We start from the raw sequence: 288,358 nt of genomic DNA, 5'->3' as shown, positions 1-288,358 counted from the left end.
TAATTTTATTTTAATGAAGTTAAATGTTGCCACTGTAAATTAAACCCCCAAAATAAAGATATATCAATCAGCTTTGCCAGTATCGGAACACTTTTGCAGACTGTTAAAACTGACAGGTGTCTTGTCTGCTCACCAGACCATTAAATTAATGTAGTAAAACTGTGAATGGATTAGGTGTCACTAAAAGAACAATATACACCTCTGTACACGTGAAGCTTGCCTAGGTTCATGTGAATAATGTGCATGAACTTATCTGTTTGGACTGCACAGAAGCATTGCACTTCTTCAATTTTCCTCAATGGCTGCCCTACTTCTGCCAAGTTCCATGCCAAAAGCATGTATATTCATTCATGCTTACAATGCTGTACTTAAAACACATAAAACCAGGCAGAATTGAATAGTACAAAATCTTAAATTTTATCTTGAAATAAAAACAGGTTTTTGGTGTGGCTTATATTTTATTATTTGCAGAGCATCAACTTGATTTAATATTGTCCATTCCCACAAAAATGATAGAGAAGTTTCATAATATGTATATGACCAATTAAAGGGTTCATCACACCATAGTATTTTTATTCACTGAATCTCTTTTCATCTACATTTCTTCTGGTCACCATAACAGGGAATTATTCTGGTAAAAAGTGCTAGTTAGCCAGTTATACATGGTGTGGGAAAATAAATGACAACAACGTTCTTGCTGACTGTTTTTCATTTTGTGAACATAATTGAAATCTTGTAGCTAAATCTGACTTTTCTGCTGATGTTCTCAATGTTTTTCTCTTGTTTCTCATGGCAGGTGTGACATATGAATATTCATCAATGGCTTTTTGAAGGAATGAAAAGCTTGTGTTGTGGAAATCACTGTGTTTTGGACAGTATCCATTGCTAAGCCTGTGGTCCAGAAGCTTTGTGAAAATATCAGCTCCATGGCTAAAGATGTTGTCCTTAAAAAAAGATGCAGCCTATCAAACTACAGTACAATCATTTGTTTAATTCTGAAGAAAAAAGAAAAGGTGATTCTATAGGAAAGTATTGGAAACTCTGAAATGTAAATGGTTAATTTCTATTGGATATCAATTTATGTAAACATAGCTCTTTTTGGTCTGTGCTTTTGGCTTGCTGACGTTATGTTTTTGACAGGTGAAATTCCCTCAACACAATATTGCAAGCAGTCAATACCAGTGTCTGACTTGCAAAAAAAAATATGCACAGATTGTCAAACTATTCCATATTGAAAGAGCAAAATAGCATCCGTGTAATTCATCAGCACTCTCTCAAAATAGACAACATGCCTCCAGAGAAACAAGCACAGCTTTCACATCTGGAGAGAAGACACGTTTTACAGTCAGAGACTTGCACAATGAGGTAATGATTCTGCAAAATAATCTTACTCTTTTGATGCTGGTAAAGTACGATCACATTTTTAAACACCATAGTTGAATTTGTGTCTGGTGGTTGGGTCATTTTGGTCTTGTCTGGGTAATAGTCATGTATACAGCATTATCCAAGAATAACAATAGTTACTGTATATACAGTAAAGGTATTGACTATTAAAAAGGTTATTCATGCACATTGCAAGAGAGCAGTAGTTATAAACAGCTTTGTAGGATCTGTTAGTTTTCTCCCCTGTGAAAGTATTGCAGATCAGTTTAAAAGTTCACACCTGTTCCAGGGCTTAGCTATTATTATACTCGTTAATGGGAGATGCCTTTTTTAAATGTCCCCTTTAAGTAACCCTTAACACCTCACATGTTTTTTGGTTGTTGCTGTTTTTTTTGTTTTTTTTTTTGTCTAAAGGTTTAAAAGGAAACAAAACTGGAAATCCATGTCAGGATTACCCAAATGCATTGCCACAATAGGTTGATAAAATGACATAATATTAATATAAATGCATGACCTATAATGTCCCAATGGTGTCAGCTTTACAATTATTAAAACCTTTAAATCAAAACTTGTTAGAAATGTATATTTCTTGAGTCAGTTCCTGTTTATTTAAAAACAAAATACATGTAGATTATAGCAAAGGGTTTAGTTGGAGTCCATCATAATCACCCTCTCCTCCACAGTCTCATTCATCATACAGTCACTACCAAATTTCCTGGCAAGTGCCCTCCCACATTACCTCCAATGATGTTTGATAAAGGTCAAGACGATACATACACAAAACCAATGGAAAGAATGACTAACATCATGATAGTATCATATGGTTAACCAATCTCTCAAACAAATGTAAATAATGGCAGGCAAAAAGGTCACTGGATTTATATGGGCATACTAAAATATAACAAAACTGAAGAGAGCACACTGGAAATTAACATTTAACATGTATTGTGAGGATCGAAATGGTGTTTGCAGAACATGTTTTGAGTGTATTAGTGAAATACAAATATTTCATAATTAATATTATGCATAACACTGTGATATTTATATATTCATATAAGCAGAGAAGTAAATGACTGTTGAAAATTATAGAGTTATGTGAGGTCCAAACACAATGTGACAGACATTTTACATACAATTTATTTTACCTTAGTTAATCCATACTGGAAGGTATAAGTCCTTTGTGAATGTATTTATGATTATTAAGGTATTTTACAACAAGAATTGGGGTTTAAATTTCCAGGGATTAATACTGGATAAAACAAAGAAGGTAAATGGAGAATTCCAGGAAGTCAAAAACTGGTCCTGACACAAATGACACTGTATCCTTCTAACATGGAGGCATGTCAACCATCTAGCATTGATCATGGAAACACTGTGGAGCATTGCGTGTAGTTAGGTATTGGCATTGGCTTGCAATGTTATACAGTGGCTCACAGAAGTATTAAGCTACTGACTGAGTATTTAAACTTTTTACTACATGTAAACAAGCAGTCCATTATGTTTGAAAAATATAAGAATAGACAGGTTTCAAAGTGTATTTTAAATAGGGGGCAAACCAACTGGAGTGAAAACTACTTTGGCATTCATTATTACATTTTGAAGGAGGCAAAATGTTGTTTGGGAGTTGTGTAGCTTCAATTTAATTTAGACAGTTGATTCTGCTACAACACAAATATTTTAAGCCAATCTTCAATTATTACAACACTTCACATCTGCAGTTGTTTGCCATCCAGCAACTGTCAGCAGCACGCATAACTTAGTTTGTTCAGGATAAAGATATAATGTATTTTCAGAGAACCCCTTGAAATTTGAAGTTTAAGTGTATTATGGGGATTACTTAATTTCTTTTGTGTCAAATACAAAGATAGCTTCTTATGTGATTTTCACATACAGAAAGTCCTCTGGGAGCTAAACGTAGTTTGCAACAGGCAACATTTAGTTGTACTACCTATTTAAATACATTTTTAAGAAGAAACTTGAAATCAACAATTACTTAGGAGCTAGAAGTAATTAAAAATGTATAAATAACTGAGGGCTCAAAAAAAAGTAGCAGATATACTTTATCTTTGGTTTAAGGGTAGAACTGAGATGAGGGACAAGATACCTACCCAAACAACATGTCTAGGCCATACATCTACATTGGAAGCAACATCAAATCTGTTTTCTGGTCTGTCTTTATTAGCCCAACAGGAACACAAACTTAGCTGTTATGAAAGTGTCCTGGGAGATTAAACACGCACCCTTGTCCTCATCCATCCGAAAGCCTTACCCGACTCTGACGCCTACTTTTCACTCTTCTGTACTGTCTTCTCTTCTCCTCTAGCCACATTCCTCGGTGTGGGATTGCTGAAGCCGATATTGCTCTGTGGAGCAATCAAGCAAGACTGTCATCTCACTGGGATCACAGAACTGTGATTGAATCCATCGATGATTTGAACCATGATTCATCCAGCACTTTATTTTGTTTTGTCATTCAGTTTCTTTTCTTTTTAAACTTTCACTCATAGTCTACACAGTCACACTACACACATATCCATACCAATTATCCTTTTAGGTTCTACAAACTACTGGGTCACAATTCTGTCAAAAATAGTTTTTCTTTAAGTTACAGGCCATTTAAATTCATGAGTTATATAATCGAAACTCCATGAAAACACAAACACTAGGGTATCTCTATAAAAGTGCATCAAATTTTATAGCTTAAAGCTATAGATAGCTGTCTACATTTTTTCTGAACAGTGTTACATTCATTAACAGATAAAAGCTAAAATGTGATGTCTTGCCTGAAGCCCAAACCTTGACAAAAAATATATATATAAAAATTAACTTGCAAATTGTTTCATATCTTTAGGCTCAGAATATACAGCACAGCTCTGAAGTAACAGATGAAAAGCAAAATGAAATGTGTTATATATATATATATATATATATACTGTTTCATGAAGAAAAATTTGCTGTCATTAAGTAAACGCATCATGACGCTCTTGTGGCAACATCCTGAGAGCATGGCCCAGCAGGATGTAATATATATGCTGTACATTGTGTGATTTAATACAATTAATTTCAATAGGATGATGTATGAAAAAATAACACAAGAAATATCTTAAGGTTTGAAGTGTAATTTGTTTATATTCCCTGATATAGGCCATGTTTTCACTAGTAGACACTTTCTGTACCGACTCTGAAATAAGTGAATACAGTCAGTAACACAGAGTGACATTTAATTAGACAACAAGTCCAAAATTATTAACAGGCCTTATCCAGCATATATGCAAGATCATTTTTTTTTTTACATTATGACTGACAGTCAAGTATATAAGAGCAAAAACATGAGTTTTTGACATGATAAGCTTTTGTCTTAAAAAACTAAATCACAGAACCATTTTATTGTGACTTTGACGTTCATTTCGTAATGAATTATGAGATGCTTTTGAGATATGAAACGTTTTCTTGAGTTCTGGGTTAAAATATATAATAAAATTACACTTTTAATGGTAATTAAAATGTATTATTTTTCATGATATGTTTCATACATTAGCTCATTAATATTTACACTAAAGATTATCCAAATAAGATTAATGCAGAATAAATCCCATCACATTTACAATACAGACTTAATTTTAATGATTTTTTACACTGGCACAAGTCACATGCTTAATTACTACTGCATTTTTAATATGATGTTATAAGAATCAGACTCAGATATATGGTATATTGATATAATATTGTATGTACGGCAAATATGACACGGCATGTTTTTGGACAAATTAATGATACATTATACATTTTAACATATCTTAAAGAACCTCTCAATAAGACTTGTCAGAATGCATAGGCCTCACAAAAGAGAAAGAGACTGAATATTTCCTTTGGTTGTTGCGTGTAAAAGGAAACAAAATCCGGTTGCCTTCCAGTAGCAAAGATTTCCTCTCTGAAGTACCACCATCCATGCAATTGTCTTTCTCAAAATAAGTTAGCAATGAATAATTACTTGGTACTACTCAGTGACAGAACACCCATTTCTCCGTAGTCAAGCTTGTGATGACGGGTCTCTGCTGGCTAATGACTAACTAGGTGATGTCACCCTATTCTTTTTATTTTAAAGGGACAACATGGTACCGTGTAGAAAACTGATGACACAGTGCAAATAATAGGGCAGATTTCGAAAGGGGATGGCAATTTTTGTAGTTTGCTGATGGAGCTGGATAACAGGGTGACACTGGTGACTGGCTGCCTGAGTCAGAGATGACATCAGCCCCACAGCCTTCCTGACAGGTTGCCTATCTGCAAAAGGGCTTAGCCCCGTGGTCCTATTGTATTGCAGTTAATACTGTTATTCATCTATGGACAGTGGCAACCATTAGTTAATCTGATGAAACACACATGATTAATGAGATAAGAAAGATATACAAAAAGTACATTGGGGGCATAGTGGCAATATAATATGGAGAAGCTCAATTTTGAAAATGATAAACGATCAGGTCAGGTCTGCAACAGCAACAAAAATAAATATGTGGTACTAGGGGTGGTATTGGTATGAACTGTAGCACTAATAATGGTAGAACTGCAGGACCCAGCGGTTATAGTTCTATTCCTGGCAATATTTAAAAAAGATGTTTACAATTCTCTCTTGTAGTGTACGCATGTATTTTATTTCATTTTTTAGCTTTTTTTGTGCCAATTTTAAAGGAAGTAAACTTCTTCCTTGGTTAGTGTTCACTTCTCTGTTTTGGTAGCTTTGTGAAGGTCAATTGTCAGAGAACATACAGCAGTTAGGAACCACAACCAGAGACAAGCTGGTAAATATACACTCACCTAAAGGATTATTAGGAACACCTGTTCAATTTCTCATTAATGCAATTATCTAACCAACCAATCACATGGCAGTTGCTTCAATGCATTTAGGGGTGTGGTCCTGGTCAAGACAATCTCCTGAACTCCAAACTGAATGTCTGAATGGGAAAGAAAGGTGATTTAAGCAATTTTGAGCATGGCATGGTTGTTGGTGCCAGACGGGCCGGTCTGAGTATTTCACAATCTGCTCAGTTACTGGGATTTTCACGCACAACCATTTCTAGGGTTTACAAAGAATGGTGTGAAAAGGGAAAAACATCCAGTATGCGGCAGTCCTGTGGGCGAAAATGCCTTGTTGATGCTAGAGGTCAGAGGAGAATGGGCCGACTGATTCAAGCTGATAGAAGAGCAACTTTGACTGAAATAACCACTCGTTACAACCGAGGTATGCAGCAAAGCATTTGTGAAGCCACAACACGTACAACCTTGAGGCGGATGGGCTACAACAGCAGAGGACCCCACCGGGTACCACTCATCTCCACTACAAATAGGAAAAAGAGGCTACAATTTGCACAAGCTCACCAAAATTGGACAGTTAGGACTGGAAAAATGTTGCCTGGTCTGATGAGTCTCGATTTCTGTTGAGACATTCAGATGGTAGAGTCAGAATTTGGCGTAAACAGAATGAGAACATGGATCCATCATGCCTTGTTACCACTGTGCAGGCTGGTGGTGGTGGTGTAATGGTGTGGGGGATGTTTTCTTGGCACACTTTAGGCCCCTTAGTGCCAATTGGGCATCGTTTAAATGCCACGGCCTACCTGAGCATTGTTTCTGACCATGTCCATCCCCTTATGACCACCATGTACCCATCCTCTGATGGCTACTTCCAGCAGGATAATGCACCATGTCACAAAGGTCGAATCATTTCAAATTGGTTTCTTGAACATGACAATGAGTTCACTGTACTAAACTGGCCCCCACAGTCACCAGATCTCAACCCAATAGAGCATCTTTGGGATGTGGTGGAACGGGAGCTTCGTGCCCTGGATGTGCATCCCACAAATCTCCATCAACTACAAGATGCTATCCCATCAATATGGGCCAACATTTCTAAAGAATGCTTTCAGCACCTTGTTGAATCAATGCCACGTAGAATTAAGGCAGTTCTGAAGGCGAAAGGGGGTCAAACACAGTATTAGTATGGTGTTCCTAATAATCCTTTAGGTGAGTGTATATATGAAAATTATATACAGCATATATACACAATTTGAATACTCAACCACTCTTAACTTTTTAAATCTGTGATATAAAAATATATATATTTAAAAAATAACAGAAAGCTGTTGCAGTGGGTTGTTAGACTGTTGACTCACATCACACCACACTGATCTCTCCCTCCAAGGCTGCCTGACCTTTGAAGTGAGATGTTAAAGGCAGCATGTGTAAAGCATATTCATATCTCGGCTCTGAGTGTTAACCTATGAGACCAGGGCCAGGCCTGTTTCCAAAACGACAAGTACGAAATGCCTTTGGAGCTCGTATCAGCTGACAACTGACATCCAGCCTCCAGGCTTCTGTCAGTCAGTTAAGAGACTGGGATTAAACCAGAAGGTTGAACCACACGCTAATCGAAAAGTACAAACCTGTACTCAGTGGTGGCTTTATTTATTGTCAGGAGCTTCCGTCTTCTACTTCTAAATATAACCGCTATCAAGTTCAGGTCTGTAGTTTGCTCTCAGGGGGCGGGTTTCAAGTTTTGATTTAATATGGCCCTAAGTAAGGTAATAAAGACTGGATAACTCTGGCAGCATGAATATCAGAGCTTTGTAACACTGTGTAGGCTAAATAAACACAAGTTTGCCCTTGTTTCATAAACCAGTTACCCAGTTAGGTTTGACTTCACTGAGACTCAGTCACAACATAACCAGTCAGGAGAGCGTCAGCGCCCTCTTTGGGTCAGGTCTTTCACAGGAAGGTGTAATTTTCTAATCCACCACCTGTGAATAGTGACTTAAATACCTACGGTACATTAAGCAGTTACACTAACCAAATCGCTATTTTCTTTAATATTGTGCATGGGGGGTGGGGGTTAATTATTCAAAACTAAAACAGTTTAATCCTGATCAAAATGATATGATATGAAGTACAGTGACTACTTGTTCAATTGCTGTATAATCATCAAATATGCCTTTAAAGAGCTTTAAAGTACTGTAGTTTAGATCTAAAAAGGATCCATCCTCCCCAGTTACAATTAGATTTTTGTTACCAGTGCTTCTGATCTGATGCTGCTGACAGGAAACAAGCACTGACAGAATGAACATTTATTATGGCAAAAAAAAAAAAAAAAAAACCTAAATGGAAAAAAAAATATTTTGTGGGCTTGACAGGTACTCTTTCAGAACTAATTAGAATGTAAGATCTCAGAAGAAACCATTAAATATTGTAACATGCATGGCCTTGGGATGAGTCCACAGAGGAAACAGCCCACAATTACTGACTTGCCAGGAGATTTGGACCTACGGGTAGCGTGGTGGTGGGCGTGGACCGGGTGCAAGAGGCGGGGGCTCAGATCTTTGTACTGACTGCCATCCTTCTACACACATATTCTATATATTACTGCAGTCCAGTATCGACAGCATTTGACACAGTTATCATACTGTTATGACAAATAGCCTAAAATGGCATGATCAAAGACTGAAACCATCTGGATTTTTATTTTAAACAGAACGTTAAGAGCATTCATTGTGTTATTCCACAGCAATTGGCAAACAGTAAACAGCAGTCTGTCTCTCGGAAACAACACTGAACACATCAAATTAAATGAAGAGTCTACCTTACTGGGGTAGCATAGAAAGAGTAATGAGTAGATGGGTCAGGAGCGCAATATCAAAACAATTATGAGATATGCCTTAAAGCTATCATATATTGGATAGTAAAAATAATAATAATAATAATAATAATAATAATAATAATAATAATAATAATAATAATAATATATTTTAAAATTGGACATCGACTATACATATTTATAAGCAAGTTCAGTTTGATGCAGCTGCTTCAGTCTTAAATGTGACAACCAGCGCAGTGTTTCTAAACGACAATACATATCTATTGAAGTGGAGCGGGCTTTGTCTGTGACCTCTGTTCCATCTCAATAGAACTAAATATTTCATTTGCATGCTATTTTTACAGTGATGTTGGCAGGAAGTGTAGAAAGTCGCCTGGGCACAGCTGGGTCTGGCAGCCTTTTACATGATACAGCCAACCCAATACAAAAAATCAACTAAAAAGACAGAATACTGGACCTGGGGTTGATGCCAGGTAATAAGATGACAATTTTAATTAGCATACTTTGGTATCATTAATTTTATCCTGACAAAAAGAGATCAAATTTAAAAAATGTCTGTTATACAAGGGATAACCCTCTCACATTATTATACAATTATACTATAGCATCATAAAATATACATATATATCTGGAGCTCAGGAATAATAAAATGCTCAAGTTTGAAGAAAGAACACTAGCATGGTGTTTCAGAATGTCATACATGTAAGAATCAAACATGTTACTTGTCTTCGGGGGAATCCTGTAATGCCCCAGTTATGACAGCTTCTATATTAGATAAATAATATTTCTAAAGTAGTTGCCAGCACACTGTCTCTGTACACACAATCACAGTCAAAGGTATCTATTGCCAAGATGTGGCTGTTTATTATACAGTGGAGCTACTTAATGGAGAGCTAATGAGTAACCAATAAATGCCAAAAGTGGTAAAAGACAAGCATCCTAAAACCTGACACCTCTATAAATTAAGGCTGTATCAGTATTTGGATTTTAATCACAAATCACCCAACAGTATATTTAGCATGGTGCACTACAGTAATGCTCTAAATTAATCCTGTGTTTTAAAGCTGCTCTGAAGGGGTATTCAGGTTTCTGCAGTTAGCCTTTCCAGTTTCTAACTGCTAAATGCATAATCAATACAAGCAGTTCCTCTGCTAGACCCTTCTAGCTCTAACAGCATGTATAATTGCACCAACTATTGTTTTGGTATGCAGTTTTTCTTTTCTTTCAGGAGTTCAGACAACCCCAATAGACTTATGTAGTAGAAGGTAAATAGAGTTATTTTTGGCCTAGACTTGTGTGACTTAGGGAACGATGACCTGGCCATGAGGACGAGGCCGTCAGATCCCCCCCACTAGGAGCCACTGCAAAGGCAGGGTGTGGGGTGGAGGAGGGATGCAAATTGATGTATGGTTGAAAAGTGTGTGTGTTGCCTGTTACTTATACATGGGAAGGTGGAAGTCAGGCATGAGTTTGGGGTCGTCCTCTTTGTGAACCTCAGTTTAAAACTCTAGTATCCATTCATGTGCATAGTCAAGGGTAAAGAATACACAGTGAAGCAATCGAATGACCCTTTACTGAGTTTGCTTTTATTGACTAAAACACCACACACACAAGCTATTTCTTTATTTAAGCTCCTTGGATACCCTTTCTTTGTTCTGTATTTTATATTTGACAAGTGGAAATGGTAAAGAAAGTAACTGACCCCAGTTTAGCTCATTATAGAATTGTTTAATAAAGTATCAATGGCTAAATTAAATGGGGACTTTAATCTTGCTATCATTATTATTACTATCATATTTCCTTAACAGAAGCCCTTATCCAGGGTAACATACAATTGCAAAAATATATTGCATTGTTTTTTACATACAATTACCCATTTGTAAAGCTACTAAACTGCTCCAGTCAGTCATTTGAAGTTGTGAACGGTGGCATTTAACAGAAATACAGATCAGAAAATCTAATTGTTGAATTGAATGCTCAGCATGTGCAGTGCTGATCTTTAAATGCATTCTTCAAGGGCCACAAGCCAGCAGATTATACAAGTCTCTTTAGATCATCATTTGCATTAGACTTGGAAATAGTTATGATCAGAAGAACACTCATATATAAATGCTAAAAAGTTTGAGGAAAGTATGCCAGTCAAAGGATATTTTTTTTCTTTCAGTTTTTTTTTTCTCATTTATTATTTAAATCAATTGCTGCACCACTAGATAAGATTGACACATTACTGTGCATTCCCAAGATTCTCTGCTTTTCACCCAAGGAATGACTTTGAACATAAGTTATGGTGTTCACTGCTTCGTACAGATAGACTCAGTGTTGTGGAAAGCATGTACAGGACTAATACAAAGTGCTGTCCCTGGGAGAAAGACACTTTTGCAGGGGCTGAAGAAATATAATTCCCATTTGGCAATAGATGTGCCTCAAAAGTAGAACTGTACCTCAGGTCTCTTAAAAAAGTTTTAAAATTAACATTTCTGCTTAAAAAAGTATTTAATAATAATATATCTAAATCTTGATTCACAACTTAATGCTGTGAATCAAGATTTAGATATATTATTATTAAATACCAGTGATATCTGCCCTTTAAACTCCACTTATTAACTGTTACTGGAGTGGGATTTGAATCTGCAATGAACAGTACATTTAGTTTCATACAGTACCATAAGGATATTTTATAAACCAAATAAATCGTACTCTGATAGCAGTAATTTGAATTTACACCACTAAAAGATTTCAAGCTATATTTTCAGTTCATATTAAACCTCTGTGAAGCAAAATAAATAAATGAATGTATAATTCATTGAATGCTCTGTTTATCATCTTGCTTGAATTAATGAATGTAATCTTTCCTATTTGCAAATTCCATGTAATGGTTAACAGAACATCAAAGTCTAGTAGTGTAAGGAATGTATTTAAATACTTAATATAGCAATTACTGTGTGCATGAATGCTTAAATATGTTTCCATTTAACTATGTGAAACATCTTATTTTTGAACAGCACATACAGATTACAAGATTTGCTGGTTTGACCTTACATGCATGCATATAAATATTTTCTTCTAAGAAAACTAAAGTTTTGTCCTAAAATCTTTATTAAACATATTGCTTTATATATATGTGTGTGTGTGTGTGTGTGTGTGTGTGTGTGTGTGTGTGTGTGTGTGTGTGTGTGTGCGTGTGTGCGTGTATACACACACACACACACACATTTGTATTTATATTTACAAATGTATATGCAAGTATCGTCATGTTCAAACTGGGATGCATTTAGCAAAAGGGCATATATAAAACATTTCTTTCTATTAAACTGAAAAACAGTTGTTTATATAATCTGCAGTGAAATTATTTCACATGGGGTTCAAGCTTAGTCTACTGCAACTCCCAAGCTGGGTTCAGATTTTGCATTGCTTGAAACGTATTTCTGAGAACTGGGTTATAGGATGCAAATAAATGGTTTTGAAAAGAACGTATAATGAAACAGACTTGGAAATGATACAATAGGGCTGTTATACACACAGTTAACCATTGGCAAGGTTATTCCTTGCTATGTAAGGGAATACTGCTTATTTATTACACCTGCAGAAACTGCTTATTTTTCTTCATAGATGAAGGAAAAGACACAAATGGATTAATTCCCTTCAGTGGAGATTATGCTATGAACTGCCTCCTTGTAAATGACTGACAGGTATCAGTATGTTAGCTTTGTCAGCCATAGCCATCTCAGAGAATAATGAATTGTGACCTTTCAAGATTAAACTAATTCAGCTCAATGGTGAGTGTTGAATTAAATACATTAATCAGATAATCACATGCTGAAAGCTTGTTCATTTTGATGGAAGAAAAAAAATAAAATAAAAAGCTGGAGAATGACAAGATTAAGTAAAACACAGAAATGTCACTCAGCATTGGCCACCTACTCCAGACCTTGGTTTTGCTATTATACGCGAATATCCTCACTTGCTCTTTCGTAAGGAAATACACATATTCTTGCATAACTGTAAGCATGTTTTTACAAAAGGCTAAATGCATGCAGGATACGTACCCTTACTTTCTAATAAAGCATACTACAGCTGGCAGTCTATTATGCAATGGGACAACACAACACATAGCCCTTGGAGCAAGGTAACAGTGGTCAAGGGAGAAATACATCCCTGAGGGAGGAAAAACATTGGTTTACATCGGTCAGTACTTCTTATAAAACCCATTAAGTCAGACAGGAAAAACAGAACAACACACTGTAATCCACAGTTTGCAGGGATCAGCAAACTATCATAGATGACAGCAGTTCTTGTTAAACAACAACCAGTGAAGCCTGTTACTAGAAAGCCGAGTCAGATGAACAACCATAGGAGAGAGTAACTTTAAACAGCAGTCTAGAATAAAGCGGCCAAGAGATTTTTCAAAAACTATGTGGGATATGTTTAACTCAAACCTCTGCTTACCTTTATGGATGGAAAATAAGTAAGGTTAAGTATAGTATAGCTACACCTAAGTACACTCAGTGTCCCTAACTTTACTTCTTTTCCATAAGGGTAATGTTGGAGATGGTAAGTGAAACACTTGAAAGGAAGCTGAATAAGTTTGGAGATAACATGGGCTCACTTGGAGTAGAAGTAGGAGTAAATCCTTTTGGCACTAGAGATTGAACATCTAGTTTGAGAAAAGCCCACAGTCTAAGCACTATTATTTTTTCTACTACTACTAAAAATAATACTAATAATATACTAAGACGAGCAGTCTTATTGCTTGCCATCCAAAAAAAAAAACCTGATACAAGAAAAGTCATTGACCATTCTTTTCAGGCTACAAGACGTAAGATGAGCTGTAACTCACTTGGCCTTCAAGGTCCACTTCTTCTCTCCTGCATGAGTGAGAAGAAAGATTGAAATACCAGATACTAGTTATTTTACAGGCCGCTGTTAAGACCTGGAAAATGTAAGTCTTGTTACTGAAAAGATTTGACCACACACATAAGAAAAGGTATACAATGACAACATTAATCACCTTCAGAATGCAAAATTGTAAATGAGTAGATAGCCTAATATTTCATAGGCTGTTTAGTCTGGTGTTTTTTGTGGTCTGTTTTATTTATTTATTTATTTATTTATTTATTTATTTATTTGTCTGTTCACACAGAGCAGCCCATGATCATATATAAAATAGTTACTGTATGCAAGAGACATTTGTTGTAACTGTCCCACTATACTAAATAAATCTGAACACAGAAATGTTGAAAAATATCAATCTTTGTTTATTTGGGAAAACCATTAGGGATGTTATCTAACACCACTGATTTGAAAATGAAAAATGAAAAAGAAAAAATATCAGCATATCAGCAAGGCCCCTGGGATATTACCAAGCCTGCTGAACACATTTTGGTCAGCCGGTCTATGAAACACAGAGATGTGATATCCCTGAATCAATGGCACTATGCTTGATAGAAAATAACAAGCGACTTAGACTGCAATGTTGTAACTTAAACATGGGCATGTTTATCTAATGAATCAGAGTTTCACATCAACATTCACAAATCTGTTGTTTATACCAAAATGTGTTCTGTTTAAATGTATGTGTGGCATGGCATTGATGTCATGAGAGGTGCTTGCTGAGCTCATTTAATGTCTTTATTTGTTTTCACTTAATTGATTTATTTATTATTGTGTGTTTCTTTATTATTAACGTGTAAATCATTTATTGTTGCTTTATCGGTTGGCTTAATTCACTAATTGTTTAATTCTTCACGTCTGTTTTCAATTACTTACACAAGTTCATTTCAGCACTAAGCAAGGCACACCTGCCCGGACTAAATGAGCGTCCTCCCCTTGCCCAAACAGCACACTTTTCCAATCACCTCTCACTCCAAGACTAAAACTCTCCCAGTGTATAAATACTGTCTGAAATCCACGGAGGACACTGCATTCAGGAGCACAAGCACAAGCACAAGCACAAGCACAAGCACAAGCACAAGGCAGTGAGCGGTGTGAGAGAACTGTTTAGTTCTTTAGAGCTTTAGTCCTTAATCATGTGCAGCAGACGTCGTGCCCTGCTGCAACCCTGTTGCTGTAGTTGATTGTGTAAATAAACCCATGTACCTGTGCTCAGTTGTCCGTGGTGCATTCCTTGACATTCTGCTGAACCTGCACGGGGAGAAGGGGGATTTGCGAGCCCCATCTTGCTGTAAATAAAATATCTGGGTGGCATAGTGAAATTAGTGATTCGGTGTGCACGTACCCCAGTGGAACTGTCACATTGACCCTTGATATTATTAGTATTCAATATATGATGCGTAATACATAGTCTGTGTGACCAGAAATTAATTCCACCTGCAAACAGCTTTTCTTTCACAAAGGAGGCTGTTTAAACTGTAATCATGCAACACGTGTATTTTCTTTTAGTGGGAAAGACTCACTGAGAGCAAATCTCATTAGTCAAGTTATTTTGCTTTCTTTTCCATTTTAAACTCATGAGACTTGATGATCAACAGGTCTTTTTACTCAAAGACTTATTCAAAGTCACACTGACTGTCTTGTGAGTTATTTCTTCTTCTTCTTCTTCTTCTTCTTCTTCTTCTTCTTCTTCTTCTTCTTCTTCTTCTTCTTCTTCTTCTTCTTCTTCTTGATAAAAATAGATTAATTGCAATTCAGTATATTTTTAAGTAGGACTGTTCAGGTTTTCCCTGCACTGAATTTGTGATAAGTACTGTTTAATAAACCATGAGGTTCATCAAGGGGTAACAGTGTTGTCATTTAATTTAAGTCACCAAAGTGACATTTTTATAGTAGCTGTTTGTCACTCATAACAGTTAATGGTGCCAAGTACATATACATCCAACAATTCTATAGGATAGCTTTCAATGAAGTGTAATACTGGATTGTTAATGGCAGGCAGGACTTAAAAAAGTCAAGCCAAGAACTATGGCACAAAATAGTACTTGACAGGACCATTGGCTGGATCAATATAAAATAAAACCTTCTGTCAAATGTTGTCACATTTATGTCTTTTTCTGACTCAAGTACAAAATCTAATCAAACCAATGATGTGTATCCACTATGTAAGAAGACATGATCAGGCTCTGATTGGATGAATGACCTCTGTTCATTGTAGATTGTTCTTGTATATCAGGTTTCTCCCAGAAATGATGGCTTGAGCTCCAAAATAATAAATATTTACTTGGTTTTATATACTTTATACTTTATATATTTACTTCATTTGTTGCTAAAGAGTTTATACTTATATGTGCCTTTCCTATAATAATAATAATAATAATAATAATAATAATAATAATAATAAAGATCCTGAAAGAGAACGGTACTCTGCTGGTTGTCACATGAAGACCAATTACTGTATTTTCTGCTCCCGTTGAAAGTGAGGTTTAAAAATTGTGCGGTGGTGCAGAATACCTTTCCCTCTATATGGTTAATATATGAATAATAAAATGAAATAGCTTCAACTACAGCACAGATGGAACAAAACCACGAGCTCCCCCCCGCACACAAGGACCTGACATGTGCACCACTGACTGAAATATACAGTGCCTCAGGTAATACTGTTGTTGAGCAGATTGAGACTTTATTTATTTATTCATGTGTTAATAAGAAAGTTTACAAAGGAGAGGAGGCCATTCAACCCATCTTGCATAGATTTATTTTCTCAGCTCATTACACTCTGTTGGATGCACACATTCTTTCAGGTCCAGATAGAGTTCATTCCTCAAACCCAGGAGTGAGACCTGACATCACACAGTAAACACTGAGACATACCAGACTGGTGCTGCGCACGAAGACAGTCAGCAATTGAGCTCTCTTACAACACATCTAACTCATCACTGTATATACCAGTTGGAAAGAGACAGAGGAGGAAAAAAATGTTCTTTTATGACACAAATTAAACCTTGCTCCAGTTATGCTTTGAACAAATAAGCTGTTTGGAATTAAAGTTGATGTGTGCATTCGAATGAATTAGGTCATGCCCTATTAAAGTCCTACACTGGGTGTGTTTCAAACCCTAAAGGCTGAACTGATGTGGTCAGCTTACCATTGCTCCAGTTCTTAACCGTGGCAGGTCATGCAAAGTTTTATTGGCCCCTCAGCATAACATAATTAAAGGTACAGCGTGACATTGTTGCACAGAAAAGATATTCCAACAAGTTATTTTGCATCTGTTTCTTATTATTATTAATTTCTTATTCCTTATTACATTAATGCATGTTTCCTATCATCATCAGCTGAGTGCAATGCCTCAATATCTGTTATTATTTAGTGTTACATTAATGCAATAAAACCACTGTCTAGATCAACTTAAGTGGCTGTGACAAAAACTGTGATTGTTCCTGCTCTTAAGTATTGTATTGCCTTTGTGTATCCTTGTACTACTGCTCTTCATTTTCTCGCAGGAAACATGTTGCTGTTAAATGTTTCACTTAGTGGTTTTCCTAGACCTAGTTTCTGTTCCAGCTGAGTTGCAGAGTCGGCTACGTAATTAAATTTTTAGCTGGACTATTTCCAGTCATTTAACAGCTGCCAATAATTGGAAAATATCCAATTAAGCAATTTTAAAGTGTAGTGTGGTGTACCATGGTAAAAACATGTTAATGTATGGTAAAGTTTAATATGTTTTAGCATGGTAACCATGCAGTAAAAATTTGTTTTTTTTGGACAAAGGTATGCAGCCTGTATGTTTCCCAGCACAAATGAAAGAAGTGATGACGTAATAATAATAATAATAATAATAATAATAATAATAATAATAATAATAATAATTGGTGTTAAAGCCCTGTAAAAACTAATTGTATTTAACATTATTATTATTATTATTATTATTATTATTATTATTATTATTATTATTATTATTATTATTATTATTATTAACAATAATATTAATATTAGCATAAGTCATAGAGAAGCTAATAAATGCCTCTTAATTGTGAGCATTAACTAGCACATATCAAAGCACCTTTCATACTCTGACATGAACAAGTTTATGACAAGAAAGATTGCTCTTATCCTCAAAGGAAAATGCATCATCCGAATCATATCCAGGAGTGTTCGATTTCAATTTGAAATAATATCACAATCCTTGTATTTCTGTCAAAACTCAGCAAGAAAACAAGAGTATTGTAGTGCTTTGGTTCTGCAATGTCAATGGCTGTGAGCAGGGTTCCCACAGTCATGGTATATCCTGGAAAAGTCATGGAAAATGACCAAAATATTTTATATTAGACTTGATCCAAGTCTTCAAAATCATGAAAGGCATTGACCACATCAAGCCAGAGGAGCTTTTCCAGATCAGCAGGGATACTCGCACCCAGGGACACAGATGGAAATTGGGCTTCAAGGCATTCAAAACCGAAAACAGGAGACGCTTCTTCACACAGAGAGTCGTCACAATCTGGAACAAACTCCCCAGCAATGTGGTAGATGCTGAAAATTTGGGAACATTTAAAAATAGACTGGATAGGATCCTTGGATCACTTAGTTATTAATGGACACCAAACGAGCACGATGGGTCGAATGGCCTCCTCTCGTTTGTAAACTTTCTTATGTTCTCATGTAAAGCAGCTTGGTGCATTCACAACACGCAGACTTTCATCAGTCTGCACAGATGCTCAAGATCATTGGGTGCGTATTCTGCACAGAATCTGAACAATCAGCCAGTAAATTCACAGTGTTTGTGTAGCTTCTGAGTAGAATGGCGTAAATCTGTATATGCGATCGTGACTAAATTGGTCAGGATCTGCCAGAATGATGATCGCCCTCCTATCCAAAAACTTACTTAGTAGGTTCAGGTTACAAAAAATATATATAAAGGAAAAAGAAAGAAATACCTGCAGCTCCAATGCACAAATAAAAAATATTTATGTAACCCATGCTTCACAGGTTTGTAGCAAAAACGTTTCGATCTACACAAGATCTTCATCAGGATAGGGATATGCATATTTATTTAAAATCAAGTAAATAATAACAATACATATTGTTCTATTCAACAAATAAAATTTTATTTCAAAACCACAAACAAGTTCTACAAAATTTACCAATATACACAATACAATGTTTATCCCAAAGCTCAGTTTTGCAGTTTCTTGAGCCGTTTGCAAGATAATGAAGTAGTGTGAAGTAGCGTTTCATACAAAATAATTACTGATAAGAAGCTGAAAATACCCTCACCAGGATAAGCGGTTTCGAAGATGGACACAAGAAGCTGAAAATAATATTGACAGTGTTTAAAATTGGTATAAATCAGTAAAATCCAAACTCCTCAAATAAATCTGGTAATCTATCTACTGGTGAAAATCATTATTAATTTGAAAGTTGAAAGTTGAAAACAAAGCAGTTGTCTAAAACACTTCAGCGTACAGGAAAGGATTACTGTAGGCCCCTACTGAACTGACAATTTGTATATTGTAATGTTTGAATGTATGTTTTAATTCATTAATTTACCTGACTTATAGTAGTTTATATTCAAGAAATTCTGAAATACTGCTAAAATCATTAAAATGCAGACTGTTAATGTTTAATATAGTTTCTACTGTAATTAACTTTTATACTACATGTACATTGATCAGATAGTACTAGGTTTAATTTTGCATTTACATCATGTACTCTTTATTAGTTAATGGTAGCATGACATGCCAAAAGCTGATTATGTGCTTCTTTCCTATTGTGTTTATCAGTATCCTCATTATTTTCTGTGTACATTTCCAACTTTCCTGCATTTTTGCTGTAAACAAATAAATAATTTAGTCATGGAAAATCAGAAAATTATCATGGAAAAGTCATGGAGGAAAAAAAATGGATTTCCATGGGAACCATGTGTGAGTCTCGGTTACAACTATGCAATTCTGCAGTACAGTTAAACAAAGATTAGAAAATAAAAAGTAAATCGGTGTGTGCTATATTTAATCTAGTTATGTATCATCTAGTTATAAAATTGCCCGTGTTACAAGTCTCATTATTTATATAAGCCTGCTTCACTTCAAACAGTGAGACAATGCTGGAGATCAAGGTGATGATTTGGGATATTTTTAATTCCGATCAGGACTGCTCTCCAGAATGTAAAATTCTATAGAGATATTAATGGCACAAATGGGGAATCTGATATATTAGTTATTGTATTCAAATTCTATTTCTAAGTTGACCTTAAGTCCCTTCAGTCCAGTATGGATGTTTTGAGGGTTCGATGAGGTATCTACAAATTTTCCTCACATAACAATTCTCACAGGAACCCTGAGCCATCAAAATCAAATGGACAAACTGAATCGGTGGATATTCCAAATTCCTCTCACGATGTAGCTTTGCTGAAGTCTGTGCAAGTCAATTAACATAGTTTTTAATGCAAAAGTTTATTGGAACTGTAAAGGCATACTGCATAAGCACCTTATCAGACTGACAAATAACATCACAAAAGGTTTTAATCATCTTTAATATACATGTTGAACAAGATGTATGCATTTTGCAATGCTTAATATATGGCCTTTGGAGCAGATTCATATGTTAAACATCTTCTGTTCACTTATTCAAATATGTTTTTTGTTTGTATATATAACACTGGCTCCAGTTTTACAGTTTAAATGTAAAAATGCTGTTTTGCGTGGGTTGCATTAACATTTGTGCTCATAAACACAACTGAAATGAAAAATAAAACCCATAATCCCAGTCACATTTTTATTGTAAGATAATTGTATTACATGCATAGGCAAGAGAAAATAAAAAATGTGCTTTTATAAAAAAAGTCTAGGTGAATACAAAATGTCATCATTGCTCATTATTCACTGGTCATGACTTTAGTCTAAAAAAATTACATCAGACATCAGAAACCATTTATATTTGCCCTGAAATAACAGATCCCCTCTTAGTTCAGCTTTCACTGATATAACTGCAGATAATCCACTGTGAAACTAAAATGTAAAACTAAAGCCAGATTCATCTTCCCTAAAATGAATTTCCAAATACATTTAAAACAACGTAATTCAAAATAAATATTTCAGGCCTGACCTTTAATTTACCAGAAGTTGTACCATTCTATCTGCTGAAGAAAATTAGTTTAACCCAGTGCATGTATTCAAATTCAATATGATATACAGTGAGGGAAAAAAGTATTTGATCCCCTGCTGATTTTGTACGTTTGCCCACTGACAAAGAAATGATCAGTCTATAATTTTAATGGTAGGTGTATTTTAACAGTGAGGGACAGAATAACAACATCAAAATCCAGAAAAATGCATTTCAAAAAAGTTATACATTGATTTGCATGTTAATGACTGAAATAAGTATTTGATCCCCTGTCAAAGGGAGTGTCTTAAAGGGAGTGCTCCTAATCTCAGCTCGTTACCTGTATAAAAGACACCTGTCCACAGAATCAATCAAATAATCAGATTCCAAACTCTCCACCATGGCCAAGACCAAAGAGCTGTCCAAGGATGTCAGGGACAAGATTGTAGACCTACACAAGGCTGGAATGGGCTACAAGACCATCACCAAGCAGCTTGGTGAGAAGGTGACAACAGTTGGTGCAATTATTCGAAAAAGGAAGAATGACTGAAATAACTGTCAGTCTCCCTCGGTCTGGGGCTCCATGCAAGATCTCACCTCATGGAGTTTCAATGATCATGAGAACGGTGAGGAATCAGCCCAGAACTACACGGGAGGATCTTGTTAATGATCTCAAGGCAGCTGGGACCATAGTCACCAAGAAAACAATTGGTAACACACTACGCCGTGAAGGCCTGAAATCCTGCAGCGCCCGCAAGGTCCCCCTGCTCAAGAAAGCACATGTACAGGCCCGTTTGAAGTTTGCCAATGAACATCTGAATGATTCAGAGGAGAACTGGGTGAAAGTGTTGTGGTCAGATGAGACCAAAATCAAGCTCTTTGACATCAACTCAACTCGCCGTGTTTGGAGGAGGAGGAATGACCCCAAGAACACCATCCCCACCGTCAAACATGGAGGTGGAAACATTATGCTTTGGGGGTGTTTTTCTGCTAAGGGGACAGGACAACTGCACCGCATCAAAGGGACGATGGACAGGGCCATGTACCATCAAATCTTGGGTGAACCTCCTTCCCTCAGCCAGGGCATTGAAAATGGGTCGTGGATGGTAATCCAGCATGACATTGACCCAAAACACACAGCCAAGGCAACAAAGGAGTGGCTCAAGAAGAAGCACATTAAGGTCCTGGAGTGGCCTAGCCAGTCTCCAGACCTTAATCCCATAGAAAATCTGTGGAGGGAGCTGAAGGTTCGAGTTGCCAAACGTCAGCCTCGTAACCTTAATGACTTGGAGAGGATCTGCAAAGAGGAGTGGGACAAAATCCCTCCTGAGATGTGTGCAAACCTGGTGGCCAACTACAAGAAACGTCTGACCTCTGTGATTGCCAACAAGGGTTTTTGCCACCAAGTACTAAGTCGAAGGGGTCAAATACTTATTTCCCTCATTAACATGCAAATCAATGTATAACTTTTTTGAAATGCGTTTTTCTGGATTTGTTTGTTGTTATTCTGTCTCTCACTGTTAAAATACACCTACCATTAAAATTATAGACTGATCATTTATTTGTCAGTGGGCAAATGTACAAAATCAGCAGGGGATCAAATACTTTTTCCCCTCACTGTATAAGCTGGACTCAATTCCTCCACCAAAAGGGCTTTCACAGAAATCCCACTAATAACTAGTGTGCTTCACCACCTTAATCATGTAGGTGTGCAAATACATTATGCTTGATTGAATTTGAATCTGTCCTATTTCTTTGTGGTATCATGGTGTGGCATTAAACACTGCAATGCCTAATTCACTAGCTTCAATTTTAACAGCCACACATTAGTTATGAAGTCAATTTGCCTGGAGACTATTAGGCAAAGTTGGGAATATAAATAACACAATTTGAAGTGACAAACTAGTCCACTGGATCATTTATTCAAAATAGAAACACCTAGAGGGAATGGAAAACATCAATGAGGACCCTTTAATGAATGAAAAATAAGTGTTCTGCCCTTTTACTTGAGTAGATTTACTAGCTACTCTAAAACATTAAAGTGTTTTGTGAATTAATAACATTCTGTTGTGGACTTTTCTGTGATCACATTAAATCAGTAATTTAAATCAACAATACCATATGAGACACCATAATCTCAATAAAACAAAAAGGAGACAAAAGGGAAAAATAATACCAAAGCACATCATATATAGTATCACAAGGTTGTTTCAGGGGGGCGGCAGGTTAAAATTTAAAGAGTTGTGTAATACAAAAAGGAAACAAAGTATTTCTTGCTCATTGTTCTTTTTTTCTCCATATTATATTAAATTGAAATTAACATTAGTAAATAAATGTCAAGTAGCCAAAGCCTCAACATCTGGAAAGTCTTAGTCCTTTTTTATGTGACTGGGTAGACCTGTGTTCATTTTTCTTATTGTGTGGTTTTGAGGTTAGTGCTTTCCTGATTCAGCTGCTCAATGAGCCATTATGATATATTTTATTTTGTGAAGAAATACTCAGACAACTATACTGAGGGAATTGCAGATTTAATACACCAGTCTCAATGGAGTGTGCTGGGGTCCTTGGAATCACAGTGTGTTCAGCCTGTAATATGGCTCAACAGACATGAAGTCATCTCAACTGATGAGGTTATTATTCCAGCTGGGAATTAAGTCGAAGCAAAAACAAATGGAAAAGCATCAACTCATTTGTTTCTGAACCAGCACTCCAATGGCATTATGTCATTCCCATCATAAAAAAGCAATCATGAAGGGTCACTATTATGTCCTCTCTATTCTCCCTGCATTGGTAACAAACAATCTTCAAGTCCAGAAACACCAACCAAGTGCCTCAAAACTCTGTACAGGGCAACCAACGAGGCATGCATTTAAACTGCCTCCTTTTAATAGGGAAGCTTTTGACACAAGTTTGAACATGCAGAGCAAAGTCTGAGGGTGTTAAATGCTCCCTGAATGTGATGCAACACAAGGAGATTTCAAGCACAACCACAACACACCAAAACAAGCATATGGTAATAAGAACATAAGAACATAAGAAAGTTTACAAACAAGAGGAGGCCATTTGACCCATCGTGCTCGTTTGGTGTCCATTAATAACTAAGTGATCCAAGGATCCTATCCAGTCTATTTTTAAATGTTCCCAAATTTTCAGCTCCAACCACATCGCTGGGGAGTTTGTTCCAGATTGTGACAACTCTCTGTGTGAAGAAGTGTCTCCTGTTTTCGGTTTTGAATGTCTTGAAGCCCAATTTCCATTTGTGTACAATACCTCTGGTGTGAGAAAGATAAAAAACAGTTGTTTTTTAAAACTAAGTCCAAGGTAAATGAAAGACTGTGGACCACTCGACCAAACGTGTTTCAGAATTTGCGAAGTAGCCTGAGAAATATGCATAAACTGCTTAGAAAGATGTAACACTTGAGTCAGCGCTTAAAACTGACAGACCGTGAAATTTAAAAAGTCCCATTCTCTACTCACTTATAAAACAAATTATTTTACCAGACAACCTTTTTGGTTTTGTTGATGCTTTGGGATTTCTAAAGGCTTAAGTATGAAAAACAACTCTACATGTGCACTGTGGCTTAAATCTTGCATGTATTCACATATTTTTGCACCACACATACATTTTTTTGTAATTAAAATCACTCATCTGAAAACAATCCTGGAACACATATGGAATGATGTTGGGCATTTGTATATTGCAATCACATTTTTAAATGGAAAAAATGCCCAGCAGCTGTCATGTTTTTTAAAGGCAAGATGTGCAGTTACTAATCTGCAGCTCTTTGGCTGAATGCTGTACCAATTTTCAAGTAGAAAAAAATAGACAAAACATCCATATTGTGTAGATAAGGGTATTTATTTACCCATTTGAAGTGATTCAGGTAATTTAAGGTGCGGTTCCCACTAGCTAATTTTCTTCTCTTCTATACCTGAAATTTAGCACTTATTCTCAAACCTATGTAAACGTCTCATTTCACACAGAAGTGGACTTGTACTTTCTTTTCCTTTATTTAATCCACCATCTATCTCCTATACATAGGCTACCTAAGGCTGGGGTTGAATATTACATAAGTGTGTTAATTGTAATTATATTAGTTATTCAACTTTGAAATAAATTATTGCTGCATAAAAAAATTGCGGGAAAAGACAGTACTCACCATGCGGTTTGTTTGTCCTTTCTGAAGAAGTCGCACAGGTGCATCATGGGAATTGGCTCAGTTTCATCTCAATCGATTCTTTTGATTCCATGGACGGGTTTTAGAAACAGTAACTAGAATTTGCTAAATGAAATCACAGATACTTGCTAGCTATTATTAACAGTGCTTTCCTCAGTATTTCTGTGTATTTGTTTAAAACAAGTTTATAATAAGTCGTTTAAGTCGTTACATTTAAGCACAAACTTGCATATTATGTTTTCTGAGTTGCTTGTATTTTAAGAATCATTATTCTCATCTGATTAATTTGAACAGCTTAACAGCTGAAAGGATAATTTAGACGATTTCTATATGACTTTATATTCACCTTTTTCTTGTAATTCTGCACCTTTTTCACTTGACTTTCTGAGGATTAAGATATGACAGATAGGCTGTCAGAAAGCTGCAGTGTTCCCTGACATGCTATTGATCTTTCTTGTCTGGTTGGATTTACGCAAGCTTTTGTTCTTTTTTTCTGAACTGATAGTTTCTCCTAAAGCAGAGTCCTCCTTTATTCGTTTATTATGAATTACTCCACTGTTTGCAGTGATTGTAGGCCCCTATAGTGAACATTTTAGTGGAATAGTCCATTTGACTGTAATCAATATTTATTGCTTGCTCTGTGTTTATTTATATAAATTCTTTAACTTAATAAATCTTATAATATTTTGTATTCAACGGCACAATATTGTTCCAAAGTTCCATTAATTATGTTCTGATAATTGTTCTGATTTCTCAATGTTGCCCATAAAGAAAACACACATATATTTGTATTTAGTATATGTTCACAGATTAAGAGCATTAAGTTGCTATGTGCGGTATTCATATTCAATGCAAAAGCTTAAAACTACATAATTACATTACTGCTTTAAAAATTGTCTGCAATATTTGATGGATAAGCATATGTTTATTCCTGCCAACAGATAGACCTTTATTCGATCACCCACCTGACAAATTGTGTTTTGTTTGAAACATTCTGTTCTAGAACTGATAAAGTTGCTGAGGTGGAAAGAGTGGCCGAGTCCTTCTTGTGACAGAGCCGGAGAGGGCAATGACTCATTTGTTTTGCTTCAGATGCCCACCATGTGACATCAGCAGGCAAGACATTGCACTGTACCTTTAAAAACAGTCAGCCTACAAGCCAAAGCTTTCTCTGTTACATAGCACTAGTTCTGCTCCACTGGTCATTTTTGATTTATCTTAGTGTTTAATGTTTGATCGATAAAAAGGTGTGAATGAGCACTCAGTCTCAGCATCACCTTTATTACCATTGTGGAAAGGCAGTAACTTCTCCAAGCTGTTTGAGTGGGTGATTTATTTAAGGCCAGAAATGCTGGCCTGTGAGCACTCAGCTGAATCTCAGCACTGTCACTTGGGACTGAAGTGACCCTCAGCTAATGCTTTGTGGAAAAGGACGGCTACAGGCCCGATGGATGTTTACAGAAAATGACAAATGCAGTGTGCATCACTTGAGCAGGGTGAATGCTGCTAGTCTGATAGCAGTACTGTTAAGCAAAGACAATTAAATCACAGGAATAAAGGAATGGGCTAGTACCCAGACAACATGAGACAAGTCATTTATATCCAGCTATTTCATGTTTTTAATGTAGGTATCATAGTTTTGATTCAGGAGCTTTGGCCGTACCCTAATGGTGGGAGTAAAGTGAGAGGATTGTAAAGCGATTTAGATTTGGCTTGACTTGCTTGGCTGAACAATGGCCTGGCCATGTGGACGAGGCATCAAAACCCCACACACACACACTGTGGGATAGCCAGGGAGTTTTGCTACAAAGGCAGTGTTTTGGGGTGGATGGAGGGATGTAAAACGATGAATGTCATGGATGACCCATTAAACTGATTCCAATCATCAGGCTCTTCACAGCAGATTATTATGTTTGTTGTTGCAGCTGTACCAACCACAATGTTATTCCTTCATCTTTTACAAGATGTCGTTGGTTCAAACACAGCAAGGGTTTCTCAAGTGATTAAATTAGGTCACTGTCTATTCATTGAATCATACAGAAGCTGGGTTTGCATTTCAATATACCAAAATACTGCCAGTAAGCAACCAAATAAACAGCTTAAACACTTGTAGATAGAAGCGAGGTAAGCAATTTAAATGTGAATCAACCTTCAAGCTTCAATCGTTTGCTTTGATGCAGTTATTCTCTTGTTCCTGGCACAGAGCAGTCTGAACGTACTGTCTGTAGTGACAATAAAAAATGAGGTGAGTGAAGGATATCAATGAACATATTGTCAGGTCCCTTATGCTCCTGCTCTGGGGCATGCAGCAGATTGTGTCAGGCAATCACTGTTATTTATGTTCCTCTAATAACACCAACCTGGAAAAAAAATCTTATTGGATAGAAAATGGGTAAATTACCACCTTTAAGATTTAAGCATGATAACTCTGGAGTAACATTAAAGCAATAATAATATAAAAAATACATTATTAATATACTGCAATTCACCCATTGCCTAGTTGAGATCATGAGGGATTTGCTGTATGAAGTCACAATTTCAGCTATGCTCCTTTGTTTTTCTTAATAAGATGCTGAGGAAAGCTTTTAACCACTTTTTGGAAGGCTTTTAAATTAATTTATTGAAGACAAGGCAGTGACCTTATTGAGTGCTTGTCTCAGGATAACAATGGTTATTAAACCACCAGTGCAGCGATAATGATTATTAACCCATTAACAGACTTTTTTTTTTTTTTTTTTTTCAGAAAGTGCAGGTAATTACATTTTGATTCAGGAAAAGAGTTTCAGCATTTATGAAACCACATGTATAACTGGCATGTTGCAAACATGAAAGGGAAATGAGGACAGGTTACAGCAGCGTTCACGTCAGCATGTCAGATACGGCCTACATGCCAGTATTGCCCCATAATTGCCTAAATTACCCAAAAGGCGTCTAGGGTCATTTGCCAGCATTGGGCCAACAAAGCTACTGATTAATTGCTGCCAATGTATTATTACTGTTTTCTGTTATTGAGTGAAACCTGTACTCTAATATATATATATATATATATATATATATATATATATATATATATATATATATATATATATGAGGATTAAAACGTTGGTGTTTTCTTTTAGAAATATGAACACAGGCAGAAATGCTAATGTATACCAGTCTGATATTTTATTCATCCCTACTCAAATAGTTCTTTCAAGCACTTACTGAAAACATTCAATTAGAAAATATGATCCGATTTTTTTTTCTACCTTAAAAGCATCCGGCATCTGGTTTGCTTCAGTTTATTTCTTTAGATCCTGCAGGGAGACAGCATGAATATGGTATGTGTCCTACTGTAGTCACAGGATCAAATGCTTATTTACTTACATAAGACACATTACTTGATCTGGGACAGAGAGAGATTTTTTTTTAGCTTACAAGTGGATGCATTCAAATACCTATATTGCCCATCGATGATGATTCATTTAAGAATTATATTCAATAGTCTGTATTTGCACTAAAGACGGTGTGGTGAGATGTTGGACGGAGAATATAGTCTTAAAATAAATGTTTTGTTCACTAAGTACACCATGACAAACAGCATCACGATGCTTGCTCATCATGTACAAGCTGCTAATGATCAAATTATTGTTTTTAATAAATATTTTCCATAAAAGAATAAACCCTGTATGCATAAACATACATGTAATACTCTCTTACTTTCTAATGCTCTAAACTTGGACCTTACAGGAGGAGTGCATATAGGGGAGATGCATGATACCTCAGGATGATACCTTAGGAGAGCTCCTAAGAAATGCCACATACTTGGCAGAGTACTGCTTGGCTAAGATGGGAAAAAACAGCTGGGGAATGCACATCTTACCACAGTGAAACAATCCCTGTGACTGCCGGTCACCTGCAGAGCTCAGTGTTATCAGTTACAATGATAGGTCGCGAATGGGGCAGGGGTTGGTGCGCACTTCTGTAGGAACCTGACCCGAAATAATCACTCTATCAAAGCTGCCATTGGCCCCTGCGCCAGTCACTCAGAACAGGTCCCTTCCCACTTCCTGTTCTATAAAACATGATGTCTGCACAGGAGAGCTAGAACTCCTGCACGACCTTGCAACCCTTGGGCAGTGCTTCCTTTTAGATAACCAGGGTTGCATTCGCAACCTATCATTATCTTTCAAGTCGGAAGCACTGCCCAAGGGGGAGGGGTTACTGTATAACAAAACTGTCGCAAGGTAGGAAGCAGCAAGCTGATAAGGGAGCCTGCCCCGAGGTGACTGCAAGGGGGCCTCGGCAACACAACTCCAGACAGTAACCTCAGGGGCCCCGTAGGGCCACACTTGGGCCAACCAGGAGCAAGGACCACAGTCACGCTCTTACCATGAACTGTCTAGAATAGGCATATACAATGCGGGGCTACAGAGGTTAACTCTTACACCCTCCGCTTACAATAGAAAGACCGGCTGGTCTACTAGTGCAGCTAGGGGCAATCAAACAACTTGTGCGGCCTTCGCGCATTATCATTGCAGTGGACCCCTGATCCAACAGGAGCGGGGCCACAGACCCACTGAAACACAACATAATACACAGCCGGCAAGTCAAAAGAGTAGCCGAGCTGAAAAACAACAATATATATCGCATGGCAGCAGGAACATTCATGCTGCCTCCGTGTAGCACAGGAGCATCCTACTCAACTGAACAGTACAGAGTGAAGAGCTCCACTGTGCCGACAGCTTAAAATGTTGTACAAACGAACTATATACACACGGGGCGCAGGAACCAACTCATGCGCCACCTGCGGAACACGGGAGCAGTTGACGGCTGCTGATTAGACCAGCTAACGCAGGACAACATTAGCTCTACTACTGCTCTACTGTGCTGACAAGTGAACTATATACACAGCATCAGCGGTCTCTTGCTCTATGGCACACAGCCAGAGCGGGCCACAGACCTGTTGACCAAGGAACTATGTACACAGCGAGGCAGCGAACAACTCAAGTGCCATCAACTGGGAACAGCAGCAGTGAGCTCCATTCCACACAAACTAGAACGGAGCCACAGTCCTGCTGTTTACACACACATATATATATATATAGCGGGGACAAGCCAGACGTATGCACCATCACAACACAATGCAATAATGAACTAACTATATACAGGGCCTCATAAGGCAACGTACCTGGAGGCCGCATGACAGATCCTGGGAATACATCGACAGGCTGTCAGCAAATCCAGGAGCAGCTTGCGTGGGTGCTCGACTGGAAAGCATAGTCCAGTGGAAGGGAAAGACACGGTGCAAATAGCTCCATCAGACATGGAATGGAGACAGCACTTTCGGGAGGAACGCAGGGTTAGGCCGTAGCTTGACCCTGTAGCCATCTCTGTATCACAAGTAGGTGGAGGTGCCATTCCGAAACCGTGGACAGGCCGGGGAGGTGAACTGCTCTGATGGAGAGGAGCCGTGGCTGCACCCACAGAAGCAGATGGCGTGCTAGACAGTACAGTCTGCGCTACCAGAGACCTCCTTGCCTGTTGATATAGGCAACCACCGCTGTGTTGTCCGTCCGAACCAGCACATGTCTGTCCCTTGGACTGGCAGGAAATGAGACAGTCCAAGAAGTACTGCTCGTAACCCCAGGACATTAATATGGAGGGCCCGTGAGGGCTCCGTCCACCTGCCTCGGACACCACATCCATCGCAGACTGCTCCCCAACCTTGTTTGGAGGCGTCTGACATCATGACTGCTTGGTGGCAGACTGGGCCCAGGGGCACACCGAGGGTCAAATTGTGAGGGCTCCGCCACCAATGATTGTGACACGGCGTGCTTGATCGTGGGGAGGGTGAACCACCACTGCAACGGCCTCAATTGAAGGAGGCCGAGGGGGAGGGTCTGTGATGCAGCCACTAGGAGGCCCAGCAGCCTCTGGCAAAGGGACACCCTGACACGAGCTCTCAGTCGGAAGATGGAGAGACACGCATGTATGGACTAGCATGGGACTAGCACCAGGCCGAAGGGGAGAACAGCAACTCAAGCGTTCGGCCCTCTGATCTGGTCCATCCTGCTGTTCAAAGCATGGATGACCTCATCACGCTCTTTGTCCGCGGAGCCGGAGCTCAATCACCAATGGCGCAGCGGAGAGGGGGAGGGAACCCACGGGTGTCGCTCTGCCGCTCTTCCCTGTCATTCACATGCTTGCGCAGGGGCGAGCGCAACCGTAGCAGCACGCACAGAGGGCACAGCAGCAGATGCAGGTGGAGAAGCAGGCACAGGAGGTGGCCAATTCGTGCCTGCTGTTGGTGTCCAGATAGGACATAGGGCATAGGACCTTCCCACTCCAGGCAGCCAAGGTGTGTCAGCTGCAAGCGGTGCAATGGCAGGGGTGAGAGGAGCTCATCGCCAAGCACACACGCACGTGACCAGGGAAATGTGCAGCGGGGGCGCCGGTCAGTGTTTGCATCGGGGGCACACAACAACTGAAACGCCGCCGTGACATGTGGAGCACCTAGCAGGCTTGTCGCTGTAAGTGCGTCTCCACCTGGCAATGTTCATGGACACAGGGGCAGTGCAACACCAACCAGATGCAACCTTGTTACTGCCGGACAGAAAACTGTAAATTCCAAGCACCAGGTGCAGGATACAAGTGCCACGTAGGCCCGTAGGCTGTGTGTGCCAGGGTTTCCCGGGACACCGGGTGACACAGTGCCCGGGGTCCAAGGGGGCTTAGGGTGGTAGACCACCAGCCTTAGCGGGATCTAAAACCGATGCCAGCACACATGGACAAGGAGGCGTAGCAGAGCTCTTTCTTGGCGAGCTGAGAGAGCGAGATCTCCTACAGCCACAGCTGTAAGCAGTAGTGCAGGCGCAAGCCGTTGGAGAAGCACCTCACTTGGGCGAGATCTGTTACGATACACCAAGGCTCGGGCCAGGCAGTAGGGCCTTGGATTTTACTGCCACTGCTAGCGCTCATCATGTGGAGGGAAAAAACAACACAGCAAGTAGTCGGAATATATAAGGCACTATATAAACACAACTATTGTTTTTAAAAGTGCTCTTTATAAACTAAACTGAAGCCGAAAGCGCAGCCGGAGCCCCAGTGCGCGGACGGAACAGAATCGGATTAGCTATCAACAATAACACACACACACACACACACACTAATAACAGTGGCAAACAACACAGCCGTGAAGCCAACCAACCGAAACAGTGGTAATAATAATAATAATTATGTCTAGTGCACAGACAAGACACAGAGAGCTCACGTTCTCGGGTCCAGCAAAATGGCAAAAGAGGACGAACCTGCGTAGATGTCACATTTTATAGAACAGGAAGTGGGAAGCGACCTGTTCTGAGTGACGGGCGCAGGGGCCAATGGCAGCTTTGATAGAGTGACATTTCGATCTGGTTCCTACGGACGTGCACAGAAACCCCTCCCCCTTGGGCAGTGCTTCCCACTTGAAAGATAATGGTGTCCATCCCCTAGTTACCTCTGAAGCTTAGCCTTGTTCCAGAATCACAATTTGAAGCACAAAAGGGTAGGCTTGGCAATGAACCTGTATGAGAGAACTGTGTGTGCTGTCGTCATCTCTCCCAGGCAGCTACACTACTGTAGCCTGGGTTGATTAGCATTTTTTAGAATGTAAATTTTGAGCGTATAAAAGTCTACAGATAATGCAGAATCACCTTTGGACAAACCAGTATATTTAGCTCGAAGCTGCCCATTTTCTGTGTTTGTTTCTTTCTAATGTACACTCCATATTTCAGTGTTACTGTATGTGTGAACATCAGTTATTCTCAGCCGCCTGGCATGACTGCATTCATCCAAATCTTCTGAAGAGACATCTTTGGTTTTCTCACACACTTCTGAACTAGCAGCATACACATTTTCACTGACTCTTTTTCTTTGCCCCCTGGCATTTCAGAGGGCAAAGTTATTTACTGGGACACAACAATTCAATTATCAAGGTTGGATCTCATTTTAGGCTTAGGGTGACCGAGAGAGAGGTCGAAAGAGAACGGAAAAAGAAAAATCACTTTAACCTTGTTGCTTTTGAGGCTTTTGTGCTTTTGTTGTTGTTTGTTTTTCTTTGAAGAAGGAGCATAGCACATCTGTTGAATTAAGATAAGTACTTCTGAATGAATGGAGCCTGATGGGGACGATGACTGTATTTTACTCAAGAGTCCATTTAAAATTAAATAGTAATTGGTTGTGGTTTGTGTGAAGTGTAAACATTAAAAATATTGTTAACCCTTTCATGTAAATATATAGGATATGTGTATTAATTTCTTATGTGGTTCTGCTTCTTTTCTTCATTCTTAAAATAAAATGACTCTGGTCTACTGAAAATAGGAAAGATTACATGTAAACCATTTGGTCCATCTTGAATGGTTTATAGTTGCAAATAGATCTCATCCAGATTTTTCTTGAAGGAACCACTATAACCTCAGTTATGTCAGTCAATCTATCCTATCAAAATAACAAAATAAAAGAATGAGTCCTGTAGCCTGGATATTGCACATTAAAAATCACAGGTCACTGTAGTAGTGTTGGACTGGACCAAACAAAGCTGGGGGGGGGGTTGGATAAAGATCAAGTAGTGATTCATTGTCTAAATGCTTTCCAGCCACTCCCTTCACTCAACTGTTTCTGTTTCTGTTCATAATGCAAAACAACCCTGTTCAAAAGATGAGCTGTATATGTTGATTTCCCAGAAGTCAGCGTGCTAGTCTGAGACAATATCCCAGTAAATGAGATAATATTTGGATTTTCAAATTAGGGGTTAAATGGGGGACAAAAACATGAATAAAAGTAAAAATATATAATACAATAAAATAAGTATAAAATATATAAATATATCCATAAATACTGTAAAATGCAATATTTGTTTTCTTAATCACTATATAATATAATGTATGCTCTTGTAATTCTATAATCAAAGGAAGGTATCCATTAAGGCAGATGTTTAGCCACAACAGTAGCACCCTATGGATTTTATAAATTAGCCTGTGTGCATATTTAATTTACACAGATCCCATTCAGAATAACTGAGTGTTGAAAATAGGTTTTCCACAATCATTTATTTAGCCCATCATATCGGTTTGTGAGACAGCAAGGACAAAACAAAGAGCATCTTCACACAATATGCAAGTTCCTCTGTGCATGTTCTTCTGAATGTTAATGGATAAAGGATAAGCACATCCTTTAAATGTGTTTAGAATGGTGTTGCATTTTAATTTGCAGGGACGCCACACATCCTGTTGATTTCAGATACAGTAAAAGATCACTGCATCTGAAAATTGTTCTGTGCTTAAGACAAATTACTTAACCTGATGATAATAGCAAGGATATAGTCAATCACTCAAGCAGAAGAAATGTCAATCCTCCAGGATCTGAGTTTGACTCCCCTGGCCTAACAGTTTGCTACAAGATTGCCTTGGTTAACTTGGCCTTTAAATGTGTCTTTTTAATGTGTGAAATTAAGTGGTAAAGCCATCAAACTATGGATTTGGTTTTCTGTTTGTTTTTTAAATGCAGGTTATCCATCTTCATTTTAACCCATAAGGAGCTCAGAAGTCCAGGATAAATGTAATTTAAGTCCTGAAAATTCATTATTATAGTTCTTAAGCTAAACAGCTGAAGTATATTGACTAGTAAAGGCAAAATGTTATGGTTTGAGAAATACCTTCCCTGTGTAAAGACCATCATTTTAAATTTTCAACAGTTTTTCTATGCATATCAGATTGAGTTAATAAATGTTGGCATTGACTTACTATCACATCAGAGAGTTAACTTATTTTCTGAATACAAAAATGGGATATTGTTATGGCATGCAAGGACTGGAGTTGCCCATAACTCTGAAAAGGAGTTGGGTGGTGTGGAGAATCCCACACGTCCAATTTCATTTCATCCCCTATCGTCTCCCATTTCGATCAATTGGAGTCTATGGCTGTCAGAGTGGAAAACATTCCTTATGTTACAGTTGTTTTTATTTCTTTGTTTTTCTGCATTGAAGAGGCCTCATCATCAAAAGATCAGTACTGTCAAAGACACAAGTATATGCATACCTGCACAAACAATGCCACAAGCAGTGTGTCCTGTGTAAAATCTCTTTGTTAGAGTGAAAATAAATACATTTTAAACATACAAACTCAACCATTTTCTGTCTTCCATGCACTATCTGTCATCGTTGAACAATTCATCATTCAGTGTCTTTGGAACAAATACAGATTATATGAATTTAAGTTAGTATTATCCTAGTTGTCCTATAAATGGATCACTAATATGTATTATAAAGTGCTAGCTGTTCATTTAATAAAGAGAAGAAAAACTATTCCCAGCTACTTTTGAACCAAGCTCCAAAAAAGACATCACATGGCAAACAAAATATTGAACCTGACAGTTCAGATCTCTAGTAGTAAACAGTGAGAATCATGACAATCCCCAGCAGTTGAACTCCCTAAGCTGATTCAGTCACTGTAAGTGCCATCTCTCTCATTGTGAAATTATAAAAGGCCTGGCTGAGTCCTCTTTAAGTATTTACCACACCAGAAAAACAATTACTTTTGTTCCATTCTAAACAAACAACACAGTAGACATTATCATTTTAAAAGTGAACACATCAGGGCTCCCACTTCAAAACAATGTACAGATGGTATCCAGCGTTTATGAAGCCTACATACTTAGATTAAACATTTAATGCAGAATACTCAATGACCCGTGCGCTTTATTGAGTTATACATCATAAGAATTTAAATAAACACACTTTGTGAGAGACCTGTCTATCTATTTCCTTAATCTATTGCAGCTTCTAAATGCAATTCCTCATTAAAGTTTTTGATGAGAGTATAAACTGATGGAGACAAATGCACTCAGTAAACGATGTGGGTAGGCAAGTATCTAGTTTTAATTGCTACCATCTAATGCTTAATTCCCTCTGGACTCGATCCTACAGTCTAATCTATACAAGGCCATTATAACGTGTTGCTAATGCTGCAGTTCTCTTATCACTCTCTTGAAAGAATGTAATTCTCTGTATGAAACAAGTATAGGTGAAGACAGTGGTGCATGTAAATTATACTGTACATTTATTAGATGTGATGACAGTGAACAACATTCATTATTCAGTTAAAAGCCACTAGAAGATGCAAATAGGTGAAGAAACAACATTTAAGTTAATCTAGTCTCCAGTACTTTGGGTTTATTATTTATTTCATAAATATTACAACAGCTTTTCTAGACTTTCAGATATATAATTTACAAATACAGGAAGCTGTTGTCCTTTACAATTTCCATATATATATATATATATATATATATATATATATATATATATATATATATATATATATAGAGAGAGAGAGAGAGAGAGAGAGAACAGCAAGTGATACAGTATACTGTAGCTGTCAACTTGTTTCTTTACGTCGTGATCTCAAGATAATTTACATTAAATTCTTGATTACCAGTCAAAATCATTTTTAATCTCAGGATCTTTAGTGTATCATGCCTTTAGTTTGCAATCACAAAATAATTCTAGCCTGCAATATTGAAATCCTGAGGTAAATTATCTTTCCATCACTACATAAACACAAGTTACGCCATCAACAGATTTACAAGATGAAGGAACATGAGGTAGTGTAATTTCAGTTACACAACTCAGATGGAAATAAACACTTGGCCATGACAAGCTTTGAACATGAGCAAGAATGAGCTGCAGAGATTTCCCCTGGAGTCCTACAAGTCTTGGCAGAATTAGGCTAATGCGAACACAGACATTGGCAATAGCCCAGCGTCGGCAGCACAGAATTAAATCAACTAGAATATAGTCAAATATTTTTTTAAGAAGTCAAGCCAGCACATCAAAAGGATGTCACATTCTCTAAGATGTAATGTCTATGTAATAGCAAATGTCAGCACTATATCTCCCACTGACAGGAAATAGTGATGCAAAATATTTGCAATTTAGGTAAAAAAAATAGATTAAAGCATTAAGAATCTTTAGAGTGATAAATTAAACTAGATTCATGATTATAGATTAATATAAGGAATACCATATTCATTGGTTATATTATTTTGTGTATATTGTGAGTGTGTCCCCTGTGGAGTTTAGACACAAAGGAGACGGCCGTTATGTGCCCAACAAGTATGTTTATTGTGCTGTTTTGTAATGTAAGGAAACAGCCCCAACCAGGAAACCTTACTTTCAGGTTTCGATGGACTTGGTGGCATCTCAAGTTTTCACTCATGAAGAATGAAACAAACTCTCCTTCTTCGAGATTTTCTGATAACTTCAACACTGTAGAGAAATTAAATTAAAAAGACAACAAACAAACAACAATTAAGGTCCAGAGAGGTGACAACAATTAAGGTCCAGAGAGGTGCAAAGGCAACCAGGTGAAACCCTCACCCATCAGACTAGACCTCTCTGACTCCACTGCAACCAACTGACTACCTGAGCCACCAGGCCTCAAACACAGACAGTTAATAAGGTGATGTCCTCAGTACTTCAGGTGTGGGAGTCTGTAAACTCAATTAGTTGCAGTGTAGAAAACGCAGTCCTGTTTACCCCCCAGGTCAGACATGGCTCATAATATCTTCACCTTGCCAGCTAACAATTGAACATTGTGTCTAGCCTACATTGTCACAACATTTTGCTTTTTTTGTCATATTTGGACAACATAAATATGTAGGCTTTCAAGAACATCAGTACAAAGTGTTCAGTGTTTAGAACAAAACAGAACATTGTTGTAGAAATGTTGCAATCTCCCATAACTTAATCTTACATCAGTGTTCTGAAATGTAACAATGTTGTGTGCTACTTGGGTGTCACACCTGATATATTTTTAAATCATGTTAAAGCAGTAACTAGATACATTTATTTGTGTTATTTGTATTTATTGATATATAATTATTCAAATCACATCACGGCTGCTGTAGTAATGTATTGGAGGAGTCTGGTGTAGTGATTATGTTCTAAAGTATGGATTTGTGTTTCTTCAATGGGTGTTCATTCTCAGACATGTTACTCAAGACCACACATAATAAATATTTCCAAGGAGGGAAAGCGGTGAACCGGCGACAGGGTCATGGGCGGCCAAGGCTCATTGATGCACGTGGGGAGCGAAGGCTGGCCCGTGTGGTCTGATCCAATAGATGAGCTACTGTAGCTCAATTTGCTGAAAAGTTAATATATATATTTTTTTTTAAATGGCTTCTAATTTAATATTCTTCGATGTAAGGCAATATTGAGTTGATTAATTTAATTTTGCAAACTGAATCTATTTTAATTAACTCATGTCTTAGGAGGAAATTATTGGACAGTCAGGTGTACACGGCAATATTTTACGAATACATGGCTACCGATTTGGACAGTTTTTGGACAAATGTGTTTTATTTAATAGAATCCAATTAGTTATTGTTGCCCGTTAAATTAATTAGTAATTAAACATACTTTTGTAATCAAATCTGAAAACATATCGGGGAATAACTGATCAGTATTTGCATTTGCCACAGCAGTGTTTATTTCTAATTCCGACTGTGCTTTGTAACTTCACACCCTGTACACTTTGGTTGCCTGGCCAAGAATGATATCATAGGCTGATTTATTATATCACTGCTGGGATTCATTTTCTGTACTTATGATTCCTGTGGATTTGCTGTCAATCTGAGCAGAGTTTTACTGGATCCCTTTCCTGTACAATTATCCCTAAATTGGTCCTGTTGTATACAGTTCTATGGTAAATAAGGATAATGGTTGGTTTAGTGTAACCTGTCAGTAAGTCTTACTTGACTCGACAAAACTTTAAGCAAATGCAAAGGAAGTTACAGTAAAGCTTGTAACATTTTACAACACATACAAGATAAAGCCAAGACATTTCAGGTAAGATACTGGACTAGGTTAAAAATACTTTAGAATGTATGTGTACTTCTCTCGTTTATAACAATTATAAAAGTTACATTTCAAACAATTGTTTTAAAACACCAGACAGGTTTAAAAAAATAAATAGACTTTTTCAGAAACTGAGTATACCATGACTGCAGCAGTATATAGAATGGACAGGTCACATACACCGATCAGCCATAACATTATGACCACTGACAGGTGAAGTGAATAACACTGATAATCTCGGCACCTGTCAGTGGGTGGGATAAATTAGGCAGCAAGTGAACATTTTGTCCTCAAAGTTGATGTGTTAGAAGCAGGAAAAATGGTCAAGCGTAAGGATCTGAGCGACTTTGACAAGGGCCAAATTGTGATGGCTAGACGACTGGGTCAGAGCATCTCCAAAACTGCAGCTCTTGTGGGGTGTTCCCGGTCTGCAGTGGTCAGTACCTATCAAAAGTGGTCCAAGGAAGGAAAAGCGGTGAACCGGCGACAGGGTCGTGGGCGGCCAAGGCTCATTGATGCACGTGGGGAGCGAAGGCTGGTCCGTGTGGTCTGATCCAATAGATGAGCTACTGTAACTCAAATTGCTGAAAAAGTGAATGCTGGTTCTGATAGAAAGGTGTCATAACACACAGTGCATCGCAGTTTGTTGCGTATGGGGCTGCGTAGCCGCAGACCAGTCAGGGTGCCCATGCTGACCCCTGTCCACTGCCGAAAGCGCCTACAATGGGCACGTGAGCATCAGAACTGGAACATGGAGCAATGGAAGAAGGTGGCCTGGTCTGATGAATCAGGAGTTCAAGGTGTTGACTTGGCCTCCAAATTCCCCAGATCTCAATCCAATCGAGCATCTGTGGGATGTGCTGGACAAACAAGTCCGATCCATGGAGGCCCCACCTCGCAACTTACAGGACTTAAAGGATCTGCTGCTAACGTCTTGGTGCCAGATACCACAGCACACCTTCAGAGGTCTAGTGGAGTCCATACCTCGACCGGTCAGGGCTTTTTTGGTGGCAAAAGGGGGACCTACACAATCTTAGGCAGGTGGTCATAATGTTATGGCTGATCGGTGTATATGCAAAGGTCCTCTTCAATTAACCTAACTAATTACAGTAAAATTCCACTGGAGAAGAGATTGTTTTTTTTTTGTTTTTTTTGTTTTTTTGTTTAATTTTTATTGGCTTTTATTAACACAAAAAAGAAAAAAAAAGAAAATAATAATAATAATAAAAACATACATGAAATATAACAGATTATAATGAAAATATACATGTAAAATTATTATAATAATAAAATAAAATTATTGAATAATAATTAAAGAAGAAGGAAAAAAAATCCTTTATATTTAAATAAAAAAAATAAAAGTGAGAATCCACTGCTGATCATATACAGACAAAAGGGGTTTAAACATTTTCTATGTTATAACTTTTACCAGGAGAGGCCAACCCCAGGGAGCCCCAGAGGCCTCACTGAATTAATTTTAACTACCTTGAGCCAGATATTTGGCAAGTAAGGATCCATAAACACCTACAAAAACCCCCAGGACCGAGGCTCCCCAGGAACATGGCCAGGCTGCCCTCCAGTTCAAAAACACACACGGAAGTCAAGGACAGTCAACTGATATGAACTAAAGTTTGCCCCCCCACTCTCAATATAATCCATATATTCCAAAATGTGGCAGATTTATTGCACAGGTCATACGTTACTTTTTCCAAAGGCAAGATATTTGATGCCTGAGAGGTCCAAAGTTTAAAAGAGGGGGCTGTATCTGAGTTCCATAATAGAAGAATGGACTTTTTGCCTAAAAATATTAGCATGTCAAGAAATTTCTCTCGGTTAGGATCTAGAACTAAATTTGGCTCTATACCTAAAAGATACAAAAGCGGTGACATGTCAAATTTAAAACTGAGTATATCCTGTATAGCCCGATGAATAGAGCACCAAAATGGTTTAATTTTATCACAATGCCAAAACATATGCACATAGGTACCCAATGCAGAATTGCATCTACGGCATACTGGGGAACACTCAGCTGACATCCTGCCGAGTCGAACTGGCGTAATATAAATTTTGAAAATAAATGTATAGTTAAGTTCTCTAACATTGTTCGAAATTGAAGAAGAATAGACTTTCTCACACATTTTTGACCAAATTGAATCTTCAATAGGGTGATTGAGATCTGACTCCCAGAGCGGTTTGAGGGGCAGGAAAGAGGATGTGGCTTTATTTGATAAAGTCACATAAGCTTTAGAGATTATTTTTGACATAGAGGTGGTAGTAAGTAAAAGTTTTTCAATGTCATCAATTTGTAAACGAAATTTGTTTCTTTGAGTTAGTGATTTTATAAAATGTCAAAGTTTAAGATAAGAAATCTTTATTAGGTATTATGAATTCACTACTAATTTCAGCAAATAGTTTGAGAGTATGAATGTCCCTATCCAACCAATTTTGTAAACCAATATTACGAAGAGTAAGTGGGAAATCTGGATTGTGAGTGAGGGGAGAAAGGACAGAAATACATTTTGGTATTTTTAAAACATTTCTATAATCATTCCAAGCAAGTAGTATATTATGTATTACATATGATTTTGTTACATGTCCCAAAGACTTATAGTTGTTAATAAAAGGAAGGGATCTCAGAGAGACAGGGTGACTTACCAAAGATTCCATATGTATCCAAAGAGAATCTTGACGATTTAAAAACCACCCCATCATCAAATTTATTTTATAGCCTGAAAAAGTACTATACTGATCAATTGCTCCAAGAACACCGGGGATCGATTTTTCAGGGTTTGATAAATATAGGAGAATATCATCAGCATAAAGAGATATTTTTAGTTCGCTGTCACCTACTGAGATGCCATCAATTATAGTAGAAGATCTAATAGATTCCGCAAGGGGTTCTATTGCCAGGGCAAAAAGGAGTGGGGATAAAGGACACCCCTGTCTTGTGCCTCTACTAAGGGAGAAATTCTGTGATAAAATGCCATTTGTAAGTATTTGAGCCTGTGGTGAAGAGTACATTGTTTTAATCAATTTTATAAAGTTAGGACCTAAATTAAATTTTTCAAGTACTAGGAAAAGGAAACCCCATTCTACCCTATCAAAGGCCTTTTCGGCATCCAGCGACACAATCAATGCCGAGTTTTTATGTTTATTTACATTATCAATTATATTTAAGAGCCGACGGATGTTATCAGAGGCTTACCTCCCCTTAATAAAACCGGTTTGATCTGGATAAATCACTTTTGGGAGAAGTGACTCCAATCTCCTGGCCAATACTTTCGCAATAATTTTATAATCCACATTAAGCAATGATATGGGTCTAAAAGATGAGCACTCTAGTGGGTCTTTATCTTTCTTTTTAAAAGACTGATGACAGCTGACCTCATAGAATCAGGCAAAGAATCTTTCTCCACAAAGTCCCCCAACATACGCATAAACATTGATATAAGTTCCGGATGGGTAGCCATCTAGTCCAGGACATTTGTTAGAAGGTAAAGCTTTAATGGCCTCCAAAACTTCCTCAGGTGTAAACAAAGCATTGAGATTTTCACGATCGTCATCAGAAATTGTGGGAAGATCCATCGTTTCTAAGTAGGTTTGCATGTCATACACTGAATTAATTGATTGAGATTGATAGAGTTTGTTATAAAAATTCAGAAATGTGTTGTTAATTGTTGTTGGTTTATATGTAATATTGTTATCATTGGTTTTAATTGACTTTTTCAGACGTTCGTTCTGTTCTTTTTTAAGCTGACGAGAAAGTAATTTGTTAGGTTTATTCCCAAATTCATAAAACTTTTGTTTAGTAAGAAATAATAGTTTTTTGGTATGGTTAGTTAAGTTAAGTTTAGCTTTTGCTGCAGCCAAAAGATTCCAGTTTGTATCATTTGGGTTTAACTTATGCAGCTGTTCCAGATGACTCACTTGTGCTTTAAGTTCTTTTCTATGTTGTATTTGTGTTTTTTTTTCAGAAGAGGCATAGGATATTAAATGACCACGAATAGTTGCTTTAGCAGCATCCCACATAATAGCTGGGGAAACAGGAGAGTTCTCATTGTCTTGCTTATATTGGACAATCACATCACGAATTCTCGGCAGCCAGGTCTCTCCTCTTGCGCAGCACCTCTGCGGACAGGCCGTCAAAGAGCAGCAGCCCACATTTAATCCTGAAGGCAAGCAGAAGAGCCTCCTTGTCAAGGTCTCTCAGAAAGCAAACTACGATGCTTCTCGGTCTCTGTCCTAAGGATCAGCCAGTTTTCCTGAGTAGAAACTGAGTTCACTATAGCATTTAGACGACCGTTGAACACCTCAAATTTAGTGTCAAACCTGGAGCTCAGAGATTTTAACTTAGACAGAATTTCTGGTAGCAGCTCTGCCGGGCCAAGGGCTGCGGCAGTCTGAGACGCCTCTCCCAGGCCCAGGGAGGAATCTTTCTTTTTTCTAGTGTTGGCAGACTTGTGCGAGCGAATGAAAAGCGAGCAATCTTTGATCCCCTGGTTGTTAGCCATGTTTCAGAGTAATTCAAAATTAGAAACAGGCGAGTAAAGTGGAGGAAATAAGAAAATATAGCTGGTGAGTAGCAGAGCTTAAAAATCAAGCGTCCGGCTGGCTCAGTGGGTCACGTGATCCCCCGAAGAGCGTGTTTTTAATTCAGTTGCTTGAAAATGTTTCACTCATCACTATTCTTTTTTTCCAACAGTGTTAGTGATGAGGTGAAAGTAATTAATCAATTTGTGTACATGACTGTCATTACCGTTTCTTGCTTTAACTGACAAATTTCTGCTGGAACCTGAGCATAAAGGTAAAATCACCAGAATATGTCTGAGGGAACCACAATCTACACTGCCTCAGTGTGCATTAGCAATTTAATTGTTTTCATATGTAAAATCTTTGAATATGACATTAAGGTATAGGTGTCTTGAGCATTTCCTTTTCATTTACCATGAAAACAGGCATAATTACAGTGAGGGAAAAAAGTATTTGATCCCCTGCTGATTTTGTACGTTTGCCCACTGACAAAGAAATGATGAGTCATTAATTTTAATGGTAGGTGTATTTTAACAGTGAGAGACAGAATAACAACAACAAAAAACAGGAAAACGCATTTCAAAAAAGTTATAAATTGATTTGCATGTTCATGAGTGAAATAAGTATTTGATCCCCTATCAATCAGCAAGATTTCTGGCTCCCAGGTGTCTTTTATACAGGTAACGAGCTGAGATTAGGAGCACTCTCTTAAAGATATAAAAGGCTGGAATGGGCTACAAGACCATCGCCAAGCAGCTTGGTGAGAAGGTGACAACAGTTGGTGCGATTATTCGCAAATGGAAGAAACACAAAATAACTGTCAGTCTCCCTCGGTCTGGGGCTCCATGCAAGATCTCACCTCGTGGAGTTTCAATGATCATGAGAACGGTGAGGAATCAGCCCAGAACTACACGGGAGGATCTTGTTAATGATCTCAAAGCAGCTGGGACCATAATCACCAAGAAAACAATTGGTAACACACTACGCCGTGAAGGCCTGAAATCCTGCAGCGCCCGCAAGGTCCCCCTGCTCAAGAAAGCACATGTACAGGCCCGTCTGAAGTTTGCCAATGAACATCTGAATGATTCAGAGAACTGGGTGAAAGTGTTGTGGTCAGATGAGACCAAAATCGAGCTCTTTGACATCAACTCAACTCGCCATGTTTGGAGGAGGAGGAATGACCCCAAGAACACCATCCCCACCGTCAAACATGGAGGTGGAAACATTATGCCTTGGGGGTGTTTTTCTGCTAAGGGGACAGGACAACTGCACCGCATCAAAGGGACGATGGACGGGGCCATGTACCGTCAAATCTTGGGTGAACCTCCTTCCCTCAGCCAGGGCATTGAAAATGGGTCGTGGATGGGTATTCCAGCATGACAATGACCCAAAACACACAGCCAAGGCAACAAAGGAGTGGCTCAAGAAGAAGCACATTAAGGTCCTGGAGTGGCCTAGCAAGTCTCCAGACCTTATTCCCATAGAAAATCTGTGGAGGGAGCTGAAGGTTCGAGTTGCCAAACGTCAGCCTCGAAACCTTAATGACTTGGAGAGGATCTGCAAAGAGGAGTGGGACAAAATCCCTCCTGAGATGTGTGCAAACCTGGTGGCCAACTACAAGAAACGTCTGACCTCTGTGATTGCCAACAAGGGTTTTGCCACCAAGTACTAAGTCGAAGGGGTCAACTACTTATTTCCCTCATTAACATGCAAATCAATGTATAAGTTTTTTGAAATGCATTTTTCTGGATTTTTTTGTTGTTATTGTGTCTCTCACTGTTAAAATACACATACCATTAAAATTATAGACTGATCATTTCTTTGTCAGTGGGCAAACGTGCAAAATCAGCAGGGGATCAAATACTTTTTTCCCTCACTGTATACAAAAACACATTATTTAAGATTTTCCTGCAGCTTAGTATGTCAGTCTGTGTGTGACTCTCAGTATGTTATTCTGTATCCCCTGTCTAATATCTGGATCATAATCTAAATAAAACAGAAAGCATTTCTGCTTTAGAAGAAGTAAAAAAATCCCATTTTTATTTTAGTGTTTTCTTGTTGTTTTGTTGTGTGTTTCATTTTGCGGCTCTAGCTATTCAATTGATTTGTATTTGCTTTTCAGATGTCTCACTATAAAAATCATTTTAAAGGCCCACTGTGTTGTGCAGTGTTAAGAAGGGAACGTTCTTGACTAGAATACCACATTCCTTTGTGCAGTGGTTGGCGGAGATGGTTTTGCATCTAAACCACATGCAGCAGGTTTCCTGCTCATTTTTCTGTGTCCAGGGTTGCATTTCGATGACAAAGTTGCCGCACTCCAGTGTAATTTGCTGTGTATGTATGCAGTCATTTATCTTGCCTTCTTGTTTGTGTAGGAGGTGATGTTCTCAGATACAAAGGATTATTAACCACCAGTAGCAAATCTCATTATTCACCAGATAGGCTTATTAGCATAGATTAACTAAAATTGATTTAGGCTCCAGTTATTGGCACGTAATCCAAATAGAATCCAAAGTATCACTGTACTGTAAGCCTCATATCCTGATGTATTTTGATTCCAGTATGTGTCAAATGTACATTTACTGTTATTAATTGTAATAGTTTTTACAGTTGTGTTTTTCTTTTACATCTTTTGATACATTTTTGTATGTGTTTTAATTTTCACAAACATTTTGGTAACTTTAACTGTACTTTCTTTAGTACATTACTTTCTAGTATTAAATCAAATATTTTATGTGGTTGCTGGACTTCAGGTTTTGGACCACTTTTTGGAACAAAATTTAATGAAAGAAGACAATTTGGTTTTTGGATCCAATTTTATCAATATGTTTTAATATCCTGCAAGTATACACCCCACACCCTAGTGTACTGTTTACTATAGAAAAGGAGAACATTGTTAATGTGAGATAATTTCCTTATTAGTTTTTTCCATGATCTTCAAAAAAAACAGAGAGTTATGTGCTCAGAGATACAATATATCATAAGTGTCTGTGTTGGGACGAATAGGCTGTACAGTCCCTCATGGTTACAAATGGATAGCTAATGCATCAGCACTAAAGCGTATGATTTGGCCTAGAGTTGTTTGTGCATAGCCAGACTTTTAGCTGTCTCTGACAAACATGAATAGTATTGAAACATGCTTATAATCGGGTTGAATGGAACATCATTCCCTTTCTGATATATTTGAAGGATAGACTTTATGGCCACATCACAATCAAGATTCAGTGCTTCACACATATGACCCATTTTTTTCATTAAATCACAGTCATTTTTTGTGAATGTAAAACAATCGTGTAGCATTTGAACATTGCACAACTAACAAAAACATTGCATTTCTGTCATTACAACAAATTGATTAGCATTTTACCTGTGAATCATATTTATTATTTCTGTTTCCAGCCTTTGGACACTTTTCTATATATTTTAGGCAAATGCCACTTATCATGAGGCGTAACATTGAAAATGATCTAACGTACATTAGCGTGTTAGTGTTTCCAGTTTTGCGGTTATCAGCAACTACTTAGAGGCAAACAAGCAACCCATGTGAGTAAATAAGCTGGCATTAGCATTTAGTTGTAAGGCTTTCTCTGGCTGAGTGAGCACAGAATGTGAGCACCCAAAGGTTTTGTGGAAGTTATAATGTACTCCAGCAACGCTGTGGCCCAGTGGTTGCAGTAGCATGCATTTCAACAGGGTCCCTGGGGTGCCTCCTTGTGCAGGTCTGCTGAAGAAGGAGATTTTCACATGCTGCCTTCTTCTGAATTGACTCATTTTAAGTAGGAATCTCAAGCAATGCTATGCAAAATGCAACACAAATGACCCCACAGAATAAGCAACTGTTGGAAATAATTAAATTGCCAGGTACTTTAATTCCTCTAGATGCTATTCACTGTAGACTTTGGCAGCATAAGAAGCAGCATGATATTTTGGGGGAGCAAATGAAGCCCTCAGCCCACCTACCAAGCACAAACTAACAACATATTATTTTGCTTATCCAAAGATCACAAACAGCTTTTGTCATACTTACAAATATTGCATTAATTAATTCTAAAAACTAATTTACTAATGTATTCAATGTTGATGTAAAATAAATTTAGAATAAATAAATAAATAAATAAATATTCTAAGTAAGTACCCTATAGGCCAAAGCCTCACAGTGGTGTTTTTGTGGAATTTGTTTGTATTATCTTATGCAAGAAATTACTTCAGAGGAACAGAGTAATCAGGTTTCCTGTCCTTGGTCATAACCCCTGTGCATGATGGATGTTTTCATAGAAAGCTGAGGCTTTTAATTTTTCTTCAGGGAGTAAAGTGGTTTGCAAACAGGGCTATTATTCATGTGATGTCACAGCAATAGGAGAGAATATTGCTGCCAAGATCCCAAAAGGACTTTCATCACCAAGTAGACACATATGCCAGCACCGATATGCATGTAAAAATGTTACCCAGCTTTAGAGAGTATTGAATGATTACTGACATTTGTTTTTTAATTGGCACAGTACTATTTAAAACAAACATCATTTTTTTATTTCTCTGCACACCTCTTCCATTCTTCTCCCTCTCCCACCCTTTATTTGTACTGTTTGATTTAGTATATTGTATGTATTGTTCATTGTACCTCACATTGACTCTATATCTGTACCCTTGTTATTTATTAACCATCATGAGAATCACATGGAATACAAATGAAAAGGTCAGCAGTTTTTAAAATGTTAATTAATAGTAGATATGTCGGCAGGCATTCTGTAAGTGTGTATTCTGCACAATATAAATCTTCTTTTGCAAATATACGTAAGAACTCAAAAACTCCCTGTAGGTGCACATACTCCTGTACATTACACAGCATGGTTTCAATGCATCAGATGAAAGGTGTTAAAGGTTTTGCAGTTTATTCATTGAGCACATTAAATTAAATATATCAATTTCACTTTTTATTAAATTATAGATAAATGTTAGTAGATCATAGAAATGTATTTGGTGTAATGCAATGTTATCCTTTTTCAATTCTAATAATTATATATATATATATATATATATATATTAAAATGATAAATGATGTATGTAATATAGAGTTCCATGTTAAATGTTTGAAGCTATATACCTGATATTTGATACAGATAAAAATCCTAGACCAGCAGTCTAATTCTTTGGACAATGTTTTCATTATTTAACGCTGTGCTGTACACGGTTCTGCATCAGTAACACTCCTGTGCAATTTATTAAATGATAATGTTCCTTGCCTTTTGCCTTTGGAATTAATTATCCAGTGTTATGAAGGACTATTATTAAAATTACACAGAAATGCTTACAGATATTGTTGCCTTCCTGCAGTTTTAGTGCTTCTTAAACAGTGAAAAACTCATCATATATTAATTATACAAATAGCCTCACAGGAAGATGTTTATCCCCCCAACATTTGTTTTTATCGATGACGTTTTATTTTTAGTACCACCAAAATGCTTCTGGGCATTGAGGACAATTAATTGGAAGGAGGTTACAGCACAATGTCTTGATGAAGACATAAGCCTCTCATCTATAAGAAGGTATATATCGACCCAGTCGCTCCTGCCAGAGAGGTCCTGTCATTTCTTTCTCATGCTTTCTTCACGACATATTCAGTGAATGGATACTCTTTTAACTTTTGTTTAGTTTCAAAGCCTTGACATATATAAATTATAAAATGTCATATAAATACTATAAAGTGTTAAAATATAAACAAAAATATAACTGAAAAGAAATCAAAGTAAAATCTAAATCTCAGCCTGTTTGGGGAATCTATTTCATATTTTCTTCTTCTCCTTCTTCTAAATGTATTGCACTGTTTCTATAATAGAAAAGACAAACTGTTACCAAAAACTAACCATATGGTTTGCATTCTGGGAGTCTTGATGCAGCATCATGAAAAATATTTTTAATCACAGTACATTTTCAGAAGGACACAAAAAATTGGTGTAAAATTGAATATGTTAAATGTTTAATGTAAATTACCTCGTTTTCATGCAAGGGCCTACATTTCCACCTCTTGTTCTTTTAAATATAGACACTATTTCAAAGTGCAGTCCGTATCCTTCCTGTAACACATATTGTTCCTGCCAGCCTGTCTGGCTACATTACCTCTTCAGTATTAAAAAAGGAGCACACTTAATGGAAGAAAAAACATTGAATTTAAGAAGCTCCAACACTGAATTTTAAGCATGTCAACTGTACATGTAGTACCTGCTGTTAGAAATACTACAGTGATAGTGTCTGTAATCATGTCCTGTTTGCAACGTAATGCAAAACCTTCACCCTGGACATAAGCAGGATCCAGCAGTATGTAGAAAAACACATACTGTTAAAAGGTGAATGTATTGCATATATTAAAACATTTAAGTGGCTGGTAATTTTCCTGCAATTTTTGCAATTGTTATTAACCTCCCTTTAAAATACTGAAAGATATATTGTTTTTATTATTATTGCTGTTGATGTTGTCATTTTCTAACACAACATTACATAACAATGATTATAATTTCAACATACTCTATCCTGAATATTTAATCTAAATTATATCAGCACACTATTGTAACAGTGTGTTGTTGTTTTTGTGGAAGGTAAAGGTAGTAATTTAAGTTGTGTTGATAAACCCAGATGCTGTTTCGTTTTTTGAAAACAGCTCCATACTACACATCTGTATTTCCACACTACACGTGTTTCTGACATAACACTGTCACTGTTATGTTTGATTTGTAATCGTGTACTGTATTATTGCACTTTTTATTGCACTTGTATTTTGTAAGTCACCCTGGATAAGGGCCTCTGCAAATAAATAAATACATATATAAATAAATGTAGCAACAAACTGATTGAGAGCTTCTAGTTCTAGGTAGTTGTTGTTAGATTAAAGGTGGGTTGTGGATGTGTTGCAAATAACACCTCAGCTGCAATCAACCTCCAAATTTAAAACATTCAATTTATTTTCTGTAAACTATCTACACTGTTACAGCATTAGACATACTAATTCCCTTTATGTTGCATTTTGATACCACCTAATTTTAAGTACATATAATAAGATATTGTGTTGTTGGCAACATTTACATTCACAGCAGTAGCCATCTTGTTCTAACCTCATATTTTTATAAGGATGATACAATTATATTTTATTATCTGTTTTAGTATAGGGCTCAATAGGATTCTTATGTTATTTTCTTTCTAGATAGATAGAGAGGGTTCAATATTAACCCTGGTGCTATTTGTAAGCTGCTAGCACTGACCTATTATCTTTTGGATTGTGAAGTAGGTATTTTCTGAATTCACTTCTGCCTGCCCTTTACAGGACAAATACAGAGGAAACTCTGGTGGTACAACAGCAATTAATCAAGTCAGCATCCCAGATGTACTCTGTGAGAAAATGCACAGTAAGCCTTTTCTTTGTGACAGATTTATTTTTCCATTTATTCTTATAGCCTATAATGAAATGTTTAAGTTACCTAAATGTTTGTATTACTTAACACATGCTACTTTAGAATAAATAGGCTAGCCTGCTGTAGTGTTTGTGTAAAGGAATTATAGCATGCTGACTCTGAGATTATATTCACCAGATCTGTTTCAGATTAAAATGTATTCTACAGAGTCGGAAGTGCCTATAAAATAGAAATTGAAAATGATAAAATTACTCTTTATTAATCTTTATATATGGTTCAGGTATGGACAGAAAGAACAACAGGTCTAACACGGAATGAATCTGAATAAGTAACAGCTGAATAAAATAATGTAGACATCTTGTCTCAGTGCTCACGTTTTAGGTATTTGGCTGTGAGCCTCTTCTTTAAAAATAAGACATACTAAGAGCTCCATCAAGTGGTCATCTGAATGCAGTGAAGGGAAGCCCTATGATAAAGAAATGGCATTGAGGACAATACTGTTGTTTGAAGGGCTGCAGTATTGTGCAGCCCAGTAGCCCTCAAATCAGTGTCCATGGCCATATTTTACATTGTCAGTCTACAGTTTTAACTACAGAGGAAGTAGATTATACACAGCACAGCTCTGTCTGGTAACCTGCAGGCATCCAGTGAACCACAGAGGGGTTTTTTTACTGCAAGTTAGGGAAATCCTGACTGACTTTGAGCCCCACCTAACCTCAGCTGTGCTAGAAATACAGTGCAGCCCTTTAGTTGACTAGGGCATAGCCGAGACTCAGTGATGTATGGACTGTAGAGGCCAACTTTGCTGTCAACTGGCTTCTTTCTCACATGTCAAGAACAGACTTTGCCATGATCACTGAGCAACCTTCGAGGAGTACTGCATTTCCCAGGCATCTGAGTTGGAACTCTGCTTTCAGACCATCTATTTTTGAGTCGATATGAAATTGAAAACAGAAGCAAATGCTTTCAGAGATATGGGTAATTTGTGTAAACTGTCAGTTGAATGTTGTATTTTCTTATCAACTTTATATTAAATATTTGCACAAGCCAGGTGTCCCTGTCATTTCAATGACTAACATTTTGTACAGAGTATGGCAATAATAATTTGAGATTATTGTTGGGGAATTTATTTTTGCAGGTTTCAAATAACAATGTCAACAGCAGTTAAAACATAATTGTATGAACACAGATTTAGTTTTGTTCATAATCCAGCAGGTGGCACAAAATGACTGGCTTTGAAAGTGGTCCTAATACAGAAGGGTAGATAAATCTTATCTGACTTTGTTTATTAAAACTGATATCTAAAAACTACTAAAACACAATAATGCCCGTGGTATCAAATAACATCATCACGATTATTGTTTTGAAATGGATTAAAATGGTCTAATTATTTTTGCTCATATTTAATTATTTATGGTTTAGTGAGTCTACAAGTTGATGACCTCATAATACATACCAGTCTGCAACGTTCCTGTTCTGAGTCCACCTGGCCTTAACATTGAAAATCATACGTTTCATTCCATACATTAGCCAGACCTGGGGACGGATTAAATTAAAACTTTGACCCACCTGCTAACAGCAAACTACAAACTTGTTTATCATAGCAGTTACATTTATGATTAGAAGAAAGTGGCATTTTACTAAAAATGTATCCGCAACTGGGTCAAAGATTTGATTTAATCCCAGCCCTGGTCTAGGATGTGTGATAAAGTAATGAAAAGTAATTGCATTTACATTCTGGTGTGTTTTTTTACCACTTGTTCTGCAACAAATGTTTTACAAGGTTTTTACGATTTATACCCAGCACATTTACATTTTCATAACTGGCACCTAATCTGCGTTGTGATGGGCGAAGCAGGGTTTGGAGAAAGTGTACAAGACAATATATATAGGGAAAGACCATGGTTCACTCTGCGGTTGAACCAGTTCATCATATTAACTATCACAAGGAATTTAAATTATATTTTGATTTGTATTCCATTGTTTTTCACTGATAACTGTTTTTTTTTTTATCTTTGAGGTTTGATTAAAATGCACAGCTATGTTGGAATATGCTTTTCGTGGCATGTGATACTCTGGATTAAATATGGCATCCTTTTGAATTTAGGACATCCCATGAGCCTTCAGTGATCACATAAACGGTAGTGTCTTTGCTTGGGGTTTGGTTCTGAAGGTCTGAACATCGACTACCTTTTAAACATGTAAGATATTATTTGTACTGTAATGCAAATTATAAAGACTGAGGTTATTTATGGTTTATGGTTGGGAAGTGCACTAGTTGTCTAATTTTGCAAAGTTGAAAGGGGCTGCAGTCAAACTCCCACACCTGCCACTCCAGGCCCAATGACAAGGCAGGTACTGTAGGTACAATATGTTTGTACTGTAATTAAAGACAAAATAAATAATAAATATTAAATTTGTATAAAATATGGACAATTACACATGTAATAGATAATCTCTGTTGATATCCCCATTAGCTCCGTAAAACTGAACCACTGTGTTTGTTGCCTGAATATAGAATAAACAAAACTCAAATTAAATATATTGATAGCTACCTAATTCTGCCAGCACAATTTTAAATATGGTTATTTGCAGCCTAAAGGTATTTAGACTTCTCATCACTGCTCAAATTAAGACAAATTACACCTCTAACAGTTTGAATTGGAGGGATAAAATGTAATGAGGGAATCCCACTATGATAACGTGTCATGTTTTTTGCTGGCACTGAAACACAGAGTAAAGTTCTAAGAATTAATAAAAGGGTTACTTTGACATTTCCATAAATAAGCACATTCCCAGCCAGCACACAGATCTACCTGTTCTGTCTTGCAAAAGACATGTACTGGGCATATAGGCTTTGATCTGAGGGTTTTAAAAGCTGTAAATTACTATATGCACCAAATAAAACTAAAACATAGATAAGGAACATTTGCTATCAGTGTACATGAACGTTTATTATATATCGGTTTGATTGAAGATTTCCCTTAAGGTGTACTACTGTGGAATAAAAGTGGAATAAATAAATGAGAACATAATCTTAGTTTGTTTTAAAAAAGCAGATGAACAAACACATTTTTCAATATTATATTTAATTTACAAAATACAAAAGTAAACTACAAAACAGAATAACCATGGCATAAGGAGTAATTAAAGTAATTAACCCATCTTTTGAAACCTAACCCTCTCCTTTAATCACAAAAGCATGTCAGTATTGGAGGATCGGTCAACAGGAGAACTGAACAAGGACAAGGAACAAGGTTTATAGGTGTGCTAGAGGTTTTGACACAACAAGAAAACACAAGAGACAGCTGTTTTGTAACCGGGTATGTTGGGCCACCCCAGGCATCAGTCACAGAATTCTTGTAGCACCAATTTTGTGAATAAGACTTATGCTTATGGGACCAGATTCTGTGTGGATGATACATTTCATATTGGAGGAACACAATGGCCATTGATAAAGTTACTTAAGTCCATCATTCTGTAAAGTAAAAAGAAAAAAGACATGTATGAGATTTATTCTCCAGAGCTTTGACTGTTGAGTGAAGTACGACTTCAAGATTCCTTCCAAGTAAAGACATGTTACCTGTCATGTACAAAGATGTTTATTTTCAGGGACATTGTGTGTATTGCTCAAAATAATGTGTGATCTGCCCTAGGTGTAGACAAATGGTTTCAAAATATAAATACTTTTTTAAGAGTCTTCCTCCAGAGTTCAAAGACATAAACGATTTAACATTTTTCCCTAATAATTAATTGTATTTATCAAACAAAGAGGCTATACACTGATCAGCCATAACATTATGACCACTGACAGGTGAAGTGAATAACACTGATAATCTCGTTATCATGGCACCTGTCAGTGGGTGGGATATATTAGGCAGCAAGTGTACATTTTGTCCTCAAAGTTGATGTGTTAGAAGCAGGAAAAATGGTCAAGCGTAAGGATCTGACGACTTTGACAAGGGCCAAATTGTGATGGCTAGACGACTGGGTCAGAGCATCTCCAAAACTGCAGCTCTTGTGGGGTGTTCCCGGTCTGCAGTGGTCAGTACCTATCAAAAGTGGTTCAAGGAAGGAAAAGCGGTGAACCGGCAACAGGGTCATGGGCGGCCAAGGCTTAATGATGCACGTGGGGAGTGAAGGCTGGCCCGTGTGGTCCGATCCAACAGACGAGCTACTGTAGCTCAAATTGCTGAAAAAGTTAATGCTGGTTCTGATAGAAAGGTGTCAGAACACACAGTGCATCGCAGTTTGTTGCGTATGGGGCTGCGCAGCCGCAGACCAGTCAGGGTGCCCATGCTGACCCCTGTCCACTGCCGAAAGCGCCTACAATGGGCATGTGAGCATCAGAACTGGACCATGGAGCAATGGAAGAAGGTGGCCTGGTCTGATGAATCACGAGTTCAAGGTGTTGACTTGGCCTCCAAATTCCCCAGATCTCAATCCAATCGAGCATCTGTGGGATGTGCTGGACAAACAAGTCCGATCCATGGAGGCCCCACCTCGCAACTTACAGGACTTAAAGGATCTGCTGCTAACGTCTTGGTGCCAGATACCACAGCACACCTTCAGAGGTCTAGTGGAGTCCATGCCTCGACGGGTCAGGGCTGTTTGGCGGCAAAAGGGGGACCTACACAATGTTAGGCAGGTAGTCATGTTATGGCTGATTGGTGTATATTCTAGAGTCCCGGTCTGTCCCATTCTATGGTGGTATTTGGTGAAGAGATAATATGAAACTGAATTAATATAAGTCTCCAATTTACATAATTATGAAGCAGAACTGAAAGTGGGATAACGCATGACAAATCTGACAATTTGGTGAACATTAATGGTCTTTTAATAGAGCTTTTGTTACAGGTCCCAGGAATAGGATCACGTGTACAGATGATAATCCTTTGAAACAGGAGAAAGGATTAGACACAACAGTGCTTGCTTCTTTTCAGTTAGGTGTTACTCAAGTCCCAACTCATTTATTTAGCATTTTCTCAAAACAAAGTCAGTCAGCATTTCTTCGTTTTCATTATCAGATTTCTCTTATTTTCCTCTTAATACAAAATCATATTTTTATTACATTTCTTTGTTGCCAAAAATAAAATACAAAGTTGCATAAAACTACTCAAGACTGCATTGAGTATGGTAATCTAATGCTAATTCCATTGAAGTGGATGGAATAAGACGCTAACAAACAGATAACACGATTTAAAATACTTATCAAGTAGAAATTACACATTTATAAAACATTTCATGAAAAGGTTTTGCAGTTTAACACTTTAATAACCAAATGTTTGCTTTGTTTTTGAAAATAAAACTGACAGGAAAATCAATAAAGAGAGACGGTATGTGGTCGCCTTTTACCTCCCTGTTTGCGTGGCACAGTTTGTCCTACTCTGTCAAATTATCTGATACACACTTCTCAGTTTTTACTCGGGCATCGTATACCCTTAATATTACCCCATTTATTATTGTATAATTTGTGTGTATGTACAGAGTGCCACCAACCTGTGAAACAGGAGAAAGGATGAGACACAACAGCGCTGGCTTATTTTCAGTTAGGCGTTACTCAAGTCCCAACTGCCAGCTCACGAGAGTGTTTGGGTGTGAACCAAACATCTCGTGTTCTTTGGAGGACACAAGTACTAACCCATTTATGAGACAAACTTTAAAATATTACATTAAAATGAAAGAAAACCACAAATAAACATAAAAATGTAACAATATATTCTGAGTGTGTCACATTGTTTTACAGAGAAGACGATAAAACGATTCAATTCAAAAAAGACAGTATGAATGGCGATGCCGGCATTGTTTGGCCACAGGTGTCCGATGCGCTGTGTAGCTGTTCAGAGTGTGTGCACCTTGTTCGCTGTGAAAGTTCATGTTCTCAGCTGCTGATTTTCGGTCTTTCCCTCCTCTTTGTTCTTGCTTTTCTGGGTTTTGCGTTGCTTCTCCTGGCTCAGTTTCTTTTTGCTGCTAGGCCTGTCAGCTACAGATTGTTTCCTAATTCCTTTCCTATTTAGTTTCAACTTCTGTTTCCTGGCAGCCTCTCCAGGCCTGGCTGTAGCAGCTGGCTTTTGTGTCAGCTTTGGCTTGATTTTATCCTGTAACCTCTTTGCCACTTTCACAGAAGGAACCTTTCTTTGCTTACCGGCTTTAGGATTTGAGTCGTTTCTGTGGACAAAAGCAGTAGGCTTAACTTTAGGTGGTTTCACAGCCTTTGTTTTTGAGCCTTTCTTAGGTGTGACTTTTTCGTAAGCTGGCTTTTCAGTGAAGGTCCTTTGTGTGGTCATCATTCTTGGTACAGTTGTTGAAGGCCTGGCAGTTGTAGGGACGGTAGTGGCAGGTGGTTTTGTGGTGAGATTGATCTTTTTTGGAGGACCTCTTGTAGGTGGTTTGTCATTTGAGTCTAGCACAGTCACTGTCAAATAAAGAAGGGATGAAGGGGAATAACAACCTCTTAAGTTAGTCAATAGAATTGTCAAAGAATGAAGGGATCAGGTCTTGTGCATATCAAAAAGATGTATTTCTGACACAAACATGCTCTTTCTGAAAAAGTGCCAATTTTGCCTAATTAGTTGTTGTTTTTCAGGTAATATTTTGTTCAGTATTATTATGCAAGATGTAATGATCTTGATTCATTTTGGAGTTTTTTTCATGGATGTTTCACAAACAAAAAAATGCTTATTATGTAAAGAATTTCAGAACAGCTGTAACTGGCATATAGTAAGAAATACAATACAGCAGAATAGACTAAAACCATTATCACAATCAAAATAGCTAACACAAATACCAAAACATTTGATTACAATGTTGATGTACTAATGTTTCCAAAGATGACATGGTGTTGACATGAGATGACATGGTGATTTTCTCAGTTGCCTAAGTACTAAGTACAATGTTTTGCAAGCAGTGCTGCCAGTCCTCAACAATGAAGTAACAACATCAATAATTTGAAATAAAAATTGTATTTTATTTTGATCCAGTGGTAAAGTTTAATATCAAATTGTCCTAAATATTTTGCCATTAGTATTCTATATGTGCAGTAATGTAACACAGGCTTCTTATCTCCTCAAGTGAAGAGTCTTCGTGAAGAGGTGATTGACTTTCCAGGTGGGCACTATATGTTTATTTAAAAGAGTGCTGATTGTTGGAAATTGTGCAGAATGCTTGCATTGTGGGGTCACTCAGATTAAACACATATCACAGAAGTGCTGCTGAATTAGAAGAGCTACAGAGTTTGCATGGGATGTTGCATTTGGGATGTGAAACATTGTTTTGCGAATCACTAAACTGTTCTAGTATGTGTGTTAGCTTGTTCGGATGAGTTATAATAGTGGTAGCAAATGAATGATGGCATTTGGGGAAAATCGTAAAATAAACCATAACATTTGAAGGAAAATCTACTTGAAGATTATTGAAGTCCATAAAAAATGTTGTGAACGTGAAATGGAGGAGTTACTTACATGCTTGGGGTACAAATGGTACGAGTTTTCCCTTCACTTTTACAGGTAGCGGATTGTGTTTACATTTTCCTGGTGGAGCTCTCCTACACACACACACATATATATACATATACATTTATACATACACACATATATATATATTATATGCAATGAACAATACTTAAGAATCACATATATAACTGTATGCACACATTTGTGTATACTTTAGTTGCAAGACACTCTTTCTTTTTAGACAGTGATGTTTCTGGGGATTCTACCACAAACCTCAGTGGAACAAAATGTGTTAGTCCAAACCAAGCTCTGATGTGGAGTCTAGTACATCAAACAATCTTAACTGTGAGACCGGTTCTGCCAGAGCTAGCACTGATCTTCCAGGTTCATTTATGCTTTTGAATCACTCTTTATTTATTCACACTTGTTGAATGTTTATGTATATAATTTTATGAAATATTCAATAATATATTTGATAAGAAATACATGAATGCCTGTCTTAAGACTGATAAATACATTCATATTCAGTGTTTAAATTCAGAAATGTTGCAAAAGAATCTGAATATGTATATATATATATATATAAATTCTGACTTATATAAAAAGATGTAATAAATAACTAAATAGAACAGCCCCAGGGCAACAATGTCATCCATTTGACAGGAGCTGGTGACTGACAGGGTGGAATGTGTAGAGAAATGCAACAGCGATGCATAGTACTTTTCACATAACTGTCTCAAACACTTCTGTGGCGAATTCTACCCTAAGGCCAGACATTACAGTATCACTTCACCTTTCAAAAAGAGCTTATCAATGTAACTACAAAGCTGATAATTCATTTTCCTATTTCTTTCAGGATATATACAGCTGGATGCTCTATCTGGACAATTTACACAGCTTTTTGTCAAGGTTTTTTTTTTTTATGTATACTGATATTATTTCCTTCTGGCTAAAATACATACCTTGATGGGTCTACAAATTTGTATATTGTTCCAAATGGGGATACAGAGGTTGGCATTGAAGTAGCCATGAAGTACAGCTCACCTGACAAAGAAAAAAAGCAGAGTAATAAATCAGTTTTTTTCTCCTCACTCACTATAATATCGTTACTTGTTATGATTTTCAATGCAGAAGATGTAGAAAACTAGTAAAAAGATCAGTTGAATGGAAGGACAAAGGAGAGCAACTAATTCCAAGACTGAAGCGAATGTTGTCAAATTGAATCTCTTCAGCCTGGAACAGATAAGACTACAGTGGAACTTGATTCAAGTCTTCAAAATTATGAATGGTAGAGCATGTCAATCTAGAGGATCTCTTCCAGATCGATCTACGACACAAGGATCCGGGGACACAAATGTAAACTGAGTTTAAAGGCCTTCAGATTTGAAAGGTAATTGCCATAATAATTTCCTTTAGACATACTATAGCTTTGAATGTCCTATAATGTTTTAAATGTAAAATATCTCTAAAAAAATGTCACCTGCTTCATCCTCAGCGAAAGAGATAATAAACACATGGTGCTGATTGATCAGCCCAGGAAAGGAGCATGTCTTCGTGTCACCCATGCAGATGCCCTTCTCTTCCCAGGTCCCTGTCATCTTATCTTCCTGTAATGCCATAAGTCGACTGGATACAAAATAAAATCTCATATTTTATCAGTTTGCAACTAGGTTACTCCTTTTAATGCACAGGGTTGATATAACCCAGATTGGTGTGATTCAATGTGGTTTATCTTGAAGCATTCTTCAAAATGCCCATATTGCTCTAGTTTCAGAGAATATATTACATATATTTGTCAACATATTTCTAGTATACACTAAATATATCCAGCGTTACTGGCAGGTAAAATTGGTGACAGCTCTCTGGTAGTGATCCACAAAAAGTTCCAATACATATACTAAGGACGATAATACCATTAACATGTAATCACAAGCTCGCAGGTTCAATATAAAAGGAGAACTTAACAGATTCCTATTTTTTTTTCACAAGGAAGATATTAATACTTGCTGAGTTTCAGTAGTAGAAACTGACAGTTTTAAATGCTGACTAATGCATTTTGTCTGCATGTAAAATTCAAATAGACAAAAAACTAAAACCTATTAATCTGTAAATCATATTAAAAAGTCTAAATGTGTAAATACATTTTGTATTTCCATGTCAATGTCAATCTAAAAGTTTGCTATAAATCATCACTAAGTATATTAAGAATGTCATAATTAATTGAAATGACCAATGAAAATGGCATACATCTCTGTATCAATAGAAAAATCACCTTATTTTTAAATGTAATGCGACTGACTATGGTAATATAAATATTTTCCGTAACTATTTGTTAAGAAATCAAAAGAACACTGAAAGTTAAGGAGGACACGTAAATATGATCCTATAAAACATGCATCAGTTACTGTGATTCATCGTTAAATCTCTTGATTATTTAATTTATTGAATTGTTATTCTTTACATCCTCTCAACCTACCCATTCATGAAGTCCCCAAAGAAGTACAAGCCGTCAAGATTAGGTGACTCACACCCTCTGTACACATATCCCCCTGTGACAGATTTGCCTTCACGGTGACTATATGCAAAAATTGGAAGGATGTCATCTGCCCAAGAAAAAGGAAATGAAGAGCTTGAATACACTGAGACATTGGCCATATAATTTACTGTATTCATTCATGAACAGTGGTAAACACTACACAGAATGCTCAATGGGATTGGTTTCTTCAGGTTATATTCATTTCCACCCTTTAACCCATTAAACTATCTGCCATGGTTTACAGAGCACTACAAAAGCACATTCATAAACCTTCGGGACTGTTTCTCCTAATTACACACACACACGTAAGTATTTTTAACACAGATTTTAGAACTTGGTTAGAGTTAGTGGTAAGGTTAGCATTAGGGGTTTTGTTAATGTAACATTTTCTTTTTTATATAAAGGTTGTATAAATGTGGTTGTGTAGTGAAATGTAGTGTGTGTGTGTATAAAATGCTCACCTAACGATGAGTTGTGACACAACTTATCATCATAGCACTCAAATCCCTCTTTTGCCCTCCATCCATAATTGCCTCCTTTCACGATTATGTCAATTTCCTCATATCTGTTCTGGCCCACATCCCCACAGAATATCCTTCCCCTTCCTCTCTGAGTGACCAGCTCTCCGCGGTCCACAGAGCAACGCCACATGTTCCTCACTCCATAAGCGTACACCTCCGGTCGAGCACTCTGGTCAGAAATGAAAGGGTTGTCATCTGGGATCCTGTATGGCTTTCCATCCATGTCGCTGACATCCACATCAATGCGTAACACTTTTCCCAAAAGAGCACTCCTGGCCAATGAATCACAGATGACACAGTCTTACAATGCCTTTCTAAAAAGTCATTTTAAACATTGTGAAATATAGAGTAATAGTAGGAGCAGGTATGAAACACATAACTCAACCAGAAAATATGTTAAAAAGCTATTGTGTGAAAGCCTATTAAAACGATAGGTTGCGTATGCGGTTATGTGAAACCGCACCCGGTTATGTGAAAAAGGAAGCACTGCCCAAGGGGGAGGGGTTTCTGTGAACTTCCGTAGGAACCTGATCGAAAACATCACTCTATCAAAGCTGCAATTGGCCCCTCCGCACGTCACTCAGAACAGGTCCCTTCCCACATCTTGGGGCCCGCACAGGTCAGTGCAGGTTCGTCCTTTTTTGCCAGGAGCTAGGATTCCCGCGCGACCTTGCAACCCTTGGGCAGTGCTTCCTTTTTCAGATAACCGGGGATGCATTCGCAACCTATCCTTACCTTTCAAGTTGGAAGCACTGCCCGAGGGGGAGGGGTTACTGTATAACAAAATTGTCGCAAGGGAGAAGGCAGCGAGCTGATAAGGTGACCACTAGGGGCCTCGGCAACACAACTCCAGACAGGAGCCACAGAAGCCCCTTGGGGCCAACCTGGGCTGTCCAGGAGCGAGGACTGCAGTCATGCTCTACCGGGAACTGTCTGCAATCAGCATATACAAATCGGGGCTACAGAGGTCAACTCTTACGCCCTCTGCTAACAATAGCAAGGCCGGCTGCTCTACTAGTGCATCTAGGAGCGAGGCCATATATCTACTGGCACAATATATGGTGTGGGCAATCATGCAACTTGTGTGCACTCCGCATATTAACGTAGCAGTGAACCTCTGATCCTGCAGGAGTGGGGCCACAGATCCACTGAATAACACACAGCTGGCTAGTTAACTGAGCAGCCACAGCTGGAACAGTATACACAGTGTGGCAGCAGGAACATTCATGCAGCCTCCGTGCCGCACAGGAGAAATCACATCCACTGAACGCTACAGAGCGGCCAGCTGTCATAGTTAGTTGTCATAACAACTAAACACATCGCGGGGTGCAGGAAGCGTATCATGCACCACCACGTAACACGGGAGCAGTTGTCACCTATTAGCACAGCTAATGCAGGACAACAGCAGACTCTACCATGACCATCACAAACATTGCGGTGTGCAGGAAAACCGTTCATGCACTCTTTGCATAACATGGGAGCCCTGACTAGCTCCACTAGCCCAACTAAGAGTGAGGCCACACCAGCTCTACAATATATGTCGCGTGGCAGCAGAACATTCATGCTGCCTCCTTGCAGCATAGGAACATCCAACTAAACTGAACAGTACAGAGTGGAGAGCTCCACTGTGCTGACCACTTAAAATGTCATACAGATGAGCTATATACACCACAGGGTGCAGGAACCAACTCATGCGCCACCTGCGGAACACAGGAGCAGTTGACACCTGCTGATTAGACCAGCTAATGCAGGGCAACATTAGCTCTACAGGGGAGACTGGGAGAGGAAATCAGGAGCCAGAGCCTTTGGGCTACTGGGGCTCGACTGCTGCCAACACCGGGTTCCCAATGGAAGGGACCATTCCCGTAACATCCAAGATTTAGAACCGGGGAAATGTAAGCGGTGAAGCCCAAGCTGCAGCCGCACAAATGTCTGCCAAGGGGGTGCATTGAAAAAGGGCCCATGATGTGGCAACGCCTCAAGTTGAGTGGGCCACCAGGTTTTCAGGCCTCATAGGCCATGGTAATAGTGTCCACAATCCAATGTGAGAGGTGCTGCTTTGAAAGCACCTGGCCCTGTGTCCGCGCTCCATAAGACACAAACAACTGGTCTGAGCGCCGATTGTACTTAGTGCTTTCCAATTAGCACCTGAGGGCCTGCACAGGGCAGAGCAGGTGAAGCTGAATCTCTTGCTCCAAAGCAAAGGGAAGAGGATGAAAAGCCGTCAACTCAATAGCCCTGTTGACATGAAATGGAGACAGCACTTTCGGGAGTAATGCAGGGTTAGGCTGTAGCATGAACCTGGAGCCATCTCCTGCAAAACGGACACACGATGGGTGTATAGACAGGGCATGTAACTCGCTCACACGTTTTGCAGAGGTGATTGCCAGCAAGTGACACTAGCTTCAGCTCAGCTAAGTTCAGTGGCTCAAATAGGGCTTGGAAAAGTGCATCCAGCACTACTTCAAGGCGCCATGCAGGCAGTGAAGGGGTGCAAGGAGGCCGTAGCTGTCGAGCTCCCTTTAGAAACTGCACAGCCAAGAAATAAGACCCAGGAGGCTCACCATCAATCCGAACATGACATGCGGAGATGGCCACCAGATATACTTTGAGTGTGGATGGGGACTTGCCCTGGTCCAACAGCTCTTGTAGAAACTGTAATATGACCCCAATGGGGCAATTAATTGGGTCTTGACAACCGTCTTGCCACCAGGTGCTAAACGTCTGCCAGTGGTATGAATACTGCGACCTCGTAGAGGGAACTCTCGCCGACAGAATAGTAGCTATTACCGCGATTGACAGACCCCAGGCAATCAATTACTCCCACTCAGGGGCCAGGCCCATAGTTGGAGGAGGCCCGGATTGGGGTGCCAAAGCGTGCCCTGCACCTGGGACAACAAGTCCGCTCTCACTGGGAGCTGCCAAGGCTCTCCATTGAGGAGGGCGATCAGGTCTGCAAATCAGAATCTGCGAGGCCACCGTGGGGCTATCAGCAGAACTGTCACTCGTTCTCTCCTGACCTTCTCCAGGACCACCAGGAGAAGGGGCAACGGTGGGAACACGTAAAGGAGACAGCGCGGCCATGTGTGTGCTAGTGCATTGATCCCTAGGGTTCCTGAGCGGTCTTGGACAGAGAACCATAGTTTGCAGTGTGTGGACTGCCGAGGCAAAGAGATCCACTTCCGCCCTGCCGAACCGGCTCCACAATTGCTGTATCACAAGTGGGTGAGGCGCCATTTCGAGACCGGGGGGGCTCCGCGAGAGAGGAGGTCCGCCGCTGTGTTGGACAGGCCTGGGATGTGATCTACTCTGATCTAAGACAGTACAGTTGATATAAGCAACTACCGCTGTGTTGTCCGTCCTAACCAGCACATCACGTAGGACTGGCAGGAAATGACACAGCCCAAGAAGCACTGTTTGTAACTGTAACTGTAACTGTTTGTCCACCTGCTTCGGACACCATGTCCATCACAGACTGTTCCTCAACCTTGTTTGAAAGCGTCTGTCATCATCACCACTCGGTGGCAGACTGGTCCCAGTGGCACACCAATGGTCAAATTGTAAAGGCTCCGACATCAACAGAGCACCTTCCAGTATGCCGGAGTAACTATGTGGTCCATCCTGCTATTCAGGGCAAGGATGGCCTTATCTTGCTCTCTGTCTGTGGAGCCTGACCTCTGTCACCGACAGTGGGGCAGAGAGGGGGATGGCATCGACTCAAAAGAGGGGGAGGGGCCCCGTCATTCTTCTCTGTTGTTCATGTGCTTGCACTTAGTACCGCGGGCAGATCAGGCAAGGGGGGCGTGGCTGCCGTAGGGGGAGCAGTTGCCGTGGCAGGTGCGGTCATGGCAGCGTGCACAGCAGCAGACGCAGGTGGAGAAGCTGGCGCAGGAGGCGTGGCTGTCTCCAAAGCTGTATGTCTGGAGGAGGAGACGGAGGGGCTCAGGGAGAGGCAGAGGTCCAGAGCCACCAAACCCCTACAGTCAGACTCCAGAGTGGGAGATCGCCAGGTGTGGCGGTGATTGCGGCGGCAGAGGGGTTTACATGTGTTTATGGACACATGGGCAAAGCAACACCAACCAGACACAACCTTGTTGTTGCCAGACAATAACGTCTAGCAGAGCTCATTCTCAGCGAACTGAGAGAGTGAGATCTCCTACAGCCGTAGTTGTGGCCTGTAGTGCGGGCGCAAGCACCTCTCGCGGGCAAGATCTCTTATGACAGACCGAGACTAAGGCCAGGCAGCCAGGCCTCGGATTTTACTACCACTGCTAGCGCTCTTGCTGTGGAGGGAAAAGCCCTGTTGACATAAAACCAACACAGCAAGCAATCGGATAATATTACACATATTAAACACGATTATTATTTTTAAAATGCTCTATTTGTGAAATGGCAAATGAGGACGAACCTGCTCTGACGTCACATTTTATGGAACAGGAAGTGGGAAGGGATCTGTTCTGAGTGACGTGTGCATGGGCTAATGGCAGCTTTGATAGAGTGACATTTTCGATCGGATTTCTACAGAAGTGCGCAGAAACCCCTCCCCCTTGGGCAGTGCATCTGACATGAAAGATAACGTTTGTGTCTCACTGTGCCACACTCTTCCCTACTGTCCAGGAATCAGAGGTTAACATGTCCTTTCAGATCATTCTTAATAAGTTACTTTACTTTTATTGAAATGTTTGAAGACTATAAAGAAATCCATAAAGAAGGAATTCTAGCAGCAAGACACCCACCAAGTACGTGTTAGTTTCATACAGTATCTTACTTGTTTTGAGCATTGCCGAACTTCCCAAAAGGGTCCCCAGTTTTCCCCCCATCTCCAGTGAATACATACAAGTAGTCATCAAGACCGAACAATAGCTGTCCACCGTTATGATTAGCTGCAGGTTCTTCAATTTCCAAAATAACCCTGCAGAATGAATCACAGTATGAGGATCTTTTAAAAGATTAATCAAAACTCAAGGCAAAGATATGTTTTTTTTCTCTGGCCATCATGAAAGTAAATGTTTAATTACACATTCAACCAGTTCAGCTTACGTCATGTCAATTCCAATCTGTCTCCCGAACAAAAGGAAGAGGACATCGAAGTTTTTATTAACTTTGGAATGATCTTTAAGCTCCACTGCTGATCCTGGTCAAATGACTAGACCACACATAGAGGTCCTCAAAGAGGGGCTTTTCCAAAAGGTGTTAGAGCATTTTAACAGGTGTTGAAGCTGTATGTTAAGAGGTGGCTATCAAACCAACTCCAGACATAGTGCATTCGTGTTTCAGAACTTTGTTTTGGCCCCAGGATTAAAATGTGAATTCTTGTATGCTGGACTCACCTGTACTGTGTTCTAATTTTTTTTTTCTGTGCAATCCTTTGATTGAACAGATGTTCATTTTTGTGTAAAACAGAAAAAGCATCTGCTGTTTTATTTTTACTGTTGTGTAGGTTGTTTTACTATCGATATATAGACCAGACTTGTAAAGCTTGAATTCCTTTAAAACTTTCTATTCCCTAAGAACTAATCCCAATATTGTTCTGGTTTTCTGGTTTAAATGTACAGCTTGAAATCATATGACATATATCCTTGCCCAGACTTTATAATTTCAGAGCAATTAAATGATCTATACCCTAGAGCAAGTTCCATTAGTTTATACTTTGGACTTAATTATGAGGATGGGCTGCATTTTTCTCAAAGGATTAAGCAGGTCTAGTTAGAGAAAAAAGGAAACTGTTATCTTGACTTCATCTTCCCATTGAAAAAATGTTTTCATAAGATATTCTTTTAAAAGCTCACATATTGTAGGAAAAGAATTGTATAGATGGACTAAAAGCATTCCAGGCTATATGTACATTAGTGTGGAACAAACAGACCCTGAAAGTCTTACCTTTCAAAATGGGGATCTGCCTTGTTCATATCATAGGAGGACACCTTCATCTCACTGATCCTGATCTTCTCGACATTGTCATTTACCAAGACGGAGTAGTAGACAAAGAAACGCCCGTTGTTTCTGTAATGCGGGTGAAAGGCAAGCCCAAGGAAGCCTCGCTCATCCCCAAACCAAGGGGTGGTCAGCACCATGCCACTGAGGTCCAGGAAAGGTTCCTCCACACGGCTGCCATTGTGCAGGTAGACCCACACAAAGCCCAGCTGTTCAGCCACGAACATGCGGTGGGTCTCATCGTTGCTGTGCAGCATCAGCACAGGGTTCCTCAGCCCGTTGGCCACCTCTGTCAGGCACAGTTGCAAGCAGCCATTCCTATCCTGAACCATGGTGCCCAGGTTGCGGTTGAGAACCATGTTCTCCAGCACTTTGGGGTAACAGTAGTCCTGGTCTGGCAGGTTGATGAGGTTGCAAAACATGTACCTGTCCTTCTCGCAGGACTCCAGGATCTTCTTGTCGTCCGTCAGAAGCTTCACAACGGAGTGGCACTTGATGTGGAACTCGGAGCAGTAGTCGAAGCAGAGGCCTGGGAGGTCCCTTATGGGAGTATAAGGATTCTCTGCATCGTACAGGTGAGCAGCATAGGGAGAGCACTCCTGGACCAAAAAACAAAACAAGAAAACAAACATCTGTGTTTTGTCTTAAGATTAATATGCACTAGTTCAAGATTAGTATCTTCAATTTCCCAACTGGTTTGTAAATACAACCTAGTCCCCTTTGAAGTCTTTCCAAGATGTCAGCAGTAGAGGTGAGACAATTCATCATCTTGTGTCAATGAATCGAGATACTTCTCAGTAGAATACAATACACCACTCACGTATTATCACAATATGTTTTAAATTAATTGAATATCATACTTTTAAAACTGCCGATCATGAGAAATATTTCTTGTTTCATGTAGTTTGGAAAATGGAAACATGACTCAACTCTCTTTTCATGCAGGCTACTTTTTGGTGAATATTTAAACGGTTATTAACTAAATATTACAAGTTAATGCTAAATAGTATATATGCTTTGGAACTTATGCACAGTTTGTTTCTTATTTTCTTAAAATGCATTTATCAAACTGAAACTGATATCCACAGAACTAGTTTACAAGCTGACTTTAAATTCAAAGACGTGGTGTAATTTCTTAAACATGTTTTAGTCTGTAAAGTAAATATTAGTTTTTCATTAGTATCATGATATATCATATTGTGGATGGTGTATCTTGTATTTTGGTGTCTCACCCCTAGTCAGTAGTGTCTTGCTATCAGGAGGTATCAGGAAGTACATGCATTTCCACTATCCATGGAATAAAGAGGCAAAGCCATCTCTCCTTTATGCAATACAAGCCCCAACTGAAAGAACTAGGCACATCTTGCACTGACGAAGTTGGGTCCAGTGAAGGAAGAATGTTCCATTCAAATTGTACCCCATTCGAGGGCAGTGCACAGCCATTCCCACAGCACTGCCAGGACTGCACAGCTGGGACTTGTTGGGATTTGAAACCTGCTGCCTCCAGGCTATAAATCATCCTGCAAACTCAATAGAGGTTTTTAAAAGATTTAGCCTCTCAAGTGCTCAAAGAGATTATTTTTCAAATGTCCCTTAGAGATGTTTATAATCAGAGCCCAAAACAAAGCAGGGGCTTCACTTTAAAAAGTTTGTTTGATCTCCACAGCTTTGTCTTGTATACTGACCTTTCAAGTGTGTATACCCTCTTATTTCACAGATAATAGCTGTGACAAAAACACAGCCGAACTCAGGGTTACAAAGCTAAAAGTGTTTTTGTCGTTTCTCATTGGGTCAGCTAATTGCTAATCAGATGTCAAAATATTGCTATTTGCATGTTAAGAATGCTTTTTCATTTCAGTTTTGTAACATTTAATTGTTTTTCAACAACAACAAAAACAAAAATCCACACAATCTTTTTAATGGCAAGTACAAGAATATATCCTAATATAACCTAAAAATCAACCTTATAAGTTTTGATTCAAAATGGAAATGGTTCACTGTGTTCTTTTGGAGTAAATGTAACCAATGTCCCTGAAAAAAAGGTGATTCAAGTGGTTCAAGTGTCTCTGTTACTAAACCACAATGAATACCTCAAATAAATTCACAAAATGTATTGAGATTCTTCAACTGTTTTGCTTAGGAGCTTACAGTAAAAGTTTGTTCCAATGCTTTATTGCATATCTACAGAGCTGATTATGGCTCAGTGTAAGTAATACGTATTAATAAGTTGTACTCATATGCATCTGTGTTGTCTGCCTTTACTGTTTCCATTCATTATTGAGTGAGACCATACTGTGAGATATCATTATTTTATTACATGACTGATATGATTAATCTAGCTTGGGTTCATTATCCCAATAGTCTAAGAACTATACTCTGCTTTTATCGTCAGCGATCCCGTGTCACTTATACACAAGAAAAAATGTAATACCATTTCAAGTACAATTGAAATAAAAAACAAAATTAATTAATTAATCATAATTGTGACTAATTAAGTAATCAAAATTGTGTTGTTTGAAGACAAGAAGCATACAGTATACAAATATATAGAATTTAGGTGAAGTAAGTTAAATATTCGTTATTATTATGTGGTTAATTCCACTGTATAACATAATTGTTTCTTCACAATTATTTTATATTAAGGAAAACGACTTTCGCCCAGTGTGAACTCAGGGATATAGTGTAATTAGTCCGCAATCACTTCCCATTCATTGGTATAATCTAATTAATAACTCCTTTATCAAAACTGTACTCAAAATTATATGCAATTAAACAAATGAATACATTATCTTATGAAACGGCTGGAACTCTTATTTGAAGGCAACTCAACACAATCTTTACAATTATAAATAACTTGGCAGATGAGCATGCCTTGATGATAGCGAGGAAATGATATAATTATTATGTGCTGGCCTCACAGTAACATCCAATTACAGCCTATTTGATGATATTATATGCTTAGACATATGCACATGTTTATAGAAATTAGTACGTATTTAAAATATATATTTAAATAGCACAGGTTACCCAACATAATTAATTCTATATCATGTTTTATACCTAGCAGCTCAATACTTGACTTTGTGTTAAATAGGTACTTTAAAATAGTTAAGGAGTTAGGTTAAGGAGTTAAGGATTCAAATATATTGAACAGTAGATTGGTTACATGGATTATGTGCGTATTTTGATTGATCATACAGTGATATAGTGTTATACTTTATTTAACCAGAGAATTCAAATTGAGATTTACATATTTTAAGTGAGTCCAAGTAACTCTGGGTGAGAAAGTTGTGTGTTAGCTCTTAGTATGGGTATGTGTAACTTTGATTACCCATACATGTAGAACAGTTTACACAATTTCTACTTCGGTACCTTTGACTTAATTTACTCTTTAGCATCACGTCGTCCACATGGACACACGTATATTAAATACATTTAAATTAAAACACTCGTGTTACAGTGCAATGAATTGCGCTGACGGTTTGTCTACCAAAGAAGCAGGCAACATAACGCCGTACCTGGCAGAGGATGTCTTTGACCAACCCCCCGCACAACTCGTACCCCTGGATGTCATATAAGTCCATGATGTCCCAGTATCTCTCTGCAATGGCGTTGTCCGTGGTCTGGTCACAGCACCCATAACTCTCATACTCAGTGCAGAACTCCAGGTGGTAATGGGGCTTAAATGGGGGTCGGTAGTCCAAGCACTGGGGGTGCGCACATGCCTCTCCCACCATCAATAACAGCACTTGCGTCCACAGCAGGTACCGGAGGGGATGAGGAAGGTCCAGTGGCCCAGGGTGTGCGTGGAGCCGGCAGGGCTGGGGATGCGACTCGGCCGTCATCCTCGCCCTCTCGCCCGGGTGCGCACTGAGGTCCTCTGGGATGGGTAATACCGCGCACTTGCCAAATTGCACGTCACTCAGGCAGCGCACAACCCCAGAAACAGCATCTGCTTTGTATTTGAACCTTTGGTGAAAAGTCAGTATTTATGGATCTGTGTTAATGAATACATTGCACCTCTTTCGCGAACCCGCCTTGTTAATGAATTTGATGCGCTATACGAGACCTGGGTCAAAGACGCGTTGACTATACCAATGGATTAAATTACTTTTCCAAAATTGTATTTTAAAATGATACGTGTTACATGTATACTGTTTGGAATACTTTTTAATGTAATTTGCTAGTACGTCAAATATGTGATATTCTGTTTTCAATTATGATGGGTTGTTTTTGAAAATACAATCTCATTTGTACACCACAACAAACCCAGCACAACATCAAAGATAATCTACAATTACCAACACAGACTCCAACTGAAAGAAAATTTGGAGTTGCAGTCCTACCTTCTCTGTCATGTTATGGTCACATTGATTTTGTAGTAATTATGATTAACTCTGACTATGTGTTATGTGTGCCAGGTAGATATTTTTCCAGCAGTATAAGATACACACGGTTTTAATAGAAAAAATAAAAATACAATTAATCAGTTATTAACCAGCTTGACTCAAATAAGTTCTCTAATCATTGTTGATAGATTTAAAGCAAAATCTGACAAAATATTGTTTTGTAATAAATCGTGAATCATACTATTCAACTGAATGTTTTCTATTGAAGTTATATAGTGCCTTTATCCATGACTTAACAATATACATGGTTGTAATTAAGTCATTAATATTAAGCCACAGTCATAAAGTGTGAAAGGAAGGCAGTAGTGCAACCTTCTCAACAGGTAAATACTTACTTTAATACTTTAAACCATACCCATATTTTCAACCTCTTGATATCCCACCCACATCTAGCGTGTAGTTTGGATCTGGAAGCCTGTTAGGTCTAATACTTATTGTAAACCAGATATTGACTAATGCCTATACTGTATGCAACAGAAAACTGTCTTTCAATGTCTTTCAATGATATTTGGGTTAAATAATAATTTTTGTTTTCTAAGGTTAATGTGAAGAATATATATATATATATTCTGAAAGAAGTGATTTGGCAAATACAAGGCAGTATTATTATTTTTATTTATTTATTAGCAGACACCCCTATCCAGGGCGACTTTCAAAACATAAGAGTATTGTAAAAGTGCAATCTAGTCTAGAATAACAGTAGAACTGAAGACATCTTGGGTTGTGACAATTTACCGGGCATGTAGAGGACTCTCATGAAGACAGCGTTTGATGATGGTCAGCAAGAGGTGTGTGTTATTCATGTTTCACAAGTTCTAGAGAAAAAAAACTTTCAAGACCAAATCAAAATGCATACATGTAGGAAAATGTGAAAATTTTAAAAGAAAGCATGGCAAAGAACAAGTGTATACAGGAAACTGAACAAATTGCATATGTGAATTTATGTTCTATTTTTTACATAAAACAACGTGTATCCCAGAGTCACAAAAATAAAAAATAAAAAGCACATTACTGAGTGCAAATGGCAAGAGCAAAATTGAAGATGGTGATCAAAGTCATTGTGTTTGAGGTTTCTGTCGCCATGAAGGGCAGCTCTCAATCATGAAGTGTTAAACTCAGGGCTATAAACACTCCCGGAGCACTACAGCTGGTGCTGCCAATGTAACGTGTCTCTTCTTTGCAAATTCCTTTGTACAGTGGGTCTGGTACCATGTGCTCTAATGAGGAGCAGCTTTATGAGGAGCGTATGATAGAACAGAGTAAGAAGAGCCCTTTATTCCACTCAATACAGCTGGAAATTATGGAAGTGGGGAGTGTTAGCATGACACACTTTAGAATCATTTAGAAGTTGATGAGCACAGTCCACACTGTGTCAATTCAGTGTCATAGCTGTACTTGCTGACTGACCACAGAGTCATTCCTGAAGCTTCAGTAACACTTGATGACTGGAGTAACAGAGATTTGTCATCTGTTGTCTGACAAACATTAAAACATTGATTTAAAAAAAAAAAAACATATACTTTTAACAAATGAATTCCTCATGAATTCATATACGAATACCACATGATTGACACATGAACATGTCATGCACTTAATCTGAGGGTAGATTTCCAGTCAGGAATGAAACAAAAAGTGTCAGTTGCTTCTTATATTATTTATTGTCTTAGATTGGTTCAATAACATGAAACAACATAGTTCTTCAAGACAAACTTATTCTGAGCAATCATTATACCTCAAACGCTGGGCAAAAATCTGTTGACTACAATTTAAAGTGTAGATACTCGCATGTAGTTCTTTGGCATTCTATCTGTGGCCTGTCGGCATGCATTTACTGTCAGCATGGATTGTGGGAGCCTTCCCAATGTAAGTCATGGTCATCATCAGAACTGCAGTGTATCCTCAGCTTAGGTCACTGCTGCGCTAACAGTTGCAATGTAAAGAACAACTACACAATTATAGCCGGCTGTTCTATAATTGAGATTGTATTGGCTGAGAGAAATGTGCTGTCACTGCAATTTAAATAAAAACATATTTGGACTAATGACATATCTCCAATTGACTACATAGGTACAGTATAATCTTTAGATTTATGGAGAGAATATGATCATTGTAATTTAATACAATCTTCTCAATGCATTACTTATAGAACAATATTCAAAATGGTGTGGCTCCATGAGGCACTGATCAATAACATTTTTCTGATGTTTTATGAAAATGAAAAAATATACATTTTATTTTGAAAATGTAATATTGGAAACATGGGTACATTTGCCATTGCATAGAAGTAGATATGTCACTCAAACATGGACTTGACAGGTCAATTTATGTCTATGTTTTGATCAAAAATGCATCACAAATGGGCATTCAAACGTACCTATTCTATCCAGTCACTGTCCGTGAACCCCACTGAACATCATTTCAACAACATATTCCAGTGTATATAAATATATTTTTCCAATTAATATATCATACATATCAAGTTTTTTTTCTACTGCTCAGGTGGTCCTGTATTTGTTATGTGACTATAGTATTAATTTTGTTTGCATGTGTCAATTCTACCAAACTATAATAACCGAATTAGTTTTTCTTATTTTTCGATTTGGTAATTATGAAAATGTAGAAAATCAATTGATTTTACACTTTATTTTCAAGAAATACACCAACAATCATTAACATATGTGATGGAGTCAGAATCTTTGAAGTCTCTCAATAGACTTTTATAAGTGTTCATACAGTGTTAGAACCATTAGGCCCACGTGGTGTGCTTTTTTCATTTCAATCTCATTAGGGCAAACTGGAACATGGAATGCACACAGATTTTAATATGGTTAATTATATTTTAACAACAAAATTATAAAGTCTTAGTCAAGATTATGAAGCTTTCTTTTTACTTATTTCATTGCCTATCTTGATCTGGAAAAGATCCCATGTTTAAAATATGAAAGCTTTCTATAGAAATTAATGTTGCTCTGATATTGAAGAGAAATGTGACCCTTTGATCCCAGATAGAAATCAGTGGAAACTTTTAGAAGGGATATTTTAATTGAAACCTAAACAACTGTCTACACAACTGTAATGTATTTCATTATGCTGTACGGTATTGTTCATATTCCCCTGCATGGTTACTAGGCAGTTTGGCTGTTAAAAAATAGATGCGTCAACACTATAAATAAATAATCTGTGTATCAATCAAACCATAAAATCCAGACGGATTTTCTATTCAGTTTCTTAAAAGAAACATGGGTCGAAGGCAAAGCAAGAGGAGAGTAAACACTTCCTACTATTAGCAAATAGTTATCAGGTTCATCCCCAGTTTAAGTGATAACAGACTGTTAAAAATTATATGTATATAATTTTAGAGCCACAAGCCTGGATTTGAACTGACAAACTACAAGGCACATCACACCAAGCGTTCTCGTATTAGCCTTGAGAGCCTGGTGGTTTTTGTAATGGTTGCATTCTTTAGCTAATAACATGTGCAACATACAAATCAAAACAAGGTATAGATGGACTTATATTTTAAACTAATTTAATTTAAATACAAAGGATTTTTTATTATACATATAAATATACATTGTTTGAATTGAACGGAAAAGCAGCCTTCTGAGGAGTAGAGCAACTGAAGGATGAAACACTGTTAAATTACATCAAACATATGGTGCTATACCATTTCCCTTTAAACAACATGTGCACCAATAAAACATTATTTAAGAAAAAGGTCATAATGTACCTTTGAGGTTATTTGTACTGTTTGACCTTCAACATTCCTGTGGTCACAACAAAAAACAATTCTACGGAGAAAAAAATAAATTGGAAGGATTACTACAAGTCTTTAAATGTGTCGAAAAACAGAAGGCCTTCATAAATCACAGAGTAAAACTATTTTCGCTTTCTGTGTCTGCGTTTGCGCTTGCGTCTTGCTTCTCTGTGTTGCCGTGCTTCGATCTTTTCCTTCATCAAGATGATATTTAATTGGTTGCATTTAGTCCGGCAGTACATGCATTCTGAAATAAAACAGATCATAAAAATCATGTTAGTTAAATTAGATTTGTAAAGCAATAATGCAGTGCTATATTAGATCTGCCAGACTGTTCATTAGCATCATCAGCACTCTCTGCTTGTTTGTTAGAAATCAAGACCTGGATGAAACATAACTTTTTTTAATTGAATTGTTCCAAAACCGAAATTCTTCTAATAGGCACTCCGAATGCCATGAGTCAATGTAATAATCTGGAACTCTATGTGGATGACAGCTTAATTATTCCTGCAAATCATGTGAGGAACTTGGGTGCATTTTTTGATGCACAGCTTTCTTTTACCACTCACTTTAAAAATATTACAAAAGTAGCTGAAAGCTCTTGCTGAAAAAACACATCACCAAATGACTCTTCGAAGCAGTGTGTTTAGATAAAATACACAAAGCAGGAATGACAATTTTAGAGATGATACCGCTCATTTAGATTTAAGAACAACTAGTAACCTGACAGATAGAGCATATGGAATGCATTGACACTGGTTTCAACTATTAGATATCAAACCAGCAATCTAAATTACAGGTTTCTTGTGTGTGTGTGTTATTATCAAGTAGTCCTCAGCCCTCGGGAAAATCGTTAAAAGCATTCAGTCATAGAGGGGTCCTCTCTTTTCAAAACACTAAAAGGAAACAAAAGAATTTTAGCTACCTAAAACTTACTCGACGAGGACCCTGGCGTCTAGCAACATGAGCAGCTGTATTGTCACAAAGCTGAAAGTGTAACAGTAGTTTAAGGAGACTAGGATTTAACACATGGCTTGTTCAGAGTCTGACCTTCTGTTGCATAGAAAACCACTGGGGTGGCCTGGAAATGTGGACCAGATAATACATAAATCAATGTGTTTTCTGTGTTTACCAATTGCCCCAACATGCAGACAACGAAATACCTTACAATAATGCTGGCTTCTGCCCAGACATGTTACAGGTAAGAAGCATGGATCGTATGTGTGTTAAAGGAGAATAGCACATGGCTAATTGTGCCTGAAATCAAGGTGAATGCCATTGTCAATGTGCCAATAAAAAATCCACTGTAGTTGTCTGCTTTGTTAACAAGCTCCCTACAGTGAGGTCTACTAAAAGGCAGTAAAATCATTGGTAGCTTTCCAGATGTCACTTTAGCTTTTTGATCTCCATGACCACTTTCCTGATAAAATTGTTTTATTGATGTTTAAACAGAAAGCCTAGCCCTGGGGCCAGAAATTAATGCCATATTTGACATCTTTGATGGTAAAAAGTTTTAGATTCCCAAGACACATATGCTTAAAATAATTATTAATAATAATAATAATAATAATAATAATAATAATAATAATCCATCCATCCATCCATCCATCTTCAAAACCGCTTATCCATGTGGGTCGCGGGGGACGCCGGAGCCGATCCCGGAAAGCATAGGGCACAAGGCATAATAATAATAATAATAATAATAATAATAATAATTACACATGTTGCCTATAGTTAAACATTCATTTGTGCTGTAAAAAGAAATGCACAAATTAAGAAAAATAAAAGAATCAAATCAAATCAATCAAGGGCGATTGCACTATAAACAACACTACAAATGATAACAAGCACATTGACAATGAAAACATTATGTCTGATAAAGTAAACCAGTAAATTACAACACTACTTTAATTCAGATACCTTACAGGCCACATCATAACATTTGTAAATTATTTAATTGAAACCATATTAATCAACTCGCCACAACAAAGATAAATAATTGTTTAGTGACAGCCTGCCAAAAAGAAGATGATGTTTCTGGATCTTAATTTGTTTTTGGTAAAACAACAACAATCTCAAGAACCCTTCAGGTGATAGCTACACTCTCACAGTGAGATTACAGGCTGTGAGCTGGGTACTACCCAGTATTTCCCAATCATGCTGCTCGGGTCCCACTGGGTATTCTGATGATTACATTTTATTTTGACTGCTGAGATATTAATATATATATATGATCATCACAACATACATTACCCACAGAACATTTGAGAGCCTGAAGATGCATTGAATTCAACAGCTGTGCTGAATTAACATGTAGGTGTGTTGTTTCTGTCACACTTTGATTTTTGGCATTAACCACTAAACAGCTCTCCAGCTCAGTAAATCATATTTAATGTCCACTTACTGCTTCCAATGAGGGCAGCTGCAACAACAGCTTTCCTTTTCACCAGCTCTTTATCCTTTTCTACATCTTTCTTGGCATAGTAAGATCGGAAATGAAACGCAGGCCACCAGTCCTTTCTTGAGTCCCACTCGTCATTAATGAACTGCAATAATTTCCTATAAACACGACAAATTTGCAATTAAATACTGCAGAAAAATCACAAAATATGATTCATCCACTATTACGAAGGTTACTGTCTGTGACATGGCCCCATAAACAAAGTATCACAGCATATCATAAAAAGGTAAAAACAATAATGGTTAATTTTATATTATGCCATTTTTAATGAAAAAAAAAAACGAAACGGGTAAAGTTTAATACCAGAGTTTAATAGCAAAGTTTATGTTGTTTTGTTAATGCTTTAAAAAAAACACATCATTCAGCAGATGATGAACACTGGCTATGAGTTATATTAAAACAATTCTTATATCAAGTCTATTCTTCTCAATATTTTCTGTTATAGTATTTGATTGAAAATAATGCTCCGGTATACAATTATAGATGTATAATTGTGTGTGTGTCTATAATATATACAGATATAGTAGTATTTGACATCTCCACAAGGAACTTATATAAGCCCTTAAACAGAGGACAAATACTTTAGTTTTTAACATATTTCAGCAAGTAAGCTTTTAATGTTCAAAAGCACTCAGAGACAGTGGTGATTCAATTATTAGAGCTGTTTTTTTTGTCTGATACCGATAATTGTAGAGAACAAAATCCTGATTACCGATATATATCTGCCAATATTTACTTTTGCTTCGCATGCAAAACAGACATTTAGCATGAATCCCCTTAACTTTAAGTTAACATAATTTATCATCACAAATAACCACAACAAATCAAACATTGCAAAACATAAATAAATTAGAAAAAGGGGGAATAAAAGAAAAATATAAAAATATGCATGTTCTATACATTAGAACAAAGAATAAGATAGTGATCCATGCTGGTCTAGCTTATATTAACATTGTACAGAGGTTCTCTCAGATTCAGACAGTGCAGAAAGCACAGCTTCTCTGCATCTTCTCATAAGAGGGAACTCTGTGTATGTTAAAGGTATGCAATCATCATTTCTGTAAAAGGATAATATTGGTGCTCTGATATAGCTGTTGGGCACTATAAACTATTATGAAACATTATCTACCACAGTCTTAGCACTTTCATGACTATTCATCATTGAACTGTCGATTGTATTATTTGCTAAAGAAACTGAAATACATACCTTCTCTTTGCCACTTTAATGGCTTTTCCTAAACAAAGCCATGCTTCCACACTGTCTTTCCAGCTGCTATAGTCAAGTAGGCTAAAACCTACTATTAAGGCTTCCTGAACATGACTATTATTGTCTGGATATAAGATAAAGAGAAAGCATGTGGTTATTTCATTAATTAAAAAGTACTTAACTAGCATAAAAAAAAAACTTTGAAACACCTGAAGCAATTTTAAAATAATTTGTTTAGACGTATTGGTATTAAAAGCACACACATATATATTTATTATGGAATGGGGGGGTGTCTTAAAACAAAAAATAATAACTATTACATTAATTTGTTTAATAGATTATTTATAAGGATCTAGTGAAGGGTTTCAATTAGTTAATAATAAGCTGTGGAGCATCAGTTGAAAAATAGATTAACTTCCGATAACAAAAGTTACTGTATAAGATGGTAGATCAAAGTGCTGATTTACCTGACTCAAGCAGAAGAGAACAGAATTCAAGCATCAGTTCATGACTAGGCACCAAAGCATGCAAAATCTAAAAAAAAAAAAATGACATTTCATAAGAAAATGGAAAACAAAAGAACTTCCACTGTACATATGTATTTAGCCAGAGGATATCAAACCACAGCCAAGAGAGTGGCTATACTTCAAGGGGGGACAGAATCACAGTGGCAACCTACTGAAGCAACATAAAATCTACAGTGGGACTGGGGATAAATATAGGCCATTTTGTTCTTCTTCACTGTAGTCCATGGGTCACTAATATACACTCACCTAAAGGATTATTAGGAACACCATACTAATACTGTGTTTGACCCCCTTTCGCCTTCAGAACTGCCTTAATTCTACGTGGCATTGATTCAACAAGGTGCTGAAAGCATTCTTTAGAAATGTTGGCCCATATTGATAGGATAGCATCTTGCAGTTGATGGAGATTTGTGGGATGCACATCCAGGGCACGAAGCTCCCGTTCCACCACATCCCAAAGATGCTCTATTGGGTTGAGATCTGGTGACTGTGGGGGACAGTTTAGTACAGTGAACTCATTGTCATGTTCAAGAAACCAATTTGAAATGATTCCACCTTTGTGACATGGTGCATTATCCTGCTGGAAGTAGCCATCAGAGGATGGGTACATGGTGGTCATAAAGGGATGGACATGGTCAGAAACAATGCTCAGGTAGGCCGTGTCATTTAAACGATGCCCAATTGGCACTAAGGGGCCTAAAGTGTGCCAAGAAAACATCCCCCACACCATTACACCACCACCACCAGCCTGCACAGTGGTAACAAGGCATGATGGATCCATGTTCTCATTCTGTTTACGCCAAATTCTGACTCTACCATCTGAATGTCTCAACAGAAATCGAGACTCATCAGACCAGGCAACATTTTTCCAGTCTTCAACTGTCCAATTTTGGTGAGCTTGTGCAAATTGTAGCCTCTTTTTCCTATTTGTAGTGGAGATGAGTGGTACCCGGTGGGGTCTTCTGCTGTTGTAGCCCATCCGCCTCAAGGTTGTACGTGTTGTGGCTTCACAAATGCTTTGCTGCATACCTCGGTTGTAACGAGTGGTTATTTCAGTCAAAGTTGCTCTTCTATCAGCTTCAATCAGTCGGCCCATTCTCCTCTGACCTCTAGCATCAACAAGGCATTTTCGCCCACAGGACTGCCGCATACTGGATGTTTTTCCCTTTTCACACCATTCTTTGTAAACCCTAGAAATGGTTGTGCGTGAAAATCCCAGTAACTGAGCAGATTGTGAAATACTCAGACCGGCCCGTCTGGCACCAACAACCATGCCACGCTCAAAATTGCTTAAATCACCTTTCTTTCGCATTCAGACATTCAGTTTGGAGTTCAGGAGATTGTCTTGACCAGGACCACACCCCTAAATGCATTGAAGCAACTGCCATGTGATTGGTTGGTTAGATAATTGCATTAATGAGAAATTGAACAGGTGTTCCTAATAATCCTTTAGGTGAGTGTATGTACATTCCTATGCAGACAATCTCTTTTTATTATAAACTAAGGTTTAGCAGGATTGTTGTGTATATGTACGTGGTTGTGAAAATTATTTGTTAATGTTATACCACTGCAAAACAGGCTGTATCAAAATAATTGAGTATATAGAAAATACAGAAACCTTGTGGCAATCTGCCTATAGTATTAAAACCACAATAAACACAAATATCGATTTCCAAAGATGGTGGTTAATGAAAGTGGAGAGTGAAGAACAAAAAGAGTTTACATCATCAATTGTAATGTACAGCCATACCCTGAGAACTTTAAACAGTTTCTTCTTCGACGCATGGTGCTTTCTCAAGAACTGGTACAGATACACATGAGCATTTGGATTGGGTGGGAAACGGTTGTCATAGGCATAGTCATTCAAAACTTTCAGAGCTTCATCATAATCTTTGTAATATTCAAGCATCTGTAAAACAGACAGAAGTAAATGTGAGATCAGCTTGAACAGACAGCAAGAGTCTGGTTCACAATTATCACAAGGCCTAGATGGAAATTAAATACACCTGCATTCAAATGCTGTCTCCACCTACCACACTGGGAAGAGCTGCCAGTAACAGATTGCTTTTATAGACCTTTTGACCCACATATGCCTTTTACATAACATGTTACCACTGATACAATATATAATCAGGGAAAGAGTGTCACAATATGTTTAGTGGTTATGGAGGTGCCCTTTTAACTACAGCTAACTCATAACTAACAAATTCATAATTGCAGTCACTGAGGTGGTTCTTTTTTAGTGACTTGAAAGTTAGAAAATACTAAATCAGAGATGTCTGGCTCATCACACTATGACATGATGGATATAAATCACAATGGATGCTGTAATTTGATTTATTAGAGCACCGAAATACATTGTGAAATTTTTGCATTGATGTCTACCTTTTCATAGAATCGCTCAAAAGTGTTCAGGGAATAAAATTATATTTTAAAGTTCTGTATGTAAAGCTGTAGAAACAGACATATAATTAAAAAAAAAAAAGTAAAATCATTATTTGATCAAACCTACCATCAAGTGTTTAACCTGAGAGCAAGAGGGGAAATTATTTAACTGCAAACTTAACTACTGGTATGAAAGTACTTTTTTCATATTTCAATATAAAATGTTTAATGAATTTAACATAAGCTATTGTATCTATTGATCTACCTGCAGTTTATTTTGTGATACATCTATTAATATACCCATGAACACCAACCTTCAAAAAGAATTCCAAACAACAAATCTATGGGATTTTTGCAACAAAAGTCATATTGTCAGCTAAATAGGAGAAGCTAAAGCATCTAGATACTTGAGGCTTACATCTATTCATTCAGTATTGCTTCCCTTATGCTGGCTGGAGTAAAGAGGATTGGGCTTGAAATTCTTTAATATAGTAAAAGAAAATATCAAACAGACTACTTTATTCGTCGGCCAGTGTTCTTACAAACATTTCAGTGCTGCTTTACAAATTCAACTGTCAGCAAAGGGTGTAAACAAACCAAGAAGTAATAATGTGTAATTCTGTGGTCAGCTTTTTCATAATCTGCTTACATTCAGAAAAAACAATCAAGACATAAACCACCCTACAAGATAGAGAACAGAATTAATATGACTTACATTGATGTAACTGATTACAAAAGGGTCCCAGACTCCTGGCTGCTTTATTGTGTCCTGGATGTTCACTGATGCCTGTCGAAAGTAAGTGTGCATCTCCTGGTTTGCAGTTACATCCGAATTATCATATTTCTCTGTAATTCAGAGGGACAATCCATGATTTAGGTCTTTGCTTGATTGTGCTACATTACAATACTAATGTGTGCCATTAAATATATATGCTTGGAACTAACAATCCTTCACCAGTCAAACTAGACAATCTGTGTTCTATGACAACAATAAGAACATTTAAAAAATATATACAATTACAATAGGCTCGTTTTTTTTTGTTTTTTTTATGGTCAAGCTCAACCCATTTAGCAAGGTGTGTTTATTAGGCCCATCAGTCCAACAGAGTTTGTCTGTGTTCTGCCTGCATAAAAACATGAATTCAGTTTCAGATTCCAAAAGTCCAGATCTCAGGGCTATCAATGATAAAAGATGGTTGATCCAAACAGTACCTTATAATCATTCATTTGGGGATTTTTGAATTGTAAAACTATCACATTTCCTAGACTTTCCAATAAAAAAAAGGAATATGTGTGCTTGCTGTTATAAAAATATGTATATATTTATAAAGGTTTGGGAAATTTAAAGTTAGACGATCGACTCATGTCTAACACTAGATGGGATAAGAGGATTTGAAGACCTTCATGAGAGTTCCTTGTGTTTTGAAGGCAAAGGGTGGTCTCACCAAATATGGATTTGATGTAGCTTTTTCTTGTTCACTCACTTTGCATTTAGTTAATTGATAAATATAATCTATTAACATGTCTATTTTTAAAAGCATTCTTACTTTACAGCATTTTTTCACACCTGCCTAAAACTTTTGCACAGTACTGTATATTTTCACAGTAGCTATTAAAAACACCCCTACATTGCGAGTGTGCCTGCCATCCAGTGCACTTTTGACAACATTCACATTAGTAATTATGTAGATGTTTTTAAGGGTACTTGGGAGACAATTAGAAGGATTTGATCAATTAAAATCTGGAATGAGTCAAAAACTACTTAAAATTAACACTTATGGTTATCACAGGATTAAAACCAGAAGAGATAGCATGTGAAATATCCCCATTTCTGAAACAAACTGCTCTTACCAGTGTCTGGCACGGCATCCTTTTTTGCAGACCAAGTGAAGTAATGGAGATAGCCGCGGTAAGTCTGGATGAGCTGGCTCCGTTCTGCCTGAGAAGCCGACTCGCTCCCGTACCTCCAACTCTCCACTAAAGACAACTGCCTTTTAGCATCATCAAGCATTCCATTCATCATCAAATGAAAGGTATGCTCCAAACTTATCTGTGAAGAGAAACTAGTGTCTCAGTGGGTCATTACATCAGTCTGCTTTCTTAGGTATCAATTAGGCATGCCTGTAGATTGGACAATAATTGTGAGTGTAATATCAAGCACAGCTTCAAGCACAATAAGCTGTGCTTGACGCTATTGTCCTGTGAGACGCCTATCACACAAGCTGTTGTCTCTCAGAAACCTGTCTTCTGATTCTGTTGTGGCTTTGGGTCTGCCAGACCTCTTCCTGTCAGAATTTCCTCCAGTTTCCAAGTGCCCTTGATGGTGTAGGAAACTGTACTCACTGACACCTTAGCTTTCTTTGCAATTTCTCTAAAGGAAAGACCTACACTTTTAAGGGTTATAATGGTCTGTCGTCCTTTGTTAATTGCCTTTTTCTCACCATTATGATCACAATATACTACTTCCTGCAGTAAAATACTGTCCAAATAATGCTTCAGTGGGTGTAGTAACAGTCTGTTCCAACAGACAGTGGGTTTGTAAGTAATCAACAAACGCTGGGACACCTGTAGGAATTGTTAGCATCAACTTTCAAGGTTTAATTTACTTCCATTGCTGCAGAACAGCTGTAAGTTGTTAACCCATTACTTCCCTGAAAAAGGCCTTTTTTATAACTCCGAAATGTACATTATTTTTCCATTTTTGGTAACCTAAACTTATTGTTTAACCTTTGACAGTTTATTATTTACCTTTGTACCAATCCAGGTTATTCACTTTCAATAAATTTCAATAAAAACTGGAAAAATGTAGGGGTTGTAAAACTTTTGACCGGTAGTGTACATATAGGACAGGAGAGATTCAGATACATATTCACACACACAAACATTGTCTCATAGACTCACTTTCAGATAATTCCTCACTCCTATATTTTTCATTCTTTCCAGAAAAGAATTGAAATCCTCTAGCTTGGTGTTAGGGAGCTGGTGCAGAATTTCAGTTCCCAATCTCCAAATTATCTAGGGAAAAAAAAAACATACACTTGGTAATCTGCAAAGCAAAGATTCTGATAAAAAGACCATGTAAATTTTTGCATGTTATTCCTTTTTCTGGATCATACTGGATTTTACTCAGTCAAAGCCTGCAGAATTTGTGTCAAATGTACCTGTCACATGGTAATTTCAGAAAATAATTATTTTTTTCACTAAATATTTCATTTAATCCCAGTGCTGTCTCTGACTCTCACCTCACGTGATGCCACCCCCATGTGATTACTTGGATCCTCCAAAATCTGGAAGAAAGACTTCATATATTTTGCAGCATCCTCCCACTGTTGCTGCAGAAGAGCCTCCTGGATTTTGCAGAGACATTTTTTTGCAGTCCTGTGAAAACCTGATTCATGTCGTAATGTTTCTGAAGAAAACAATACAACGTTTTTTATTAAATGTTATTCCATGTACATCATTATTAAATTCTACTAAATTCAAATCATTCTGACAGGAATCTTCCAAATTACTTACTTTTGAACCTCTGTGATATTGACTGCACAGGCGGCCGAAACTCAGCATCCAGGCCACTGGTCAACTGCTCCTCATGTGTAGCATCGGGCTGTCCATTTAACAACACTTCGGTACTCAGATCATCCATGACTATCAAAATAATGTTAAAAACTGATTAATTTTCTGCTTTCCCAGCTAACACACAAGTGGCCTTCCCTGCTTTACGAAGTAAACGTCTGCATAATTCCCACTAACAACAAGTGACAATAACAGCAACGGAAAACCTGTATCATTTGAATATAGGAGATTGCATATGCGAAAAATTATGCTTTTCTTTCAACATCTGAATCACCAATTCCTAACCACTTTTGTTTTGAAGAAATGTCTAGATGCTTATTTTACACATCAGGCAGGAATGGTTTGCTAAAACGTTCAATGATGCTGTTTGCAGACATCTTCTTACAAACGTTGCGATATATTGGGCATTAGAAGACGTTGCTCACTTGATATTATGAGAACAACATTAATTAATATTAACATCCGAAACAATCGCCATACACAACAATTCGCGCTCTTACATACTTTATATCATGGGTATTTCTCTTCCGCTCTACCATCTGAGCTACAAACTTCTGTTTACCTTCTATCCCCACGTGTGCGCCGCAACAGATACTTCCTGGTCAAATGTAGTGTAATACGCATGCGCCAAATGTAGGAATATCCGCTTCGGAGCAGTGTCTGATGGGAACTGCAGTTCTATTGATTTCACTGACTCGGTCATTGTTTCAGTTCCGTCTATGGAGGACTGTCCATGGCAAAATAATAATAATGAATACACAGAGAAAATAATAAATAAATAAATGTCGAAATACATAGGCTATACAAATAAATGAATGAATACATGTTGAATAAATAAATAAACAAATCAATGTAGAAATAAATACACGAATAAATAAATGAGTATATAAATGTTGAAATAAATACATAAATACATGTTGAAATAAATAGGTCTAAAAAATGTTGAAATAGATAGATAGATAAATGTCCATGTATTCATTTATTTCAACATTAATTGAATACTTAATTCGACATTTATGTATGTGTGTATTGATTGATTTATTCAATGCTGTGACAAAATATTGGGTTTTGTTGTCACAGGGTAAAAGTGCAGTTCCTCCAGATTCGTTGCTACAATGTTGTGCATCAGCTGGGGTGTGCGTATGTACTGGCTCCAGGACGGGGGCTGGGAATCCTGTGCTATACTGTACTGAAAGACATGGTGACATGTGTGATATTGCATTAAACAAAGATCACATACATACAACCACCACGTGATTTTATATCATATTAAAATATTGTGTTAGCGAAGGTGAGGCTCAAGCCTGTGACGCGGTGCATGGGGTCCCCATGGCTGTTTAAGCGTGTGAAAGAGGTGAAAGTGAGCAGATGAGTGTTTGGGATTTACACAACTAGAGGACTGGGGAAAGTGGACAGGGAATGTATGCACGATTTACAGCCAAACACAAAAAGAAAAGAATTAAAAACCGTGCCTATCCCTCATTTGTTTAGAATGATGAAACATGGTAAAAACGCTGTAGAAACAAGGGTGGAAACGTAGTAAAATTGTAGTAACATGTTAAAAACACAGTTGAAAAAACATGTTAAGTGTGGTAAGATCGTGGTTAAAGTCATGGTGAGAATACATTATGATTTAAAACAGCTTTATTACTTGGGGATATTTGCTTTGTATGATCAATAATAACAACAATTCTTATAGTAATTGACATACTATCATGAACATACCTGCTATACTAGCTCTACTAACCTACTTATTACTGAATCACACTACTCCTAACCTAAATCATACTACTTAATTATTACTACTTCAATTACAAACTATCACTGATATTAACCTGCATAATATTACTACCATAAGATATATCTAGTATCATGAAAAAATCACATACAGAGAAGGTATCTTCAGATTTAAAATCTATTTAAATATTCAAATACAGACCATTCACTTTGCTTTGTTGCAGGTTAGGTCTGGTGCAGTATAAATGTCGAGTAATTATTTGCTCACAAATATTTCAGTTCTACAAGATAAAGACTGTCAAAATATAAATAAAACAATAATCGCTAATTTCACAAAAGTAAAAAAAATGTATACACTATATATATATATATATATATATATATATATATATATATATATATATACACACACACACACACACATCTGAATAATTCTGCATCTGATGTGGCTTTGCTAGAAGAAAGGTGCGTCATGCCATGTCAGATTAAACACAGAGGAACCTGGAACCTCAGTAATCAATGCACTGTTCATGTATCCATAACTACGTTATGTACCTAGACTTACTAACACTTTATCTGGATCTACTGGTTTTAAAAGCCAGATCTTGTAGTTGTATGGAAGTTATACAACTACATCCCTTATTCTGGCTCTGATTGGTCTCTGTTTGCAACAAGGCAGCGTCCCGTGTCATCGGAATCCGAACTCCAGACTCTGGAAGGTTCTATTCGAAACCGCGCACCGGGAGGGGGGACAGCTTCACTGTGGACTCTGCTGGCCTTGACACACATACCGGTTCGAAGAATATAGATTCATATTTCAAATAATCTTTTGTATAACTCTGGGAAAAAAATAAAAAAATCTGTCTGTACTCTCCTATTCCCAAAAGTCCGTGGCTCTTTAAATCCAATTCCCGGTGGGTTTCATGTTTGTAACTCGACACTCCGACCCCCTCCAGTCCCACATCCTCCAAGAACATCCTGCATCCCTGTCCAGCCCTGCGGCTCTGCTGACGTGTCGGCCCGTTGTGCGCTTGCGCGGCCAGTATCCCAGCCATAGCCTGCCGTCATGGCTGCTATCGCCTTGCATCTCTATCTGCTTATTCTACTTTGTATTGTATCCGCATCCAAAAACGTCGTGGACAGGAGGTTTTCCGACTTCAAGCGATGCACCGACGACGAATGTAGCAGTAAGTGTTGTCGTTTCTCTTGTGAGATGTCCGAGTCGAGGACCTCCCTGGAAAAGGAGATGCCCCTACGCGCCGCTGTCGGCTTTGACCTGTTGGCACTTAGTTTAACGGAGAGTTATCTGTGACACAAGTTTCGCTTGTGCATGTATCATACATGTATTATTAACACATCTTACTACGCGGTGAAAACACATGAGCTATTTCGGACAGATTCCCTGGCGGCGACTTGTGTTGTTTGCTCTCGTTTTGTTTACAGTACATAGTCGTTTTGTGCTTTTTTGTTCAGACAAGCAATATTATTGTTGAAAGTTTGCATTAATTTGCAATATCAAGTAGCAGTGTTTTTTTTTTTTTATAAGAACCATCTACATTTATTATTATTATTATTATTATTGATTATGATTCTAGCTTTTACCTCATCATGCCACCTAAAATTGAAAATAAGCCAGTGTCACTTTGCCAGTGGGCAAATCTTATAAAACATGATGGAGAGAGATAGTAGAATATAAACACTTTCAAATTGCCTGCATTGATTGCATTGTCTGAACCTAAAAGCAGATAAGGACAATTGTAAAACAGTTCTCCCGGTGTAATAAACGAAATAAGTCTTGCTGCTTTGCGTATCTGTCCTGATTCTTATTGTCATGAAAATATATCATATGTGAGATTAGAGTACAGTATAGTAGCCCAATGATTTGACTGGCTGCTGTAGTGTTTAGCAATTAAAAATATTGCATTTCTCTAATTATTTGGGAGATGCAATTATATTTATATATATATATATATATATATATATATAATTTTTATTTTTATTTTTTTGTGATGATGAACAAATGTGATAAAGAGACTAAAGCTCTTGTATCATCGTGCTTAGTAAACAAATCTTTGCTCACTCCAGTTAGGGTTAAATATTGTGATTGACTATGAGCTGCCAAATCTAAGACATATTAATCCTGATAGAGAGTGTAAAAATGTATGTGTTTTGATTTAATTACTTTCAATGGGATACAAAGCAGTTCTGGCCTCCTCAAAAGATCTATAACCAGATCATGAGAATCATATTTCTTTAATAACTATAGTTTAAAAGACAACCTTTCCCTGATTTCATATTTTCTTTTAAATTATTTTTCAATCAAAGTTTTTTGTCTTTAACCTATCCACATATTCCTAGTAACTTTATATTTTTTCTTTAATTAATTAAATATTTGGTATTTAATGAACAAAAACTACTATACTCCTATGATGTACTATACAGTTGTTGGTTGCTTGTCATGTGGCCACATGACCTATACTAGATTTATTGGTTGTATTGTTAGTTTTATGGGTGTCTGTAGTCCTACAGAATAAATAGAAACTGTATACATATGTTAGACAAATAAAACCTTATATTTATCCCTCTGTATAATAATACACTCACTTATGTCTTAAAATTTTATTTTTATTTTTCTAGTGTTAATGTGCCGAGGGAAAGCAGCACGGGATTTTTCTGGCCCTGATTGTCGGTTTTTAACATTTAAAAAAGGAGAGACGATATATGTGTATTATAAGCTCTCTGGGAGGAGGACTGATATGTGGGCAGGAAGTGTGAGTATCTGCTTATATTTATATTTTAATTATGTATTGTGATAGAGCTCCACACTGAAGATCAGAATTGTAGCCGATAAAAAGTAGTTTAGAACATATTATATATATATATATATATATATTACAACTACAACATACTAGAGTGAACATACAATGCAATTGTATAGTGTATTTTGCAAATGTAGTTTAGAGTACAACATATAGGCTAGCCTAGCAGTGCTTGAATTATGCCTTCAGGCATTACAAAGGCATCTGATCATATCAAATCAACTTAAAGCAAGGTCAGGCCATGGCACAACTTGGAAGAGCAAAGAGAAGAGGAAATCAAGTCCCACAATGAAAATAAGTGATAGTTCACCCCCACTATTAAGCCCATATATGCTTCAACATGGTCTAAATTAAGTATTAGCACTGTGTTCTGATGCACTTGATTTTATTATTATAGTCATGACCTCTTTGCCGTCCATGACATAGGTTTAACCTTGAAAGTTGCTGCAGTAAAAAAATAAGTAATCTGAATTATTAAATATAGTAGCTATAGAATTTAAATACACAATAGAAAATAAAGAATTCATGTTTTTAGGATCTATTTCAGAATCTATAGTCTGTTTCTTATATTATCTTGTTGTAATCAGGTACCTGCATCTCTTTGTTTGCAAATTGTAGATTTTGAAAGGGCTGGTGATTTTTGAAATGAACCAAATGCAATACAGAAAGGGATCTTGGGGATGGACACCTTTTCCCCGTAAACAGATTGATATGATAGTCTTTGAAGTAATGCTATACAGATGGCTCATTCCATCAGATACTGTAGCCAGCTCAGTGTGCAGAGGCTTGCAGTAGGCCCTGCCTGTGTAAATTCAATATGAGTCAGACTGCCAAGCAGGGAAATGTCATCGGGGATCATGCACAAGTACTTTTAGTTTTCTTTGTTTCAGTGGATATGGTACAGTAAATAATATACATACATAAAGCTGTAGTTGAAAGTATTCATTCACACTCTATGAAACAATGTTATTCATTTATTCATGTACTCAAAATAGTTTCAAATACATTATCAATGATCTATATTATGAGTATTTTCAAGACTTATTCAACTGGTAAGATTGTAGCTGACAGAATGCAGTTAAGATGGGGTGTGTTAGCTTTTGACTGCCACACCATAGATCGATAAGTATAAATTAATGAACAATGTTTACTTACTTAAATGAAAAACATTTTTTTAATAAAGGATGTGAATGCTTTCCACTACAACTGTACATATATTTTATATATGTTTTGGCCACTTTTTCAATGCATTTCTGATATGATCTTCAATGTCTCTGGACCTGAAAGATTTAGGTTTAATTTAGATTAAGAGTTTGCTGTTGGTGTACATTTGCTAACTGTGGCTTGGTTTTGTGTGCTATATAAATATGCAAATACAGTTGGCAATATCACAGTGTTTGCCCTTGGGAACATTTATTTCAGAGTTTGTAGAGATCAGTTAGTAGTATCAGATTAGATTTGATTAAGCCTTGGGGGGGGGGGGGGGGGGGGGTGTTATTTAAACCTTGTGTTGGATCATTTGTGTAATGTATAATTTTTTCTGTCTGTTGCCTTTAGGTTGGTAGTAGATTTGGCTATTTCCCTAAGGACCTGCTTGAAATCAATCATATTTACACTGAAAAGGAATTGGAGGTGCCAGCAGAAGTGAGTTAATAGAACTTCATGATTTTTGTGACCTATGCATGCATCATCAGCTTATAACATTTCCAGTTACAACTACAGCTACAGCTCAAGATGTTAAAAGTAGAAATAGCATGGTTCTGCAGCATGTATGTTTGATGGTTTAAGTGTTGTGTACATGATGTCTGATAGTTAGATTGGTCTCACCTGACTGCATATTTCACATTCCAGCTCTTTACAGTGCTCAACTCTATAACCTTATTGACCACGTTTCATCACTGTAAGACAATTGTATCTATTTAAAAAACAACAACTTTCAAAGACATTTTAGCACGACAGTTTGAAAGCACCGGAAGACACGTTGCTTATGGTTAAAATATTGTCTGTTTAAAAAAATATATCTAATTTACTCATTTTAATTTTATTTTCAGGAAACCGATTTTGTATGTTTTGATGGCGGATTCGACAAATTTGATAATTACGATATTGATAAACTTTTGGGCGCTTCTGGATTAGTAGGAGAGAGTGATGCTTCAGGTCAAGAGACATCAGTAAAGGAGAAGGAGGCACAAAGTAGCACTGCTGAGAGCAAGGAAGGTGAACTGGAAGAAACACTTACAGTATTGTCACCTGATGAAAGTAATGATGTGAAGGAAGCCACTGGCAGTGAACCACAGCCCTTGCCTGATGAAAGCAGCGATGAAGTTTTAGACAAGGAGATCGGGAAAGAGATTGTTAATGAGGATAAAGAGTTGACTGATTTAGGAACTACAGAAACCCCTGAGCTGACTTCTGAAAAGCTGACTGAGATACCAGACACAAAGTCACAAGGAGATGATGCTCCAATTGAAGCCACAACTGAAAAAATAAAGCATGGTCTGAAAGAAGATCAGCACATAGGAACTTCAGCAGACAGTATTGCACCAGAAGAAGACCATGCCAAAGATCACACGATACAGGAAAATGAGCTTTTGTCCAAAGAGGATGTGCCTTCGATTGAAGATACAGATCATGTTGCAGAAGAAAAAAATGCTTCCAATTTGAAAACTAACCTGGGGTCCACCTTTGATGCAGTTATCTCAGATGATGAAAATACTCGGAGAGTGACCACAGTATATGATGATTTTGAGGATGAAGATGTTGTGGAAATGCAGCAGGACCACGTGGATGGGGATTTGGAAGTAACACCGTTATTATCATACAGTGAGGAAAGACCACTGCCACCAAATGAAATGCAATCTGATGAAGATGACACTTCAGAATCTGCTATAAAGGCAGACCGTCCCGAAAGTGAAGAATATGCACCTGAGGAATTTAAAGAGGAATCTGAAGGGGACACAGATGACAAAGGAACTGAAGAAGACAAAAGCATGTGGACATCACTGGGGGATACTGTCTTTGCTATTGTCAGTGGTGGAGAAAGGACAAACCAGGTTACCAGTTTAGAGGAGGATGATGAGGATGAGGAAGACAATTTTGATAATGAAAGGATAGAAGAAATGAAGGAGTCAAATGAGGACACTGTATACCTTTTAGGCTCTGACATTAAGGAAGATCATGAGGAACGGGTGCATGTTCCAGAAGAATCTGTTGATGAACAAGACATACCTAATGACGATACAGATCATAAGCCTGATAGTGTTACAGATGGATCTTTATCTGTAGAGACCGCAAAAGAAGTAACGCCCTCTACAGATGAAGGCAAATTAAATACAGATATGGTGGATGAAGAAAAAGCGGATTCAGATCAAGAAAAAATACTTGATCCTGAAAAGCTGTCAGAAAATTCAGACCAAACTCTTGAAGTAACAGATAAACAAGTAGGTGAGTCTGCAAATATCTCTGAAAACTCAAGGAAAGACCCAGCAAAAGAACACCAAGAAGATTTAAAAATCCAAAGTATGGAAGGAAATCAACATTTTGAAAACGTTGTATCCAGTGAACATAATTCTGAGCAAAACCAAACTGTTAAAGGAAAAGAAAATGGAACTCTTGAAGACGTCTCTGAAAAAGCCATGATTCCAGAGCAAGAATTGAATAAAGAATCACCAGAAACTATTAAAGGCAATGACTTGGATCAAGTAACTGAGATAAGTAATCAATCAAAATATGTAGACGCTGGCCACAAGCTTTTGGCTGAAGAAGAGTCTGACCCTGAACTAGAAGTGGACCTAGATGAGGAAGTGGTTAAACAGACCGAAAATATTAATGAGGATTTGCCTGATCCAGACCTCGAAGAGCCATCTTCCACAGAGGTAGAGGATTCAGAATATACAGGAGATGAGGAGGAGGAAGAAGAAGAATTGCTTGAAGATGAAAATGCCTTAACTTCAAAAAGTGAAAATTTACATGTAGAGGCAGATGAAAAAGACCCAGATATTTTGACGGAGGTAGAGGCAGATTTGGTTGAAGAAGCCACCAAGGAAACTGCTTCTAAAGTTAAGGATCTGGAAGAACACCAGGCTGTGAATGACAGTTATGTAGAAACTAAGCAAGCCAAAACAAATAAAGATATCGAGGTGGGCATAGGAAATAACACAGATTCTGCAGATAATGTGAACGCTACTGACCCTGATGTTGGTGTTACTGTATCAGAGGAAATCCAGTTGGAAGATCTTGAATCAACAAATGTTGATGATAAACCAGACTCTTTGGCTGGACTTCCAACTGAAAATGAAGATAAAGAACATGTGAAGGAGACCAAACCTAGTAAGGAGTTGGAATACGGTGACAGCATAACACAACTTACTCTTCTCAGAGGACACTTTGATGAGAAACACATGGAGCGCTTCCAAAAATACTTGGGCTCTCGGCAAGTCCTTCAAGTGGAGGCCCTGTTCCAAGACCTGGAGCTGGAGTTGGAAGCAGCCAGGCAGACAACTGATATCACAGAGGATATTGAAAAGGCTTTGGACAGCATCTTGGAGTCTTCTGAGAGCAGCATCCTGGATGAAATTGAGAGGATGCTGGATACACGGGAGATGAAGAATGGAGAGTTGCAGCAAATGGATGGAAGCATGTTTGACGAAGAAGCAGCAATCTTGGATGACTTCCAAGAGCTGGCTTTCCAGCTCAGACAGAAGTATTCAACAGTGAGTGACAGTGCTCCACTGGTCTCTGAGAAGCCACCTCCCGAAGAGACTCCATCTGAGCCACATTCAGGTAATGTAATGAGTATATGTTGTTTTAGTTGCTGCCTTGTTTTATGGATTTGTTTGTTCTTAACAGAAAGTTGAAATAACTGCATTGCAGAGACCCCACTTTTATCCAGTCATTTTTTATATTTTGCTGTGCATCCTGATTTCAGCTATTCAGTTCCTTTATACAAGCTAACGGGTCTTGATATAACGAGTTTAGTTGTTAATCCACAGATCTACTGAATCTTTTAGAGTTTAGAGTTATCCTTGGATTCTTTTAAGGTTTATGTATTTCTGGTGTCTACTTTTTTTGCTACTATAATTACAAGTTTGGTCACTATCTGACTGGTATGTTTCATTCTAACCAGGTTTTCATTCTTAAAAAAAATATATACCGCTTATACTGGATCTAGGATCCAAAAACTGTATCAGAAGATGCAACTGATGTGCTTGAATGTGGACACTTTATATATAAATGCACTGTGACTTCATTTTGTTTCTGAAAATAAATCATGGCTTAGTTTTGGACATTTTATTTAATCTAATGAATAAATTTATTTATTTAGTTTGTATCTTTTCCATTTCTACTAACCAATAAAATCATGTTTCAAAAGCATCTTACTACATCCAACATGTTAAGATTACAGTAGAAGTTCTAAGGGTCTGTATGCATTTCACACTGTTTAAGTAAAATTATAGTTGAGCTATTGGTGGTGATATTTAAAGTTTCAACAAAATATCCTACGACATTCAAGCAGGTGCTGGGATGCATTTGCTGAGTCACTGCTAAAAGAAAATATTCTCCTCATTTAATATTTTATTCATCTTTATCTTCGGAAGCAGTCAAGTAACCCATCAACAAACTGATTTTCTTAACCCTGGTGTGATTCTTCTTTTTATTTTGCTCTCAAAAGATATGGCAGGTTCAGAGGTTGAGGCAGATATTGAAACACTGGCAGACAACCACACGCTGTCTAACGAGGGATCCGAACCTGACGCACAGGAGCCGTCACCGGGACCACATGAGAGCAGTGAGAAGCCTTTGCCACAAGAGTCTGCTCTGCCAAACTCACACAGTGGGGCAGATGTTGGTTTCGAGGAGGATGGAGGTCACTTCAACAGAAACAAAGATAGCCATTTCATTGAGGACATTGAAGATATTCAGAAAAGCCCTCAAGCCACTCTAGAAAGCCCCATGGATGTGGGCTTAGGTTTTAATATGGAGCACTCCCTTTCAGGTATCCTTTCATAGATACATCCGTATATTATTAAAGATTAATGATTTGGCTCAAGGCACTTTCATGTAAGAAACTGTATAAATCATTAATTTTCTACTTTGTTCAACATACACAAGGCATAACTAGAGTTGTCAGTCCAAATGTTGTTGTTTTAAAGTATTTATTGTAATTTTAATACTAATTGAAATATGTGTCGTAGTTTTACCAGGGGCTTAGAGTTAATTACTGACTTTCCTGTAGACTACACTTTATAGTTTTTTTATATGTTCATTTAATTTGAAGATTGAATAATTAAAAAATAACATCTGTTTTAGGTTCTTTGGATTCACCAGCTGCCCCTGAATACCCTGAGGATGAAAAGAACAATGAAATGGAAAGTGATCATTCATTCCATGGCATTACTGAAATGCTTGGCTATTTCACTCTGGCTAAAGAATATTTGGGAGCATATACTGAAATAGTAAGTACAATGTCAATATTTAATTATAACACATGGTAATATCTGTTTAAAGGTAGAGACTGGTTTAGGCTGTTTGTTCTTGCATGGACTGGTCTTTTAAGTAGTCCTAGTAATCTAAAATGTATAGGTGTAGTCATGTTTGAAGTAAATGGTTTGTTTGTTCTACTTGTGCTTACAGGATATGGTCAGGTGACCATTTGAGCACATGACGTGGCAAATACATTACATCTTACATATGTAAACAGGCTGTTCTTCAAAGCGGTAGTCTAAGAATATTTGATCAATTCAGGGTTTATATTCAAAGCGCTAGAAATGAATTCTGAATCGCAAAATCTTTTTTCAATATGCACTTGTGATCGACTGATTATAGATTGTGAGCCTAATTAAATGGCATTTTGGACAAGAGAAGATACAGATCAAGAGGGACATGTTAAGCTGAATTAAAACTACTGCTGCCCCCTTGTTAGCAGAGGTGAACAACAACTTATCACACAATGAAGCCGTGAACAGCATGGTCAAGTCCATAGACACAGAATTCTATACAGATGCTTTAGCAGTGTCAATGCTTTATTAAGTAATGGCATCAATTATTATAACAAATATGATGCACAATAAACTAACTTAAATGATTGACATTTCCAATTTTAAAAATAAAAACTGAATGATAATATGAAAATAATACAAAATCAAGTCATCCAATCAGGTCGATTTCTGCAGTTTGTGGAGAAAGGCGTTCTGCAATCAGATGTGACGTCATGCATAGCGCAGCCAGGCGCCTCAGGGCGTCTATTGTGAGATCATAGATATCTGTGGATCCGCGAACATTGTTTTCAGGCGTGTCCAGGATTTTCAGCACAGAAACAACTCCATTGTTGGCCTGCAGGCGTCACTGTGACCGAGTGCGCTGTTGTACTTCTCTCGGCGGCTGTGTCAGGGTTAACGCGGTGCAAGGCCGGCTCTTCGAGTATATCTACGGTCCGCGGATTGTTGACGTGTTCTAGAGACTGAAGTTCAGCCGTTCACTGCACACAGACAGGGAAGGGAAAACATTACCAAGTCTGGTTCCGACCGACCGACCGACCACATACAGTGGATATTTTTTAATTTGCATCAGTCTGTAGATGTCAGATCGTGTTGCCACTTCTACCTCAAGACTTGTTCATATTCCTTCCGTATAACGAGGCCTAAATACAGCAGTACTGTGTTCTTGTAATAGTTATATTGGCTTGTATTTACCGGCGTGGCAAGACTTGGCGCAGTTATCCCAGGGAGAGAGTTTGATCTGTCGCTGTGAAGAACATATGCTTGTCGGCTACCGGGTTCAGGATCTGTAGACTATTTAAAGTTTGCAACCGCCAGCAAGAGTGAGATCTTGTTTTATAAACATGGATTTAACACGAGTCGACGCTTCGCCCTCTGCAGGGATGGACCCAGGAACTGCTTTCTACTTCTTGCTCATAAAGACAATTACAGATGTAAGTGCGAGATATGTTTGTGTAACATCGTTTCAGTCCTGTCTGTGTTACACAGGAAAGGCTGTGGATAGTATTAGTTTAACTTAGCACAGCAAATAGGTTTTAAAATCATATGGTAAGAGAGCGTGTTATTGCTTGTGTGTAACCGATTTATTATTGTTAACCTGCTTTCAAATGTTTGCGCCGTATTTCAAATGTACATATTTCAGCTGCCCTATTCCCCTCCTCGTATGAAATAGTTTCCTCTCCGTTAGTTTGTTGAGGCTCATTTCAGCTTGTGGGAGACGCCTGCAGCCTCAGCCCCGGACAAACGATCTGGGAAAAGACTGGGAGTTTATTTGAATCTTTTGAATTTACTTAGGGATACTTACCCATCTGAATGGCCATAAGAAATGGCATTGCCTTTCCAGGAATCAGAGTAACCATTATTGTACATAATATTTTATATTATCTGTTTATTAGAACGGTTTATTAGTTGAACATTCTCTTTTTTTACCCCTATTTTATATAATAATATATATTAAAGTCTCTTTATAACTTGGAGCTTTGCTGTGTCTCCTAATTGTTTATATGACATGGGTTTAAAGTTAATACAACCTTATCAAGTTATGAGATTTATTATATATTTTTAAACATGTGAGATTATCTTCAGGTGCATTTAGTATAAGCAATGTGCTTCCTGAAGTCTGAAGTTTGCTGTTTCATGGCAGGAGTATGTCGTACAGCGGTTTGTGATGAAGTGGGATACCAACTAGAGGCTGATGTCTTGCATCAGTCAGTTATTGTATTGGTCACTCCACGCTAGACTCAGACACACATTATTAATCTATAGGAAGCATGAGCAAATTGACACTTTGTTGTCTTTGCTAGGGTTTGTTGTGATGTAAAAGGTACACAGCTGCAGAGTCTTTTGTTTTATTGTCAGAGGACTTCTGGGAACTAAAAGAGGTATTGCAGTTGTGATGCAAACCCCAGGAAAGTAATAGCAGTGATATTTGCTCTAACTTGCATTTTCTTCGTCCCTGTCCCCCCCCAGCAGTAGTTTTTTAAAACATTCATAAATAAGGTATACATTAAGGGTTCTTGGTTCTAAAAGGAGTTTTTGCAATTCATATTTTGAGACATTCAGTGTTTTTTACTATATGGCATCAGCTAAATCTGTTGACACACACTTAATCTTGAATGACACAGGGCGGCTAAAACAGTTTAATCCTTCACATGTTGACAGTCTGAAACCTTCTTGAGTCATTTCACTGGATTGCCGCTCAGAGGTTCTTGATCTTTGTTGGCCTTCAAAGATCCTGTCCAGATCATAGTCCAATTCACATGTGCTGTGAATGTTGGAAGCGCTCCCAGTGCTTAACATGTCACAGTGTGCCACTCCTGTTGCAATTCCAAATGCTGATCAGAGAACACATTCCTTCAGCTTGGATAACAGGGTTATGGCACCTAGACAAAGCTGACACAAGCCAAATGTGACAAAAACAAACTTGTAGATCATGTATTGTAAAATGAACTTCTTAAATATGTGTCTGTCTGTACAACTCTAATCTATAACAACTATGTAAGTGGTCAATTATGTGTTTTTTGTAATTTGGCTTCAATTTAACCATCGAAATGCAACTATAAGGACAAACGTTAACCTTTTCTGTTCAAATGTTTTGTTAAGTAATTGATTCTCCTTACACTTCATTCCCTTTTCCATATTATTCTTGAAGAAATTCCATCTGATTGAATTATTTCTTGATTCCGTAGATCCCCTCGGTCACCTCGTAGTATCAAGACTTTTATCATGCATTTTCACACTGTCCGACAGACAGAGCGCTGATCTGGGATGTGACTTGTTTTTCAGCTGATTGCGACGCTGCCTGAGGAGTGGCAGCCGGGTCCAGACTTCTACGGGTGGCCATGGGAGCCAGTGGTAGTAACCGCTTTGGTGGGAGTCCTCTCATTTCTCATCATCTTCTGGAGAACGCTACTTGCAGTAAGTTTAACCAAGCTAGTTGTCAACTTATCTGTTTTAAATATTATTTCAGCGATGAGTCCTGTCTACTATATCTGTTTAAATCCATTGGCCCAAAAGATCTCAAGTTTAAGTCTTGTCTGTTCTTCTTTTGGTCATGGGGCTAAATTGAAGCTGAGCTGAAACCTTGCCTGTCCATTTTTAATTTTTTTAAATTGGGTAAGAGAAGAGAATCTTAGACTGAATTTGAATAGTTGGTGCACAGGCTATTTTTTCATGGTGATGTAAAATAAGGTATAAGCTGATTTCAATGTTTCTGAAATACTTTTTTGACATGGGTTGTTCCAAAAATATTTATGCATGTATTATAGACAATTAACATTTTATAATTTCTTTCTAGGTCAAGAGTAGGACATATCTAAGTAAGTGTTTTAAATATTTTGTACACATGGTTTAATGTACTTGCTCTTATACAAATCAGTAATCTACATTTGAAATTAAGAGAAATATTGAAGAATGAACTTTTTTTTTTTTTAGTGACAGAAAAACAACTTGTGGAAAAGATAAAGCAACTCATGGATGAAAAATCTGAGGCCCTTTCCAAAATATCAGACTTGAATAAACAGGTAAGTGGGAGTAATCCTTTGCTGAGGTTCATGATTTGCATGTCTACAATATACCTGCTTAGTATTTTTGTATTTTGTCTCATGATTTTTTTCCCCTATGCTTGATAATTCTAGATTGAAGAACGTGCAGAGCAATTAAAACATTCTGAAAAATCCAGTTCTTCAGCAAAACGTGAGAACAAGGAGCTCCAGGTAAGGTGTTGTGAAAAGCATGAGCTTTAATGTAGAAACCAAATGTCATCTGTTGATGGTAAACTAGAGCTGTAACCCTGGATCATTTCCCATTTAAATGGATATTATCCAGTTGAAGTGCAACAAATCCACCATGTTCCTACTTCTGGCCGATTTTCAAATGTGTTCTTAGACTTTCCTCCATTAGCTGTTACCTTCTGCACAGTTTGATTTAAGGAAAATAATGAGTATCTTTCCACTATGCTGGAGTGTAAATGTGTCAGCAGCTGTAATGCGGGGTCAATTCACTTGAATCCTGGACAGAAGACTGGTTATACTTTTATATGTAAGCACGATCCCTCAGCACATTAGTGTTTGACTACTGACTGATCTTTGTTTTCCTACAGGAAATGTATAAGGAATTGCAGAAAACAAATGAACAGACGAAGGAGAGGGTCAGAGCATTGAATAAGTCTGTGGATGAAGAGAAGAAGAAAAACCGCCAGCAAGAACGAACGGTCAGTGGGGTTCGGTCAGGATTTGGAGCATACCTTCGTTTTCAGGTTATGTTTTAATGTGGCAAATGCATAGAATGGACTTTTCAGTTGGTACGTGATCGCATGCATTATCATTGTTGTCTTTCACTTCAGTGTATTGCATTCTTCTTACTGCAATATCCCAGGTGTGCTAGCATTAGTGAGCCAAAGTTTGTCCCCTTCATGCTAGAGATGTTTTTTTTTTTTTTTTCAACAGATCTCAGAAACAAAAAAGTCTATTGACCAGTTTCAAAGCATAATTGAAGCTAACAGAGCTGAACTGTCAAAGGTATGTGTTTTTTGATTTATTACTTTGTTTTGGTATCGGTCCTACAGTGCAGCAGATGTATATTTCTCGAGTGTTTTATTGATAAGAGGTTGTTTATTACATCAGTCTACACAGCTCTAAATTGTGACTCTGCTATGACCTGAATACTGTATCGTTTGTTGGAGTATTGTCTTAACGAAGCTGTTCTTCCAAACGAAGGACATCAAATTGAATTGTCACCCATTCGGATATTTCACACCCTGCTCAGCTAGGAGGGAATGGCAGAAGACATGTAAAAAAGGCATACGTTTTGAGCCAGTCAGAAATGAAGCAGTATCTTTAGAATGGTGCCCATAATTCATCTTCAATCTGGAATATAGTTCTTGCTGTAAAATGATGGCACAGTGTATACTCACTGGAGCATTTTAATTTATTGTAATTTTGGAATTTTAATTCTCTTATTTTATCTTGCAGCTGCAAACCCTTGTAGATGAAGCCAGACTAAAGGAGGAGGCATTGAAAGCTGAAGTCCAGTCTTTCCAGAAGGAAAATACCACCTTAAAAGATCAGAAGAAAAACGTAAGTGATGTGCGCACTGTCTTGTGGTAATGCCTACAAGTAGGAGAATGCAAAGCTGGCATTCATTCTCTTGGACTGTAGTAGGTTTGCCTACCTTTCATCATGGTGATTATTTGGATAAGGGTGTCTGCTAAGAAATAAATTAAGTAATCAACTTAACTGTTCTGTGATTGACTGCACTCCACTGTGCAGTAAGTGCTTTGATATGACATGAAATGCCACAAAAAGTAATAAGACCTTACACTGAAACTGCATTTTCAAATGTTCTGTTTGTTTGTGTGGAGAAAGCACATGTACGCTTACTGGGGGGAGGATATAGTTGGTACATTTAAGACCATAAGCAAAGGGAAATGTTTAAAGGATTTGAAAGCAATACATTTATCTTTAATATTGTTTTACCATTGTTTTAAAGCTATTGAAGGATGCCAAAGGTTGGGAGGAAAAGCACAGAGAACTCTGTGAACAAATCAAAGTATTGCAGAAGTCTCAAAAGGAGTTGGAAGACACTGTTGTTCACAAAGAAAACGAAATTGAGGTAGGTTACAACTGTGTTCCACTGAAGATAGTTGGAAAGAGGCTATTTTTTCCTCCAACTTGAGTATTAAGTGCTCTGTTTGGCAGGAGTTAAACTGTATAAGATGAGGTTGGTTGTATTCTATATGATTCTGGAGTAACTGGATGTTCCATTTCCAGGTTCTATCTGACTGCATTGCTGAGCTGCAACAACTTGAGGCTGAAGCCAAATATGAAACGGCTGAGTTGCAGAAGGGAGATTCCCAAAACTTGCCAAATGGTGAAATCCTGGGTAAGTGTTTTCAGTTCCACACATCAAATGACATGTAAAAAGAGACATGGCAGCAATATTTCTTAAACTGACAAAGTATGATGTGGTGTTTTTCAAATAAAATTTTACTAATGATAATGATTAACATTTAAGTTGTAAATGGCGGTTTGCCACATTTCCCATTAAATCATTAGACAGAGATTTATAAATTTCACCCAAAACAGGTAGTTCTAAGCCTTGAGACAACCTTGAAGAAATAGTTGTTTTTACAGACTTTTGTTGTTGAATTGATCAAATCTTAAACCTACAATTTAGTGTGAAGGGTAAACCTTACTTATTTTTAATATATAGAAAGGCATTTTTCAAATGTATATATACTGTGTTGCACAGAAGTTTAATTTGCAGAAAGAAAATATGAAGGTTGTTACCGCTTGACTTTTTCAGACAAGAATGACATGATGAGGAACAGGATCAAGCAGATGATGGATGTTTCACGGGTAATTCTAAATTTATACCTATTGATGAGCAGTTTCATCCTATTATTGGTTTGAAGTAAAGTAAAGCTTTCTGTATAAATGTATTCAAATTCCTTTTAAAATATATATTGAATGTGATGTTAGGGGCTGTCTTAGAAAAGTATTTACAGATTAATGCTTGTACTTAATTAGCAAGGTTTTCCTTTATATAGTGCACATTTGAACAGTTCCTGGTGGAAGAGATTTAATTCAGTTGCATATTTTAAAGAGCAAGTTGAACCTTATTTGTATCTCTTCCCAATGTTGTTCTACAGGTTAGGACCACTCTTACAATAGTGCAAGAGGAACGAGACCGTTACCTTACAAAGTTGCTGTCTGAAGAGAAAGACAGGCACGAGTTGGAAGGTATGAGCTTTACTTTGTGTAGTTTTTATTTCACATTGTAAAAGTACCTGACCTGCAGTTTTCAAATATAAGGAGTGTCTTGCTGCCCCTGAATCATGATGGTCTGCATTACAGAACAGATAAAGAAACTGGAGCATGACCAGGCTTCCCTGGCCGGTGAGAAGTGCCACCTGGAGAACCAGTTCAAGACCATTCAGCAGAAGCTGGAGATAATGAATGAGATGTACCAGCAGAAAGAGAACGCGCTCCAACAGTGAGTCTGCTTTTAACAACAAGATGAACCATTTAATCTAGATTTGAGGAATAAAAATGCACTCCAATAACTAACATCCAATATCACATAAACTTGCAAATCCTAGTTTGTTTGTTTTATTTATTTATTGAGATAGCTTTCCTTTAGTTAAGGTGATAATTAATTTCCTTCTGTGGTCACAGTCACACAGCCGTAACAAAAAAACGTGCGAGATGCTTTGTAGCTTAACGCTAGAAGCGCCGACATTTCGAACTACCCACAAGCCGGTCATTGTAACCGATAGCTCTTTAACAGCTGTGAAATGATAATCAAAGGCAAACCATCTTATAAAACTCAGAAGTTTTATTCATGAACATCAAATCCAACATTTACATAGCACAAATGTAGTATTTAAATTGAAATATGATCAGTCATGTTCATATACATGGCATTTCCAATGAGCTTTCTTCAGTCTCCATTTTGAATCCATGTTTATTTGTGGGGTAATCACTGTATCCACTCAATGTGACTACAGTAAGAAAACATCTGTAATGCTGTACAATGCATTTGTTTTTCAAGCACATGAAAGACTGTAGACAGACGGGTAGAGATCACCACTTGAGCGCCAGACTGACTGTATTGTAAAGGGAAGGCAGGATTATGTGCTATATTTGATTTTATTATGTATTTAAATGACCGGTCAAAATCACCCGATTTTGGCTATTCTAGGTAAATGTGTTTAACTTATTTTTGTGTTTATGCAGCTAAAATGCTGTAGGCATGTGTAATACATATAGTTATATACATTATACACATATATACATTAAGGTAACATTGTCCTGTGTGTTTCAGGAAACTGACACAGGAGGAATTTGAGCGCCGGGAAAAGGAGCAGAAGCTCTCAGAGGTGGGTGGGAAAGCTGTTCAAGCTGAGGAAGAGCTAAAGGCTTACAAGCAAAGGATTCAGGAAGTAGAAGAGGAGCTGCAGAAAACCGAGCGCTCCTATAAAATCCAGGTATGTTGAACAGCTTATCGAGTGTCAACTGCGATAACATTTAAGACCTTTTGCTAACAACACTTTACTCATAAACTGTTGTGAATGAGTGTCTGTATCAGTTTTCATATTGTGCTGCCACACCATGTACATTCATTCATTCATTTTAGAGCTTCTTTAGCTAATGATATTTATCCTTTTCCTAGATTGCATCCCATGAAAAGAAAGCCCACGAAAACTGGGTAAGTGTCACATATTGGTACCAATCCATTACCTGAAGCTAGTGTGTGTTTCTTGATGAAAGCGGAGCCCTGTCTAATGTTGTCCATCTCAAACAGCTTAACGCTCGTGCTTCGGAGAGAGCTCTGGTGGAGGAGAAGAGAATCACCGCTAACCTCAGGCTGAAGTGAGTAACGTACTTTACAATACAGGTAAAGGTAGGCCTGGCATGCTCAGTTGGTCATTGTGGGAGCACCCATAACTGTGTAAGGTGTGTGTAATGGATTTTATAGCAGAAGTCTACATTTCCACAGAGAGGGAGGCAGGTTAAGGGGCGAAACTTCAGTTCTTACTGTTTTTTTTCATTGGCTTGGCGTTAATGTTTTAACACTTTCTTTGCCAGGCTGATTGAAGTCAATGACAAAGTGACAGAACTCCAGAGACCATCCCTCATCAAACCGACCCCTGGCCGTCCAGACAGACAGATGCCTTCAGTTCGTAGAGGTAAGTCCCCTGCCCTGGCGTGTGTTGCAACTTCACAGCACCTGGAGGTCAGTGACTGCTTGTGTATTTGTTTGAGATTCCTCAGTATGTTAAATTCTTCACACAGGAGATTCCTATGGTCCGTCTCCAGTGAGTGGAGGAGCCCCGTCGCCACCTCTGATGATCGAGGGCCCGGGTCGCCCCCCATCTGCTCCTCTGGGGCGCAGAGATGCCTTTGGTGAGTCGTCGTGCACAGCGAAGCTATAACCAGAGCGCAGATGTCGCTTATCTATGTACAGAAAGATTGAAACTCTTGACTAAGTTGTATCATTGTCTGTATTTGGCACAATAGACAGCCACCTTGGCCCGAGACGACCTCCTTCTGAAACACTGGGACGCTTCTCTGAGCTGGGACATCCTCTTTCTTCCAGGCCTGGTATGAGCACCTGTCCAATTACCTGTCCTACCATACTTGAGCCCAAGAGATTTTCTAGCCCCTCCCCTTGACCTTGTGGTAATTCTGTCTGTTCCAGATGCCGGGGTTGGTGTACCAAGAACCTCTTCTCCTGGTGGTCTGGATGGATCGGTAAGCTAGTGGTTTCTGTCTTGAATTTATAAAAATGTAGACCTGCTTAAAAAAAAAAAAACTACTGCTGTGAGGGAGTCAGAAAGACAACTTCACAAAAACGAAAACCAAAGTAATCCTCTCCAGGTAGCATAAAATTACATTATCTATTTTGAAGTACCGAAGCAGCCATAAAAGCATTTATCTAACTAGTAACTGAACTTTAAATAAGTAATGGGTTTGTTTAACGTTGCATTTCCTGATAAAGGAAAGTTCTCCTGAAGTGGAATCTGTAACAAGTTAGATGTTCAGTCCACACTGCAGGTCTTCCTAAGATGTAGTATGTGTGACATTTTGTGTTTGTGTTGATTTTTAGGTTTATTCTAAATGGATTTAACTTAGGGCTAGTAGTGAGGAGATGCTAGTAATTGCGATTTACTTTCAAGTAAATCAAACACCATAAAGAAATCAATACAGTAGTAACATTGTGTAAACCCCCGACTTACGTTTCCTTTTCCGTTTTGAATGACTCAAAAGCAAAGTTCTCAAGCTGAGCCTCAGTCCCAGTCCCCCCCCCTCTCCCCTCCCGAAGTCTCGGAGGCTGTGAGTATACAGGCTGGCCCGTGTCCTGCGTGTGCGGGCCTGCATGATGTGCATACTGGGAGCTCAGGCTAGAGAGACTGGGTTCACCAACACAGTCTGTGTGTGATTGACTGGGCAATCTAACTCGCACTGGAGCCAGTCAGACAAAGCTGTTCTTCCAGCTGCTGCCTGTCAGGAATCTCTCTGGTGTCTTCCTGTGCTTGGTTTACATAGGAATGGGCACATCTCACAAAGTGTTTTAGTTTTCCGTTTTAACGGAAGGGCTTCTCACTGACGTACTGCAAGAGGTGCAACTAAACTTACTTGTTCCAGAAGCAGAGCACAAAACCCAGTGAAGCTGAGGCTTTGTGAGAATTGTCAGTCGGGTTCTGTGTTAATCTGCATTCTGGTAATGGTGCTGCATTGCTATGCCCTACTGTTAGGCATTGGAGAACAAGTAACACTTACCTGTGTTCTGCTACATTGGGAGTTCCCTTCTAAAACAGTGCATGAACTTTGGATTTGGTTAACTGAATGGTAGTAACCAGAATGCAAGTAATAGCCCTCAAAAGAGGGTTAAAATTAAATAATGTAATAACCTTGTCTAACATACTGAGGTGCTTCTTTACCTAATGTGGTTTGTGACCGGTCTGCTGTCAAGAGAAAGGCATCGTTATACAAATATTTAATATGCTGTTCTTCCTTCGATGATGTTCCTCTGGACCCAGCAGCTAGATCTGTGACTTGGTGTGTGAAGCTGGCAGTACAATTCTAATAGCATCTCTAATGGTGTGAATTGAAATTGTGAGGTCTGCACCTGTCCTCCTAGGATTTGCGATTTGTTATCCACGGCTTACTTTTCTCTTGCAGGTGAACTCAAGGTCTCAAGGCCCCCCATCGTTTCCAGGGACTCCCATCAGTTCTCCACCATCTGGTCCCACACCACCACCTTCAAAACCATTTGGGCCTCCACCGATGGCAGGGCCTTTCCCTCTCTCCCCCAATGGTCCTACTCCCCCTCCCATGATGGGGCCCCTGAATGGACATCCCCCGATGCACCCGAATGCTGCTCCTCTGGGCCCTGGCCCTCGTTATGGACCCCCCCACCCCAGGGACAAGGGACCCTATGGCCCCAGACCTTATGGAGCAGGACCACCTCCCAACAGTAAGAACTTCATTATTAAAATACTATGTAGTGTAAAACTGTGTTTCTGAAAACATGCCATTCCCATCCAGAAGTTTGATGTATTTCTTTTTTTTTTTTTTTAGTAGTTTTGTTTTTCAGTAATTGAAATCTGTGAAATTAGATTTAATCTTTATACATATATGTATAGAATAGGTGATTTACCAATAATTATCGTGATTTTTGTCATGTTTAACTGCTGGTTTCCCCCCCAGTTCGTGGCCCACCTCCACTCAGAGACTACCCCCCTGGACCGCCACCTCCTTTTGGACAGCGGGATCTTCCCCCGGGAATGAGAGACCACCCACCCGCCCCTCACGGCCCAAGGGATTATCAGTTTCCACCCAAAAATCTGCCTCCTGGAGCCTTTCCACCGCCAGGCAGCAGAGACTATCCAGGGCCCCCTCCCTCCCACCACATGGGGCCCAGAGACTTTCCCACAGGGCCCCCTGTCCACCCCAGCATGGCGCATAGAGACTACCCTCCTGGCCCTGGCAGCCTGCCACTGCAGGATGTCCCCAGAGAGGAGACAGGACTGCAGAACGGGCCATGAACTGTTTCCAGTAGTGGCATGATGCCATATTCAACAAGGCAGGTTTTTTTGTTCTGGGATTTTTTGTTTTTTAATTTTGCAGTTTTCCATTTTTTTGTGGTAAAATAAAGCAATTCTAATACCAGTGTCTTGTCATATGATGTATGAGCTTAAATGTAATCATTTCATGAAGAAAATTAAGAGGCTTGGCAGTGTGCAGGGGCCTATTGTGCAATATCACACAATTCATTGTCTGTGTGTGTTTTTCTGTTTTTAAAATTCTTAGATCAACCATGTTCTTAAAAGCTTTTTGATGATGCAAAGTTTCATTTAAGTTTCCTGTGGAAATATTTGTTTAATTAAATGCAAACAAAAACAATAAAGCAGCCCCGTTTTCAGTTTTATCTCCGAGTTACATGAACGATGAACACATTGTACACTCGCCCAAAGCTGTTGCTTTATATTAATTGTAAAGGTAAGTTGTGTACAAAATAAAGGTCAGATGTATAACTTATTTTACTATATTCTTAGAAAATTTATTAATAAAGATGGTAAAAGCTACTTATTGTATTTTTCATTATTGTTGACCTTTACAAATACACCCAAATATCATGGTGGGAATTTGGTGAGATCCCTTGTTTCAGATGAGACCATTACACTGAGGTAGCATGCAGACAAATGGTCTACCCAAAAGGACTTTATTTCTTGTATATTAAATCAGTGTAGAAATGACATCACTGAATTTGATTATGTTTGAAAAAATAATGGGAAAGAAATACTGCAAAGGAAAGTGGAGAGGGGTGGAACCACACTTCTGTTTTTAGAGGCTTATGAAGGCCTAGGTCAAGGGTAGTCAATTATTTTGTGTCAGGGTCCAAATTTATTTGTTAAGGTATAGCCAAGGTCCAGACATGGGGGGAGGGGGTATGAAATGTACATAATAAAATAAATGTATAAGTATTAAAACGGGTTCAGACCACTTAAATTTTAATTTGTTAAAGATTATTGTAGTCGTATAGATAAAGATAAGACAAAATCCTTGAAAGTTTCTATTATTAGATTCAAGTGTTTACCATTCTCCCTGTCCCACTGTGCACTGCACAAATTTAGTGTTGAAAAATGAGGGCAAAGACGATTGAGTAATTGAGGGCGGGGGGGTCTGGGGGTCCCCCAGAAGATTGGGAACTGAGACCTGAAATGTGTGATTGTTAGTCATTTCGAAGTCAAAAAGCAGCTCAAAATCTCCATGAAATCAGGCAGATTTGGAATCAAACATATCTTTGCTTCACAATCACAACCACACATCACCAGCGAAAAACACATATCAACCAACATTATACATGCAAACTAGACGCAGTTTCTGGTGCTGGTCAGTCTCAGATCTGTTTCGGTGGGTATCTGTAATTGAAACGGGTGAGGAGCACAACTCTCAATGTGTTGCTGCTAGAAATATGTGTCTGCACTGGAAATCAGCTGTTTCCACACCTGATGTAGGAGTTTCTAGGTGAACACAAGCTATTCAGGCACCTTGACCCCCCGGTCGTGTGTGCGCACTTTTGTATTTTAGAGGCGAGGTTGACATCTGTCCACACGACAAACGATGCACATTTTAGCTGCTTATTTATAGAAATCGGGAAAACTGAATAGCTGTGTTTTTGACAGTACAAAGTGCCGCTCTTGCCTAGTCCAGAGTGCACAGAGACGCCCAACAGGAAACCTGCGCGCAATCAACTCACTGACAGACTGAACACGGGCTCTATATAGGACATCCATATTAATATATCACATCGTATTGGCTAATAGACAGGAATTGCTGTGACTAGGTTCCACATAATAACAAGCACTGAGTGCAACAAACCTCCGTAACATTATATAATATATATATATATATATATGTGATAAAAAGTTAATTAAAATTATTTTCGCGGTCCAGTCAAAAGCGTCTGCCGGTCCGGATTTGGCCCGTGGGCCGCCTATTGACTACCCCTTTATTTTGAAGTAGATATAAGTGCAGACTGCTTTTAAAGTGAAGTGGTTTGTTGAAATAACCACCATTGAATACTGTGCATCATGCAGCAAATGAATTTGGTACAAAGGGAACGTGGGGGCCATTATGGTACTGAAGCAGGGGGCGGCTCACTGCCTACCAGGTGTGTCCACAATGGGTTGCAAGCTGGATTGCTGTGGTTGGCTCGGATCTGGTCAGCATTCAAGAGGGCAATATCATGGCCGATGGTACATTTCCTGTGCCAACTTGGATGGCTCCAAGGTGTGCGTTTTTCACAATACAGATGTTCACACAGGCTAATTAGCTTCATAAGCATCCTTCACTTGAAATTAAATTGAGTGCATTGATTTTCAAACCGATGAGCTTGTTCAATGTACATTTTTTTGTATTCTACACCATTTACAAAGCTGAACACTGTCATAACAATTCCATACACATTGTTTAAAATTGTGCTACATGCAATCATGGTACAAAGTATTTAAAAATAATGAAATACGCATCTGTTGGGCATTTCCACTACACGTATGTGCAACCAGAGTGCAACACAGGTTAAAATTAACTGAATGACAATAGTTCAAACACAATTCAGACACACACCTAAACTTAGAATGAAATGTCTTGACTAAATTGAGGGTCTTTTCTCATATAGGTCATCTGACGAAATGTTAAATATCTTGAAATGCTAGACCACGCCACGTAAAGACCGCTGTGGATGTCTCGTTAATTAATTCTTCACACTTTTCCTTGAATTTATAATATCTGGTTTATATTAGTTGAGCTAGGTGTATTTCATTAGAACAATACAGGAAGAAAAAATACCAATATTCAGTTTTCCTGGGACAAGAAAAGCAGTAACAAACACTTCCTTAATGACAAAAATGTATTCAACTGAAAATCAGTACTGAAGCTCCAAATATCAGATCAAGTCTACCTGTAGATCTTCAATGAAGCCCTCACACAAAATATCTTCCGATGGGAAAGGAAATTATATATTGTGAAAACATCCTTTTGGTTACTTAACTTTCCCTAATTGACCTGCTAACAAAAATAAAAATGCAAGTGTCAGTAAAGGAAACCAGTTATAATTTAAATAAAATAACAGAATATATTTAGAAACAATTGTGATTTATTTAGAGTTTAGTACACATTTTATAAAAAACTAGTGAGCATGTACCACTCAGAATAAAGACTGCTAATCTCAATACTTAAAATACAAAAACAAATAAAAAAACTTCAAGACAAATGGTTTTCACGCGACATCTCCTAGTCATCCAAACCACACGTTTCAGGTTGTTTCTGTGCATGCCTATTAGAATTGCTTTTGGAGTCCATGGATTACAATGAGATATGTATATGCTGTCCGGACATCCGCCGCGTAGGGATCAGAACCAGTCTTTTTTTAGTGTTCTGCCGATTTTAGTATTGAGTATTCAGGATGAGCTACCTATAACATCACAGAAACATGGACACAAAAATGATAAATGCAGGCTAGGTTTCTTACAAACATTTGCTGCACATCTGGGAACTCCAAAATAAAAATAAAATACAATAAAAATTAAAAAAAGAATCATCTACTTCCTCTTTTGCATCTTAGATTTGCAACTTTAGCAGTACATTAAGAAACACTTGCTCTGGAACAAACTTTGAAATTCATCCTGTTTACATACAAATGCTATAAAAGCACAGTCCGTGTTGTGATTCACAAAACAAAAGTATCATTCAAACACTTCAAAATACCATCACTATACTTTCTGATGCAGATATTTTTGTGATCAGTGATACCTTATAATCTCCAAGCACTATTGTGTGTATTATACAGCGATTTATAACCAGTTGTACAAAGCAGCATTCCTTTATCGTTGGCTACAGGGGATTTTTTTTTAAATGGCTGCAATATCAATCAAAGCAATCAGGCAAAGGTAATGTTTATCAAATATGTGCATCTCTTAGTGTACAGAATAATAAAATACTTTTAAAATCTGCAGGTAGCAAATAGTTTCTTCACTTGGCTGGCAGATGGTTTAATTTAATATTTTTTTCTGCTTCATAGGTTTACAAAAAAGGGATCGTGTTTTGCTTAAGCAGATTAAAAAGACAATCCATATATGCTACCGACATCCTAGGAAATCTGATCAATTCTAGCCCTTTTTATAGGTACCTATGTAGCATATCAAAGTATGCTCCATGTACACAAAGTACTAAGTGTGTCAGACAACACTGTGAGAAGCCACACAGAGAGAACCCATTCTCTCTCTCTCTATATATATAAAACTGTGTTTCCAAAACATACCTTTATCTATGTGTTAGAAAGTGTGCCATGCCCCCTTTGCATTAGTCATGAGGTGCTATAGGAGCGTTCTCATTGGCTGATGAGGGGAGGGTGGGAGTGGGCATTATGATCCTTGTCAAGCTGGTTACTGGAATGTTTTTAGAAGTCCACCAAGAGGATGCTGGTGTTCACTCCCACTTACCATTAGCTCACGTAGCTCTTCCCTCTTCACAGAATTTAGTATAAAGCAGTTAGGTATGTAGCCTGTATCTGAAGGCCTTTCACCAAGCATTTCAACCACTCTGGCTGGTAGGTATTGCATGAACAGGACAGCCATTGAGTCACATAAATCAAGCACGCTCAATAGCTGAAGAACTGCTCCAGGGAGTTAATGAGTGGCAGAACGGTTGCTCAGTTAGCTAGGTTTAGTATTGCCGAGTAAACGGGAGGGAAATGTATAGTAGTTTTGCAGAGTGACCACCGGCACACAGACACAGCAGCCAGGAGCGGCGTTTGATGGTTCATTCACACATTGAAGTGCACCCTGGGAAACCCCATTTAGTCTTTGTGCAAGGTCTGCTGGAGGTGAAGATAGAGTGGTTTCTTCGTCAAAAGGTGGAGTTTCTTCCTTTTGAAATCTGTTGGCTTCTTGTACCTATAGGATGGCATTATAATCGTCAGCATGGGGGGCAGAATGGCACCATCCCCCCCATTGAACTTCCTGTTTAGAATTCAACAAAGCTAAACTCATCTCTAAAGGTCTAAACTCAATATACGTATTTTCAAAGATGCCTGGGACTTACACAGTGCTCTCAGAAAATGTAATTCAACCTAGGCTGTAATTATTATAAAGGGTCAACAATGTAGCCCTACTGTAATTTAACACCTTAATGAAGCAATGATTAGTTTCCTCTCCCACGACATATTTGATCCAATTTCTCATTTCTTCAATTTAACATTAAACCCCAAGCATGATCAGAATTAAGGAAGGTTAACCATAAAAACTATGAATATAAATCACATTCTCACTGCAGGTTATTGCCTGTTGCCAGAGAGAGAAGCTCTTTGAATCTTGATTTAAAAGTACTGACCACAAAAAAAAAAAAAGTGTATTTAAGAAACAAAAACAAAACATCCACACTTACAGTTCTATAACAATGGGACCAGGCTTGATCTCATCCATTTCCATGAAGGCAAAACATTTTGTACTGGTAAACCTTTTCTTGGGTTTATAGTGCTTGAATTCAAAGAATATAGCTGCACCTGAAATGCAAGTTGAAAACAACAATGAATACAAACCAGCCATTTCTGCTTAAACAAATACCTCAGTTTAACTGTATTTATTTCTCAACATACTCCTAACCAACACATACTGCAAAATGTTTAAAGGTGGAGAAATACGGCTGTTATTTCCTGTGTCTCTTTTCTCCAATTTTATTGTTTTCCCATGACATGTATACTGAGCACTTCTGACATCATCACTGGGTTCACAATCTAGCAATCTACTGTATGTTTTTAGAGAAGTGAAGTATGAACCTTTAGATAGCTTCTCCAGATGTTTCTGGATTTCTACATCCACATTAAAATGAATGTAGGTGTCTTCTTTTCTGGTGGCCACTGGAGTGTCTTGCACTGGGTTCAGATCAATGCCATTTAGATCTGCAGGGAAACACATTATTTAATCACATACAGTTTCCAGGAGTCAATCTTATTTCCACAATTTAACCCCAACTTATTCAGAAGGGGTGCAGTCTATAGTCTGCAAATATGTTCAACACACAGAGATGAATTATTTTACAATATAGCTTTGCAGTGATTATTTCATTTTTCATAGGATATAGCAAGTGTTCATACCTTTAACACTAACTGTTATGTAGGGATCAATACATTGTCCTGCATCTTTGAGTCCAATCTTCTCTATCTTTATTGTAAGTAGTGTCATTCCTGGTTCTGAAGGTAATCGGGGCAACAATGTACCTGTCAAAAGAAATGTTATTAAAATGAGAATCTCCAATTTAAAGGGTAACAAACACTGAAGTTCACAGCAATAAATCCAGCTTCTAAATTATCACTTGTGCACAATTATGCTTTAAATTGATGCTTTTTTTTCCCAGTCTGAATCTAATTTATGGTTGTTTAAATTTTGTAAATTACTAGCTCTTGGTGCATTGCTTTTTCTTTCTGTTCAAACTACAAAAATCTACCAAAAACAACTGAAACAATTATTTCTGTTTAATTTATTTAATCAATTGTAATTATACTGAAAGACTACATCGTCATTTGATGTTAATCAAGTTCCAGCATGGCATTTCTTTCCTCTTTGAATTTAATGAATAAAGAGTCCCATGGTATTAATTTGGAAAAGAACCTTAAACTTCATTATTTGTTAATTTTTGCCCATTCAATCGATGATTTTAGGTTTAATAAAAATGTTGCGATCACGGGACAATTACATTTTACAATTACATTTGTGTCCATGAAGCACTTGCAACAACATGTAGCACAAACCCATACTTAAAAGTACCTTTTAGCTTGTATTTGCCATGCCATGTGGTTAAAGTATATGGGTATCCTGCCAAAACATACTACTGTGAGCAAACAATCAGCCCCCTGCCCTGCACTTGCTGGTGGGACAACCACCTTAAAATCTAACCTTGCAAGACCAGTTGCAAAATAAGTTAAAAAATAAGAATCAAAGACACAAAACCATATTTTGGCACATGCTTAATGTTACTGTACCTTGGAAAGCTGTGAATGGAACAGGCAATAAAGCAAGCGATGAAGCCATGCACAGGATCAACACAAAGGAAAAAAAACACAAACAAACAATAAATCTATCATAAGCAGCAAACAATCAGACAAATACATCGAATACAACAGAAGCAGCAGTGAGAAGTGCTATTGTAAGCATTAACTGGAAATACGGTCACTTGTTTTTCTATAGAACACCAAGCAGGTTGATTATCACTTGACCTTTAACAAGAAACAAGTGCTTTGTGCAATAAGTACATTAAAATATCTACTGAAATCTTTCCCTCCTGTACATATGCACTTAATAATGATCACAGCCAGTCTCTTCAGTTGTACACATTTCAGAACGCCCACATGGAGGAAACAAAGAGCGAGGCGACATGTCAGTTTTTACCTGGGACTCTGGAGGGGAAGGAATCGGGCGAGCCTGCCCCAGTGGCTGTATCATCTTCTTCCTCCACTTCCAAATTCTCTTCCTCGCCGGGGGCTAGAATTTTCCTGAAAGACGTAATCATAAAAACGACAGTACTAAATACGAGCTTATGCGTCTCACTTGCTGCCATATCTGTATCCTCATTAAAAAGCAAAGTAGTCCACTTTGGTGATTGACAGTTCTATCCAGACCAAACTTGGCTGTTCAGTCAAACGTCTGGGTTATTGCTACATAAAAGAAGATGCAACAATATTCAGTAAATATGCAAAAATAGTAGCTGATGTAGGTTCATATCGAAGGCAATGAGAAATATGAACACAAACAGAAGGTAGTCTTTTGTTGTGGCCTAATATTTTTAAATTCAAACTTTAATACTTATAGAAGCCTTTAACTACTTTAACCAATGAACAAGTATAAGGATGATAAATACTTTTGGAAGTCTGTAGCTATAGTGAGTTTTTTGCACAGGGTAAATCTGAGAGGAGCACCTTTAGCTAACTCTGCCGGAAAGTATGAGATTAGCAATCACGTGTCCCTGCCTGTATTGCAGCTGATAAGTTGCAACATCACCAACATTTTACATTACAAATTAATTGTTCTCTATGTATTTTTTATTAAATAGTGCTTTCCAAAACCAGAATTTCAAACAGGGAGAAAGGAAAAAAGAAAATAAGCAGTTCCATATGATTGTGCACGTTTAAAATGTCTTCTACTGTAGACTTCAATAACTCTTTGATTTCGTCCTTCGTACTTAAACAGCAACACAAAGGTGGTTGTGCACACTACATATGAGCAAGTAAAATCTGACGGGTCTTGCTTCCTTCTCATTTGAACCAAGAAGTATGACTTTTGGGCATACTGCGTACAGCAGGGAGAAATGATTGAGAACTGCTTCCAGTCTGACTTTTTAAAATGTCCGATTGCACGTGCCATGTTCATTGCTGTTGAGCTAATGTTCGAATCCCAGTCCCTGAAAGTGCTAACTGGAGTCCATTAGAGCGGTCATGCTTTTCACACCAGTATTTGTGTAAGCGTAGAGCAAGCAGGTTTTACAATGGTGAAAAGAAAAGCAGACAAATAAAAACAAACCACAAATTGAAAATTCCTTTTACCTTAAAGGCACAGGCTGCACATCAAAGGGAAAATCTTTGTTGTAAGTAAGAATATTCTTAATAACTGTTAACAAAGAGAAGAAAAAAAAGTTTGATCCTACTGTAAAGTGTAACACAAAGTAACCTGTCAGTCAGAAAACTATGAACTTTACTGTACGCAGGAACTGAAAATGTTCCCAGGACCGGTTTGCTCTAAATCAAAGGTAATGTGTGTGTGTGTGTGTGTGTGTGTGTGTGTGTGTGCGGGGGGTTTAGTTTCTCATCACATAGACACTAGAACACATCTAAACAGGGTCCCTCAAGGCCCAGTCTATGGTACAACTGTGGGCCTCAAGCATACTGAATTTAATTACATGGTTAAATTACAGTCTTATGCGTTATATTTAGACCGAATTATGCAGTGCTCGTCTAAAAGATCAATTTTTCAAAGTGTTCTCTTTCGCACCAGATAATACGTTACGACAGACTTCATGGTTAATATAAGATTAAAGCTTCAGTTTCAAGGTCAGGTATATACACTGCCAAATCATTATGGACCCTTGGAATGCATCACATGTTTTAAAATGGAGTGCGAAGCACCAACATTTAACATTTTACTGTAAAAAAGATATGAGATTAATGATACAATTACACATAATGTACTTAAAAACTGGATGGATTTGACATAATTCAGAACTCTACCACATGACAAAGCTGACCAACAGATTAGAAATTAAACAACTTAACTACAATTAAACACAACTGAAGGGTGACTATAATAGGAAATAATAGCAACTTACACCTACAAATTCATACATCACCATGCATCCTTTTCTGATAATGCAGTTACGGACATCACACAGTTCATATGTTTTACAGCTGTGGCAGTCATCAAATTTAAATATGTACTGCACTTCTAGTTTACGTTTGTAAAGTAGAAGTAGCCTTAGCAGACATATTTCATCATAGTATTATACTACACTGAACATTAAGATATACATACTGGGTTCCAGTTTCTTGAGATCTTCCAGCTTGAACTCCTCCTGGGACTGGTTACACTAACAATAAAATGATAAACCAATTACCACAAAGCTTTATTTGCCCCCACATACAAATACATACTACTTGTAATTTAGTCATTTTCTCTCTGTAAGATAGCACTTATACAACGTTTTGCATTACTTCTTGCTTTGCTTTACTAGTACTCAGATTTCCCCTATGACCTCTTTCCTTTAGCTCTTAACTGTGACTTAACATCTTGTCTGCACTTATCAGTTTTTACAATCTAGGATGTAATACCTTATATATTGTGTGCTGGATATCTCATACAGACTTGTGTAAATTGGAATTTGTAAAATGTATTATGCCTTGAACTGCACTGTATTATTGCACTTTGAATTGCGCATATATTTTGTAAATCGCTCTGGACAAGGGCGTCTGCTAAGAAATAAATAATAATAATACATAATACACTAATGATCTTGCTGAGAAACTGGGTGATGAGTCTTATTGGTTTTGTTTTCAAGCGATTTTCCGTCAGGCTTTAAAAATTCACAGGTTTAAATGGGTAAGGTTGACTTAAAACATTTTTGTCCAGTTGGGCTTGTCGTTCTGCTCCAAATAAGACTCAGGCTCACAGAGAAAAAGCACATCTAACATGCTTGAACAGTGCTTACGTACACAATATTATAATTCCAAAACCCGGAATAAACCATAATGATACTAATATATGATGAACAATTTCCTTTCCTTTTCTGTTCCGACTAGGTGAGATTAGTGCGATTCGGGTTACGTGGGTCTGTGATGACATTTCAATCTCGCCACTTAAACATTTCAAGAGCAATCGACAACAGAACCGGCATGGCGGTGCAGTGCCAAAAACAGACAGCAAGCCCATCTGGACAAAAATGTGAAGTTCTTGTCTATACAACATCGCTGCTGGAATTCAGTCTCACCCATCTAAATGTATTACTTAAACAACAGCATGTGACAACTGCAATTCACATGAATACACGGACGTGGATTCAGTCTCTACATATTAAAATGTTAAAATGTCCATAATTACAATGGCAAAGTGTAATCAGGTGTTTTGATAGCTATGAAGTTGGGAAATTATATAACAAAATAGATACAAAGAATGAAACCGCTTCAAGCACAATACATACCTGCAAGGCTGCACTTCTCATTTCAAGGCATGTCGCAAATTTTCCTAAAGTTTTCTGTTAGGACCACAAACAAAAAAGGTAAAATACAACAAAACAATATCAATATATTGTGGTTTAACAGTCCCAATAACTAGCTGATGGACATTAGATTGTAATGTATATTTCACATATTTTCATTTGTTTATTAACAGTCTAGCTCTAAACACAAGAAGTAGGCTGTGGTGTAATGCAACAATAGTACAGTTTATTTCTTCCCCCCCATTTAAAATCTTGCCATTCATGCTGTGGCAGCTAATCCATCAATCAATCCACAATTTCATCACATCTCTCAAGGGAACTCCCATAATGCCCTCAGCAAGTCAAAAGGCTCTGCTTTCATACAGTATTGCATGTTTCCAAGGCAAAGGATGTGACTGCTGTCTTCATAAACATCCATTTTAAAAGGTAAATTACACCAGACACAGAAAAAACAGCAAGAAAAACAGACAGATGGAAAGAAAAAGAAGAAAGGGCATATTATGCTTGCATCTGTTTAGCTACGTCAGCCTAGAACTGTAGAGATACATGCAAAAGAGAGTGAAACCCTTTATAATCAAGGTAATGCAGACCACATTATAGAAGATTTAGCTTCTACTGGATCAAAGCCACACTGTGAAGACCTATACAGAGTGGCGATGGTTCACCAATACAGCCTACCTTTTGATCTTCTGTGAAATCCGACGGATTAGAGGACTGAACTTCTTTCTGGAGCTGCCTTGCAAGTCTGAATTAAAATAATAGAAATTTGTTTTTTCCCCCCACAAGTACATAAAACATCCACACCAAAAGAAAATGTAGAGACAACAGTAGTGTTGAATTTTTAAATTCCAGATTAGCAAATTATTAGTAAAGAAGTTGATTAAAATAAACAGTTTCATTAAGGAGGCCAACAAAGGTTGTATTAGCGTTGTCAGTAGGGAAAAAGTAAATGGGAACATTACTTATCAGGTTAAATTCTGATAATCTCTTTCATACCTTTATTTTGTTATATTTTTCAGTAGAGACCAAAGATAAATATAGGAGGCCTTATTATAACCAGGACTGCTGCATATGAGTCTCAGTTTTCATAATGCAGTTTTCAGTTTGTATTTTGTTAATCCTACGCCCCCTGCTGGGCACCGAAGGAAAGGTTCAAATAAGGAGGGAAAAAAAGTGGCGCACACCCAGCTCACATTACTGCACAAAACATTTACCGTGTGGTTGTGAAACTAAACAAAACATGAGGACACATTTATCCTGACAACCATACACATATACATATATAGCAAGGACGACGAAATATTAGACAGATGTACAAGCAAAATGTGATAAATAATTTAAAAACATGGAAAGAAAGCACCTCGCGTAGTTAGCTGTGCAATGCACACCTAAAACAAAGCTCTGCAGAAGAGGGCCCAGGCGGTATAACACAATGATTACTATATCTATGCATTAGTTCAAAGTCGCAGAACACCCCCGAGATCTTTTTGACATGACACAATCACAATTATGACGTCAGATCTACAGCGAAGCTCCGCCCCAAACAACAAGAGGGTGTGGTTGGCCAGACTGTTGATCTCTCAGAAAATCCAACTGTGCAGACTTTCACACCGACACCGTCTGAATGTAATTTAATACAAAAACAGGATTTGTAAACACCAAGTAATAATTAATAATAATCCAAATAACTATATAGTAAAAAAAAACTTTATCAGGATAGTATATTAAACGCATTTTGCTTTTCAACTAACACATGCTTGCAAGTGATGCATTAAAAAGAAAATGATAACTATTTACATTACATTAGTGAATCGAAACGGTAGGTTTGTTACAGGAAGACTGCGACCAACTAACGCTACTGCAAGTAAAGTCCAAAATATATGACAGATAAGAATGAATGCATTGGTGCTGAAATACTAATGACTGCTGATTTATTTCTGTCGCCACTTCTGATTTGAATATCCTATTGTCCCACGGAGATCAATCACATCAAAATGTTTGCAACTTACATTTGGTATTCATCAATTGCTTCCACTAACTGTCCCCACGAATCAAAGTCCGTTCCCTTTTTAAAACTCGCCTGCCATTTCTGGATGGTCTTATTCACATCGGACATTTTCACAAGCTGCTGTTGCACCATGTGTTCTCAGGTGAGCATGGCAGGGTACATGGGCTCTAGTTTCCTCTGTGCATGATCGTGTGCCAGGTACAGACATGCAGGCTAACCGGTGCTACCAACACCCCGCACTGACCAAGCCCTTCTGTCTGCTCAACCTAGCTTGCGCTGGCATGAAGGAAGTCCCACCTCCAAGTGTGCGTCACCCCCATCGTTATTAAAGCCACAGCGGCGCAAAACCTGGGATACCGTGTTTCTGTAGCAGTGGAAGTGGTATTTGGCTCCGGAATACAACACATAGACTGTGCAACATGACACCTTGTGCAAACAGTTGTGGCCATACACAGCTTTGACTTGTGCTGCTAAAACCACCAGCTGTGTGTGTGCATCTACTCTTGTTTTAGCATTAGGCTATTTATTGATTCTGTATTAATTCCACTAAGAAAAGGGTTAAAATGCACTTCGTAACTTGACACGCTGTAAGCTATGTATATGCGTTTATGAATATACAAAACACGAAACAGACGCTTACCACAAAACTTCAGAATCTTGTTTATAAGTGGCGTCACCGGGCGGACACAAGCTAGTATCTGACGCTGTGGCTGGCTGTCCCGCACGTCAATCACGGCGTGGCCCCGCCCCTCCCCGCAGCGCCAGGCTCGTGTGAGGCGCGCGGGCACGCAGACAGACGCGGCCCGGCACGCGCGTGGGCGTGGCGCGCGCTCGGGGTCGCGACCTCCGCGGCTGGGACGCCGGCCAATGAGGGGCGGAGAAAATGACATCACTACCAACTCCAGCCAATCGAGTGGCAGACCCCACCCACCCCGTTGCCAATGACGTCACCCCGACAATACAGGAAGAAGGAGGATTTTGTTTTTGCTATTTGTAATTTCCTGGATTGAGTTGCTTGTTGAGAAGAAAAAAGGTTTGACCGTTTGTTTACCTAATTTATAATTTTATGTATTTATATATATACAAACACACGTACACAATATTGAATGTGTCTTTCCTCCAACACAATCTGACGTTTTTTTCAAAAGAGAACAGACGATTATTCAACAGCAAACTAGTCCGTACGTCGTGGTATTTATTTTTAGCCATGGCTAAGCGACATTATTGGTTACATTTGATTTTGTTTGGACATCATAAGCGATGGTTACATTATTGTAAGAAAATGTATATGTACATTTGTATCGTTATTTTAGATTTAGGAATGAATGCTAGATATATGACAATTGTTATTATGTATTCTGGTGAATGATGAAGAGCTAGGCCTCTAAGTAAGTAGCTCCATGGTGTTGACTAGATTACAGGTTCGTGGCGCTTTGATGTGCATGTATTTTTGAAAATACGACGCTGTCAATGTTACATTTGGAATGGGTGGCACATTTGTTCACATACGTTTTACTTTGATTCTTACTTGATAACGAAGATTAAACCATATTTGTGATTTGAGATGAACCCATGGACTTCAGTATTGTGTACAATGTCTTTACGCAAAGTTGGACACATTCACAGAGTACGATGAGATCAGGGGTATTTGAGCGACTCTGATTTGTTACGTTTGACAGGATGTTACTTGTATACCCAAAGACACGTTTTATTTAACTACTGGTGTAGTGCTAGATTATAATATATGAGTAGTACATCGGCCAAACAATAGACTCTGTTCGGTGTGTGGGTAGGTCAAATTTGAGAATTTCGTGATATCGAATATATATGTTTTGTTTTCTTGTAATGTGTTATTTTATTTCATAACATCTCAAACTGGCTATAATCTCATTGCAATTGAGCATGTATTGGAAATCTAAAGACATAAGTATGTTCTCTTCTGTATGTTTTATATAAGGTCTTTCTACTACTGACAGTAATTATATTATGCAATATTTTCTATTCAAGCTTGCTTTGTCACCCTCGACAATTATAGGAGTTTCCTCAACATGACACACTGGTTTCACAGAAACCCATTGAAAGCCACTGCTCCTGTCTCCTTCAACTTCTATGGAGTGGCCGCTAGTCCTGCAGCTAATAAAATATGCAAGTAAGTGCACTTACTATTAGCTATAATTGACTTCCTCCTTTACCTTAGTCTCTGTAAAATTAAGTTTCAGACTGGTAACATGAATGTGAAACAATTCGTTCTTACAGTTGCCTGTGTTTACATTCCATCTATAAATATGGTTGCTGAATGTAGCGTACATACAAAACCAATTGATCTATACACATTAGGTTACTGTGAAACCTACACAAATAAAGACAGCAATACGTTCTACATCAAATTATATTTTATTATAATAGAATTTAAGAATTAATGAAAAATCACTTAAATCATCATTTCAATTTTTATTATTTTCCCAGTGACTTGAGAGCAGCAAGAGCAAGACTTTTGGAGATGTTTACAGATGTTACATGTAATCCCGACATGATGAAAAATGCAACAGATGCTTACTTTTCACTCCTGCAAGGTTAGTAAACCCTTATTACAAAATATTTGAATTTAGTACATTTCATCTTAGGCATCTAGTTTAAACAGTGTACTCCCAGTAATGGTCTTTTTTTTTTTAATAAGAAAACTAAGCCTATTTATTGCATTTCTCTGTTAAAAAATAAAATATTGATCAGAATAACACCCCTATTCCCTTCTCTTATTTCACTAAACCTTTAGATAAATGACAACATTGTCACTAATGCAAAATAAGAATTTCAGAGCACCTCAGTTTATTCTGTTTATCAGCAATCTAGATATTTGTATATATAAGATCAGGGTTCTGTACAGTACTGATAAACTTTAAATAGATATGAAATGGTAAATATGCAATTTCATGTTAAAATAGGCTTTTTAAAGCAACAGTTTGCATTTTACCAGTATTAGTTTTAGATTTTACTGTAGTTTTGACCTATATGATGTCCTGCAGGCTTCATAGTATCTTTGGATGATACTACAAAGGAAAACAAATTGCGGTTCATTCAGAACTTCAGATGGACTGACACTTTACATGGAAACATTCCAAGGTATGTATGTGTCATTGCCGTGAAACCCATGAAGGATAGGTGCCATTCTAGATAAACATATCTTTATGTATTAAAAAAATAAGAAACTAGGTCCACTGTCTGAGATGGTCAACTGACTGATTTAGGCTTCTAATGCTGCTCAATGGGCAAAATAAGTCTAACCTCAACAGACACCACCTATTGTTAGTTAATTATGTACAATGTTCCACCTGTACCAGTTCATAATAAATAAACACACAATTAATAGATGTACAAGTGATCTTATTGTTGTTTGATTAGTTATACCAACCTACCATACTGACGTGAAAATAAAGTGTTTTTTGTGAATCAATAAATCACCAAAATTAAGTACATATGTATTGAATAAGACAATTGTCTAGGCTCGTCCTGGTATAAATGTTATAATCATGAGTTTGAACTGGGTATTTAAGTCTGTTTTACAAAGGAATACAATTTGTAGGGAGAAAAAGTGAAGGAAATTCCCTCTGCATGTTAGGACACTGACAGACATGTAAATTATCTTGAATGTGTAACAGACTTAAACAATATCAATCAGTCCTTGTGTTGGTAGGTTGAAAATGTTTAATGTTACTTTTTAATTATGAAAAACAATAGGTCTGTTTTACTGAACTGAGTCAGTGTTCTTATTAATTTGATTGCATTAATTTATAGACAACCACTTTATTTTTAGTGCCCAGCAGGATGCTGTGTTTGAGCTGATCTCAATGGGATTCAATGTCGGGATCTGGTACACCAAGTATGCTTCTAGATTGTCTGGAAAAGAAGAGTAAGTGTTAAAGCTATGTCCTCGACTGAGTTGATATGATCAATATTGCAGTGTTTTAAGTCCGTCTCAGCATAAAAACAAAAGTTGAATTCTACATAATGAACATGATAGCACAGACTTGCTTTTCAGCAATGGAGCATTCATAGGGATTGAATGAAAATAAAATAGGTCTTTTAGAGAAAAAAAAATTGTCCACCTTTAGTGGTCTAAATACAAGATGTGCATTTCGAATACTGAAATCCTGAAGACACTAACAGATTTGTGAAAAGGTCAGATTAAAGAATGCATGTTTTATTTAGTTTTTGTTTGCTTTCAGTTTTAAGTACACTGCACAATGTGAAGAGTGTGGGGATATGGTGTCAGTTGGACTACATTGCAGTTGACTTTTCCAAATGATGGAACTTTGAGCAAATTATGTTTGACATCATAAATAACATGGATGAATGATGGATTTAGGTTTTTATTAATGTTGTTGGATTATCTATTAAATGTTTATTACTATTTCTGTATTTTCAGCATTACAGAAACGGAAGCAAAGGAAGTTCACAGAAGTCTAAAAATTGCATCTGGAATACTCAAACATCTACAGGTTATTATGAACATTGTATTTTAAATAGTCTATTTTTGTAGATAGAAATATATAGTTTTTCATACATATCCATTGCACTGTTTGTGTGTATGAAATAATCCATCAAATGACAGGCTTCTTTTATCTGAATGTTGTAGTTCACAATGGTGTGAAGCATTATAGATGATCTGTGTGAAGTACATTCTACTATCTAGGCTTAATATGTCCTTTGAGGTATTTGATGAATCTAGAACAATATATTTAAGAGCTCATGGGGATTATTTTTGGAGTTTCTTACACCGCACTGCCATAATCAAATTCTACTCTGTCTATTGTTCACCAGCAGCTCCATAATAGGCAAGTGTGCAGCCTATTTACTTAAGGTGTTGTTGTATTTACAATGTTTGTACATCAAACACTATGAGGTGCAAAATGTCCAGTCTACTAGGATATTGGCTGGTTAAGAAATTGAAAAAGGCATAATGAGGACAACCTGACCAATTTATTAAGTAATCTTTGCAAGACCTGGGAGTTTGACAGTCTGGAAAACCATTCTGTGAAAGGACGACTAATCTTTTAGAATTATATGTAAAAGTTGGACTGAATAAATGTCCTTGCTGTATAAGCTTACAACAACCATATTGTGATTTAGAATGTTGGTAAAACAAAATAGCCATATTGAAAAACTGAAATGGAAATTTGTATTTTATTGATATGAAAACTGTGACCTTTTACTATATCCATACAATGGTAGGTAATTGTTTCATTAGCAGTCAAGGGTGTGGAATAGTTTCAGAAGGAACACCTTTTTCTCAATCGTGCCTGACATGTTGTGTTTATAGGATGCCTACATTCCACGTCTGATCACTCCTGCAGAGAAAGGCCGAGATCTAGATCCTCGAGTTATCGACACATACATCGTCCAAAGCCAGGCAGAAGCCCAGGAAGGTAAAAGAGTTTCTTGAGTTTCTGGGCAGTGAATATAAAGGATGTTGTTTTTTGGTGTAGTGCTTTTAGAAAGAACATTACCAAATCTCTGCTGGCAAAGCATTGTGAAACAAAGACTGTGGTATAAATTGTCGACTGTCTTTTTAGTTTTATTCTCACTCTTTTTCTTTTCTTCCCTTTTCTTGATAGTGACAATTGCCAGGGCCATTGAACTCAAGCACAGTGATAGTCTTATAGCTGCTTTGGCCTTTGAAACAGCCAATTTCTATCAAAAGGCTGGTGAGTTTTTGCTTTCTTTTGTATTTTTACATATACATTAAATTTGCGTTTAAAATATATATATTTGTGGTCTTTTGAAGATGTACACTTAGCAGCACTTTTACTTAAATATCAGGTAGTGAAATACAAAAGTTCCTACCCTGTAAATGTCTGCTCTTAATCACCTTGAAATGCCAGAAGAAATCTTTGAACTTTTTCATTTGGCCATCCAATAAATGCTTTGAACACTAAGGTTGAAGTCTGTCAAAAACATGTTTGTCTTCACACATGACTCCTTTTTCGCATTGACTGTCATGGCATGGGAATGAGATGCATTAGTGACATTGCACTGTACCTGCAGACCACACTCTCAATACTCTGGAACCAGACCAGACCAACAAGTGGAGGAAATACCTTCAGCTCAAGCAGTTCTTCTACATGGCCTACGTAAGTTTACTTTGATTTGTCACCTAATGTCAAAATGCCTAATGTCTCCTTCTTTATTAACCTTCTAATGGTACCTAGAAATTAAATAAATAGGGGGAAAAGGCCTTCAGTTAAACTTCATTTCCCCAAAAAGCTTTTCCTGCAAGAAAAAATGAAGAAAGTCTCTTCAAATAGATGCTTGTCTATTATACACTCAACTAAAGGATTATTAGGAACACCTGTTCAATTTCTCATTAATGCAATTATCTAACCAACCAATCACATGGCAGTTGCTTCAATGCATTTAGGGGTGTGGTCCTGGTCAAGACAATCTCCTGAACTCCAAACTGAATGTCTGAATGGGAAAGAAAGGTGATTTAAGCAATTTTGAGCGTGGCATGGTTGTTGGTGCCAGACGGGCCGGTCTGAGTATTTAACAATCTGCTCAGTTACTGGGATTTTCACGCACAACCATTTCTAGGGTTTACAAAGAATGGTGTGAAAAGGGAAAAACATCCAGTATGCGGCAGTCCTGTGGGCGAAAATGCCTTGTTGATGCTAGAGGTCAGAGGAGAATGGGCCGACTGATTGAAGCTGATAGAAGAGCAACTTTGACTGAAATAACCACTCGTTACAACCGAGGTATGCAGCAAAGCATTTGTGAAGCCACAACACGTACAACCTTGAGGCGGATGGGCTACAACAGCAGAAGACCCCACCGGGTACCACTCATCTCCACTACAAATAGGAAAAAGAGGCTACAATTTGCACAAGCTCACCAAAATTGGACAGTTGAAGACTGGAAAAATGTTGCCTGGTCTGATGAGTCTCGATTTCTGTTGAGACATTCAGATGGTAGAGTCAGAATTTGGCGTAAACAGAATGAGAACATGGATCCATCATGCCTTGTTACCACTGTGCAGGCTGGTGGTGGTGGTGTAATGGTGTGGGGGATGTTTTCTTGGCACACTTTAGGCCCCTTAGTGCCAATTGGGCATCGTTTAAATGCCACGGCCTACCTGAGCATTGTTTCTGACCATGTCCAACCCTTTATGACCACCATGTACCCATCCTCTGATGGCTACTTCCAGCAGGATAATGCACCATGTCACAAAGGTCGAATCATTTCAAATTGGTTTCTTGAACATGACAATGTGTTCACTGTACTAAACTGGCCCCCACAGTCACCAGATCTCAACCCAATAGAGCATCTTTGGGATGTGGTGGAACGGGAGCTTCGTGCCCTGGATGTGCATCCCACAAATCTCCATCAACTGCAAGATGCTATCCTATCAATATGGGCCAACATTTCTAAAGAATGCTTTCAGCACCTTGTTGAATCAATGCCACGTAGGATTAAGGCAGTTCTGAAGGCGAAAGGGGGTCAAACACAGTATTAGTATGGTGTTCCTAATAATCCTTTAGGTGAGTGTATATCCATAATGAACAATTATTGTACATCTTGTTTTCTCCCTTTGCAGGCCTTCTGCTACCATGGGCGGACACTCCTAGCAAGTGACAAATGTGGAGAAGCTATCCGATCTCTGCAAGAAGCTGAAAGATGTAAGCATGCCTTTAAATTTGTACAGTTTACACCTGCTTGGATTGCAACGTCGCACAGCTGTTTGGCAGCATCTTTAAATAAATGCCTTCCAGCGGTTAGCTGTTACAGCTGGTCCTTTAAAAGTGATTCAGTCAGGTGGTTTACTAGTTTGTGATTCAGAACATAGCCTACATTAAATGAAGACCAGAAGGCCCCCGAGGATCAGTGTTTTGGACTTATGTCATAATTGGGTCTGTTTATTTATTGTGGCTTTCTTTATTACTGTTCTCTACATGGCTAGCTGTGATTCTGTAAAGAAATCTGATTCATGTTCTGAAGAGAGTAGATAATAGAAGCTTTTCTCTTGCTTTTTAACTAGATTATGCCAAAGCAGAGAGTCTGTGCAAGGAGTACCGTCAAACCAAGGGACCAGGAAGCACAGCTAAGCCTTCAGAACAGCTCTTCTTCAAGAAGCTTGGCTCTTGTATCAAAACCACGCTGGAGAAGTGTCAGAGAGAAAATGGCTTCATGTGAGTCCCACTCACCTCAGATTTATTCTTGTATTTAGGAAGCAGATGATTCAGCATTGTAAAGACATGGATTTCTTGTTGTCTCGTATGCATTGGCATGTGAGAAGTTTAGTCTGAGCTGTATTACAGTATTTAGTTTGTATAAATATACATGCAGATGAAGATGTGCAAGGGGCAATCACAAGCAAAATGTCTACAAACTGAATTTCAGCCTTGGGCAAGCCACCCACATCACAAAGCTTTGGCTCCAGCTGTCATTAAATTAATACAGGAATACTGATTGCTTATGGTTTCTCCACCTAAATGGTTGTACCTGCAAGCTTTATTTTACCCTGCAGCATTGCATTTTGCCATGGTCTGTTTTGCACAATTCACTGTGGTGATGGCTGTAGTTTGGCTAAAAACTACCCATAGAGTGGATTTGCAGGGTATTATTTTAATCTCTGTTTGCCAGATATTTCCAGAAGGTGCCGGCTGAGCCCCCCCAGTTGGAGCTGAAGGCCAGCTATGGCCTCGCTGAACCTGCCGCCTTTGAGTTTCCTCCTCTCAGCTCTCAGTGCACACCGGAAGTGTACGCTACCTTTGACCTGACTAGAGGGGCAAAGGATGACAAGGTATTCATCTCGTCATGCTGTGTGGCCGGAACTTCCTATTGGGGGTCTTAATGGAAATGCTAAAAGCTGTTTAAGATAGGCCTATTATGTAGGCTTTTGAATTGCAAATTATTTTTGATGGTCACTGTATGACTTAATTTGTCCTGAATCAGTGATTTAAGAATCTTAAATCGGTCACTAATATCTGTATGAAATTGATCACTAAGATCTTGAGTCTAAATTGTATCGCAGTGAAACAAAAGCTGTGAAATTAACCCATCAATGAAATCAGATATTACTCTAATAATCTAGCCAATGTCATTTCAGATTAAATTAGTTCAATTACAGACTATCCATAATGTATCTTGTAACAGGGGTTGGGAAGTAGCATCATAAAAGATTAAAGAAACCAATTACCTCACATTAATTAAAAGTCCATAGCTGACCATTTACACCTCTGCAGGGAAAGAAATGCACTGCGTTTTCAACCGTGAATAATATCCGTCATATCGAACCATTCATGGATTTTTAATAAATAAATAAATAAAATAAAATAAAAAGGCCAGTTTATGCACAAACTAAATTGTCATACCAAGGAAAAAGTAAAGTAGAGTTATATATTTCATATATTTTTTATATTTTACAGGCCAAACCTAAACAAGAAGAAGAGGTTAAGCCAGTAAAGGAACCAGATCTGAAGCCACAGAAAGACACCGGCTGCCTTATTTCATAAGAACGAAGGGCTTCTTCTACAAAGTATATGTGAACGAGAGGAGAACACTACATCTTATTTCAGTGATATAGAAAAGCTTTCTTGGACTTTCCTTCTTTAAAATAAGTATATGGTTCTTATCTACACTCCTGTTGATTTGCATAGTTTCCTTATAGGAAGCAAATGTTGAATTTCTTCCAAACCAAGTGTAGGGTCTAACGATCAACTGTCATGGAAACCTTCTGGTATCCAGGTAAAACGTGAAATGTGGATATTCTATGTAAACTACAAATGGGAACAGTCCTGCATTTGGACTGGACCGCCACCAGATAGTGTAGACTATTGTACACTATGGATCACATTATGGTCAGTGGTTGCCTACCCAAAAAACATCACTCACATTTACCTGATTTTTAATAATCACTGTGAATGAAATTGTAGGGACTTATGGGGGGAAAATAAAACTGTAAAAACAATCCGATAATATTACACAGTATGATGTAATAAAACAGAAATATTGTAAAGATTAAATGTATAAAGTATGAGAAAATATAAAGATGGATAATTACTAGAATTACTTGATTTGTTTAGTGTTCCTTTTTGTTCACATGTCCTTAGTGATTTAATTTTATCTATCTATAAATTATGTCTTAATAATTACATGCATTTGTATATATTTGTTCCATACCATTAAAAAGTTTTGGAGAACAGTTAAAAACTAACAAAATCCGTCAGTTCAGAAGACCAGGTGAGAACATATGTGGGATATTTATTCTTTCTTTAAAACATCTTAACACTCTATTCATACACACTTGTACTAGGACTCGCCAGATGCTGTCTATTGCAGTGATTGGTGGAAGCTCTGGAAAAACAAACTGAGACAGTATTGGACTATTTTTAATTCAAATCTATGTATGGAAGCAAAAGCTGATCATAGTACATGTGTGTTTGATGGCCTTGTGATACTTGCATTACAAAGTTGTGTGGGAACATTAATGATTGTGAGATGAATATGATTTGTGGAAATGAGGCTGAGCTTTTCTTTTTTTTCTCCCAAAATAGTTGATAGTGCTTTGATCAGATTCATGTGCTAGTATTTAACTAATGTTTTCCAGACGTAACTATTTATATACTCTTAAACCTTGGGTCAAACACAACTTCTGATGTTCTTACAGTTGAAAATCATTATCCAGTTCTTAAGATGATGTGATCTGAGTAACAGTTCCAACTAACCTGCTTTAAGAAGATCCACAACACTTTGTTTTCATGTAAACTCTGAGCTAAAAATAAAAATCTGTTTAAAACAAACCCAAAGTATTATTTGGTCCTTTCTGGATGTTTTCTGCTGCTTTAATCCAACACAGGGTTTGTCACAGTTAGAAGCCATTGTCGTCTCAAAACTAAACCCAGGCATTTGGCATTTCGCCTGAGTGAGAATTTGCGTCATTGGGAGCCTGAGAACCTTCTGCAAAGCAAGGTTACATGAAAAAATGTGTTTAGTGCTTAGCTGAAACAAACTTTTGTTTTCACCAGTTACTAAGATAATTTTCTTTACTATTATCTAAACTCCAATAAGCATAATGTTCAACAATATTTAAAACCCTTTTTTGGTGTGTGCCTGAATCCAATTAATTTCCTCTTTACTATCTGATCATCTTTCCCTTTGTTGGCTGGTGTTATTTAATCTCAGGTTTGAAGCAGAATAAGCCCTTGCTTCATTATTACATACTGCCTGTGATACATTTTAGTTAAATTTGGTATAGGATGTCCGATCAATCCATTTTGTCTTATTTTTGCAAGGGTTTGTTTAGCTATGGAATGTAATTCAATATTGTGCTGTGAACAATGGCAGTGTTGATTGGCTCTATTATCAGACAAAAGCTGATTCCTTAGTATTTCTGGCTATCATGATTCAGGCTTGTTAAGCCCGTTTTCCTGCTAGATTGCAATCAAGGGCTTAGAGATCATTATTTTGTTTTTCTGCCTTTTATATTTGCACTTTGATGTTGAATGTATAATTAAATATTTCTCTTTTGCCCCAGAGCGAGCTGACGGTGAACTCCTGTTTAGATTCCACCTGTAGACTGTTAAAGCTTCATTTTATTCAATGTAATGTGCGTGTTAATTTTTAGTCATGTCATGAACCTTGTCAAATTGTAAAATGTGTGTATATATATAAAATATTGTATATTAGTGTTTGCTTTGAGTCAAGAAAGTTACCTTGGATTAAAGGTGTCTGCTAAACAGCCTGTACATTTTTGCCTGGTAGCAAGAATAATCATCCTCATGATGTATTTTTAAATACATCATGAGGATGATTATTCTTGCTACCAGGCAAAAATGTACAGTGACTTTTTCTAATGTTTTTTTGCTATGAGTAACTTTTGAAGGATTTATATACTGTGGAGAATAAAAAGTCAGCATATACTAGAAAGTCTGGAATAAACTGACATTTTAGGTTCGAAAATACTGCAGCTTTAAATTCACAGCAAACCTCAAAATCCAACACACCCTGAAGAACAGCCCAGCCCATAATGGGATGTAACCTCCGCTACAATGAAACTGCAAGTATAGACAGCTTTACCGATGTTTTTAAATGATCTATGTGTTGTGATCAAAGGTACTACCTCTGAGAAAGAACTGGAGATCACATTTCCAAAGCCTCTCTGAAACTGGACTCTATTCTGGCGTTTCGATCAGCTTGTTTACAAACGGTTGCTCTTGCTTTGCTGTGCCTTGAGGAGATGCCTTTGTTATGACCAGCAGAGCAGGTTTCAGATTCAGACCTGTCTGTGAACAGTAATAAGCGAAGAAATGAACAAGGACCTCAAGCATGTAAGTGTTCTACATTTTATCCAACAAGTAATTCACTCATAATTTACAAATGTGAGAGGAAGGGCTAAACACAATGTTTTATTTTGCACCTTACAAACATATTTAAACTGCTTAGTTTTGCTGTATTATTTTGTTGTTTTTATTCATATGTAATTTCTCTAAAGAATATACATTAAACAATGATTCAGAAAATATATGTCAAATTCATCTTTGAATTCATTCAAGTCCACAATGTAAATCATGTGCTAGGTTTGTTAAAAGCCTTACTGTTTTGTAAGGGGTGTTTAGAGACTGCAATTAAACGGCTGCTCTCAGTAATGTAGGCCTAAAGACACACGGTGTGGTGTATGTATGCGAATGTATAAGACAGATTAATATAATTCAGCACTAAATAAAGTGTTTCATTTTAAACGTAGACCTGCTCAGACACACACCCTCATCAGTCTTAAAGCACACTGAATAGTAAGATAAAACCAGGATCTTACACTAACAGTCTGTTATTAAAGACCTACCTTCTGCAAATAAAAAAAGGTCAAATAAAGTGCTCAAACCTTACTTTCAGATATGGACTATCAGAAATCACTGTAGTGTTTTTACAGAAAAGTTACAGTATCAATCAAGAAAATATCCTTAAAATATCAGTACTCGTTTCAGTTTACAACACAAAAGCATGCAGCCTTGTTTTTAGCATATCCACTGGCCTGAAGTGACACGTTCATAGTACAGCCTGGCCTTCAATTTAATAACTTTTATCAGTAAATGTGTTACTAGATCTCTGTGCAATGTAAGCTAGCATTTACAGGAACATATGTCAGGGTTTATGAAGATAATGCTTAATATATTTAATAACTTGAAATGGAAATATCTACAATAATGAATACCTATACCTGCATACATGTATACATTTATACCGATCAGCCACAACATTATGACCACCTGCCTAATATTGTGTAGGTCCCCCTTTTGCTGCCAAAACAGCCCTGACCCGTCGAGGCATGGACTCCACTAGACCTCTGAAGGTGTGCTGTGGTATCTGGCACCAAGACGTTAGCAGCAGATCCTTTAAGTCCCGTAAGTTGCGAGGTGGGGCCTCCATGGATCGGACTTGTTTGTCCAGCACATCCCACAGATGCTCGATTGGATGGAGATCTGGGGAATTTGGAGGCCAAGTCAACACCTTGAACTCGTGATTCATCAGACCAGGCCACCTTCTTCCATTGCTCCGTGGTCCAGTTCTGATGCTCACGTGCCCATTGTAGGCGCTTTCGGCAGTGGACAGGGGTCAGCATGGGCACCCTGCCTGGTCTGCGGCTACGCAGCCCCATACGCAACAAACTGCGATGCACTGTGTGTTCTGACACCTTTCTATCAGAAACAGCATTAACTTTTTCAGCTATTTGAGCTACAGTAGCTCATGTGTTGGATTGGACCACACGGGCCAGCCTTTACTCCCCACGTGCATCAATGAGCCTTGGCCGCCCATGACCCTGTCGCCGGTTCACCGCTTTTCCTTCCTTGGACCACTTTTGATAGGTACTGACCACTGCAGACCGGGAACACCCCACAAGAGCTGCAGTTTTGGAGATGCTCTGACCCAGTCGTCTAGCCATCACAATCTGGCCCTTGTCAAAGTCGTCAGATCCTCACGCTTGCCCATTTTTCCTGCTTCTAACACATCAACTTTGAGGACAAAATGTTGACTTGCTGCCTAATATATCCCACCCACTGACAGGTGCCATGATAACGAGATTATCAGTGTTATTCACTTCACCTGTCAGTGGTCATAATGTTATGGCTGATCGGTGTATATATTGACCAGATTTAATACATATAATGTATTTTACTTGAAGATCTACTAATTAATAATTTGTGATCTTACAAATTTGTAACCAAATTGAGCTCATACTTGACTAAATATTGAGAACAAAAATGTGACTATCATTGAATGAAACCATTTCTGGAGAATACATCAATGTCAAATGAGGGCAACATCATATTGTCTTTAGCAGGAGGGTTTCACGTCCTCATACAGCATTGCTGTATAATTGCTGTCGTTTTTTCCTTTCCTATTTTCTCCTCTAAGGACACTGATGTCCAACATACAGATTTTGGGAGAAAGGGATCTCTCCCAGGGAAAGGGCAGAAAAGGCTGATCCATTTCGCCAGTGGAGAAACCCTAGAGGAGGACAGCACCGATGAAGATGAGATCGTGGCTCAGGATGAACTTTTCAAGGCTCCAGTGGACACTGTATGCAGAGCTTTCAATTTACAGTGTCATGATATTAAACGACCCAGTCTCTCTCCTCATCCATAGCAGTGGGGCTTTATGCTGTTTGTAAGCAGTAAAGTTATTAGGGTTATTGACTCCCTACTTGTATACTAGGTTTTAGATTAACTACATTTTTGTAAACAGACTGGTCTATAATATTTTAGTAGGCCCTTTTGCAAACAATGAAATACAAACACCAATGTATCAGCTGAGTCAATACAACATTTAAGATTGTTTGTTCTAATGTAATCTATCACCTTGTGAAGCTCATTGCCCTGGTTATGATGACTAAATTACACATTAGCCACTGGTTTTGGTGCAGGGAAATTTCCTATACGCTATTATGCTATGTAATAAAAATGTTTTTGTTTTTTTTCAATAATATTTAATAACTTGGTGATACATTTGTGTGAGTACTAGTAGTCTCCTGATAACTGGTATTTTCCTCACAGGCTCAGATGTCATGGGGTTCAAAAGCATGGTTTCTATGGATGCAAGTTGCCAAGAGATCCATACTTAGTAAGTGTTGAAAGCATGACATCACTTAACAATCTATATAGTGTTAAAATGATATGATTTAAAATTATTGTTTTTAAATAAAGAGGGACAGTATTTTGCTTTATGAATTAATATAATCATTGCAAGAATGTATTTGGGAGGGGAGTGAGAAAAAATTGAAAACTGTCTTATTTTGATTGACAATTGCAATTGGATTAATAAGATTTCATCCTTTTTTCATACAGCCTGTGATTATCTAGGCGGGAAATTAGCAAATGTCCTTGGACTCAATGCTGCAAAATACCAATATGCAATTGATGAATATCTAAGAGACACAAATGAGGTATGTGTCTAAATGTCATTTAGTTTTACAGACCCAACAAAATGGATTTGTTTTACACATGACTTGGTCAAACACACCCTTACAGACATCTGGCATGTTTGTATCAAAGGCTGAAGACTGAGATGGCCTGGCAACTGAACTAGCTTTCTGAGTGTCTGTATGTAGAAGGTAAAGGCCTAGAGTTTTTTCCATGAGAAAATGCTAACATATGTACTAAGGAGACATTTGAAATTCTCACTGTAGGTGGTAGTGTTGCCTGGTTAAATATATTAATTAAGTTTAACCATTATCTGAAGTACTATATTCTCCTTCCAGCATGCACAGAGAGAGACAGCAGGAGACAAAGAGAATTAGTCACATTAGTGACATTATCTTTTATGGATGAATACTATGGTGATATTAATGTTTTCTCAAATGGCTATAAAAAACAATTAATTTGTTATATGGTAGAACTAGAATTATAAACCTTGCTGTATTTCCAGCCTTCACAAGATGAAGACGGCAATGAAATCCCCCAGAAGCAGGCAGCTGAAACACAGCACTTTCCTCTGCAGAACACAGAGTATGGGACCATGAACTCCCTGGCAAGCACTCGCCCAGAGCCCCCTCACTACAGCACCACACACATCACTGAGCAGCCAGGAGCGGGCACTCGCAACCCGGGCTATGTAGATGATGAACAATAGGAAAACTCTATTTTCTCTATTTTAACTTGGAAGAAACTGAGGACATTTTCAAAGATTTGTGTATCTCTTTTTGTTATATACAAATATTGCCATTATATTAGATCTTTATGAATAATTAGAAAACAAGTATACATTGATTAATCCAATACTTCATATTGATTATAATTTTCGATTTTCTTCTTTGCTGTACTGTAGGATTTGCTCATTTTAAAATGTGAATCTGTCAATTTGTCATGAATCTCTGTATCTATAGCCACTTCAAAAACATTAATATTTGAGTCGATTTTAAGTTTGTTGTACCAAAGGTCTACAAATGTTATTCATGGACTTTTCCATAGTATTGTTGGTTTGCTTAACATTGTTCATTAGGTGGTGATATGAAATATATCAAATACACCATTAGACATACGTTTCTTTCATTCTCTCACTTTTTCAAATTAAGCTTTACACCATGTTGTTAACAAATGCCCTGTTTATAATGGCAGCTTTAAGAGAGAGTTTTCCATCGGGATAATGAACAGAAAGCATTTGTAGAAAAATATACTTAATTGTTGTTCAATGCATTGTTATCCTGAAACAAGACTTTAATAAAACTGTATTTTTTGTTTAACATTTCTGTTAATGTAATGGTTGTTGTGGATGTAGATCCTAAATACACGTGTCTGTGGCACCTGACCTACTTGAGGGGTTGAAGTACACACCCAGATGCCCTGACAGGCAGGGAGCAGTGATACTCTTCACCTCTTTCTCTTCAGGCTGTCCTGTCTCTCTCAGAGCCATGGAGGACTAAGACTTCGCAGAAAACGAATCGCACACTTCCACCGCGCTGTTAATATGCAATTGGCAGTAAACGAGCGCAATAGACGCAGTAGTGCAACGTGGCCGCCGGGGGGCGCTACTCAGCGATCAGCTGAATTGCGTGAACGTGTGGCGAAAGGGCACGTCTGTGTGTTTTGGACCTGTTGAGCTCGTCCCAGAGGCTCTGGGGTTTAATTGAGCTGGACGTGTTATCAATCAATATCCTGGTATTGCTCGTATGCAATTAACAAGGGAGTATTATTTAAAGGGTAATGTCAATGATCACATCGTGTTTTTTTTTTGTTTATGTTTTTTTTTACCATATTTAAAACAAAACGTTTCATTTGACAATTACGCAGTAAAACACATTGCTGGGAATAATATGAATAATTGTTTTGTATTCAAATATATTACTTACCGGAAGATGGTGTGAGCAAAATATTAGCCTGTTTAGAATCAATTACAGAGAGAGAGATAGAGAACGGGAGTCTGAGTTCTGTAAAGGTGATAAATGTGTGTTTAAATGTAACAGGAATAATACAAATCACACACTAACGCTTGAGTGATAATAGTAACAATAAGAAGAACCCTGAATAAAAGGAACGTTCCACGACGAGGATGGGATTCGAACCCACGCGTGCAGAGCACAATGGATTAGCAGTCCATCGCCTTAACCACTCGGCCACCTCGTCCCGGCTGCTCTCTGGCTGCGCACACACCGCCACACAGCGCCGCAGCTCCCGTACCGCCATGGTGTCGCAATATTAACAGTGTTGCAAAGTTCATTAATAAAGAGGGGAATTTCGATTGTGTGTATATTCGTTCGTTTTTGACTTTGTGTTTCACTCGAGGTGGAATCACGATTCAGACGCTTCAAACGCAGTCAGTGGAGACATTATTATCCAGGTGGTTTCTGATACAGACAGAACTGCCGTGCGTGGGAGGGAGACGGGCGTCCACACGGGTCCGAGCAGAGAGACTACAGCTGAGCCACTGATTTCATTTGTTGGGTGAAATATCCAAATGCGGAGGTAAAGTGTGTAAAGGAGAGCAACGCATTACTTGGAGAGGATGAAATAGCAATATACTGAATACCCAGTTCACAGAGCATGACACTTTAAAACTGGTAAGATACGTGGCTCTCACGATCTAGTTTGGTTCAGCACAATAGACTAGACACTACAAATTACTTGTATATCTATCTTATATATCATATAAAAGTTATTTTGTATGTAAATAATAATTATATATAATCTTCCCTATAACTTGCAATTGATGTCGCTTATGGCTCTTCTTGGTTGGGTATGCCATTTTTTGTTGTTTCCCCTTGTAATTATCCAATACCACACATTGGGATCGGCTTTTCCTTATTGGGATCTTGTTCGCATATTAAAGGGTTTATGATTTAACAGTGGCTTATTTACTCCCCAAAATGCTTCCACTTGCTTCGCTCTACAGCTTCTGTTGTCTGTGGCACGCCTGCGAAGATCTCCAGATCTTCTGTGTGCTCGTCTTTTAGGTCTTTTTTCATGCCTTGGTATCCATTTACTAGCTTCCCTTGTCCACCTTTGATCTGTTGTTCTTGCAATGAGTCCGGCCCTTTGCCATTTCAACATTTTCACTTTTTCAGTGATGTCACATAATTTGGTTTGTTCTTGGATCCACTCATTTTCTGTTTCTATCTCTTCTTGTTGTTCCGAGCATACATCCCTCCCTGCCCCTTTTGCATCTTCCACAGTTTCTGTATATTTGTTTTTGCATTAATGACCAGATTTTGCAGCCATAAGTGAGCAATGGTAGTGTGCATTGATCAAATACTCTTCTTTTCAGGCAATGGGGTAGATTTCCTTTCAACAGTGTGTGGGTTCTTCCAAATACACTCTATCCCATTTTTACTCTTCTTTTGAAATGTGTACACTGATCAGCCATAACATTATGACCACCTGCCTAATATTGCCGCCAAAACAGCCCTGACCCGTCGAGGCGTGGACTCCACTAGACCTCTGAAGGTGTGCTGTGGTATCTGGCACCAAGACGTTAGCAGCAGATCCTTTAAGTCCTGTAAGTTGCGAGGTGAGGCCTCCATGGATCGGAGTTGCTCGATTGGATTGAGATCTGGGGAATTTGGAGGCCAAGTCAACACCTTGAACTCCTGATTCATCAGACCAGGCCACCTTCTTCCACTGCTCTGTGGTCCAGTTCTGATGCTCACGTGCCCATTGTAGGCGCTTTCGGCAGTGGACAGGGGTCAGCATGGGCACCCTGACTGGTCTGCGGCTACGCAGCCCCATACGCAACAAACTGCGATGCACTGTGTTTTCTGACACCTTTCTATCAGAACCAGCATTCACTTTTTCAGCTATTTGAGCTACAGTAGCTCGTCTGTTGGATCGGACCACACAGGCCAGCCTTCGCTCCCCACGTGCATCAATGAGCCTTGGCCGCCCATGACCCTGTCGCCGGTTCACCGCTTTTCCTTCCTTGAACCACTTTTGATAGGTACTGACCACTGCAGACCGGGAACACCCCACAAGAGCTGCAGTTTTGGAGATGCTCTGACCCAGTCGTCTAGCCATCACAATCTGGCCCTTGTCACAGTTGCTCAGATCCTTACGCTTGCCCATTTTTCCTGCTTCTAACACATCAACTTTGAGGACAAAATGTTCACTTGCTGCCTAATATATCCCACCCACTGACAGGTGCCATGATAACGAGATTATCAGTGTTATTCACTTCACCTGTCAGTGGTCATAATGTTATGGCTGATCAGTGTATATTTACATGAATTCTGGTGTAATAAAATAGCACACATACACAACACATGCAATAAACAGATAAACACATGCAAACAACCCCGTGCATTATCTCGATGCCACCCCATGCCCCCATGGCGCCGCTCTTTGCCCCGGGTATGGCAGCTCCCCTCTGTTTGCCCCGCTGTGACGTCGCTGTGACGCCACATCCGCCGAGCCCTGGTAACTGCAGCGCTGCCCTGGACGCCGCAGGAGTTCACTTCCGGTTTGACTCGCACCGCAAACAGACAACAGGGAGAGACGCCGAGCGGCTGGGATTCACGCCCGCAAGCCTCCGTTCATAGAGACATCCATCCAAGTAAGCAATCCGGTGCATTTCCAGTGTCTGCGGGGAGACGTCTATACCATTGCAGTGCTGACTGTGATCGCCTTTGGTGTTGCGCTTATACACGTCAATAGCGCACTTTGCTTGAAAGAACATCAGATCTGTACACGAGTATTTTGCACGCAGTTATTGTTAACTTTTTAACTGACGTGCCTTTCGTTATGCTTCGCTTTGCATGTTTTCAGACTGGTGTGACTTCATGTTTCTGTATCTGAGCATTGGGGTTTGCATTTCCCCAGGACTGTATACGTGTGACAGACTGTGGCCGGACGAATGCAGGGCAAAGTTACTTGATGTTTCAGGCATGTTTCTGTGAGGACGGACCAGCAGTCTCATTTGCATCTGAAGTGCTGCCTTTGTTATCTGGACGTATTGCTTGTTGCCGAGGGTAAATACCATATCCAGTTAAGTATGTATGCACGTATAGATGTGAGTTAAAATGAAGCCCATGCAATAATTGTATACATCATGAGTCTTTAGTGCCTGGATGGTTGCATGTATTTCTTTGATCTGCCCACGTCTGCAGGCTGCTTGTGGAAGTGTAGGTTAGTACAAATCAGTGCATCATAAATTCTTCTTCTGTTATGAACGCCCAGATGAATAATGATGTAGATATATTCAAGTTGTCTCTTACAACAAGTTAAATTATTTTATTGAAATGTTATGTTGTGTGATATAATATAAAAAGCTTTTGGATCTTGCTTTTATTTTTTATTTCGTCGCCCTAATATGCAATGACGATTTGGCCAAGTATATATTGTCATTGTGCTTTGGCTGCAGGTGCATGGAAACCAAATGATGATGTATTTGGGCTTGCAATAAGGGGACATTTAAGACTAAACAATCTGTGTGTTAAAGGTGTCTGTTTTGAAAAAGTACTGCACCTTTCAGCATGGCACAGAAAGGACCATTAACAGTCTCGTCATGGGTTGTTGGAACAGTAGATAAACGACTAATGTTTGTTTAAGAGCATAACAGATAAAAAACTTCCCTATTACAAAGTGCATTGTTACAGAAAATGAGCCAGTGTTTTTATTTCACTGCTGGGAAGAGAGAGTGCCGTTCGCTGCCACACTACATGCAGCATTTTGCCACTTTGCCTAAAACATTCAATTTTCAGGAGAGATTAACATTTCATCCAAATATTTTCTACAGGATGGCACGCTGAGGCTGTCACAACACTGGGGCATTATTGTGGGATTTCTAGTAAGGGAAGAGTGCCTCCTTCTGGCTTACCAGCACTACTCCAGAAAGCTTGCTTTACTTATGATGCCTCCATCCATGTTTTAAGTAGATCTAGGCTTTGGAGAATCTAGGTTGTATGCGAGCTGACATCATGTTTTTTGCTGCAGACAAAATGATTATTATTTATGTCTTGGCAGACGCCCTTATCCGGGGGGTGACTTACTGGTTACCTTGCTTTATGTTGTAAATAGGGGCAGAGAAAAATGAGGGGAATGTGTTTAATTTCAACATTGCTCATCCCCAGAAAGGGAACCTGTTGTTATACTCTGTTATGTTTTGAATACACGTATAAAGAGTTTACAATAGTAATACATAGTATATTGTAATGCTATAATTTTGTTTTAGATTTGTGAGAAGTCAGAAAATGAAAGTGCTGTGATTTGAGCTATAGGGTTCACACTCCAGTTTTAATTTTGCTTAAGCTGATATCTGTTCCTTTTTTTAGCAACTATTTAAAGATGAAAGGGCAACTCATATCTGTCTAAATATTGGATTTGGGATTTGTATGCTAGTGAAAGGACAGATAGTCCACATTATTTTTAATACTGTAGTTTTATTTGATCACCTGCGCTCCAGAATACAGTTTCAACCTGATTGCTGTGCCATAAACAAGGTAATTAGAGTTAATTAAATGGTACTGCCATAAGCATCTGCAGACATCTTTTTAGTTCAGTGTAATATAAGAACACGTTAAATGACCGCAGAGTGATGAACCCTCTCTGTCCTGACGTCATTAAATAAATGTCTGAATTTGAGCTTGTAGCCCCATCATACCCAGTCAAACAAGCATCTGCTTCTCAGTTTGTCAGCAGGCAGTGTCTGCAGATGCTGATGAATTTGTTCTGAGATTTACAATGGGAATCATTTACATAGACAGTTTCCCTTTGGGGGGTGGCACTCCACAGTTTAGTTATTCCTCTTGATTTGCTCAAGAGATTAAGAATCCCCAGATGCTGATGGTCAGCCTTTTTCTCACAAGAGCCAAGCAACCTAGATGACATAACTGCTTTCAGACAGAAGGCAGCTTGAAACATTACATCATACTGCAACAGTTGCAAAAACAGGGCCCGTAGTTTTGAAAGCTACATCCTGATCCTAGTCGCCTTATGGGAGAAAGATGTGCATTTCTGATTGAGTCAGGTGGGCGCCCTGCTATGTGTCAGTTTCTTTCAATTACTTGAGCAACTGTTCTTATTTAACCTGTTTCACACATGCAGTAGCCAAGAAAAACAGTTTTAATTTCAAATAAATGTCCTTCTGTTTGGTAGATTGCTACTTTAAATGACATTTAGTAATATAACTTGATAGATCTAGGGCAGTGAACTGTTGAGGTTAACAGATGAGCTTATTCCTGAAATTAGAGAATCAGTAGGTGCACAAGTTAGTAGATTCTCAAGAATAATTGGAAACTTTCCATTTTTTTTCTTCTTTTTTTTTTTCCAGCAGATCTTAAAGGAAATGTTGAAACGCATTCTTACTGCATTCCACAATACTAAGGTCTGCTGATATCGAGAAGTAACACAGGCTATCTGTGTGATGTTACAATATCCGTTTTGGTTCTGTAACCTGCTTGACAAATATATGGAACTTTTCTTTTCTTTCTTGTGGTTTAGTTTTTTTGTAATAGATGTGTAGATTTGTGGTATTGCCATTATGATTCTGTTATTTATCTGTCTTTCATAGTCTTCATATCTCACTCCTTCTTCTTGTGATGTTTATTCATGGTGAAGCACAGAGGGCAGACCATAAAAGTTCAGTTTTTCCCTGTTAATATCTATGTATATTTATTTCAATATAACCATGAACATTTCAGTACTGGTGCGCTAGAACAGACCTTTGATATTGCAAATACAAATAAGTCTCTAAATTGCAGAGATTCTTTAGGAACAGAAGGGTAATTTATTGATTGAATGAAGCCCATGTGTGAAACCCCAAAGTGTGCAAGACATATCCAAAATATTATTTTAATGCTTAATACATTTTTTTTCAGGTTGTTTTCAGTTGTACACATTAAGTTCTCTGAAATTGTTACAATTTGTTATTTTTATACAATCTCTCAACTGAGCAATTTATACTTCTCAAGTTTGAGAAACCAGAAACAAAATTCTAAGGCATTTGCTTTAATTTGATTTATTATTATTTTTGTAGTTTCTTCATGTTTTTAAGCTGTTTAATTATATACCATGTTGAATTTTAAAATAACTTTTCATTATAGACACTGTAAGTATAAGATAGCCAGCGCTGTATCAAGTCTGTCCACAAGGAGGTGTGTATGTGAACCCCCCTTCTCTCTCTCTCCTTCTCTCTCTGACTAGAAGCCATGGCACCTGAGAAGTTTATAAGTCAGGTTATAACCTCTTAAAGGACAAAATCAGTATTCCTCCTGCATTGTCCTTTGCCAGCAGTTTGATATAATTACAATTATAATTGAATCTTGTTTTGTGCTTCTGATAAAAATGCCTCTTTGTATCAATATCTAAATAGTTTACAAGATCTATAAGTATTTTGTTACCTATCTATGAGCTGATTCAGTGAATAAAAAGCAATGTAAAACCTCTCTTTATATACATGAAGCTAGATATTGTATTGTATTATAAAGGGTGATTTCTACATACTGTTTTATATTATTTCCACAGAGTGGACACCTTAGACTCCTTTACTCTTTCCTTTTAAAGTAATGTAATGAAAATTATGTCTCTGTTCTGGACCTGGTTATATCATCCAAGACTTTGGGAAACCTTTCAATGATTTATATTTATGACTGATTCTTATTTTGTTATGATTCCTGTAGTTCTGAAGCTTGTAAATGAATGTATAAATGATACATACATAAAAAATTATGGTCCATATCTTCCAATATGATTAAACTTGTCATCTTTCAAATGCTAAGGTTGAATTTGTAATGTAGGATTTTCAAATGAGAAACTCTGTTCAGGATTTGTGCGTTTCTAGAGCTCAAGGTGCATTCCCCAGCAAGGTGCAGAATTTGACATGGCAGTGGCAGGTTGGCAATGCCCCCTCTTTTGCAGTCTTCTATAATTTCAGGCGATAGTTACACTCATTGGGTTACCACTGAACCTGATTTTCAGTCTAAAGGGAGAAGCTTAATGATTTGCAGCACTGTTAACTCTCTTTTTCCCATATAGCAATATCATCTTGGTATTCTCAGGAATTGTAACAGATGACAAATTGGACTCAAAGTAATATGCTAACCAGACTTCGGACTTTGCTCTTCACGACAAATTCTTAAAATATGACACTGTACACTTATGAAATGGTATTGTTTTGCTGCTATTGTTCCAGTAGTTTTCAGATTGTTTTCTGATCAGCTGATGGTGGGCCGGATTAAATCAAAACTTTGACCCACCCGCTAATAGCAAACTACTAACCTGTACATAGTAGCGGTTACATTTATGATTAGAAGACAGTGTCATCTTACCAAAAATGCAGAACTGAGTACAGTTCTGTAGTTTTCTATTAGCGGGTGGGTCAAAGTTTTGATTTAATCCGGCCTGATGTCTGCTTAGGACTCCAATTAAGAAATTGAAAACTCGGTGGTAGCGAGAACTAGAAACCACTGGGTTCCAAAGGACTGGGATTGTAAAGGCATGCCATAATGGAATATTTCACCAACTGTTAATTTGAAAATAGTAGGATATTTATCATTTTCTACCTGAAATTTAAAATTAAGAAAGAAAACAAGACAATACTTTTTGATGTTTTATATTTAAATGCATTATTTAAATATCTTTCCAGGATCAGCCATTTAGATGTATAACTCTGTTATTGTTCTGAAAGACCATGTACAGTATAACCAAAACAATGAGATAAAGATAACATGTCAGAAGGAAGCAGTTTTATTTCCAAACTCACTTTATTTTATTAATAGATCGATTTTAGTACTTCCTTGTTTTGTATCGAACCAGTCTTTCTGAACAATGTATTTTTTATGCAGATGTTGCCATACTTCAGATGCGTGTTCTGTGTTGGGTTTGGGTTTGATTGTCAACAGCTTCAGTTTCTGACTTGGGAATATTTTCTCTGTACTCCAGAGTTCCTGGAATTATAATGTCATGGTTGCGTCTTAGGTACATTTACCTTAGGTACATAATTGAGGTGTGCAAAAGTTAAAGGATTTATTTTCACAGCAGTGGTCCATAAAACACATCACTGAAGTTCACAGTACAGAGACTGCATTATTATGCTATTGGGAGGATTCTGTAGACACTGTACATTTCTGTGTGTCTGCTTGTGCGTACTGCAGACAGTATGGTTTGCCAGGTTTCTTAGTAAATATTAAAATAACTGTAGTAACATCCTTGCAAAATGGGATCTGACTTTTTCTTTTGGCTATGAAGGTTGTACAGCTGCGGAGACTGTTTTACCTGGTGTTTTGCACATTCTTTTCTTTATACTTCTGATTTTCTTTAACCAATAATTTTATATATTTTAATAACCACTTTATTTTTAATCATTGAAATCTGTATGCTGGAGTTCACACTCTAAACTGCAAAAAAAAAACAGCAACTGCTAAATCCTCTTCTAAATTTCTGTTACAGAATGGCTATAGAATGAGCATATAATATATGTGTACGCATGTCTACTTTTATCTCTGCACCTCAAACACTAGCTTCAGTACATTAGCAACAATATCTGTGATACTTTCTTTTGATTTCAATGTATTTTATCTCAGATTCTTAAGTTAAAGTTTTGCATTGTTTTACCCAGAAATAGAGGGAAATAATCCCCTTTACATCATAACACATGCTGCAAATGTTTGAACTCTGACTCAAATAATCCTACTTTGCAGTACATGAGTATTTTTTTTTTTATCCTAATCCTGAACTAAAATCATACTTTGGTATTGTACCAGTAGAATGCGTTTGGATTACTTATATATTTAAATAATAGAGATTATATTAAATGACTTTCAGTCTTTATTACCATCTGTTTTTATGTATAGGATTCCTGCATTAACTACTTAACCAAGACATGATGTGTAGACCTAATTATTCTGCAGTTCCTGCACCTTTGTCATTTAGAAGTAGACTGCTATATTTTCACCATAAAAGGAATACATTAACCACAAAGCAGGGCCTTTGATTTTTTTTGAGGGCCAAATTAGGCAGTCAGCAAAATTTGGGAGACAGTTAATTCCTTTCGGAAAGCAATCACTTGATATTTTTCTCAGAAATGTGCCAAGACAATTACAATCCTTTTTTTGATATTATGTTTACCCCCCCCCCCCACATCCTAACTAAGAGTCCTACTATTTTCAGCACATTATTCAAGTCCCATATCGACTTCGAGCAAGAAAGAAATAGAAACAATGAAAAGACTTCCAGGATCTCAGAGCACACTTGGCAATGTGTCAGTGCTGAGGTTAGGCCGGAGGATCAGTGTGTTGTTTAAGCATAAGTGATAGTTGTAAGGGTTATTTAGATCTGCAAGCTGTCTTGATTCCAAAGACAAGGAAATGAACCTTCCTGTCAAGCTGCCTTTCCCATCAAGATGCATCCTGAATTCAGGGAAAATGGTTACACACATCTCTAATTCATATTTCTTGGTATGCTGAAGTGCTCATTGTTAACACTGTACATCAGTTATAGATGCAATGTTTTGATATTTCTGTAAAATTGTATCATCAATTATGTGAACAGCAAATCAAATGCTGCACTATGTAATTTTAGTGAATTTATATATACTTTGTTTCACTGCAGCTAACCTACATTTGTAATTAATTGCCCAAAGATAAACACTTGAAAATTATTACTATTAATTGTCTTACAGTTGAGTTAGTACCTTAAAGTACCAATCATTTTTGATGTACCCAATAAAGATTGAATGCAGGGAGAAGTCTGCTGGGTGGAGTGCAGTCTTTCTAGGGTTTATCATTTCATCTGCACCCCTGTGATTAAGGGAGTGCCAAGACAAAAGAGGAGGTGAGAGGGTGAGATCCCAGGAAATTCCTCTGCCTTCAGTCTCTTGAATTCACAATAAGACTCCAGTACAGAAAGGAAACTGCCGAGAGAGAGAGAGAGAGAGAGAGAGAGAGAGAGAGAGAGAGAGAGAGAGAGAGGAAAAAATATATTCAAATAGAATTTCTAAACACTGAAAAAATCTATTGGTTATTTAAAACCATTAAAAAACGTTTATGTAACTTTAGTTATACTGTTTAACAATATTGTTAAATATATACTATGTAGCAAAAAATTAAATATTTTGAATAGGCTTAGTATCTTTCAGTCTTGAACTGGTAAAAATGAGTCAGACGATTGATTGATTGATGCAGGACCTCTGGTTGTGTCCCCCCCAGAAACAATCGCTTTCTTTGTAAACCTCTGTGCATAACGATGACTAAATACATTCATTTGTGCAGCCAACTTAAATTCTGAAACTCAGAGAAGTTATTTCCATAGTTTTTCCACAAGAGGGACATGTGACTGTGGATCTTATCCTTGGCCCAAACAACTGAAACGTCCTACTATCCAAACAGTTTAGCCATGAAGTCAGACAGCTGTATCGGACAGCTGTTTCTTTGCACAGAACTGAAGCTTCTAGATGCATAAAGAAGCATTTACTAGAATTATCCTAATGTTCTGAATGTGGACAGTAGGTTGTTAGAAGGCATCAAATCCTTATCACTGCATGCAACATTAAGTTCTTCCAAAGGACTGCATTGTTGGCTTGTTTTCTTTTTTTGTTTGTGCACATCTGAGCAGAATTAGGCAACATTTTTGTTTGAAAAGCTCTTTACCTATTAAAACAATAAATGTTGTGTGGGACCCATGTATACCTTTCTACTACAGTGTCTTCTACTTGTATACTTATTCCATTTGTATATAAGATTTAAATAGGCTAATGCTTAACTGGAACTGTGATGCAGTTTGTCATGTTGGAACAACTATGAACCTTTTAGCACTTTATTTAATTACTAACTTTGATGAGCATTATTAAAGCAAAATTTATTTTTCACTGTTCATGATATTGTCGCTTTCTTGGAACACTTAGTGTATGACTAGAGGCTTTTTCTCTGTCTTTAAATTGTAAGTAGATCAGCCATAAATAAAATTAATTATCGTACGGTGTCTGTTATTCTACCCTTGATAGAGTCAAGGCCCAGTCCCAGCTTTAGGCTTTGATCCAACTATAAACGCCCTGGATGTTGTCTTAACATTTGCAAGGAAGCAGAATTGTATGCATCTTTTTTGTATTAATTCCACTTCACATCAAAGATTTCATGAATGCAATTGAACATAACACATGATAACCACCACACAAAAGTGTACAACACAATGTCTTCTGTCTTGTTTGTTTTGCACTGTTAAGGTGGGTTTATTTGAAGACCAGTTTAATTTTTACAATCTAATTCTTCCTCTGTTTATTATGATGATTTTTTTTTAACCTCCACTTCAATTCCTTTCACTAGGGTTTCTGCTTTTCTGAAACTCCTTTCTTTTAAAGTATTGTATTCTTTGAAGTTATGTGGCATGCTGCAATAACTGTAATTTAAAATGGTTTCAGAATTGATTTCTTGGCAAGAATATAGGCAAAATGGTATATAGGCAAAGGCTAAAATAATAAACTAAATGGCATCATCATAAGGCTTACATGAATGGACTTGAATTGGGTGCAGTTACAGAAAATGTCCTTCTAATTTCTGGTAATTTATAGCATTCAAATAACTAACCTATGTTTGGGATGCATCATGTTTTTGAGTTAATTACTTTTAAGAAAACAACTAAACAACTTAAATGGGAAAGAATATATGCAAATGTGTTTAACCTTTGACCTGTTTGTTGTAAGTCTGAAAGGTGGTTTACTGTTAGTTATTTAAGAACAAGTGCTGAACATACATGCTTTTAACCTGTAGATGTTGCTACACCTGTTAAATACATGATAAATAGTCAGATAGTATAAACATTTACTGTAAACACTGTACAGAAATAATTTCCCAAGGCTACTTACACAGGTATAGCATATAACTGTATGTCATATAACTATAATGTAACTATAATATGTAATCCGTTTCCTTTATACTGTTTCACTCACGTGGGTAAGATAGAGCACATGTAAACACATACCGGGTATTAGGGACTTTTTTGCCATTGTCTGGAATGCAGTTAAAATGCACATGGATTTCCCACCAGTGATCAAGTTAAAGTAAAATCCTTAATGTATTTATTTAATCTGATTTTCCTTACAGAAAATCTGATTTTTTTACATCAATTGAGGGGTTCCATTCTGAGGTCGTCTTCGAAGCTGTTCTGCCTGTTTACAGAACAGTGTAAGGAGCTCTTCACATCACTTAAGCAGAGAACTTTAATACACCTCATATTAATTTGTTTATAAGAGCAGAGGCTGCAGATAATGTAGCTGAGTTTATGTGTACTGTTAACATCCCAGTGTTTCTAAAAGGAGCATAACATACTGCAGCCATACTACACTGACCTTGTTTAGAAGGGCTTCTATATAATGGGTACAAGCCTTTTCACTTTTTTCCCTTGGCTAGGAGTGAATTTGACAAAGTGTCAGACTGAGAGAGAAACATTTGGATTAAATCCATAGATTACCAAGCTTTTTTATTCTAGCTTTAAGTTCTAGAGCATTACGTTCTAGAACCTCATTCACAGCCCTGAATATAGGAGAGGCTATCTGACCTATAGGCCAGGAATCTCTCTAGTTCATGATGAGAGAGAAGCAACCTCAAAAATCTGCTTGATTGAATCCAGTGTTCGAATCAAGACCATAAGGAGTTTATGGTCTTCTTGACAGCTCGTATGTTCCAAGTTACATTCTGAAGCATTGCACTCTTCATTTAAGTATTTAACCTATTCTCTAACATGTAGCATAACAGTGCATAGCTGTCCTTCTCTTTTCTTGCCTGCTATTTCAGGCTACCCAGCAGCTGTCACTGTTTGTATAATTGAAATGCTTTGGATGCTGGAAGGAAACAGGTGCTATGTATTAGTTCCACTATTTATTTGCCAAAAAATGTGGACTGGAGTCAATAGAGTTGTCAGAGCATGTCATAATAAATCACATCTTGACTTTTAAATTGACCACTGCTACAAACTATCACCTCTCCTCCCAAGGAAAGATTAAACTCTTTGAGTAGTGTTCCCTGTGGATTAAATTAAACCCCCAGCACACTTTTTTTAACTGCCTGTGTTCATTTCATAGGTGTAGGTGTTACAAATGTATCAAACCAAGCTATGCTATTGTTACTTTACCCCCAAAATACAACTGTGTAACCTGAAATAATTGGCTGATTTAAAGCCAAAGATATTCATTACATGATTAAAGTTGTGTATGCCCCTCCCCCCCCGCCCCAAATAAAATAAAACAACTGTCCCAGAAAGACTTGGATCATGCCAGTGTACCCTCTGAATGAAAGTTGGCTTGTTTAACGTTATTTCCAGACACTGGCGTCGCAATGGCCCAGGCTTAAGAGTTGGTGAAAGACTTGATCCCCAAGGAAAGGTGAACCAATTAGTGTGAGCTGAAGGAATGGAGGACATGTGGAATGTGTCCATCAGCATTGAGTCCCATACAGCCACCCTCCTTTCAACACTTTATATGTCTTTTTTGCCAGTAGCCTCATTTATATCAATGTCGATCAAATTGCAGACTTTTAATTGCATGTAACTACTCTTTAGCTCACTAATTTGCATTGTGCTTATTTTAGTTAATTTAAATTAAATCTGTGTCCTTCCCAAAATGATACAAAATCTAGGATGTTTTTCCTTTCACCCTTCTTGCATTTGCATCAGTATTTTTCTTTTTAACCTTAAGGTAGCTACAATATGCTCTGCATTACATATGCGGGAACGTTATAATTTATTATAATTAGGAACATTTTTAAAAAGCAGGTCATCTTCAAAGAACGCTTTTTGCTCGCACGCTTGCCAGTATTAAGTGATTTGACCTATTCTATGTAGTTATCATAATCTTTTTTTTTTTTCTTTGCAAATTCTGGATCTATGCCTATCAGGATGTCAGTTTTAGATTAAGGCTGGCGTCACCCGGCAATTATTTAGTCCTGCACTATCGCATTCCTGTATATGTAAACCATCTGAAATCGATGCTTACTGCTGCAGCTTGATGTCTGTAAAATATTTTATTTGTGAGCATTTTATAAAATAAATGATCAGTTTTCATGATGTCATTAGATTACCATTTTGTTGACTTAAACGGTTGCCAATTCCCCCCCTCCCCTGCCATGAAAAATGTCATATTCTTTTTTAAGAGCATATAAATATGTGCAAATTTTTCAAGCTCCATTTTATGTACATTTTCTACTAGTGTGTAACTGAAGTGAACATTGAGATGCATCTCCATGTAATGCATTATAAAGATTGGTTTTAACTCTTTAGTAAAAGAGGCAAATGGTTCAGACTGTTTCCAACCTAGTGCAGTCCATATGCTGTTACTGAATACATAGTTGTAAATAGGGACAATCGTATCGCCTTCCATTGTTTGTCTTTCAGAGCAGATATTTAGCAGGTGCAACCCCACAGGCTCAAAGAATGCATTTTTAAGCACTGTTTCTTAATCTTTCAGACAAAACAGTGCAGTGTGTAAATTTCATAAGAAAAGCAGCAGTGTGTGTGTGTGTGTCTATGTATATATGTATGTATGTATGTATATATATATATATATATATATATGTGTGTATGTATATATATATATATATATATATATATATGTGTGTATATATATATATGTGTGTATATATATATATATATATATATATATATATATATATATATATATATATATATATAATATATTGTGTCAGATGCAACCCAGATACAGGTTTGTCACCCTAAACTACCGTGTTAAGTGAAAATGGGATATTGGAGTGGTGTTGAGTCTACGCATTGTAACTGCTCTTTGCTGTTGGATTTTCAATGGTCTTTAAAATGATAGAAAAAAAAATGCATGTATAATTCCATTTCCCCTGCCAAAATCCATTTTAATTTCTTTGTATCTGTTATAGCTCTTGGTGTCTTGGAACATGTCTTTGTGTCTTGGCCTACAAAACTCCCTCCTGACAAAGTTAAATTACCTATTCAAAGGACTGATGACTCCTGAAAAATATTTTCACACAGGTTTTACTTTTCTTCTTTTCCACACTAGGTATCCAGATGTCTGAGTTTTGTACAATAAGACACAAACTAATAAATTCATGTAAATCATACCTGCTTGCTAGATCCCCTGCTAGCAGCAGAGAACATTTTTACTCTCCAAATAAGTATAGGTTTGAGCACATGTCTGTCTGAACAGAGGCCTTCAAGATTCATTAAGACCTCAAAGAGTACTGATTCATGTTGTCAGCATACCTACCAAAAATCCTGAAATCTGTGAAACCTGCTGTAGAAAGATCTCATCTTTGTAGTTTTCAAAAATGTAAAAAGTGGATTATGAGTGTGTGATCACTTGGTACACTTGGTTCAAATTGCTTACACAATACATTACTACATTTCTAAGGTCTCATTTTTTTATTTAGGCTAGTTAATTATACTTTAACAGTGTAGGTTTTACTATGTTAACCGGAAAAAAATAAATGTATGAATTATTTTCTTCACAATCATAAATATACCTTTTCTTTTTAATTTGTCTAAATGGAAGCCAATCATTTAAGGACTAAGTGCTTTACCCCTTGCTGCTGCCTTAAGATAAGCTGGTTAAATATTTGTATTTCTGTCATAGAACGGCAGCAACAAGGCTAACTGTTCCATTGTAGTACAGGGGAAACTAGCCCAGGATGAAACCAGGCAATGTTTTTGCTAAACCCGGATATTTATAAACAGTCGCTTTTTAAAACTCTCTCTATTTATACTCTGGAAATGAGGCTGGCTTCAGGTGGATTGCCAAGGGTCTGTCAGAGGAAACTGCTGATGAGGAAAGGAACGCCAGCTTCTGCAAAGTTGGGAATACTCCTTTTACTGGAATTAGGAAATTGAATGCCAGTACAAGAGAACATCATGTTAAGCTAGCATACATGAATAGTATCCTTAAATTTGCTTGTGTTTGTTGTTAATTTTACAATTGGTGATGAATGAATTCTAGCATTTCTGCTTTCTAAGTGGCCCAGATATCACTTGCTTAATATACAAAGTTTGCAGTGCTGTAGAAAGTATATTCAGTTTAAAAAAGGTGGGAACTGCTGTCACATTTCAATATAATTTCTATACATTTTCAGAAGGTCCTTTTGATAACAAGCTGCTGTTCGCTGTGTTTGTTCAACTCCTGTTAGTTCATAAACTAATCTTGGTAGGTATTCATATTTTCAGGGTTAAATACACCCAATGCATGCATATAGTCTGGAGTGTTTTATAAGAGATGCATAAGATTCAGTGGATGTATGACTCAGTAGAAAGACTTTAATGGGCAACAACTGGCCCCTGTTGAGAGCCGGGAGAGTATTATAAAGTGTTGCTTCAGCCAAGAAAAAAGCAACAGCTGATTCATGAAGCATATTAATACATGACAAAGCTTTTGGAGGTACATGGATCATGAGCCTTTAAAACTAGTCTCTGTAAGTAAAAAAGAGAAGACAGTTTAGATTGGGTTTGTGCTGAAACATGACTGCCTATTAAAAAAAAAAAAAAAAAAAAAAAAAGACCAGGGGACCTGACACTGAACGGTGTTAAACAAACCTCTGGGTTTTTGGCTTGGACGGCTTCTGCCTGGCTTCAGTAAGAGCATTAGTAATGGGATTCTCTGTAAACCTGGCTTGCCTTCAATCCACACAAGGAATGTGGCCCATTTCCAAGACTTGATAGTGCAATGCTGGCCTCTGCTCTTTTTGCCTGCAGGTTTAGTCGTCCGTTTACTACCCTCTGGCTTTTCGGACAGTTTTATCAGGTTTTGGAGCTTATTCTGTATTTTTAAGGGTCAACATAAAGAAGATGTGCCTTTAAGCACCTGATATGGAGAGTGTGTGATGATCCGAAGAGATCATGGTCACTCTCCTTGCTTAAAATTCCCTGAGTAGTTGTTTTGCTCCTCTTTCAAAATTTGTTCTGGTTCCAGTTCCAGGTTGAGGGTGGGGGTTTTGTTTCAAGATGGTCAGATTAGTGTTTAATAAATGTACGTTGTAAATGTTAAATTCAATAAAAATATAAAGATATATTATGGCTTATGACAGTAGCATCATATCTTCTAAAATATAGCCTATGGCTTCATGACTTTTTAATAGGAGAATTTGAGTGCTGGACAAAATGGCTAACTTAATTTAATTGTTTTTTTGTTTTTTTACTCCAGAACAAATGTGTCTTTCAGTTTTCTCAAAGTAATTGTAAAAGTTTAAAAGTGCAAATCTGCCAAGAGGCAATAAGTCACTCCAATACGGTTTATTAAAATGGTGTGTCAGTTATGTGCAGTTAGAAAAAGTGGGGTGATTTTGGAACTCCATCAAACGCTTTGAACGCCGCCCTGATCGCTATCTTGGACAGAGATACTCCTGGTCAATAAAGCCAAAGCCGTGCAGTTTTTATAGGTAACTTAACTCCTCTATAGCTTAAGACCTGTGAACTGTTTTCTTACAACAGATAAGATAATACATGATTCAGTTAACTGATTAAAGGCTTAGGTAGAATGAAAACCAGGAGATCTTGTAGCTTTCCAGATCCAGGAGTGAGGATAGCTGGCTGGAGTAATGAGGTGTTAGTGGTATGATGTGCTCTTATAAGATTATACGGTGCTCAGCGTAGCATGTGTCAATACTATAATGCCTGCCTTGGGATTAGGTAGTTTTGTATTTTTTGTGTGCCTGGGTCTAGTGCTGTTGAAGGTTTTTTGTGCACTCACTAGCAGGCGGTTTTGTTTTTTTGGCTACAATATCATCTTCTGAAGCAGCACAGCACCCAGTCCTGCTTTGATTATTCAGTTTTGTGGATTATATTTTGGATGTGATTGTCGATGTGCGGTGAACAGTATGTTTGTTTTGGAAAATGTTTACACGTTGTTAAGCCCACTTTTCTTGTAAGCTTGGGGAGACTTCTCAAAACAAAGACCCTTCAGAGTAAAACGGGTACACACTGCCAGAGCCTCATTACACCCATCCCTCCTGTGCTTGAGCTCGACTCAGTCTTACCTCACAGTTTCTGACACGGACTCCAGAAAGTGACAGTCATTGCCAGCAGGCATGATGGTTTGCGATGGAATTATTATTTTTTTCTCTTAACTGTGAACCCACTGTTTCAGTATTCACCCCAAACACTTCTAGGCATAAAAAAACTTGGAAGGGATCACATTTTCATGATCTGCTTCAAGTTCCACGGCTGTAATATTAATATCAATGTAAATGTATGGCAGAAATGCTCTTTGAGGTCCATGTTTGCTGCTAAGAGATGTTTTTTCACAACTGTCTTTAATAAGAGATACATTAATAGTGAAGTAACACACTGCGTTTCTGTGACATTTTGAGACTATTCACAATGGTCAGATTCACAGCATATGTTCATGGATATCTTTTGGGGGCATTGCTTTACTCATATAGGCTAAACTTTAAGGATTATTTTTGGTTTTCCTAATGGCGGTTTCTGTAGGTCCTCAGTTTTTTGGGCTAGGATGGCAATTGTGTGCAAATTGTGTGAATGAATTTGGTCTATGTGTGTGTGTATATATGCATACAGCTATATTTGTATTATTATTCATTAAGTCCAAGTGATTTCCTGTTGTCTTACTTTTTTAAGGTGCACTAAGTGGTCTTACTGTAGTAAATCAAGGGGATTTATTACATGCATCATGTCTGACTGGAATAACATCTATCTGTGGCTTTTGTTTTTGAAGCACACAACCAGGTGTTAGGATTTTTCTTTTGACTGATGGATTACAGCTGCTATAAGTGAATGGAATAGCCTGTTTTGTTAGAACACTAGCTTTGGTAAACCACCACCTTCCCCCAACTAACCCAGCATTTTGTGTATGCTTTTGTAATTACATTGATCTTGAAAGGTTTACGATCTGCTGATGCGGTCTATGGCATTTCAGCGTGGTTTTGATTAAAGAGCCTTGTTTTCATATCCTACATTCACAGCTAACTGTGCACCTCTCGGGTTTCCAGTAATTGGGATTTTTCACATGGCTGTTGACCAGAGAAGTGCAGTCGTATGGTTTGAGGCTTCACAACATTGCCAAATGGTTCTTCTCCTTGATGAAGTGGAAGAGATTGTCAAGTCACAGGTGTGGAGTATACTGGAAACAGATGCTAGCCCCCCCCCCCTTATTTCAGAACAAGAAAAGTAAGGTTAAAGCACTGTGAGATGAAGCACAGATGTGTGCTTGAAGATAACATATATATATATATATATATATATATATATATATATTAAAAAAAAAAAAAAAAGTTTTGGGCATTCAAAAATGTATGCAGATTGAAATGTGAATTCATTTTTGTTACAGTTCTGAATGTGCAGGACATTTGTGAGTCAGCCCGTTTGTTGGGGAGTATGTGGAGTATGTTATCAGTAATAGCCCTGTCAAACCTCTGTCTCATATAAGCACTCTGCTGTTGGCACTCTATATTTAAGGTGTGAAAAGAACTGGATTGATTGACAGTGCACATCTCATAGGAAAAATACATATGTCTCTATCTTTCCAAAACTGGCGGGCGAGTGGTAACGGTGAGCTGGATCAAATGATGTCTGCTGTAGCTTTAAAAAAATGAATGAAAAGCCTACATTTTGCTATACTGCAATGAGGGGGTATTTGACTACAAATTAATTTCAATCTATCTTGCAAATGGAATATGCCACAGATTGTATTAAAACATGGTTTCACATAAAAAATGTAATTGCCATACAGTATGACTTTTCCAATCTTAGTCAATTTGTAATTATTTCTAAATGCACTGCTATTAATGAACCTCTGTGGTAGCAGGAGTCCCCCACCCACCCACATTTCAGTATTCAGTCCTTTGGGGCTAGGCATGGATGTTTTTGTTCAACATTAAGGAACAACTTTTTATTTTTTTAACCCCCTTGCGAGCTGAGCAGGTTTCCAAATGCTTCTATTGGACCTGCGGTCTTGGGTTGTAGTTTTTTGTAGATTAATTTCATTATTTGGCATCCAGTTCTCCCTCAAGGTGCTCTCTTAAATTGTTGTATGCCACTGAGCTATAATGGGTCAAAGGACCCTTTTTCTTTCTGGACTATTTTTGCTATTATTCCATTGTTTTCAGTTACAATTGTTTCCTCTGAGGCAATACATTTGTCATCAGAGAGAAATCTCTCATCCTGTTTCCAGTATGTTGAAGGATGAAAGAAAATGACAGGTTGCTAGTGTTAGCATTGCCTTGGCAGCTCCGTGTCTGACACAAGGGCGGAGGGAGAGGAAAGGTGCATTATTAAAGGGTTGAAAGGCATCAGGAAATTTACATGGTTTAGCTTTAATGGTTTCAGGTTTAAGCACAGATAATTCTGTGCTTTTCATATCTACCTGAGGGATTTCCACCAAGACTTTACAAAGCCTAGTTTAACAACACCTGTCATTTGACCACCTCGCCGGGCTTACATTAAAGGTACATGTGGCTTTTGGTTTTTGGTCATATCTGACTGAAAATTAGCTTCTGTGCTTCACATGAAATGAAAAAAAAGAAACGTATTAAAAATGTCAAATTTGGCTACATTTCTGATTTTCTTATGAAAAAACATATGGTATGAATGGGTTTTGTTGAACCTCATCGCCTCCGTAAGCATAGATTTAACTTGAAAGATGAGCTGGTGTGTTTAACTCTAGTATGGACCCTTTTATAAATGTTGCAGGATCAATGCAAGACAGTAGCAGTCCGTCCTGCCCTCAGCTTTGTGAGTCTTACAATTGGCTCAGTATCTTTCATAGCCCCAAGCAAACCTATTTATCAATGCTGCTATGGAGGAAGAAACGGATGGGTTGATAATGACCCAGAGTAGTGGTACAAAATTCCCTGATGTAGTCATGCAGGACTGACCTTTACCCACAACTCGATCTATCACAGCTTGAGAAGAAGAAGAGGAAGAGGAGAAGACTACCTTCTTTCATTTGCTTAATAATTTAGTGGGGGATGGGAGGAATTTTCAGTCTTGTAATATTTTGAAAATGTAAATCACCCTTGGTAAGAGCAACAGCTAATAAACAAATAAACACATAAAATAAAATATCTTTATTCAGGAATTACATTATTTTCAAATTCTTTGTTAGGCCCTTATTTTGTGATCAAATTGTAATTAAACCTACTTAAAACCAGGATATTTTTACTTTAAGGAAACCAATCCAGGCTTCACTCAATTGAGTTTTTTTTTTTTTTTTTTTTTTTCCCTCCATGAGATTTTGAGGATTGCGTTGCCAGGGCTGGCAGGGAGATATGCAGCAGTGAAATGCCAGCTGCTTGGGCCATGATGGTGAAAATCCCAGATCCCACTGTGGAATTCTGCTGGTTGCCATGTAGGGAGTCCCGTTAGTCCAAATAGATTTGAAATGGATAGGTCACATCTGTGCTGAAACACTAGCAACTGTTTACAAGTAAAAGGATAAGAACTAGAAGATGACAAAGTAATTCCTTCCTTGTATCGTTACCACACGTAAACTAATGGGAGATCCTTTATCAGGAGCATGAAAGGTTGTGTTTCTGTGTCCTGCTTGTATATTGCTGTGTATCATATCTTACACATGTAGGTTAAATGGGTGTTAAATGCATATGCCCATTATATAAGGCTGATTTTTTTAGAAATGAAATCTAACTCAGGTTAGTCTTGATTGGATTAATTTGATTGTGCCATGCTGTGATTGAGACTTCAGTTGTGAAAAAATCTAGAAAGAATTTGTAGTTTACATGCACAGTATTAATTGGGTCACTTCTCTGTATACGTTTCTGTTCAAATTATTGAAACAATTGTATATACTGTTATCTTATTTTTGTGCTGCAAGAGCCTTTTAAGCACTTACTACAGTAAACTAGGTGTATTAGTTATAGGTCAGGTGAAATAAAGTGAATTGCTTGTGGATGTATAGAATATGGGTTTGAACATCTGCAGGCCATAGTTTAGTTTTTACACTACTTTGAGTTAATTAAATGCATTACAGTATTTGTGACCTTGCAACGGTTTGATTTTTGGTTATAAGTCTCCCTTTTTTCTCCAAGGCTTTGAAAATAGCAACACAATCCACTGCTATGTCATAAATGTTATATACTGAAATCTTGTGAAGGGTTTTATCTGAAAACCTTGTATTTGTACAATGCTGGCCACACCCATAAGGTTATGATTACATATGAAATGGAGGCCTGGTTATTAAAATAATGATTTGGTTGACAGTGAATTGAACAGCAACGGTTGTTGTAACCACAACAAACACTCTGACAGAGTTAGGCGGTTTAATAACTTGGCATTTTATTGCTGTAAAACTCACATTTTTATGACAGTTTTAAACCTTGTTGAGTGTTGATGATTGATGGATTTTTCTGCTTGTAATACACACTGTGTGTATATATATATATATATATATATATATATCTGTGATACAGACACGTGTCAGAATGGCACTTACACCACTATTAAAAATAACTATAAGATATATAGCTGTTTAACTGTTTCCACAATTCCTCAACTTTATTTCTTCAACTCCATATCAAGGGCTCTTGGCAATAATTACATGCTTGCATCTCATCTCTTTTTCATGCTCAGCCAGTAAATAAATAAAATTAGGGGATGATGTCAAGTCATTTACTTTATAAATGAGCTGTATTTCGCTGACCTGTTGGTCTGTGTTTCTTTAATTTATGTGTCTAAGATGTCCATACATAACCATCAAGTCTACTGATTACTAAATTACATAAAGCCAATAGTCTATCTGTAGATTACTTTGTTCCTCATTTATACTTAGATTTTCCGGTAAACCACAAGTCTGGTGTGACTTTTTGCACAAGGGAGTGCACCGAGATTATGCCATGTAAGTGGCATTCTGACTGCAGAAATCTCATGAGACCCATGTACAGTCCTGCTCCAGTTAAATGTACATTAATCATGAGAAAGTGATTGCCCTACCCTACCCTGCCTAAGGGACGTTCTCCTCCTTTATCTTAAATTGAATGTCATGATGTGTGTGTGCTAGGTCACAATGTCATGATGTGTGTGTGCTTGGTTACAATGCCATGACTGTGTTTGTAAAATCCAGCCAGTGAGCACACAATGCATGTTTTAAGTTAAAAAAATCAAAATACTCACGGTTTCTGTAATTCATTAAGAATTGGTGCCCACTATTGTATATAATGTGTTACCATATATGGTATGTATGTATGTGTTTATGTTTGTATAACCTCAAGCTTTTCTATGTTATATTGTATGTATGTGAAGCAAAAATAGATTTTTCCTCTTATAACAGCATAAAAACAAGCAAGCAAATATCATGTGCCCTAGATAAATTAGAGTAAGAAGTAAATTTGTGTAGTATAGCCTACTGTTTTTACTGTGTTTTTAAGGATTGGAGGTGACAATTAATAAACACACAGTTTTTTAATGATCTTTGTCATTTTGTCATGTCAGCTTGCAGGGAATGTGTCCTCAATGTTGCACAGATGTCACAGAAATACATTGACTTTCCTTGCTTCCACTGCGACAGTGTTTGAAGGAAGGCGTTTCTCCAGCAGATGTGAGTGATGTTGTACATGCAGCAACCTCAAGGATACTTTCCCTGCCTGAATCCATGCCGACATCTTCTGTATTAGATCAATTAAGTTATACTGGAGTTGTTTTGAATCCCATGAGGGAAGAGAAAACTGACCGACAGATAACATGGTGACATACAGGGTGACGTGTAACGATCTGTTGTAGGTCTCTCCCCATGCTTTCTAATAGGGGATGTTCAATGACTGTTTTGAAAGATTACATTTAGATCTTTCTTCAAATAATCATGTTGGTCGGTTAGAGGAGAAATCTGGAAAGCTGTTTTTGTGAGTAATGCGATGTAGACCACTGCGTAAGTCTACAAACACTGCAGTTCTGTGTTTATTTATTATTCAATTCATACCAAATGTAAAACATCACAATTTGTGCCACATTTTGTTTGACCACTTTAGCATGCACACCTATGATTGGCACCATATGTCCAATCTGAATAAGGCTCTATTCATAGCATCAGCATTGTAATTTCTGTTTCCCTTCCAGGCTGCTGGGGAAGGATTTCCGCTTCATTGCTGTAGCCCATTTAGGAGCTGGGCACTAAAAGCTAAAGCAGCGTTTTAAAGGTGCGAGTCTTGACAGTGCCAGTAATCTTAACGTTGACTCCCAAGTGACCTTATTAACAGTACGAGAGAGGCAGGAGAAAAGCGGTGGGGTGTTTTTGACCTTTTGCTCATTGGGGTTAAGGTCTCTCATACTAGAGTGGCCGTTAACGTGGAAGTGTCTTGATGTATAGCTTTTAAAACCCCAGGAAGCCTGTCAGTGTTTTTCTATTCTTCTCATTAAATGTATTTTGGTCTTGGATTTCATGGTAGACAAGATAATACTTCATTTGAAATTGTATTTTAAAACACTTGTCTTTTATTTATTTTTTGTTCTGCTTTGTTCTTCACGCCACCCCCCGATATGGGAAAATAAATGTGAAAGTGAAATCTAGTTTTGTAACACCTTCAAAGTCAGGGTTTTGAAGTCACTTTAGGTCATGTAAAGCCACAAAAGATTTTATATTTGCTGTTGTAGCACCAAAATTGGGTATACATTTCTGATCACTGGTTCACATTTGGGAATGGATTGATACAGAGCTTCACTTTTAATGCAAAATACAGTTAAAGAGGAAAGTTCTTCATGGGTTTATTTTAGACAAAGTGTTGTAAGGCAGCTGAAACCCAACCTAATGTAAAGATATGTCATGAACAGGTTATGAAGCTTGAACCTGGGGCAGCTTGCTCCAGGGCTACATGCGGAGTCACTTTAGTAGTGCTGTTGTGTTTCAAAGTCTGGTCACATGGGCCACTTCATGATGGCAACAGATAATTGAGCTGTTTCTACCGTCACTCTTCTGGCTAGGTTGATGACAAGGGAGGCAAATCTGACACCTATCAATAAACTAATGCACCAAGAATTAACGAGCTCATCATTCCAGGCCACTCGGCTCCTGATGTTATTCAAACTGTAATAGACAAAATAGGGTTTCTATTGTTATCTGATGATGTTATAATAAGAAACCCAAGAAGTTAAATCGGATTAGTAGTGTAATCAAATAATTATTTGTCTGTCCTGACCTGCTCCAGAAATAAAATACTTTTTTTTTGCAAGGCTCGTGCAAATATAATTTTAAATTTGTAATGATATTGGGAAAAAAATATCTCAGAGCTTAAAGTGACTTTGTAAATAGACTAGAATGCATGTTGTCACTGCAGTGTACTTTGAAAAACATCAGTCTAAAATGTTGTCATCTACAAGGTGACAAATCGGCAAACTTTATAATCTTTAGCATCTAGAAAAGATGCTTCTGTGACCGGGTATTTATGCAGCATTCCCCTCATTTTCCTTCTGATCAGACAGAATCTAGTCCCTGATAGCCCTGAAAGCTATAAATCTGAAAAACCAGTGCAGGAGGAGAGCAGTTCAGCTCAGCCCCACATGCCTGTGCTGTATTGCTTTAAGAGCTGGAATGGTGATGGTGATACATGACCGTGATTTTGAAATATTTACTTAATTCAGTGAGCTAAGTGGCATCAAGTAAAACTCCCTGGCATGGATGGCTGGAAAGTTTGAAGTTACATGCCAAGATCATTGTCAGACACTTGGAGAGAAGAGAGAGAAAAGGAGTAGGTAAAAAGTTTTTGTATCTAGGGATACAGAGATAAAGAATAGGAATTGAACTGGCACTGTGCTGTACGCTGCAGACGTAAGAGATGCAAAAGTAGTTGCAGTTGCTTTACAGTTATTTGAATAAATAGATGTCTTGGTGATATCTAATCTAAAAATCCTAAAACCTGCTTAACTACATATTCAGTATTGTCTAATAATGTTCTGCAAAAATGCAAGAGAACGGCATCTAACAGAGTTTAGCAGGCTTTTGTTTTCTACATGTTTTTATTGTTTATTGTTTAAGTGCAACACTGCATATGCAAAACAATCAATAGCCTCAGTTGTGAACCTTATGCCTACTGGATCTATTATCACTGGATTTCTTTCTGATCAAATATGTTATAATTTGTCCCCTGATTCTACCCAGCTGGTCTTGACATGGAGGTTTTGTGATTGCCACATTTTGAGGATGGTGCAGAGACGTCTGATTGAGAGTGAACTATTTAAAGGATGCTTCCCTGCTTCACAAAAAATGAGATGACCTGGGCAGCTTGTCTTGCCATTAAAACATAAGCAAATATTGTGTGGGAAAATAATGATAAAGGAAAGGGGACATTTTATTATTTTGAAATGTAATTTGTTTATCTTAAACAAAAAACAATATTTTCCTTTCAAAGCTGGTGCTTCTACAGCTTCATTGTGAATACTGATGGTTGGTTTGGGGCTGCTTGCCAGGGTGCTGTGCTCTGGGAATTATACACAATGTCTGACACAGCTGAGAGCACAGAAGGCAACACTTATATAAGATGGACTCTAGTGAATAATGAGGTAGTAGTACCTCTTTAAATACAAGCAATGTCTTGCAGTAAACTCTTAATGGCTTTAGCATTTAAAAACTGTAATTTTCCATTTATTTCTTGCAGTTCAATATCTGTGAGGAGAAGAAGGACATTTGCACCCCGAGCATATGAATGACTTTGTTGAAGTGATCCAAAAGTGCCCTTTGGTAAGGAATTTAATATTCTCCATTCCACCGTTGGAATAATGTTTTTCTGAACACGGGTTTCTGAAGGATATTGTTTCAGCCTGGGTTTAATGGCATGGTGTTGGAATATGAGAGAGTCAATTTGCAATCACTGATATATGTGTTTTCTGTGAAACATGTAAAATCTAGATCAATGGTAAGTCATGATTTGGTTGTAGCATAAAACTAAACTAATTAGAAGAATAATTAGAAGAAACTTGAATTTTTAAAGAATCTGAAAATATGTTGTCTGCACGTGACAGTATTTTTTGCATAGTATATTATTGCTTATTTATTTTTATAGTAGTATGCAGTAGTATCAGTGATAGCGTGTAGGTTATCCTGAGCAGTAGTACTATTTAGGTTAGGACTAGTAATATGCATCAGTGATAGTTCAGCAGTAGTAAAATACCAGGCAGGTTAGTCAATTATCCTATGTAAGGTTAAGTACATGTATGTCAAAAGCAGTGGTACTATAGAATGTAGGTTAGTATTCCTAACAGTAGTGTATATTGGTTACATTCCGATGGTATAATGCAAAATGATAAATTATCATAAATGTAATTATACTTTTAATACTTTTAAAAAGTATTTACTTTCTAATGCTCTCAAACTGACTTACAGTTCTTCACTCTAACCATGCTCATTGTGTGTCTGTTTAGTTTCTACTACTAGTACTATTGCAGCTTTTATTATCATACTATTTCATGCATCTGAAAATAGAGATGAAGTGTTGGAATGTCTGGAGGTTCTTTGCTCTGAATGTTTTGGTAGAGGATTATAATGGTTACAAGAAATGTGATCTTGGCCCTTCAATCTATCCCTGAAGTGTCAGGTTTAATCTAATTTACTCTAAAGGTAATAAGGTGGTTTCAGCAGTGTTTTGGTGAATAGTTATTTGGACTCTTTCTGCTCTGTCCCTTTTGGATTAAACTCTGCAGAGTTCTCATCACAGAGTAAACAGACTGGCAGCTGTCTTAAATAGATACAGAAATAAGGTGGTTAAGCAATTGCACAATAAGCATTGTAGTGCTTCCTAACCTTTCGTCTTTAGTGATCTTGTTTGAACTTTATCTGATGATGGTCCAGGTAAGCCAAGACATTGGGTGCTTCAGCCATCTTGAGCATACATGATTTGTATACTTCAGTAGCTTGTTTGCTAAGCAAATGTGTAGCAAGCAAACTTACTTTAGATAATCTTATTATTGCAATAATAGAAACCTGAATCTTTTAAAGAATGCTGATTTTACTTTAAAATGTAAATGGAGACAAATCTACTTGATTTCAACAAAACAAGAAATATAGTAAATGTACCTTTCTCATAATACTGATGGCAAAACTATTTTCATATGAAACATTTTGTTTATATCATTATCATCAGCCTTTATCAATCTACTGCTGGGTGAAGGCATGCCAGCAAAGCTTATAATTTAATCTTCCCATCTTTTATGCTGTCTTTTAGGTATTTTGTCATCTCTTGGGATACAATCTGTGTGTCATATACTTTGTGTTCTCGGATCCATGCATTTGTTTTTCTGTTGTGTGTATGGATGCACAACCTGATTTTGATGTGTTGCTCTTCTTCCAGGAACAACAACAAAAGTGTGTGTGTGTGTGTAACATTCTTTGTATCACAGTCACAGGAGAGTACAGTATGACACAGGTGTAATATAAAATTTGAGCTATGACTAAATCTGCATCAGCTAGAGGCCATGTAAAAACTCTCAAATGAATATTGAAGGCTACAAGTCCCCTCACCTACCCCTCCCCCACTTCCTTGTTCCTGCATTGCCCCTACCCTCCCCTAGACATGTCCATACAGGGCCTACAAAAATAAAACACTTTTCCCTGCAACCCAGTAATGCAAAGCCAAGGTAAAGACCGGTTTCTGTTTCGCCTGTCTGTCGCACAAGAAGCGTTGTGCCGAGCCTTTGGAATACATTCCTGTGTTCTTTTGTTTAGTTTAGTTTTTTTCTTTTTTCTCCAAAGGTGTATTTCAGTTCTTCATGGAAACATGTTTTCAGATGAGCTCTTCAGAGGCCTGTGTAAAACTAAAGACATTAAGGGAGAATCTTAGAGATTTCACTGGATGTGCAAGAGGGTGTGAATATCAGATTTGTGAGTTAGACCAAGTTGGATTTTATTTTTAATGGTTAATAAATTAGATTAGCAAGCTCAATTTTAATCACTAGGTGATTTATGCATTTTCCAAGTTTTTTATTTGCATAGGCGTAACTACAGATATCACGATTGTAATGTTTGTTACATTGTGATGCTGTTCAGTGAAATTTTAATTGCCAGTCTCCAACGCTGCTCAGGTGACAACAGTTTCCAGGCATGTTACCATGCTCTCACTTACATGCTGTTAATGTACATTCATTGAGAAAGGTGGTGGAAAGGGAACCGTTTCATGCGTTTCATTTTTATGATTATTAACCCATACCTCACGTAATGAAATCACAAGTATTTTTTATATTGTATTTTGGTCATAATGCACTGATTGTATGTGGAAGTATTTATCCTTTAAAGAAGGATGCCTCTTTAAGACCCCCCCTTTCAAGGTTGTAGTGCTACTGCAAAATCTCAATTTTACCAAAATAAAAATTAAAAAAACAAGAAACAGCTGTGATAGCCTTGGTGTTACTAGAGTTGATAAACAGATTTGTAGCAACATGCATTTTTACTAAGGGCTTCCTTTGATCATCTATCATTGTAAAATCCCTGAGTACCTCGGGCATTTAATAATGTGGGGCTTTATTTTGTTCAAAAAGAATGGTTCAAATATTTACCTACATTGTGTACTTAGTACTTTGAAGAAGAAACCTGGTTGGAAAGAAACCCTTTAAACTTTATAAATGGGTCATGCCTGATTGCTTGGTTTTTTCAAGCATGAACTGATGGGATGAATTGTTGAACTGTGTGCAGTACACTATTTTGTACACTTTTTGTTTCTCTCTCTCTAAAGTCTGGCCAGGTTTCTAAAAATAAATAACTCAGACTTCAGGAACTACTTCAGTGAGTTATAAGAGGGCTGTTGATGCAATCAAATATATTTTTTCTTCTTCAACTTTGTCGTTTGGTTGATTTTTTTTTTTAAACTGTCAGTTCTATTAATAGTATTTGATGTCCTTCAGTATGAACAACCATTTCTCGTAATATTTTTCTCTAGAAGGATAATGAGATATAACTTGAAATCAAGGAATAATTACAAATGGCCACTTTTCACCATGTGTGTGGAAGTTTGCCAGTGCTGGTCCTTGATGCACTAGGTTGGCAGTCTTGGCAAGGGACCACAGGGAACTGTGGCTTTCAAGATGGTCAAATTGCCTAGCTTTGATTGTCTTTTGGTTTGATATATTTATCTGAAAGTAATCCTTAAATTATTAAAAATGACTGAATATTAAGGGCTTTTGAGCGTCTGATGTGGCAAAAACCTTTAGGCTGGGTTCTGGATGGATTCCAGGTTCACGCAGTTGCTATGATCGAGTGAAGTTGAGATCCTCCTGCAGTCTGTGCCACCGAGAGCTCAACCTGTCCTTCCAAGAGCACTTGAGTGGCGTTGTTGGTGCTGTGGTTTTACAATGTGAAAAAGCAGCAATAAGCCTAACAACTGAACTCTCAGAAGCCCATGTTTTTATATCTGAAACTCCATTTCCATTTTAATTATCAAAATAACAGAAGCTTAATTTTTTTTTTTTTTTAATAACTTAAAGCATAAATCAATAATGAATGGATTCCGGTAGTTTAACATATGTTGTGGCATCAAGAATGTTAGACAAAGATTTGTATCTAAAGAATCGCAAAATAGATGGAATGTGTATATATCAACATATAACTCTGGAAACTGTCTGAAAATGTCAGGGTTACACAATGGTATATTTTATACTGAAATAGTTAATCTCAGGAGAATTCACTCCTCATCTCCCAAATGGAAATTGCATGATATTCATAACGAGTTTCCTGAAATGTCTAGAATAACGAATGTTTTTATTTTATTTTTTTATCTAAATCTAATTCAGTCTTTAGTAAAAAAAAATATCCATGTTTTTCATTAAGATTATTATATTCCAAAAGAAGTGTACAGATTATGCTCCCATATTTAGAAATAGGAATTCACAACAATCGGCAGACTTCTGTTTTTTTTTCCACTATCAGCATTTAATAGTTCAGGATATTTTTTTAACACTCTCATTATGGCTGGTAAATACAATATCTGTGCAATAAAATGTCTGACCTATACATTTTATGTATTATTGAAAGTTAGTTAGTCTTCATTGCTATATGTTTTAACAATGGGAATAGCAGACTTTTCCAGACAAATACACTGCATCAGAACACATTTGAAAATCAAATTCTGCATGTTAAAGTAATTTGCTATGTGGATTTGATCAAACCGCAGGTTTACTGATGTCATCTTTCTCTGACAAATTAATGAAACTGGACTTTGGTGCCAAGGGCTCTGTTGTTTGAAGCTTTGCTGTCATATCATCTCATCAATTGATAAACTCTCCCTTTTAATCTATGAAATGAACATTGTGTACTATTTTATCCTTGTTCTTCAGAACAGGAGCTAACATATTATACTGCCATGCTGTCTTGTATGGTTAGGTAGTAGGCTATCTGTTTATTTAATTTATTCTCTAATTTAATTAATGTATAGTAATTGGTATAGTACATATTTATTTACTTTTTTAACTCCGGAATCTTGTTGATTTATCATGGATTTCGATTGGGTAATGGACACCTGAGATAAGGGTCAGCAGGGTGCTTTTAACTAAGTAAGTGCCTTCCTGTGTGGGTTCTGTGGTCCTCAGTGATCTGGGAAGCAGGTGCTCATGTTTGCAGCCCTGTTTACCGCATGTACCCACCTATTCTTTTGTTGTTTCAAACCTACAGAGTATACTCCCGTTTGCTTTAATTATGCAGGGGTAATGACAGAGGAACATCATACTCAAGGCATTATTTTTACAGCTGACTACCAACTGCAAAACAATAATTATTTTTTCCTATGCAGTATCACCTTACTGCTTTTTTGTTTTACTTTGGATGACTTTACAGTTGATAGCTGGTGGAAGAAACTTGGGTTTCCTCGATGGTAAAACCCCCACATTTTTGTTCCAAGTCTTACACCACATTCATTGAAAAGATATGCTCTGCTTTGTCAATTGATGCCTTAAAGCTTAAATGTCAAGTTAGAAGCTGTCCTAAAGGCTGCAATTATCACTTTATTTTAACCTCAGTTGTCATTTTAACTCAGACTAGAATCACAGCTGAAGAGTAAAACATATCAGAAAGTCTTAAATATGCCTTCATACAGCAGCACTAGAATTTATTTAACTTCGTGCCATTACTTGTGCTTAAAACAGATACAGAATTTCACTGCAAAATAAGTTAAAATTAGTTACAGTACACGAGGAAACAAAGGTACTGCATTAAAAGTTATTTATCTACCATGATTTGAATTATAGCAGAATCTACAAAGATGGTTTGGAAGTGAAGAATGTGGATGACTTTTGCGACTGAGGCTACAATCTTTAACTTTATTTTAAATTCTTGTTTGTAGTTATTGGAAATCCTGTTGAAAATCAAGTCAATATTAAGAATCCAATGTGCTTCTTAACATATCCAGTGAGGGAAAAAAGTATTTGATCCCTTGCTGATTTTGTACGTTTGCCCACTGACAAAGAAATGATCAGTCTATAATTTTAATGGTAGGTGTATTTTAACAGTGAGAGACAGAATAACAACAAAAATCCAGAAAAACGCATTTCAATAAAGTTAAAAACTGATTTGCATGTTAATGAGGGAAATAAGTATTTGATCCCCTATCAATCAGCAAGATTTCTGGCTCCCAGGTGTCTTTTATACAGGTAACGGGCTGAGATTAGGAGCACTCTCTTAAAGGGAGTGCTCCTAATCTCAGCTCGTTACCTGTATAAAAGACACCTGTCCACAGAAGCTATCAATCAATCAGATTCCAAACTCTCCACCATGGCCGAGACCAAAGAGCTGTCCAAGGATGTCAGGGACAAGATTGTAGTCCTACACAAGGCTGGAATGGGCTACAAAACCATCGCCAAGCAGCTTGGTGAGAAGGTGACAACAGTTGGTGCGATTATTCGCAAATGGAAGAAACACAAAATAACTGTCAGTCTCCCTCGGTCTGGGGCTCCATGCAAGATCTCACCTCGTGGAGTTTCAATGATCATGAGAATGGTGAGGAATCAGCCCAGAACTACACGGGAGGATCTTGTTAATGATCTCAAGGCAGCTGGGACCATAGTCACCAAGAAAACAATTGGTAACACACTACGCCGTGAAGGACTGAAATCCTGCAGTGCCTGCAAGGTCCCCCTGCTCAAGAAAGCACATGTTCAGGCCCGTCTGAAGTTTGCCAATGAACATCTGAATGATTCGGAGGAGAACTGGGTGAAAGTGTTGTGGTCAGATGAGACCAAAATCGAGCTCTTTGGCATCAACTCAACTCGCCGTGTTTGGAGGAGGAGGAATGACCCCAAGAACACCATCCCCACCGTCAAACATGGAGGTGGAAACATTATGCTTTGGGGGTGTTTTTCTGCTAAGGGGACAGGACAACTGCACCGCATCAAAGGGACGATGGACGGGGCCATGTACCGTCAAATCTTGGGTGAGAACCTCCTTCACCCAGCCAGGGCATTGAAAATGGGTCATGGATGGGTATTCCAGCATGACAATGACCCAAAACACATAGCCAAGGCAACAAAGGAGTGGCTCAAGAAGAAGCACATTAAGGACCTAGAGTGGCCTAGCCAGTCTCCAGACCTTAATCCCATAGAAAATCTGTGGAGGGAGCTGAAGGTTCGAGTTGCCAAACGTCAGCCTCGAAGCTTTAATGACTTGGAGAGGATCTGCAAAGAGAAGTGGGACAAAATCCCTCCTGAGATGTGTGCAAACCTGGTGGCCAACTACAAGAAACGTCTGACCTCTGTGATTGCCAACAAGGGTTTTGCCACCAAGTACTAAGTCGAAGGGGTCAAATACTTATTTCCCTCATTAACATGCAAATCCATGTATATCTTTTTTGAAATGCAGTTTTCTGGATTTTTTGTTATTCTGTCTCTCACTGTTAAAATACACCTACCATTAAAATTATAGACTGATCATTTCTTTGTCAGTGGGCAAACGTACAAAATCAGTAGGGGATCAAATACTTTTTTCCCTCACTGTATATGCTACTGCTCATTCACAATACTGCTTCTGTTACAGATTTCAAATTATCCAATGCTTTGCACGATTCGTGTAAACTACTATAGTATGTTTTTTTTTTTTTTTTTCCCCTTTCAGAAGCATCGTTTGTAAATCAAAATGTATTCAAAAGCAGCTCTTTTCATTTCATCCCTTTCCATCCAGAATGTAATTGATATGATGGACATATTTCTGCTTAGGTTGACTTGTTCAGGTCTCACAACTCATAAAGTCCATGCACATTTCCTGCTTACATGGACTATCTTGCAGTTGCCTTCCTTCGGTTCAATTCATACATCACTAGAGGATTGAATAGAAAAAATTGATTTACTGTGCAGATGACTTACTGTATCCCTTGCTACAGCAGTTACACAAACCACAAATCTATTAAATTAACAACCTCTAGGTCATCTGCCTCTTGGGGTTCTGAGAACAGTCTCTGCAGGGGCACTATCACCAAATGTTTACGCAAAGTGCATGTGTGTGTGTTTTCACAAAAAGTTGGCACATATTCTTGAGGGGTCCTTACAGAATATCATGTTAGAGCTTATAAGATCCATGAGGGTCTTCCAGTTCTAAACTGATTCACAATGCACTGCCCCTGAAAGCATCAGATTGTTTGTCCATTTAGTACTGACTGTTTAAAACATTCAGAAGACTGTAATGATTTGTCTGTGTTTTCAGGAAATGGTCTCCCTTTCAGAATTAAAGGAAGGTTACATTGCCTGTTAATGGCCTTTTAAAATGTTCACTTTACCTAACCACTGTATTCCATATATATTTTGTTCTATATTTCCATGTAATTTACAAGTATGCCTCTATGGCTGTTTAATCACATGCTCTGTGTAGAAGAATTAAGACACCCAGACCAATTTAAAGAACCAAACCATTTGGTTTTCTAGTTTGTACACTTTAAGGGTTCACTTTTCAGTATTTACAACTTAGACGGGATAACAATGGCACATGACCGAAAGCTTCTCTGACAGCCCTTTATATAGTCCTTATAAAAATGTCTGCATCAGGTCACTTTGTTCTGCCGTTCATATTTGTGCTCATTAAATTTTCAACAACTTACAGACCTGAGATTGTGACTGTTAATCAAATGTGTAACATGTAGGCAAAAAAACAAGTCCTGCAGGGATCCACATTACATTATTAAGATAAAGTAGAATCATTCTTTTTGTGTTTTATCACTCATGTATAAGATTCATGGACAAGCATTTTTAGTTCTTGATTAGAACTATAACCAAAATCTGAGCTGCTATATTGATATTTAGCAGCTGAATTTGCATAATGTATCAGTTCACTAAGCTTTTCTGTTACTTGTGCCATGCAGCAATATACAATTCATAATCTTCTTTATTTTGAAACTGAACAACCAATCTGTACATAATGTATGAATTATTACATAGTAAGTTTTTTTTTTTTTTTAAATATATTTTTGTTGTTTAAATGTACAGTACTGTGCAAAAGTTTTAGGCAGGTGTGATAAAATGCTGTGAAGTAAGAATGCTTTCAAAAATAGACATATTAATAGATTATATTTATCAATTAACTAAATGCAAAGTGAGTGAACAGAAGAAAAATCGAAATGAAATCCATATTTGTTGTGACCACCCTTTGCCTTCAAAACAGCATCAATTCTTCTAGGTACACTTGCACACAGTTTTTGAAGGAACTCGGTAGGTAGGTTGGCCCAAACATCTTGGAGAACTAACCACAGTTCTTCTGTGGATTTAGGCATCCTCAGTTGCTTCTCTCTCTTCATGTAATCCCAGACAGACTAGATGATGTTGAGATCAGGGCTCTGTGGGGGCCACACCATCACTTCCAGGACTCCTTGTTATTCTTTACGCTGAAGATAGTTCATAATGACGTCGCTGTATGTTTGGGGTCGTTGTCATGGTGCAGAATAAATTAGGAGCCAATCAGATGCCTCCCTGATGGTATGGCATAACGGATAAGTATGCATCTGTACTTCTCAGCATTGAGGAGACCATTAATTCTGACCAAATCCCCGTCTCCATTTGCAGAAATGCAGCCCCAAACTTGCAAGGAACCTCTACCATGCTTCACTGTTGCCTGCAGACACTTATTCGTGTACCGCTCTCCAGCCCTTCGGTGAACAAACTGCCTTCTGCTACAGTCAAATATTTCAAATTTTAACTCATCAGTCCAGAGAACCTGCTGCCATTTTTCTGCACCTCAGTTCCTGTATTTTCGTGCATAGTTGAGTCGCTTGGCCTTGTTGCCACGTCGGAGGTATGGCTTTTTGGCCACAAGTCTTCCATGACGGCCACTTCTGACCAGACTTCTCCGGACAGTAGATGGGTGTACCAGGGTCCCACTGTTTTCTGCCAGTTTGGAGCTGATGGCACTGCTGGGCATCTTCCGATTGCGAAGGGAAGTAAGCATGATGTGTCTTTCATCTGCTGCAGTAAGTTTCCTTGGCCGACCACTGCGTCTACGGTCCTCAACGTTGCCCGTTTTTTTGTGCTCTTCAAAAGAGCTTGGACAGCACATTTCCTTGAAATGTCTGCCTGGGAGAGACCTTGCTGATGCAGTATAACTACCTTGTGTCTTGTTGCTGTGCTCAGTCTTGCCATGGTGTTTGACTTTTGACAGTAAACTGTCTTCAGCAGCCTCACCTTGTTAGCTGAGTTTGGCTGTTCCTCACCCAGTTTTATTCCTCCTACACAGCTGTTTCTGTTTCAGTTAATGATTGTGTTTCAACCTACATATTGAATTGATGATCATTAGCACCTGTTTGGTATAATTGTTTAATCATACACCTGACTATATGCCTACAAAATGCCTGACTTTGTGCAAGTGTACCTAGAAGAATTGATGTTGTTTTGAAGGCAAAGGGTGGTCACACCAAATATGGATTTGATTTTAGATTTTTCTTCTGTTCACTCACTTTGCATTTAGTTAATTGATAAATATAATCTATTAACATGTCTATTTTTGAAAGCATTCTTACTTTACAGCATTTTTTCACGCCTGCCTAAAACTTTTGCACAGTACTCTAGTTTTTTATTTTTCTTCAGGTTTCAGTTGGTGATCCCTGTTAATAGTGTTTGAAAAAGGGTCCCCACGTGCACACGAGAAAAAGATCCTCTAACTTGAATAAGATAATTAATTGTTGGCATTTCTTAAACCTTGTGCTTGGCAAGGACTAGAGTGTTTCTTACCCTAGAGCACAAAGGGGGCTCCCTTCATCCCTTTTTACAAATCTGGGAAGAGTAAATATTTAGTGGGATTCTACAACAATAGCAGACAGAGAAGGAAATTGAAAGTTTCTGTGCATTCTATGCTAGGAGACATTTGGCTGAATACAGGCCCAGAATGAGGCGAAAAAGCCTTCGGGGAGAAATTAATTCTGCGTTGCACGAGAACTGGGGTAAAACAGATATTTGACCTGCTTGGAAAACAGCTTTAGTTGAGTTGAACTTGCTGCTTTGAACCAGTTTTAGCAATGTGGTGCAATTGTACCAAAACAGTGGTCTCCATTAATAGCCACTAAACCTCACTTAGCCACTTGCAGTAATTTAAATTAAACTGTTTCATACATGCTTGCATATGGTAGCTGTAAACATATCAATGTTGAATTGGAATGTACAGTTGTGGTGTCAGATATGCAGACCAGCTTGATGATTAACCTTAAAGGTTTTTGTTTGTTTGTTTGTTTGTTTGTTTTTCCCATGGCTTTATCGAGTGAGTGGCAGTAACAACCTACTTTATCAATTACTTTACTATAGGTGCTCAGAATGTTCCTACTTTCTAAGCAGGAGCCATAGTTTGATTTATGATGCCTTGTAAATCCTAGTGATTTAGTAATATAATTACTTTTCAAAAGGTGTGACGTACTTCAACAAACACATGGTTAGTATGATTAGTGGCCCTTTATTTCTATAATACTACCAGGGACATTTATGGCTCACTACCTGCTGCTTCAAAAGTACCAAAATAAGTTGATAGTTTGTGTGGAGAAAAGTTGTCAGGTATTGAAAAATAAATATTTATATAAAGCCATAGACAAGAGTTTGCACAGCATTTCTAAATAACTTAATTTTGTGTATAAAAACAAATTTGTTACACATTTCAAATAATCAGATTTTAATTTTATCTATTTATCATGAAACATAAACAACATAAAATAGATGCTGTTTAAGATCTAATGAAATAACCCACCTTATATTGCATATTGACCCTGAAGTTTACATAAATACACAACACATCTGAATTTCCATCCCCTTAATGATATATTGAAGGTAGATACCCTAATTTAACATCAACTTCGAGAACACTTGGAGCTGAGAAAGTTACAGCTTGTTTTTTTAGAAACTCACTCTTAGTCATTTCATAAACCAGTAATTTATCTTGAAAGTGTGTATTGTGTGTTTAAAATCAGTTTTTACAAATTTAATCGGTATTAAAAAGGTGGTAAATGTCTAAAAGGTAAAAGGTCTTGTGTTTTTATTTATCTATCACTAGATCCTGTTTTGTCATTGGCATTTCAATGAACCTATGTGTGTCAAATTTGCAACATGGCTGCCTCCCTCCTGAAGTTGCAACCAGACTTTAACATGTACGTTTTATTAGTCTACAGTCTGACTGAATTACAGATGAAACAAAGATGGCCCTGTTCATGTCCGAGACAACGGAGACGAACTAGAGAGATGTCCAGGAGTCTAAATAAAGTTTGGCCAGCTTTATCTTTCTCAAAGCCAGGACTATTAATCACTGGGATAGGAAAGAGTTTGTTCTTACAGTCTGTACCAGTGAGAATCAGTTATTTTAGCAATTCAGACCCCCCACCCCCCACTAAAAATAAAGGTAGAATAGCTTTTGATTTTTATTCAAACATTAAAAGATAAATCAGAAAATCACTTATCAATGATAATCTGAAAGCACTATACATATCACAGTGGTATGATACTCTGTGGTAAGACTTTGTGGATTATAGTTGGTGGTATGCCTTCTTTTATTTTTAAAATGTCTTTATAAATAGAACTGAACTTAAAAATTGAACATAAGCTGCTATACAGCCTTTCAATGTTTAATAGGCTTGAAATATCAAGTTCATCCCTTTAGAAATTGTCACATAAAAAAATATATATATACAGTTTTGATTGGATAAAGTGACTTTTTTGGTTGAATCGTTAAAACAACCCAAATGTGCAAATTTACAAGTTAACAAATTATCATCAGCATGAATAAATCCACACATTCGTAGAAAATACAGATGCAAGGACATGGGATATTTTCTGACATGATCTACTTTTAAGTGGGAAGCAAAACCTGTTGGATTGTTCTTTTGAACAAAATGAAATCATGCTGATGTGCTCAGATTAAGTGTCTGTGCTGTTCTGGGATGCAACAGAGGAACCGAAGGACTTCTGCCAGTTCTTATGGCTAAACCAGCAATGGTTTTATTAGCCACAGTGGTGTATCTGTTAAGCTACTGCTCCGGTTTATACCATTATGGAGAGCAACCCTCCCCAACCCTCTCCTTCTCTTTTATTTTTTTTCCTTTCAATTTCCTCATTATAATTTGGAAACTCTGCCTTGTGGGAAACCCCAGTGACCTTTTGCATGATGTAATTCAATAAGCCTGTCACTAATAATTTTACTCTACTGTTAATGGCTCAGACATTAACCCACCTCCTTAAAGAGGGCCCCAACACTATGTGGATAGGAATTTTCCATCTAAATGAAAAAATCAAACCTTTCTAAATATTAATCTGGTTAATAAATACTTAAATTTATTATTACAGTTTATTTTTACCCTCAATTAAAATTGTCAGAAAACAGTACAGAGCCCTATACAGACGGAATTATGGGTTTCTATAACGCCATTAAAAATGTGTATTTATTTTTCAGTAGATCTGCAGTGATATCCGATGGAATTAACAGTCAATTTAAATGTTGAAACTAGGGCCTTACTTTTTCCAGTTTAAAGTTTTGCAGTAAAATGTACATTTTTTCTTAATTTAGTAGGCCATTTCAAATTGTAGTTTGGTTTTGGCATGTATAAAAAGTTTGCTGGATAATATATATCTTTGTATAAAATACACACATGACAAATGGCGTGGAGTAACCTTGACCAGATACTGGGTGTACATTTAGAATTCCACATTTTAATTTGTATGGCTTATACGGCATTGGCGCACATCTCCGCCAGTTGATCCATTTCACCTTGATAACCTACTCACCTGAGATCCAGTCAAACTTTGTAAACTGTGTGCTTAGATGAGGACACGTCTTGGACAGTATTTGTGAGGAGCAGCAGAGCATTGCATTTCCCCACTATTGAAGAGCTAAAACCACCATGTTTCAATCAAAGGATGCTCATTTAACTCCATGGCTGAGCTGGCACCCCCCTTCTCATCCTATCTTAATGCCAGCCTTGATTGTGGATGTATTCCTCCCTTGCTGTTTAACAATTCACAATTAAAATGGCTTTGCCTGTTCTAACAGATGTACCTTCCTTCCTGTTGTGCAAGAATCGTCCAGAATGACGTGGATAGTGATCTCAAAATGGAAGGTTTCTGAGGAGAAGGAGGCTCAATACCAATATTCTCCCTGCAATTAACTGTTAATTCGTTTTTAGCATTGAATAGCAGGAACCATTTAATCAGCCTGAAGCTTTAAATGTGTTCTCTGGGACGTGTTGCCCACTTGTCGATAAAGGTATTGATTTGGCATCTTTAACGCTAAATGAATCTGTAATATGGTATTGGCTATTTGTCTGCCACAAGAGGATGTTGCTCATCAAATATATCTAATCAAATACTGTGTACAGTTCTGGGCTCCACACTTCAAGAAAGATATCGCTGCTCTAGAGGCAGTTCAGAGGAGAGCAACCAGACTTATTCCAGGTCTGAAGGGAATGTCCTACTGAGAGACTGAGGACCTGAACCTTTTCACCCTGGAACAGAGGAGACTACGTGGGGACTTGATTCAAGTCTTCAAAATCATGAAAGGCATCGACCACATCAAACCAGAGGAGCTTTTCCAGATCAGCAGGGACACACGCACCCGGGGACACAAATGGAAATTGGGCTTCAAGGCATTCAAAACGGAAAACAGGAGACGCTTCTTTACACAGAGAGTTGTCACAATCTGGAACAAACTCCCCAGCAATGTGGTGGATGCTGAAAATTTGGGAACATTTAAAAATAGACTGGATAGGATCCTTGGATCACTTAGTTATTAATGGACACCAAACGAGCACGATGGGTCAAATGGCCTCCTCTCGTATGTAAACTTTTTCTTATGTTCTTAAATATTTAAGTAATGATAAGTATTTTTTTTCCGTATGCTTCTCACCCTTTTGATAGAATAAGTTAATGACAAGAATGTGTGCATTTTTTGTTAAAATTAATAAAGAATGCTTTTTTCGGCCTGCTTCCAGGATTATGATGCTGATGATTATTTAAAAAAAAAAAAAGTATTAGCTTTTGCTCCCTCTGCAGGGTCAGATTTCTTCCCATTTATGCCTTTGTTTTACTGCAGTGGCATGACTGTTAGGAGTGAGGTGTTAAGTGGGTGTGCTGTCAGGGTCTGGTGTGTAACTGCATGATCTTTAAAGTCACTTACAGAGTTCACCTTTTGCAGCAGGGCAATGTCTGAGTGTGATAGACAAGAGTACATATATGTATATGTGTGTTTAGAGCACATATTTGTCAAGGTTGACATTAATCATGCACCCGATAACGTTAATGGCTGGTTCCTTTGAAAAATAACCCTTTTTAACTGTTGGTTTTCATTGTGATGTTTCCTAGTCTTTTCTATCTGACATGGCTACATTTAGTTTTGATGAATGGAGCATAACCCCAGTGTTAATGCTGTCTGTGATTTAAGAAATCACTTTGCCACAGATGAGTTGAAGGCGGTTTCTTCTCATTATCTCAGTGTCTTTCAATAGATTGTATCTGTAGTACTGCAGCAACTTGCACAAATGTCATCCATGTCTTGTTCACCAGTATTTTCTTTCTCAAGGTATTTAAACCTCACTGAGGTATATATTGTACAGTTTGTACACCTGGTGTATTCATATTACAACATCTGTGTATCATCGTTATAAGTACATTTGCAGATTGCCAGTTTGCTATTGCAGAGATTTGTTTCTATGTAATGTATTACAATTAGCAAATGTAGCTATGCGATAAGAACCCACGTTAAGTTTTGCTTTTCTAAAACACAAAACAAATAACACAAACATTATGGAGTTTTAAGTTTTTTAATTCCTGTGTTATAAGAGGCCCTGCTACTCTCCTGATGTAATTTTTCTGAAATTATATGAGAGATTTCTTGCTTTAATTTGAAAAGTGTAAATATCTTACTTGTCGGTCACCCTTCTCCATATTTGATCTAATTTGCCATGTTGCTTTCTTGATGATACCTATGTACTCGCATGTCAATCCATTTTATTGTTACTATACAACAGAAACAGCTTCTGTTTGACAGGATCTGGAGACTTACCAGTACAAGAGTTTCAATTGATTTGTACAAATCCTAAGGTTAATTTTCCAGTTTCATGGTAAGACATTTTGTTTGTCTCGATTTCTAGAATTAATACATTAATATCGTGAAGGACGGCTTCAGATTTATTTGCTAATCAACCAGCTTATGAAGTGGGAAATGTTTTTGATTGCTCTTGAAAGCTGCCTTAATGATTTGAGATTCTTTAGAGTAGGTGCCAATGATGGATAACATAATATGCCTTGGTCTAATGCAGTTTATCAAGTTTGACTAATGCTGCCGTGGGACTGTTTTTATTTTCCCTTGGCTTTAAGGGAAACAAATGGGCTGCCTTTTAACCTAATGCCCAGATATTTCCCATTAACAAAAATATGTAGAGGTTATTTGTGGAATGTGAAACAAGTTTTAAGAGCCTTTTTTAAAGATATTTAAACCTTCAATAAATAGTTACAATTCAATAGTACATGGAGGTACTAATCATTTAATTTCTGGAATCTATCCCTTGGATCCAATGGTTTTTATAATGCCACATATAAAGGAGTAGTGTTGAAGGGTGTTCAGTAAAATATACCTGCTGCTCTGTGTGTTGGCCATGACATTGATACATTTTATAAACCAAGCTAAATATTCTACTAACAGTGAAAGATCTCATAAACGTCCTTACTTTATAATGAATATACAGAAGTGGCAGAACATTTCTGTGGCATATTTATTTCTACACATTCTGGGTTGATGCAGCAGCTGTCGAATGCTACATTGTGGTTTTCTGACATGGAGCCTTCCTTGGGGATCATGGTGCATTTGAATGCTACTTCTCGGTTATTCCCAAACCCAACACATTAGTACATCCTATGTGCCTAATCCCTTTTTGCTCCCGTATTAATACTGTTGAGTGAGCTGACACAGAGTGAATGACTTCTACCATGTGGGCAGAAATAACAGGCTGAAGTGAATAATGCTAATCAGTAGCAGACTTTCTTTACCTCAAAACATAGTGAAGAATGTATCCCTCTAAAGAAATAAAGACCCTTTCTCAATTGTCCAACCAGATCTTTGTGTATACAGAGTTTCTTGAAAAAAATGGTTAATCAGCTTATTTTGTGAAGTACAGCATTGTTCTCAGAGGCATTTGTTTTCTACAATAAGCATTCCACTCACTAATTATGATTATCATCGTCATTATTGTTGTTGTTGTTAATATAAAATGCTCTAGTTTGGAGTCATATTGCAGCAGAGGAATGTGACGCACCCGATTTCTAAAAAAATCCCAGGAAGAATCGGTGTATAGACTTCAAAGGGTTAATGCAGTTTGCATCCAATTGAATCAGTCCGTTAATTTCCTGCTCTTATTTATCCGTTGCATTTTGTAGTAGCGGTTTTCACATCCATATTTGATGTCAGGGTGTACCTTCAGCATGCAGAAACCTGTTCCCCTGCACTGTTTCTACCTGGGAAGGGGTAGGATTTGTGAGCTCTTCATATGCTGCATGAATATTCATACAAAGAGATGATGCACTATTGGCTGTCCCTATGAGCAGATAGTGCACAATGTGAAACCACAGAGTCCCAGAGAATTTGACATCTTCGTCTGAAGGTACTAAAGGTTAGCGTGTGAAGGGGCCCGCCCCTGATTTATCAGTATTTCCCAGGCTCCCGTGTGTTTGCTAAGAGGCAGCAAGAAAAGCTTGACTCCGGATTGCAAGGGCTGTGTTTGGGCAGCTCCTCAAAGGGAAAGCCGGCCTGATGAATAAACGTTAAATTTGTGCTCAAATAAGCTTTCTCTTTGCCCCTGTCTGCCTCGGCCTTCGTTAGTGTCTCTGCGAGCCTCAGATCAAATAAGAGCTCTCTGTATGGGCCGCTGACTGTGTTCGTTTGCTCTCAAGTATTCAGAGCTCTTTTGTGATACGAAAGAAAAAGTCTGCCTGCTTGTGTCATTTCCCTTCTCAGGAATTGTGGTGGTGGTGGTTAAGAGTGGGGGACAAAAGCAAGAAGAATGCTCTTATGCACGTTGCTCTGAAGCCTTGACACTACTTTACTGAAATCCCTTGTAAAAACAAAAGTGATTAGAATGCTTGGCTTGCTTTTGTGCTGCGTGAAACCACCTCCCAAGCGTTTTCTGCGGCAGGTCCCTCAATAGCTCTCGCTGTTACATTGGAGCACCCTCGGGAGCATAACCCTATTTTAATTGGATGCTGAAAACCCAAAACCTACTCTGTCCCTCTACCCCTTTCTTCTATAAATTATACATGTGCAAGTGGAACTCATTCATTATAAACACCTGGGATAGATGTTACATTGTGGATTTTCATTAAACAGGGTGAGTTTATCTGTAAAAAGAACTTGACCATTCATCATGTTTCTTAAATTAATTCATATCTTTTGTCCTTAGGGAATCCGTTACGCGCATATGTTATTTTAATTAATGGTTAATGTTATTTATTTAGTTTTTCACTTACCGATTTGTTGTTACTCTGCTCTCTGAGTTAAAGAAACCCAGTCACAAGGGAACATGTCTTTGACAAATGAAAATAAGATAAGGTGTCATGTAAAGAAAGTGAGCAGTTTTTGGCTTGTTGGGTAAGAAGCAATTCTGTGTAGCAGCCTGGATCTCAGGCTATTGCAGGAAAACTATATGCATCAGTAGCTTTCCAGACTAACTACAGAAAAAAAAACAACCTAAAATTTACATTGACCCACCTTTGCTCCATTGGTGTGACAGGTGTGTCATGATTAGTGATGTTTTAACGTTGTCTGTGTTGTGACATTGGGATAGTCCACCCAGTGCCTATAAAGTGACAGTTTCTGTGGCACAGAACAGGCTTTGCCTCACATTTCTGTTAATGATTCAAGGTTTTTGTATTTTAATATCTTGGTGTCCAGTTTTAAAGGCTTTGTACGGGGATTGCAATCATATGAGTGGTTATTAAAAATATGTATTGAAGCTACTGTATGGGTAATATAGAAAGTCCTCAACATACTTTGCAGACATTTGTATTGTATATAAAGCCGTCTTCTTTTGATTTGCGCAATACTGCATATTTTTATAACCTATGGTACAACGTTGGTTACCTGAAGTTTTTGGAGAAACTTATATGTATAGGCTTAATGGTGTCGTTCACCTACGATCACCTGGTGATGTTACCCTAAGCTATGAGAGAGGTCTGTGTATTATCTTTAATGTGTGTCATAGTTTTCCATCCTTTTATTTAGATATTTATTACAGTGGCCACAGATAGTATTTCTACACCTGGCATTGTTGGAGAGACTGTAAATTTTACTTTTACTTTTTTCTTTCCTTCAGCTAATAGGAGTGGAATATTAAAACAAATAACAACACAAAATTATACCCGTCATAGAAAAAGAGATCACAATTTTCAACCAGGAAGGGGAGGTCCTACCACTATAAAAGCAAAATAAACTAGTAATAATCTAGCATGTTTTCAAAAGTATAATTTAGACAAGAACACATGTATGCATATACTGTATCTATTAATGGGTTAAAGAGGATTGTAGCATTTTAATCCAGTAGTGTAAATCTTGCAAAAAATCCTATAGAGTACATACCAGTGGAGTCTTTCTTGGCAAAATTAAGGCAGATGGAATATTAGAATAACAGTTGTGATTTTTGCTCTAGCATGTTCTTGCAGCAGGATACACTCAATCAAGTCCTATTATATTCACTTCTGGTGTTAAGTCTTGAATATCCCATGGGTTTGTCAAGCATTTATCAGCTGAGAGATATCAGTCCCCACTTGGGAGATTTAAGTTGGTTTCAAGTTCCACAAGTTTTGAACTTAACACACACAGAAGCCCCTTAACATTCCAATCAATGTTCCATTTTCATAATTTGTTTTTCTTATGCTGGTTTACTTACACTATGGATTAAGAATACCTGATCATTATGGTCTAGTTTCTTGTAGTTGTGGATATTATTTAATGTCTTAGTTTTAGTTTTTTTTTTATTCAGAAACAAGTTGGGTAAACTTTAATTTATGGCAGGAAACTTTTTTTTCAAAAGTTGTTTGAAGTTTTATTTCTCTGGTATGTGGAATGGGAGCAGCTTTGGTTTTCTTCCTGAAGAATTTGTACTACAGACTTTTGCACATGAAGTTTTTCTGGAGAAAGAACAGTGAGATCACGTTTGATGGGCAAAATCATAATAATAAATAACAGAACACATTAATATGTATTCTGTTATTCAGAATCAATGTAGCAGCCCAATGCTGAATGCTGTAGCTACTTATAATCCTATATATCTCTAAATTGTATATGCATTTCTTCCATGAAATGGACAAGTCAAGCTTAAAGCTGTGTAATCAGCCTGATTAGCTGTTAGCCATCAAGGCTAGACTCATTTGCTTTGATGACAGTTTGAGCTAGTTACAATGTTCTTTGATGTCATTTTTTCAAGTTGAAGACTTTTTGCGATTTCAAAGAAACATATGGTTAAAACTGTATAGCCCTAACATTAAAGCACATGATGTCTTACTGACTTACTAGATCTTTGTTGTTCTTAAAGTGCTATAATCCAAGAGATAGCATGAATGTTTTTATTTTTTTATTTGTTTTTCCTTCCAAACCTAGTTAATGTTGCTTGGGAAAAAATATCAAATCTATAACAAGCACTTTGTTGTTACATGTAAATTAGTTTTGGGGAGATTCTTACCGAGAAATCTGAAAACAAATATGTTGCAAGTTAAATTATAACTTTAAATATTTATGGATATATTTAATTGCTTATCTTGAAATTAGAGATCTCCGTTAATTTGATATGTTTAAATATTTTGAAGATTTAATCTTTAAAATAAGATATCTGCAATTCATTTAGAGATATCTGTAAATCATTTGAAGATATCTGCAAATTACTTCCTGAATGTAGCCTGAGATTATCACTTCCTGTTCACTCATTCTTATATTTTTTTATGTAACTGAATAAGTAAACGGGAAGTGATAATCTCAGCCAACATACAGGAAGTAATTGACATATTTTGCAGATATCTCTATATGAACAGGAAGTCATTTACAGATATCTGAAAATGATTTGTAGATATATTGAAATTAAATAAAGATATCTTTACATCTATTAAATATATATTGAAATTAATTGCAAATATCTGTACATGGAGTTAAATGAAGATCTTAGGGATCTGTAAATTATTTAAATATGTATTTAAATATTTAAAGATAGCTTGAGACGATATCTCTAAATGATAACTTGGCTTGCCATACAGTTCAGTCATGATCATATTATACAATACTATTTACTCATGATAATTACATTACAGTGGGTGGTTATAGTGAAATAGAAGTAGTAGTTTGTTTCCATTTGAATTTCATTTCCCCAAAGGTACCAGTCAGAGATATAGCCTACTATCCAAGAAAATCTATGATCTGCAAGTACTATTTTCATTCCCTGTGACCTCAAGCAAGCTCCCGAGTACTCACTGGGTAAAGGGTCTCGTTCTAAAGCAAGTAATTCACAAAGATCTTCTTTCTTCATTGAAATACAACTTAAACAGGCTTATTGTTGTTTTGTACATTTCCATAATTTAACCCAAGTCTTGAAATTGCAGGAGAACAAAACTGACATTTCAGAGCAAGGGCAGCATCTCTCATAATTTGTAGTTCATGTCTCATTAGATGAGGCTTACATCTGCAAGAGTTATAATGCAGTGTAGAATTCTCCACTTTCTTTTTACTATATATGTTATAGCCTTATACAAAAGGTACACTAGTGACATGTTAAATAGTCTTAAAATAGATAATTTACACATTATCTGCCTAAAGGTTTTAAGTCATGTTTTAATTGCTTAATTCATTCTCCAGACACAGACTGTGTACATTAATTTGAATGAAATCTCCAGTTGCAGACCAGACATTGCAGGTACTGAACAAGGGTAAATTAATAAATCTGTTCCATATGGCATTAGCGAAGTGGGTCAGCAAATAATTATTAGAAGTGGAGCCATTAGGTTCAGAATTTCCCATCTTCCTGTGGGTTTTAAGAAAATGGCAAACTGTCTCCAATTACCAAGATTGTGATTATAGAGTAATGTGTGTAGTAGTAGTGTGTGTGAGAGAGACAGTGTGCTTGTGTGTTTTTGCGTGCGTGCGTGCGTGCGTGCGTGTATGTATGTGTATATATATATATATATATATATATATATATATATATGTGTGTGTATATATATATATATATATATATATATATGTGTATATATATGTGTGTATATATATATATATATATATATGTGTATATATATGTGTGTATATATATATATATAATATAATTAGGGCTGTTAATCGATTAAAATTGATCGGTTAATCAATGGCCATTAGTTGATTAATTGGTAGATTAATCGGGCACTTATTCAAATAAGTGTAATGGTCTTTAAGTGATTGTGCTACACAGTAATACTTTAATAAATACTAGGCATTGATATTACAGCAGCCTATAACGCAGTGGTAACAAAAATAAAATAGAAATGTATATTATTACAAAAAAAACAATCGCAGAGTGAGATTTTATTAACAATGCGTGACAGTGGGGAGCACACAGATTATTTATCACCCCCCCAATGCGTGAGATTTTAGCTACAATGACTCAGAGTTTGAGATGGGTTTTCAATGCTTGAGAGCTGTGCTAAATACAAATTATAATTATAATACAAAAACAATTACTGTTTAGCTGCAACATGACAGAGGATTTTCCATCCCTCTCACTACAGCAAACGGTATTTGCTTGCAAATGATACTGTAAACTGCGCACACTGCCCTTTTAAGAAAGCATTTCTTTCAAATGAAACAGAAAACCTTTACTTTGTCTTCAATATTTCCTTCTGAATCCAAAGCTAGACTGTAGTTTTTCTATTAGCAGCTGTAACCCTGCAGTTTGTGCGCAGATACTGTACTGTAGCTCTTGTGATGTGATCTCTTGCATGATTCACCTTTATAATATAACACTATAGAAGCGCAGTGCTGGTCAGTTTGACCGATTTTTCATTTGGATTACTCTGTGTTCCTGAATACACTGTGCAGACCCGTTCTTGACATATCCTAAATATATGTATTAAATATGCCTACGGCGTTTTAGCTGCATAAACACAAATCAAGTTCAAGTCGCAATCTCTACCTCACCTATAGTCTACAGTATTTAATTTGCTTGAAAAACACATTGTATAGTATTACAAGTGTCTTCTTACAACTGTTGTCAGATTGAGTGGACACAGAGAGAAACACATGTCACTGCACAGTCAAAACAATGAGACGTTTTTTTTTTTTTTTAATGCTTTGATGTTATGTATACCAATTATACATCTGCTCTATTAATTTGAGAAAATATTAATCGTCGATCAATTCACTAGTTGAATAATAGACCTGATTAATTGATTAATCGAAGCAGACCATATATACATACACATACATACATACACCATCGTCAAAAGTTTTAAAACACCTCAATTTTTCCAGTTTTTATTGACATTTACCCAGTTAAATGTCTCAATGTACTCTGAAATTAAAGCATAGAACAAATAAGAAATAAATAATGGAATCGTTTTGTTTAACAAAATGTAACCCCTTAAGTTGACAATCCCCTCTGGTACCCTTGAAAGGGCACCAAATTTGTGTGCTTTGCTTTAATCTCATGAGTACTCTTCGCTGTTGTGTTGTTTGCCAAGTGCCCATCCACATTTTGGTAGAAGCAACACACACCCGTAGAGAGCTCTAAATGTCAAGATGGAAAAATCTGTGTAAAGTGTACTAATACACGATTTTACATAATTGGATCTGAACTTCTCTGTGTTTGATAGAACATCAAATAATATATACTGGATTAATTGTTAGGTAGTTCTGAACAAAACAAGCCTATTTGCAAAGAAATCCAAAACTGAGTGATCTGTAACCATGTGAATGAGACACACCGCCACCCCCAGAGCAGACTGCGGGTTTACCCTGAATGACGCAGCTCTGAATGACGGTGGGCAACATGGAAACTGTAAATCGGATGTGTTTGAGAATGAAACGTGGTGGTCGCCAAGAGAGTAAGCTTTCAAACGATGTGTGCATTGTGGGAATAGTGTGTAACTTCTATGCACAGGAGCTGCGCGTAACACTGCCAAATAATGCTTAAGAGGGTGTAGTAACACAGTATACAACATTATTTTTCAGTTTTTGGTAACAAACTTTTTTTTTTATAACCTCTGGCAGTTTACCGCTTACCTTTGTACCATTTCAGGTTATTCACTGGACTTGAACAGCTTAAATTTCAATAAAAACTGGAAAAATGGGGGTGTTCTAAAACTCTTGACTGGTAGTATGCGTGTGTGTATATATCAGTCATTATCATACCTAATAGTCTAAGCCAACAATTCAGTTAGCTCTGTAGAAATGCATTCCACTCTTATCGGGACCCAGTCTTTGACCACCTGCTCAGGACAAAAACTGTAGGGGAGGTCTGAGGTATTACAGGTGTGTCTAGAGCAGATGCTGGAATGTGGTCAGGGACTGGGCAGCACTATAAAAGAATAATAAAAACTACAAAACAATGGTAATTTCCTCTGGATCGTATAGACTGCTTGCATATGACCTTGGTTTGTTAACCCTTGGAGTGAAACTGCCACTGACCTATTTCAGAAGATTTTGCTTAATTATCCAATAATTCACAAACATGGTTTCTGCTCTCAGTAATCAGTACTATACCAATGTGATGATGATAAACAAATGAGTGCCATGGACTGTCCTAATACACGATCTATGATTATGGCTGTGACATTCAGTTTCTCTCCAGTCTACCTTAGTTTACTTGGGTCCCTAAACCTAGCCTGGACCAAACCCTGATTCTTGTGCAGCCTTTTGCTGAATTATTCTGACATAAGTACTGTCAAATTTGAAAACGTGTTTAAACATTTTCCTGGCTCTTGCACTTTGACCCTCACTCCTAACCATTTTATTATTAAGTAGACAGCAGAAATTAAAACAAGGAACTGTTATTTGCTGTTTTTCCAAATGATAAATTTCATTTCCCCCGAGTGGAATGTAACATGCAGAGCTTATCCAAAAAATCAAGACATTAGTAATGAGACGGGGGGGGAAGTATGATTATCACTAAGTAACTATAAGTCTTTCATTTTATATTGAGAATACACATCAAATAATTCTGCTGCTGTAGAAAGATAAAATCCTACCTGTACATTTGGAATCAAAAATGGTATTTAAGATTGTTAACTTAAATATAGTACTCCCATGATTTTTTTTTCTTTCTGTGCAGTGTGTAATTTGGGATATTACATGAAGTGCATTGCGTGGTAATGATTAGTTTTGAAAATGGAGGCACTGAGTTAATGCAAAGGTGGTGATTATTGTGTCACTGAATAAGATGTTCGTTTTTATTCAGCTGCCAGTTGAAATGGCTGACCACGATGATGGATGGAAGAGGCTATGAATACATTTCCTTTGCATGTTTGCTTCCAATCTATCAGTTTCCAGGTCTTTTAGTTGATATTTGCTCTCTTTTATACAGTGAAACTGGAGGGTCTTTGTTTGTGGCTTTAAGCTCCCTTCTTACATACCCTGTTATTACAGTCTTGATATTCAGTTTTTCTAACACTAACTTAAATACATGGATATCAAAGTTGTAAAAAATTATGGCAATATTAAATTCAAGTATCAGTATTTTCTCAATGATACCCTTGCCTTATTCGCATTGTCTATGAAGTCTCTTGCTGTGTGGTTCCTTAGAGTTCTGCAGAAGAAGAACTGTAGAAGAAAAGTCCAGTAATTAACACCCCCTGTATGAAGTTTCAGGAATTCAACCCCCCCCCCCCCCCGCCCCCTTTTGTTTCCTGACCTAATTTAATAACCTAGATGAACTCCCCTACTGACCCAGGAAAAAAGCTAAACCAAGACCAAAAGCCATCTCTTTAATACTTTGCAACAAAACCATGATTTACATGTTCGCCAGTAAGTCACGAAAGTTGTTTCTGAACAGAAATTGTCATATGAAAAATGCAGTCCTTACAGAAATAAAATATCAGAATTGGAAGAAGCAAATCATAAAACTACTCAGAAATGACAGTGAAAAAATTCTTGAGATGTTTGTCCTCCCACTCTCAGCTTGGTATCTCGAAAATCCCGTAGAGATTTGAGAATGAACTCTCAAGGTCTCCCTTGTTCCCTTCTTGGAAGCACACTTGTCCTTAAAAAGAAAGACAGGGAGGAGGGGGGGAAAAAAGGATTATCCAAACAGCAGAAATGTTCAAGTGGCAACAGGAAGAGGCTAAAATTGCACATGTCACCTGCACATCCTGGCTCTCTGACCTGCTGGGAGAAAGCTCTCACCACACCAGCTGTTGCCCAAAGCACAAGTATCTAGCGGGTTAAGCACAAGAGGAACTTGGCTGTCCTATCACAAAGCAAACACTGATAAAGTTCCAGCCCACTGCGAGCCCCTAGCAAGGCAAGCTGCATGTGCTTGTCATTCAGGCTTTGCTCTCTCCCGTGCAGCACGGCCAGCTCTGGATAACTTGTTGCTCTCCATACTTGGAACCTGCTTGGGGTGGCTTTTACCATTGGATTTTCTAAACTCTGCTTTCCTGGCCATTTCCTGGAAGACATTTGTTGTTATTTTTTCAACCTCAAGGAACAAAAACTTTGTCAAGGTATTTAAGAATGAAATTGCTTGATCATTATGCTTTCCCCAGCCTGGTTTTAATACAAAACACTTGCGATATAACATTGGTGTGTGTGTGTGTGTGTGTGTGTGTTTTGATTAGAGCTCTTACATGTTGAGAGTGAGTTTTTAAATGATGTGAAAGAAAGAAAATGAAACGGACTTTAAAATCCAGCCTTCAGGCGTTTCCAGCTCACTGGTTCGTATTATGTTTATTTCAATTGATTGATGGGGAAGGTTTATCAGTGCAGATGGGCTTTGAAAATATTTTCTGAAACAAACATGCAATTATGAGCATCAGGTACATGTTTTGTAACACAGATGTACTGTGCATGAAGTACTGTGTACATGTACTGTGTGTACCGTGCATGAACAGCAGCATATATGGCTGTTTGTTTTCAAGAGCTTGTTTGCTGGTTAGTACAGCTAAAGCTATTAGTTGGTTTGTTTTAATTATCTGTGTTTATACAAAAATTGCCTTATTATTGTACTCTGAATGATCTATATTCTGTTAAGTTGTTTTCTTGTCTAACATGGGTATAAATCACTGGAGTTATAAAGCAGAACATATTTTGGAAGTTCAAAAAGCAAAACTGCAAACTAAATTGCTGTGGTGTTTTATAAGACTGTAAATACTTAATGCAGTTAATATTGAATATTGTACGTCCTGTTTTTAAAGCTAAATGTAACTGTTGTATCTAACGTTGTTAATGCTATTATGTATTTATAAATTAAATTACAAAACAGTATTTTTTGAGCTGCATAGTACAATGTCAGATTGTTTTTCAACTTCCCTGTCCTCTGTAGTAGATCCCTCATTTTACCCACAGATGACACAGGGATTGCAGTGTGAAGCCCACAACTTTAATTCCGTCTTTAATTTTGTCTTGTGGAATGAATCAAGAGGCCGTCATTACCACCTCTCTCTAGTGAGGTCTCAATTAGGCTTAATTAAACATTATGCAGCAACTGCCCTTTGTTTTCCTCAGTGCACCTGGCAGCTTCTTGGGTTTCCATTTCTAGTAATTATAACATTTGAAGAAAAAAAACATCTAATTTAATCTCTTAGTCTGCTTTGCTTCTGCACAGAGACCTCAGTTCTTCAGCCTTTCTGCCTCTTCAGTGGCACACAGCTGTATGAGGTGCCTTATGCCTGATATGTCCGAAGAATGCCTGAGCAAGCAAGGAAAACAACATTGTTGTAATGCCTGTTGGCTCTGCAATTTAATTTAGTTTTTCAGTTTAAACAATCGAGTTTTTTGGAGGTATTGCTCTTCATTGTTTTGTTTTGTTAGTTTTCTCACCACACACTTTAGGAGTTTAAGAGTTCAAAAGGTCTTTCTAAGTCAGTAAGTCAAGTCTGTCAATACAATTTCAGGTCTAAACGTCTTTGCACAGGCTAGTTTAGTATATTTTGTATCTTCTTTCATTGTGGTAATCAGCTGGCTTTTTTTTGCATGATCTCTGCTGAAACACAAGCAGAACATTGGTTACCCTGTCTAATATTGTAACCTTTGTATGCTTTGAACCTGAATAAGTGTAAAATGTTCATAAGGCGTCAGGACTGATATTGTCATTGGGAAGGTATAAAAGACACTGCATGCACACATCTGGAATGTGGGTGGTGAGTCTGCCATTCAATTTCTGCATCTCTACCAAAAAACACACACGCCATTCATGCACAAGTATGTATTTATTTATTTTTTATTCAAGTTGGGTCTTTTTGAATGTCATCTTGTTTTTAGGGGTCCCAATGAGAACTTAACATAGATGCATCAGATCAAACCTTTTTTTCCACACAATAATCTTGCATCGATTAAAGGAACACCTTTGCAGTTAGAATCATTAAGTAGAAATAAGTATAGTAAACCAGAAATTCAGTAAATTAATTCAATTAAATTGCTACCCATACACTTATTCATTGTAGGCAGTCTTGATAATATAACTTTTTATTTAATGAATTACTTTCTTAGTTTGTACATTTAAATGGACAGTGTGATAACAGGAACATTTATGTAGATTTTGTAGATTGTTTTTTTCCATACGTAAATCAGTATGGTGGAAAACATTTATTGTTTTCATTAATTTATTAATGTATTCCCTGCATTTTATCACCTTTTGTAAATTGCAAAGATTTATACATGTCATAGGTAATATCAGTAAGCTACAGCTTGTGCAAAAATGCAATACTTTCATACTATGGTTTTTAAAATAAATAAAGGAACTGTATGATAATTCAGATCTTTCTCTTAATGTACTTTCGTAAAATCATGTGTTGCAGTACAAAATACTTTTCATCTTGTACTCATGTACATTCAGTTATTATTAAAAGTATGTTAGGATGGTAATTGGGAAATTAGAAGCCCTAGTGTAGAATAACTTATATTAAACAAAGAAACAAATGAATTGGCATAGATTAGAGGCGTGTATTTCTGCCATACGTGGAGAGTTTCATTGTAGTGTTTAATATTTGCTGCTTAGTCAAATAGTATTAGTTTTTTTGCTGAATTGTTCCTTTTGTGGTTTTGTACCAAACGGCTGAACCATTTCACTTTGTGTCGATTTGTCGATTAATTTCACACAAGAATTAAAGGGTGATGGATGATGCATCAAAATGTAATACCTGAAATGGATGGAAATTCTGAAATGCAATACCTTCACATTAATTGAGCTCATTTTCTTACCCTTTCCTCAGACCAGTGGTGGACTCTGCCAGAGGCTAGCGGGAAGACGAGCATGGCTATGAGTCATGGGAATCGTGACTTTATGCTTCTCGGCAATGGCAGTGTCCCAACAAATTTTACCGGCTCCAGCGCCCTCCCCACCCCTGACGGAGACGCCCCCACGAGTAAACGGCAGCCACCCAGCGAGGCACAGATCACAAAAGTGAGTCAAAATGGCAGTATCAAGCACAACGGCGCACTGAAACCATCCTCGCTTCCTTTAGACAGCCAAAAGCCACCCAAGGTAGTGCCCCAGGCCTTGCCCCAGTGCTGTCACCGTTGCCCATTCCATTCCCCTTTCTCTTGCCATAACAACCAGCAGGAGTGTCATTCAGTCAGTGGCAGTAGCAGCGCACCCTCCCCTATGAGCGCCTGCTGCCCACATCACCCTGCTGAATACCCGGCTGTGTGCCAAAACCATTCGCCTGTGCATCCCACCGCCTGCTGCCTCCAGTCCTCTCCATCCTTCTGTTTGCATCCCTGCTGGCAAGAGCATTTCCAGAATCCGCCCATCCCAGGACACGTGGCCAGCATGAGGTAAGCCAGCTTCTGAACTCCTGGTTGAAATGTGTGTGCTGCGTTTGAGTTAGCTACTGACACTCCTCTGCCCAAGCCAATGTGAAGATCTAAATCATGCCTGTTATGCTATTTATTCAGAGGTTAACGGGTCTCTGGGTGTTATTCGTGGGTGGAATTGTTAGGACATTAAACCAGACTCCTCATTGTATTGTTGCAAACAGTGACAGTATTATTTATATGCTAATATAGCAGCACATGCTCATCTCAGCTGACATAAAGAAACTGGGTAGAAAGAGTTTAATTCCCATGCTGTCTCTTTTTACCGTTCTCCTAGTCTCTAAAAAAGAAAACTTCCCATTGGATTAGCTTTTTACTTCTGGGAGCAATGCGATTGCATTCTTTAGTAGTTTCTAAACACAGCCTGAAGGTGGTAACAGCACTATCCAAACAGATTATTTTTTTCAATGTCATAGAATATGCACAGACAGCTGCCAGTGTGTGGAGTGTTTATTTCTCAACATGATATTATGACCCTAAACGCACAGCCAGGCTCAACCTAATTAATTCAATCTTAAAGAAAAAAGACTACTGAAATGCATGTGTTGTTATAGGCAGTTCGAAGGGTGTATGATTTTGGAAATTATGAATGACTTGACAGACTGACTGTGATTAACTGCTGAAGTTGTGTGACAGAGCACCCAGAGGATGTGCAGGTGTGACTGAGAACAAACCTATCCGTCCAAATGATTCTGATTTGACAAATGTTGACGAGTTGCTAGAGCATAAACCACTGTCTTTTATGCCTGCTTTGATTTTCCCGTCCTTCAAAAGGTGTATGGTTGCACAGCGGCTGTTGTCGCAGCATGTTTTCTCAAGGTTGAAGCAGAAGGATTTGAAGATAAATAGTGAGGTAACACATCACACTTGTCATGACCTAAGACTTTCTGTAGCCTTCTACACCCCCCCCCCGAACACTGAACAAGATGAATCGTGTCTGACATAAAGAACAGAGTTCTGTTGCTCACTTGACTTGCTTATGCCTAGTGCATTATAATTAATTGATCTTTCATTATGCTGCTGTACTTTTAACATAAAGGTAACACGACTGTTACACACACAGCTAGGAAATGCATTAACGGGCTGTGAAGAATAAAGACATCCAAGCTGCAGTGCATTTCAATTTATATTTGAGAGCTTGCCAAATTGACTGAGTAATTCTACTGTGAAATAATCTGTCTCCTTGCCTGTCCTTTACTGTCAATCTGCTTCTCAAAGGCTGTCCCTTGTTCATCATCTGATAGACTCTGCCCTGGGAGGTGATGATTGTTTGGCGATGTGGCCTTTTCTTTCCCAGGCCAACACAATACAGACATGACCAACACAAGACTTGCAGGAAGCAGATCATATCAAAACTGAATTTTACTGCTGATAGTTGTAAAATTGCACCGGTATAACAAATCTGAAAATGAATCATCATTATTATTACTACTGCTACTACTTAATTTATTGAATGTTGTAGGAATCGGGCAAGATAATAATGATTTAAAACACAACATATTTTTGACAAGTTTTCATATGATAAATTGTATTGGTAGAACCCAGGAAATGTAAACAAAAAGCATGGCATTGGTAAGATGCACATACTGGGAAAGGAGTGGTTTGGCTAATTCCTTTCAATACTATAACTTACAGGTGATTGATGGTTACAGATGTTGGCCAACTTTGGTCCTCCAGGGCCAGAAGCTATTCTGGTTTTCTTTTGACCCGTGTTGCTTTCTACACTTCTGCATTCTTTATGCATACGATTAGTTCAGTGTAACCATTTCCCTTTAGCTTTTTATGATTATTCAAAGATAAGAGTAATAATATTTACCTTTTATAAAGCGAAGTTGAGAACTCATCCTATAGATGTGTTTTGTCTTAAACATATGTTAATTCTGTTTGTAATATTTGTTTTGGGTAATGTACTAGTTACTGTGTAGTTCACATTACAGTGCATTTCTTAAAAAGTTTTGGCAGGAACTTTGCAAATCTGTTCAGCCTTATTAAATAATCAGTGATGGCGCAGTGCCATATAGTAAGGAACTGAACATCATTATTTATTTTGGGTAACACCAAATTCTAGGCAATTTATAATTTGAGTTTATTTATTCACAAGCCTGAACAATATGTGGTAAACAATCTGTGTATAAGGCAGTTTTAAATTACCAGCGCCTCACATCACCCTAGTCTGTTTGAGTGGTCCTGCACTGTTTCTGTGTAAGCTGTGTTTATTGCATGTTAAAATATACTTAGCAGATCCCTTAATGGAAGCAAGTTACAGGCATTAACAGGTTTCTGACTTATGTCAGATAATCGTTTTGCTTATATCAGTTTGTGTAAATCTGTAGCGATCCCTTTAACTTTATTATAGAGAGGCTGTGTGTGGCACAGTTTGAAATATTGAATGCACAATAAAACTGTGCACAATAAACTACATCTCGACAGTATGCTACTTGGAATGAGAGCATTGCAGAGATAGTATTACAATCCGAGATGTTCAGCTTTTCTGACATCCATGGTTTGGTCTTTTTGGCTTCCAGTGAGAAGAATGAATTACAGATGTATGGTTGTTTGTCTTATAGTTTTCTGTACAATTTTGAAAACTTTGTCCTGGGCCACCTAGTTAAATTACAGATGAGCTTAGTGATGTAATAATGAACTGTATTTGAAAGCCATTTTAGGTAAACTTTGGATATGTTGGTAGTTTATGGAAGGCCTGGAAACAATAGTAGGTACTTTAATTTAATTAATCACATTTACATTTCTGAATCCGATCATAATTAGATTTAATTTATTTAAAGTCTTACAGCTGTATTTCAAAATCATTGTAAGGGATGTTTGATAAATGTACATGGATATCTGTTGATCTTAATTATTATTACATACTAGTTATATGTATCATGAGTTAACTAACTTAAGTGTGTGTGTGTGTGTGTGTGTGTGTGTGTGTGTGTAATTGCCTACACCCCTGAAAGCTCAGACACAAATAATCAGGAAGCGCCTACAGTATGCCTATTCACTACAGCAGGCAGACTAAGCCTCTGTTGAAAAGGTGAAAGTCAGTATGTTAGAGATGAAGAAAATAGCTAATCCTGTCTGTTGCTGCCTGTCCTGGCCTTGCCATTGAATTTCCTACTTTGTTGTCTGCAAAGGAAATTGCTTTTGCTTGTGAAACTCAATAGGCTATAGATTTCCCAAATGTTAAATATTCTTTACGTGCAATTAGAGGGATATGCACATTTTATCAAGTTCAATATTCTTTTTCAAAACAGCAGTTGACATTGAAGTTCACTGTATATGTTTGCCGACTTGTCCTAGCGACTTGACAGTAAGCTGTCAGTTAAGGGTTGTAATTTACATAGACCTTACTAGCAGATTAGACTCAATAGGAAACCAAAGAAACTTTTAAACAAGGGGGGACCATTCAACCAATCATGGTTATGTGGTAAATGTGGTGAATAGTAACATAATGATTCTAGAATTTCATACAGTCAATTTGGCAATAATCCCAAGGAGTCAGCTTCAGTTGTATTGCTAGGGAGTTGGTCCCAGAGTGACTAACTATATAATATTACATACTTTAAAATTATTTACTCCTGTGGTTGCTTGCTTAAAAAAAAAAAAAAAAAAACACGAGTAAGTTGGTAAGACACAGGATCTAAAATAGCACAAGATGCTTCTAACACACTGATGGATTTCCACTAATTATCTTCTACTGTGTATAAAAACACCTCTTAAATGGTTTATTCTTTATTGCCACTGGAAGCTTCCCAACGATCTGATTTGAAACTGTTCCATCAGCCAGGCTGCTGATTCATGGGAATGTCTTTGTGATGACTCAGAGTCTCTCTGCATCTGCTGAGATTCATGCACCTCAGCGCCACGTGCATTTGCTATGTTCAGCATATTTGCAGCGTACTTGATTGGAATTGCTCTTTTATTGGATTAGGAAAAATAATCTCTTCAGAATTAAAGTGTCTCTGTCTAAAGAACTGCAGAAGATAGATCCATCTGTTTAATTATCTTCTTAAAACCCTTTGGAGATGGAACAGACTAGTGTGAAGTGGGTACTCCCTGAAATGAAGTAAAATTTTTGTTGAGCAGGGGGAATGTGAAGGTTGGATTGGTTACAGATTTCTTTCTTAAAAGCAGTAATCACCAGAGACGCCTAGCTTTCTATTATAAGAAAGATGAAAAGAAACAAAGAAAAATTCACCTTGATTTAATAAAATAAATAAAATCTCCCATATTTTCACCCCCTTTCAAATGTCTTAAAAATGTGACATAAGATTACTTTAATCTCCAATAAATCTTTGTAGGAAAATGCCCATGGAATTGTCATGTATCCAAATACAAAAAAAAAAAAAATCATACTAGAGTATGTTGAAGAGAAACATGGGGAACACAAGTTGTTTTGTAATGGCTTCCCTTCAAATGTTAAGCTTTGAATCCAATCCCTTAATTGCTCTGTAGTTTAAGAATGTGCCATGGGCAATTTACAGATTGAACTGCTGTAAAAGACCACATTGCCTCCATCACTCCAGCACCACAAAGCATGGCCTATGCTATTTGAATAATTGTAGCAGGGACAGTCTTCCATAAAGTCAGTCTCTTGTAATGTCTTCTAAATCTGCATCTTTTAGTCTCATCTTCACCTAGAATACAGTCCTGTTGCAGTCTTAGTGTACTTGCAGATTGGAATTCCAGGAAAACAATTTTGGCAATGCATGACTGTATGTCAAAGTTGCAATGTTTTGCTTTGGTTACTACCATAATAATGTGAATAGACATTTTATACTGGAACAACCAATGCAAATCAAAAATGTTATGTGCAGATGCTTTTTGGTGTGATCTTCGCCCACTGGGTTTCTTGTGTAGTGGGATGAAAAGTACTGTCTGCTAAAATGTGGCACTGGATATAGGACTTTTACACATGGTAGCTTCACCTTATTAACAATGTTATAGAAAACTCTGAAGTTTAATAACAAAGAAGTTGTCACAGTAACAGTAACTCCTCTGGGAATATCCTCTAATTTGACATTATATTTCTTTGAACATGTTTTCCACTGCAAAATTGTACACACTTACTCCAAATCCTCCAGCCAAGTTCATCTGCTGCCTAAGCAAAACATTTCCTTTAAAAATTTGCAAAGCTCCTCTGAAAGCTGCAAGTCTTGACCAGATAGCCCACTCGAACACTCGTTTTATGATAACAGTTTTGGGTGTCTTTTCTAAATGGCCTTCCAAAATATTAAAGAAAACAACAGGTAATAAAGCCTATTGAAGGATAAGTTTTGACATAAAAATAAATGAAGGTTGGGATTGCTTCTTAGGTATGACTCAATCGGATACGCCTGAGCATAAAGGAGTATTACAGTCAAAGTCAGTCACAGAGATGGGTTTAATGTTGCTAGATTTGTAGTTTACAATGAACAGGGTCAAACTGAAGGGATTCCTGTAAAGAGAGCTTTCTCTGCAGCAAGATTATACTTCATGAATCCGTATTGAACACACTAGACTGATGTGTGGGAGGGGGACCAAATGACAAATAAATCAGTTTATAATATACACAAGAAGGAACATGTTTGATTACCACACAGAATACATGCTTTGTTCAGTGAACAAAAAGGTTTTAGGCTTTTGTGGTTTTAGGGTTGGTTGTCAAATCATAACACTACAAAAGTCAATATCACATTCTTCTTTTAGATTTTGTGGAGTACCTAGTGACTTTTCAATAACCTTTTTTCCCCCATAATGATTAGCAACAGAGGTTTGTTATATTATTTATTGTACAGTAAGTAACACGACAAATTATATCCAGTAGAATCCAATCTATCTATATCTACTTTCATTTAGTACTCCAAAACTGGTGAGTCAAGTGAATATATGACAGGTTTCAAATAGTCTCCTATAGTTGCCTTTACCTAATAGTTACCTTTCATCAGCAATATGAATAATTCCAAATTCATTTTCCAGAGTAAGTGTGGAATTGTTACTTTGTTTAATATAATTATTACAGTTTAAAACTGAGACTTAATATATTTTGTAATTGCTCAGATATTAGTTCAATGTTAACATCCCTTTCTTAATGCTTCTTTGAACCTTTTAGCCAGATCAGGTTTTATTTTTAATGAGCTTCTAGCAAAATATCTACAGTATAATGTTTTAGATGCATCTCGTCTGTAATTTTTATGTTATTTTAGGATGATTTTCAGGCAGCGTTTGTACTGTAGTCATACTAAAACCACATAAAAGCAAAGTCATACCCTTTTAACTCCTCGGTTATTAACAGAGGAACATCAGTACAGGTTAATTATAGCTGCAAGTACACATTATAAACATATGAATATAAATCACCTGGTGGCCTAAGAGAACCTAACCCTTCTGGTTTAAAATTATTCATTTAATTTTAAATATCTTTGAAAGGATTTTTATTGTGTGTAAACAGTTGGTGAAATCTAGAGCCTCTTATCCATTAACAAATAGCAACCTGTCAGAATGTATACATTGTAATGTCCATGACACTTATCATTTTATTATTATTTTTAAATCCAGGGGAAAACATTAGTATATAATGTGCCTTATTTTGCATTGACATGGTAGCAAAATGTTTTAGGAATCTGATTTTAGTCTTGGTTCCCTTTGTACAGTATTTCCTCAATGTAGGAGAATCTCATAAAGGCACCAACTTAAGATCAAAGCAGAGAAAAGATTATCCCATAAGAGGCATGAAAGAAGAATTAAATTCAATCCCTGTCACAATCTCAAATTAGTCCTTGGTTTGTATCATATTGCACTGATGTTTTAAGCATTACAGTTCTGATTAATATTGAAAGAGGATTGTGGATGGATGCCTTGGATGTTGGTTGATTTTGAATTTTATGATTTTATGATTTAAATACAACTGATGAAATGTAAGTAAAGTTGTTTAATCTGAAGTGGTCTCTACAGACCCACAAGTAATTTACTTTTGTATGAATGTATTGTATTGTCTGTGAAGTTCTGGACCAGATCTAGTTTTCACACCTCCCCTGCCCCACCCTGTAAAATATGTCAAGACCGCCAATTCCCACAATCGTCTGAACACTAAAATGCTTCTTGAATGTAACTAAATTATTAAGAACTTAAATTGCAACTATATCAGATCTTAATTTCCTCTTAGTAAAAGAACACATTGTTCCAGAAAAACATAGCAAACCTTGTCCACTCTGCGCTATTGTCATATCGCATTAGTGGAATTATACCACAAAATGAATTTGATTAACCATTACTGCAGGTTTTTACACAGACTCCACTTTGAGAGTTCTTGTTGCCTTTTGTGATTTGTTCTGGAGTTAAAGGTATAGTCTCTGAACTGAACTGGTTGGATCTTGATGGCCTCTGCTTGTCAGATCTGTCTGGTTGAAGCCTTGCTGGGTAGGACCTTGAAGAAGTGATCATGTTCTGATGGCTTAGAAGCCCTACGGAAACCTAGAGCAGTACCTGCAGGCATCTGTATCCAAAACCACAAAGGAAGACATGCGATATCTATCAGATATATCCCAGTTGGGAATTACTTTGTGCTTGAGTCTAACAGATGATATAAGGCTAAGGGTTTTGTCGCTGTTTGCAATTGGATATATAAACAAAGAGGAATATCTCCCTGGGGCTGAGTGAATTGTCAAGGTTAAATGCTCCATAATCCATGAATAGAAAAACTTTTTTTCGGAGATAAATCTTCTAACTGGACAGTTTTTGAAATCAGATATCTTTGACTCTGGTTATGTCTTGAGCTAGGGGTGGAGAGTGGCCTTTTAAATACATTTACCGTTCCGATCAAAGGAACGTGTCTGTCATTAGCGTGACTGCGGGAAACATAAACTAGCAACACAGTTTTCAGAGTTTGGTTTTGTAACAGCAATGCATGAAAGTAATTTTAATTAACATTGTAGGTCAGAGAGTCGGTCTTATGTGACGGAAAACATGAACCTCTAAGGAAGATCTTAACCAGCACACAGTGCCAGCCGGGAACAGGGAATGTACATTCTCAACGCTTAGCCTTAATGTCTCCAAAATATCGGTTCCTTTCAGGTGGCATGATTGTTCTGATATTTCTTAGTTGTTAACCAAATTGTAAGACGACCAGTGATATTGATTTCTTATCTCCTGTGTACCTTTAACTACTTGGTATCTGAGCCTTATTTGTATAGTTGTCTGCCCCCATACTATTTCCAGTTTGCACTTAAATGCAGCAGTGCAGTTAAAGTTATTTACCCCATGAGGAGTATCAGCAAAAAGGCTTATCATATATATATATATATATATATATATATATATATATATATATATATATATATATATATATATATATATATATATATATATATATATATCTTGGTTGTTTTTTAAAGCTTGTCTAAAAAAGTGTAGTAACAGGGACAGAAGAAAAATATCTTGGCTTTTCATTTCAATAAAGGAACATTTAGATTTTGAAGTGCAGATAATGGTACAATTAAATTACTTTGTGGCCAGCTGGTTGATATTGGTCATGCTCCTGGAGTTTGTGCGGTGCACTGAATTCTGTCGCTTGTTGATATGGGCACATCTAAGCAGTGCTTTTGTGAGACACTGTGTTTATTCCATATGACATTTGGCACAAATGGAGGCAGATGTGCAGGATTAAAGCTACTGGCAGGCAACTGAAAACAGTTGTTCACACCACTGGAGGCCTGCGGTGACCAAGGTAAGGAGTAACTTACACAGGTTAGATCCTCTTCCTAACAAATCCCCGCCCCAACCCGGAATAACCTTTTTGGGGATTCGCTGAAAACTGTCACTTGTATGAAGTAATAAAGAGATCATACAGACGGACAACTATACATTTTCATCTGTCTGTTCCTAAAGCGGGCATAGGTTCAGGCTTGCATGGACTTCACAGCTGGTAGGGAAAGGAGAAGGAGAAAGAGAGAAAGTGTGAAAGGGGCTGCTGCAAGGCCATCCCAGAAAATTGAGAAAATGAGTTTGAGCACCTTGCAGGGAGCTAAAGGTCACCACCATAAATTAACACAAACCAGGGCACTGCTTTGCTGTTCATCGAGCACTACAGCTGGTATTATGTGGATAGGGACGAGGGCTGGAATAACCTTCATGCCCCTCATAAGCAACAAATCGTAACAAACTTTTCAATTAAATTTTAATAGTACATCCCTCTGCTCCTTAGAAAATGAGTCGGTGTGTTCAGTCTGAGATGGTTCACGCTCCAGTTTTCCCATGTATGAATGTCTGTGTATTCAGAACATCATCATATAGCCTCTTTGTTCACCCCATGCTAAATGTTCGATGAAGTGGATAAAAACTGTAAGCAAAATACTAATTCCAGGGCACAGTACGCAGTGGTTGAACTGGCTCCAGATTTGTTCTGTGCCAGTTTTGGTAATTGAGTGTTTGATTGCTGAGCTCTTTCAGCTTTCCAATACAGTAAGTGTGTGTGTGTGTGTGTGTGTGTGTGTGTGTGTGTGTGTGTGTGAGTAGGCCTATATATTTAGCTTTTATCTCTCTTGGCTGACACCGAGCAGCCAGGGATGGTCAATCTAGCTTTGTGTTCTTATGCATCTGGAGTACGGAGGCGAACCTGGTTCCTTGCTTCGTAGTTATTGTTTCTTGTCTAGGCTTCTAGTATGACAAGTAGTCAATTTGAAAATAATTGTAACAATTTTTGACTGATTTGCTTTTGGAACAATATTGATAATCATACAATGCTTTACTTTATGATTGATATTGTACTTTGTACAGACTGTACATCTGCAATTTCTGGCAAAATCAACTTTGTTACACTTCACTCAAAAGTATATGTTTCGAGGCTACTATATATATTTGTTTATTTGTGTTGAAGGGAATGGTTTATTTCCCCAATCAAGTTGCCTGAAGCTTAAAATTCCTCTAGTGTTCCGCTTGGCTTAGAAAATCCAAAGTCCTCTTTCAGAACGTGGTTAAGCTGGTTGTAATAAAGCAAATGACTACAGGATAATAGAGACATCTTTTGGACAGCTTGTAGCTATTGGCCACAGTGCTGCAATCCTGTCCGTATTCTTGGAATTTGTACACCTCAATATTGCGAGCAGAAGACTGTAACGATCGCAGGTATGACCTTCAGCCTCTGAGCATCAGCAGATGTAACCTTCCTTGTCCCCCGATGTGTACACAACATGACTGTGTTTCAGGACTAAAAACTGCAGGTCTGCATCTGTGTACAAGGCACCACGTACAAGTAATTCAAGTGTTTCTTTAATGTTATGTATTTTAACTCATGAAGATTTTTCTTGCCAGATTTTGTATTTTTCTTTGGTATTTATAATTGGTTTTATTTATTTTTTCTGTCTTCATGAACATAACTAAATATTTCACAAGTCATTTCTGCTGTCGGCCTAGGGAATAGACATAACCAATGAATAATATTTGTCAAGTGGTCTAAGGTAAAATGTAGGTTTTTTACATCATGCTTTTTTTTTTTTTTTTAAATGATATAAGCAGCAAATTACTCTGTCGGACAGGGATTTTTTTCTCAAGGATTGTGTTCTTGTTTGTTTTTGTAAAAAGAAAAGTTTGTATTTAGTGATTTGTATTTAGAATTATCGAAAATATTTTCAAATTTGTAAATAAAAATCTTTGACTTTCTTCGTTAGCTTTTACAATGATAACCTTTAAAACAAGGTGCACAGGTTGCACTGTATTAGGGGGATACACAAAGAAACCAAGTGTATGTCTCCTCTAATTTGCACAAAGAAAGTCTCCACTAATGTGAGACCCATTCTCTCTTTATATGGAGAACGTGTAATTCCAGGCATTATACAGTAGCAGGTATTACTAGCTACATTTGATGCAGGTCATTAACATTTAGTTGTGGTTCACAATAAACTGATAAAAGGGCAAAGTCATCTGTTCTACAGATTATCACAGCTATGATCTCGACAGCTGTTGACAGAAGTGAGCCTGAGATAACTTACTGTAACTATTTAGGGAATTCTGGCAGTACCGCTGTTTACAGATATCCAGGGCGATGGGGCGAGGGGTACGGATGAGTTCGTACACTATTTTTGTTCCACCCCCACCTGAGTACCAGCAGGAAATGTGATACTGCTGAGCTGTAAAAACAAAAAGCAGAAACCATAACAAATAAAAAATACATTTTTAAAACGATCTGGCACTAAGGCATTACTAATCAAATTAAAAGTTTCACAATAGACATGTTGGCACTGAACTTGTTCAATTTCTAAAACATAAAATGGTAGAATTACTGGTACAGGCCTATAAATGTGAGGTTGTGTGCTGTCTGCTCATGTTTGGTGCTGTCTGCTAATGTATGTATTGTTTTGTTTTATAGTATAAATGCTTGCCTGTCTAAAGCTACTTCAGAGTAATATTATTTGCTCATAGTACTTTTGTTTTGCTCTGTGGGAAAATGTATTTATTTCTCATTTTACAACTTGTGGAAAAAAGTAGTTGAACCTTTGATTTGCAGGTTTAACTGAGTCAATACTGCTAACAGTAATTTAGTCTGTAATATACATACTTAAAAAAAAACTGTCCAATACATACTTTGTGGGTAGTGTTGGATTCTATCCTTAATCTGGTTTGAGTGTGTATACAGTGCAAAAACTATTTTCCATTACTTTTCAATAGCAATAGAAGTATTTTTTTCTTTCAGTACTATTGATAACATCTTCCGTTTTCATGATATGCAGCTTGGGTTGAAGGCTTCCTAATTTACTAGTACATAAATTCTCAGTGTATTTTGGCAATTCCACATTGCCAAATAACAATGCAAAGTTATTGTTAACAACTGGCAAGCAATTTATGCCCAGTTGCCGAGTGTCAAAGTACCTTATTTGAAATAATGACTAAATGTCTGTACCCGTGAGTTACTGATATCATATTTAAGTATTGTCTCGGCCAGGAGGATTACTAATAAAATCCTGTACAGAGAGTGCTTGAAAAGGGTCAGATAAAAGGGTAAAGAAATAACCATCTCAACCTTATCAAACCCAAATGAAGATTTTATTTCAAATATGAAAATGTAATAACTAAATGTGCACTTATCATAACTGATTTTGTAATAATTATGATGAGTTCTTATAGATGAAAATGTGGATAAGCCATCATATACAGATGTTCCCTTTTTGAAGTAAAATCATATTTTAACAAGTTTTCCTTTTTTAACCATGGAGGATGTCTGAATTAGAAAGACAAGCAACTGGAATAATAAATTATCAGTATCAATTGTAACAATATGATTGGGGTGTGTATAAATAAAATGATAAAATAGCAGTGCTCTCTCACACATTCATCTGTAAACCCACGTAACTCTGCAGACACGTATATAATGAGTGTGTATCTTATTCTTGCTTTATCTGGATTAACAATTTACAATTAGATTTCATTTTTAAAGAGTGTTTAATGACATGTCATGTTCGCATTGATTTTAATCAGATGTTAAGTGAGTTGACGGTAATTGGGCTCGCCCTGTTCTGAACTCTTATTCCATAAATACCTTGGCACATCTGTTAGTAGTTTTCCCCTCTGCAGAGACCTTTAACCTGCTCCAGTCCTGTCATTGTACAATAAATCAACAGTATCCTAATACTGTTCGACCTTTCCGCATAATATTTGCTTAATAGATTAACCCAGTGATCTCTAAACATTTTTCTTGTATAAATAAAATAACATTTTGACTGAAAACAAATTCCAGTTTCCAGAAGAAAAAAAAATCAAGACTGAAATACTGTGGTGGTGATAAGAGGATGATTAAAAAGCTCTGTTGTTTAGTCACTGAATCATTGTGTATGTGCAGTCTGTGCTCAAGGCCTTTGCTTGAATGTGTGTTTTTCTAATGCTAATTCAAGGACATTTTTCTACATCTCTACACTGATTGAAAATACTCTCCCTTTGTCATGCCAAGAATTTGGATGACCTTGGTTTACAGGAGGGGGGGCATCTTCCTTTTCTTTACTGTTTTCGTTTTTGGCTGCTATGTTGTTGTACTGAGACCTCAGGCCGAACTCACATACAGCAGTGTTACTTACACACCCCATACTGTAACTCCCCTGTGCTGCATGGCTCTCACTAACAATACAGACGGCTTTTACATTTTTACTACAAAGACATTCTCCCACACTTGAAAGCAAACTGTAAACCATGTCTGATCCCAAGGCTAAATAACAATTTGTTAAACTCAACTCAAGGTACAGTATGAAGCCTTTTCTTTTCTTTTTTTTATAACCCTGTCTTGATATATTTATAAGTTTGAAAAAGACAACAAACAAGATCCTGGCTCAAATAAGACATTTTGCAGTCTTGCAAAGCTTGCAAACTCCTTCTAAGAAATGGAAAAATACAAAAATCTGGATAATAACATTCTGTCATATAAAACATGGCGATCAAGAAAAATGGAATGAACATAATGAAAAGGAATTTGCAAGTAAACTATTACACATGTAGGCCTATATTCTTCAACTTTCTTATCCTCCATCATTTGTGAAAGTTTCCCAATGTTTTTCCCAGACTGATCTGCTTCTTAATTGAGGTGTTTTAATATGTTTTCCACAATATTTGTTTTTTATGTAAATTTCTTTGTTTTGTGTTAGAGCTATGACTTTGTCAATTGTACTTTATTTCTTCTGGATTTTGTATGGACTCTCATAATTTTGGACTCATATTTAAAGGTTGATGTTATTAGCATTAAACATAATACAATTGTGCAATGGTTGTAAATTAGCAAGCTAACATGCAATGAACTGAGTAGTTTATGGTGTTCTTTAGCCAAGCTTTAATGAGACTCACCTTGTCTTGAATATGCAGATTCTTCAAAGACCTTTTCTACAACATCTGGTTGTCGTATTAACATGTCCAGCAACTTTAAAGGGATTTACAGCCTTCCCAGAAGGTAACCCTGTGGTGAAAAATTCCTGCCAATAGTTTTTGCTCATCTGTGCCTCTGAATGCCATAGCAACCACTAATTATAGCATTCCGTAGATTCCCTTTAAAGAGGAGAAGAAGGAAAAATACAGAGACCTATTGGCCTTTTGGCCATTTTACTTAGAATCACTCTGACTTTAAAATATCCCTCATGCACATGTGGTTATTGGTTGTGGCAGGAGAGCTTAGCTCAAACCTCCTGTTTCAGAAAGCTTTCAGGTTTACTCTCACCATGGTCCTGAGCCTGTTCTGGTATCAACTACATCTAAAACAGTTTTATATCTAAGAAATATATCTGTAGGACCTTCCAAAGGGGGAACAAAGAATATTTATAAGCAAAATGGTAATATCTTGTTTTGTTTGTTTTCTTTTAAATCAACTAGTCGCTAAGCCAAAAGTGTTTAATGTAAGCATATTTTGAAAAGGCTGTTTTGTCTTGCTTATATTTTTGGGATTGTAGTGATTTTGGGAGACCAGGATTAGAAAAAACAAAACGCATAAACCCAAGTTAATGCACAGAGAGAACATTTGTATAATTATTCTCCATCAACTGGCATATTTTCTAGGCTAATAAAGATTTCCGGGAACCTTTTTTTTCTCAAAACTAGCAGTTCCTGTTGGAATTTGCGTGCACATGGTATCCAATGGAATGCATGTGTATACAGTACTGGTTAATGTAGGCCAAGGTTACGGCTGGGTGTCTGTTTTGTTTCATGAGAGTGGGGATGTGAAAAGCTTTAACAGAAATGTATATTACTGATTTCAAGGAAGGTTAAATATAATCTCAACCAAAGTTGCCATACATTATTTCTCCATGATTCACAATTTAGTATTTCATCTGCACGCGCAGAAAACCAAACCATATTCACTTATTTTTTTTAATTTATACTGCCCAAATAAATTCAGTAACATCAAACTTAACCTGATATATTGTTCTCAAACCGGTTAAGTAGACAGAGTTTAGCTTGTATTACAGAAGGACTTGGGTGTTGAGGGTGTAATTAAGCAAACTAAAGAAGAAAGGATTTATGTTAAGACCTAAAGGAATGAACTCACGGTACCCATCGTTTGTGCAACATGCAAGTTTAGTCGTCTAACATACGGTAATGTATTCAATAGTACATATTTATTAACTTCATATATAATGCAATTCACTATTGTAATGTTTTAGCATTGAGGCATTGGGTCTGCACACTTTTTCAGTAGGAGATGAGCCGCACTGTTGTAAAGTACTATAAAGACTGTCCATTTCACCAGGTAGCCTCATACGGGTGAATGAGTCTTGTAAAGGATTTTTTTTTTTTTTCTCCTTTGATGGGCTCCTCCTTGATCTCTGTGCAGTGTCAGATTATCTCTGACCTGACTGCAGCTCTGTTGCTCTGAGGCGTGCGGCTGCTTTGTGCAGTTCTGATGTGATGCCCAGACAAATCACTAACACAAACTGAAGACAGGAAAAGGGAGAGCACTGTAGCCCTGTACTAGCGACTTGCAGCTCATAGAGATTTTAAATTCATCCGTCAAGCTTACATCTTGTAGGTTTACTAAATGTGACACTTTGAGAAGAGCCACGTGCCTTGTAGTTATCCTGTCTCACAGTGGAGGCTCGGTCACTAGTGTACTGCAGTGCAATGAAGTCCCGACTTCTGTGCTGTTGGGTGATGATCAAAGTTAATAATGTTACTCAGTAATTTGTTTGAATATCAGTGACCTTTATGTAGAGATTTGTAAATGCTGGAGATACCCCTGCTCTCAGGCCAAGCTCAGAAAGCCCTATTTAATTGTACATAGCTTTTGGCATTTGCCAGAATTGCTCGATGACCAGACCGCCTATGCTACACCTTGTACTTATATACTATAACACATGCATTTACTGGCTGTATGGTGGCAGAACTTCTTTAGTTATTTTTGTTCTGGTTTGTAGTAGTGAACTGTTTGACACTCTCCTGTCACAGTTGTACATACATCTTCATAATGCACTTACCTGCTAACAATGAGGTGCAAACATGTGCGGAGGAAGAACCATGATTTTACCATAGCTGATGTATCACTGTACTGCATTTTCAATTCTTGCTTGTCAATTGAATTGAATTTGCTGTTAATTTTGTAAACATTATAGCATTATCATCCTAAATATCAAATAAGCCTGTTTCTGCTAGACATTACTGTATTAACTTTTATGAATTAAGTACCATGATTAACGCTTATACTATGCATATACATAACTGATAAGCATCCTTGGGTCAGAAATCAATACATTTGAAGAGCAGAAAACCATTTCCATTTGCAGAACGGACACCTCCCTTTTTCTGGCAAGGTTTTCTTTGAGTCTTTGGAAGAATTTGCTTCCTACCGATTTTTATGGCTCAGTTGATGACATTATAGATGATTCACCGAACCTTTACACAATTGTAGATTACAGACCAAAGTTGATTCCAACCCCCTCCCTCACTTACTCACTTATACATACAGTGAGGGGAAAGAATATTTGATCCCCTGCTGATTTTGTACGTTTGCCCACTGAAATGATCAGTCTATAATTTTAATGGTAGGTGTATTTTAACAGTGAGAGACAGAATAACAACAAAAACATCCAGAAAAACTCATTTCAAAAAAGTTATAAAATCATTTGCATGTTAATTAGGGAAATAAGTATTTGACCCCTTCGACTTAGTACTTGGTGGCAAAAACCTTGTTGGCAATCACAGAGGTCAGACGTTTCTTGTAGTTGGCCACCAGGTTTGCACACATCTCAGGAGGGATTTTGTCCCACTCCTCTTTGCAGATCCTCTCCAAGTCATTAAGGTTTCGAGGCTGACGTTTGGCAACTCGAACCTTCAGCTCCCTCCACAGATTTTCCATGGGATTAAGGTCTGGAGACTGGCTAGGCCACTCCAGGACCTTAATGTGCTTCTTCTTGAGCCACTCCTTTGTTGCCTTGGCTGTGTGTCTTGGGTCATTGTCATGCTGGAATACCCATCCACAACCCATTTTCAATGCCCTGGCTGAGGGAAGGAGGTTCACCCATGATTTGACGGTACATGGCCCTGTCCATCGTCCCTTTGATGCGGTGCAGTTGTTCTGTCCCCTTAGCAGAAAAACACCCCCAAAGCATAATGTTTCCACCTCCATGTTTGACGGTGGGGATGGTGTTCTTGGGGTCATACCTCCTCCTCCAAACACGGCGAGTTGAGTTGATGCCAAAGAGCTCGATTTTGGTCTCATCTGACCACAACACTTTCACCCAGTTCTCCTCTGAATCATTCAGATGTTCATTGGCAAACTTCAGACGGGCCTGTACATGTGCTTTCTTGAGCAGGGGGACCTTGCAGGCGCTGCAGGATTTCAGTCCTTCACGGCGTAGTGTGTTACCAATTGTTTTCTTGGTGACTATGGTCCCAGCTGCCTTGAGATCATTAACAAGATCCTCCCGTGTAGTTCTGGGCTGATTCCTCACCGTTCTCATGATCATTGAATCTCCACGAGGTGAGATCTTGCATGGAGCCCCAGACCGAGGGAGACTGACAGTTATTTTGTGTTTCTTCCATTTGCGAATAATCGCACCAAATGTCACCTTCTCACCAAGCTGCTTGGCGATGGTCTTGTAGCCCATTCCAGCCTTGAAATGTGTTTTTCTGGAAAAAATTTTTGTTATTCTGTCTCTCACTGTTAAAATACACCTACCATTAAAATTATAGACTGATCATTTCTTTGTCAGTGGGCAAACGTACAAAATCAGCAGGGGATCAAATACTTTTTTCCCTCACTGTATATGGTAAATCAAGCCAAGACACTCAGTCATGATAGCAGCAGGATAAGATGCAAAAAATTGCCTTACTGATTGTGCAGAGATATTTTGTGATAAATATTTATACTAATAAAAGTTATAGATTTCACTACATGTTTTTGATATTAGCATCACATATGACATTGCTATTTATACTACGCTATTAAGGTTGCTCCAGCTTTCTCTGTCTGTCTCATGCTATCATAATGAAACAGTTTGTTTGCAGTTCTTGTTCTATACCAATCAATCAGTCAATATACTATTTCCATGTTGCCCCTTAAAAAACTATATACAGCTCTTCAACTCTTGAAAACTAAAGCATTAGCCAAAAAGGATTAATGGTGTATGTGCTTGTTCAATGACTTGAGCTAATTATTTTACGTCCAGCGTCTGTAATGCTTTGCTGATTGAGAGCCACATGCTTTGGCATCTGGTTTTAATTCAAATTTGCTTTGGCTGTTTCAAAATTTAAACCTGATTTTCTTTCTTTGTTTCCAGCCCTGCAAGACCTTTCAGATTCCCCAAAAGGTAAGCCCTGCCAATATCTATATATTTTTATGTTTTTTTTATTTGTCCTGATAAGTCTTTTCTCTAACAGTTTATCAAAACTCAGTCGACCCATCATTCTTTGCTGATGAGTCACAGCACTACCTTTCAGAGAGTAGACGGGAAAGTATTTTGTGTTTTTTCTTTCACAAATCAAAGCACTGTTACCTCCTTGATTCTCTTCCATGTGAAATATATTTGCTATGACATGCTTCAAATTACATTTGAAAGATTGGAAGAGCTCAGTGACTGGAGCCTTAGTCTTTTTATACTTTTTCTTGTTATACGTTGTTCAAAAGCTGGTTCACATATTTTGAATTGGAAATAAAGCACCATTGTTGTATTTGTCTAACAGAACAAGTTATTTATTTTGCCTAAAATCTATATCCGTATATTTGAATAAAACCAGTATAAATGTTACATTCCACCCTTCTGACAAAAAAAATTAAAAACGCAGTATGCAGAAGTAAACATTTTTCTTTTTAAACTGTCATCTGTGGAAACACAAATTATAACTTGCAGAGTACAGTCAGTAGAATGAAACTCAGCAAATGTACTGACTGTAGGGAAGAGAAAGGGCACATCCTGTTTGGGGAATTGAATTTCCCATGACCGAAGCACAGTAAACTGTATTTTTCTTTTTTTTTGTGCCCATCAGATTTCGGTGGGGGGGGGGGCTTTTAATGATGATGATGGATAATATTTAACATGCGCTTGTATGTCACACACATTTTTTAGAACACATCTTTTGGCATCTTGTTTATTACGCAGTATTACTGTCTGCTGCACCATTTCTTTCCACTGAACTTTCAGAGTAATTGTACATGTTTTTTTACATTGTAATCAATTTATATTCAAAGAAGGAAGATAATTGTAATATTCACCACATAACTGAAAACACGCTAGCTGGGAAAGTGATTCTTGTTGGAAGCTGAAAGTTTTGTTTATGGAAGTGGAGTATTTCTGCCAAATGTGACTTTAGGATGACCTGTAAGTTTGATAATGTTCTTTCATGATATAGAAGTTAACAATAACCCTACTTTCAAGAGATCCCTTTTCTGTTAATGTAAAGAAGTTGTCAGGAGCCACTCTTAACATAAGAGTAGGAGTTTATCAAAGGTTTCATTGAATCGGCCTGAGGAATTTATAAAGCCGTTCGCTATGTAGACCTGGTAAAACAAATTCTAGTTTGTAGTAATGCTTGGACTAGGAAGTATAAGGTGCACAGTTTTGTAGGCAACACCATACTGCTGGGTATCACAGTTTGCTGCCAAAATCAATAATTCTATTCATCTTCACATGGAATCGGAAAGGAACATTAAAGGAGTGAGATGTAATAAGAGAGACATTTTGTGTATTGGGTATGTTACAAAAGGCCATAGGCCAGTATGTACAAAGTTCAGATTTCATATTTGTGAAATAACTGACATTTTACTCTGGGATGGATAAAGCATCTGGGTTTTGTAAGTGTCAGTTTTCCTCAGAAATGTCTCAAATCTTCACTGTTTTTTTTCTTTTTCTGTTTTTGCTTCAGTAACATGAACCTATGCCTGAGTGGATGTAGTATAATATTCAGAATCGGACAAAGCCTTGGTTCATCCTGTTGGTTTTTACCCTCAAAAGTTTTAATTCAGGAGGGTTCCTTTAATACTTCTTACTGTGTACCTGAATTTCTTGATTATGCAGCTGCAACACACATATTTTTCTGATCCTGTATAAATAACAGTTCTTAAATGTCACTGTTGACAGGGAACATTCATCTGAAGAGAAAAAGTTTTTCTCCACATTATGCCAACATACAGTGGATTTTAAGTTCAAACCCAAACGGCAATCCTTTCTTTCTGTCCCAGTTATGCGGCGCTGATAGCGGACTGGCCGGTCGTAGTGCTCGGCGTGTGCACTGTGCTCATCGTGATCTGTGCACTGGTGGGTATCTTGGTGCCCGACCTGCCAGACTTTTCAGATCCCTTGCTGGTGAGTACAGCAAAATATTCTCCTCAATCCCTCGTGTGCAGTAAGGAAGATGTGTTAAAAACATTTTTTTTTTTAATCTTTTTTAGAAATAAATATATGCTACCCTTCTATCAGACATATACATTTTTCACAGGACGTGACCATGAACCAGATTCAGACTGCAGATTCAAACTGAAGATTAATAGTCTTTGTCTAATCCTTTATCATAAAGCCTGGTAGAGTTTCCTGTGTTATGGGGAACTGGGGCCCTCTTAGCATTTTGTTCTAGTTAAAAATGAGTATTGGGAAACATAACTCAGCTTTGCGTTTCAGATAGGCAAACACAGGCAATGTGGTCACAAACTCATTCAGTGTAAAGCGCTAATGCACCAAGGTCAGGAGGCTTTGAAACTGTACTTGCATTAAATAGTCTTTCACCACAAGAAAGTCTTATTCACTGAACTTCAATGTGTCGCTTTTTTTTTTTTTCCCCTGTCCCCTAAGATCTTTTTTTTTTAATCATTTGGTTTTTATTTGGTCTCTCCCCCCTGCTGTAAAACTTCTGCAGCAAAGTGGCTGCCCCATGGGAGCAGCAAAGGCTCACAATTGAAAAACAGGAAAGGGCTTCCAGGCCTGCTGACCTATTCGAATATAGGATTGGGGAGTGGAGTTGGAAAATGTCAAAAGCCACTTAAGCTTCACACTGAGGATGTAAAGAAAATATGTTAATGAGAAGTAGAGCTTCGGATTATTTACAGATGCTGTTGATTTTCATGTATTGATTTGGCATGTTGAGAGCGTATATATCTGTATCGGTACAACTTCATCTCTTCATTTTTTTGTATGATTTCTATGTTTAGGTTTGGTTTAATTTGATCTACCATATTGATAACATAAGAACAGATAGCTTTTTCTAATTGTCTGATGTGTGCAGTGGTTAAACATGGGGAAAAGTAGTTTTTTTTTTTTTTAATATACATTGATAGTATTCTTTTTTCTTTTTTTTTAAAAATATATCATGCAATATTAAGCTATTCGATTTGTATCATAGGGCTTTGAACCAAGAGGGACAGCAATTGGTCAGCGACTGGTCACATGGAACAACATGGTCAAGAATACAGGGTACAAAGCAACCCTCGCAAACTACCCCTTCAAGTATGCAGACGAGCAGGCGAAAAGGTAACTATGCATGGTTGCTGGAAGCTTGGTTGCAGTTTCTGGGACCTCGCAGGCCAATTTCCATTACTCATCAAGGCCCATTCACAAGCCTGAGGCTGCACAGACCAGATATGTCAACAGCTCCCTGTCATCAAGAGACACCCATTTGATCTCGGCAGGCAGTTCCTTTGATGAAGGTGGAGCTGATGGTGAATAGACTGTGCAACACAGTGCTGTTGACAGAGCCCTGGGCCAGGCTTCCTTTCGTGTTTTACATGGATAAAACACTTCTGATATTTTTAGGCTTGTTAGCGGTGATTTTTTTTTTTTTTTGCTTCAAGAAACAAGGCGTGTCAAAATTACTGTTGTGTGTTCAGTTACAAATTGAGGTGTATATACATGTATATGTGTATGCACATGCATGTGTACTGTGTTTGTTTTTTATGGTGCACCTGAATAACTTAAATCCTTTGAAACATTTTAGCCATCAAGAAGATAGGTGGTCAGATGATCACTATGAAAGAGATAAAAGGCAAGCAGAATGGGATTTCAGTAAGGACAGCTTCTTCTGTGATGTACCCGGTAGGTAAACCCAGAAACATTTCCTTTGTGCTGTGTGATAGTGATACACGGGGCAACAAATGATGTTCAGAGAGATTGAGTTTTGTCATTTGGCATTTCTCTTTCTGAACACTACTCGAAGTAGTAGTACGAAAGGTAAAATCAGCCCAGAACATTATATGGGCTTATACCTCCTTCTTTAATTGGTTTGTCCTGTCTGTATAGGAGATCTTATCAGGTTTTAAAATGTATTTATGTACTTTCACTACTTTCACTTAGACTGACAAACTACCTGAAACATCCATTTATTTCCGAACAGGTGACCAGTATTCCAGACTGGTGTTTACCTCGGCGGAAGGAAAGAATCTGTGGAGTATACAAGCAATTAAATCAATGTGCAATCTAGATAATGCACGGGTAGGTGCATTTATTTTTCTTTTATACTTTCTGAACTTTATGATTACAGTAGCTATTCTTATAGACTGGTATTCTTATAAATAAATAACGTTTCTTATATATATATATATATATATATATATATATATATATATATATATATATATATATATATATATATATAAGGTAAAACATGTTTGTTTTCTCTGTTGTTTTATCTCATTTTTGAGAATTTTGATGTTATGGGAAGTACAATAGTTTCCAAGTAATTCATCAAAATTTCCAAATCCTAGGCTATTAAAATACATGTATTTTAACAAAGCCAACATATGGTGTTGAAAGTGGATTACTGAACTATTTAACTATGTATATGCTGTCTAGACACAAATGGCAACTAATTGTAAGATGCTTGGAGTGCAGTAATGATAAGCCAATGACTGAACAGGGTTATGAAGAAATGCACTTCGTTTAGAAGGCCTCAAATTGATGATTTTGCACTATTATATTCAAGCTGGACAGTCTATGGCTTGTGCTTTCTTGCATTTATTATATTCCTTGGTTGAAAGCCAGTGCATTGTATTGTAATCCCTGTATTGTATTCATTTAAAGTGTTTTCTTGGGAAGTAATTCTGCCTGTTATATTGCTGTCTTGTTAACTATTACGAATTCCCCTTTTGAAATCTATATTAAATGCTTTGTTATAGAGGATTGTAAGTCCCAAAGGAAATCCCCAATAGTGTGTTTCAACATTTTCCTTAATGCTTTTCCTTTATGTTCTATTGTTGAAGCTTGCTCTCATTCCAAATGAGTTCTTCGTCTACACTAAACTAATTATATGCTTGTACATGATATGAGATGATTTGAAGAATAGGGTTTACAAAACTCTGAAATATATATGTCTGTGTATATATATATATATATATATATATATATATATATATATATATATATATATATATATATATATACATTCACCTAAAGGATTATTAGGAACACCTGTTCAATTTCTCATTAATGCAATTATCTAACCAACCAATCACATGGCAGTTGCTTCAATGCATTTAGGGGTGTGGTCCTGGTCAAGACAATCTCCTGAACTCCAAACTGAATGTCTGAATGGGAAAGAAAGGTGATTTAAGCAATTTTGAGCGTGGCATGGTTGTTGGTGCCAGACGGGCCGGTCTGAGTATTTAACAATCTGCTCAGTTACTGGGATTTTCACGCACAACCATTTCTAGGGTTTACAAAGAATGGTGTGAAAAGGGAAAAACATCCAGTATGCGGCAGTCCTGTGGGCGAAAATGCCTTGTTGATGCTAGAGGTCAGAGGAGAATGGGGCCGACTGATTCAAGCTGATAGAAGAGCAACTTTGACTGTAATAACCACTCGTTACAACCGAGGTATGCAGCAAAGCATTTGTGAAGCCACAACACGTACAACCTTGAGGCGGATGGGCTACAACAGCAGAAGACCCCACCGGGTACCACTCATCTCCACTACAAATAGGAAAAAGAGGCTACAATGTGCACAAGCTCACCAAAATTGGACAGTTGAAGACTGGAAAAATGTTGCCTGGTCTGATGAGTCTCGATTTCTGTTGAGACATTCAGATGGTAGAGTCAGAATGTGGCGTAAACAGAATGAGAACATGGATCCATCATGCCTTGTTACCACTGTGCAGGCTGGTGGTGGTGGTGTAATGGTGTGGGGGATGTTTTCTTGGCACACTTTAGGCCCCTTAGTGCCAATCATCGTTTAAATGACACGGCCTACCTGAGCATTGTTTGTGACCATGTCCATCCCTTTATGACCACCGTGTACCCATCCTCTGATGGCTACTTCCAGCAGGATAATGCACCATGTCACAAAGGTCGAATCATTTCAAATTGGTTTCTTGAACATGACAATGAGTTCACTGTACTAAACTGGCCCCCACAGTCACCAGATCTCAACCCAATAGAGCATCTCTGGGATGTGGTGGAACGGGAGCTTTGTGCCCTGGATGTGCATCCCACAAATCTCCATCAACTGCAAGATGCTATCCTATCAATATGGGCCAACATTTCTAAAGAATGCTTTCAGCACCTTGTTGAATCAATACCACGTAGAATTAAGGCAGTTCTGAAGGCGAAAGGGGGTCAAACACAGTATTAGTATGGTGTTCCTAATAATCCTTTAGGTGAGTGTATATATATACACACACACACGTATACACTTAATGAAACTGTAATTTCAGTTAGGTACAATAATTGGGAGTGTGATTGGAATACCATGGGAAGACCTTTCAGCCTTGAATATCGGGAATCGAAACCTGACTCCCTAGATGTGTTTCCTTAGACTGCTTGACAAATCTGTATTAATTTGACACACTTGTGCACACGTGTAAAGTAATATTCCTCTCTTTGTCCATTACAGGTTCGTTCACACCCAGAGTACTTGGGTTTGTGCCAGCGCACCTCTGATGAATCTTGCTGTCCAAGCTGGACCCTGGGGAACTACATTGCTATTTTAAACAATAGATCTTCGTGTCAGAAAATAACAGAACGTGATGTTTCCCATACCCTAAAAATACTCAGATCGTGTGCCAAATACTACCACAATGGCACACTGGGACCAGATTGCTGGGATATGACTGCAAGGAGAAAAGACCAGCTGAAGTGTTCAAACGTTCCAAGGAAATGCACAAAATACAACGCTGTTTATCAGATCCTTCACTTTCTAGTGGACAAAGACTTTTTGAGTCCAAAGACCGCAGATTATGTGATGCCAGCTTTAAAATACAGCATGCTGTTCTCCCCAACTGAAACGGGGAAAAGCATGATGAACATCTACCTTGACAATTTTGAAAACTGGAACTGCTCTGATGGCATCACGACCATCACTGGCATTGAGTTTGGCATCAAACATAATTTGTTCCAAGACTACCTTTTAACGGATACCGTGTATCCTGCCATTGCCATTGTGATTGTTCTTTTAGTCATGTGTGTGTATACCAAGTCCATCTTCATCACCCTGATGACAATGTTCGCAATTATAAGCTCCTTGATTGTCTCCTACTTCCTGTATCGCATAGTGTTTAACTTTGAGTTTTTCCCATTTATGAACCTCACTGCGCTTATCATCCTTGTTGGTATTGGAGCGGATGATGCTTTTGTCCTGTGCAATGTCTGGAATTACACCAAATTTGACAAGCCCAACTCAGAGTTGTCCTATACAGTGGGTATCACCTTGCAACATGCTGCGCTCTCTATGTTCGTCACCAGCTTCACCACTGCAGCTGCCTTCTATGCCAATTATGTCAGTAACATCACAGCAATCCGGTGTTTTGGTGTGTATGCCGGTACTGCCATTTTAGTGAATTACATTTTGATGGTGACATGGTTGCCCGCAGTTGTCGTGTTGCATGAACGTTACTTGTTGAATATTTTTACTTATTTCAAGACTCCCCAGCAGCGGGTTTACAACGCCAAAAGCTTCTGGACGATGTTGTGCCAAAAGATTAATAGGTTTCTGTTTAGAGTCTCAGAAGCCTCTAGGATTTTCTTTGAGAAAGTTCTCCCTTGCATTGTGATCAAGTTCCGTTACATCTGGCTGTTTTGGTTCCTTGCCTTCACAGTGGGAGGAGCTTATATCGTGTGTGTGAACCCCAAAATGAAACTGCCTTCTCTCGAGCTGTCAGAGTTCCAGGTCTTCAGGTCATCCCACCCCTTTGAGCGCTATGATGCTGAATTCAAGAAGCTTTTCATGTTTGAGAGAGTCCATCATGGAGAAGAACTACACATGCCCATAACCATAATCTGGGGTATCATTCCAGAAGACAATGGCGATCCCCTTAATCCCAAAAACAAAGGAGAGCTAAGACTGGACAGTAGTTTTAATATGGCCAGTCCAGCTTCACAGCTTTGGATTTTAAATTTTTGCCAGAAACTCAGAAACCAGAGTTTCTTCTACCAAACAGACGAACAGGATTTCACCAGCTGTTTCATTGAGACATTTAAACAGTGGATGGAAAATCAAGACTGTGACGAGGCCACAGTGTATCCGTGTTGCAGTCAGTCCACATTCCCCTACAAGCAGGAGGTCTTTGAACTTTGCATAAAGAGAGCGATCATGGAGCTTGATAGAAGCACCGTGTACCATTTAGATAAGGAGACCCCAGGGCCCAGGTTTGATATCAATGACACAATCAGAGCTGTTGTTCTGGAGTTTCAGAGCACTTACCTTTTCACTCTAGCTTACGAGAAGATGCACCAGTTCTACAGGGAAGTAGACAACTGGATCAAAGACGAACTAAAGAGCGCCCCCGCGGGCCTCAGCTATGGGTGGTTTGTGAGCAACCTGGAGTTCTACGACTTGCAGGACAGCTTGTCAGATGGGACGCTGATTGCTATGGGGCTGTCTGTGGCCGTGGCATTCAGTGTGATGCTGCTTACTACATGGAATATTATAATAAGTCTTTATGCCATTATATCCATTGCGGGAACCATATTTGTCACTGTAGGCTCTTTAGTGCTCCTTGGATGGGAGCTGAATGTATTGGAGTCAGTCACCATTTCTGTTGCAGTAGGACTGTCGGTGGACTTTGCTGTTCATTACGGAGTGGCTTACCGCCTTGCGCCCGAACCAGACCGAGAGGGCAAGGTGGTTTTCTCCCTGAGCCGCATGGGCTCCGCTATTGCAATGGCTGCCCTGACAACATTCGTGGCTGGAGCCATGATGATGCCCTCCACTGTCCTGGCCTACACTCAGCTCGGCACCTTCATGATGCTCATCATGTGCATCAGCTGGGCTTTCGCCACCTTCTTTTTCCAGTGCATGTGCAGATGTCTGGGACCCCAAGGCACCTGTGGGCAGATCCCCCTGCCCAAAAGACTGCAGTGTCAGGCATTTTCCCAAGGGTCCACCACAGCTCCTGCCACCAGAAGCCAGAGTAAGTTGTGCCACACGAGTAAGTATCAGCTGGACGCTAGAGGGGCCGAGGTGGAGCACGAGCACTATGAGCTCGAGCCTCTGGCCTCTGACAGCGGCGCTGTGGAGAAGGCAGCGTTGGAGGAAAAGCAGATGTGCTCCCGACTCTACAATGGCAGACCCCCTCAGAACTGCATCCACACACCCTGTAACACAGCGGAGCCAGATAACAGTGTGCCCCCTGAGAAGGGACTCCGGACTCCGTTGGAAACACCGCATTCGTGCCAGTACCCTACCCATAATAAAAACTGCAAGTGTGGTGATCCACCCCAGTCCTTAGGACTGCAGTGGATCCCTCCTTCTTGCTCACAGGTTGGAGACAATTTCTGTACCCAGTGTGTGTCCTCAGCTGTAAATTTGTCAAAAGCAAAGAATCCGTCACCCACGCTTGACACGGCACACTCTCCCACCGAGTGCCGCATGCATTATGTTCACCACGCCCACCCGCACTACCACTCCTGCTCACAAGGGAAAGCAAAGCCTCACACAGCTCATACTTGCCTCCTCAGAAATTACTGTGTGCATTCGGTTCATCAACTTCACCAACAGCAGCAGCAGCAGCAACATGAACACCAAGGACCTGTAGAAAATCAATGCCCTAGCTGTGCAGAGAAGCACCAGAGAACATTTCCCAGGAACAGCAGCCCAGTTGGTGATCTGAGTGTGGACTCTACAGCAAAGGCACCGCCAGGCACAGATACTGCACAGAGCAGTGAAACACAAACTCGGAAACCACAAGAGAGTCATGCAGACAACCTGGACAGAGACCAAAGCACTGGTCAAAACACAGAGAACCAGGAATCAGAGCAAAATAAAACCAGGGAAAAGGCATCTGGTGGCCAGGAAGAGCCAGACACTACATATATCATCCAAAAGGATAGTGTTACAAAGGGAGATCAGAACAGTCTTCAATCTAAAGACAAGGCATCCCCAGTCACAAGTGAAAAACGACACTATTTTGACAGAACTTTAAAAGTTAAGTGCAATTCTGTTGACTTTTTAATGCCAAAGGCTGAAGCCAATGTGCCTGCTCTCTCAATAAATTCACAACCTTCTACTGAAAGCTTATGTTAATATAAACAAAAGTAATTATATGAATAAAAACATCATATTGTTATTCAGTTCAATTTCCCTTTTCAATGAATGTTGGGCATTTCACAGACACCAGTTCATTATCTTATTTTCACAAGTAACTTTGTACAATGTATTTTTAATGAGAACTTGTTTCCCCAAACATTTGTAGCAGATGCCAGCTGGTCTGTATACTTTGCTGACGTCTTTAAAAAAAAGGGATTCTTAGAGAACTAGACTTCATTTTAATAAAAGGCTGAAATTATATGTTGCTTATGCAATTGAAAATCAGATTTAGTGACCCAATGCTTGATTGTCTACAGGGGGCAGACATAACCATCATAAAACAATGAATTTAAAAAGAATAAATGCCCCCCAGGAATCAAATGCTTCCTTGCAGTCTAGAAAATGTAAATTGTGGAAATTGTTCTTCGGTCATCTCAAAAATGGTAAACTTGGGGATTGTACCTCATTCTATGCCAATCATGAATATGCAATTAAGATGTCATAACATTATCCCCCTAATTTGATATTTGTATACACATATATACACCAAATGTGTGATCTTTGAGAGAATACATTTCTCCTCCAAAACCTTCAAAACTTGAATGTGAGCAGACCTGAAAAAGCATTTTATTTTTTTCCAATTCACTTTGGATTTACATCCATCTGCTAAAACATGAATTAGTTTTAAAGATTCTGTATCCTTTGTTCCACATTTTGTGCTTCACTAGGCCAATGGCTATAATAATATCAGCAATGTTGTCCCTGCAGATCTGGTGAAACTCAGAATTTGTGGCTAATTGGAGGCCTTGAAAAGTTTCCTCATGGTTCATAGTGACAGTTTGAATTTCTGTTCTAAAGTCTCTTGACACTTTGCAACCATCCTAATGTATTTTACTGACAGAACTGCTCAGCTAAGTTCTCAGTGAAAATATACGTGATTTTTAAAAGTTTCTCATTGGATTTGATCATTTTAGAACTCTGTTTTATATGAGCCTTTCGGTTGAAATGCTAGTTTGCCTATTTTGTTCTAGTCCTTTGAAGAATATAGTTTGTTTTTCCTCTTCCTAACACCTTTGTATTGAAGCATTTTAATTTAGTCTACCTGCAGTGTTCCTAAACATGGACAAGTCTGAAATGCCCAAATGTGAATTAGGCCTTCCCCAGGTGTTCAGTGCAGGTGCTGATGCTAGGATTGGATTGTGGATAATGCTATTGGAAAGCTTTCATGTCAGCTACTTTAGAAATGAAGTCTAGTTTTCCCCATGCTGTTTCTTTTTTATTTTCTGGAGAAAGGGAATCCATAAACATGAATTTTGAATGTTCTTAAGTTATATATACAGTATGTATAAAAAAACAAGCAAAATCACAGGCATAATTTCCAGAATGAAAGGTTCAGTATGAAAAAGGCTGTAATAAAATTAACTATGACACAAAGAAATTGTGGTTTATTTTTTGTATTGCATACCCCAGACCTCACACACCTACTCTTGTTGTGTGCATGTATTTGTGTATCTCAGGAGCATTATGCTTAAGACAAAAACAGGGAGCAGAAGAATTATTAAATTTCAAAAAGCTTTTGCTTTCTCTTCTCTGCTTGTAAGCTAAGCTTTCAGAAATGTTAAATTACTTTGTGAGCAGTGGTCTTATTCAGGCTTATCTAAATCTGTCAGTCAATTAACCACTTTTATAACTCTTCCAGTCTATAAAATAATTGTAAATTTAGTTTTAAGGACCATGTAGAAAATCATTATGGTATGTTTTGTTACAGAGCAGGACTTTGTAAATGAGCAGAAGGTTACAGTAGTGACTGAATACACTGAGCCACTTTGAAGATAAGTCGTCGTACAGTAGGTGTGGTCTTCAGCAGCTTATGGCTTTTAATTTAACTTAATTATAGTTGCTGGTTTCAATTGTGTGTGTGTGTGTATATATATATATGAACATAAGAGAGGAGGCCATTCGACCCATCGTGCTCGTTTGGTGTCCATTAATAACTAAGTGATCCAAGGATCCTATCCAGTCTATTTTTAAATGTTCCCAAAATTTCAGCTTCAACCACATCGCTGGGGAGTTTGTTCCAGATTGTGACGACTCTCTGTGTGAAGAAGTGTCTCCTGTTTTCCATCTTGAATGCCTTGAAGCCTTCATTGTAGAAGTAGGCTAATAGGCCTACTATTATTATTTTTATTATTATTATTTCATAATTTCCTTTCCAAAGATTCCAACAAATCACATTCAATGTATGGTGAACTATACACTGGATTGAAAACAAGATACCGGTAATTCTGTTAGCAGTCTAAGATTGGATATACTGTGAACTCTGGCTATATAAACAAAAAGCACTCCAACAAAACTGTGGAAATACACTTTAAACCAAACCATCAACATTATACTTCATTAATGCATTGTTTATGTCGCAATTGACAGTTCAATTACTACATGTAACAGCAATACAACTATACACACATACATATATACACTCACCTAAAGGATTATTAGGAACACCATACTAATACTGTGTTTGACCCCCTTTCGCCTTCAGAACTGCCTTAATTCTACGTGGCATTGATTCAACAAGGTGCTGAAAGCATTCTTTAGAAATGTTGGCCCATATTGATAGGATAGCATCTTGCAGTTGATGGAGATTTGTGGGATGCACATCCAGGGCACGAAGCTCCCGTTCCACCACATCCCAAAGATGCTCTATTGGGTTGAGATCTGGTGACTGTGGGGGCCAGTTTAGTACAGTGAACTCATTGTCATGTTCAAGAAACCAATTTGAAATGATTCGACCTTTGTGACATGATGCATTATCCTGCTGGAAGTAGCCATCAGAGGATGGGTACATGGTGGTCATAAAGGGATGGACACGGTCAGAAACAATGCTCAGGTAGGCCGTGGCATTTAAACGATGCCCAATTGGCACGAAGGGGCCTAAAGTGTGCCAAGAAAACATCCCCCACACCATTACACCACCACCACCAGCCTGCACAGTGGTAACAAGGCATGATGGATCCATGTTCTCATTCTGTTTACGCCAAATTCTGACTCTACCATCTGAATGTCTCAACAGAAATCGAGACTCATCAGACCAGGCAACATTTTTCCAGTCTTCAACTGTCCAATTTTGGTGAGCTTGTGCAAATTGTAGCCTCTTTTTCCTATTTGTAGTGGAGATGAGTGGTACCCGGTGGGGTCTTCTGCTGTTGTAGCCCATCCGCCTCAAGGTTGTACGTGTTGTGGCTTCACAAATGCTTTGCTGCATACCTCGGTTGTAACGAGTGGTTATTTCAGTCAAAGTTGCTCTTCTATCAGCTTGAATCAGTCGGCCCATTCTCCTCTGACCTCTAGCATCAACAAGGCATTTTCGCCCACAGGACTGCCGCATACTGGATGTTTTTCCCTTTTCACACCATTCTTTGTAAACCCTAGAAATGGTTGTGCGTGAAAATCCCAGTAACTGAGCAGATTGTGAAATACTCAGACCGGCCCGTCTGGCACCAACAACCATGCCACGCTCAAAATTGCTTAAATCACCTTTCTTTCCCATTCAGACATTCAGTTTGGAGTTCAGGAGATTGTCTTGACCAGGACCACACCCCTGAATGCATTGAAGCAACTGCCATGTGATTGGTTGGTTAGATAATTGCATTAATGAGAAATTGAACAGGTGTTCCTAATAATCCTTTAGGTGAGTGTATATAATGTGTGTGTGTGTGTGTGTATGTATGTTAAAGTGAGAAATAAATGAAAACACACATGATGGTGAATACATGGTATATATATTTACTGAAAACAAGAAAGATGTGTAAGCCGGTGTTTATTAGAGAGCGACTTTTATTTACATGATTATGCAAATCAACCCGGTGACTATTGGAGACCGGCTGCTATTTGAGACCCTGTGAGTATTGGAAGTTTTATGGTAAGTCTGGTTGCTCTCCTCTGAACTGCCTCTAGAGCAGCGATATCTTTCTTGAAGTGTGGAGCCCAGAACTGTACACAGTATCCAGATGAGCTCTAACTAGTGCATTGTACAGTCTGAACATCACTGCCCTTGTTCTCAATTCTACACTTTTGACAATATACCCTAACATCCTGTTTGCCTTTTTTATTGCTTCCCCACACTGTTTGGATGGAGAAAGTGAGGAGTCCACGTAGACTGCTAGGTCTTTCTCATGCGTTACTTCATCTAGTTCTGTTCCTCCCATAGTGTAATTATAGTGGCCATTTTTGTTACCTGCATGTAATACCTTGCACTTGTCCACATTGAATTTCATCTGCCAGGTGTCGGCCCACAACTGAATATTATCTACGTCCCTTTGAATAGCCTGTGCCACCTATTTTAGTATCATCTGGGAATTTGACATGTTTGCAAACTCCTCTAATCGACACCCTCTGTTTCCTATACACCAACCAGTTCATAATCCATCTACTTACATTACCCTGAAGGCCTACAGCTTCCAATTTGAGGATCAGTCTTTGGTGTGGAACCTTATCAAAAGCTTTTTGAAAATCTAAGTATATCATATCATATGATCTACAGCTGCAGTTGCATGTTCAAAAAATTCTAATAAATTAGTAAGACATGATCTGCCTCATCTAAACCCATGTTGACTATCTCCAAGAATATGGTTTTCATTAAGATGCTCTGTTTTCTGTCTAATAATTTGTTCTAACATTTTACAAGTGATGCAGGTGAGACTGATTGGTCTGTAATTTCCTGGCTCAGTTTTGTCCCCTTTCTTGTGGATTGGTATGACATTTGCTGTCTTCCAGTCAGTTGGCACATCCCCTGTTCTAAGTGTCATTTGGAATATTTGAGTTAGAGGCCTATAAATAATTTCCCTCATTTATGTAAGTACTGTTGGAAATATACCATCTGGCTCAGGTGATTTGTTTGTTTTTAATTCTGCTAGTCTCTTTAGTACCTCCTCCTCATGTATCCTGACCTCTCTCTTAGGGTTTGACTGGACTGGTTGTTAACCTGTGACATCTGCTTTTTCTTTCGTAAAAACCTCTCTGAAATACTCATTTAGAACGTTTGCCACATCTTGTTTGTTTTCCAAGATATTTGAATTTTTGCCCTTTATCTGTTTCACTTCCTCTTTTATTGACTTCATCATTAGCTTCATATTTCATCCAGGCATGTCCAGGTGTGCAGGCCTCTCTGATGGAAACTGATCCTTTTTAAACTGGTGTGGTTTGTAAAAATGAATACCATGCTAGCACTCAGCAATGTATCCACAATATGCATTCATTTCTGATAGAGAAACATTCAATCACTTTTACCTGTCCTTAGTATTTAGAACTTTTGTGGATCACTAGCTGCCTGTTTAGCAGATGCCAGAGAAACCTTCACAGATACTTTAAAAGCTGCACTGTATTCTGAAAATAAATAAATACTTGAATCACAGCAGCTATTTAGGAAAATATTATGTTAATGTGTGGATGAAGGAGAAGCTGTCCAAACTAGTATTTTCCTCCACTAGGAAGACCGTGATTTTGTGTGCTCAACAGGACTCAGGCTTAAAATATATCAAGTCCATATTGGGTAAATCTGTGCACAGGAAAATAGATGCTATCCGGATGGAAACGGCCTAGACTGGAGTAAATACCCTCTCCTTATACCCAGCATCTTATCATGTATATTCATCTCTGCTATAAATAGCTTGACACATTAACTGTATTGAAAAGAGCAAGGTTTTGTGCTCGTACAGGAACAGGAATACAGTCTTAAATTTCAAAGTTTGTTTTCATCAGTGGTAATTACAGGCTTCTGGTGCATTATCGCACGTTTGGAATCGTACTTCCAACACTCATTTAGGCAGTGCGTTGAAATCTAATTACATACGAAAATGCTCACCTCCTTAGAAAGAATGACTCATTTTGCCTCAAGACCCAGGTTTATGTATATATTTGTACAGTCATGAAGGTTTGGCCTTGCATTCAGACCACCAAGGAGAACGGCAATAAAAAGACTTGCGGGGGGTTGGGGGGGTCTGAAACAGCACTGAATGGTAGTTACAAATCAGTGATGAAAGGATTTTTTTATTTTATTTTTTACAGAGGCATTTATGAGTTTTATTATTATATGGTGAATCAATGACACTGCAGGCTGATACTCCTCAAAGAGTATCAGTTCCTTTTCAGCAAGAAAAATTACAGCGTGTTTCATAATTTCTGAAGGCTTATAACCAAACAACCATAATTAAAATTGTTTTGGCGTTTCGCCCAATACTGGCTCATTTTAGTCCTAGGCAAGTCAGACAAGATGGCATTCGCCCTGCAGCTGGTGTTTCAGGTGAATCCCTGTTATCTTTCACACTGTGTGGCATTTTCTCAATCTAAGCGCTGACTCATTTCTATTCAAAAGCAAATAATTTGCTTGAGCATTGCCACTACAGACTATAGGCACAGTGGAATAGATCTGTTAGATTTCCAATGGACCAGTGCTGTAGGTCATAGATAAGTGAAGGAGATGTCAGCGATACATTTTTTCCAGTTGGGGTCTCCTTCAAATCAAGGGATTATGATATTGATTGAATTGGGCTTACATACTGTAGTCTTAGTAACTAAAAAGTTACTAAAGGGAAGTAACAAAACAATTTTCACCAGGCCTGTTCATGTCGTTTTACAGAAGTAAGCGTTGCGGTAGGGATTTCAAGGATGTTTTTGAATTAATCTTATTTTGGATTTTGGCAAAAGCAGGGTTTATTCACTATATTCTTTTATCTGGTTTAATCCGGTCTCACTCCCATTCAGAAACTGGCATCTTGGCAATGAAAATCTAAGCTTCATTTAAAGAAAATAACTAAATGTATATGTACTGCTACCAATTACCTGGTAGTATATTCTAGTTTCAGCAAAGGTCATCCACAAGCATACACTGCACTGCACAGGCACAGCTTCCTTTTACATGATAACATCTCCATATGTGTAAGAACACTCTTGTGATGTAACTGGTGTTACAAAGGGCTTAAACCAATGTGAAAAGTGAATGAGATAGGATAGGCCTTGGCCTTTCTTAGCAAAGCTGACAGGTCATGATCCAGGTTGCATTGTTGAACTGCTGGTCTAGATGGGAGTTGTGGCTGTACTTCAGATCCCATCTCTGCCCAGTCTCGCCAATCACCCGAGATGCAGAAGAGTTTACATCACTCAAGACCAACTGCCATAACCTTAGCCTCTTGTTTTGGAATTGTTCCAAACTCGTCTCTCTTGTAAAGACTTGCCCGTATTTACCTACCGGTATTCTTCAGCTCAGAGTTTGATAGTGTAAGCCCTAACTACAATGCAGGCTTTTTACAGTAAAACACTTCCTTTAGCCAATGGGTGATAATGTAAAGGGTAGGAAATGCAGAAAAAATAAGAATAGTGATTAACAGCCTGAATTGTAAGACACCAAATACATCTGCAATGTCTTGGATAAACAGGTTTAATGTTTCACTTAATAATATGGAAACCCAAAAGAAGAAATAACAATGTACACAATAATTTCATGAATTTGTGTTTAACATGTATTGCTTCTGAAATTCTTGATTGTTAGAAAGATATTATTTGAACAACTGTTATCTAGTAAGTTTTATGTCCACAGGTCAACAAGGGAACCAATCAGTCATTTTAACTGACCCAACCTGCCGTCTCATTTAATACTTAAAAATGTTTTGATATAATTTTAATAAAATGTTGGCTTGTAGGTTAATTCACATGAATGGATTATACAATGTGGAGAATCAATTGTACAGGTCACTGAAATGGACACAGTCACTTGCCCAGTGCCTGTTCAACAGTTTTAAAGTCAATTAATTTGCTAAGGCACAGTTATTTACTTTTTGGGGGGGCTTCTGTAAAAAAGTCCCTCATTATTGGCTAGAAACTAGTAATATATATAATACACTCACCTAAAGGATTATTAGGAACACCATACTAATACTGTGTTTGACCCCCTTTCGCCTTCAGAACTGCCTTAATTGTACGTGGCATTGATTCAACAAGGTGCTGAAAGCATTCTTTAGAAATGTTGGCCCATATTGATAGGATAGCATCTTGCAGTTGATGGAGATTTGTGGGATGCACATCCAGGGCACGAAGCTCCCGTTCCACCACATCCCAAAGATGCTCTATTGGGTTGAGATCTGGTGACTGTGGGGGCCAGTTTAGTACAGTGAACTCATTGTCATGTTCAAGAAACCAATTTGAAATGATTCCACCTTTGTGACATGGTGCATTATCCTGCTGGAAGTAGCCATCAGAGGATGGGTACATGGTGGTCATAAAGGGATGGACATGGTCAGAAACAATGCTCAGGTAGGCCGTGGCATTTAAACGATGCCCAATTGGCACTAAGGGGCCTAAAGTGTGCCAAGAAAACATCCCCCACACCATTACACCACCACCACCAGCCTGCACAGTGGTAACAAGGCATGATGGATCCATGTTCTCATTCTGTTTACGCCAAATTCTGACTCTACCATCTGAATGTCTCAACAGAAATCGAGACTCATCAGACCAGGCAACATTTTTCCAGTCTTCAACTGTCCAATTTTGGTGAGCTTGTGCAAATTGTAGCCTCTTTTTCCTATTTGTAGTGGAGATGAGTGGTACCCGGTGGGGTCTTCTGCTGTTGTAGCCCATCCGCCTCAAGGTTGTACGTGTTGTGGCTTCACAAATGCTTTGCTGCATACCTCGGTTGTAACGAGTGGTTATTTCAGTCAAAGTTGCTCTTCTATCAGCTTGAATCAGTCGGCCCATTCTCCTCTGACCTCTAGCATCAACAAGGCATTTTCGCCCACAGGACTGCCGCATACTGGATGTTTTTCCCTTTTCACACCATTCTTTGTAAACCCTAGAAATGGTTGTGCATGAAAATCCCAGTAACTGAGCAGATTGTGAAATACTCAGACCGGCCCGTCTGGCACCAACAACCATGCCACGCTCAAAATTGCTTAAATCACCTTTCTTTCCCATTCAGACATTCACTTTGGAGTTCAGGAGATTGTCTTGACCAGGACCACACCCCTAAATGCATTGAAGCAACTGCCATGTGATTGGTTGGTTAGATAATTGCATTAATGAGAAATTGAACAGGTGTTCCTAATAATCCTTTAGGTGAGTGTATATATATATATATATATATATTGATAGATGTATGCTGGTGTCTGTATAATGATGGTCAGCATGGTGGCGCAGGGGTTAGCACTGCTGCCTCACAGCTCCTGGGACTCGGGTTAATTTTCCATGTTCTCACAGTGTCCATGCAGGTTTTCTCCCGGTGCTCCAGTTTCCTCCTGCATCCCACCGCCAGGCTGCTGAGATTGATTGGCTGCTGTAAAGTGTCCCTGCCCTCCCCTCCGACCAGCGGGGTGAGTTATGGCTAACGATCCCCCATGGGGTGGACTCATCCAGCACTGGATTGATAAAGATATACAGTGAGGGAAAAAAGTATTTGATCCCCTGCTGATTGTGTACGTTTGCCCACTGACAAAGAAATGATCAGTCTATAATTTTAATGGTAGGTGTATTTTAGAAGTGAGAGACAGAATAACAAAACAAAAAAATTCAGAAAAATGCATTTCAAAAAAGTTATACATTGATTTGCATGTTAATGAGGGAAATAAGTATTTGACCCCTTCGACTTAGTACTTGGTGGCAAAACCTTTGTTGGCAATCACAGAGGTCAGACATTTCTTGTAGTTGGCCACCAGGTTTGCACACATCTCAGGAGGGATTTTGTTCCACTCCTCTTTGCAGATCCTCTCCAAGTTATTAAGGTTTCGAGGCTGACGTTTGGCAACTCGAACCTTCAACTCCCTCCACAGATTTTCTATGGGATTAAGGTCTGGAGACTGGCTAGGCCACTCCAGGACCTTAATGTGCTTCTTCTTGAGCCACTCCTTTGTTGCCTTGGCTATGTGTTTTGGGTCATTGTCATGCTGGAATACCCATCCACGGCCCATTTTCAATGCCCTGGCTGAGGGAAGGAGATTTGATTCGTCCCTTTGATGCGGTGCAGTTGTCCTGTCCCCTTTGCAGAAAAACACCCCCAAAGCATAATGTTTCCACCTCCATGTTTGACGGTGGGGATGGTGTTCTTGGGGTCATTCCTCCTCCTCCAAACACAGCGAGTTGAGTTGATGCCAAAGAGCTCGATTTTGGACTCATCTGACCACAACACTTTCACCCAGTTCTCCTCTGAATCATTCAGATGTTCATTGGCAAACTTCAGACGGGCCTGTACATGTGCTTTCTTGAGCAGGGGGACCTTGCGGGCGCTGCAGGATTTCAGTCCTTCACGGCGTAGTGTGTTACCAATTGTTTTCTTGGTGACTATGGTCCCAGCTGCCTTGAGATCATTAACAAGATCCTCCCGTGTAGTTCTGGGCTGATTCCTCACCGTTCTCATGATCATTGAAACTCCACGAGGTGAGATCTTGCATGGAGCCCCAGACCGAGGGAGACTGATGGTTATTTTGTGTTTCTTCCATTTACGAATAATCGCACCAACTGTTGTCACCTTCTCACCAAGCTGCTTGGCGATGGTCTTGTAGCCCATTCCAGCCTTGTGTAGGTCTACAATCTTGTCCCTGACATCCTTAGACAGCTCTTTGGTCTTGGCCATGGTGGAGAGTTTGGAATCTGATTGATTGATTGCTTCTGTGGACAGGTGTCTTTTATACAGGTAACGAGCTGAGATTAGGAGCACTCCCTTTAAAAGAGTGCTCCTAATCTCAGTTCGTTACCTGTATAAAAGACACCTGGGAGCCAGAAATCTTGCTGATTGATAGGGGATCAAATATTTATTTCCCTCATTAACATGCAAATCAATTTATAACTTTTATGAAATGCGTTTTTCTGGATTGTTTTGTTGTTATTCTGTCTCTCACTGTTAAAATACACCTACCATTAAAATTATAGACTGATCATTTCTTTGTCAGTGGGCAAACATACAAAATCAGCAGGGGATCAAATACTTTTTTCCCTCACTGTATAGAATGGTTGGTATTCCTCCAGCCCTTTTATTGAGTGTATCACTGTCCATCACCATTCAGTTTGAGTGGCATCATAAATCAAAAGTTTTTTTTTTTTGTATTAGTAGTAAGCAAATTGTGTTCTTGTGCATTTTGAACACAAATCTGAAACATGCATTCATTTACAGAAATCTGAGTTCCATTATTATTATTTTTAATTCAAAGAAAGTCTGCAGGGGTCTGAAGATATGTGATTAATTAAGTTCAAGCTCAATCTTTGCTTTTCATTTCAATACATAATCATTACTATTATTACAGAGCTTATCCCTGCCAAAGCTCAGTTTTGCATGACCTTCCTAGTGGAAAACACATTGTTGGAACAGAGAAGATTATTTAGTCTGGAAATTGGGTATATTTTTAAATTCAGTTTTAGAAGGAGGGAAAGCCATGCTAATAATGAAACATTCAGTTTGGGAATGCATGTGATTGTTGTTCCAATGAACCCCATAGTGTGGTGAGACGTATTGAAGCTAGCTGATGTACAAAAGGCAATTGGGTTAAAACATAACGCTGAGAAATCTTTGCAAATCCAGTACATGCCTCCACAATATTTTCTGCTGTTAATCTTTGGCATTTGCATTTTTATTTTAGAATGATCAGTTCATGTAGATAAAGTAACTTAAGAAAATAAGCCACAAAAAAGTTTAAGTGTAAGTTTAACCATTCTTTATTCTAACTTAATGGATACATAATTGCCTTTTAAAATGGCAAATGAGCTTTCATATATTTCTCAATAGTCTAGACACAGGCTGATAACTTCAGAAACTGATAACATCTGCCCATGGCAATCAAAACACACCATGTGGCTTGTCCATACAGTTCCAGTCTTATCCATTAAAAAGCGCCTCATTTAGGATGATAAACTTTGGAAAAGTAAAAGCAAAGGACCTGTAACTGAAAATAAATAGCTCTTAACAGGAATACATTTAAATTAATATGAGCCATTTCCCATGATTTATGGTGTGTGATTTGCAATAGACTTTAGTGGTGAATTTCTAAATCTATGTCTGCGAACACCTAATTAATTTAGAGTAATATCAGCAGAATAGTATCTGAACTTGCCTAGAATCAAATAGACTTATTTAATATGTTCCAGTTAATTTGTGTAATTTGAAGTGGATTATTACTTTGAAACAAATTTACTATTGATTTCCCTTGGATACACACAGGACTAATTCTCCTACAACACTGATATGACACCATTAGCCATCTGTAGACATTATGTGTTACAACTAATGTGTAAATATAAAACTGCAATTGATCGTTTTACTTTATTTCAGGTGTCTAAATTATATCCAATAAGTATTAGTCTTTGTTAAATAAACTTAATCAAGGTGTTTTCTGATCCGCAATGTGTAAATGTGGTTTTCATTGATTCCACTGAATGGGCTACTGTAATTTCTTGTAATGATGCGTGACTCAAGCTGAAACTGAAAATGGGATAAGCCACAGGCACCATTTGAAAGTGCTGTACTTCGGACACATTTACAATTCATGAAGGGGAAGTTATAGGACTCTGAAGTAACCCCCTGATCCTATTTCCTGCCTGAACAGGATTCCCAGGGTGTCTGTTGATTGAAAAGAACAAACACTGAATGGCAGAAATCCTCACACCAGGAATAAATCAATGTGTTTAAAGAGGTTAGTTCAGTAAATGCTAAATGGACGTGCCCTATGTGGTGAACTGTGAATATTGAAAGGCTAAGTAGGAGAGGGAGGGTACTTCTTTCAGCAGGGGTATAACCGTCAATACTTTTTTATTGAGTCAAATTTTGGGGGGATTAAAAAAAAAAAAAAAAAAAAAGTGGAAACCTTCAGCATGTTTCTCAGTCTATGATGGTCAGCCACAGGTGCAATCCAATTGAATTTGCCTGTACAGTCAACAAACTAGAGCAACTATGAACTAAAAATTGTTTATTCATTCATTTCATTCCATAAACTCCTTGTTAGGGAATGGAAAGGTATTTCTTAATTATTATTATTTATTTCTTAGCAGATGCCCTTGTCCAGGGCGACTTACAAAATATAAGAGCAATGTTTAGGTTACAATAATGTAAACCTTTGTATGGATACAATTTTGTGATGAATCGTATTATAAATATCTCATAAATACCCCCATGATTTTGTTTTACTACATTTTGCTTGAGTGCATGATCTACGTATTTCCATTCTGGGCCCACTTGAGCTGTCTACTTTCCGTTGGATTGATCAAGCAGGAAGTGAAGTCACATGACCTCTGCTGGATATAAACAGAAGTGTACTCGCCTTGCAAGGAGGCCTGACCCTCTGTGAGCTTGTGGAGCTGGAGATCTGATTTAAGCTCCAGTGCAGCTGTTTCTGTCAGCTATGGTCAAACTGCAAGGAATCTGTTACATTTTGGAATAAAAGCAAAACAAAACCGAATTGTTTCCCATGGCAATGGAGGATAACACTCAGGGGAAATGAAAACCTGATTGCAAACCTTTATCTTGCACAATTACTTCTCTTTTTAATGAGGATTTGGTTTGGATGATGGGGGGGAAAAGACACAAACATGCAAGTCAAGGTACTTATCCTGATATAATATATCTCCATACCATTCCACACTTAATCTCAAATCCACAATGATGCTGCCAATGCACAAACTCATATTTTCAGAAAACACCTGGATCCTGTAAGCCAAATGGGAATCAAAACTCCAAATGAATCTGTGAGGAATGTGAAGGCTAACTTTCCTGAAGTACATTAAATAATTCCTTACAGAGCACTTGGAGCCTTCCCGACACATGTCAAAAGGACTGATGGGAAAACCAGTTACGGCATATTTAACTTCAGACTCTTCACAGTTACTCCAGTTTCATACTGAGAACAGCAGAGGAATGATTAAGATCAGACATACTTGCTGGCATTTTGTGAAAACTGGCACCACGTCAGACTCAGAGGACAAAGCCAACACGCCCTAAAGAAACTCAGACAAATTGGGAAACCAAACTGTTGCCAGCATTATAAAGCACTGACTTCTATAAAGGGGTTGTCAAAAGTTTAGATACCCCTAAACTCTGTCCTTACGTGGTTCAATCAACCCTTTCTCCAGCCTAAATCCTTTATATAGCCTATATATTTTTATATAATAATAAACCATTTGCAATGAAAGTGTAAATTCCCAAGTCAACCACAGAACTGCCCCATGCAAAACTAGGAAGCCTAGCTGAACATGTATATGTGGAGTTAATCATTATTTAGTTATTCATAACTATTTATTAATTTTCTGCTCAAAGACTTCTTTTCGAAGACCAAAATCTGGATTGCTACAATTTCCTCAGAAAATACACTCACCTAAAGGATTATTAGGAACACCATACTAATACTGTGTTTGACCCCCTTTCGCCTTCAGAACTGCCTTAATTGTACGTGGCATTGATTCAACAAGGTGCTGAAAGCATTCTTTAGAAATGTTGGCCCATATTGATAGGATAGCATCTTGCAGTTGATGGAGATTTGTGGGATGCACATCCAGGGCACGAAGCTCCCGTTCCACCACATCCCAAAGATGCTCTATTGGGTTGAGATCTGGTGACTGTGGGGGCCAGTTTAGTACAGTGAACTCATTGTCATGTTCAAGAAACCAATTTGAAATGATTCCACCTTTGTGACATGGTGCATTATCCTGCTGGAAGTAGCCATCAGAGGATGGGTACATGGTGGTCATAAAGGGATGGACATGGTCAGAAACAATGCTCAGGTAGGCCGTGGCATTTAAACGATGCCCAATTGGCACTAAGGGGCCTAAAGTGTGCCAAGAAAACCACCACCACCAGCCTGCACAGTGGTAACAAGGCATGATGGATCCATGTTCTCATTCTGTTTACGCCAAATTCTGACTCTACCATCTGAATGTCTCAACAGAAATCGAGACTCATCAGACCAGGCAACATTTTTCCAGTCTTCAACTGTCCAATTTTGGTGAGCTTGTGTAAATTGTAGCCTCTCTTTCCTATTTGTAGTGGAGATGAGTGGTACCCGGTGGGGTCTTCTGCTGTTGTAGCCCATCCGCCTCAAGGTTGTACGTGTTGTGGCTTCACAAATGCTTTGCTGCATACCTCGGTTGTAACGAGTGGTTATTTCATTCAAAGTTGCTCTTCTATCAGCTTGAATCAGTCGGCCCATTCTCCTCTGACCTCTAGCATCAACAAGGCATTTTCGCCCACAGGACTGCCGCATACTGGATGTTTTTCCCTTTTCACACCATTCTTTGTAAACCCTAGAAATGGTTGTGCGTGAAAATCCCAGTAACTGAGCAGATTGTGAAATACTCAGACCGGCCCGTCTGGCACCAACAACCATGCCACGCTCAAAATTGCTTAAATCACCTTTCTTTCCCATTCAGGCATTCACTTTGGAGTTCAGGAGATTGTCTTGACCAGGACCACACCCCTAAATGCATTGAAGCAACTGCCATGTGATTGGTTGGTTAGATAACTGCATTAATGAGAAATTGAACAGGTGTTCCTAATAATCCTTTAGGTGAGTGTATATCTGGTATCAGGAAAACATTCAGGAAGCTGTATATTTATTTGACATACATTCCCTTGTCAAAATAGGTTACTGCAAGTATAAAAACTAAATCCAAAACAGCTTATGGAAGAAAATGCTCTAAAAGACTCCACTGTATAAAAAATATGATTGCTTGGCTGGCTTTTTATTTAAGCATACTGTCACCTGGAACTGAGTTGCAGTTTTCTCGTTGGGAAAAACTGTGGGCTAGTTGAAATTTTCCACTCTGACAAAATGTAATATTCCTGAATGTGAAAACGGAACTAGCTATGTTTCCACTGGTCAGATCTTCATCCATGGGTCTCTTTATTCTCCTACTCTCTCACATAGACACGCCAAGTTTAACAGATTTTGTATCAAAGGAAACCACAGCTGCTTACTTTCAAGAGTATTACATTTTCCTCAAATATCACCGGGTTCAGAAGCCCCGTCATTCGAAGTGAGACCAAAACCTTGTTTACCATTTCTATTAATTTACCTGAAATAACCTCTAGTTTAACCGCAGTGAAGATGAATACAGTTTTCCAATGGTTACTTGTAGAGTTGCACAGTGGCACAACTAATTTATTTATACGTTTTATTAAAAGAGTTTGTATTCATGAACATTTAATAAATGTAACTGTTTGTTTATTTACCAAACGCTTTTAATTCTTAACCAAGCAAATCTCTTGCCCAGAGGAGACTCCTCAGAGCAGGCAATGGAGGCAAATATTTTCTATTTAAACAGGAATATGCAGGCCATATATAACAATATTATATGTACCTGCTCCAAAAATAATCATTTCATATACCAAGTCTTCATCCAACCAAAATCTTTATCACTCTGCACTGTTTTTTTTTGTACTAACCATATATGATTAAATTTAAATTAAACCGAGTAGAACATTCCCTTCAGACCTGGAATAAGTCTGGTTGCTCTCCTCTGAACTGCCTCTAGAGCAGCGATATCTTTCTTGAAGTGTGGAGCCCAGAACTGTACACAGTATCCAGATGAGCTCTAACTAGTGCATTGTACAGTCAGAACATTACTGCCCTTGTTCTCAATTCTACACTTTTGACAATATACTCTAACATCCTGTTTGCCTTTTTTATTGCTTCCCCACACTGTTTGGACGGAGAAAGTGAGGAGTCCACATAGACTCGTAGATCTTTCTCATGCGTTACTTCATCTAGTTCTGTTCCTCCCACAGTGTAATTATAGTGGATATTTTTGTTACCTGTATGTAATACCTTGCACTTGTCCACATTTGAATTTCATCTGCCAGATGTCGGCCCACAACTGAATGTTATCTAAGTCCCTTTGAATAGCCTGTGCTGCCAAGATTGTATCTGCTGAGCCACCTATTTTAGTATCATCGGCAAATTTGACAAGTTTGCTAACTATCCCAGAGTCCAAATCATTAATATAGATTAGAAAAAGCAAAGGCCCTAGTACTGATCCCTGTGGAACTCCACTAACAACCTCACTCCAGTTACAGTGAGGGAAAAAAGTATTTGATCCCCTGCTGATTTTGTACGTTTGCCCACTGACAAAGAAATGATCAGTCTATAATTTTAATGGTAGGTGTATATTAACAGTGAGAGACAGAATAACAGCAAACAAATCCAGAAAAACGCATTTCAAAAAAGTTATACATTGATTTGCATGTTAATGAGGGAAATAAGTATTTGACCCCTTCGACTTAGTACTTGGGGGCAAAACCCTTGTTGGCAATCACAGAGGTCAGACGTTTCTTGTAGTTGGCCACCAGGTTTGCACACATCTCAGGAGGGATTTTGTCCCACTCCTGTTTGTAGATCCTCTCCAAGTCATTAAGGTTGCGAGGCTGACGTTTGGCAACTCGAACCTTCAGCTCCCTCCACAGATTTTCTATGGGATTAAGGTCTGGAGACTGGCTAGGCTACCCATGTTGACTATCTCCAAGAATATGGTTTTCATTAAGATGCTCCTCTATTTTCTGTCTAATAATTTTTTCCAACATTTTACAAGTAATACAGGTGAGACTGATTGGTCTGTAATTTCCTGGCTCAGTTTTGTCCCCTTTCTTGTGGAGATGGCAGTGATTGACCAGTCATTAGCCGAGGAAGCAGAAGATTATGTGTAAACATTAATTTGCTATGTGTGTAAGTTAAAGACTTAAAGAAAATAAATCTGAACTACTAAAATAAATACAATTCAGACAGGCTTAATATATATTTGCTCCATTTCTGACAGACATGCAAAGCCATATAATGTATAAATAAATTAAAAAAAATTGATACCCAGGTACATGGCAGTTTACACACACATAAAGTATAAGAAGGTTTTGATGTAAAAAAGTAAAGTCATGTTTTTTTTTTATATGGGCGTCATTAGAAAATTAAAAAGTACCAAGAATATTTTGCACGGGAGAAAACAAAAAAGCTTTGAGACTTTTATGGCCGATCTCACATAATTTATTATGCAATTTGTACAATGTGACACTATTTGCACATGAGCTCTGAAGAGATTGTGCCATATTGCATCTTCAATCGCAAGACATATGATTGAATTAACATTTCTCCAACACATGTTCAGTAACAGAATGTAATGTTCTTACAAAACTTTTTTTACCAAGAGCAAAACAAATCCCCATTTTCTTAGAATTAACAATAAATGTTCACATGGATTTTCCTTCTTGTTCGCAAGAGGACAATCCGTTATCAATAAAATTTTATACTAAGTACACACAGTTTCTCTCGATTTAAAAACCACAAGCATCTGGCTGAACTTCTAAACCTCACGGGGGATTGATTGCATGCTAAAAAAGTAAAACGGGTGCTATGAGTGTATTGCTGTAGGTGTTCTATGATCCATCATGACGAGAGGAGCGGTTCTCTTTTTTTTTTTTTTTTTTTTTTTTCGTTGTTGTTCCAAACACATGGCCATTCCAGGATAAACTACCATGAAGAATATTATGATTAAAACAGCCACAAATTTGGACCCATCCTTTACCAGAAATGCTTGAGCCCCTCTGGGCTAGAGGATCTGTGGTTACCAGTGGAAAACTCTTGATGCCGAAGCATGTGGTGTTTCCGGGGTACTGTAGCTGGCTCTTCACACCCGCTGATTCTAATGAAGCGAGGAGAAAGCTGTTTTGTCTGGCAATCACTGCTCATGAAATATACGAGAATGGTGTATAAGAAATAAAAAATAAAAAAACATGGCCTTTGTATGAGTGAGACATGAGGTTTGGACTAAGCAGGTTGATTGACAAACAAATTCCAGTATTGCTTCAGGCTAGGGACGGTAGGTCATAGGCCTCAACACGGCAGACACCTGGGCAGACCTCTTGGTTTCTGTCATTTGGAAAACTAAGATGATTAGGATAATCACATGAAAGATGGTGTGAACTGATGATGATCAATGCTGATCACTGTACACCACATATTGCTCATGAAAATGTTTCGTGGCAGAAGGGATATTTATACTCTGGTAAGTTTGGAAGTTTGGAAAACTTACCAGAGAACTTATGATAAACAACCTAAATTGAAACAAAGGAAACGATTTAAATCAGTAACAAAAATGGGCAATTATATAAGAGTCTGAAACATAAACCATCAAGTCATCTTGATCAGTTCTTGGTGTTGAATTTCTTACACAGGAAGATTAAAATACATAATTTCATGATTCTTTAGAACAAATATTTTTTTTCCCATCCTAGGTAAACACTGCCTCTTGCTGTGGATTAAAAACCTCCCCCTCCCCTCCCTCTCTTTAATGAGGTGATCATTTTGCCTTTCCTTGTCAGTTGTGTTTCGGCCTTTAAAAGTCAAAGGAGAATAGATAAAGTGATTACATATGATGTGACAACTGGCCCAAACAGGAAGGTTTATTCAGCTCCATGGCATCCTGTTTGGACACTAGGTCTAAAATGAAAAAAACGTATGCTTGCATTTCAAAATATAATACTTGGAACATAGCTGACAAGTATTTTACACTTTTACACACACAAGATAATATACAAACAAAATTACACACACAAGAAAGAAAATACTATTTTGTAACACAATACCAATTTTACAAAATGTAATTTGCTTCGTGATGTAGAATACCATGATTCAAATGTGTAAGGTAATGACAGCTATAGCCGATGCTTTTTTGAATGTTGGATCAGAACATGTAGATAATTGCATGCATATAAAAAAATACATTAAAAACTAAAATAATCTGACTTTAATATATTCATCTATTATTTAACAGTGATTTTAAAAAGGGCAGTTCAAATGTATGTATCTCATGTTTTTAATGTTTTAAATGTCATGTAAATTCACTTTTATGATTGCCTTTATTGCAGTCATGGAATATGAATCTCATATTTTCTTGACCTTTCCCTGTATGAAATTTGTCCTTCCTTAGTACATCATTGTTTATTTTTATTATTGCAGTAATGGTGTGTCATAGTGTATAAAAGAGTGATAAACTGAGCTGCAGTGATTTACTTTACAAAATCAAACATATTTGTTAAAGTGCATTTTTTTTTGGTAGAAATATATAAGAAGTATGGATAATGTGTTATCTGTGAAAGCCACTGATTATATTGTCAAGGACGCTGTGCATACAAGGATTGTTGTGTTCTTTCATATATTTAGACTGCAGGCTCGCCCTCTACAGGTCCAATGGTATACACCAGAAATGTTATTAAAAACTTGGGTACCTATAACCTAAGACCAATTCACATTTTAGATTAAATTTTAAGTATGACAGAATAAAAAATAACACCACATAATACATACATACATCATTTTATATATAAAAGTACAATAAGTAAATTAAGTATAATTCTTTAATACATTCAGTCAAACTAATATTCTGTTTATTGACTAATATGACTATTAGTATCAAACGGAGCAAGGCCTGAAGCATGGTAAACAATTCAGAAATGCTTCTTAGGTAATAAGTGGTAGTGTGGGGGTGGGGGGGTTAGTGCCTGGCACTGATGGGCTCTGCAAGGGTAGCCAGTCAGGTGGGAACAGCAAGTCAGCTGTTCCGCCGCTATCTTCCCTCCCTCAGACTACGGAGAGGTGCAGGGCAGACCAGGGCAGGTCCTCAATGCGCCACACAGCTCGGCGTCACGGTGTCTATGGTTGATATGTGCTCAGAGCTCCAATTCCCAATTTGTTTGCTTATAGTTTGTAGTACGACATCACTCTGCTTTTTAATCTTTTCTTCTTTCAGAATACTTTTGGCTAGTTTCTCATAAAACCAGCCTAAGTCTTGGAAATCTTCAGGCCAGTGCATGTAATGCCTGCTCCGAACAAAAGTCCTGATTGGGCTGCATCTCATTAATTTGAACTGAGGAAGCCTTCCAACAACGACCATGATAAGAACATCTTTCAGCTCAGTATAAAGCCTGCTCTGGGCCAAATTGAAGGCCTCTATGCACCAACCATCTTTGAGAAATTCTTTGGTGACAATGCAGACTGTTTTCTTGCTGCACCAGATTGCATCTCGTATATTAGAAATGTGATCTTCCCCAGGAATGAAGTCCCGAGCTTCAAAACAAGTATGGAAGAGATTGGTTTTTGAGAACTGAGAATCCAGCTGTTTAATGACAGCAGTCTCCACCCATTTGAAGTCGTTGTTACTGAAGCAGAGATATACATCATATTTGAAAGTCTCTCCAGATGACGCTTTTTTAGGTCTTCCTAGAACTATAGTGATTACTTTCTTGTAAATAACAAAGCAAACCCCTCTGAAGCGAGTGAATGTGATGGCAGAGGTAATCATTAATATCAGTACTGTTGTGCAGCTGACGAAAAGGGTGAACTTTAATCTCAAAATTAAGCTTTTGTCCTCTTCCTGACAAAGTTCAGTGTTATAATCAATAAGACGAACCCCCGATAAATCATTGGGGAAGACACATTCCAAGTCATCTAAAGGGCTAAGGAATGTTATGTTAGTCTGATTCATCCACAAAAGGAAGTCTTTTAAAAAACAGTCACAGATGTATGGATTATTTCCAAGATCAATCTGTGTAAGTGAATGGAAGCGGTCTGGATTAGGTGAGCCAAGAATATTTTTGGATAAATTGAGGTTCTTAAGGCTTTGGGGGAAAATGTTTTCAGGAAGGTGGGAAAGAAAATTGGATGACAGATCCATTGATTCAAGAGAGATTAAACCCTTAAAAATGTCTTTGGGGAGAAACTGTAGCATATTCTGATTTAATCGGAGTCGGATGAGTTTGCCAAGGTTGTCAAACATATCTAAACAAGTTTCCATTTCCCAAACCAACTGCAACATGTTGTCTTCTAGGTCTAGGTATATTAAATTATTTTCACGTGGAATGACAAGTTCATTATTACATACTGCTATTGCATTGTGTCGGAGTAAAATATATTGAATGTGTGGCAACCTCATCACTTCATAGAAACTGTTCAAATTTTTTAAACTGTTTTTTGACAGATCAACAAATACAGAATTTGTGGCAAAGTTAGTAAATCCATATGAAGATGAGAGTTTATTATCGCTCAAGAGGACAAATTGCATTTGGGGAATTGGTGCCAATGTGTGAAGGCTTCTTAATGAATTTCCTTTAAGGTTCAAGATTTGTAAATTGTGAAGTTTATGGAAAGCCATGTGTTGAACGGCACCAATGTGATTGTCTGACAAGTCCAGTTGTGTAACACTATCAAGACCTTCAAAAGTATTTATGTACACCTCACCTATTAGGTTGCTTGAGAGATTTAGCATTTTTAAGTTCTGTAGTCCAGCAAATGCTTTACTCTGTATCTGGTTGATTTTATTGGCAGCTAATATAATTTCTTCAAGTTCTTTAAGATGAGCAAATACAGATGTTTCCAGTGAAAAAATGAAATTTTTAGACAGGTCTAGAATTCTCACAGCACTGTTTTTAAGACCCTCAAATGTTTGCATGTTAGGGTCTTTGACATTGGAATACCCAAAAGATTTACCCATTGTATTTGAGCTTAAGATAATGTGGTGAATCTTTGTACCTTCTATTGCTTTGAAGAAAAGCTGTGCTCTTTGTTCACTGAATGAATTCAAAGACAAGTCCAAAACTTGAAATGACATGTTTCTAAAAGGGTTTCCACAGGTTTTCCAGTCAAAGTGCAACGGATCCATTTGATAAAAATGATTGGAGGAAATGTCAAGAAAATCGAAGGACTTACCTTGAAAACCAAGTAAATCATCTTCACATAAAGTCTTGATTTGATTCAGCTTCAAGCGTAATTGTTTTAAGTTTGTCAAATTGCGGAAGAAAAGGTTAGGTCTCATTCGCTCAATGCGGTTACTAGAAAGATTAATGTCTTCAAGTGAGACCAAGGGTTGGAGGTACACATCTTCAAAGATAGCTGCAGTGAGCCCGTTGTACAATAAATCAAGAAATTTTAATTTATGCAATCCCACAAATGTGCCTAGGTCCAGGACAAGATTGATGTTCCCAGACAAAATTAGGGAAGCCAGGTTGGTCAGATTCCTAAATGCATTTTCTTTTATGTGCAGATACTTTGTGAATTGACTCCCAAGGTCCAGAAATGTCAGTTGCTCAAGTCTGGGGAAGGAACCTTCTCCCACTTCTCTGATATAGTTCAAGCTCAGGTCCGCTCTCCGCACATCAGAGGGCAAATCTGGAACTTCGGTTAATGACTGAAAAGGACACCGGACATATTGACTGGAGATTGTGCATGGTGAGCTCCATCTAATTGCCAAGGATAAACCCAGGAAGACAAAAATATGATGACACCACATCGTGTTGCTAAGAAAAGAACAAAAAGAACAGAGCAGCAGCAGCAGTTAGTATATATGACACACATAGCCCAGTATGTTTTTCATCATGGAAAAATATAAGACTTTCTGTTTTCCTGCTATGAGCAGCGTGAATTACTTTCAAAGGATTTCGTTTGAGCTGTTCAATTAAACCTGTTAATGAAAGATCTGTCATGCCTAACCTCAATACAATTTTCAATGTTTTTCAATCTGCTGAAAGTGAATTCCAACACCATCATGGAGGAAAGCACCCTGTACCCCGGCTTTAATAAATCAATAAACTTTAAAGGCTATTCCTCTGAAGAACAAGAGTTAGAAAGGAATGCTGTGTTGATAATGATTTTTTTTAAGCTAGCATTTTTTCTTAACCGTATGGAGAAAACATTTGTGTCCAGAATTTAGGCAGTATTGCATAATATCAAAATGAAAGCACTTAAGGATTGCTGGTAGGATTAATTTGTTAAATTAGAAAAGTGTACCACATCTTTCTTGCCATTCGTGATCCATTTATTTTGGGTCTGTAGAGCCATATTTTATTTTCCTGAAAATGATTTGTAGATCAGTAAATCACTAAAATCTAAAAGTACTAAAACCCAAAAGAACAACCAGATTTAAACACCTCAGAACAACAGCCAAGTTTGTGTCTGTCCTCAGTACGCACCTCTGTGTTGATATTCATACTACTTGTAGTCTCTTCTGAAAATGCGTTCATTTTGTCTGTTTCCTTACTCTCCAGGACGTGGCTGTACTGCATGATCATGTGTGTAAGCTGATGTATTGCGCAATTCACACATTTCCAAGTTTAGAAAAATACATAAATAGTCTCCCTCTAGTGTCCACAGAGCCTGCACTCTTTGGCAATATCATTTATTTCAGAAGAGTAACAATATGTGTTTGTTTGTGTATGTGCGTGTATATATATATATATATATATATATATATATATATATATATATATATTTATATACACTCATGCATATAGTGCTTCTCAAAAGTATTCACCCCCTACCATAAACAATATATATAATCACATTTTATGGAGTTACAAACAATTAAGCAAAATGTATTTCATGTCATTTTTTTTTAATTATAAACACTAATTATCAAAATTAACACTGTTATATTGTATATTTCAAATCTAAATTTACAGATTACATATGTATTCAGCCCCGTACTGGTGGAAGCACCTTTGGCAGCAATTTCCATTTTTGTCTCGTCTGGCTGTATTATTTACATGGTCAAAAACCTCATACAAGATTTAAGATGTTTTTTCAGTGATGGCAGTTTTCTTACCACTCACCCACACAGGCAAGCTTTGTATAGGAACTGGGATATCGTTGATGAACATTATCATTAGATAATTAAATCGATAAATGATCCAAATTGCCAAACTTGGTTAAACCACACAAAAGGACCTAGATCCCGCATTCTATTTTGAACATCACAAAGGGTTTAAAAATAACACCAAACTAGGGTATATTTCTCAGGAAATCATTCGTTTCGCCCTTCCTTTTCTATACCAATACATTTTAGTTCTTTAATTTTGTGTCCATGTTCTGTAAAATATTCAATTTTCAAGACGTTTGACCAATATAATAGCAATAAATATAGGTCAAACTTCTCGAAAATTGAAAATCGGATAGAATGAACACAGGTGCAATATCAAATGAAGAGACGTAACTTCCCCTGTAGCCCGTCATTTTACAGAACATGGACACAAAATTGAAGAACTAAAATGTATTGGTATAGAAAACGTATGGCAAAACTATAGGTAGTGATATTGAAAAAGCATGACTAAAAAATGAATGCTTGAGAATGCTATGAATGAGGAATACAATCTGACAGTTTATTAATGCATCTATTCTTATTAACCTCAGACATATACATTTGGATCATTTACTGATTTAATGATTGCATTGAATTAATGAGAAAACGTTTTGTCATTGTTCAAAATAAATAAATGAAACGGAAACTAGGATTTGAGAGTGATCCCTGATTTATAATATAAGTGTATGCTTAAAGGACAACACACCAAAAAGTCAGAGCACAGTGGATCTTTTAAACATAATGCAAAACTCAGACAGCAACAAAATGTGGAAGCTTTGCAGGGGGTTGAATACCTATACAAATCATTGTGTGTGTGTGTGTGTGTGTGTGTGTGTGTGTTGTATATTCCCTGCTGCTTAATTATAATAGTATAGGACTTTTGATTAGTTATGGATGTAGTTTAGTATTATAGCTACTGCACACTGTAGTCATGGATGCTAAAGGGCCTTTAGCAAATGTTTACATTTATTGTGGTAGACACTTCATAATTAAAAAAGACAAAGCACAGTATAAATAAAGTTGCTTTAATGTCCGGAGGTTTGTGAAAGCAATTACTGTGAATGCTGGTAACCATGGAAACAAAATGCCTTATATTGACTGCCATTAATCACAGTTTCTAGTATGCTGTGTGTAACTACTTATTTGAACAACGTGAATGTGTTTATCAACTGTGGAAATTGAGGCTAACCTTTTTTTGTTTTCCCCACACAAATATTTGCTTTTCAAACTCATAACTGATAATGTGAATACATCTGCATCAAAAGCTCTATGATTTAAATTGTGAAAGGAGCAGTAGCTGGACATGTAATACAATTATTATTATTATTATTATTATTAGTAGTAGTAGTAGTAGAAGTAGTAGAAGTAGTAGTAGTAGTAGTAGTAGTAGTAGTAGTAGCAGTACTAAATATCCGCCACTCTAACCTGGACAATAAACCTTCAGCTATTTGCCGGGCCCGCACCAAGAAATAAATAAGTAAATAAAAGCCAAATCTCCCAGTTATATTAAGTTCTACAGCAGCAGCATCTCGTTTTTGTCCCATTTTCTCCCTATATTCAGTTATTATAAAATTATTTTTACGTTATACAGGCCAGTTACATACAGCCAAAATTACCATTTAAACAAGCATCTATTCTTGCAAGAATGTTTTGGATGCGTACAAGAATAAAGCTGTGCTCCGTCATTGATTTGCAATCATTTAACAACACATACTATATACTTCAAAAAGCAAATGTATTTAGGTGGAGAATTTTTAGCATAGGGCATTCAGGAAAATGCCCGAAAAGCAAAAATCATAGTTTATGAATAGTACTGACATAATGTTGCTGTCAAAGCTATTTGTAGCACTCCACAGCTTCATTTCATACTAAACCAGTCAGCATATATATTGCACTGTGGGATGTTTTATATATTTACAATATGTGATGAAGAGCTTACCCACTTCTGTCGACTTTGTCCTAGACTGGATCTCCAACTGACAGGGAGAACCAAGGTGGACCTTGTAGTGAGAAAACAACACATAACTCATGTATTGCACTATTGCAGCCAGTTTGCAGTTAATTAAAGGATATGTTAAATAATTATTGAAATCATGACTACACTAATACAAATAATTTTCATCAACACGTCTTGAAAACACGTTGTTTGTAGACGTGCAACTTCATTGCATAGCATTTGAAATCATCTCCACACAAAATTTACATCAGTGTCCTGTATCTGTATCAGAATACATAATACAAAATCAACGTTTGTGAGATGAATGAATAAAGTGGTAAATAGTAGCAAAACTCAATAATTATAATAATAATAATAATAATAACAATAATAATTAATAACATCAACAAAAAATTGGTCTAGAGAGACCTTTAGCTTTGTAAAGAGATCATAGGGTTTGTGCCGTTTTAATGTTGTTTTTGCAACGTTTTGCGGATTTAAAAAAGTAAATCGGACCATAGTTTTCGAAAAGGTTCAGTGATTTCTGTATTTCTATTTAAAATAGCGTTTCCATAGTTTTCAATGACCTGCATAAATTGTGATATGCAATGCTACCTGCTGTTTCGATGTATTACACTGTTTGCTTCATGAAAAGTTGATTTCGGGATCGTTATTACTGTAATTATTGTTGTTGTTGTTGTTGTTGTTGTTATTATTACACCCCGCAGGTGGCTGATGACGTTTACAAGTCATTCATTATTTCATGAATGTAAAATGTTTAGGAAAGGGTTTGAACCTGGAGTGGCCAGGTCTACTTGTATTTAGGCTGAGGACAATTTCATACTGATTCATTCAGGTCTTTTAAACTACGGTTCCGATTACTGGAAATCATTGGATTCTAGACTAAGACTGAGGGTTTTTTGGTTATTTTTTAAAAACTTATTTAGCAGAAAGTGTACTTAAAACGTATTACGCAGCAACAAATCAAATACACTTACCTCGGTGCCTGCTAGATGTGCGTGTGTGTTTAAGCGAGCAACACCTACTACCACCAATCCACATGTCAATCAAGAGCTTTGATCAGCACCCTCCCCTCCTCTCAAAGAGCTGGACCCCTCCTACACACAGACACTCCAGGAGATGGTGTAGCATTACATGGCCATTGGTTATGACAACGTGAGAAGAGGCCTATCAATTGCAGTGCCCCGGTTTAGGGCCACTGGTGGCCACAGTGCTTATGGTCTCTTTATACACGAGCTGATCTGGACTTATAAATTCAATTAACTTTCATTTATATTTGGTCTGGGAGTTAAATCTCCGTGGGTGAAGGCGTCAAAAAAATAAGACCCTCTCTTCATTTCCCTCAGTAACATGGCATATGTGTACAGAGCCCCCAGAAGACAATTTTCAACAAATTCAGTCACACTAGCATCCCTTTATTCTGAAGACTGTGTTTCCACATTGGGCAAGTGTCAGGAATGGATTATCTTTAAATTATTTTATAATATTATGTAATGGACCTTGCATTCAAAACAAAACAAAACAAAAAACAGATTGTAAATTATTCAGGATGTCTAAATGGATATTATTCCACTGGAAATGGGCAAAAACAAAGAGTGATAACTTATCTGAAGACCCATTTCCTTCCTTAAAAGAGTATCATTCTGTTCTCAGCATTTCCTGATTACTCAATTTCTTGCTTCCCACATATAACTACTTCTTGCGTTTCTATGTTTTTCCTTTTTTGTGTGTGTGTGTTAATGCTAACCATTCTAGCAAAACTTGCTTCTGATAACTGTCTTGTTACAGTGAGAAAAGATTCACTTTGAGAGGAACATGAGTGAGTATTAAATAAATATTCATACTCGGTATTAATGAGTGTTTCTGAATCTAGCTGAGCTGTATTAGTTTGCAGAGGCAATACTTTAATTCTGTAAGCAGATGGGACATGGAAAAATACACAATACATGCTGACTTTGCACTATGACAATTGACTATAAAAAGAAAATGCAAATGTTTGCAACTTCTTTGTTTTATTTCTTTTAAACATTTTTATAAAAAAATCTTCCCAAATCCTCTACTTGAGCGATAATGTAAATGAAAAACAGTGAGTGATTTTAAATGTATATTTAATGATTACAATAGAAATATAATGAATTAAGAAACATGGATAAATTCTGCATTTACATATTTTTTGTTCATATTGGAGGGTTGTTTTAACAGTCAATTCTGTTCAGTCAAGTCCTGACCAGCAGTGCTAAATTTAGTAAAATTAAGAGTGAGATGTGTTTTACATTACAGCTGTTTGCCATTTGATTTATTTTTCCATCTTACAAAAGTGAAGACATAAATGTCAGTATAAATCAGTAATTTGTAAAACAGATCACAAACTCTCATGTTTTAGTTATCATTCTTATTGATTATCAGTCAGCTCAAACCATTCATTTTAAACAATGAAAAATAAATAAATAGGTATAAAAGTGGCTGATACAGATGAAACAGCATCACTGTGTTACACATGTACTGTGAAAATACAGAATTGTGCTTCAGTTTGGCAGAGATCCACCTTACTTAAGCTTACAGGAAGAACAATTCTTGATGCTTCCATGTGCTGTCCACAACAAATATAGATTTCCTCAGCATTCAGTCATCCCCTTATTGACATATTTGGAGCAGCCAAACAACCACTAACTTTACAATTTAAAACCCCATCTAGCAAAAAATGCAACCCACAGACAAGGTTTCTCGTGTCTCAGATGATATAGTTGGATAACTCAAACCCTGTCAAAAGCGGTGGGTTGAACAATCATTGCGTTAACTTCCACTTACCATAGTGGTTTAATCCCACAGAGAACTTTGAAATATTTTTAATAAGTTTTTTATATATAACTTTTAAGGAGATGTGTCCTATTTATATATATATATATATATATATATATATATATATATATATATATATATATATATATAATGACACATCCTTAAGCAAATAATGAAAAAAAGAATAGAAGGAACTGGAGTGGATATATGCAGGATGTCCTCTGTTTATGATGGTAATTAAATATGAATGAATGTTGCTTCCATTGCTATTGTGGATTGGCAATGCATTTGCCTGCTTCACCATGTGGGGTTTATCTTCAGTTTGCCATTAAACAGCATCTTTGAAGGGTGAAGTAATGTATCACAAGTGCTCAATTTTTTTTTTGAAAAAACAATTATTAAGATGGCAATCACATTGATCAAGTGCTGGAAAACTGATGCTTTCGATAGACAACTAATAAAGAATTATGTTCTTAGGTTTTGGTTCCACTGAATTGCCATTTGAAAAATGGAAGATCAACAGTCTTCTCCTTCTTCCACCAGTGGAATTTCTAAAAAAAAGAAAAAGATAAATTACAACAAATTAAAAAATACTGTGACACACTTGGTTTCGATGTATTAAACTGTATGCTTCATGAAAAGTTGATTTCAGAAAGTAAAATCAAAAGCAAAACAGTTCAAGAAATAGGATTTATAGTAATCTGAACCATCCTTTCTGCTCTGCAATCTTCAACCTTCACCTTCCGTTGGTTAATGACAAAACCTACCATCTGCTATGTCGATGCTTGGACTCGTGGAAGCGGTGTCGGCTGTGGAAGTTATAACGTTGGTTCTCTCCGACAAGTTGTTCAGCCCCCCCGGGCAAGTGGATGAGGGGCATATACTCTGGAGTTGCTCAAAAGAATCTGTGAGGCTTTCGCACGTTTCGTACTCGCTGGCCTCAGGCTGGGCGGCACCAAGGCTGTCGACGTGGCCAGGATAGGCCGGCGGTCCCTGGTCTTCGGAGTGTGAGGATTCCCCTTGGCCAGCAGGGGGCGGAAAACTCGGGGGCAGAATGTTAGTGCTGCTCACAGCTTCATCATAGGAGGGCAACAGCACCGGGATGCCATCCACCACTATAAAATTGGGTCCGCTTGAATCTTGTTGTCCATCTCTGAGGGAAAGCACAACACGTGCTATTAATTACAGTAAAATCCTTTCTAGATTTAAAAACAATAAATGATAGAGTAACAGAGTAATAGAGTAATATAAGAAGAAAAACAATGTTTTCTTTGTTATGTTAATTAAGATATTTCCTACCCTTTTCTATGTTTCTGTCATTTTCAAGGCACCTAATTCCATCCACAAACCACACACAAAGAGACAGCATAAATATGTATAATAATAATAATAATAATAATACAGTTCCCAATTCCTTTTGGACAGATATCAGTATACATCCCTGAAATTCAGATCCACATTAAAAGCCAGGAAAGCATTTGAACAGGTCAGCTATGTCTAGAGGCAACCAAATACAATAAGTAAAGTTACACACAAATGTTTGGCATTTTCCCCTCATGCAAACTCTTTTGGATCTGATTTGCTATGTGTATATTTTAATTAATCTTCTAATAAGACATATAATAATAATAATAATAATAATAATAATAATAATAATAATAATAATACAAAAATGCAGTTTTCCTTGAGAAGTTCACCATGAACGTTCAAAGCATGCATATAAGTGAAAATAAATACCTCAGCTGTAAGTGTGTCTTGCATCTAAACTGAAACACTTTCCCCAGAATGACAAAGAGCAGCGCCAGCAGCACACTGGTCGCAGTGAACGCCACCACTTTCCAGGTAGTCAGTAGAGACTCTGGAGAATTTGGCCAGGAAGGCTCTGTGAAGGTAAAGACATGTTTTAAATTCACCATTACTTCCAGGAACAACAACATACATTCACAGTGTGGTTCTGACCATGAATCTGAAAGGTTATGCTTCCCTGATCATAACCTCCATTTCATTCAGTTCATTGGTCTGTGCATATTTACTTGTGTGTTTGTAAAATATTCTATCTTGTACATGAAAGTCGAGTATGTTACAGTCACATTTGCAAATCCACCGGCACAGAACAGCAAAACAAAACAAGCAAGACAAGGCAAAGAAAACAAAAACTGAGCAGTCCAGGTCATCATGACACCCCACAAAAATCATAACTTCCTGGACATCCATTCAGGAAAGCAGTAAAATAGCAGACGCAAACTATGCATACGTTAAGAAGTGATTTTATAGTATAATATTTACACATCTATGAGCAAATTAACTCTCCTGTGTTTGACTGCTGTCTAAATTGGCCTGCCAGGAATTGTGCTCTATGAAAGCCCTGGAGTTGTTACTTACTTTGTCATACCTACCTGCTTTAATACAGTACACCTGGATGTGGGGAAACCATTGTCCATACTGGCAGGTGATGTACCTGTAGTCATTGGCTAAAGAGTAGCCAGGGTCACAATAGAACTCCACCACTGTCCCGTGGATGTATCGGTCACAAGGGTGGGGGTGGCACATGTAATCTCCATGTTCTACCATGGGAGGTAGTGGACAAACTGAAATGAGAGGATGATGGAAATGTGTTAACTTTCAAGGCCATGTTTTATGCTAGTGCCTATGTTTCAGAGTTTAAACTGTTAACATGTAAAATCACTGGAAGCTGATCTAATGGTTTTGAGTTTTAGTTGTCATGCTGCAATCATTCCTTCGTCAAACCACTTCCCCAAAACAGTTTTTTTTCTGTTCCTGTTTCAGGACATGTTGGAACAGAGGGTCCAAGGTGATGCAAGTCTAAATATAGTCAAAAAATGATAAGTATAAAAAAACTAAAACAAAAAACACATGAAAGCCAGTCTGATGCTTATGTTTATTAACAGGGTAAGCTACAGACTGAAAACATGAATAAGATTGAAGCCCTTTTCTGCTCTGAGGCTTTTTGATGTGCTTCAGTATTGATGATGCACTATGTCTAATTATTTTGAACGAAGTACCTAGGCGACATGGGGAACTAATAGAAAGGCTGACAAAATACTTGGATAAGAAGTGTAGAATGTGAAATCAATGTTAATATTAGTGTTATTCATGTGTTTGAAAGAGTTCATTTTGATCTCCATGCAACAAAAAGGCTTTTGCTGTCCTGGAAAACATTCACAGAAGAAATATTATATTGAGTCCTGCTCTTAAGGTCAGTGAAAGTTTTTTCACAGGAGTGTGCCATTAGTATCACCTCAGTTTAATCACATCATTGACGTAATCGTTTACATAACTGATCCAAATTGTTGGCGATGGAAAGAGACCCATAAATCTGGTGGGGCTGGAAAGGTAAAAAACTCTAGCGAATGTCCGGAGATGCCATCAACCTGCACATCCTACCTGACGCATGACAGGACTGCCTGGCACACAGCTATTCATTTGAGTGGATTTCCTCATGTTTGACATTAAAATGGGGACATTCACAAGTGACAGCGACATTTATCAGTTTTAAAATTATGAATCTGACAAAGAAAATATCATTGCATTATACAATGGAAGTCCAGTAAGGAAAATTCTGCCACACATTTCACTTCAATCAAGCGAAACACTGTCTGCACTACATCATAAATTACCTTCCACATCAAGGCACCTTGGCGGGGTGTCAGACCAGATGAGGTTGTACATGCACTCCAGCAGCTCGGCCCCATCCAGTTTGTAGCCGGGAAAGCAATGGTAGCGAACAACTGTTCCCACGGGCACGGAGAACTCGGTCTCTGAGATGTTCATGTAACTGTGAGGAGGAACCACAGGACGCAGACAGCCTGCAGCATAGAGGAAACCCGGATCATTGCGGCACACAGTCACAGAAACATATACAGCAGTGGCAGCTGGTGGGGAGGAGAGGAGGAAAACCAACCCACAGTGTTGTGTTATTTTACACTAGTTGGCTACTTATCTCTACTGTCTTAAGTTATGTTATGTTCTTATGTTCAAATGTAGCAATAATCCAACTAGCACCTTAATGCAAATGTGCTATACAACTAAGGTAAGGTAATGCACCCAAAGTTTATCCCCATCTTCCATAAGGAACAAACAACATATTATCGTATATCAAATACAACACAAAGACTGAATATAAAAAAGGGACCAGGTGAACGAGAGGGAAAGACGCATCTAATCACTGTGCACTTTGGATGGGAATGAACCTCGTGTGCGTAATGTGCCTGTCAGTCCAATCAGGGGTGACGCAGCACCCAGTACGTTACAGTGGGAATTTTACACAACACCCTCTGATTTAAAAAGGGAAAACAAAAACCATGAAACACTAACGCTAGCTAACTACTTCTCGATAAAAAACAGGGAAACGTAAATCTGAAAAATCTAAAAGTGGTTTGAAATTTGCACTCTCTCTTTTCTAATATGGTACTGTATCTATCGCTATCTATCGCTTTACCAGCAGTTTGTCACACTCATGTACAATACAATGGTAGAGAACTGAAGATGAACTTTGGAAATTATCATTGGACAAACACAATATTGTATTCTGGTTGTTGATTGGTTAGGGAGGACATCCTCCCTTGGAGCATCATTTTAAGTGTTTTGGTCAATAACAGATTAGCATGAAAAACATTAAGTACATTAAATTGATATAAGACATCCCACCCCCCTAATTTCAATAATGGATTTTTTCCAAAGAAGAGAGGAATTATTTTATAAATGATACTAAGATTTGGTAATGGTTTATTTCAGCCAGTTACTATATTTATATTTTGATCTCCCTCTTGCCTCTCAAAAATAGAGGAGGAGCAACCTCTATGGACCAGCCTCCTCTGATATACAGTGTACATTAAGATGACAACAGTCAAATATAATATTTTTAAATGTGCATATTTTTGCATTTTAATGATTAAAAACAGTTGAATACATTTACCACAAAGTTACCCCCCAAAAAAGAACAAATCGGTCTCCACAACCCCTTAATTTCAGCACCTTAAAAATAGTAATAAACACTACTAACAAAATCCCACTAATGAGATGACCAGTGATTTTCCCCTCACAGCAGAGCATCCGTCCTTTTCTACTGGCCTCTAGTGGTCAGACCTAGTATACATTGGTCTCTGGTAATAAACTGTGTATTGGTGTCCAGATTCTTTAGACTTTATCTGGACTAAGAATCCAGATTGTGTGCCGTGGCGTTCAAAGTTGCACATTAACATGTTTTGAAAGGAACTTAATGCAACACATACTGGTACTGGTTAAGGACGATCCTCTGAAATGTTTGAGGACTACTGTATGTAATTTCTGCTTCTGTATCAAAGCATGCATAGACTGAAGCATTAACAGCGTATGTTTCACCTTAAATAACCTGCTGTCACTTGGAAAATACAGCCAGGTTACACTCTGCTTTATCACAAAGTAGAATTGGAGATACACGTATCGTTTTTTTTTTTTTAAAAGCACAAGATAAACCTTCCAAATTTAGTACTCTCGGTACCTTGACAAATGGGCAAGCTGTCCCATGTTCCATCATCCTGGCAGATTGAGGCCATATTGTCCATATCTGGGTATCGTATCTGGAAGCCTTCATGACAGCTAATTATCAGTTTGTCTCCAGGTCTGTAGGTACGGTTATGAATTTCAGCATCTTCGATATATGGAACTAAACAATCTGTGAAATCAAATTTTAAAACACATCAGGTGTGTGATGTACTTAACAGACTGAAAATATTAATTAAAACATAGTTTACTGGTATTCTATTTAAATAAAAATGTGATTGTTGCTTAATTAATTAATTATATCTTGAATATAATCCCAAAGCCCTAAAATGAACACTGCAGTTTATACTATCAGTATTACTACTGTTGTTATATATTATTATTATTATTATTATTATTATTATTATTATTAGTGTTAGAATTATGTAAATATAATAGTTTCTTAGAAGTTTAATACATACTTATCAGTTTAACACTTTACACTCAGCCTCATTGTTATCAACATGTGTGCAGGTTATATTTATTAACAACATTATTAGCTACAAACATCATTTTTATATCCCTGGAAACTAGAGATGTTGCTTTGTGGAAATATTGACTTGCAAAGTAGGGTGTAAAAATTTACTAGGGTTTGAGGATTGTTATTTTTAATAAATGATCACTGCTCCTTCAATTTGTATCAAATTCTCACCCAGTTTGTCTTATAAGTTTGACAAGTACTTAAAAAAAACTAAAAAACTAAAACAAAAACATAAAAATCATATGTTTCATAATTCAAAATTATGCTATACTTTATCTTGGGAAAAAATGTGTTAGTGTTGTGAAATAGTTTGTCTAATCATGATCAACAATGCAGAAACTTTTGTATGCTTTCATTTGAATGGTCCCACACTTTTGCGAGCATTTTTTGGTACAATTTTATAAAAACTTTTCTGCATAGGCTAGGTTCCTTCAAATGCACATTTTTCCTTCATTTTGTATGCTATTTTCACCCAATAACTTCTACAAGTTTCAATATGAGTGGTATTTCAACATAACATCTCAATTTCCCATATACTTTAATTGAGGAAAAGATAAAAAAAATCTACATTTCTACATTTCATAAAACACATTTCTATTTTAGTGAAAAAACTTGGTAGTAGTGTAATATAGTTTGTCTGATCATGATCAGAATTGTATAGTACAGGATGTCTAGTTTGATAGGTGTCACATACCTGTACTCCCTATAATGTCCATATTAAACACTTTGCGTGTCTAAGAAGTTCAAACCAGGCGAAAATGGGGCTGAGTGTATTGACTTAAAATACATGGTGCACCTCCACACCCTCCTCACCTTCAGGTAGGCACACTGGTTTATGACTTGGTTTCCAGCCCATGGACCCGTCGTGAAGCCGGATGCAGACTACCTTTGCGGGGCCCTTGAGTCGATACCCTTCCAGGCAGTAGAAACGGGCAGCTGCATTCTCAAAGAAGAGGCCAGAACCCGGAGTCCTGTTTCCGTGCTCTGGGAAGCCTGGGTCAATGCAGAATTGCTGGTCTGAAAATCCAACATACAGGTTACTGTAGCTTCATTGAGAAGAGACAGGGGAAAGAGCTTCACAACACTCCAGGAACCACAACGTGACTATTTTTAATCTTTACAAAAGAGGTCAAAGAATGCATTTACTGATTCTTTCAGGGTAACATGAGAATATTACAAGATTTCAGTAGGTGGCGCCAAAATACATACTCAAGTATCCAATTCAGTATCTTTTTGACCCTTATGTTGCTAAAGCTTGCTCTCAGTTTACCCACTTGCAGCTGAATCTACATTTCAGGACTGTCCACACTTCTCTAACTGTAACCAGCCTTCAGCTTAACCATAACAATAAAAAGCAGTTAGTCTAGACAAACTACAGGAGCCAAGGATCTGTGGGGAGTTACCAGTAAGTGGACAGCATGGTCCCCTAGTGTAACATCTTTTCTATATTATCTTGTGAAACTAAATCCTAATGAGGTCAGTAACTGGCAACTTTAAGGGCAGCACTTACTGTTATGACTGAAGAATATTTTTTAGTTTCAGACCCATTTATAGTTTAGATTACCACTGGTTAAAACCACACTGTTAAAATAATACTTGAAAATTCAACAAGTTCACATGTGTCCACAACATAGATTGTGTAAAAAATTTGCATTAAAGCACATCCAGCTCCTCCTCCACACTAATGACAGATTTAATTGATATTATTGTTCTGCTGTGTGCCAAGTTACAACAATGGAAATCAAACAAATTATTGTAAATGGGGAATAAGAACTAGAGCAAATAAAATCAGACAACACCTTTGGATTTGCAACTTTGACGCTGTGCTCTAGGTTTACTCCTTCATTTTACAAGCCTTCCTGGTATTAAGTTTCACTCTGCAGTGACTTTCACAACAGGAGATAAAAAAACAGCCTTATGAGAAAAGTTACAGTTCAAAGGTAGGACAACCTAAAACATCTGCAGGTTTATATTTCAATTTTTAAGAGGTTCTTTACAATTAATCATAAAAACTCTGTCAATGTTTGACACAGTCTCAACCTATAGATATTATTGTGGATTCATTTACCAGGAAAAGAAAGAGGGCCTTGTTTGGAAATGATACAATTTGTGTGGATTACTATGTGTATCAAATATAAAACTCTTTTCCTTGCCAAACCTGACCAAGCCTATGTTTAATATCTGCTCTAGTCTTTGCTTTTATTCTTATCGGTTGACAGAAGCTCAAATAATTGGTTCACATACTGTTGGCTTTACAAGAACCGGGTCAAGAACAACAAGAGAACAACCTTGAATAATCCACTTCTTGAAGAAAAAGTTGCAGAAAGTCTTCTTCCAACTCAGATACCTTTCTGGTTACAAAGGTTACCTAACTTCACATTTGACATTTTTCTTTTGTTTTATTCACAATCTACAGTGTAGCTTTAAAGCTGAATGATTATTTTTTTTGGAGAAAAAAACGAATTTGTGACAAATTTCACCGCTTTGACTTTTCTCCAGTGAAATGTCTTACTGTGGCAAGTTGTATTTTACAAATGATTAAATGAATCAAATGAATTTCTATGACTTAGTGTATGGGTGTGGGCTCTGTTCTACCTTTGCTATAGATACATGTAAACATGTTTCTTCTTTGATACTGACTCAGCAGAATACTTTATGACTTCCTTCTACTTTGATAATGCTTTAAAAATGCAGAAAAAAATATTGAACTGATCTAGGATTAGTCATAACAACACTTAATAATAACAGTCATTTGATAATTAAAATAAAATAAAACTAAACGTAAAAACAAAACCAACACTGTTCCACTTTGAGGTCACTGCTCTGAAGACTCCCTAAAACATTCATATATACTTATCAGCATGTTTAGACTAACACTTAACCACATCACACATTAATAGTTTACTTCAAACACCATTCAACATTCAATTGTTAAAGGTTACACATTTGAAAACTATAACTCTGAAAGAAGAATATATATAAAAAAACACAACAGTAAATTCCATGAGTACATCAGAGTTGAAATGACCAGAACCAATCAACCAATGAACTAATCAATGTTCAAATTGATTTCAGTTAAATAAAGAAGTTACTTCCTGAAGCAGAATCTTTTTATTTTAGTTTTTAATATTTATTCACAATTTCTGCCACTCAATCTGAAGTAGTCACAGCCATATCTGGAGAATTATAACTTTGAAGTTTCCAATGGTGTCGTGTGTTGCAGTCAATGGTGTTCCAGCCTCCAAATAAATAATCTGCATTTCAATTATTTCTTTCTCAAGAGACGTTCCAACAGCAGACAGGTAATCAATTCAAACAGCACTCATACAAAGGTAGCTGTAAATCCATTTCTCTGCAAGTGCTTACAGTTTTGAATCCTTTCATTCATCTGTTCACCAGAGAGTCCAAGTGAAACAGCCGATCTATAGCATCGGTGTCACACAAAATACATAACAATGATTACAATCTCCATATCGTCAAAGCTGGAAATGAATCCTAACCATTCACCCATAATTTGCCTTCTTTCCCACAAAAGTACTGGTGATCCTCTCTCAAGGAACCAGTGCCTTAAGATTTACCGAGTGAAATTGAGTGCTCTGTAAGAAAATTATGCTTCAAAATCAAGCCACTTAGGCCAGAAAGCCTCTCAGTCATTTCGTCCAGTATCTTGAGTGTTGTAACCTCAACGCACGGCTGACAGCTGCAGCTCTGCACTGAGCCTTCTAGTGTGGCAACAAGGGAAACACTGATTTCCACTGCACAGTCTGTCACAGGTAAGACTGTGGGATTTATTTTCTGCCTCCAAAGACTACATTTAATTGTGTATTTTCACATTTTGCATGCATGGTCATGTACAAACTCCCAATGCATCAGCATGAATGAAAATCAATTCCAAATGGATTCATGCTGTGCTATAATAACTGCGTTCAGATTTGTCTGTTCGACAGCCAATAAAATCAGAAGACATGAAAGTCAGAAGACATGTAAAAGTCTTTCTTTTGTACATTTTAAACTACTCAGATTACAATCAACCCAACCTCAATTGACAATGTAGCATATTCCACCCAACAAGAATGAATATCAGTTATATTATTATATAATACACTCACCTAAAGGATTATTAGGAACACCATACTAATACTGTGTTTGACCCCCTTTCGCCTTCAGAACTGCCTTAATTGTACGTGGCATTGATTCAACAAGGTGCTGAAAGCATTCTTTAGAAATGTTGGCCCATATTGATAGGATAGCATCTTGCAGTTGATGGAGATTTGTGGGATGCACATCCAGGGCACGAAGCTCCCGTTCCACCACATCCCAAAGATGCTCTATTGGGTTGAGATCTGGTGACTGTGGGGGCCAGTTTAGTACAGTGAACTCATTGTCATGTTCAAGAAACCAATTTGAAATGATTCCACCTTTGTGACATGGTGCATTATCCTGCTGGAAGTAGCCATCAGAGGATGGGTACATGGTGGTCATAAAGGGATGGACATGGTCAGAAACAATGCTCAGGTAGGCCGTGGCATTTAAACGATGCCCAATTGGCACTAAGGGGCCTAAAGTGTGCCAAGAAAACATCCCCCACACCATTACACCACCACCACCAGCCTGCACAGTGGTAACAAGGCATGATGGATCCATGTTCTCATTCTGTTTACGCCAAATTCTGACTCTACCATCTGAATGTCTCAACAGAAATCGAGACTCATCAGACCAGGCAACATTTTTCCAGTCTTCAACTGTCCAATTTTGGTGAGCTTGTGTAAATTGTAGCCTCTTTTTCCTATTTGTAGTGGAGATGAGTGGTACCCGGTGGGGTCTTCTGCTGTTGTAGCCCATCCGCCTCAAGGTTGTACGTGTTGTGGCTTCACAAATGCTTTGCTGCATACCTCGGTTGTAACGAGTGGTTATTTCAGTCAAAGTTGCTCTTCTATCAGCTTGAATCAGTCGGCCCATTCTCCTCTGACCTCTAGCATCAACAAGGCATTTTCGCCCACAGGACTGCCGCATACTGGATGTTTTTCCCTTTTCACACCATTCTTTGTAAACCCTAGAAATGGTTGTGCGTGAAAATCCCAGTAACTGAGCAGATTGTGAAATACTCAGACCGGCCCGTCTGGCACCAACAACCATGCCACGCTCAAAATTGCTTAAATCACCTTTCTTTCCCATTCAGGCATTCACTTTGGAGTTCAGGAGATTGTCTTGACCAGGACCACACCCCTAAATGCATTGAAGCAACTGCCATGTGATTGGTTGGTTAGATAATTGCATTAATGAGAAATTGAACAGGTGTTCCTAATAATCCTTTAGGTGAGTGTATATCTGCAATAGGAAGATCCTTCCTAACCAACCCATTCCTCACAGTCTTATGTCCTCTAGAAATGTAATTGTTCTTCCTTAAAAACTAAAATATTTATGAAGGTCATGTTGTTTAAATACCTTTAGATTAAGTTAACCACAGCAAAAGTATTATCTTAACTCACAATGTCACAGTTGTTGATTTTCTTTTTTTTAATTGTCCAGTGCAGGACATAGGAAAGAACATTACCTTTAACACTAAATACAGCCATCTGTCTAATTTGGAAAGACAAACACTTACTCCTGAGACAGCAAACATCCTTTTATTGTTTGAGCAGCGCAGGATTTGGCACAGCCAAGTAAGGCCTAATGACAAATTATTGTTTGCTGGTAATTTTTCAAATCATGGAGCTGAAAGCATTTTCTTTTTCACTATTCTTTCCACAACAAAGGATGATCTAAAACAAATAAAAAACTTATCTTCAAAATGTAAAAATATATTGTTATTTGTGAGAATATAATTAGCATTGAATGTATCATATTTAGGGTACATTATATTATAACCGTATGGTGAAACAGCATGGCTTGGTGTCCTGCTTTAAGATATAATTACCTCAGAAATATAACTGTGTACCTGCTTGTGTATGCGTTTGTACGTTTATGTATTCTTTCTTATAAAGTGTAGCCTTCAAACTCTGATGATCTTTATATAACAGGGTCTGTTTGTGAGATGTTACTATGTGAGATTACAGGCCCACAGTGTAACATTGCCATACTGACCCTGCCCAGTCTTTCCTCTTTCCAGGGGTGAACCATTGTTGTCTTTGCTGATTCAGTCATTTAGAAGTCAAACGGGGAAGTTAGATACAAATCAAATCAGTAAAGCATTATAGCTAAATTCATAAATTGTTTTTTGCTACCTTAAGCATATAATTAACAAATTATTGGAAATAAAAAGGCATATAGATATTTGAGCAGATTAATAAGAGTTCCTGGAAGTAGTTAAAAATGTTTATTTGATCTTGTACTATATTGATGTGATACTCACTGTCTAATGCCCTGTTTCCACTGACGGACGTGTCCGGCCCCGGACGCTTAAACGGGTGTTTCCACGCATCCAGGTTTTGTGGACGGTTAACTATCTGGTGCCAGATGTGTCCGTAATCGTCTGTCACGCAAGCCAAATCATCATTTAGAGATATCTTGAATTAATTTAAAGATATCTGGAAATATTTCAAGATATCTTAAAATAAGTCCAGATATCTTCAAATATTTAAATTTATCTCTAAATCATTTGAAGATATCTGCAAATCATTTAAAGATATCGAATTTAAAAGTAAATTTAGAGATATCTCTAAATTGTTTGCAGATATGTTCAAATGATTTAGAAACATCTTTTAATCATTTTGAGATATCTGCAAATCATTTCACGATATCTTCAAATGACTTCCTGTTCATTTAGAGATATCTCCAAATCATTTTGCGATATCTTCAAATTACTTCCTATATGTAGCCCAAGATTATCACTTCCTGTTAACCTGTTAAACTGACAGGCAAAAACGGGAATTTCCTCCTAAAAGGACTGCCCCTATATTTCAAAAGCCCATAACTCCGTAAGTATTTGCATCACATGCACGTGGATGGTATCATTTGAAAGTAAATCGCTTGTTTATTTTATATATATGCTTAGAACATAGCTTGGAATAACAAAATTCCAAATAACAACATAACGTGCAGAAAAAACGTTTTTTTATTATTGTTTCAAGATGCAAAATCATGTTTCACATCACCTAAAGAAGGCTCCTCTATATACAGTAGCCTGAATCTCCGCAATATCCCTTCAGTGAAAGGGGGTCACTTTGCTGTTCAGAACATCCTTAAATCCAGTATATATTATGTATAATGTTTTATGTTCTATCAAACACAGAAAAGTTCAGATCCGATGATGTAAGATACTTATGTATCAGTGTGCTGTACAGAGAGACATTCTGAGCTCTGAGAATTTTTTTTAAATTCCTTCTCAAACCAAGTACCACCACCCCCCCCCCCAAAAAAAAACCCAATAAATAAATAAATAAAATTCCCTTTTAAGAGTACCAGCGCCATCTGTCAGTTTAAGAAGTTAATTTGTTCATTAATGTAATGTAATTGAATGAGGAAACAGGAAGTGATAATCTCAGGCAACATACAGGTAGTAATTTGAAGAAATCTCTAAATGATTTGCAGACATCTCGAAATCATTTAAGAGTAAGTTAAGGGAGTCAAGTTGTGCAATTTAAAATACTTATCTACTGACACATATCTTGATTACAAAATTAACAACAATAATAATAATACATAGCAAATATGTATTGTTATTGTTGCACATGGAAATGTTTTCTTACGGTAATGTAATGCTTGTCTGAATATAATGTTGTCTATACATGTTTAGCTCTTCTTAATATCTCTTAACAGAAACGTGTATTTATTACGCTGTCTTCAATCATGTAAAGCATAAATAATAAAATAGACACAGAAGTGCTTTCCACATCAGGCTCTATCGCTCGTAGTGTTGTTTTCGCTCTGCTCCTCCCACAACAGGGACGGACTTCCGACAACAGCCTGGTTTCACAGAACGCTCTGATGCGTCGGTACGGCACGGACGCTAGCCAGGGCATTAGGGCTTTCATTCTACCTTAGCTCTAAATATCCGATTTGTCTGGTCGAGGTTACCATGCTCTTACAGTCTTTAGCTATTGAATATTTTAGTTACTTCTAAACTACAGGAAGCGTTTTGTGTTGTAGAAGATATTTTTGAAATCAGGTCCTAAGCTTCAAAAACTCACTTTTCTATTTTAGTAATGTTTCAGCATCTCCCGTGTGTGAAGTGTCTATTGTATATAGGGGTTTCTATTGAAGATCCCGGCAGTGAGAAAACGGAGAAGGAGGCAATGCATTTCTATTAGGGAGACAGTGGGGTTCTCAGGAACGCTTCAGGGATCTTGGGGTTGTATGCACATAACTTAATAATGCAGCTTTTTGAAAGGGTGTTATAACCACGGTTTGCCCTGTGTGTTGAACTGCAGAATACACCGATCTGGCACCAAGACGTTGGGGAATTTGGAGGCCAAGTCAACACCTTGAACTCGTGATTCATCAGACCAGGCCACCTTCTTCCATTGCTCCGTGGTCCAGTTCTGATGCTCACGTGCCCATTGTAGGCGCTTTCAACAGTGGACAGGGGTCAGCATGGGCACCCTGACTGGTCTGCGGCTACGCAGCCCCATACGCAACAAACTGTGATGCACTGTGTGTTCTGACACCTTTCTATCAGAACCAGCATTAACTTTTACAGCGATTTGAGCTACAGTAGCTCGTCTATTGGATCAGACCACACAGGCCAGCCTTCGCTCCCCACGTGCATCAATGAGTCTTGGCCGCCCATGACCCAGTCGCCGGTTCACTGCTTTTCCTTCCTTGGACCACTTTTGATAGGTACTGACCACTGCAGACCGGGAACACCCCACAAGAGCTGCAGTTTTGGAGATGCTATGACCCAGTCGTCTAGCCATCACAATCTGGCCCTTGTCAAAGTCACTCAGATCCTTACGCTTGACCATTTTTCCTGCTTCTAACACATCAACTTTGAAGACAAAATGTTCACTTGCTGCCAAAAATATCCCACCCACTGACAGATGCCATGATAACGAGACGATCAGTGTTATTTATTTCACCTGTCAGTGGTCATAATGTTATGGCTGATCGGTGTAAGTCTACTGCTTCAAGTAATATTACCAGCCTTGGTACTTTAAGGAAATCTTACAGCAATTGTGGACACCCGGTGCTGGTATCGTTATTATAGTAAATGAAGAAGCGCATACCTACGGTGACGTCAGGGGAGCAGCAGTGCAGCTGCAGATGGATACACAGGATGAGCGCCAGGAGTTTCCGACAGCAGCTGGAGCAGCGGTGTATCAATGCATCTCCACACCTTGAGCTCAGTACATGATGATGCATCTTTTATCCGCACGGATTCATCAGATTGCGGCTCTCTGCAGAAAGAAAACAGGGCTAGCGGATTAATATTAACCTAGACCATAACAGGCCATTTAAATATTTGATTATTGTAGACCTAATTTATGTAGAAACAACAATAATCCATGGGATTTTGCAAATAAAAAAAATGGAAGTTTATAATACACAGACATCCATAAATTGTAATTTTCTTCCCATGGCCTACAACATTGTAGTTGCATTCTTTTACTACGTACCATCGCCTTCCATGATAACAAGCCGACCGCCACCTGTCCTGAAATACACTTTTACACAAAATAAATCAAGGTCGCCTGTCAGTGCAGCGCATCACACGGGCTTGCGGTGTTGTATTTGCACTGCCTTTAAACGTTGCTTCTCGCTGCTTACCTGCAAATGTCATGCATGAATGAAAAATCCGCTTCCTCCTCCTCCTCCTCCTCCTGTCCTGCTGATGCAGGGGGTCGATCCTCCAGACTCGGCTGATTTCCAATGGAAATTACCGGCAGATAGCGGGCACGAGCTCGACGGCCAAGAGAGAGAGAGCGGGGGGGCGCGCATCAGCCTCCTCCTACAGCAGATCTACAGCAGTCCCCCAGTCCTGTCCTGTGCGCAGATCTACAGCAGTCCCCCAGTCCTGTCTTATGCGCAGATCTACAGCGGTCCCCCAGTCCTGTCTTATGCGCAGATCTACAGCAGTCCCCCAGTCCTGTCTTGTGCGCAGATCTACAGCAGTCCCCCAGTCCTGTCTTGTGCGCAGATCTACAGCAGTCCCCCAGTCCTGTCCTGTGCGCAGATCTACAGCGGTCCCCCAGTCCTGTCTTGTGCGCAGATCTACAGCGGTCCCCCAGTCCTGTCTTGTGCGCAGATCTACAGCAGTCCCCCAGTCCTGTCCTGTGCGCAGATCTACAGCAGTCCCCCAGTCCTGTCTTGTGCGCAGATCTACAGCAGTCCCCCAGTCCTGTCTTATGCGCAGATCTACAGCAGTCCCCCAGTCCTGTCTTGTGCGCAGATCTACAGCAGTCCCCCAGTCCTGTCTTGTGCGCAGATCTACAGCAGTCCCCCAGTCCTGTCTTATGCGCAGATCTACAGCAGTCCCCCAGTCCTGTCTTATGCGCAGATCTACAGCAGTCCCCCAGTCCTGTCTTGTGCGCAGATCTACAGCAGTCCCCCAGTCCTGTCTTGTGCGCAGATCTACAGCTGTCCCCCAGTCCTGTCTTGTGCGCAGATCTACAGCAGTCCCCCAGTCCTGTCTTGTGCGCAGATCTACAGCAGTCCCCCAGTCCTGTCTTATGCGCAGATCTACAGCAGTCCCCCAGTCCTGTCTTGTGCGCAGATCTACAGCAGTCCCCCAGTCCTGTCTTGTGCGCAGATCTACAGCGGTCCCCCAGTCCTGTCTTGTGCGCAGATCTACAGCGGTCCCCCAGTCCTGTCTTGTGCGCAGATCTACAGCAGTCCCCCAGTCCTGTCTTGTGCGCAGATCTACAGCAGTCCCCCAGTCCTGTCTTATGCGCAGATCTACAGCAGTCCCCCAGTCCTGTCTTTTGCGCAGATCTACAGCAGTCCCCCAGTCCTGTCTTGTGCGCAGATCTACAGCAGTCCCCCAGTCCTGTCTTGTGCGCAGATCTACAGCAGTCCCCCAGTCCTGTCTTATGCGCAGATCTACAGCAGTCCCCCAGTCCTGTCTTGTGCGCAGATCTACAGCAGTCCCCCAGTCCTGTCCTGTGCGCAGATCTACAGCAGTCCCCCAGTCCTGTCTTGTGCGCAGATCTACAGCAGTCCCCCAGTCCTGTCTTATGCGCAGATCTACAGCAGTCCCCCAGTCCTGTCTTGTGCGCAGATCTACAGCAGTCCCCCAGTCCTGTCTTATGCACAGATCTACAGCAGTCCCCCAGTCCTGTCTTATGCACAGATCTACAGCAGTCCCCCAGTCCTGTCTTATGCGCAGATCTACAGCAGTCCCCCAGTCCTGTCTTATGCACAGATCTACAGCAGTCCCCCAGTCCTGTCTTATGCGCAGATCGACAGCAGTCCCCCAGTCCTGTCTTGTGCACTGTGCTGTGGCTGTTGGCCCACTACCAGCAGAGAGAGCAGGGCAGTGTCTCTGTGGCGGGGCTATATACAGGTGCACTAGTCCTTCGCTTCCCTATTCTGTGAAAACACATGACAATACCGTGACGCATGAGCGCCAGGTCAAAGTACTCCTGTTCCATCTGTCCTAATTATAACTGCTAGTAAAAATAACAACAACAAGGTACCAGATTACCTGGTGACAGTCTCACAATACCTACACGTACCTGGCTGCTGCAGACTTTTACTTTTATCAACATTTCTGTTAAACATTTCTTGTAAAATAGCAACAATTACAACAATAATGATTATGATTATTATTATTATTATTAGTAGTAGTATTAAAATTGACAGTTTAACAGTTGTTCAGTTGTAGCTGCCAGTTGGAAATGATCAAGAACATCTTGGTGTCGACTGGGCACAAAGTGAGTGCAAATAGCTGTTCATGAACTTCAAACTATGTAGAACAATATTCAATTATATTTTATGTTAAGGTTTGCAATCATGATTCAGGAACAAACTGATCAAATAGTCAGTAGCAAATTTCAAATAATCTAAAGATTAAATGGCAAGGCCTGTAGCAGCTTGAATAAACACACTTCAGCTGTTTTAAAAAGGTTCAAAGTCTCACATTGGTGCTTTTGTCTGGGCAGCTCACCTGGGATATTTCCTGTAGGGGTCACTCTCACCTTGCTTTCCCCAGTGTGAGACATTTCACAGCATGGATAGCTCATGTTGTTAGTGAATACAAAAAAATGAAAAAACTAAACAAAAAACGTAACATAAGCATTATGATTATCACATTATCAGAAGCCTTTCAGATCCTCCAATAGATGCCTGAATTAGGCATTAAGTGGAGAAGATGATGGCTGAGTGATTAGCTTGGGAAATGTCAACCCTGAGATGTTTTTGGAACAGTTATCCAGCAGGTAAGGAAGTATGTCTAATGCCAGCCAGGGAACAGGAAAGGCAATGTTCCTGCAGACCATTCTATTGCTGATGGAGCTGTGTCACTACAGGCATAATTTCCCACTATTTCCCACCCTAAAACAATACAATTGTGCTGTGACGAAGCAGCAGGCAGTTAAAGGTCCCCTGGGTGTACTCACCATCCTTGTTTCATCCACCACTGAAACCCTTCCTGAAGGTATAATCATTTCCTGCTGAATCAACATTTTGTTGTTTTTCAGAGAATTATACAATATACATTTCTTGGTGCCTTTTTAATTTTTAATTGTGTGACTGCTAGTGACATGCTTCACTGAGAATGCATTGGGACATGAGTATGTATGAGGCCCCCTATATATATATATATATATATATATATATATATATATTTGGAGTATGAATTATTAGGCATAAATAATTTCACAGTAAAGGAGTGGTTGAAATGCCTCTACAGTGCTGTAGTTTCATAATCACTCTGCATGATAATGCATTCATGAAATCTCAATCCAATCTGATTATTTTGGCAAGTGCTGTATGGAACTGTGTAACGTATGTGTAAGTTTCCATGATGCCTTAACCCCTGAGAGTGATGAGAATGGCTCAGAGCACACTGTTCAGATACCATGAAACTTATTGGGCATGTCAAGCACTTACTTTCACTTCTCACATTTAATATTTGTGAATATGCAATATAGTGGATCATTTCTGCCCAAAACAAATAAATATGTATCTAAAATAAATGAACAATTAATGTATATTGAAGAACATGTATGCATTTTGTTATTTATTTATTGATAATTTTATAATGTTTCAATCTTTTCACTACAGTATTTCGTTTAAGTGTCAAACATTCTTGAAGTACTGGATGACACAGAACAGGACTTCAATATCTACTGGCTTTGCTGTTAGGTGGTGAAGGATTGCAATTTGTTTCTTAGATTAGACTATTAATAGGAAGCAGAAGAAGACCCAGTATTTTACACAATCTTCTCAATCATCTTTCAACAGGAAACATCTGGAGAATTATAATGATCACAAGCAATATACAAATATATGTTTCATTTCACATTTCTGTAATTAACAAAAATGTACAACCGGAAAACAAAATGTTATGCATTAATGAAAACACACACACTACAACTAGACACTTTAACAGCACTATTATCTTAAATTATTGGTGAAACATTTATTTTCTTAGATTGTTTGAGACAACAGCAGGCACATATTACAACAATGCCCAGTGACATCAGGGACATGAACACAACAGCTCCAAAAATAACTCTGTATGGTATCAATTCTATTGTGACATCAGAATCTGTGGTTTTGGGGGTAACAAAACTGCTCATCAATGGAGGAAGGATGGTCATCCCGGATCCTTGCTCAGCATCTTCTGGCTCACAGTCAAATTGATTTCTCAAATAAAATCCCTGCTCACAGTGGCATATGAAACTGCCCCATGTGTTGTTGCACAGTTGTGCACAATAGGTCCCGGAGTCACATTCGTCCACGTCTACGCAGTAATACTCAAGTCCCCTTTCATCAATAACATATCCCTCAGGACAATTGCATTGCCATGGTGTGTTCAGGTCACATTCAGCCAAGCATTCAGCTGTGGGGCAGTGCAGGAGACATTTGGTGTGATCTTCACTAGACTGGACGTATCCTTCATAGCAGGTACATTTGTAGCTACCCGGTGTATTTACACACTCCTGGTCACAAGGGTTATTGGAGCACTCATTAATGTCTGTGCATTTATCATCAGACTTTTTAAACCCAGCTGTGCAGTTACACTGAAAGCTCCCAATTGTGTTTACACATACCTCATTTGGCCCACAAACCCCTTGAAGTTTGCAGTCATCAATGTCTCTACATCGCTTCACGTCTTCTTGCAGGTCAAATCCATGGTGACACATACATGTAAACCCATCATCATGAGGCACACACAGATGCTCACAGCCGGAATTGAAGCAAGGATTCATTTTCTCGCAGGTCACTTTGTTATCTTTAAGTTCCTCTCCTGGCGGGCAGAAGCACTGTGGTTTACTGTTGTTCATTTGGCACTGGTGCTCACAGCCACCGTTTTCAACCTGGCAATCCCAGGGGCCCTGGATCCAGTCATCTGCACAGTAAGCTTTGACTTCAGAGGGATTAAAGACTACAATGGTTCCTGGAGGTATAGAGGTGAGATCAGTTGCAGTAAACCCTAAAGGAGTGATATATTGGACAGATTCACCTTCAACTTGTGGTAGAGGTTTACATGTCTTATTGAAGTTGTACTCACACAGAAATCCATCCACCTTCTCCTGACAAGGTCTTTCCGTCCACTTTAGGTCTCTGGAAACCGAGACGCACAGCTGAGAGCAAGACGAGCCCATGTCTCTCCAGTTGGTGAAGTCTGTGTTTTCATCTCCCGTTGTCCACTTATACCCTCTCAGTTTAGCGGTGTTGTCGGTACAATGGCCATGGGGAAGCTGCAACCCAATCCAGAATACTCCTTTTAGATGACTAATTAAAACAGAGATAGCATCGTTTGATACCGATGATCGGACGGTCATTAAATGTCCATTTTGCCTCGAACATGTATCCTGCGCTGTCTGGAAATCTGTTGAATCCTCGATGCTGGAGTAGCAGTCCTTCTCTACACATAAGGTGCTTTTTGGGGATTGTCCTTCTGTTATCAGCAAGAGATTTAAGCCAATTAAGAAGAACAAGGATTTCCAAGACATTTTATTAAAAGCAAAGTAACAAAATATATTAGTAATATATTCATTAATATGAGCACTGGCACAATGGAACCAGATTGACTCACTTCTCTATGGTGTGGTTAGACACTGGTAACTCAGTATAAGACTGCACACTTCATCATGTGTTCAGGGAGTTCAGTGAGCAGTTTTTGAAGAACTGAAACTAGAATATTTTTGTAACCTCAAACATACTCAGACTGCAAATCCAGGTTGGTCCTGTAAGTGGTGTTTTTGGACCAGTAGGTGGCAATCTTGCCTCTGAATCAGGAATTCTAAATCAGGGGTTGCCATTCCTGGTCCTGGGGCCCCACTGTCTTGCTGTTTTGTGTTCCAGCTGAGCTCTTAATTATTTGAAAATTGTTAGCTTCTAAACCATTGGATAATGGTGCTTTATAATTTCATATTTAACTAAATATTACATTATCCAGCTGTTTAAAAATATTATTAAACTCCATTCAGGAAAATTATTAGTTCTGCACATGACTGAAAGTTTAACAGTAAAATATGTATTTATTTAACTGAGTTGTAGTCAAACTAATCTGCAATAAAACAAAAAACAAAACAAAAACATGTTTAAAAATATTAAAGAAACATGCATTCCAACCCTTCCCACATGGTTACAAGAAGATGGCCCAAACCTCCAGAGTGAAGCTGATGTGGTTTGGTAAAACGATGGAACATGAATTGCAATGTAATTACTTTAAAAAACAACTTCATGCAACCAGAAATAGAGACAATTTGTAAGAACATTTTAACTATACTTTGCCAAAAAAACTACTTACAAGAAATGCAAATTGTTAGAAAACAAAATTGAAACAGCATTTCATAGCTAGGCACATACAGCATATGTAGATGAGGTGTGTAGGAGACAACAACTGTTAGAGAAAACAACAAATCCTAAGGACGGAGCAGAGCTCTGTGCATCCAATACATGGAGAGCAGGAAGAACTCAACCCGCTCCTAAAGTTCAGGAATGTCAACGTAAAGGATGGATCAACACTCAACATTCAGTCAAGGAAAATGGGAGCAGGTAGAACTCAGCCTGCTCCAACAGTCTGGCAAGAAACACACCTGCAACTGCTGGACGAACACTCTGTAATCACATAACAAAAAGAGCAGGGAACACACTGCACCAGACGACATGAATATCCAGGATGTAGCCAAGCTCAACATCTGACCAACAGAAGAGCAGAGGATCCTAAACCTGCTCTGACTGTCCAGCAGAGGCTAAGACAGGCCCTATCAGGGATGGAGCAGTACTCAGCAGATCTAGCATGTAAAAGCGCTTACAAATATGTGGAGTATCCCCACTTGGCGAAGCAGCCTCAGACAGGAAAGGTGCCCTTAAAAAGCACCCACAAAGCTGCTGTCCCTAGCATGGAATGCACCACAAGCCATGGGATGTGAATAAAACCTTAGGAAAAATGCAGGTTAGGATGCAGGAAGGCCATGTAGCCATGCCCTATGAAATGCAGACAGGAAGGATGCGCACAAAAGTGCATGCAACTCCCCCACCAGCTTAGCTGAAACAAAGCCAATATGTCTTCAGAAACAACAACTTCAAGTCCACAGACTGAAGTGCCTCAAAGATGGCCTTGGAATGTGCCTCCAGCAAATATGACACACGGGGGGGTGAAGCTGCTGCACCCCTTTAAAAGATGGATAGGCCAGGAAATGAGATTCAGCCAACTCACCATCAATCCAAGCATGGCAAGCCGAAATCACAGCCAGTTAGACCTTGAGTGTGAACACTAACTTACCTACATTCAGCAACTCTTGAAAAAACTGCAAAATGACTACTGTTGAGAAATAAATAGGGTCATGGCCAAGGTGCACACAACAAGATTGAAATCTTGTTTCTTGTCTTGTCTTGTCTGCCATCATTAGGTGTCCTGCTCTGTAGGGTGAAGACCACAGTGTCAGACAGCCCTAGTAATGAGAGCCTGTCCCTCTCAGGGGCTAGATCCACAACTGGAGCACAGCCATGTTCGGGTGCTACAGTGCACCTCCCTCCTGAGACAACAGGTACATGCAGTGGAACCTGCAAAGACTCCCCATCTAGCAACAGGATACGCATTGACAACCACAGCCTCAGGGGCCTCCAGGAGAACTGATATGCTCTCTAACTGGACCCTCTTCAGGAAGTCCAGGAGAAGTAAAACTGAAGAGAAGGTTTACAGTGGCATGCGCGTCCATGAGGGCTGTCGGACCTGTGAAGCAAGAACCAGAAGATATGTGTGCATGCTTTGCCAAACCAAGACCAAATCTGAGGCACTACTTGCAGATGAAGGTGCTATTTGGAGGACCGAGGACTCCCCCTGGAGAGGAGGTACCCCGTTAACTTTGCCAGGCCGGGCAGATGGCCTGCTCACAGGGAGGCTAGCCGAGACTGAGACAACAGTTAGAGTCTGTGTACCTCTGTGCAATCTCTGAGAGTGCAGGCCCCTTTGGTGGTTGATGTAAAACACTACCAACGTGTTGTCTGTCTGAATCAGCACATGACTGCCCCTGAGGGCTCGCAGAAAGTGCAAGCCCAGGAGGACTGCATACAGCTCCAGCACATTGATATGGAGAGATCTGAAAATGGCTCAATCCACATCCTGCGACCGTCCACACCATTTGTGGTTGTTGACTCGACTCAAACCAGCTCTTCTGCAGAATGAGGCCCAACCCCAGGAGAAGTGCGACAATCAGTCAATTGAGGACACTCATGCCCTGGAGCCACAACGGTGCCGAATGGCATCTTTGAAAAAGTGCAGGGAGCAAGGAACAGACCCACTCAAAAGCTTTGCCCTGGAACCTTAACCTCAGAAATCTCCAATGACCAGAGCATATGGGAATGTGATAGTATGTGTCTTTCAAGTCCGTGGTCATGAACCAGTCACCCTGCCGAACTGCTTTTAAGATGTAGCAGAGGGTGAGCATTTTGAACTTCAAAAACCTTCAGGTGGAAGTTTAGGTGCCTCAAATCCAACATCGGATGGAATCCGTCATTTTTCTAGGGCACTAAAAGTACTTGGAGTAAAAGCCCTCATGGAGAACAAAGAGAGGCACTTCAAAAATGTCGCTCTTGAGTAGCATTTTTGCGACAGACAAAACATTTATTAACTTGCCAGGTACATGATTCAAGTTTATACATCCTTGTCATATAGCACCATGTGAGTATACATCAAAAATATAAGGGAGTAATTGGAGTGAATGTTTTGAAGCACTGACAAATCATTGATGTAGTAGAACCAATTGTTGAGTTGCTGTATGGAGTAGGGGAAATCCAGAGACTTTGTTGTGTCCAGGACGGGAGATGGCCAACTGGGAAAGCAGCTGGGAGGTCTGTGCGCCATCCTGTGGGCCTCGGAACCATGGGGGGTGAGGGTGCCTCCCACTCTTCTTCCTATGCAGCCGAGTCTGCAGAGGGAGGGGGCACCTGATTGCAGACTGTAGCGCAAATCCCAAGGCAGTGTAGGCCGTGACTGCGAGGGAAGAAGAACAGGGGAATGGGGCTGCTGGGGCCAACGAGCTGTAACGGGCCCTGGTGTGGGAGAACCTGAGCCATCTGTTGGGACTGCTCCTTGCCCTTCCTGGAGTGTTCCAATATCACCTCGACTGCAGGGCCAAATGCGAGTCCGGTAGTGATGACACTCTGGTTTGGGAGAGCCAAGGTGTAACAGATGGTTGTTTTCTACATTCTATTTTTAAGAAGAGCAACTCACGCACACGCAACACAGTTCAAGAACTTATTTTGTTTATTCACCTTTGACCTTTTTCCTGCTCTCCACTAATCCCATAGCGCCCTCTGTCTGTCACGATGGGTTCTGCTACACAAGGCATTTGGCTGCCACAAGGGCTGACAGCGAGTGTCCAGATACATCAGCCGCTCCACTCTCCAATCTCCTGCATGAGTTGAGGTGTGGGAGCCTCCTAGTGCTTCTCTACCAGCTCCACCACATAAACCACCAGCAGGCTAGATATATTTTGAATGCACACAGCCTGTGCCTCTGATGCATGCGACGTGTTTATGAGAATCACAGTAGATCTGCACTGGTGGTTTGGCCTGACAAAGTCTCTTGGTGTGGTGGAGAGCAACGGAGCACAGCAAAGGCAGGGTCCACCACCAGGAAAGTGGCCAGCCCCACTGTGTCAGCTCCCTGGAAATGAGCAAATTGCTCCTCCAACTTGATAGTGGACAGCCCCGATGCAGGCTTGTGTCAAGAGGCCTGTACTTCCTTGAATTAGTCAGGAAAAGCTGCAAGGGAGAAGGAGCATTTTGCAGACAGCATGGCGATGGACAAGTCTACTGGCCAAAGCATTACCAGAGGCTGTGCTGCCCTGCCAACCATAGACAAGATAGGCAGAAGGCTCGATCTCTCTGAGGAACATAACGAGAAACATTATGAGGAACATAACGAATGCAGATGCCTCCAAACAGATGTAATGCATGATACAATTAAGCAATTAACATTTTATCATGCTCTGTGGCATGTATAAAAATGCTGAGCAGGCCCAGTTGACCTTGATTTTGTATCAAGATGGCAGTGCATAAAAGACAAATGCACATTTGAGAGTTCAGTGGTGCAAAAACCATAGGCATTGGTCTACAGAGATATACAGAAAGTGATATGGTCAGATGAGTCATCCTTCACCATATTCTCAACAAGTGGGCGAGTGCATGTGTGGCGACACCAAGAGAACTGTACAGGCCTGACAGCTTGACCCCTACAGTGAGGGGGTCCGGAGGCTCTGTTATGCTGTGGGGGGCATTTTCCTGGCATGGTTTGGGTCCACTTGTCCCCTTAGAGAGAAGGGTCACTATAAATCATTACAAAGTTATTCTGAGTGATTACCTTTATCCTATGGTGAAACATTTCTATCCTGATGGGAGTGCTGTCTTCCAGGATGACAATGCCCCCATCCACAGGGCAGGAGGGGTCACTGAATGGTTTGATGAGTATGAAAATGAAGTGAATCATATGCTATGGCCTTCGCAGTCACCAGATCTCAACCCAATTGAAAACCTATGGGAGATTCTCCACCAGCATCATCAAAACACCAAATGAGGGAATATCTTTTGGGAGAATGGTGTTCCATCCCTCCAGTAGAGTTCAGAGACTCGTAGAATCTATGTCAAGGCACATTGAAGCTGTTCTGGTGGCTCGTGGTGGCCTAACACCTTACGATACACTTTATGTTGGCTTTTCCTTTAATTTGTCACCCGTCTGTATATATACCACTCCAAGTTCACAAATCAATGTTAAGTGGTCTCTTAATTTTTTCCAGAGCTGTATATTAATAAAATACATATGCTACCGGTCAAAAGTTTTAGAACACCTCAATTTTTGCAGTTTTTATTGAAATTTACATTGTTTAATGTCTCATTGTACTCGGAAATGCATGGAACAAATAAACAATCGGAGATAAAAAAGAAATCATGGAATCGTTTAACTTTAACTCCTTAAGATGACAAACCCCTCTGGTACCCTTAAAAGGGCACCAAAATCCATGTGCTCTTTAATCCCATGTGTACTCTTCACTGTTGTGTTGTTTGCCAAGTGCACGGTGGTGTGGTGGTTAGCACTGCTTTGTTCGCAAGTTTGCATTTTCTCCCCGTGTCCGCATGGGTTTTCTCTGGGGACTCCTGTTTCCTCCCATCCTCCAAAGACAGGTTGATTGGTATCTCTAAATTGCCTTGTGTGTGTTGCCCAGCGATGGACTGGCGTGCCATCCTGGGTGTATTCCTGCCTTGCGCCCTATGCCTGCAGGGATTGGCTCCGGCTTCCCTGCAACCCTTGCTAGGTAAGCAGTTTTGAAAATGGATGGATGGATTGATGAAAGTGGAGACTCTCAGCCTTATCCCCCCCCATCCTGCATTCTGAAATGGGGGGGTGGGGGGATACTTGGTCTGAGTAGGAATACAAAATCTCAGAAAATATTGACAATTATGACATATTCTGGAACCTACTGATCAAAACAAGACCATCCACGTTTTGGTAGAAGCAACACACACCCGTCCAGATGGAAAACTCTATCCTAATAAACAATGATTTTCTTTATTGGATCTGAACTTCTCTGTATTTGATAGAACATCAAATATACTGGATGAATCGTTAGGTTGTTCTGAACAAAACAAGCCTATTTACAAAGAAACAAAGAAATCAGATCGAAACTGAGTGATCTGTGACCGTCTGAATGAGATTCAGACAACAACCCCTCCCCAGAGCAGACTGTGTGTTTACCCCCTGGGCTCTGAGCACCAGTTATCTGATAAAAGGAAGCACTGCCCAAGGAGGGATTTCTATGCACTTCACTATATCAAAGCTGCCATTGGCCCCTGTGCACATCACTCAGAACAGGTCCCTTCCCACTTCCTGTTCTATAAAACGTGACGTTAGCGCAGGTTCGTCCTCTTTTGCCGGGAACTAGGAGTCCCGTGCGACCTTGCAACCCTTGGGCAGTGCTTCCTTTTTCAGATAACCAGGGTTGCAACCTATCGTTATCTTTCAAATCGAAACCACTGCCCAAGGGGGAGAGTCTACTGTATAACAAAACCGTTGCAAGGGAGGAGGCTGCGAGCTGATAAGGGAGCCTGCCTCGAGGTGTACAGCTAGAGGGCATCGGCAACACAACTCCAGACAGTAATCTCAGCTGTGGTGACAGCTTAAAATGTCGTACAAATGAACTATATACCACGGGGTGCAGGAACCAACTCATGTGCCACCCATGGAACACAGGAGCAGTTGACGCCTGCTGATTAGACCATCTAACGCAGGGAAACATTAGCTCTACTGTGCTGACAAATGAACTATGTACATGGCGGAACACAAGGTTTGTGCTGCTGCTGTCCTTACCGCTGAGGACAGCAGCTGCAACAGCAGCAGTCTCTTGCTCTATGGCACACAGCCAGAGTGGGCCACAGACCTGCTGACCAAGGAACTATGTACACAGCGAGGCAGCGAACAACTTGAGCGCCAACAGCTGGGAACAGCAGCAGTGAGCTCCATTCCACACAGGCTAGAGTGGAGCCACAGTCCTGCTGTTTAGACATTATATATACAGAGCGGGGTACAGGCCAGATGCATGCACCACCGCAACACAATGCAATAATGTACAAACTATATACAGGGCGGCCTTGTAAGGCAATGTACCTGGAGGCCGCATGACAGACCCTGGAACACATCGACAGGCTGTCAGCAAGTCCAGGAGCAGCTTGCATGGGTGCTTGACTGGAAGGCATAGTCCAGTGGAAGGGAAAGATCGGTTCAAATAGCTCCATCAGGATGTGCTTAACAGGGGCAGACTGGGAGAGGAAATCAGGAGCCAGAGCCCGTGGGCTACTGGGGCTCAACTGCAGCAAACACCGGTTTCCCAATGGAAGGGAGTGGTCCCATCACATCCAACCTATAAAACCGGTCAAATGTAAGTTGCAGCCACACAAATGTCTGCCAAGGGGGCGCCTTGAAAAAGGGCCCAAGATGTGGCAACGCCTTAAGTCGAATGGGCCACCAGGTGTTCAGGCACCGGGGTCCCGGTGGACTCGTAATAGTGTCCACAATCCAATACGAGAGGCACTGCTTTGAAAGTGCCTGGCCCTGTGTCCGCGCTCCATAAGACACAAACAGTTGGTCTGAGCGCCGAATGTCCTTATGCATTCCAAATAAGACCTGAGGGCCCGCACAGGGCAGAGCAGGTGAAGCCGACTCTCCTGCTACGATGAGAAGGGAGGAGGATGAAAAACCATCAACTCAGTAGGCCTGTTGACATGAAATGGAGACAAATGCACATTTGAGAGTTCAAATGGGGCTTGGGAAAGTGTGTCCAGCACTACATCAAGGCGCCATGTGGGCAGTAAAGGGTGCAAGGAGGCCGTAGCCGTTGGGCTCCCTTCAGAATCTGCGCAGCCAGGAAATGAGACCCAGGGGGCTCGCCATCAATCTGGACATGACATGCGAAGATAGCCACCAGATACACTTTGAGCATGGATGGGGGCTTACTGTGGTCCAACAGTTCTTGTAAAAATTGTAATATGACCGCAATGGGGCAATGAATTGGGTCTTGACCACCGTCTTGGCACCAGGTGCTAAACATCCGCCAGCGGTAGGACCTTGTCGAGGGAGCTACTGCGACCTTGTCAAGGGAGCTCTTGCCAACTGAATAGTGGCTACTACTGTGTCTGACATACCCCAGGCAATCAAACACTCCCGCTCAGGGGCCAGGCTTTGGCCAGGGGTGCCAAAGCATGCCCTGCACCTGGGACAACAAGTCCGTTCTCACTGGGAGTTGCCAAGGCTCTCCTTTGAGGAGGGCGATCAGGTCTGCAAACCAGAATCTGCAAGGCCACCGTGGGGCTATCAGCAGAACTGTCACTCGTTCTCTCCTGACCTTCTCCAGGACCACTGGGAGAAGGGGGAACAGTAGGAACGTGTAAAGGAGACAGCGCGTCAATGCGTGGATTAACAGGTCCATCCCTCGGACGGAGAACCATAGTGGGCAGTATGGGTGGACTCTGCCGAGGCAAAGAGATCCACTTCCGCTCTGCCAAACTAGCTCCACAATTGCCGTATCACAAGCGGGTGGTGGCGCCATTCCGAAACCGGGGGCCTCCGCCGCTCTGTTGAATATGCTGGGGAGGTGAAATGCTTTGATGAAACGGGGCTGTGGCTGTGCCCACAGAAGCAGACGGCGTGATAGACAATACAGTCTGTGCAACCAGAGACTTCCTTGCCTGTTGATATAGGCAACCACCGCTGTGTTGTCTGTCCGAACCAGCACATGTGTGTCCCATAGGACTGGCAGGAAATGAGACAGTCCAAGGAATACTGTTTGTAACTCCAGGACATTGATATGTAGGGCTTTGCGGGCTCTGTCCACCTGCCTCAGACTCCAAGTCCATCGCAGACTGCTCCCCAACTCTGCTTGGAGGTGTCTGTCGTCATGACTGCTCGGTGGCAGACTGGGCCCAGGGGCACACCGAGGGTCAAATTGTGTGGGCTCCACCACCAACGGAGCGCCCTCCAGCACGCTGGAGTGACTGTGACTCGTCGTGCTCGATCGCAGTGAGGGTTCATCCTAAGAGACCTGAACCACCACTGCAATGGCCTCAATTGGAGTAGGCCGAGGGGGTGGATCTGTGAAGCAGCCACTAGAAGGCCCAGAAGCCTCTGGGAAAGGGACACCCTGACACAAGCTCTCAGACAGACACGTGTGTATGGAGGCAACTCTCTCTCTCTCGCCAGCATGGTGAGCATGGCAACAGAATTGAGGCGCAGTCCGAGGAACTGTGCATTCTAAGTTAGTGTCAGGCGCCTCTTCTCTTGATTGACACAGAGACCCAATTCGAAGAGACAGCCTAGAATGAGGTTCGTGTGGCTCTGAACCTGCTCCATCGAGTGAGAACAAACCAGCTAGTTGTCTAGGTAAACGAGGGCGCGGACCCCCTTGGCAACACGACGCGGGGCTAAGACGACATCTTTGTACTTGGAAAAAGTGAGTGGGGCTAATGACAGGCCGAAGGGGAAAACAGAAAACTCGAACGCTCGACCCTCAAAGGCGAAGCGGAGAAATATCCTGTGCGCCCGCACAATGAGGATGTGAAAGTGCGCATCTTTCAGATCCATCGTGGTGAACCATTTGCAAGGCTTGATGGATTGGGACATTAAGCATCTTGAAGCACCTTGAGGTGGCAGTTCAGGCACCTCAGATCCAAGAAGAGGTGGGAACCTCCATCTTTCTTGGGCACTAGGAAGTATGGGGAATAGAAACCCCTGTACTACCCCAGAGGGGGCACTTCACGGATTGCTTACTTCTCCAGGAGAGAGGTGATTTCGACACAAAATTTGTTCGCACAATGCAACGGGTCCCTTATTCGTGTTTGTGTTTGAAACAGTGGGGAGTAGCCAACTGATATACTTTAGAGCACCCAAGAGTCTTGGGTGCGGAGTTGCTAATTTGAGAGTTGCTGGGGGGTGTAAGGGTGGGCCAGAGGCTGCTGGAACACCTTGGGGTTGGGCCAGGCCTCCTACCATCGCAAGCTGCCGTAGGCTGCCGGGGGCCAGGGCGGCAAGCCTGGGAGGCGCCTGCCTGCCAGAGAGACGCTGATGGCGGTCGGAATGGGGGCGGGGCTGTTGCCTGGGCTGTAGCCTGGGAGCCGTGATCGGGGGGGGCCTCCCCACGCCGGCGAGCTGCCGCAGACCTGTGCTGCTGGGCCTGGGGTGCAATGGGATCAACCTGGGCCAGCTGCAGGGACTGCTCTCTCTGAGATAGGAGTGCTTCGATGGTGGAGTTGACCCACAGGAATTCCACCATCCTTCCTTGGTGGAGGCTGTTGCCGGATAGTCCCAGGTGGCCATCAGTTCATTGAGGAGGTCAGGAAGCAGCTGTCAGTGTCTTGTTGCAAAGGCAAAGAAGGCATTTCTCCTGTGTACTTGGGATGAAGCGGGGGGTTGGCCAAGTGGCTGACTGACTGACAGGGTCCTATCAGCGATTAAGGTTTATTCAAGTGTTTCAAGAGTAATTTCCCAACACCCTTTGGGGAACTGTTTCGAAATTGAAAGATAACTGGATAAGATTTGGAATTAGAGTGTGAAAACCTAAAATACCGGCAATTAATCTGAAACTGTATAGAAGAATTATTTACATTTGCTCAGTGGTAATTGGAATTGGAGTTAATATATCATAATGCCAGATCTCCTAGTTTTATTCATATTTACATATTTGTTTCTATTTACATACATATACATTACGGGTAAACCAAGACAGCAATACATGAAAAATCTCACAAAGCTGCTAGATAAACTGTGACTGATATGATAGGCACAAAGAGAATTAATTGCATGTTTCCTCAAATAAATTAATACCCAATCAGTTAACATCCAATAATGGTCAAAAGTGGATTTTACTAAATGTATAATCTTATGTTTTTTCACTTTTGATAGTGTGAAAAAGAAATAATTAGGCTCAGTATTGCTCTAGCATGTTTTGGTGATACAGTGTAGTTACAAAAAATTGACTTTATAGAACTTAAAGCCCTACTGTACACATATCAACCTTAATAATTAATTAATTGTGAGTATGTAGTAGCCATGACACATGAGGATGCAATTACTTCTATTGTAAATCCTTTTAATAAAAACTAATAATTTCTAAAACCCACAATGTGGCACATCTAAATTAAAAAAATATTGTATTAATAAATTAGATATGATAATAAATATGATAGGCTTTTAGACAATGTCCTTTATGTTTCCTTGATGTTATTAAACTGTCTCAAGCAAAGTGGGTAATTTGAATTTGAAATGAACTTTGGTCATGATGCTAAAATGAAGAAAGTGAAGAAATCAAATGATAATGATTTGATTCCCAGAGATAACTACATTCTCTTAGGACAAATGTGATGTTTTTAACACATTCATGAGTGTGATTTTAGGACAACATATTGTACAATCTTAAATTTAAAAATCCACAAAATGTGTTGGCCTTAATCACACTCCATAATGTGTAACAAAAAAATAATATATTTTATCTAAGAGAGTTTCGTTGATTGATCTGTTTTGTCTGTATATATGTTATATATATATATATATATATATATATATATATATATATATATATATATATGTTAAAACCTGTTCACTTAAAAAAGTATAGCCAAACACAGAGTGTGTATATAGAACATATTTATTTTGTTTATGTACAAATATTGCCTTTGTTCCAGTGGAGGGCCAAAACAATGCAATGTTGGATTGAAAAACAATTCCTTTATCAGCAAAAAAAACAAAAACAAAAGAAAAACAATCAAGGTTGCTGTCTCAATAAGGATGTCCAAATAAAGAAATAATTTGACTTTTTAAGGTTTGAGTTTAAATTCTTGATTACTTCTGTGTTGGACTTCAGATACAGCACATTGCTTACAAATACAGTAGCTCAAGCACAGTAACAGTAATACAACCAATACAGCACCCAAGACAATTCCACAGACAGCTCCCACAGTAAAATGGATGTGATCACATTCCTTGCCAATAGGAATAAAGTATCCTTTATTACAATAGCATAAAGTTGCTCCATTTATGTATTGACACAGATTACAGTCGATATTGCTTTCACACATATCATATAGAACACAAAGCATCTGAGATTCATCTTCGCGCACATACCCCCCTGGACAGGTGATCACTCTGGGGTTGTTTCTATCATAAAGCCCATGACATTCTGTTTCTGTACAAGCCCTTAAGCATTGATGATGATTTTTGGGGTCTGGGAGAAATCCCAAATCACATGAACATGTATAGCCCTTCGATTGTGGTGTACATGTATGCTCACAGGGTGCTAGATGACAAGGAGGCATACACCTGAAAGTACCCGGCACGTTATAACATATCTTGTCTGCTTCACAAAGATCTGGCAACTGTGTACATTCGTCAATGTCTCTGCATTTCCTCCAATCCTCTGCCAGCTCATAGCCCTCAGGGCACTTGCAGGTATAGCCGTCATCATGAGGCACACACAGATGCTCACAGCCGGAATTGAAGCAAGGATTCATTTTCTCGCAGGTCACTTTGTTATCTTTAAGTTCCTCTCCTGGCGGGCAGAAGCACTGTGGTTTACTGTTGTTCATTTGGCACTGGTGCTCACAGCCACCGTTTTCAACCTGGCAATCCCAGGGGCCCTGGATCCAGTCATCTGCACAGTAAGCTTTGAATTCAGAGGGATTAAAGACTACAATGGTTCCTGGAGGTATTGAGGTGAGATCAGTTGCAGTAAACCCTAAAGGAGTGATATATTGGACAGATTCACCTTCAACTTGTGGTAGAGGTTTACATGTCTTATTGAAGTTGTACTCACACAGAAATCCATCCACCTTCTCCTGACAAGGTCTTTCCGTCCACTTTAGGTCTCTGGAAACCGAGACGCACAGCTGAGAGCAAGACGAGCCCATGTCTCTCCAGTTGGTGAAGTCTGTGTTTTCATCTCCCGTTGTCCACTTATACCCTCTCAGTTTAGCGGTGTTGTCGGTACAATGGCCATGGGGAAGCTGCAACCCAATCCAGAATACTGCTTTTAGATGACTAATTAAAACAGAGATAGCATCGTTTGATACCGATGATCGGACGGTCATTAAATGTCCATTTTGCCTCGAACATGTATCCTGCGCTGTCTGGAAATCTGTTGGATCCCCGATAACGGAGTAGCAGTCGTTCACTGAGCACAGGTTGCCTTTCAGAGTTTGACTTAATCCATGCAAAATGAACTGGACAACGACAAGAACTCGAACTAAATCCCTAATGGTCTGCATTATAAGGAGGACTGCGACAATAAGATTGTATTATATCTCCAGTAAAGTAATTCGCTCCAGCGCTTTCACTGTCACGGTGCCCTAAACCTTGACTTGTGCTTTGCGCTGAAGTAAACACTGTGACTCGAAAGGGGAAGTTGCTTGTTTTATTGGGTGCAGTTCTGCGTGTCTTTGAAGTTAGCCTACATTGTGCCTGCTTGTGGAGTTGATTAAAACACTGTAAATCCGGAAAGCACGGAATGACTCAGAAGTGTAGCAGCGAAAGAAGAAATGCGTTTCCGTGCCATTTGGGTAACTATTGCGCACTTGGGAATAAAGCCGCTGCCTTTCACGAAAATATGTATTTATGCAAGCGCTTGGTAGTTACGTTGTTTCAGAGCAAAACATACGTGTCCTCTTTAACACGAACTGCCGGGATATAAGACGCAGTTATGCGCGTCAGGCCCTGCTTAGTGTGCGTCCGGACGGATATCTCCTGCAGTTTCCCCTGGATCCTGCTTCATGTGAAGGGCTGGGTTTTCTGTCTGGCTCCTTTCTAATGGATGGAAACGGGAGACAGAGAGTCCTGTGGGTGTGTTGTTAGCAGCCCGTTTGTTATAGAGCAAGACTGAGCAATTTAACAATTGGTTTACAAACACAGCATAGGAAGCAATTTGTGATAAGAGATTAAGTTACTTTGGACACTTGACACATGCGTCGATAAAATCTGACTGCAATCTACCCAGGGGAGTTTGTTTTGTATTCGATTTTAAAAATGCCTGATGCCTGATTAATAAATACATAAATACATAAAAAGATAACTGATGGGAACAGTATAATAAAGGTTACGAGATTGTAAGTAGTATTTTCAG

At 38.3% G+C, this 288,358-nt stretch overlaps 11 protein-coding genes, 1 long non-coding RNA gene and 1 other non-coding gene across 20 annotated transcripts; 5 read left to right on the top strand and 8 right to left on the bottom strand.

The window, feature by feature from the left end:
• Positions 1-55,942: 55,942 nt before the first annotated feature.
• On the bottom strand, positions 55,943-71,290 carry hhipl2 (HHIP-like 2). The gene is made up of 9 exons (XM_066706257.1): positions 70,964-71,290; positions 67,392-68,044; positions 66,280-66,423; positions 61,452-61,783; positions 60,931-61,057; positions 59,935-60,080; positions 59,417-59,498; positions 58,464-58,546; positions 55,943-57,418 (listed from the first exon to the last, which is right to left on the bottom strand). Exons 1-9 carry the CDS (start codon positions 71,288-71,290, stop codon positions 56,877-56,879), a joined length of 2,436 nt encoding a protein of 811 aa, XP_066562354.1. The 3' UTR covers positions 55,943-56,876.
• Positions 71,291-75,366: 4,076 nt separating this feature from the next.
• taf1a (TATA box binding protein (TBP)-associated factor, RNA polymerase I, A) lies at positions 75,367-86,398 on the bottom strand. 2 transcript variants are annotated; one of them, XM_066706279.1, is made up of 11 exons: positions 86,327-86,398; positions 85,708-85,836; positions 85,434-85,600; positions 85,093-85,206; positions 84,043-84,241; positions 82,907-83,037; positions 81,557-81,715; positions 79,747-79,813; positions 79,280-79,403; positions 78,016-78,170; positions 75,367-75,858 (listed from the first exon to the last, which is right to left on the bottom strand). In XM_066706279.1, the coding sequence occupies exons 2-11, from the start codon at positions 85,832-85,834 to the stop codon at positions 75,734-75,736; spliced, it is 1,368 nt and encodes a 455-aa protein (XP_066562376.1). In that variant the 5' UTR covers positions 85,835-85,836; positions 86,327-86,398; the 3' UTR covers positions 75,367-75,733. The 2 variants fall into 2 exon arrangements, with proteins under 2 accessions (XP_066562376.1, XP_066562368.1); XM_066706271.1 differs by having other exon boundaries at positions 86,269-86,346.
• Positions 86,399-88,305: 1,907 nt separating this feature from the next.
• mia3 (MIA SH3 domain ER export factor 3) lies at positions 88,306-109,409 on the top strand. Of its 3 annotated transcripts, XM_066706234.1 has the most exons (28): positions 88,497-88,688; positions 90,139-90,272; positions 91,878-91,964; positions 92,372-95,102; positions 95,992-96,315; positions 96,630-96,775; positions 100,103-100,234; positions 100,614-100,635; positions 100,751-100,839; positions 100,954-101,031; positions 101,418-101,528; positions 101,764-101,835; positions 102,289-102,393; positions 102,806-102,928; positions 103,087-103,198; positions 103,622-103,674; positions 103,968-104,058; positions 104,173-104,311; positions 105,143-105,305; positions 105,491-105,526; positions 105,623-105,690; positions 105,907-106,007; positions 106,114-106,224; positions 106,339-106,422; positions 106,520-106,572; positions 107,089-107,154; positions 108,004-108,298; positions 108,532-109,409. In XM_066706234.1, exons 1-28 carry the CDS (start codon positions 88,568-88,570, stop codon positions 108,867-108,869), a joined length of 5,985 nt encoding a protein of 1,994 aa, XP_066562331.1. In that variant the 5' UTR covers positions 88,497-88,567; the 3' UTR covers positions 108,870-109,409. The 3 variants fall into 3 exon arrangements, with proteins under 3 accessions (XP_066562323.1, XP_066562340.1, XP_066562331.1); XM_066706226.1 differs by lacking the exon at positions 90,139-90,272 and having other exon boundaries at positions 88,306-88,688; XM_066706243.1 differs by lacking the exons at positions 90,139-90,272; positions 107,089-107,154 and having other exon boundaries at positions 88,307-88,688.
• A 2,553-nt stretch (positions 109,410-111,962) lies between these two features.
• Positions 111,963-121,855, bottom strand: aida (axin interactor, dorsalization associated). Of its 2 annotated transcripts, XM_066706206.1 has the most exons (11): positions 121,593-121,855; positions 120,262-120,328; positions 119,566-119,619; positions 118,404-118,458; positions 117,422-117,485; positions 116,271-116,374; positions 115,865-115,873; positions 114,980-115,102; positions 114,662-114,784; positions 114,271-114,388; positions 111,963-113,780 (listed from the first exon to the last, which is right to left on the bottom strand). In XM_066706206.1, the coding sequence occupies exons 1-11, from the start codon at positions 121,721-121,723 to the stop codon at positions 113,684-113,686; spliced, it is 945 nt and encodes a 314-aa protein (XP_066562303.1). In that variant the 5' UTR covers positions 121,724-121,855; the 3' UTR covers positions 111,963-113,683. The 2 variants fall into 2 exon arrangements, with proteins under 2 accessions (XP_066562303.1, XP_066562311.1); XM_066706214.1 differs by lacking the exon at positions 115,865-115,873.
• A 683-nt stretch (positions 121,856-122,538) lies between these two features.
• On the top strand, positions 122,539-132,384 carry brox (BRO1 domain and CAAX motif containing). Of its 2 annotated transcripts, none has more exons than XM_066706179.1 (13): positions 122,539-122,624; positions 123,627-123,740; positions 124,058-124,164; positions 124,615-124,711; positions 125,403-125,498; positions 126,015-126,087; positions 126,909-127,014; positions 127,204-127,293; positions 127,634-127,719; positions 129,180-129,261; positions 129,621-129,771; positions 130,226-130,385; positions 131,011-132,384. In XM_066706179.1, exons 2-13 carry the CDS (start codon positions 123,640-123,642, stop codon positions 131,095-131,097), a joined length of 1,236 nt encoding a protein of 411 aa, XP_066562276.1. In that variant the 5' UTR covers positions 122,539-122,624; positions 123,627-123,639; the 3' UTR covers positions 131,098-132,384. The 2 variants fall into 2 exon arrangements, with proteins under 2 accessions (XP_066562276.1, XP_066562267.1); XM_066706170.1 differs by having other exon boundaries at positions 123,599-123,740.
• A 1,216-nt stretch (positions 132,385-133,600) lies between these two features.
• On the top strand, positions 133,601-138,317 carry LOC136750987 (protein FAM177A1). The gene is made up of 5 exons (XM_066706192.1): positions 133,601-133,911; positions 135,995-136,159; positions 136,633-136,699; positions 136,924-137,021; positions 137,504-138,317. The coding sequence occupies exons 1-5, from the start codon at positions 133,891-133,893 to the stop codon at positions 137,705-137,707; spliced, it is 555 nt and encodes a 184-aa protein (XP_066562289.1). The 5' UTR covers positions 133,601-133,890; the 3' UTR covers positions 137,708-138,317.
• Positions 138,318-139,115: 798 nt separating this feature from the next.
• Positions 139,116-139,197, bottom strand: trnas-gcu (transfer RNA serine (anticodon GCU)). Its single transcript has one exon. It is a non-coding gene; the product is annotated as a tRNA-Ser (tRNA).
• A 2,332-nt stretch (positions 139,198-141,529) lies between these two features.
• On the top strand, positions 141,530-225,172 carry disp1 (dispatched homolog 1 (Drosophila)). 2 transcript variants are annotated; one of them, XM_066706152.1, is made up of 9 exons: positions 141,530-141,616; positions 165,570-165,652; positions 194,752-195,316; positions 213,574-213,603; positions 215,472-215,595; positions 216,626-216,753; positions 217,217-217,314; positions 217,613-217,710; positions 220,105-225,172. In XM_066706152.1, exons 3-9 carry the CDS (start codon positions 194,793-194,795, stop codon positions 223,729-223,731), a joined length of 4,629 nt encoding a protein of 1,542 aa, XP_066562249.1. In that variant the 5' UTR covers positions 141,530-141,616; positions 165,570-165,652; positions 194,752-194,792; the 3' UTR covers positions 223,732-225,172. The 2 variants fall into 2 exon arrangements, with proteins under 2 accessions (XP_066562249.1, XP_066562256.1); XM_066706159.1 differs by lacking the exons at positions 141,530-141,616; positions 165,570-165,652 and adding an exon at positions 191,855-192,045.
• A 17,959-nt stretch (positions 225,173-243,131) lies between these two features.
• On the bottom strand, positions 243,132-250,372 carry LOC136750946 (toll-like receptor 5). 2 transcript variants are annotated; one of them, XM_066706140.1, is made up of 2 exons: positions 250,310-250,372; positions 243,132-247,033 (listed from the first exon to the last, which is right to left on the bottom strand). In XM_066706140.1, the coding sequence occupies exon 2, from the start codon at positions 247,024-247,026 to the stop codon at positions 244,363-244,365; it is 2,664 nt and encodes an 887-aa protein (XP_066562237.1). In that variant the 5' UTR covers positions 247,027-247,033; positions 250,310-250,372; the 3' UTR covers positions 243,132-244,362. The 2 variants fall into 2 exon arrangements, with proteins under 2 accessions (XP_066562237.1, XP_066562229.1); XM_066706132.1 differs by lacking the exon at positions 250,310-250,372 and adding an exon at positions 247,706-247,796.
• A 1,681-nt stretch (positions 250,373-252,053) lies between these two features.
• Positions 252,054-256,760, top strand: LOC136750943 (uncharacterized). Its single transcript, XR_010816974.1, has 3 exons — positions 252,054-252,146; positions 254,911-255,016; positions 255,914-256,760. It is a non-coding gene; the product is annotated as an uncharacterized LOC136750943 (long non-coding RNA).
• On the bottom strand, positions 252,419-269,217 carry susd4 (sushi domain containing 4). Its single transcript, XM_066706110.1, has 9 exons — positions 268,854-269,217; positions 268,313-268,483; positions 259,962-260,165; positions 258,627-258,800; positions 256,765-256,953; positions 255,523-255,714; positions 254,864-255,008; positions 253,894-254,279; positions 252,419-253,677 (listed from the first exon to the last, which is right to left on the bottom strand). The coding sequence occupies exons 2-9, from the start codon at positions 268,446-268,448 to the stop codon at positions 253,643-253,645; spliced, it is 1,461 nt and encodes a 486-aa protein (XP_066562207.1). The 5' UTR covers positions 268,449-268,483; positions 268,854-269,217; the 3' UTR covers positions 252,419-253,642.
• Positions 269,218-272,165: 2,948 nt separating this feature from the next.
• On the bottom strand, positions 272,166-274,298 carry LOC136750926 (thrombomodulin-like). Its single transcript, XM_066706098.1, has one exon. It carries the CDS (start codon positions 274,205-274,207, stop codon positions 272,648-272,650), a length of 1,560 nt encoding a protein of 519 aa, XP_066562195.1. The 5' UTR covers positions 274,208-274,298; the 3' UTR covers positions 272,166-272,647.
• Positions 274,299-285,874: 11,576 nt separating this feature from the next.
• On the bottom strand, positions 285,875-288,033 carry LOC136750919 (thrombomodulin). The gene has a single exon (XM_066706084.1). It carries the CDS (start codon positions 287,505-287,507, stop codon positions 286,062-286,064), a length of 1,446 nt encoding a protein of 481 aa, XP_066562181.1. The 5' UTR covers positions 287,508-288,033; the 3' UTR covers positions 285,875-286,061.
• Between the last annotated feature and the right edge of the window lie 325 nt (positions 288,034-288,358).

The sequence above is a fragment of the Amia ocellicauda genome, chromosome 1 (assembly GCF_036373705.1).
Source record: "Amia ocellicauda isolate fAmiCal2 chromosome 1, fAmiCal2.hap1, whole genome shotgun sequence".
NCBI classification, from domain to species: domain Eukaryota; kingdom Metazoa; phylum Chordata; class Actinopteri; order Amiiformes; family Amiidae; genus Amia; species Amia ocellicauda.
The sequence above is the reverse complement of the archived record's forward strand: the minus strand, read 5'-3'. Positions and strand labels throughout refer to the sequence as shown.

Bases quoted from the DNA above. Each gene is read 5' to 3' on its own strand.
- LOC136750987 (XM_066706192.1), top strand. From the start codon at position 133,891: ATGAACAAGGACCTCAAGCAT. The intron at 133,912-135,994 runs GTAAGTGTTCTA...TTCTCCTCTAAG, and splicing joins TGAACAAGGACCTCAAGCAT to GACACTGATGTCCAACATAC. The intron at 137,022-137,503 runs GTATGTGTCTAA...CTGTATTTCCAG, and splicing joins ATCTAAGAGACACAAATGAG to CCTTCACAAGATGAAGACGG.
- brox (XM_066706179.1), top strand. From the start codon at position 123,640: ATGACACACTGGTTTCACAGAAACCCATTGAAAGCCACTGCTCCTGTC. The intron at 126,088-126,908 runs GTTATTATGAAC...TTGTGTTTATAG, and splicing joins GAATACTCAAACATCTACAG to GATGCCTACATTCCACGTCT. The intron at 127,720-129,179 runs GTAAGTTTACTT...CTCCCTTTGCAG, and splicing joins AGTTCTTCTACATGGCCTAC to GCCTTCTGCTACCATGGGCG.
- LOC136750919 (XM_066706084.1), bottom strand. From the start codon at position 287,507: ATGCAGACCATTAGGGATTTAGTTCGAGTTCTTGTCGTTGTCCAGTTC.
- LOC136750946 (XM_066706140.1), bottom strand. From the start codon at position 247,026: ATGTGGTGTCATCATATTTTTGTCTTCCTGGGTTTATCCTTGGCAATT.
- disp1 (XM_066706152.1), top strand. From the start codon at position 194,793: ATGGCTATGAGTCATGGGAATCGTGACTTTATGCTTCTCGGCAATGGC. The intron at 213,604-215,471 runs GTAAGCCCTGCC...TTTCTGTCCCAG, and splicing joins CCTTTCAGATTCCCCAAAAG to TTATGCGGCGCTGATAGCGG. The intron at 217,711-220,104 runs GTAGGTGCATTT...TGTCCATTACAG, and splicing joins GCAATCTAGATAATGCACGG to GTTCGTTCACACCCAGAGTA.
- LOC136750926 (XM_066706098.1), bottom strand. From the start codon at position 274,207: ATGTCTTGGAAATCCTTGTTCTTCTTAATTGGCTTAAATCTCTTGCTG.
- mia3 (XM_066706226.1), top strand. From the start codon at position 88,425: ATGTTTGTAACTCGACACTCCGACCCCCTCCAGTCCCACATCCTCCAA. The intron at 100,235-100,613 runs GTAAGTTTAACC...ATTTCTTTCTAG, and splicing joins TCTGGAGAACGCTACTTGCA to GTCAAGAGTAGGACATATCT. The intron at 106,423-106,519 runs GTATGAGCACCT...TGTCTGTTCCAG, and splicing joins TCCTCTTTCTTCCAGGCCTG to ATGCCGGGGTTGGTGTACCA.
- hhipl2 (XM_066706257.1), bottom strand. From the start codon at position 71,290: ATGACGGCCGAGTCGCATCCCCAGCCCTGCCGGCTCCACGCACACCCT. The intron at 68,045-70,963 runs GTACGGCGTTAT...TTTTTGGTCCAG, and splicing joins TCAAAGACATCCTCTGCCAG to GAGTGCTCTCCCTATGCTGC. The intron at 61,784-66,279 runs GTAAGATACTGT...TTCATTGGCCAG, and splicing joins TTCGGCAATGCTCAAAACAA to GAGTGCTCTTTTGGGAAAAG.
- aida (XM_066706206.1), bottom strand. From the start codon at position 121,723: ATGGTGCAACAGCAGCTTGTGAAAATGTCCGATGTGAATAAGACCATC. The intron at 118,459-119,565 runs GTATGTATTGTG...TTTTATTGTTAG, and splicing joins TGAGAAGTGCAGCCTTGCAG to TGTAACCAGTCCCAGGAGGA. The intron at 114,389-114,661 runs GTTCATACTTCA...CTTGCATTTCAG, and splicing joins TCTGGAGAAGCTATCTAAAG to GTGCAGCTATATTCTTTGAA.
- susd4 (XM_066706110.1), bottom strand. From the start codon at position 268,448: ATGCATCATCATGTACTGAGCTCAAGGTGTGGAGATGCATTGATACAC. The intron at 258,801-259,961 runs GTGAGGAGGGTG...TTGATTTCACAG, and splicing joins ACCAGTGTGCCTACCTGAAG to ATTGTTTAGTTCCATATATC. The intron at 254,280-254,863 runs GTATTTATTTTC...GCTTTCCCTCAG, and splicing joins AAGACACACTTACAGCTGAG to AGATGGACAACAAGATTCAA.
- taf1a (XM_066706279.1), bottom strand. From the start codon at position 85,834: ATGGATGATCTGAGTACCGAAGTGTTGTTAAATGGACAGCCCGATGCT. The intron at 85,601-85,707 runs GTAAGTAATTTG...TGTTTTCTTCAG, and splicing joins AATATCACAGAGGTTCAAAA to AAACATTACGACATGAATCA. The intron at 75,859-78,015 runs GTAAGTGGACAT...GTTTTATTTCAG, and splicing joins AGCTGCCCTCATTGGAAGCA to AATGCATGTACTGCCGGACT.